The 288,358-nt window shown below is 44.1% G+C and overlaps 1 protein-coding gene, 2 long non-coding RNA genes and 4 other non-coding genes across 7 annotated transcripts in view; 1 reads left to right on the forward strand and 6 right to left on the reverse strand.

The window, feature by feature from the left end:
• Positions 1 to 9,373: 9,373 nt before the first annotated feature.
• Positions 9,374 to 9,445, reverse strand: TRNAC-GCA (transfer RNA cysteine (anticodon GCA)). The gene has a single exon. It is a non-coding gene; the product is annotated as a tRNA-Cys (tRNA).
• Positions 9,446 to 9,533: 88 nt separating this feature from the next.
• TRNAF-GAA (transfer RNA phenylalanine (anticodon GAA)) lies at positions 9,534 to 9,606 on the reverse strand. The gene has a single exon. It is a non-coding gene; the product is annotated as a tRNA-Phe (tRNA).
• A 1,078-nt stretch (positions 9,607 to 10,684) lies between these two features.
• Positions 10,685 to 15,504, reverse strand: LOC138358850 (uncharacterized). Its single transcript, XR_011225590.1, has 2 exons — positions 14,885 to 15,504; positions 10,685 to 11,568 (listed from the first exon to the last, which is right to left on the reverse strand). It is a non-coding gene; the product is annotated as an uncharacterized lncRNA (long non-coding RNA).
• Positions 15,505 to 33,621: 18,117 nt separating this feature from the next.
• TRNAC-GCA (transfer RNA cysteine (anticodon GCA)) lies at positions 33,622 to 33,693 on the reverse strand. Its single transcript has one exon. It is a non-coding gene; the product is annotated as a tRNA-Cys (tRNA).
• Positions 33,694 to 33,780: 87 nt separating this feature from the next.
• TRNAF-GAA (transfer RNA phenylalanine (anticodon GAA)) lies at positions 33,781 to 33,853 on the reverse strand. Its single transcript has one exon. It is a non-coding gene; the product is annotated as a tRNA-Phe (tRNA).
• Positions 33,854 to 57,606: 23,753 nt separating this feature from the next.
• Positions 57,607 to 176,262, reverse strand: LOC123746941 (carbohydrate sulfotransferase 11). Its single transcript, XM_069317265.1, has 6 exons — positions 176,129 to 176,262; positions 137,461 to 137,535; positions 112,954 to 113,006; positions 104,396 to 104,685; positions 74,805 to 74,942; positions 57,607 to 58,758 (listed from the first exon to the last, which is right to left on the reverse strand). Exons 2-6 carry the CDS (start codon positions 137,517 to 137,519, stop codon positions 58,234 to 58,236), a joined length of 1,065 nt encoding a protein of 354 aa, XP_069173366.1. The 5' UTR covers positions 137,520 to 137,535; positions 176,129 to 176,262; the 3' UTR covers positions 57,607 to 58,233.
• Positions 176,263 to 217,973: 41,711 nt separating this feature from the next.
• LOC138358905 (uncharacterized) overlaps positions 217,974 to 288,358 on the forward strand; it is a 405,448-nt gene continuing 335,063 nt past the window's right edge. The window contains exon 1 of the long non-coding RNA XR_011225600.1: positions 217,974 to 218,112. This is a non-coding gene — a long non-coding RNA (uncharacterized lncRNA). The remainder of the gene's footprint in view (positions 218,113 to 288,358) is intronic.

Raw genomic sequence — 288,358 nt, forward strand, 5'->3', positions numbered from 1 at the left:
GAAAGTGGGACAGTGGGGGGGAGATAAATGGAACAAACCATCTACGCACAAAGACACGGGCGGCAGAACAGTGGAGAGGCGAGGAAAAAAGTAAGGGGACAAAGGGAACATCGGAGCGAATCAGGAGAGCAGAAGAATTATGGGCCCCAGCTACACCGGGGGAAGGGGAGAGAAAATAATAGCCACGGAAGCGACAAGAACGAGTACCAAGCATCGGCTCCTGGAGACAGACACAAAGGGGCGAAAACTGTGAAATGAGAAGTTGGAGGTCAAGGAAATTGGCGTAAAATCCACGGATGTCCCATTGAAGAAAAGACATCAACAAAGAGAGAGAGGAGAGCAACAGAGAGCAAAGAAGAAACAAAGGTGAAGAAGGAACACAGCACACTAAAAAAGTACAGAGTCAGGATCAGGGTCAGCGAAGTCAGGGTTAGGGGGCATGGGTAAATTGAGTAAAGAAGGAGGGAAAGAAGCGGGAGGACGGGGCAGAGGTGGACGAGCAGGGTCTGGAGGAGAAGGAAAGAGAGGAGGGGGGCAGAAAGAGGGGAGCGCACCTCAGCAAGGGCAGTAACCGAGATGGAACCGAGGGCTAAAGAAACCCCCACAGTAGGAACAAGGGGCTCCACCACCGAAGCGGGAGGGGAAGGAACGATACAATCAGAGATAGGGGGTGAAGAAGAAAGCAAAGCTTTCTTACCGACAGGGGAGGAGGAAGGAGAGGAACCAGGTTTCCGCTTCTGACTCAAAGATACAGGCGTCCCACCAGCAATGTACTGGGCAACAGACTCCAGTGTCTCGATAGGAGAAGAAGAGTGAGAGCGAACAACACAACCATCAGGAGAGCGATGGACGTCGGCCCGCACAGTCAGGCGGCGTGGAGAGCCAAGAGACAGAGGAGAAGGACGGGAAGAAGGACTAGAGGGAGAGGAAATAGAAGACACAGGAGACGTGACAGACTGGGTAGAAAGAAGGGGAGCCCTAGACAGAGAACCAGGAGGGGGGACCCTTCGGGACAGAATGGAGGGAAACGGGGGAGGTGGTGGTGGGCGTGTCCGGGTCTAAGGCTCAGAAACGGTTGTGAGACTGAGGAAGGCGGGAAGGACGAGGAGAGGAAGAGCGCACCACGCGAGGATAGGAGACACCAGCGAAAGAGGGGAGACGATGAACTTGGCGCCGAGCCTCAGGAAAAGATAAACGGTCCCGGTGCTTCAAGTTGAGGACAGCCGCCTCAAGTTTGTAACGAATACACGCACGGGAGAAGGTAGGGTGGGCCTCACCGCAATTGAGGCAGCGGGCCTGGGGAGAAGTGCACTCCAACTTAGAGTGACCCTTGCTTCCACACAGGGGACAGAGAGAGACAGGAATAGAGCATTTGAGGGTACCATGCCCGAACTTCCAGCACTTACTGCAGAGCCGAGGAGATGGAATATACTCCTGAACGGAGCACCTGGCACCAGCAAGAATGACAGAGGGCGGAAGGGTCCTACCATCAAAGGTAACCTTCACAACCCGAAGGGGCAGACGGCGATGACCACGAGGGGGACGAGTAAATGTATCCACCTGGAGGACAGAATGACCCTGGGCCTCGAGGATATGCTTGATATCCTCGTGGCAGTCTTTGAGATCCCTAACACCGGTCGCAACATGGTGCGGGAGGAGAACAGTGCCAACACTGGCATTAAACTGAGCATTCTTCGAGACCTGAACAGGGGTTTTGCCAAGGCAGGATAAGGCGGCCAAGCAAGTGGCCACATCCTGAGAAGGAGCAGCAATGACACGGGTACCAAGACGAGTGGGGTTGAAGGTGACAGAGGCATCCGCGGAATCGACAAGATGCCTATGAAGGAAAAAATCGTCAGGAGTTGAATCCAAAGGTTGGAGGTCAAAGTACTTAGTCCATGTAGCAGAACCAAACAAAGCATGGAATGAAGGAGGACGGGAAGGGAGCATACGAGAGCGGCCGTGGCGGGGACGGCTATGAGAACCCATAGAGAGAGAGACGGGTCGAAAGGTGCAGTAGTCGCAAGAAGAGATGGAGCCGTGCAAAGGGGCGAGACGGTCACCACAGCAGGCTTGGGGCTCGACCCAACCACAGAGGAGGGAGGGGAGCAGGGAGGAAGAGTCCGGTCTGGGCCTAAACCGGGTCCTGTAGTGGAGGCTACAGATTCTGGTCTTCCCGGACGGTCCGACTCAGGGGCCTGGTCGGCCACCCCATGAGCCTGGTTAAGAGAAGTCAAGTCGTCATCCATACAGCAAACCAACATATAAAGGATGGGACCCGGAACCAAGGAATACCACCTACCAGGGCAGCCAGGGAGGCCGAGCGGGGGCCAGTGCAGGAAGGGTGTGTCGTCCCCAGCGGTGCTCCCCCTTTTCAACAGGGGAGTACTACTACTTCGTTCATTCTCCCACACTGGTGCTAAGACCCCAGTCCCCCTATCGCCCCAGTCTGGACACCCAACCATCCACTCAGGGCGGCCTCTCATAAGCGACCCCTCCAGCGGGTGGTCCGATGGCTCACAAGGCCCCTACATGGTGCCCTTCAGCACGTACACCACCCAAAGAGGGGGCAGGAGAGGGGGCACAGGCAACCCACACCTGTCCCAGGGAGGTGTACGTGAGCCCCTCACCACGGCAAGGAGGCAACACGGAGGGGTCACAGACCCAAGAAGTGGGCTCTGATTGGTCAATAAAGTCATGTGACCTCAGCCAGCCAATCACCGGCCGGCGGGCGCCACACACAAAATGGTGGATTTGCAGGCCAGGGGGCGCCATTTTGTTGTACCTCAGGAAACGACTTTACCCCCCTTTATCTACAAATTTAAAACGCAAATTTCTCCCCATATAAGCAACCATATTGGTAGCCTCATACATCAAAAGATTCCCTGCATCTCAGAGAACCTGCAGGTAAGCTGATATGACTCTTGAATCCGGTATATGGGAGAAATTGGAGAGGGCATCGTCACAACAGTTATTTGTTATGCTGATGATATATGTTTACAGGCTGCCTCCGAGCCTAGAATGCAAGTTCTGCTCGATGCTTTTGCTACTTGAGCTGAGGAATGTGGCCTCCTTATCTCTGTACAGAAAACTCGTGCCCTCATTTCCTGTGGTATTCCACCAGCCAATTATTATATAAATGGGCGAGCACTTGAGAACTGCGATTCTTACAGATACCTTGGTGTCCCCATTAACGACCCTGGGTACCTTTCTTCTCTCAAAAGAAGACTGCGAGAGAGACTAAAGCCCTTGCGGGTCCTTGTTGGTGTCAATCATGGAATTAACGTGAGACTTGCTAGAATGTTTTATGTATCATTTATACGCCCTGTGATTGACTACAATGCTCTACATCTCACACAGACTGGATACATCTGTATACAGACAAAGAGCTGAAATCTCTTGAAACCTTGCAAATTGAAGCTATGCGTCTCATCCTTGGGGCTCCAAAGTCCACAAGAACAGTTAATATGAGAGCAGAGTTAAAATTACCAACCATAAGTGAGAGAATTTTGTCTATTAGCACAGTTTTCAGCGTGAAGGCATTGAATAGATCTCGGTAACACATGACGTTTCAAGCTAAACTTTCTAGTATGCTACTCACCTGAGGTCTATAGACCTCAGGTGAGTGTAGATTCTAGATTCTTAGATTAAGAACCTGCCCGAAACGCTGCGCGTACTAGTGGCTTTACAAGAATGTAATTACTATGCTATGTATCCTCACAATCCCAATGTACCTTCTTGTATATATAAAAATAAATGAATAAATAGAAGAGCGAAATCTGATTAGGTAATTTTTGTTCTACAATGTAGCCAACTCCATCAAAATATTAAATATATACCCAACTCAATTAATGATTAATCAACCAATTACTCCATGGGATAACTAACAAAATCAATCTATCGGTTGATTTTGTAAATGCGCCCAAGAAAGACAGTGTGCACTCTACATTATTAAAATAGTTAACACTGAAAAGCATCACTGAGAGTACTCAGAGTATGGGTAACGATGTGTATCAGTGCAATACCGACGGCTCTGTAGAAGAAGGTGGACGATGTACCGGATGTGCATGTAATATATTTGAACAATCTTCTCTCGTACATACAGCAATGAAGCGCTTCAATGACTGGGCAAGTACAACTCAAACCGAACTTGCAGGCATATACCTTGCCACTGAATTTTTAAAAGACAAAGGCAGTGGACTTATATACTGTGACTCGCAGAGTGCACTCCTGGCATTGAACGCACATAGTAGTAATACCCAGAAAATACTCAGTGATATTCGAATGAATGTTTGAGCTGCTAAAGAAAACAGATTTGAAATTAAATTCTTATAGATACCATCACATGTTGGCATCTCAAGTCATGACACTGTTCATATGCTTGCAAAGACAGCCTGTAGAAAATCAGTGGTAGAAATTGATATGGGTGTTTCATTAGCAGTGACAAAGAGAATACTTAAACAAATATCTAATAAAAATCTCCCCAACCTAACAAATTCACAAAGACCTGAAAGTTGTAGCATTAAATATTATGATTAGATATCGTAAGGAGACATTCACATATGGGACTAATAGAACAAGAACTCGGCAATGTGATGTTACAGTGGCCAGGATACGTCTGAGATATAGACGTATGTCAGCTTTCTCAAAACCCAAATCTTGAGAACACAATGTGTCAATTTTGTGACAGAAAACATTCACTCCCTTGAACATTATATTGTAGAATGTCCCATATTGACTGACTTTCGCCCTCCTGGGCTAAGGTATGCTGAACTCTGTAACTACTACATGAGTACTGGAACACTTGATATATTGGACTTGTACCCTAGATTGACCATGTAATATATCAATTATACAATGTATGTATAAGATGTAACTATATAACCTGAGCTTGTAAAAGCACCTTAATCACCTTCAGTGATTAAGTGCTTAATTGCACACTAGTTTCTCTATCAGCTATCTTACTCTGTCAGAGTAAAAGAGACAATGTATGTGAATGAATGTGTGTGTGTATATATATATGTATATGTACGTATATGTGTGGGTATGCATATGTATGTGTATAAAGTATAGGTGGAAAGCTAATCAGAATTACATTTCACATTTGTAAATGTACATTAATGACACTATATAAAAGACACATCTAACACTTAATGTAAGGCATAAGTAAATCTGTGTATCTATGTATTTACGTATATAGGTTAGCTTAGCATTTTAAAAGCAACGAATCACCTTCTGTGGTTGATTGTTCAATAAATCCTTGAACTATATGTTTAACACATCTCTAACCCTGTCCATGGAGGACAGGAGAAAATGTATATATGCTGGTTAGCATTGTAGATGTGTGGCCACGTCTGTGGTAGAAAATAATATAAATAAAATCTCTATATTATGATGATCACATCAACACATCTACACTAAAGTAGGTAGGATGTGTGAGGGCGAGAGTGGGTGTAGGTAGGATGGGAGGGTGAGGTGTAGGTAGGATGGGTGGGTCAGATGTAGGTAGGATGGGTGGGTGAGGTGTAGGTACGATGCGTGAGGGCGGAAGTGGGCGTAGGTAAGATGGGTGGGGACGGGAAAGGATGTAGGAAGGAAGGACGAGTGGCGGCCGAGAGTGGGTGTAGGTTGGTGTTATGACCTTTGACCTCTGGGTATGGGGTATGGTTCCTCTGCTTTTGCAGTAACAAATATATAATAATACGGTCTTGCCTATTAAAAGTGTCGAGGGTAAATAATTCAACTGTTTACTCAACAAAGCAATATACTTAAAGTGAGGATAACAAAGAACATACAAACTTCTAAATGGAAATACAGGCAGCCAGAAATATTAATGCACCAGAATACAATAACATTATATAAGCACTGATCACTATTTTAAAACTTAAATGGATAGATGGGTATGCAAATAATGGTCTAACCAGGCAATTAGCTATGTTACTAAACAATAAATAGGTACCACAGACTTATCACAACAACATGACCACCCCAGCCAGCTCCACCCACGCCACTGATAGCATTAGCAAAATATTACATACAGGCACACTACAGCTTGCTATATATACATCAAACATATATACTGGAAAACAAATGGATATAATGTTTAATTTAAATAACTGAGGACAGAAATAATGGACATACATAGTTTATCATAATAAATGTTAGAATAAAAAATATGGATTCGTAACAGTAGGATGGGTTGGGGTAAGAGTTAGTGTAATTAGGATGTGTGGGTGAGGTGTAGGTAGGATGGATGGGGGCGAGAGTAGGTGTTGGTAGGATATATGGGTGGGGGCCGGGGTGGGTGAGGTATGTGTGGGATGGGTTGGGGGGCGGAAGTGGGTGAGGTGTAAATAGGATGGATTTGGGAGGGAGTGGGTGAGGTGTAGGTAGGATGGGTGGGGGCGGACATGGATTTGGTATAGGTAAGATGGGTAGGGTCAGGAGTGGGTGAGGTGTAGGTAGGATGGGTAGGTGAGGTCTATTTATTTATTTATTTATTTATTTATTCATATACAAGAAGATACATTGGGTTTGTGAGAATACATAGCATAGTAATTTATAATCTTGTAAAGCCACTAGTACGCGCTGCGTTTCGGGCAGGTCCTTAATCTAACACATAATTTTAAGTAGGTAAATTCTAGCGGAATTAATAAAATGATAACAGATACATTGTAAGAAAGACAAAAAATGAGATGAGAGAGATTAGTAAGTATATTAAAGCACATTGGTATATTAAAGCTATGATTGATTACATTAACAGCTTGAGTGGTAATTTAAACGAAGATTAATAGGCACCATACAGCAAATTGAAAGCACATATGAGAAGACAGCAATGATTATTATGATTATTATGAATGATCTTAGTTATGTCTTGTATATGGGTGCTGAAGTTGAGTCTCTTGTCTAGGAATAGTGTAGGTAGGATACCTGTTTGATGGGGGCTCTCAAAGTTCTACGGAGTAGGGCTCATCGGAGCCCTGGCCGATGCCAGGCTTGACTTGTGAGAGCTTGATCCAACAGGCTGTTGCTTGGAGCGGCCAGCAGGCCCACAAATCCACCACAGTCCTCTTGGTCTGCCACTTCTTGAAGAAAACTATCTAGTTTTCTTTTGAAAATGTCTACGGTTATTCCGGTAATATTTCTAATACTCGCTGGGAGGATGTTGAACAACCGTGGATCTTTGATGATTATACAGTGTTCTCTGAACTCCCTCTATTACAACAATCTTTCCTGCTCTGAAGGGAAGAAGTGAGTACTGAGCAGTACTCAAGACGGGACATTACAAGTGATTTGAAGAGTACAACCATTGTGATGGGATCCCTGGATTTGAAAGTTCTTGTTGAAAATTTCCAACACTAATACAATATTATTGTATTATTATAAACTAATGTTAAAATATACTAATTACTGTAGTTACTAAAATTTACTAACAGTAGGGTTCACATGAACTAATTATTATATCTGTATAAGAATACTGGAAGTCTTACGAAACCAAGCACCAGTATTGCGTCAGATTCTACCTAGTTAAACACATTTATATCCAGTGTGTTAGAGAATTGAATGTGATTCTCTAAAATCATCAGTATTCCGTGTGATAATTATTTACGGATAACATAACTCCCAAATAATTCCAAATCGAGAGTTTTTAGTTACAATTGTTATCAAGTAATAAATTTACCGTCACGCGTGAATGCCATGGAGAAAACTAAAATCTTCTCCATTTCTTGTTTACTGCCATAAGACGAGAAAGTAATAATATTTAACTCCCTAGAATTACAACCCAGTCTTTATTAAAGCATTTTAGCCACAACTGCGCGAAATAATATTATTCGTGATAAATAATTTCTGTGGCGAATGCGAGACGCGAGCGGGGAGGGAGACGCCATTGTGATTTGTGGCTCGAAGAGGACAAGACGCCAGTGTGCGGCGTGAAGTCGCATGTTGCGGAATTGAGCAACAAGTTTTGGTGTCAGAGTCTAGGACACGTTACGGTGAAGTTGTCAGCAAGATTTAACCTGATACTCATCATAGAACTAGTTAATTTTGTTCTACGTGATCTGTCGTGACCGGCCAACTAAACGCGTCGACATTCAAGCCAAGCTATCAACCACGTGTTCGCCATTGTGAGAGTGGAGCTTGGGACGCGGTTTCGGCAAGCCTCAATTTAATCTGTACCCCTTAGCTAAGTATATATATAACTTCCTTTTGATGCATCATTAGAGATTGTATATGTCGGGGTAGCTTGTCGTTACATTGAGCAACCTCAACAAAACCCATGTTAGTATTCTAACTAATTTATTTTTCATTTCCATGAATATAGATATTTTAGTAGCCTAATGCATTGCTACGTAATATCCCTTAAATTACAGCTCGCGTGTGAGGAATCCACGAGCTGTTACCTTACCCGTGTTATTCATCTCCCAGTGTTCTACGAGGAATTCCGGAGATCCCGAGGACGATTCGTAACTGATGTCTTTGAAATCGTCTTCAAGCTAAGACTTTTCGTATTCCCTTAATTAATCAAATTCTCATTATTTTATTTTATCATTTAATGGAATACTGTGTACACTGGAGATAATACGTGTTTATTAGAACGATTAATTTCTGATGTTAATGATCCATATATTTACTGGTGATAAATTTTTTATAGATTTCTTTAATTGGTCATAAGAATAAGTTATTACACAATGGACTGGTGCACGAACCACACTAGCTCCTAGACGTATATGAAGTTCTAGCAATAACCCCCCAATGTAGGTGTTTGAGCCTTTGATTCAAGTTAATTATTTATACAGCCCATTAATTTTTTATGTGATTATACTTCCTAATATTTAGCCATAGACACTGGTTCTTCAAGGAATTTCTAATGATCACTTTTTATTAGTTTCCCTCTTTACTATAAAAGCGGGTGGTCCTTCGTAATTGATTTCATTACTTTAATATTTAAATAAATAGAGTCAAGCCCCAAATGTCCCACAGTTCTTGTAATCCATCCTATCATTTTTCTGGCTGACGGAATATTTGCTTGGTTATGCTCCCTAAACGTTAGACGTCAGACATCATTATTCCCAAATCCTTTATATGCTGTTTCATACTATGGGCAGATCTTCAGATCTACCCCTTCTAATAGAACGTCGCATTTTGACCGTATACTCTAAGGCCAAAATTTGTCTACTAGAAAATGGTAGCGGCTCGCGAAACTGACATAATGTCCTGTTTGGGTCCTCTAGTAGGTTAGGATAAGAGAACTTTAGTACGACAGTTTCTTGACGTTGGGAACCCTTACGACGACTGGCTGCGTGAAACCAGATTGGGTCTTCTAGATGGTTGGGTTAGGGCACGTTAATAAACTTCCCTAAAACCTTAAGAGAGGGGGCGCCCGGGATTGAACCAGGGACCTCTCGATCTGCAGTCGAATGCTCTACCACTGAGCTACACCCCCCATCTACTGCGGACCTTGGAGAGAGAAAGTGATGCTCACAAGGTCTCTCAGGCAAACCTCAAAATTGGTTGCTGCTGAGTAAAATCTCTGCCCAGACCCGGGATCGAACCGGGGACCTTTAGATCTTCAGTCTAACGCTCTCCCAACTGAGCTATCTAGGCGTTCATTTACATGAATCTACTTGTTTATATAAGCTCTTTTCTCAACTACATGTTTAGTTTCCTAACTAAATTAAATTGACCCTTGCATCCCATTCTCGTCTGTCTTTGATTATCGTTCATTATAGAAGTTGAAGATAGGGAAGAGGAAAGAGGTCAAGGGCCTCTCCTTTCCTTTCCCTCCCTCGATCTCCACCGTCTCATGCAATATTCCCCCCTTTCTCCACCTCTCTCCCCGTCATCCCCCTCCACCTTTCTTCCCAACATCCTCCTCCACCCTCACTACTCCCGCCCCCCCCTCGTCTCACACCTCTTCCCACTCTTTCCGCCTTTCTCTTTCTCCATCCTTCTATTGATAAACTTCCCCTTCTCCTTCACACTTTCAGTTAAACTCAGGTAAACTCTTCGAGCAACCAGCGTCTCAACCTTCTCCTTTCCTCTGTACACTCATCCTGTCCTTTGACAAAATATTTCAGCCTCGCAGCACAATGTAAGAGCGGGCATACTGCACAAGCCCCTCCCCCTCCCCCCTTAACGACACGTAAACCTGGTTAGGTTACAGAGAATTTATTAGGTATAGCTTCGTTTTTATCTTAAACTGGTTGAGAGAGGTACAGTCTTTAACATGGTTGGGAAGGTCATTCCACAATCTGGGTCCCTTGATTTGTAGAGCATTTCTAGTTTGATTAAGTCGTACTCTAGGAATATCAAAACTGTATTTATTTCTGGTGTGGTGCTCATGGGTTCTGTTACAACCTTCTATGAAGCTTTTGAGGTCAGGATTGGCATTACAGTTTAGCGTTTTATATATGTATAATACACATGAGAGAATGTGCAGTGACTTGATGTCTAACATATTCAGAGATTTGAGTAGGGGTGCCGAGTGATGTCTGGGGCTAGAGTTGGATATTGTCCTAATAGCAGCTTTGTGTTGAGTAATTAGAGGACGTAAATGATTTTGGGTAGTAGAGCCCCAAGCACAAATACCATAGTTGAGATATGGATAGATAAGGGAGTAATAGAGAGTCACCAGGGCAGGGCGGGGTACATAATTTTCTGAGGTTGGAAGAAAACGTGCTCAGATTGGGAACTTGTTTATTTTATAATGGTAAATAATAAATTAATATATAATAAATTAATAAATAATAAATTAATAAATAATAAAATAATTATTATTATATAATAAATAATAATAATAACAAATAGTATAATGATATGCAATTATTTTTAATGAATCAAATAGCTAATTAGGATGAATGATAAATAATTATTGACTAGTGCATAACAATAAAGTATTAAGGAATAATTATAATGAATAATCCTTAATGATAAAGTAGAAATCAGTTACAATTAATAACTACATCCATAGGTAGTAAATGAAAGTTGCATTAATTTAATTACACTGATTACAATTCATGGGAATATTTCTTAGCTATCTGCAGGCTTATCACTTTGGGGGTTCCGGCAGAGCACCCCCAATCCCGCGAGGGCCAGCGGGAGAAGGGTTTCCTTACTCTTACTAGCACGTAGACTGGGCAAAGGATTAGCTGCGGACAGCGGGACACTTGGGGACCGGCGCTGCACCCCCACCGCAGGCCAGCTGGCCGGACCCCCCCCCCTCCCGAAGGGCGAGGCCCGGTGGCCGCTAGGAGGCCTCAGAGTGGCGGAGCAACAACGTCCCTAACGTAGTCAGCTGGTGGTTTCAGCTGGTTGCTGGACCCGCCATTATCTCCGTTGGCGAGCCCGTCAAGAGAGCTGAGTGGCCCTACCAATTCTAAAGGCAAGAGGGCGTGGTCGGCTGGAGGCGAGCCTAGCTCAACCCCCAACCCCGAAGGGCAAACGCGGCGGCTGGCCGCTGTAACTAGGAATGTGTGTCGACCTCATGGGTGCAGTAGTCTGCCCTCGGGCTCCATCCCTTTTCCTTGTTCATCAATGGTGTACCTTATGCGCCTTCCGTAGTCGGTTCTGGAAGTATAAAGGCAGTAAGGGTGGGCAGAAACGGGCATGCAGTATGAACGTGACGGACAAGGAACCTACCCCTTAAGGGTACTGCTGGAATTAGTTTCTAAGAGGAGGGGGACATTTCCGGAAGCGAACTGGGCAAGTGTCATTAATGGATAAAGCCAGGGTTATACCCTGCAGAAACTCTGAAAAGGAACACTGGCACAGGGAATAGGAGTGACTAGAGGGGAAAGGAAGAGAAAAAAGATCTTCCAGGAAACTAGTCTGTAGCGAAGTGAGGTAACTATCAAACCGAGCAGAACTTTAGCGGGAAAAAACCCCAGACAAGTAAAAAAGGTTGGGAAAACCAGTTACCGTATCTGGGTCAAGGGCAGAAGTTTATCCAGGGGGAGGGATCTAGCAAGTAATAATTCATTTCAAAATAATCCTATAGAACAATATTAAACAATAGAACAGCCCAACATAATCAATATTTATATGACCACTATATATACAATATCAAATCAATATATAAATAAAACCATAAATCAAATATAAGAAACAGGTCTTAAGGCGTAACTGCAACATGCTTGCGTCCAGAGTGACATGAATTATAAGGATGGTAACCGAGTCCGTTACAGTGATCTCCATTGTAAGTTGGCCTCCGAAAAGCATGTTAAGAGCTGAACAGTTAGCCTAAGAAACTGCCTTATGAGTCGCAAATGAGTTTAGTCTGAGTGTCAATGAGCATTCTGCGAGCAGCAGTACCCCAAGAACTTCAAGATCTGGGGATCTGAGGCAAAGTGAAATGGACACCAGGAAGGCTAGGGATCCGTAAATGTAAAATAATTAATGTAATTAATATAGTAAAATAACAGAAATAAGGACGAAAATAGTAAACCAACCCCCAGACTCATAATAAATTACTACGGACAAGATGGAAATAAAAATTGAATGACAGTACTATAAATTAGTATAGCAACTAATGAATATATACATACACATACATATATATATATATATATATATATATATATATATATATATATATATATATATATATATATATATATATATATATATATATATACATATATACACATACATATACATATATACACATACATATACATATGCACACACACACACACACATACATTCACAAGAAATAAATAGTACCTTACAAATATAACGAAGTTTTCACTAAGAAAATGTAAAAGAGACATAAGCACTAGAAGGATAGGGAAAAGCACAAAATACTCTTTCCAAGGTACGAGGTCGCAGGGCCATTAGCCGGCTAACAGGGCGGGCCCACCCAGCTAAGGGCTCCACAAGGGTCCCGGCTAAGGGCGTAACGGCTGGCCCAGCTAATGGGCTTAGTACGGGCCGACCGAGTGCATGGCGAAAAATGCCAGAGAAAACGATAACAAGTAAAGCAGAGGGAGGGTAGAAGTAAGGCGACTAAAACCCGGACCTAATAATAAAGAACTTAAATAAGTAGTAGTATGATACAGTAGGAACTCTATAAATAGATAAATAAGTAAATGTCCCACACTGGGGAGGAGGAAGTAAGCAGGGAAACCCTAACATTAACAAACCAACAATAACGTAGCATGCACAACACGAACACTAGTGGTCAACAAGGGCAAAATAAGGGCTTAACAAACAACAGTTGCCAAATGTAAACTGTAAAATCCTGCCTCTGAACATCAGCAGCTGGAACACCTGCAGCTGGACGTTGGCAACTGGTGCATCGACATCTGCCAAAGATAAATAAATAGTGGCAACTGGCCACCAGGGAAAACTTCGGTTATAAGTAGAAGTCCAACTGCAAGACAATTAGGGACCATATAGAACCTGGGAGCCAACAAATGAATGATGAGTATCTTCGGCCGCTGCCGAAGATACAAAATTAGCGGCGACGGGCCAATTAAGGGGGAAACTGCAGCAGTAAGGGAAGTGCGACTGCAAAACAGATCATGCTCAAATAATGCTGGAATATAACTCTTTCGAGAAAACGGGATTAATGCATGAAGCTGAAATAAATTACAATCAAATACAATAAACTGAAAGGAGTGCTAATAGGCACCACGTCGGCTGGAACGCTTCTGCTGGAACTTCGGGGGCTGGCGCGTCGGCAGCTGGACCCTTGGGAGCTGGAACGCAGTAGGATGGGCATTATCAGTTGGGACCGCTTCAACTGGAACATCAGGAACAACTTCAGCCGTAGCATGGGAGCTGGTCCAACAACCGCTGGAACGCCAGCAGCTGGACGATGTTCCACCTGGACAGCAGCAAGCTGGGACAGCAACAGCTGTACCCACAGCAGCTAGAACACCGACTGCCGGGAATGTCAGCAACCGGAACACCAACAGCTGCAGCAGCTGGAAACCAAAATTGAGGAACAACGTAGTAAGAGAGTGGCGGCTCGGACACTAGGGCAGACGGCTGGACCAGCTGCAACAGACCCAACCGAGCATCGGCCGCTAGAACACAGTGACACGTCGCAGGAAGAACGATCTAAGCTCGCTACAACTTAAAGGCAATAAGCAAAAGTTAAACAAACCTAAATGTAAAACCTGCAAAAGAAAACATGCAGCTTGACACTGCATTAAAATCATTAATAAGTTAAGGAAACTTATGGAAAAACACAAGTCCATGAAAACTTAAAGCTAGAGGCCGGAGGCCTGTGGCACAGCAGCTAGCCTAACCTAGCTAACTTTACCTAATAACTTAAAGGCAATAAGCAAAAGTTAAAACAAACCTAAATGTAAAACCTGCAAAAGAAAACATGCAGCTTGACACCATTAAATTTATTAATAAATTAAGGAAACTTATGGAAAATACAAGTCCATGAAAAATTAAAGCTAGGGGTGAAAGCAAAGGTAAAATTACAGTAAATATTGTAGCGTAAGGAAACACGCCATGACTAACAGTCAGACTGTAAAGAAGCACTTATATAAAGAACGTAAATAATAAATAACGGCACAACAGAAGTCGCCCAAGCAGCATACCTCACGTCGACTGGGTGAGGGAGCTTAAGGTACAGGGCTGAGCAGTTGGGGGAGGTGGGGTGGTGGACAGGCCTCCTCCCGATTGTGTTTCAAATAACAGCCACCTACTGGAGAAAAACCAGTGCCCCATAACACCGAGGGTCACCTCCCCCTCTAGGACCACTGCACCTGCATTTGGTCACCAAGGCTGAACCAACAGGCGTGCTTCAGGGCGCGCGCGCCAACACAGAGACAAACACTGGTCCGGTGCGCCAACAACACAAACACTGGTCCGGCACGCCAACAACACAAACACTGGTCCGGCGCGCCAACAACACAAACACTACCTTAAATGTTGAGAAGGGCAGGACGGGTCGCTCCGAGTCGTTGTCGATAGGAACTGGTGTAGGGTCCATGCTGGGGGAACAGTTGAGCCGGCTAAACTACTGTGTTTACGACTCGCTGAGCAGCAGTGAGCCGTTATGTAAGAGCAGCTGCTGGCTTGGGAAGAGGGGCCATGCAGTCTCCGTCCAGGTTTATATAACCTCGGCTCGTTGCGCGCGCAGCTTGGGGCAGTTAAAGTCAGCTTCCAGACATACGTTTTCTCTTCCACTCAGAAAACCCACCGTTTTTGGGAAAAACAGTGTTCTTATCTGATCTTAGAAAGAATGCGAACAGTTTTTGAAACTTTTTTTGATATATTTAGAATGTGTCCCTGGAAATTCAGCTTGTGGTCAATGAGAATGCCAAGGAATTTGCCATCTTATTTGTTACAAACAGTTGTTTACAGTTGTAATAAAACAGTTGTTTCATTCTTGTACAGCCACTAGTACGCTTAGCGTTTCAGGGAAGTCCCTGGAATACGATCCCTGCCGCGAAGAATCGTTGTTACAACCAAGTACATATTTTACTGTTGAGTTAAACAGAGGCTACAGTTAAGAATTTGCGCCAGTACATCCTCCCCAGCCAGGATACGAACCCATGACAAAGCGCTCGCGGAATGCCAGGTGAGTGTCTTACCACCACACCACGGAGACTGGAGACATGTTCAAGAAGACTGAATTTCTTCTCACACTCTGACACCTTTTATGAGGTTTGTCACCTGAATGCACTTACAAGTGAATCTTCATATGTCCAAAACGTCTGAATCCCTTCCCATATGTTATAAATATAATTGTGTGGTGGGTTTCTATGGGGAAACTGGTACTATTAAGGGGTAAGAGTAGTTAGAAGACAGTATCGAATATGGGAGAGCTAAAAGGCCCGGCCCCCAAAATAAACTATCCACAGTAATAATAACTTGCTACTAGACCATATATGTTAGTCTAAGGGTTGATCAATGCACTCCCACACAGGAAGAAGGGATACTCTGTAATTCATGTACTTATTTATTTACCCCTTAACAACCCCCCATATACACTCACACCAATAACAATAATAATAATAACTTTACCACCCTATCTTAGGACAAAAGCCTTGGTCCACTTAGGCAGGATACAAGGTTTACACTAAGAACAAGCTAGGGTAAAGTACTACTGGATAAGCACTGAAGCTGGATGCAGCTTAGGGTAGTGAGACCACATGGTACCCTAATACAAAACACAACACTTAGGGGTACCCAAAACACTGGCAAATACTATCCCCAGGTCTCACCAATCGTTACTACCAGAGTAGGTACACTTAAAACACCATACTTAACTTAATGGTACAGGAACTTAAGGTAAGGGAAATAAGTAAGAGGAGAAGGGAGGAGATTAGGGGTGCAGCCACGGAGTAGGTCTCGTCCCCACGAACGCCAGCCAGAGAAGAACGCTCCTAGCGACCAGCTAGGCCTCCCGCATGTCGTGGTGCCGGAAGGAGCCTAATTGATCGTGCAGCTAAGCACATTAAAGATCTTCCCCTATGCAACGCATTGTTACTTTACAAATGATTAGAAAGTATTAGTAAGCAAAGTTGGTGCCTATGTTATTATTTAATAATCAACCCCCCAGCTCAGTCTTTAAATGCTCTTTGAGAAACAAGAATAGTCTTACGTCTGGCAAGGAAGATACAAACAATTGCCGCTCGTGATGCACTCAACTGTACTACCAGAAAGTTTAATAGCTCAATTTTGACCTCTGGTTTCCACTGGCGAACCCAGGGTCGTAACACCATACTCTAGACACTCATGAGGGTTGTCACCTGAATGCACTAACATGTGAGTCTTCATGTGTCCACTACGCCTGAATACCTTCCCACACTCTGGACAGTGGTAAGTTTTCATCTTATTTATGATAGGTGCAGGTTGTGTGAAGGTGTTCTCACGATGACTGCATGAGTGGTGATGTTGGGAAGCGCGTCATGGTAGAGCATTAATGATGACGGTAGGCAGGTTTGAGTGTTGTTTCTTAGACTTAAACTTTATGTGAGAACTTGGCGATCAGTGATATGGTGCTTCTTTATGATAGGTGCAGTTTGTGAGAAGGTTTTCCCTTGATGCTGATGCCTGGACACTCACCGTCCAGTGTTGTGGTAATGGGGACGACGCTCACCTAAGCGTTCCAGTATTCATTCTGGTGCCACACTTTGTTCTCCTACTTCTTACTCTTGTTTGTAACATGTTTTCTACTTTTAATTCTTATGGTTTTCTCATGTTTCCAATCAGAGAATATACTTGCATTTTTTTCTTAAAATATAATTGCACACTATTATATACTTTTTGGAGGAAACAGTCCTCCCATGGTGAATGCACTACTGCGCATGTGATCATTTGCTGAGAGAGTCTGGTCGAATGTTATCTTATATGACTGTTTCGGACACCTTCGGTTCAGTACATAAACAACAGACCGGTTAATAAACGTTTTGTATACACGAACCCTTTCGTATATTCATATGCGCTGGCTTATGTTCGCTGCTGTTCTCGTCTTCCAAGACACTATTATGACAAAAACGAGACAATAAAAGTTGATAATATCTGTTGATAATAATGACAACGTAAGGAATCTTACCATAAATAACAATCTCAACAAAAATCACATCATTCTAGGAGGTGATTTCAATATTGACCTGGGTCTTCAGAATAACCCTTAAGTTGACTATTTCCGTAACAGCATGCACTCCTGTATGCTAATCCCCACAATCACCAAGCCCACCCGAGTCACTCAAACATCTGCCACTACCTTGGATCACTTATGGACTAATATAACAGCTCCCCTTACATCTGGGGTAATCTATGACAGAACAACTGACCACTATCCTACCTTCCTCATAGCAAACATGGACACAGCACCACCAGAAAGCAAGAAACTCTCATTCAGGCTACACAGTGAATCAGCTTTAGGCAATCTCTCTAATGCACTTCACAATATTAACTGGGAATCTGAATTTAATAATACACAGGATATAAACTCATTAACTAACCTCTTTCTCTCCAAAACTCTAAGCCTCTACAACACTCACTGTCCCCTCCTTACCAAACAAGTAACTGACAAAAAAAAAAAAAAACAATCCGTGGCTCACAAGTGGCATAATCAAATCAATCAACAAAAAACATGAATATGAAAAGAAATTTAGGATTAGCCTAGTTACAAAGGATGTAGTTAAAAGGTACTCATCAGTGCTTACCAGTATCATAAGAAAAGCCAAACTTTCATATTATGAGACTAGATTCAAAGAAGCAAAAGGCAATATGAAAAGCACATGGAATACCATCTCTAATATCCTTGGAATAAAACAACACTCCCACAACCAGATAACACTCTCTAAGGATGGCCTTACACCGTCATCTGATTTAGAAATGGCAAATGAATTGAATAGCTTCTTTTCATCGGTTGGTGCTAACCTTGCCAGTAAAATCCCACAGAGTCAGACACATATCAACACATATCTCTCAGGCAGCTATCCAAACTCTCTTCTCCTTTCACCAGTCAGCCCGAAAGATGTTGTGTCCATCATGCACTCACTAAAAACCAAAGCTGGGAACATCAGTGAAATCCCATCCATTGTATACAAGAGCGCCTCCCACGCCCTTGCGCCACCTATAGCTCTGCTGTTCAACAAATCCCTTGAGTGTCATACCTTCACTGATATTCTTAAAAAAGCAAGAGTAACGCCAGTTCATAAAGGAGGTAATCCGGCAGACATAAACAATTATAGACCAATATCAAACCTACCCATACTATCAAAAATATTTGAAAAAATTATCTACAAACAGCTCTATTCCTATCTCGTAAAATTCGACATTCTTAGCTCCTGTCAGTTTGGCTTCCGCTCCCAAAAGAGTACCAACGATGCAATTATTAGTCTCCTTGATATAATTTACTCAGCCTTTGACAAAAATGAGTTTCCGATTAGACTCTTCATTGACCTGAGAAAGGCCTTTGACACTGTTAATCACAATTACCTCTTACGTAAACTCCATCATTATGGAATCCGAGGCCATGCACTGGACTATATCCAATCCTATCTTAGTGATAGACACCAATGTGTAGCCATCAATATTATAACCTCTCCCACTCTACCAATAACCGTTGGAGTGCCACAGGGCAGCATCTTGGGACCTCTCCTATTTCTTATATACATCAATGATCTGCCTAATGTCTCTAACATTCTGAAACCTATTTTGTTTGCTGATGATACTACCCTCATCTACTCTAACCCCAACCCACATACACTAAATGATGTTGTTAATAATGAACTATATGGATGTCAACCAGTAAACTAACACTTGACATAGAAAAGACCTACTACATCTTATTTGGAAGCAAATCTACAAATGCAATTCAGCTTCAGATAGACAATGTAGCAATAAAAATGATGGAAAGTTTCTCGGCCTATTCCTAGACAAGAGACTCAACTTCAGTACCCACATACAACACATAACTAAGAAAGTCTCTAAAACAGTTGGGATACTCTCCAAAATCAGATATTATGTACCTAACTCTGCTCTCATCTCTATATTGTGCACTAATCTATCCCTATCTTAATTATGGTATCTGTGCATGGGGTTCAACCACTGCAAACCACCTCAAGGCCATCATCACCCAGCAAAAATCTACTATCAGAATAATAACAAATTCTGCTTTCAGACAACACTCAGCCCCCTTGTTTAATTCCCTTAACATGCTAAACATAATCTCACTCCATAAATTTTCTTGTCTCAATCACATTTACAAAACCCTGTTCTTAAATGCAAATCCTGCTCTGAAACTCTCCCTGGACAGATGTAATAGGACCCATTATCACCACACCAGAAATAAATATCTCTGATATCCCCAGAGTCAAACTTAATCTGTGTAAACACTCTATGCAAATAAAGGGACCCAGTCTATGGAACTCACTCCCTAATGAATTGAAAAGCTGTCCAACTTTTGCGTCATTCAAAAACAAAACTAAAAAGTACCTAATCTCATCTGCATAGTTTTTTACCTTGTTGCTTTAAAATTGCACTGTATCTATTACTGCCCAATCTCGCTAATTTTATGTACCCAATCCAAACATCTTTACCATTGTGATCATTGCTGTCTTATATGTGCTGCCAATCTGCTGTACGGTGTCTGTTAATCTTGTTTAAATTACCAATCAAGTTGCCAATGTAATCAACCAGAGCTTTAATATACTTACTATTCTCTCTCATCTCATATTTTTCTTGCAATGTATCTGTTATCATTTTATTAATTCTGCTAGAATTTACCTACTTAAAATTATCTGTTAGATTATAAGGACCTGCCCGAAACGCTGCGCGTACTAGTGGCTTTACAAGATTGTAAATACTATGCTCTCTAACCCAATGTACCTTCTTGTATATAAATAAATAAATAAATAAATAAATAAATAAATAAATAAATAAATAAATAAATAAATAATAAGTTAGGAACATTAATAAAAACATGACACTTGATCATATAATGCGCATGTTCTCAGATAATAACCTCTCCCACTCTACTATTAACCGTAGGGGTGCCACAGGGCACCATCCTAGGACCCCCTCCTATTTCTTATATACATCAATGATCTGCCTAATGTCTCTAACATGCTTAAACGTATATTGTTTGCTGATGATACTACTCCCATCTACTCAGACCCCAACCCGCTCATATTAAATAATGTTGTAAACAATGAATTAAAAAAAGTCCACTTATTGATGTCAACCAACAAACTCACACTAAACATAGAAAAGACCTACTACGTCCTATTTGGAAGCAAATCAACAAATGCAATTCAGCTTCAGATAGACAATGTTAACATCAGCAACAAAAATTACCGAAAGTTCCTTGGCCTAAACTTAGACAACAGATTCAACTTCAGCACCCACATACAACACATAACTAAAAAAGTCTCTAAAACAGCTGGAATACTCTCTAAGATTAGATATTATGTACCCTACTCAGCTCTCTTCTCACTATATTATGCACTTATCTATCCCTATCTTACTTATGGTATCTGTGCTTGGGTTCAACCTCTGCAAACTACCTCAAGCCCATCATCACCCAGCAAAAATCTGCTGGGTGATGATGGGCTTGCTGGGCTGCGGGCTGCTTCCTGGGGGTGGAGGCCTGGTCGAGGACCGGGCCGCGGGGACACTAAAAAGCCCCGAAATCATCTCAAGATAACCTCAAGATCAAGATAACCTCTGCTTTCAGACAACTCACAGCCCCCCCGTTTAAATCCCTAAACATGCTGAACATAAATTCACTCCACACATTCTCTTGTGCCAATTACATTTACAAAACCCTTTTCTTAAGTGCAAACCCTGTTCTGAAACTCTTCCTGGACAGATGTAATAGAACACATAATCACCACACCAGACATAAATATCACTTTGATATCCCCAGAGTCAAACTTAATCTGTGTAAACACTCTATGCAAATAAAGGGACCCAGTCTATGGAACTCACTCCCTAACGAATTGAAAAGCTGTCCAACTTTTATATATATATATATATATATATATATATATATATATATATATATATATATATATATATATATATATATATATATATATATATATATATATATATATATATATATATATATGTGTGTGTGTGTATATCACGAAAATAAACACGTGATTAAGAATGTGACAATGTCAGACCACGGAGGAAAAATGAAACAGGAAATTTCCTTAAGTACTTTCGTATATTAAATACATCTTCAGAAGGTCATTTTACAGATCGAGTGATGGGTATAAATAGGCAAACCTCACCTTACTTCACCACTCTCTCCTGCCTATTTATACCCATCACTCGATCTGTAAAATGACCTTCTGAAGATGTATTTAATATACGAAAGTACTTAAGGAAATTTCCTGTTTCATTTTTCCTCCGTGGTCTGACATTGTCACATTCTTAATCACGTGTTTATTTTCGTGATATACACACATAATGAGAACTACGCGCTCTTTTGCTTTTCTGTTCCCTCAGACTGCTTCCTTCGTGACTACCTTCGCTTCTCTACTAGTGAAAGCACACTGTTCCCGCATCCGCCTCAAATTCCTGAAACAATGTCTTGGTGAGCAAGTTGTACCCAAGTCTCTGCTACCTGCCCGTCTGCTCAAATTAGGTGATGAACCGTTTAGTGATTTCTGTGCTACCATTTAGAAAAAACACATTGAAGTTACAAAATCAAAGGAACGTTCTGTTTTCAAAAGCCTGGATACAGCAAAAAGAAACTTTCATCACGCAATACCTTTGGACTGGAAAAATCTTCTGATGGATGAAATATATAGTGACTTACGCGGAAAAATTAATCAGTTACAGAAAATTCTTAAGCGCAAGTTAGAAAGTTTGATTAAAAATAGTGATTGGAACAAGAAATCTAATCCTAACAACGTGTTGAATCTGTCGTCCAAAACGATATGTGAAAATGTGGTTACTGCTTTGGGTTATGGTATGTCTTTTGCCATTTCAAATCAACCTTCTGCAGTTAAAATTGCTAGTTCATTGTTACAGCTTGAAAAACATAACTCTCTGTCTTCACAAAACCTAAACCTGGTTAAAGGTATTGTTTATGGTTCAATGTTGACGCCCCAAACAAACAATTATCCCGAAAGATTCAGACGAAGCTTACAGGAGTTAAGAGCCGATCCTTCCATTCATATAACAAAGGCTGATAAATCCAGCACTATTGTTATTTTAAACAAGGAGGAATATATTTCGAAAATGAATGATCTCCTCCTAGATTCTTCAACGTACACTAAGCTTAGGAAAAATCCTCTTGAGGACATCATCAAGTTCTTCAATAGTAGCTTGAGGAAGTTGTTAAGTAAACATAAAGATCTTCTTAATCAATTTACTACTTCATCACCTTCATTACCATATCTATATGGTCTTGTCAAGACGCATAAGCCTAACAATCCCATGAGACCTATCATCAGTTCTGTGGGATCCATTTCTTACAAACTCTCCAAATGGCTTACCAAAATCTTGTCCCCTTTGTTAGGAACTATCTCCTCTTCTCATTTGACAAATTCTCTTAATTTAGTTAACAAATTGAATAGTGTTCCTGTCACTCCTGATGTAAAGTTAATCAGTTTTGACGTTTGTTCTTTGTTCACAAAGGTACCGGTCGATGATATTCTCGATTATCTTGCTCGTGAACTAATGAGCCATGACTTACCTCTTTCTGCTGATATTATTGTCAGTCTTGTTAAGTTGTGCATTAAAGAATGTAAATTTACCTTTAATAATGAGTATTATTTACAGACTTTTGGAATGGCAATGGGGAATCCTCTATCGCCATTGCTCTCAAACCTGTACATGGAATTCTTTGAAAAGAAATTTGTTTCAAAAATAACTCCTGGAATCATTCCTTGGTTTAGATATGTTGATGATATCTTGTGTATTTGGCCTTCAGATGTAAACACAGACGAATTTGTAGCCAAACTTAATGACCAAGTCACCTCCATAAAATTTACTATGGAGACTGAAATTGATAAATGTTTGCCATTCTTAGATGTGCTTATTCATAGGGAAAACTCTTCATTAAAGTTTAGTGTTTACAGAAAACCTACGAACAATTTATCTTATGTTCATTATTTTTCAGGGCATAAATACAATGTAAAAAAGTCAATTTTTTCTTCAATGTATTTAAGAGCTCTTCGAGTTGTGAGTCCAGAATTCTTAGATGAAGAATTTAAGAATATTGATTCGATTGGTCTTAAGCTTTGTTACCCACTGAATTTTTTGGAAGTTTGTCGTAAGAAAGCTCGTCGTACATATTATAATAATGTATGCAGTGAAAGGACTCGCCCAAAGAATGTGTTATGTTTACCATATTTCTCTGGGTTTGAGAATATTGTCAAGGCCTTGAAACTTTTTAATATAGATGTAATGTTTAGCTACGAAAACACTGTTGGTAAGCTATTAGTTAGGAACAGCCCTCGTAGTGATAATTGCGTCATTTATAAAATACCTTGTAAGGAATGTAATAAGTTCTATGTCGGGCAAACATCTAAAGATTTAAAATGTAGAATATCGCAACATAAATACTCTGTAAGACATGGCCAATTATCTAATGCTTTGTTTGTGCATTTGTCAGAAAAAGCTCACCAAATTGATTGGGAGAGTGCGTCTTCAATAACAAATTGTAAAAGCACCTATAACAGAAACATAATTGAATCCGCTTTGATACAGATCACCAAAGAAAGTAATTTGAATATTAGCAGTGGTCTATATAACTTAGATCCATTTCTAATAGATCAGCTAAAGGGCGATTTAAGTAGAATCATTGAAAAACATTTGTCTCACTAATTTATTGTATATATTTACCTCTTTATGTTATAATTACCTATGCATTATGCTTGTATGTCTGCTGTATCAGATGGGCCATTGGGCTACAGCGGATGGGCCAATTGGGTGCATCTGATGGGCCAATGGGCCTTCTGCGTTGTCCAAGTATTGTACCTCACCTTACTTCACCACTCTCTCCTGCCTATTTATACCCATCACTCGATCTGTAAAATGACCTTCTGAAGATGTATTTAATATACGAAAGTACTTAAGGAAATTTCCTGTTTCATTTTTCCTCCGTGGTCTGACATTGTCATATATATATATATATATATATATATATATATATATATATATATATATATATATATATATATATATATATATATATATATATATATATATATATATATATATATATATATATATATATATATATATATATATATATATATATATATATATATATATATATATATATATATATATATATATATATATATATATATATATATATATATATATATATATATATATATATATATATATATATATATATATATATATATATATATATATATATATATATATATATATATATATATATATATATATATATATATATATATATATATATATATATATATATATATATATATATATATATATATATATATATATATATATATATATATATATATATATATATATATATATATATATATATATATATATATATATATATATATATATATATATATATATATATATATATATATATATATATATATATATATATATTTATATATATATATATATATATATAGCCGACCAAGAAGCTGCAACTTTGCTAGAAGCTGCGATGACACCACATGACACTGCCCGACTTAGAGCTGTAGCAGCTCCCCATGCAGGTGATTTCCTATTAGCAACCCCAATGTCAGCAACCGGCACCCGTCTCACACCGCAGGCCCTCCGAATTGCCGTGGCTCTTCGCCTAGCTGCCCCAATCCACACCGAATACAGGTGTATTTGCGGCGAGGCAGAGGCCGACAGATATGGACGGCATGGCCTTCTTTGCCAAAGGACCGGAGGATGGCAAGCAAGACACGGCGAGGTTAATGACATTATTAAGAGAAGCCTTACCACAGCCGGTTGTCCAGCAGAGAGAGAGCCCCGTTACCTAATGTCCCGCAACTCTGATGAGCCTGTCGGTCGCCCAGACGGAATTACGGTGAACCCCTGGAAGAATGGTAGACAGTTGGTGTGGGACTACACTTGCGTTTCAACTTTAGCCAATACCTATGTTGACTTCAGTGCTACACAAGCAGGAGGAGCTGCCAATCACCGGGAAGCGGCCAAGTCACGTAAATACAGAGACCTTGAGCACCACTACAATTTTGTCCCCATTGCCTCAGAGACGCTTGGTGCCTGGGGTAAAAGTGCTGCTAGCTTTTTAAAGGAGTTGGGGTCTAAGCTAATCGAAACAACTAGAGACCCCAGAGCTGCCAGTTTTCTTTTTCAGCGCCTTAGTGTGGCAATCCAGAGAGGAAATGCTCACTGCATCCATGGTTCGTGCCCGCCATCTGAGGAGCTGGAGGAGCTATTCAACTTATGACAAGCAGCCTTGTACCCTGTATGTAATCAATATTGTAACTTTTTTTGTGTAATGACATTTTCAAATAAAGTTAGATAAATATACACACTTAACAAAAGAATAGGGGTGGTAGGAGAAGAAAATATCAAAGTGTTCAGTGAGGATCCAAAAGGTCTTCTCTGAGTACTCTTTATTTTCTTCTCTGAGGCTATGGGTCCCTACATTTGCACCAGAGGTGGTACCCCTTCTAGGTTTTAAAAAAAAAAAAAAAAAAAAAAAAAAAAAAAAAAAAAAAAAAAAAAAAAAAAAAAAAAAAAAAAAAAAAAAAAAAAAAAAAAAAAAAAAAAAAAAAAAAATATATATATATATATATATATATATATATATATATATATATATATATATATATATATATATATATATATATATATATATATATATATATATATATATATATATATATATATGTCGTACCTAATAGCCAGAACGCACTTCTCAGCCTACTATTCAAGGCCCGATTTGCCTAATAAGCCAAGTTTTCATGAATTAATGTTTTTTCGTCTACCTAACCTACCTAACCTAACCTAACCTAGCTTTTTTTGGCTACCTAACCTAACCTTACCTATAAATATAGGTTAGGTTAGGTTAGGTAGGGTTGGTTAGGTTCGGTCATATATCTATGTTAATTTTAACTCCAATAAAAAAAAATCGACCTCATACATAGAGAAAAGGGTAGCTTTATCATTTCATAAGAAAAAAATTATAGTAAATATATTATTTCAGGAAAACTTGGCTTATTAGGCAAATCGGGCCTTGAATAGTAGGCTGAGAAGTGAGTTCTGGCTACTAGGTACGACATATATATATATATATATATATATATATATATATATATATACCTAAGCCCTGAAACTTTACCATTGTAATCATTGATATCATCTTATATTATGGTTGTTATATTGAACACATATTGTGTGCAATATAACACAATATAACACCCAATCACCAATATATACCTAAGCCTTACAACTTTACCATTAAACATTGCTGTCATCTTATATTGTGCTATCAGTGTGCTTTAATGTGCCTGCTAATCTTTGTCATATTATCAATCAAGCTATCAATGCTTTCAGTCAAAGGTTTCAGTGCACTTTAATATACCTACTAATCTCTCTAAAAAATTTTTACAATGTAGGTTATCTTGAGATGATTTCAGGGCTTTTTAAGTGTCCCCGCGGCCCGGTCCTCGACCAGGCCTCCACCCCCAGGAAGCAGCCCGTGACAGCTGACTAACACCCAGGTACCTAATTTACTGCTAGGTAACAGGGGCATAGGGTGAAAGAAACTCTGCCCATTGTTTCTCGCCGGCGGCTGGGATCGAACCCAGGACCACAGGATCACAAGCACCGCGTGCTGTCCGCTCGGCCGACCGCATGTACCTGTTAACATTTTATAAATTTTGCTAGAAATTAGCTCTTTAATATTATCTGTTAGATTAAGGACCTGGCCGAAACGCTGAGCGTACTAGTGGCTCTACAAGACTGTAAACACATCATACTCCGTGGTGGTGATAAACACACCAGTCTCCGTGGTGTAGTGTAAGACACTCACCTGGCGTTCCGCGAGCATTTGTCATGGGTTCGTATCCTGGCCGGGGAGGATTTACTGGGGCGCAAATCCTTAACTGTAGCCTCTGTTTAACTCAACAGTAAAATGTGTACTTGGTTGTAACAACGATTCTTCGCGGCGGGGATCGTATTCCAGGGACCTGCCCGAAACGCTACGCGTACTAGTGGCTGTACAAGAATGTAACAACTCTTGTATATATCTCAAAAAAAAAAAGTAGTCATAAACCCAATGTAACTTCTTGTATATGTAAATAAATAAATAGTATTTAAGTTAGGTTCTTTAAATTTATCCTTATACAATTTAATGAATAAGATTTTCTTCTTTAACATCTTTATATTATGATGATCACATTAACACATCTACACTAAAATAGGTAGGATGGGAGGGTAAGATGTAGGTAGGATGGGTGGGGGCGGGACCGGGTGTAGGAAGGGAGGATGGGGCGAGAGTGGGTGTAGGTAGGATGGGTTGGGGGTGGGAGTTAGTGTAGTTAGGATGGGTGGGTGAGGTGTAGTTAGGATGAATGGGGGCGAGAGTAGGTAGGATGGGTGGGGGCCTTACCTTACCTTGAAGTTACCTTGAAGTGTTTTTGGGGCTTAGCGTCCCCGCGGTCCGGTCGTCGACTAAGCCTCCTCGTTGCGGGACTGGTCAACCAGGCTGTTTGACGCGGCTGCTCGCAGCCTGACGTACGAATCACAGCCTGGTTGATCAGGTATCCTTCTGAGGTGTTTATCCAGCTCTCTCTTAAACACTGAAAGGGATCGGCCAGTTATGCTCCTTATGTGTAGTGGAAGCGTGTTGAACAGTCTCGGGCCTCTGATGTTGATGAGTTCTCTCTCGGAGTACCTGTTGCACCTTTGCTTTTCAACAGGGGTATTCTGCATATCCTGCCATGCCTCCTGGTCTCATGTGATGTTATTTCTGTGTACAGGTTTGGGACCAGCCCCTTTAATATTTTCCACGTATAAATTATTATGTATCTCTCCCGCCTGCGCTCAAGAGAATACAGATTTAGGCTCTTTAGTCGGTCCCAGTAATTTAGATATTTTACTGAGTGGATTCTAGCAGTAAAGGACCTCTGCACGCTCTCTAGGTCAGCAATTTCTCCAGCTTTGAAAGGGACTGTCATTGTGCAGCAGTACTCCACTCTAGAGAACACTAACGTCTTGAAAAGTATCATCATCGGTATAGCATCTCTAGTGTGAAAAGTTCTTGTTATCCAACCTGTCATTTTTCTTGCAGTTGTGACGGCTACTTTATTGTGTTCTTTGAAGGTAAGGTCTTCCGGCATGAGTACACCCAAATCCTTTACATTGCCTTTTCGTTCTATGTTATGATTTGACTGAGTTTTGTATGTGGTTTCCGTGTTTATATTTTCATTTTTTTTAATAGCGCATGAGCTGGACCTTATCTTCGTTAAACACCATATTATTATTTTTGTAGTCCATAGAAAGACCTGATTTACGTCTGATTAGAGGTTTGCCGTGTCCTCTATGTTGTCTGCTCTCATGAAAATCCTAGTGTCATCTGCAAAGGATGATGGGTGAGGGTGATGGGCACGGGTGGGTGAGGTATAAGTGGGATGGGTGGAGGCGGAAGTGGGTGAGGTGTAAATAGGATGGGTGGGTGCGGGACTGGAAGATGTAGGTAGGATGGGTGGGTGAGGTGTAGGTAGGATGGGTGGGGTGTGGTGTAGGTAGGATGGGTGGGGGCTGGAGTGAGTGAGATGTAGGTAGGATGGGAGAGTGAGATGTGGGTAGGATGGTGGGGGCAGGAGAGGGTGAGATGTAGGTTGGAAGGGAGGGGGCGGGAGTAGGTGAGGTGTAGCTGGTAGGATGGGTGGGTGCGGGAGTGGGTGAGTTGTAGGTAGGATAGGTGGGTGAGGTGTAGGTAGCATGGGTTGGGACGAGAGTGTAAGTAGGATGGGTAGGTGAAGTTCAAGATCAAGTTCAAGTATGTTTATTGAGATAAGAAAGAAATACATCTCAAAGGGATAGAGTAGCTTAGGCTATTTCTACCCCCCTCTACTTCAAGTCCCTCAAGGGGCGCACAAATTCAGTGAGTACAAATAGACAAATCACAATACAAGAATCCCATTTAACATTGCAGGTTAATATAGTAAGCACAGCATATAAGTGTTACACTCTTGGAGCAAAATTCTTGTAGCTCCTAAGTATACTGTCTATCATACCATTATCACACATCCAAACAATTTGATGTGGTACACTACTTATTTCCTTATTTCTATAGTTATCAATAAGTTGACACACTAATACATAATGTTCTAAGGTGTGGGCGTGCGGCATACTACATAATTTACACTCCTTATCTTTTTCACTGACATCAACATCTTATTGCCAGATATATTTGTATCCTATTCTTAATCTCATGTAAATTGAATCCTTCCAAGTAGACTTTCCTCCACCATAGGTAGGATGAAATGTAGGTTGGATACCTGGTTGATGGGGTTCTGGGAGTTCGTCTACTTCCCAAGCCCGGCCCGAGGCCAGGCTTGACTTGTGAGAGCTTGGTCCAACAAGGTATGGGTATGTGCAGGCCCACATACCCACCACAGCCCGGTTGATCCGGCACTTCTTGAAGGTTTCTCTTGAAGATGTCCACGATTGTTCCGGCAAATTTTCTTATACTCGCTGGGAGGATGTTGAACAACCGGGGACCTCTGATGTTTATACTGTGTTCTCTGATTGTGCCTATGGCACCCCCCTGCTCATCATTGGTTAATCCTGCATTTTCTTCCATATCGCTCATTCTAGTAAGTTGGTATTTTACTGCGTAGATTTGGGATCTGATCTCCAGTATTTTCCACGTGTATATTATTTGATATTTCACTCGTCTCCTTTCTAGTAAATACATTAGGAGAGCTTTGAGACGATCCCAATAATTTAGGTGTTTTATCACTTCTATGTATGCCGTATATGTTCTCTGAACTCCCTCTATTTCAACACTCTTTCCTGCTCTGAAGGAGAAAGTGAGTACTGAGCAGTACTCAAGACGGGACATTAAAAGCGATTTGAAGAGTACAAACATTGTGATATACGGAATCCCTGGATTTGAAAGTTCTTGCAATCCATCCTATCATTTTTCCTGGCTGACGCAATATTTGCTTGGTTATGCTCCCTAAACGTTAGACGTTTGACATCATTATTCCCAAATTCTTTACATGCTGTTTCATACTATGGGCAGATCTTCAGCGGTGATCGCTTAGCGTGAATGACATCGGTGGAAAACCCTAGGAGGACAGTCCTAACCTAACCTCAACCCCTTCTAATAGAACGTCGCATTTTGACCGTATACTGTAAGGCCAAAATTTGTCTACTAGAAAATGGTAGCGGCTCGCGAAACTGACATAATGTCCTGTTTGGGTCCTCTAGTAGGTTAGGATAAGAGAACTTTAGTACGACAGTTTCTTGACGTTGGGAAGCCTTACGACGACTGGCTGCGTGAAACCAGATTGGGTCTTCTAGATCAGGGGTCTCCAAACTATGGCCCGCGGGCCACATCCGGCCCGCCACATAATTTCATCCGGCCCTCCAAACAAATCCCTGTGTGGTGGCCTTGAAAAAATAATTATCGTACGAATGGCATCGCAGAATTATTCAAAGCTGGGGCTGCTGACTGGTGGCGCTCAACCCGAGTCAGTTTTCCTCTCTCTCGATAGTGTGACGCACAGATACTAATACTGGTAGGTATGTGTTGTGTATTACAACCAATCAGTTGTGTATAACTGTCTATAGTGTAGAGATGGAGGGCGAGTGGGTCTTCGCTGCTTCCGTTTCAGGGAGCACAAACACTGTACAATATTCTTTTCTCTGTACTTTGACAATGCCTTTATCTTAGTTATACAAAATAGCAATAATACTATTGTAGCCAAAAATATTGCATGTTTAAAATAGTTAAAATGGTAACCATTAAGTTTATCAACGAAAGCTGTTGCCATAATATTTACCACTTTATAATAATATGCTATGCTTTTTAACACCACATACAAGCTGTTTTTTTCCTGTAGAATTTATTTCATTTATTTTACCCTTATGTTTTCAGATATGGAAAAAATAAAGAAAAGAAAAGTGGACAGTGAGTGCCGTCGGTTCAATGACGAATGGAAGATAAAGTACTTTTTTGTGATAGCAAATGATAAAGCTTTATGCATAATATGTAGAGACAGTGTTGCTGTTCTGAAGGAATACAATATTCGTCGGCACTATGAATCTAAACATGGCTCAAGTTATTCTCACATCACAGGAGCAGAACGCACTAAAAAGTTTGAATCATTTCAGCACAGTCTGCATTCTCAACAAGCTGTTTTCAGTAAGAAAAAATCTGAAAATGAAAATTCAACTAGAGCCAGTTACAAAGTTGCCTATGTGTTGGCTAAAAAAGGAAAACCTTTCACTGATGGTAGTATCATAAAAGAGTGTATAGTGGAAGCAGCAGGAGAGGTATGTCCAGAAAAAGTAAACCTCTTCAAAATGATAAGTCTTGGGTCAAATACTGTTGCTCGTAGAATTGAAGATTTAGGAGGCGACATAATTCGGCAAATAAAGGAAAAAACAAAAAGATTTTGTTGGTATTCTCTTGCGTTGGATGAATCAACTGATGTGTGTGATACTTCTCAGCTCTTAGTATTCATTCGTGGTGTTGATAGTGAATTTAATGTGAGCCAAGAATTAGCATCAGTTCACAGCATGCACACCACAACAACTGGAGAGGACATTTTCAATGAAGTAAGTAAAACTATGACAGAATATAACCTGGAATGGAAACAAGTGCAGTGTGTGACAATTGATGGAGGAAAGAATATGTCTGGGACAAAGAAGGGTTTGGTTGGGCAAATTACAACAGCTTGTGAGGTTGGAGGATTCTCAAAACCCATTTTTCTGCATTGCCTTATCCATCAACAAGCATTGTGCCTAAAATATGTTGATATGTCTTGTGTCATGAAACCTGTTGTTTCTGGGGTTAATTTCATTAGATCTCATGCACTCAACCATCGCCAGTTCCGTGATTTCTTGAAAGAAATTGATGCGGAGTTTGTTAACTTGCCTTATTATACAGCAGTTAGATGGCTTAGTTGTGGAAAGGTTTTGCTGCATTTCTTTGAGCTCAGATTATAAATTGATTTATTTCTCACAGAGAAAAATAAACCTCAGCCATTATTATCAGAATGTGAATGGATTTGGAAATTGGCATTTTTTGCAGATATGACAGGTCATATGAATAACTTGAATCTGAAATTGCAAGGCAAAACAAATTTGATCAGTGACTACTTTGTTCATGTCAAGGCATTCAGAGCAAAACTTGCGCTACTTGAAGGACAGGTAAAGGTTAAGAATTTTGCTCATTTTCCATGTTGTGAAAAATTTCATGCAGAAAGTAAAGTTGAATTTCCTTTTTCATTTGCAAATGAAATAATTTCAGATTTGAAAAAAACAGTTTCAGAAGCGATTTGCTGACCTTGATGCCAAAGCAAATGAAATCAGGCTCTTTCATAATCCATTTGACTGCAATGCTGAAAATCTTCCAACTCAATTTCAAATGGAAATTATTGATCTCCAGGCAGATGACAGACTGAAAGATAAGTATAGAGAAGGAAATCTGATTGAGTTTTATAAATGCCTGCAGCCAGATCAGTTTCCAAATTTGATAAAGTTTGCTTGTAGTTTTGTGTCCATTTTTGGTTCAACATTCTTGTGTGAACAAACTTTTTCCAAAATGAAGTATGTGAAATCTAACTATCGAGCAAATTTGTCTGATGATCACTTGAAATCAATTCTTACAATTGGCTCATCTAATCTGGAACCTGATTTTAATGAAATTTTGAAGTCAAAACGACAGTATCATTCGTCACACTAATTTGGTTGCATAAAACTAAAGGCAGGAATCTATTTAGTTTACCCTGATTTTTTCCAAAAAGATATGTTTTAATTTTTCCATGTTTATACTTTAATATTTGAGGAAATTAAATTACTGGCACTGATTTGTTTTTAGTTTTTTTTCATTTTTTATTCCTCCGGCCCGCATAAATATGGGAAATATATAATGTGGCCCTTACATTGACAAGTTTGGAGACCCCTGTTCTAGATGGTTGGGTTAGGGCACGTTAATAAACTTCCCTAAAACCTTAGGAGAGGGGGCGCCCGGGATTGAACCAGGGACCTCTCGATCTGCAGTCGAATGCTCTACCACTGAGCTACACCCCCATCTACTTTGGACATTGGAGAGAGAAAGTGATGCTCATAAGGTCACTCTGGCAACCCTCAAAATTGGTTGCTGCTAAGTAAAATCTCTGCCCAGACCCGGGATCGAACCGGGGACCTTTAGATCTTCAGTCTAACGCTCTCCCAACTGAGCTATCTAGGCGTTCATTTACATGAATCTACTTGTTTATATAAGCACTTTTCTGAACTACATGTTTAGTTTCCTAACTAAATTAAATTGACCCTTGTCTATTTATTTATTTATTTATTTATATACAAGAAGGTACATTGGGTTTGTGAGGACACATAGCATGGTGTTAACATACTTGTAAAGCCACTAATACGCGCAGCGTTTTGGGCAGGTCCTTAATCTAACAGATAAAATAGATAATTTTAAGTAGGTAAATTTTAGCAGAATTAATAAAATTATAACAGGTACATTACAAGAAGAAAAAAATGAGATGAGAGAGATTAGTAGGTATATTAAAGCACATCAGTAGCTCTGATTGATTGCATGATTGGTAATTTAATAAAGATTATTAATAGGCACAATACAGCATATTGATAACATATAGGAAGACAGCAATGATCACAATGGTAAAGTTGTTTGGATTAGGTACATGAAGATTGGGAGATTGGGTAGCACTAGATACAGTGAAAATTTTCAAGCACAATGGTAGGAAACTATGAAGATGAAATTAAGTACTTTTTGGTTTGGTTTTTTGAATGAGGCAAAAGTTGGACAGCTTTTCAATTCATTAATAAAATAAAATAAAAATAAAATAAAATGTTTATTTAGGTAAGGTACATACATACAATAAATTTTTACAAAGATTGGTTGACTTATAGGTAGAGCTAGTACATACAATGCCTAAAGCCACTATTACGCAAAGAGTTTCGGGCATGATAAACTTAAATGACAAGCTTAATACTAATTGAGCATAATGAGTAGAATGAAAACAAGAAATGAAAACACAGATGAAAAAGCAGCACAAATACAATTATGTCGACAAACAGCGCTCTTTAAAAAAAACAGACATTGGTTGACAATAGAAGGGTAAGGTAGGTTACAGGGAATTTATTAGGTATAGCTTCGTTTTTAACTTAAACTGGTTGAGAGAGGTACAGTCTTTAACATGGTTGGGAAGGTCATTCCACAATCTGGGCCCCTTGATTTGTAGAGCATTTCTAGTTTGATTAAGTCGTACTCTAGGAATATCAAAACTGTATTTATTTCTGGTGTGGTGCTCATGGGTTCTGTTACATCCTTCTATGAAGCTTTTGAGATCAGGATTGGCATTATAGTTTAGCGTTTTATATATGTATAATACACATGAGAGAATGTGCAGTGACTTAATGTCTAACATATTCAGAGATTTGAGTAGGGGTACCGAGTGATGCCTGGGGCCAGAGTTGGATATTGTCCTAATAGCAGCTTTGTGTTGAGTAATTAGAGGACGTAAGTGATTTTGGGTAGTAGAGCCCCAAGCACAAATACCATAGTTGAGATATGGATAGATAAGGGAGTAATAGAGAGTCACCAGGGCAGGGCGTGGTACATAATATCTGATCTTAGAAAGAATGCCCACAGTTTTTGAAACTTTTTTTGATATATTTAGAATGTGTCCCTGGAAATTCAGCTTGTGGTCAATGAGAATGCCAAGGAATTTGCCATCTAATTTGTTACAAATTTGGGTATTGTTTATTTTGAGATTTATTTGATTAGAGGATTTATTGCCAAACAGAATATAGAAAGTTTTGTCAATGTTAAGGGTGAGTTTGTTGGCAGTTAGCCAAAGATGGACTTTATTTAGCTCAGTATTTACTGTGGCATTTAGAGCAAGGGGGTCAGGACTGGAGTAAATAAAGGTTGTGTCGTCAGCAAATAGAATTGGTTTGAGGTGTTGGGAGGCATTTGGAAGGTCATTAATGTAGATGAGAAAGAGGAGAGGGCCAAGTATGCTGCCATGAGGAACACCAATGTTGATGGGTAGGGTGGGAGAAATTGTATTATTCACAGAAACATATTGGAGCCTGTCAGTAAGGTAGGATTTGAGGTATTGTAGGGAGTGTCCTCTGACTCCATAATGATGTAATTTAAGAAGAAGGTTTTGGTGGTTGACAGTATCAAAAGCTTTACGCAGGTCCACAAATAACCCAACAGGGAACTCATTTTTATCAAGAGCTGTATGAATCGAGTTAAGCATACTAATATGTGCATCGTTAGTGCTTTTTTGGGGTCTGAAGCCATATTGGCAAGGGCTAAGTATATTGAGTTTGGCTAGATATGAGTAAAGCTGCTTATAGATTAGTTTTTCAAAAATTTTTGACAAGTTTGGCAGGATTGATATAGGTCTGTAGTTGTTAACATCTGTGAGATCACCACATTTGTGGACAGGCGTTACTCTCGCTTTTTTTAGAATATCTGGAAAGGTTTGGAGTTCAAGTGACTTGTTGAAGAGCAAAGCAATAGCAGGGGCTAAAGATCTGGAGGCATTTTTGTAAATTAAAGTTGGTATCTCCTCAAGGGCACCAGACTTGGTTTTAAGGGAAAGGATTATCTCATTGACGTCAGTGGAATTAATAGGCTTTAGGTACAGAGACTGTAGATAGTTACCTGTAAGATAGTCCTTAATGTCAGTACTGTCAGTATTAGAGAGTGAGTTCCATAGACTGGGTCCCTTTATTTGCATAGAGTGTTTGCACAGATTAAGTTTGACTCTTGGGATATCAAAGAGATATTTGTTTCTGGTGTGGTGATAATGGGTCATATTACATATCTGTCCAGAGAGGGTTTCAGAACAGGGTTTGCATTTAAAAACAGGGTTTTGTAAATGAAGTTGACACAAGAGAATGTGTGGAGGGAATAAATATTTAGCAAGTTAAGGGATATAAACAAGGGGGCCGAGTATTGTCTGAAAGCAGAGTTTGTTATTATTCTGATAGCAGATTTTTGCTGGGTGATAATGGACTTGAGGTAGTTTGCAGTGGTTGACCTCTATGCACAGATACCATAATTAGGATAAGGATAGATTAGTGCATAATATAGAGAGAGGAGAGCAGAGTTAGGAACATAATATCTGATTTTGGACAGTGTACCACCTGTTTTAGAGACTTTCTTCGTTATGTGTTGAATGTAGGTGCTGAAGTTGAGTCTCTTGTCTAGGAATAGGCCAAAAAACTTTCCATCACTTATATTTCTGATATTAACATTGTCTATCTGAAGCTGAATTGCATTTGTTGATTTGCTTCCAAATAAGATGTAGTAGGTCTTTTCTATGTTTAGTGTTAGTTTGTTGGTTGACGTCCATAAGAGGACTTTTTTTAGTTCATTATTCACAACATTATTTTGTGTGTGGGTTGGGGTTAGAATAGATGAGGGTAGTATCATCAGCAAACAATATAGATTTAAGAATGTTAGAGATGTTAGGCAGATCATTAATGTACATAAGAAATAGGAGAGGTCCCAAGATGCTGCCCTGTGGCACCCCTACGGTTTGTGGTAGAGTGGGAGTGGGAGTGGGTATATCATTGATGGCTACACATTTGTGTCAATCACTAAGATAGGATCGGACATAGTCCAGCGCAAAGCCTCGGATTCCATAATGATGGAGTTTACGTAAGAGGTAGTTGTGATTAACCTTGTGAAGGTGACAGGTGATTGTGAAGGCCTTTCTCAGGTCAATGAAGAGTCCAATTGGAAACTCATTTTTGTCAAGGGCTAAGTAGATTATATCAAGGAGACTAATAATTGCATCGTTGGTACTCTTTTGGGAGCGAAAGCCAAACTGGCAGGGGCTGATTATTTCAACTTTTACGAGATAGGAGTAGAGCTGTTTGTAGATAATTTTTTCAAATATTTTTGATAGTATGGGTAGGTTTGATATTGGTCTATAATTGTTTATGTCTGCCGGATTGCCTCCTGTATGGACTGGCGTAACTCTTGTTTTTTTAAGGATATCAGGGTGCAAGGATATGCAATTTATCCTTGCATGCCATTCTTATCTGTCTTTGATTATCGTTCATTTTAGAAGGTGAAGACAGGGGAGAGGAAAGAGGTCAAGGGCCTCTCCTTTCGTTTCTATCCCTCTCCACCGTCTCGTGCAATATCTCCTCCCTTTCTCCACCTTTCTCCCCATCATCCCCCCTTCACCTTTCTCCCCAACATCCCCCAACACCCTCACTACTCCCTTCCCCCCGTCTCACACCTCTTCCCACACTTTCCGTCTCTCTCTCTCTCTCTCTCTCTCTCTCTCTCTCTCTCTCTCTCTCTCTCTCTCTCTCTCTCTCTCTCTCTCTCTCTCTCTCTCTCTCTCTCTCTCTCTCCCTCTCTCTCTCTCCCTCTCTCTCTCTCCCTCTCTCTCTCTCCCTCTCTCTCTCTCTCTCTCTCTCTCTCTCTCTCTCTCTCTCTCTCTCTCTCTCTCTCTCTCTCTCTCTCTCTCTCTCTCTCTCTCTCTCTCTCTCCCTCTCTCTCTCTCCCTCTCTCTCTCTCTCTCTCTCTCTCTCTCTCTCTCTCTCTCTCTCTCTCTCTCTCTCTCTCTCTCTCTCTCTCTCTCTCTCTCTCTCTCTCTCTCTCTCTCTCCCTCTCTCTCTCTCCCTCTCTCTCTCTCCCTCTCTCTCTCTCTCTCTCTCTCTCTCTCTCTCTCTCTCTCTCTCTCTCTCTCTCTCTCTCTCTCTCTCTCTCTCTCTCTCTCTCTCTCTCTCTCTCTCTCTCCCTCTCTCTCTCTCTCTCTCTCTCCCTCCCTCTCTCTCTCTCTCTCCCTCCCTCTCTCTCTCTCTCTCTCTCCCTCCCTCTCTCTCTCTCTCTCTCTCCCTCCCCCTCTCTCTCTCTCTCTCTCTCCCTCCCTCTCTCTCTCTCTCTCTCTCTCCCTCCCTCTCTCTCTCTCTCTCTCTCCCTCTCTCTCTCTCTCTCTCTCTCTCTCTCTCTCTCTCTCTCTCTCTCTCTCTCTCTCTCTCTCTCTCTCTCTCTCTCTCTCTCTCTCTCTCTCTCCATCCTTCTATTTATAAACTTCCCCTTCTCCTTCACACTCTCAGGTAAACTCAGGTAAACTCTTCGAGCATCCAGCGTCTCAACCTTCTCCTTTCCTCTGTACACTCATCCTGGCCTTTGACACAATATTTCAGCCTCGCAGCACAATGTAAGAGCGGGCATACTGCACAAGCCCCTCCCCCCCTTAACGACACGTAAAGCTGTATTCTGGAGTACTTCCAGCTTGTCCGGCAGAGACTCGCTAGCTGACCCATAGACAACCACCTCATAGTCAATTGTACTCCTGCTGTAGGTCTGGTCTTGTATAGCAAGAGTAGTGTCGCTCTATAAGTATCTCTGCATTATTAAACCTCTTATAGGAACAATGAAGATTAACTTTAGGCTGAACAGTGAAGCTTACACAATCAACGTCATTGTTGCTGCTGGTAACAACGTGGGAGACTAAATCGAGTAAGTGTTACAGAGGCTCAGAGTTTCGTAAACAAATATATGCACATTTAGGTTGATGTTTGCTATGTTACCAACTTGATCATCCATCGTAAAAAAGTCACAACCAAAATGCTTAAGAATCCATTCTGACTAAAGGTATACTTAAATCATTAGACAAAAAAACATGAATATGAGAAGAAATACAAGATTGAGCTCATTTCCAAAAAATCAGAAAAAGCTACTCCTCAGGAAGAATAAAAACAGTCTGTAATGAAGGTAAATGTAATCAAATACAGCGTAACATTAAGATAACATGGAACACTATTTCACAGATACTGGGAAATAATGATATAATCCTCTCTCTAAAAACTAAATCTAGCAACATTTTCGAGATAGTAACATTAATTAAAAAAAAAAGCATTCTGTTATAGCTCCGCGCATATAATTGCTCCAAACCTTCCCTGATACTCTAAACCCAAGCCAACATGCATCAGAAAACTCTTGACCCCTGATTGATTCGAACCCGGTCAGCCAGGGCCTCCATGCCCCTTGGCGTGCTTAAAAGGCCACTCAGTCCATACAAATTTTAATCATACTGAAATCAATAATTTTAGATGGATATTATTCGAACCCATCTTTTTCCAAATTATTTGAAAAACTTATGTACAAACTGATAGAATACTACTACTACTACTACTACTACTACTACTTCTACTTCTACTACTACTGCTACTTCTACTACTACTACTACTACTACTAATAATAATAATAATAATAATAATGTTAGTTTATTCAGGTAAAAGTACATACATACAAAATGAATTACAAGCAGAATGTTGGATTTCAAGACAGAGTTAGTATATACAATACCTTAAGCCACTAATACGCACAACGTCTCGGGCAAATGCAGAAGGTGGTAGTTACTGTGTCTAGGTTGTGTACTGTTGTGTACTGTTGTGTACTGGTGTGTACTATTGTGTACTGTTGTGTACTGGTGTGTACTATTGTGTACTGTTGTGTACTGTTGTGTACGCGTACTCACACGCGTTTAATGCAATGCCGCCCAGTTTCTTATTGTCCAAATTACATTGTACCACTTATTCATGCACCTCCCTATAGATTGTCTCCATTATTTTATTTATATACAGAAGAGTTCTTACATTCTTGTACAGCCGCCAGCATGCATAATGTTCGGGCAAGTCATCTTATTAATTCCCCCCGGAATACGTCCCGCCAGTCCCGTTAAACAACCAGGTACCCTTCACTGCTGGGTGAAGAGGCGTACGGTTAAGGATTGGTGCCTAGTCAATCCTCCCCGGCCTGGATACGAACCCAGGCCAAATTGCTCGCGAAGCGAAGCGGCCTGACGGCTGAGAGGACAGCACTCGGGATTCGTAGTCCCAGGGTTCCGGGTTCGATCCCTGGCGGAGGTGGAAACTCTTGGGCAGAGTTTCTTTCACCCTGATGCCCCTGTTCACCTAGCAGTAAATAGGTACTTAGGAGTTAGACAGCTGCTACGGGCTGCTTCCTGGGGATGTGTAACAAAAAGGAGGCCTGGTCGAGGACAGGGCCGCGGGGACGCTAAGCCCCGAAATCATCTCAAAATAACCTCAAGATTAGCACGGCAAGTGAGTTACCACTGCGCCACCGGGACTGCATTAATTGTATATGCAGGACAATCGTATGTGTTTTGCTTTCCTAATGTTCCTTGGGGTCACTTGTCAATCAATAGAAGCCTCGGTGAACTCCGATACCTCTGATACCGTTCACCTGACGTTCTTTTGTTATCACATTGGCATCCTCAGTGATATTTTAGCACTTTGTGAATATTTGGTGATACTGATGGTGCTGCATTGTGTTATACCTGAGGACCACTAACCCTAGTTAGAGGCCCTCAGAGACCACAGAGGACCACTAACCCTCCCTAGAGGCCCTCAAGGAGGGCCTCTAGGGAGGGCCAAGGGAGGGTCAAGGGGGCCGAGCGGACAGCACACTGTACTTATGATCCTGTGGTCCCGGGTTCGATCCCGAGCGCTGGCGAGAAACAATGGGCAGAGTTTCTTTCACCTTATGCCCCTGTTACCAAGCAGCAAAATAGGTACCTGAGTGTTAGTCAGCTGTCACGGGCTGCTTCCTGAGGGTGGAGGCCTGGTCGAGGACCGGGCCGCGGGGACACTAAAGCCCCGAAATCATCTCAAGATAAGAAGAAGATAGTGGCCTCGACGAAGACAGGAAGCTAGCGGCTTCTCGAAGGTCCCCTCATTTGCCTCGGTGAACTTTTCCAGGTAGATTTTAAAATTTAACAGAGCTTTAGTATTTACAACTTCGGCAGGTAGGTAGTTCGCTGGGTTTATAACCCTGTGGGTGAAAAACCATTCCATCATTGCGGCTTGTTGAGCTTGAAACCGTTACTTCATGTTTGTGTTACATCTGACAGTTTGAAGAAATTGTCCGATTCAAGATCCTCGAAATTGTTCAGTATTTTAAAAGTTTCGACAAGATCTGCCCTGTCATGCCTGGTTTGCAGTGTTGTTTGCCCTGTGGCCTTCAACCGCTCCTGATACGAGAGTTGACTTTGCTCTGGAATGACTTTTGTTGCCCGGCGTTGCACTTTCTCTAGAGTAGTTATGTCCTTCTGAAGATGTGGTCTTCATGCTTGGATACAGTAAGCCACATGGGGCCGCACCAGAGATTTATACAGTTGAATCTCTACCTTCGTTTCCTTAAAGTCAAAAGTACGCTTGTGAGTCGTTCCGTTATTTGGGTATTTACGTTGGGTTGATCAACTTTTATGTGACTGGCTTAACAAAATATGTAATCTTCTTATATCTTGAGTTTTGTTTATTATGCAAGTATTTTTATTCAACATTTCTCTTGTTGGGGTTATATCATGAGCATGACTAGTGTAATTGTTAGGTGCCCCCTAAAAAATAAGGTAATCAGGTTATCTTAAGGTTATCTTGAAATGATTTCGGGGCATAGTGTCTCCGCGGCCCGGTCCTCGACCAGGCCTCCACCCCCGGGAAGCAGCCTGACTAACTCCCAGGTACCTATTTACTGCTAGGTAACAGGGGGCATCAGGGTGAAAGAAACTCTGTCCATTGTTTCTCGCCGGCGCCCGGGATCGAACCCGGGACCACAGGATCATTCGCCCCGTGTTCTGTCCGCTCAGCCGCCGGCTCCCGGTGCCTCGAAAATTATGTTTGGGGCACCTGAATATTTCAGAATATTTCTGAATATTTCTGAAAATATTCTGAAAATATGAGTCTAATATTTATGAAACTCCTGACTGAATATTTCTAGTAATACCGAATATAAAGTAGAGAGAGAGACAGAAAGAAGAGTAATGTAAAGAGTAAGCAATATGTAATAAGTGTTTTCCATGTTAAGGGCAAATTTTTAGTAGTCAGCTACAAATGGATTGTTTTTAGTTAAGTATATTATATTTAGTTAAGTTATATATTATATTTAGTTAAGTTTAGTTAAGATATTTGAGTTTGTATGAGAGGGAACCTGGGCATTGACAACAGATTGGGGAGGAGAGCTGAACTTGGCCATCAGGGGAGGAATATGTAGCACATGTCAGTGGAGGTACACTTATCAGAGTACCTGTGAAGGTACACTTATCAGTGTACCTGTGGAGGTACACTGATGAGCGTACCGCCACTATCCACAGATAAGATACTACTCTCACGGGAGGCGAGAACTGACCAGGTGTTACCTCAAGAGGTACAGTCAGTAGTACAGTGCCAGTAGTAGTGGTTTCAAGGGTTAGTGAAGTGGTCTTGGAACCTTGTCTAGCATCTCTGCATCTTGGCTTTTGTATTTTGTTTTCTCTTAATCTTTACTGTTGGGGAAACGTCGAACCTCCATAATAATCTTCCTGGTTTGTTTTTTTCTTTTCGCAATTTCTTACTTCTACTTCGTCAAACATAATGCATTTGGTTCTTGCCAATATGGCTTCAACCCCCCCCCCCCACGCAAGAAAACACCGGCGATGCTTTAACTAATATGCTTGATCTGGTACATGTATGTGAGGGAATGAAGATTCTCTCAGCTAGTTTTCCTAGTTTCTAGATTAGGCTAGTCGCTCTAGGGACTCTAGAAACTGAAGCTTTCAAACTAACATATACTTGTGGGGTGTTGAATGAAAGCTTATGTTAAGGGCTGTCGTTTGGGACTGGCTAGAGGTCAGTGATTGCTCTGTAGAGAGAATTACAGAAATTTTCCTGTTTCTGTGAAATGGGAGTTGAGAGTGAAGTGGTGTAGGTAGGTACTTGACTCTCCCATCGGTTTTACAGGGGGGAGGGACAGAGGGGTGAACGTTGCCCCCCCCCCACCATGTGAGACATTGCGCCACTGTCTTTAGGCCTCCTCCTACACGGACGCCTGAGGGTGAATGAGGCCTGTGATTGGGTTAGGCATCTCTGCTCTTAGCTGAGTTTTGGCGCGAACAACTGTTATTGGAAGCGGCACCATGGTGGTGTGCCGGCTTCCTGCTGATTGGTCAAGACAAAGTAGGGGGGGGGGGAGATATGGGCATTTTGAGTTTCCCTAGCCCGCGAAATCGGGAGTTTGAGCTGGGTAGCAGGTGGAGGAGGACGTAGCTGGGTGGAGGTGGGTGTTGGCCACCTCCATTCCCCGTTAATGGCTGTCGTTACCTTGTGATTCAGCGGGGATGGCACTCCTGCCATCCCAGGTTGTGTCTAGACCCAATTTGCGTGGAATTGGGGCCGATGAGGTACGGAAGGACCAGTAAAATAGCCTCAGAGACAGTGGGCACCCATGAGGCAGCTGGCAGAGCGCCTCATGGTGTAACAAGTGGTTCAAATAACCTGTCTAGTGATGTTGGACAATTGGTGGAATATGGGCAGGGCCTCCTAGTGTAATTGGTGTGATATTACAGGCCCCTGTTAGACTTTGAATTCTGCCAGGCGGCGTCCGTGTGGTGACGCCGCTGGCCATTGTCACCCAAGTGTACGAGCGAGCATGCTGAGGATGGGGTGTAAAGTGATCTCCCATCCGTGTGTATGCTGGTGGGCGCCAACCAGGCCACCCGCGGGGCCACCCCAGGCCGCCCGCGCCGCCCACCTTGGCAAGCAGCCCGGGGGGGGGGGGGGGTCAGTGTAACCGGTCAGTGTATAGATTTACCATATAAATGATCCAGTTGTCGATTCTATATAATTGGTCAAACTGGATTAGTGCGATGGAGTACCAGCATGTAAAAGTATAATCATTATGTTGCAGGGATGTCAGTGGATATCCTGAGGTCTGTGTAGTTAGAGATACATTTACCTGGTGATATAATTTTCATTGATTATGTGGATGCCATTTCTATGTGTCCATTTGCATGCTTTATGTACTGTGTTGTGTGGTAAGTCAGTAGATGTGATTACTGACTGATTGCCTAATGATGTCATTAGCATGTGGGGTATGCTGACGGCATCATTATGTTGCAGGTTTGTGCAGTGTTATCAGTTTATACAATATTGTTGCCCTGAGAGCTGTGTTGAGGGTTTAAGGGACCTCTAGGATTATTCAGGGGAATTCACAGTGCTTAATGAGAGCAGGCAATTGATTTGTTAATTGCCTTGCTGAGGTAAGTGTGTGCTCACAGTAGTCCTTTGCAACGGTTGCACGATAAGGGGGCCAGTAATATTGGTATACTCCTGTTGTTGCACAACCGTGTGTCATTATTGTGTGGGCACAGTAATTAACGAGTTGCAGTAGCCGCAACCGTATGTGGGCAGTGCATTTGTGTTGTTGCATGCCATTGTAGTGTGACCTATGTAACACTGGGGTTACTTTGTTTCTTTAAGTTGTGTTGAGGACTTAAGGATTCAGTGAGTTAATTAGATAGGGGTAATTAACTGGATAAGGGGTGCACACTTATTGTGGAGTGAGTGAGGGCTGTTATGGGAGAACAGTGTTGAGCTTGAGTGAGATACGTCTCGGGAGCAATTAATTGTCCGTGTGACAACTAATTGACCACTCTAGCTAATTATGTAATTAGCCTTCTCATCATGAATTCACGTAGTGGGAGAGGATCTGTCAGATTCTGTCAGTATTTGTGTTAACGGAATTTGCTCGGGACTAATTACCTTTCGGGGGTATAGCAATTAGTGGCTCATGATAATTAGTGGAGTAATTAACGTCTGGAGTCTTGAGGACTCAGATGACTCGGTAAAGCGGTCATGGAGCTAGCATAAATCGTTATATTAATCATATCCTGTCTGAGAACAGTGGATTAATTGCACTCATGTTAATTAGGGGTAATTAACTCCTTTCCCATGAATTCACAGTGTTTGATGAGACCTGCTTAGGCAGTGCGGAGTGAGACGTATTTATGTATGATTAATTATCGGTCCTGGTGACAGTTAATTAATTGCTCGGAGTTAATTAGGGTAATTAACGCTCACTAGTAATTTTTGGCACAGACTGTTGAGAAGCTACCAAGTTAGGGTAGGCTTAGTTAACGTAACTCAATGAGGATGTAATTAGTGGTCCGTTTGACCTTAAGTAAGAATTACTCACTGAATACTTGCAAGGAGTCAAGTGTGATGTAATATAAGAGTGTTGAGTTATTGTTAACAAGATGACTTGTGTTGAGAGAAATAAGTGTTGAGGATTAACGTAGAGTACCATCATGTTGTTGTCTAGTGTGAGACAATTGTTTGTGATTACCGTAGTACTTTGTTGCTGACTGCTGCGATCAGTCAATTAACGTAATTAATCACATAATCAATGTAGTAATTGATTAAGGCAATTTCTTTTGGTTGTCGTCTGGTGACGAGAGTAGAGTAATTTAGAGATTTGTGGAGCTGTGTCCCAGAATCCCGCCTTGCCTGACTTTGTTTACTGTTTACAGTGCAGCTTCTTGTAGGGAGTTGCAAAGAGTGTTCACACTGGGTTGTGATAGGGGGAGTCACTGTTGGACTACCCGCCTAGTTACGGGGGTCACTCCTGTTTGGAAGGAGGACCCTTAAGCTTGTGATTAGAGTAAGCTGTCAGGGAAGCCGTGACACTATTGAATGCATCCTTGTGTCTTCAGTGGGCATCATTGTTCAGTTAGTTCACTTGTCAGCCCGAAGTGTCAGCAGGATGGAGCCTGCTCTCATTTCTCGAGGGGCTGTTGAATAGCTGTGTTGCAATTGCCACTTGATGGACAATAACGTAACCACTCGCTGTGGTGTAACTTAGTCTGTGATAACTTCTTTTTTGATTTGCAATATTGCGTCATCAGTGGGCACACCTGTGTTCAGGTTAGTTCAGTATGCAGCCTCACAGCAAGGGTTGCTATTTAGCTGTTTGTTATCGTGCCACTGGATGGACATTAACGTAACGTAAACTCGGTAATGTAGTAGTTAGTCTCTTGTTATTAATAAACTGTTATGTTATAGAAAACGGTCTTTGATGTCAACCCTTCAACCATATTATTCCACCATATTTCTGCATATTATTAAATGTTGATGTGATCTTGATATGACGGCTGTTCTTGGGAATTCGAATTCCAATTCATAGCGCCACATCAAATATAAATATTTGATTGTGAGAATCCGTCGGTTACCCTTTATTAGTTTTAACGTCCTGTTTAACTAGGAGGAGCCAGCGGCCTATTGTGGACAGGTTTTCACCGCTAGTGGTGGAGGCCTGGCGGTTTGCTCCCGCTTTTCCTTTTTCTATTGGACTCATGCTTAACTGCCGTGAGCAGCCTTTAAACTTGTAGTCCACCTCCTAAGGGAGGTAGGCGTAGAGAAAAATCTCACAATGTAACTCTTGACAAAAATGAGTATTCCCCCTTCCCACAGGGTGTAATCTATTAGTTGACCTGCTGATGAACCTATTTGTTGACCTGCTGAAGAATCTATTTGTTGACCTGCTGAAGGTCTATTTGTTGACCTGCTGAAGGTCTATTTGTTGACCTGCTGAAGGTCTATTTGTTGACCTGCTGAAGGTCTATTTGTTGACCTGTTGAAGGTCTTTTTGTTGACCTGATGAAGAATCTATTTGTTGACCTGCTGAAGGTCTATTTGTTGACCTGCTGAAGGTCTATTTGTTGACCTGCTGAAGGTCTATTTGCTGACCTGCTGAAGGTCTATTTGTTGACCTGCTGAAGGTCTATTTGTTGACCTGTTGAAGGTCTTTTTGTTGACCTGATGAAGAATCTATTTGTTGACCTGCTGAAGGTCTATTTGTTGACCTGCTGAAGGTCTATTTGTTGACCTGCTGAAGATCTATTTGTTGACCTGCTGAAGGTCTTTTTGTTGACCTGCTGAAGGTCTTTTTCTTGACCTGCTGAAGGTCTTTTTGTTGACCTGCTGAAGGTCTTTATGTTGACCTGCTGAAGGTCTTTATGTTGACCTGCTGAAGGTCTTTTTGTTGACCTGCTGAAGGTCTTTATGTTGACCTGCTGAAGGTCTTTATGTTGACCTGCTGAAGGTCTTTATGTTGACCTGCTGAAGGTCTTTTTGTTGACCTGCTGAAGGTCTATTTGTTGACCTGCTGAAGGTCTATTTGTTGACCTGCTGAAGGTCTTTTTGTTGACCTGCTGAAGGTCTTTTTGTTGACCTGCTGAAGGTCTTTTTGTTGACCTGCTGAAGGTCTTTATGTTGACCTGCTGAAGGTCTTTATGTTGACCTGCTGAAGGTCTTTTTGTTGACCTGCTGAAGGTCTTTATGTTCACCTGCTGAAGGTCTTTATGTTGACCTGCTGAAGGTCTTTATGTTGACCTGCTGAAGGTCTTTTTGTTGACCTGTTGAAGGTCTTTATGTTGACCTGCTGAAGGTCTTTTTGTTGACCTGCTGAAGGTCTTTATGTTGACCTGCTGAAGGTCTTTATGTTGACCTGCTGAAGGTCTTTATGTTGACCTGCTGAAGGTCTATTTGTTGACCTGCTGAAGGTCTTTGACACATTTAACCAAAATAACCTTCTCAAGTTGATCAACTTTGGGATTAGGGGTTACGTCTTCGACACTTTCGATCTTACCTCAGGAAGAGGCAGCATCACGTGTCTGTAGACGACCCTACTGTTCCCACACTACCAATTAACGTTGTTATTCCGCAGGGCAGTATACTTGGTCCACTCCTCTTTCTCATTTACATCAATGCCCTTATAAACGCCAATCAACACCAGATATCAGTTCTATTTGTTAACGACACAGCTTCAATTTTCTTAAATGTTAACCCACTTATAGTAATTAACACAGTGAATACTTAACTAAAAAATAAAAATAATCCATTTGTAGCTGACTACTAAAAAACTCGCCCTTAACATCGAAAACACTTATTACATATTTTTTGGAAACGAGTCAACCAATGAGATTGAACTAATAATTAGCAGTACCAGTATTGAAAACAGAATAGATGGTAAATTCCTCAGCGTTCAATTGACAAATACGAAATATAAATAATAGAAGTTTCTAAAACAACAGGCATTATATTCTCCTTAAATCCTGATACTATGCACCTCTGCCCTTGTAACACTATTATTCTCTCATCTCTCCATATCTCTCCTGCGCCCAACGTAGCGGATACACACTTTCCGGTACAGGATGTAAGGAGCATCAGTTGATTCGTCCAGCTGTAAGCTGATGCGAGCTGGACTGTCCCTAATCTCCTGACAAACCTGATCCAAAATGTTGCTGATCATAACTGCAACTCTCCGTGCAGTGACGTCCTTGGCCAGAGGGACTTCCTTCATCTTCTTAGCTGCTACTATCCATAGAACTAGTCGAAAGGTCTAAAACCAGTTCATTTGCAGCCAGCACCGGATAAGCCACAACGGGACCATGGATATGATGAAAAGGCGATATGTCTGACGCAAATTCTTCCGAAATGTTATGGATTTTCTTGCAGATCTGAGTGAGAAGAGTGTCAGCAGTAATGGTGGAGTCAAGATTTCTAATGCCCCCTTTAACTGTGCGGATGGCCCTATGAAATAAAATAAAAGATTCAGGTGTTTGTCAACATTCATGTCTTTTTCCAATCTGAACACATACAGCGGATAGCCCCCAGCGCAGTCCGAATTCTACCAGGGAACCCACTACTGCATGCCATGGGAGGTTCAAGTAGGTCTAGACCAGCGAGCAGCTGTCAAAGTCTGCTAAGCCGTTCAAGCGCTGTAGCAATAATATACATACCTTCTTGTGAAGTCACTAGCTTGCACAGTGTTTCGGGTATATATCAAATATCTTAATACTCATTAGCATAATGAGAGTAGTACAACTCTCGTTAGCACCAATGACGGAACTCCAACCCATTCTCACACTTTCTTATAGTCAATATTGACTTATTAAATGCGTGCATATGTAACATACTAATTTATTGTGAATATTTTAGTTTACCTTGAAAAGCTTCATAGAAAACACCGACCTTACCTAACCTTCTTAGTATGTTAAGATAAGCATCTTATTGCTTCGTAATTACAATTATTACTTAACCTATTATAGGTAAACGTATTCCTGGTTACTTAACCTATTATAGGTATAGGTTAAGTAATAATTGTAATTACGAAGCAATAAGATGCTTATCTTAACATACTAAGAAGGTTAGGTAAGGTCGGTGTTTTCTATGAAGCTTTTCAAGGTAAACTAAAATATTCACAATAAATTAGTATGTCACATATGCACTTATTTAATAAGTCAATATTGACTGTAAGAAAGTGCGAGAACGGGTTGCACTCACAGACGATCTCCATTTGTCACTAGGAGTTTCCTAATACCAGTCTGTTTTGGTCTGGTATTTTTGTCACTAGGCTTCTGAACAATATAGTCACGATCGCGATTCCGAGCGAACGTTGGTATATCGAAAAGACGCTGAGTTTAACTTGACGGTGAGGAATGGACAGTGTTCAGTCAATTGGCCGATAGACAGAACAATACACGTCCACTAGCTACGAACTTCCTCACGTGAATACCCTTGCCAGCGGCTGCAGGGCATGTCGTGGGACACAACACAAGGGATTACAATTTGACCAATGACATTGCAGCAAAAGACCGGGAACCAATCATATTGATCATTCCCTGATCAGTAGCAGAGGTGACGTCATGAACACGTCACGACCACGTCACAGTTGTTATTCTCCATCGCGCCGGTTGAGGCTGACCTCAGGGGTCAGATCTGTCGCCTCGCTGGCGTCCCTTCTCTCTCTCTCACGCTTCGCACCAAAATGTTCTGACCCTATGGCATGGATGCTTAACTTCCCTGTATCTACTTCCTGCCTGGGCATACGGCGGCCTCAGTATTATAAACGTATTCCTGGTTAAGTGGGCATCCTGGAGATACCCAACTTGACAGTTTACTATCCAGGGTTAACAGAGCTTGTGCACGAGATCGGTGCACTGTGCACTGCAATGAGCCATTCAAGTCAGCTGTGGGATAATCTTGAGAGACCATCCTCTCACACATGTCATGCACTTGCAAGTTGCTTGAAAGGATCATCCTAAACCCACTGTTGCACAAAATAGGCTGGCTAGGGGAGGGGGTCAATGGATTTGTTAAAGGACGGAGCACAACAAATTGTATAGTTATTTACCTGGGTAATGACACCGCTAAATACTGTGTATTTGTTGACATCAAAGGAGCCTTCGACAAAGCACAAGGGATTGCGATCCTGGACGAGCTTGCATGCATGGGTGTCAAGGGGAGACTCATGAAATGGATTGAAGAATACCTCACAGGGAGGAAAGCCAAGGCCTGCTTCAATAGAGCAGTCTCAAGAACAATGAATATGGAACTCGGGACCCCCCAAGGCGGAGTCTTAAGCCCCCACACTATTCAATGTGCTTATGAACGCCATTGCAAATATTGATTTTCCGGAAGGGAACGCAACAAGTGGGGTATGCAGATGATGTCCTAATATAGGCCTCAACCTTGGGAAAATTAAACAGTCCATTAAACTCCATGGAAGGAAATGTAATAAGATCGGTTCACTCTGTCCACAAACAAGACAAAAGCATACTCTCATCACAAAGCCGACAACGATGTCATTGAGAGACGTCATTGTCGGCTCTAACAAGGGGAAGAAAGAGGAGCTCAACCAACTCATAGGAACATGCAAAAGTCGACTCAGGGCACTGAAAGCTATGACCTGGAGTGGGCAAGGAGCCTCTATTGCCGTCCTTAAAATGATGCACACAGCCTATGTGCGCTCTGTCATAGACTATGCTGCACCAGTTTTATGCACCTACTCCCAAAGCGATATGAAAAGGCTCGAAAGAATATTAAATGAAGCCATGACAATCATTCTTGGAGTCCCAAGAACTGTCAAAACGTCTAATCTGCGAGAGTTGTCCCTCCCCAGTGTTAACAGCAGAATTAAAGAACTGAATACTAAGCTTGCAATTAGATTAGCCAGAGATCCCTATTCCAATTATATTGCCAAGAAAAAACTGAGTTCTGTGCTACTTACAAGAGGAAACAGGAGAAGCAAAAAATGGTATCACAGATCAGTCATGTACCTCGAAGAACTTCACCTGCTGGAGCAAGGCCGTGAGCTCCTGCCTGTAGAGAGGTTACCTCCCTGGGAGGATGACTCATGCAAGATTATCATCAATGAAATGGCAACGAAAAAATCCAACATGATACCACAAGAAATGAGGCACAAGTATCTTGAGGAAATTTATAAAGAAGCCGGAGATGAACTAGATCAAATCTACACTGACGGGTCATCTAATCCTGTCAATGGCAGGGCTGGTGCAACATACGCTGTAATTAGGAATAATGCCTTTCAACGCAGAAATGAAGAGAAAGCACGTATTGAGAACTATGCGTCTTCAACGCAAGCAGAGCTAACAGCCATTGTTATGGCGTCATTTTTCCTTGAACGGAACACTAATGGTGCAGTGATCTGCACTGATTCAAAAGCAGCGTTACAAAGCCTATCGGACAGAAAATCTTGCGATAGTGTTGAAATTAAGAGAGCTGTGAGAGGTACTAATCAACCAGGGAAGAGTAGTCAAGTTTCTGTGGATCCCCTCCCATGTTGGAATATATGGAAATGAACGAGCAGATGTGCTGGCTGCTGAAGGTGCTGAAGGAGACCATATTGGAGTTGGTGTGAAGTCTCTTTCACACCTTCACACCAACGGTGTGAAGGAGACTTCACACCGTTGACTCTGCTACAAATTAGAGGTATTATCAGGCAACATCACCGTGAGAAGGTAACTGAGGAAAGGAGGATAGAAACACAAATCAGCGAATCTGTACAATGGTACAACATGATTGCAGCTGGCAATCGTAATCATTATGGACGAAAAGGAGGTGGCCGTGGAAGAGAATCAGTAATGATGAGAATCTGTCTAGGATACAAATATCCATGGAGATTCAGAATGGAAGCAACAGTTGAGCAGCGGAGTTGCAGAATCTGTGATGAGAGTGACGGACACCGCCTTGACCAATATCTTCTCTCTTGAGGTTATCTTGAGATGATTTTGGGGCTTTAGTGTCCCCGCGGCCTGGTCCTTGACCAGGCCTCCATCCTCAGGAAGCAGCCCGTGACAGTTGACTAACTACCAGGTACCTATTTACTGCTAGGTAATAGGGGCATCAGGGTGAAATAAACTCTGCCCATTGTTTCTCGCCGGCGCCCGGGATCGAACCCGGGACCACAGGACCACCCGCCCAGTGTTCTGTCCGCTCAGCCACCGGCTCCCTGAGAGAGAATACCTGGCTGGTACTGGAATACCAGCCAGGTAAATACCTGGAAAACCTGGCTCAGGGAGATACTACCTGAGAGAATGTGAACACATGAGAGACATTAGAAATATGTGAAGAATAATAAGCCCCACATTGTTTGAGTTAGGAAAACATTATTTGTCAGATATTGATATTAAAAGATTCTCAAAAATTCCTAAAGATTCTGTTCTTAAAAGATTCCCACATTTTGCACCCGCAAGATAACGTAAGATTTTAAGGGTTGACAGATGTCAATCTTCTTGTTTGAGGAGCTGTTCACTTGAGACAGTTAAGCAAGTCCCTTCTGTGTCTGGGTAAAAGTGACAGGATGAACAACCCAGCGGGTTTTCTTCCTATTGCGGAGTGTTGTACATGCTGCTATGGCGGTGTGTCCCCTCACAGGATGAGTGGCACTGCCCAATACTGTCACTATGGCGGTGTGTCCCCTCACAGGATGAGTGGTGCTGCCCAATACTGTCACTATGGCGGTGTGTCCACTCACAGGATGAGTGGCGCTGCCCAATACTGTCACTATGGCGGTGTGTCCACTCACAGGATGAGTGGCGCTGCCTAATAAACTCGCCCCTCGGGGCAAAATTTAAAATCGGTATAATTTCCACAGTGGTTCAGTTAACTTCAGTACAGATGCTTGGGAGTTACCACACACCTTCAACCTCAAGAATGTATCACTCGTCGTGTACAGTTCCAACAGACCTCAAGACGCTTCAGCTTCGACACAGCAGACAGTATACTTCGACCGCATCAAGCTTTCACGCTCTTGTTCCTCATCGAACTCCCACGCTCTCGGCCTCATTGAGTCTCCGCGCTTACCATCCTGCATGAGCCGCCACGCTCTCCTACATCGAGCCCCGCGACTCCGGCAGCACTCAGCTCTATGCTCCAGACTTCGTCTCAACGTCTACGACACTGCCAACAACCGACTGCTGTAATCAAGACTACCAACTAAATATGAAACCCACTAAACACTGTGTATCTAATCATGCACACAACGTAACATAATCGTACATTACAAACTTAATCAAATACCTTAATCAAATTTTCCTTGGAATACAACCCCCCAAATTGTTTAACAACCAGGTTTCGAAAATTTCCGACATTTTTTATTTACCCTTAATATAATATACAAGAAAGAGTTGCTATTTTATGTTAAATAAATATTAAATATAATTATCATCAAATACCTTAGTTAATCCTACAAAGAAAATGGTGTACGTGGCATCTCTTCTAGAAAATGAGTTACATTGCGACTTCAAAATTAAATTCACCTATGAATAATATTAATAAATAAACTTTAAAACAACAGTCAGTGGGCCAGCAGGGTAGTTGGTCTCCTCCCCCCCCTCCTCTCTTGAGGTGGGGCCGCCACCAGCACAGCATCCCCTCCCACCCGCTGTCAACCATACCCCCTTAAAGGTCTACCTCCCAGGGTGGGGGAGGTATCTGTGAAGGCGCAGGCATATAAACGCGCTGTACAGCAGCAGCCTCCCCCAGAACAAATAGATTCGGAATTACAGCAAACTTGGGTTTGCTGTAGTTCTAATCTCCGAGTTAGAAGAGGTTCGCTGTCAGCATGAACCAGATATGTTAAATAAACGTACGAGCAGACGATGAAGGAAGTATGGCAGTGCTGTCTCTGTCATTGCGAAGAACATCAAAATCAAAATCAAAATGTTTATTCAGGTAAAAGTACATACGTAGAAGATGAGTTACAAATATAATGTTGGATTTATAGATAGAGCTAGGACATACAATACCTAAAGCCACTAATACGTACAGCATTTCGGACACTATACTCACATGGTGAGTATAGTGCCGAGGCTAATTCCCCATCATCCCGCCGGCACTCTGATGGTAATCTCGGGCGAGTTTTCAGTTGCTTATATGCCTGGGGACCATTCAGGCTTGTTCGCATTTGTGTTCCTCACGTGTGCCCCAAAGAATGAGGTGATTTGATAAAATACTATGCCCAAGATTACCATCAGAGTGCCGGCGGGATGATGGGGAATTAGCCTCGGCTACCATCACTGTACTGCAATGTTGTAGTCAGACTGGGTCGTCAATGTAGAGAGAGGCTCCGTGCTCATAAGGCTGTGGCAGGCTACCGTCCCAGCTATGGCGCAAATGTGAAATTGGCAAAATGATGTATCTCTCATATATTAGATCTCTGATCGATTATGCTTACCCATGCTTGCTCTAGTGCCTGAGAGAATGCTTGGAGGGCTGGAAAATATGCAAAACGAAGCCATGAGGATTATCCTTGGATGCCCCCGTACAACTAAATTACTAAACATGAGGAAGGAACTGAATATTTCGTGTGTAAGTGATCGTATCATTGAAATTAATGATTTAATTGGTATCAAGATGCTTAGGCTAACCCACCCTAACCCCTGCATTGAAGCCCTCCAAGTCTTCTTTCTTGAAGGTCAGCATCCCTCCAAATGGATTACCAAAACTGCTACTGTGCTCAGAATGTATAATATTCATCACCTCTACCCCAAGAGAGACAACGACACTTTTCCGCCCCATGGGAAACCGCCCCTTTCCAAATTAGTGTCCCTCCCTTTCCCACCCAGGAAGCTGATTAAAGAACAAGCCTCGCTTCGACAAGAAGCAAAGTACAATGCCTTAAGCCAAATTGATGCTTTAGTAAGCGAGTGGTCCCTTTCCCAGATTATTTACACTGATGGCTCTTTGCACCAGTACTTTGGTGCAACTGGAAGTGCAGTTGTTGTGACAGCGAGAGATGGTTTCTTCTCCAATGAGTGTGGAGCGCGTATAAATGGGCCTCCACTCTTCAAGCAGCATTGGTTGCCATAATCTTTGCACTCGAGCGCGTATATGAATTCAAAGTTGACACGCTAATCGTAAGTGATTCCTTTTCATCGCTGACTGCCCTCAGCTCCCCAAGGCATAACTGTGACGTTCTTGTCTTTGAAGCTAGACACAGACATAATTTCCTGAACAAATAGCCTGGATGTGTCACAAAGGAAAGGTTGATGATATTCTTGAGAGATATAAGAATTTTGCACCAAGACTAATCTTTTGTTGAATTATCTGCATGTCTCTTGCAAATTGTCTATACAGTATACCTAGGTCATGAAAGTATTTATGTGTACGTCTGATACCATACTACTTGTGTAAAGGAGGAAATGTATATGTTTATCTCTCAGAATGTTCGGTAATACGTTTATTGCTTGTGATGTGTATCTATGTATATATTAACACGATGTACTGAACGGGGTGAGAATAGCTTGAGCTACCTCATCCCTTTGTGTGTGTATTTTACCTCAATAAACTTATTTCAATTTAAATTTCAATTCAATTCAGACATAATGAAATAATCAATGATGGGGTCAGAGTTTGTCTCCTGTGGATTCCTATACATATTGGTCTCCGAATGCATGATAGAACTGATGAGTTAGCCAAGACTTTTGCTCATAAAGAGGGAATTGATTACCATCTTGGACTGCCTTTTGAGCAGCCTGAGGACAGTATTATTCCAGGAACATCAAGAAAATCTCGTAGACTTGAGGCAAAGGGAAATTCACACCAGTTCCTCCATCTATCATTATTCTGTCATGCAGGAAGAACCGCTCGTCAATGGGCCATCCAATAAGGTTAGTAGACTCCTCGATGTTACCACTGCTAGGCTTAGGCTCCGCTACAAGTACCTCTGGGAGTTTGTAACATCTGCTGATATAGATTTGACTAAATGTAAACTCTGTCAGCAGAACTATTCGCATACTTTGCGTCATTATATAATGGAATGTGAAAAAATGGCAGAATTCAGAGATAACACCATCAATGGAGTCCAAGAAATGGGTTAGTACTTCATTCATAATAATGTACTGCCAGGAATCTTAGCGAAGTATCCAAAATTTGCTTAAAGTAGGTAATGCATGCACATGACTGTAAAGCTGCCGCCCAGTTGGGTGGGTGTGGAGCAAGACTAGTAACTGTGTGACTCATCATAGATGTAAAGTGCCTTGTATAGTGACTTGTGAGCCTCTTGTTGAATCACTTGTTATATTAAAAGACTATCGATGTGTAAATGTATTTGTGTAAATGATTGTATATATATGTACATGTATATATACCATTAATAACTGTGTAACTAGCTTCAAAACATTGTTACTTGCTTTGCTAAACGAAATATGGATTCATTTCCTGAACTGATTATGTGGCTCTGTAACCCTTTCCACCACCGCCCACGGGATGGGTATGGGGTGCATAATAAAGAAAGAAATTGAATTGAGTTTGTGGACTAGAATGAACAAAAATGCTCCCCCTTTAATAAACAAAATAATTAGTAATAAAAAATACTAAATAAAACTATTTCTTCCGAAATAAAAAACGAACCGTTTCTGGAGGCGACCAGAGCGGGAGGGAGGAGAAGGACCGTTGCACTAAGAAGACGCCATCAAGGTTGACGTCCAGTGAGACACACGCTGCACAGTGCTACAAATTTTCGAGATATCTTTGAGCCATTTTCCACAGCGACCTCACCAAATTATTGGGAAGTACCTTGTTTCCGGTTCTGCTACTTTATAATTATTATCTGGCCATATTATATTATGTAATGTTGAGCCGGTTATGAGGGAGGACAAACCACCCGGAACAGGTAAGTGTCCATCATTAATTTAATACTTCTCATTGTCATATCTGTTGCTTTGCATTGTTTATGATGTAACATTCCGGCAGGTGAAATTGTGACTGCATGAGCCATTTGCAGCAACTTAGCTGGTTTATCACACTATACGCGACACCATAACCACATGTCCAGGAGGAAACCAAATTTACATGATTCAGACGTGTTTATTGCTTGTTAAACAGGCTGCATTCTACAAAGACAGCTCAGCATGTCAATATTCATATTATTAACCAATCTTTTAATCGTAGAATAACTAGTAGTAAAATTTTGTATCAATCAATTAGTTTTGATTTAGTAGAACATAAAAATACCCCCCTAAGTTTGTGAAGGAGGTTACTAGTGGGCTAAAATTTAAACTACACAGTCCATTCTCTAAAAAAATATTTAATATCAAATTAAATATAACTTATATAATAAATAAATATATAATAATAATTAAAATAAATAATTAAAATCCCGCTAGTAAGTTTTCCCTACACCAGGTACCCAATCACTGCTGGGTGAACAGAGGCTTCACTTAAGGATTGGCGCCTAATCAAGCCTCTCTGGCTAGGCCAACAAACCCAGCACTCGCGAAGTGCCAGGCGAGTGCTTTACCACTGAGTCACGGGGGATTGTATAGACTCATTAACACATACATATTAACTGACAGAACATTATTTGTTGCTCAATGCTCGAAATATTTGTCTTAAAATCTCAATTTCTATTACAATATTTATTTCTGTGCTGTGCACAGTATCAACACTTCTTTATTATTGCCTAAAGTTAGTCAGTAAAAATTATAGTTTGTCTCGATATTGAAACATTTCAAAGTCCATTTCGTATACCTTGCGGAGACCTTGACGCTGGTGGTGGGAGAGGCTGGCCATGTAGGCCTGCAGGAGCTCAGAGGTCCTGCTGGGGGCGTAGGCTGGGAAATGCAGGGTCTCCGGAGCTCCAATTAATCGCAAAAAGTGCTCAGAATCCTTGACCAACGTTTCGTATTTGCCAATGACATCGTAATGTATGTCGCACGGGAAGCACAACTGCTGGTATGGTCTCCAGTGCTCATCAAAGCTTGTTTTAGGGAGACTCAAGATGTAACTGACGAACTCTGAGAAGGTGACTCCTGTATCAGGCTTCGGACTCCTTGAGTCACTCACATTCTGCCGGAAGGTTCTAATAACAGGTGCGTAATTTTTAATATAGAACTCTTCTCCTTTGTCCTCAAACTTGTCGCGGTATGCGGAGAGAAGGCGTTGGTAGGGATCCCTCACCACCAGCAGCTTGGTGTAGGTGTTAAGCTTCTTCAGAAGCACTCTGGTCTGAAAATTAGTTTTTTGAATATTTTAGTGATGTAGCAATGCTTATAGACTATTTTGGATGTCAGATAAATGAGACAAATTTGAATAATACCATTTGTTGACAGCAGGATTTTTTATGTTGGTAATATATATTGGTATGAGATCCAACACAAGTGAAAGTTAAGAAGAGGGTCATTTTCTATTGACAACTTCAGATCTCTTAAAAATTAGTGCAATAAAAGATTTTGGAAATCTGAATATATGCAGATTAAAACTGAGTTTGTTTTTATAAATACATGAAAGGGATCACGTTGAAGAGATGTTCAGAAGAGCATTGACCAACTTACCCGAAAATACTTAAAAATGGATTTAGTGTTATACCCACATGGTCTAAGTGTACACAAGTGTACATTTAATGTACACTTATTGACAGACTTGAGGAACACAAAGGAAGTGTAAAGTCTGCAGAGACAAACAATGCTCTCTTCTGTCATGTTTGTGATTCTTATCATCCTTGATGATCCTCTAAAATAATCTTTCCTGCCTCTACTCTTCACAGAAGCCGTCTTGTTGAATCTGCTCTGATACACAACATACCCAACATGAACCTTAGTCCTGGCTTTGTTGCTGTTGACTCTTCCCTTTCACAGTACATACTCACATGCTACAACCTTCCTAACAAACGCGACCTGACTTAAGCCTACCACCTATTAATTTTTCTTACACTACTCTCATTCTAAATTTATCCCATTCTTCCTTCATCCCATTCGTATATTTTATCCTATTCTTACCTTTCACCTTACTCTTACCTTCTTATTGGAATTACCTTCATCTCTTACCTGCTCACCCCACACCTCTCTTGCTGGCAAGCTGTGTTCCCACACAGTTGCTGGGAAGCTGTGTCCCCACACAGTTGCTGGCAAGCTGTGTTCCCACACAGTTGCTGGCAAGCTGTGTCCCCACACAGTTGCTGGCAAGCTGTGTCCCCACACAGTTGCTGGCAAGCTGTGTCCCCACACAGTTGCTGGCAAGCTGTGTCCCCACACAGTTGCTGGCAAGCTGTGTCCCCACACAGTTGCTGGCAAGCTGTGTCCCCACACAGTTGCTGGCAAGCTGTGTCCCCACACAGTTGCTGGCAAGCTGTGTCCCCACACAGTTGCTGGTAAGCTGTGTCCCCACACAGTTGCTGGCAAGCTGTGTCCCCACACAGTTGCTGGCAAGCTGTGTTCCCACACAGTTGCTGGCAAGCTGTGTTCCCACACAGTTGCTGGCAAGCTGTGTCCCCACACAGTTGCTGGCAAGCTGTGTTCCCACACAGTTGCTGGCAAGCTGTGTCCCCACACAGTTGCTGGCAAGCTGTGTTCCCACACAGTTGCTGGCAAGCTGTGTCCCCACACAGTTGCTGGCAAGCTGTGTCCCCACACAGTTGCTGGCAAGCTGTGTCCCCACACAGTTGCTGGCAAGCTGTGTTCCCACACAGTTGCTGGCAAGCTGTGTCCCCACACAGTTGCTGGTAAGCTGTGTTCCCACACAGTTGCTGGCAAGCTGTGTCCCCACACAGTTGCTGGCAAGCTGTGTCCCCACACAGTTGCTGGCAAGCTGTGTCCCCACACAGTTGCTGGCAAACCACTCTACACTCCAGGTTCTCCTGACAATCTGAGCCATTACCAGAGAACACAACATACAAAGTGACAGTGCGACTACTCGGAGTCTACAAGGGCTCTGAGCGTGAAACTGCAGCAGCCATTGACAAGGCGAAATCAGTGAGATCAGTTAATGTCTATATGCATGGTAACGAGGCCACAGTAATAGTGGCAACAAAAGCAGACCTACAGAAGATCCTGGATCCGGATCGCTGGGTTCCACTACTGGAGGCGAACCTCTCACCGATTCCTCCCAGAAAAATCACTGCAGGGAAAACGATATTTGTGAACAGGCTGAACCGCTGGTTAGTGGGTAAGGCACCCGACACATAGGGCGGCAAGTGAACGAACAAAAAACCCTACCCGGAAAACGACGACAGCTCTACTCGTCAAGAGTAACGGCGCCACTCGACCCACGATGAAGATGACCTTCGAAACAGCAGAACAGGCTCAGGAAGCAGTGAAGAACGGGTTCAAGCGCTATGGAATCACCTCCTCCCCAAACCAGATCGCCATGGAGAAAGTCTACAACGTGAGACAGGTGCTACAAGTGCTTCAACTATGAGCACTTCTCCAACAAGTGCCCAGAACAAACGGTTAAGTGCAGCTCATGCTCCAGCACTCACAACTACAAGGACTGTACCGCCACCATCAAGAAATGCACGAACTGTGGTAAACAGCACGCTGCCACCTCTTACCTTTGCACAAAAAGAAAGGAGGAACTGAAGAAAATTAACGCCGCCAACCACCCAGAGGCAAGTCGCAGCAACCTTAGACCGTGGAACTGACCAGTTCCCGAACCTCCCTTCTATAAGATACATGCAGACTACGACCATACCAGCCCTACCAAACAGTGGCTCCTCCCAACAGATCACCCAGCTTTCACACTGGGGACCTAAAGACCAACCAGCACCCTCACAGTCCCTTGCATCACGTACAGGTATTATCCCTGGTCTTATTCGACTAGCGGAGAGGCTGGATGAACCAGATAATCAACGATTTGTCAAGAAACTCAACGCGCTGTACCTAGCCAACGGCCTGGACCCCATCATCGCCCCAGGCGCAAGTCTCACTGCCTCCACTACTACTCCGGAGACTATCACTAGGACGACCACGCAGTCGATCTCAACACAGACTCCAGAACCACCCTAGACCCGGGCAGCACAAACAGAGGTATGTCCCTCTCCAGTTTTCAACGCTCCTACCATCACCATCTCAGCAGACGCGCTGGCAGACGTCCTGTCAAGAAATACTAACAGCACCACCAACGCTCCTAAAATAGCTTCTACCACTAATCCACGACACCTGAGCCTACCTCAGGTGTTGTGTCGTCTTTCGTGCGAGACGAAAGACGAAATCATCAACTACGGATGTTACGGACTCCTCAGACAAGGAAATCTTAGTAGGAGCACAAATACGACAACTACTCGGTACAAGACCACCTCATGCAGGCCACCTCACCAAACTCCAACGACAACACGGCTCAGCCAAAGTCTCAGCAAAAGAAAAACGGAAGACCAAGAGGTCTACACTAACCCAACCAGCTCCATAACTGTTACAGCCAGCCCTCCGAGACTGTAATCAATACAATACAATACAATACAATACAATACAATTTTATTTAGGTAAGGTACATACATACAATAAATATTTACAAGGATTGTTTAACTTATAGGTATAGCTAGTACATACAATGCCTAAAGCCACTGTTACGCAAAGCGTTTCGGGCATGATAAACTTAAATGACAAGCTTAATACTAATTGAGCATAATGAGTAGAATGAAAACAAGAAATGAAAACATAGATGAAAAAGCAGCACAAATACAATTATGTCGACAAACAGCGCTCTTTAAAGAAAAAAACAGACATTGGTTGACAATAGAAGGGTAAGGTAGGTTACAGGGAATTTATTAGGTATAGCTTCGCTTTTAACTTAAACTGGTTGAGAGAGGTACAGTCTTTAACATGGTTGGGAAGGTCATTCCACATTCTGGGCCCCTTGATTTGTAGAGCATTTTTAGTTTGATTAAGTCGTACTCTAGGAATATCAAAACTGTATTTATTTCTGGTGTGGTGCTCATGGGTTCTGATACAACCTTCTATGAAGCTTTTGAGATCAGGATTGGCATTATAGTTTAGCGTTTTATATATGTATAATACACATGAGAGAATGTGCAGTGACTTAATGTCTAACATATTCAGAGATTTAAGTAGGGGTACCGAGTGATGTCTGGGGCCAGAATTGGATATTGTCCTAATAGCAGCTTTGTGTTGAGTAATTAGAGGACGTAAGTGATTTTGGGTAGTAGAGCCCCAAGCACAAATACCATAGTTGAGATATGGATAGATAAGGGAGTAATAGAGAGTCACCAGGGCAGGGCGTGGTACATAATATCTGATCTTAGAAAGAATGCCCACAGTTTTTGAAACTTTTTTTGATATGTTTAGAATGTGTCCCTGGAAATTAAGCTTGTGGTCAATGAGAATGCCAAGGAATTTGCCATCTAATTTGTTAAAAATTTGGGTATTGTTTATTTTGAGATTTATTTGATTAGAGGATTTATTGCCAAACAGAATATAAAAGGTTTTGTCAATGTTAAGGGTGAGTGTGTTGGCAGTTAGCCACAGATGGACTTTCCACCATAAAGACCCCCATCCAGCGCAACCTGTCCTCTTAAAAAGAACGTGGCTTTTGGCCGTTTTCCTGTATGGCTGAATATGGACGTAATTTGAAAATGAAAAAAAAAAATTATTATATATTTGGGATTTTTTTTTTTCAACAACAGTAAATTGATTGATAAAGATTAAGCCACCCAAAAGGTGGCACGGGCATGAATAGCCCGTAAGTGGTGGCCCTTTTGAGCCATTACCAGTATCAAGAGCTGATACTGGAGATCTGTGGAGGCGCGACTGCACCCTGCGTGACGGGAGATGTCTCCCGTGAGCAACAGTAAGTTATGGGTCCTCTAATAGGTTAGGTGGACAGGAAATTCTCATAAAGTTTCAAAATGGTATGAAAAACGTTAATGGAAAAAATCCTTTTCTAAGCTGGCCGAGTAAGCCGGACGACTCAAACAGAAAACGGAACAGTACGTCACTTTTGTGAGTCGATTTCATTTCAAATTACTTCCAAATTTGGCCATAGCGCGCATACCAGACAAAAGTGACGTTATTTTTAAGAGGACGGGTTGTCCAGCGCCAGATCTCCAGTATCAATAATTGATACAGATAATGGCTGCGAAGAGTCTCCTCTTAGGGTCTCACCATAGCCCATGCTACTTGGAACTTTCTGTTCTGAGAAGCTGAATCTAAAATAACAACAACATTTTACCTGTTCCCCACCTCAGTCTTTCCATATTTAAAGTCCATTCTCTCACACCCCAGCTGTCTCCCTTACACCCCAGCTGTCTCCCTTACACCCCAGCTGTCTCTCTTACACCCCAGCTGTCTCTCTTACACCCCAGCTGTCTCTCTTACACCCCAGCTGTCTCTCTCACACCCCAGCTGTCTCTCACACACACCCCAGCTGTCTCTCTTACACCCCAGCTGTCTCTCTTACAACCCAGCTGTCTCTCTTACAACCCAGCTGTCTCTCTTACACCCGAGCTGTCTCTCTTACACCCCAGCTGTCTCCTGCACACCCCAGCTGTCTCTCACATACCCCAGCTGTCTCTCACACACGCCAGCTATGTTTCTCACACTCCAGTTATCACTCTCACACCCTAGCTATCTCTCTCACACACCCCAGCTGTCTCTCACACACCCCAGCTGCCTCTCACACCCTAGCTATCTCTCTCACACACCCCAGCTGTCTCTCACACACCCCAGCTGCCTCTCACACCCCCCCAGCTGTCTCTCACACACCCCAGCTGTCTCTCACACACCTTATCTGTCTCTCACACACCCCAGCTGTCTCTTACACACACCCCAGCTGCCTCTCACACACACACCCCAGCTGTCTTTCACACACCCCAAGCTGTCTCTCACATACCCCAGCTGTCTCTCAAACACACCTCAGCTGTCTCTCACACACCCCAGCTGTCCCTCACACACACCCCAGCTGTCTCTCACATACCCCAGCTGTCTCTCACACACCCCAGCTGTCTCTCACACACCCCAGTTGTCTCTCACATATCCCAGCTGTCTCTCACATATCCCAACTGTCTCTCACATATCCCAACTGTCTCTCACACACCCCAGCTGTCTCTCACATATCCCAGCTGTCTATCACATATCCCAGCTGTCTCTCACACACCCCAGCTGTCTCTCACACACCCCAGCTATCTCTCACACACCCCAGCTGTCTCTCACACACCCCAGCTGCCTCTCACACACACCCCAGCTGTCTCTCACACACCCCAGCTATCTCTCACACATCCCAGCTGTCTCTCACACACTCCAGCTGCCTCTCACACACACCCCAGCTGTCTCTCACACACCCCAGCTGTCTCTCACATACCCCAGCTGTCTCTCACACACCCCAGCTGTCTCTCACACACCCCAGCTGTCTCTCACACACCCCAGCTGTCTCTCACACACCCCAGTTGTCTCTCACATACAACAGCTGTCTCTCACACACCCCAGCTGTCTCTCACACACCCCAGATGTCTCTCACATACTCCAGCTGTCTCTCACACACCCCAGCTGTCTCTCACACACCCCAGCTGTCTCTCACATACCCCAGCTGTCACTGACATACCCCAGCTGTCTCTCACACACCCCAGCTGTCTCTCACACACCCCAGCGTTCTCTCACACACCCCAACTGTCTCTCACAAAACACCTGTCTCTCATAAACCAGCTGTCTCTCTTACACCCCAGCTGTCTCTCACGCACCCAGTTGTCTCTCACACACCCCAGATGTCTCTCAAACACCCCAGCTATCTCTTTCCCACCCCAGCAGTCTCTCACATCTCCCCGCTTTCTCTCACACACCCCAGCTCTCTCTCTCACACCCCAGCTGTCTCTCTCAAACCCCAGATATCTCTCACTCATCCCAGCTCTCTCTCTCACACACCAGCTCTCTCTCCCTCTCACATACCCCAGCTGTCTCTCACATACCTCAGCTGTCTCTCAAACACCCCAACTGTCTCCCACATACCCCAGCTGTCTCTCACACATCCCAGCTGTCTCTCACATACCCCAGCTGTCTCTCACACACCCCAGCTGTCTCTCACATATCCCAGCTGTCTCTCACAGACCCCAGCTGTCTCTCACATATCCCAGCTGTCTCTCACATATCCCAGCTGTCTCTCACATATCCCAGCTGTCTCTCACACACCCCAGCTGTCTCTCACACACCCCAGCTGTCTCTCACATATCCCAGCTGTCTCTCACACACCCCAGCTGTCTCTCACATATCCCAGCTGTCTCTCACACACCCCAGCTGTCTCTCACATATCCCAGCTGTCTCTCACATATCCCAGCTGTCTCTCACACACCCCAGCTGTCTCTCACACACCCCAGCTATCTCTCACACACCCCAGCTGTCTCTCACACACACCCCAGCTGTCTCTCACACACCCCAAGCTGTCTCTCACCCACCCCAGCTGCCTCTCACACACACCCCAGCTGTCTCTCACACACCCAAGCTGTCTCTCACATACCCCAGCTGTCTCTCACACACACCTCAGCTGTCTCTCACACACACCAGCAGTCTCTCACACACACCCCAGCTGTCTCTCACATACTCCAGCTGTCTCTCACACACCCCAGCTGTCTCTCACACACACCAGCTGTCTCTCACATACCCCAGCTGTCTCTCACACACCCCAGCTGCCTCTCACACACCCCAGCTGTCTCTCACACACCCCAGCTGTCTCTCACACACCCCAGCTGTCTCTCACATACCCCAGCTGTCTCTCACACACCCCAGCTGTCTCTCACACACCCCAGCTGTCTCTCACACACCCCAGCTGTCTCTCACACACCCCAGCTGTCTCTCACACACACTAGCTGTCTCTCACACACACCAGCTGTCTCTCACATACCCCAGCTGTCTCTCACACACCCCAGCTGTCTCTCACACACCCCAGCTGTCTCTCACACACCCCAGCTCTCTCTCACACACCCCAGCTGCCTCTCACACACCCCAGCTCTCTCTCACTCACCCCAGCTGTCTCTCACACACCCCAGCTGTCTCTCACACACCCCAGCTGTCTCACACACCCCAGCTGTCTCTCACATACCCCAGCTGTCTCTCACATACCCCAGCTGTCTCTCACATACACCAGCTGTCTCTCACACACCCCAGCTGTCTCTCACACACCCCAGCTGTCTCTCACACACCCCAGCTGTCTCTCACGCACCCAGCTGTCTCTCACACACCCCAGCTGTCTCTCACACACCCCAGCTGTCTCCCACACACCCCAGCTGTCTCTCACACACCCCAGCTATCTCTTTCCCACCCCAGCAGTCTCTCACATCTCCCCGCTTTCTCTCACACACCCCAGCTGTCTCTCACACACCCCAGCTGTCTCTCACACACCCCAGCTGTCTCTCACGCACCCAGCTGTCTCTCACACCCCCCAGCTGTCTCTCACACACCCCAGCTGTCTCTCACACACCCCAGCTGTCTCTCACACACCCCAGCTATCTCTTTCCCACCCCAGCAGTCTCTCACATCTCCCCGCTTTCTCTCACTCACCCCAGCTCTCTCTCTCACACACCAGCTCTCTCTCCCTCTCACATACCCCAGCTGTCTCTCACATACCTCAGCTGTCTCTCACACACCCCAACTGTCTCTCACATACCTCAGCTGTCTCTCACATACCCCAGCTGTCTCTCACATACCTCAGCTGTATCTCACACACCCCAGCTGTCTCTCGCATACCTCAGCTGTCTCTCACATACCCCAGCTGTCTCTCACATACCTCAGCTGTCTCTCACACACCCCAGCTGTCTCTCACATACCCCAGCTCTCTCTCTCTCACACCCCAGCTGTCTCTCACATACCTCAGCTGTCTCTCACACACCCCAGCTGTCTCTCACATACCCCAGCTCTCTCACACCCCAGCTGTCTCTCTCAAACCCCAGTTATCTCTCACTCACCCCAGCTCTCTCTCTCACACACCAGCTCTCTCTCTCTCACACCCCAGCTGTCTCTCTCTCATACCCCAGCTGTCTCTCTCACACCTCCAGCTGTCTCTCTCACATCTAAGTTGTCTCTCACATACCCTAGCTGTCTCTTACACTCAAGCTGTCGCTCACACCTCAGCTGTCTCTCACACACCCCAGCTGTCTCTCACGCACCTCAGCTCCCTCTCTCACACTCCAGCTGTGTCTCACAGGGAGAGATACCAGAGGGCCAGAAATGAGTACCTCAGAGTGAGGAGGGAAGCAGAGAGACAGTAGGAAACTGATATCGCGAGGAAAGCCAAGACCCGACCAAAGCTACTCCACAGCCACATCAGGAAGAAAACAGCAGTGAAGGAAGAAGTGATGAAACTGAGAAAAGCGGAGAACAGATACACAGCGAATGAGAAGGAGGTGTGTGAAGAACTCAACAAGAGGCTCCAGGAGGTCTTCACAATAGAACAAAGAGAAGCCCCTGCACTAAATGAGGAGGCAGACCAAGCAACCTTGGAGGAATTTATCGTCACCAGTGATGAAGTCAAAATAAATCTGTTAGAGCTGAATGTGACAAAGGCTATTGGGGCTGACAGAATCTCACCATGGATACTAAAGGAAGGTGCAGAAGCTCTAAGTGTGCCACTCTTTATGGTGTATAACAGGTCTCTGGAAACAGGAGACTTACCGGAAAGTTGGAAAACAGCTAACGTAGTCCCAATATACAAAAAGGGTGACAGGCAAGAGGCACTAAACTACTGGCCAGTTTCCCTAACTTGTATACCATGCAAGGTGATAGAGAAGATCGTGAGGAAAACGCTCGTAGAGCATTTGGCAGGAAATAGCTTTGTAACGCACCACCAACATGGGTTCAGAGATGGCAAATCGTGCCTCACAGGTTTAATAGAATTCTATGACCAGGCAACAAAAATTAGGCAAGAAAGAGAAGGGTGGGAAGACTGCATTTTCTTGGACTGCCAGAAAGCCTTTGACACAGTACCCCATAAAAGGCTCCAGTGGACAAGGGAGTATTTAAACAGCAGGAAACAACGAGTAACTGTGAGGGGGGGGGGGGGGGAGACATGAGAGTGGCGAGATGTCACTAGCGGAGTCCCACAGGGCTCAGTACTTGGACTCATCCTGTTTTTAATATATGTAAACGATCTTCCGGAGGGTATAGACTCATTCCTCTCAATGTTTGCAGATGATGAAAAAATTAAGAGAAGAATCAAGACAGATGAAGATAGACAGAGACTACAGGATGACCTGGACAAACTGGAGGAATGGTCTAGAAAATGGCTGCGAAAGTACCACTCAGGAAAGTGTAAAGTAATGAAATTAGGCGAAGGGAGCAGAAGGCTGAACACAAGGTACCATCTGGGAGGTGAAATCCTTCATGAGTCAAAGAGAGAGAAAGATCTGGGGGTTGATATTACACCGAACCTGTCCCCCAGAGGCCCACATCAAAAGGATATAATCAGCGGCATATGCTAGGTTGGCCAACATAAGAACTGCATTTAGAAACTTGTGTAATGAATAGTTCAGGACCCTGAATACCACTTATGTAAGATCAATCCTGGAGTATGCAGCTCCAGCCTGGAGTCCATACCTAGTTAAACACAAGACAAAGTTAGAGAAGATTCAGCGGTATGCCAACAGACTCGTCCCGGAACTGAGAGGTATGAGCTACGAGGAAAGGCTAAAGAAGCTGAACCTCACGTCCCTGGAAAACAGAGGAGAAGGGGACACATGATAACTACCTACAAAATTCTCAGGTGAATTGACAGTGTGGACAAAGACAAACTCTTCAGCACGGATGGAACACGAACAAGGGGACACAGGTGGAAACTTAGTACCCAGATGAGCCACAGAGACATTGGAAAGAATTTGTTCAATGTTAGAGTAGTTAATTAATAAATGGAATGCATGCACTCGGAAGTGATGTGGTGGCGGCTGACTCCATACAAAGTTTCAAATATAGGTATGATAGAGCCCAGTAGGCTCAGGACTCTGTACACCAGATGATTGACAATTGAGAGGCGGGACCAAACATACAAAGCTCAACCCCCGCAAGCACAACTCGGTGAGTACAACTAGGTGAGTACACCCCCCCAGCTATCTCTCACACCCCAGCTGTCTCTTGCACACCCCAGCTGTCTCTTGCACACCCCAGCTGTCTTTCACACACACCCCAGCTGTCTCTTGCACACCCCAGCTGTCTTTCACACACACCCCAGCTGTCTCTTGCACACCCCAGCTGTCTTTCACACACACCCCAGCTGTCTCTTGCACACCCCAGCTGTCTCTCACACACACCCCAGCTGTCTCTTGCACACCCCAGCTGTCTCTCACACACACCCCAGCTGTCTCTTGCACACCCCAGCTGTCTCTCACACACACCCCAGCTGTCTCTTGCACACCCCAGCTGTCTCTCACACACACCCCAGCTGTCTCTTGCACACCCCAGCTGTCTTTCACACACACCCCAGCTGTCTCTTGCACACCCCAGCTGTCTCTCACACACACCCCAGCTGTCTCTCACACACACCCCAGCTGTCTCTTGCACACCCCAGCTGTCTCTCACACACACCCCAGCTGTCTCTTGCACACCCCAGCTGTCTCTCACACACACCCCAGCTGTCTCTCTCACACACCCCAGCTGCCTCATGCACACCCCAGCTGTCTCTCACACACACCCCAGCTGTCTCTCACACACATCACAGCTGTCTCTCACACCCACCCCAGCTGTCTCTCACACACACCCCAGCTGTCTCTCACACACACCACAGCTGTCTCTCACACCCTAGCGATCTCTCCCACACCCCAGCTGTCTCTCACACACCCCAGCTGTCTCACTCACACACCCAAGCTGTCTCACACACCCCAGCTGACTCTCTCACACCCCTGCTGTCTCTCACACACCCCAGCTGTCTCTCTCACACCCCAGCTGTCTCTCTCACACCCCAGCTGTCTCTTTCACACCACAGCTGTCTCTCACACACCCCAACTGTCTCTCTCTCACACTCCAGCTGTCTCTCTCACACCCCAGCTGTCTCTCTCTCACACTCCAGCTGTCTCTCTCACATCCCAGCTGTCTCTCTCACACCCCAGCTGTCTCTCTCTCACACTCCAGCTGTCTCTCTCACACCCCAGCTGTCTCTCTCTCACATCCCAGCTGTCTCTCTCACACCCCAGCTGTCTCTCACACCCCAGCTGTCTCTCTCACACCCCAGCTGTCTCTCACACCCCAGCTGTCTCACACACCCCAGCTGTCTCACTCACACACCCCAGCTGTCTCACTCACACACCCCAGCTGTCTCACACACACCCCAGCTGTCTCTCACACACCCTAGTTGTCTCTCTCACACCCCAGCTGTCTTTCACACACCCCAGCTGTCTCTCTCACACCCCAACTGTCTCTCTCTCACACTCCAGCTGTCTCTCTCACACCCCAGCTGACTCTCTCACACCCCTGCTGTCTCTCACACACCCCAGCTGTCTCTCACACACCCCAGCTGTCTCACTCACACACCCAAGCTGTCTCACACACCCCAGCTGACTCTCTCACACCCCTGCTATCTCTCACACACCCCAGCTGTCTCTCTCACACCCCAGCTGTCTCTCTCACACCCCAGCTGTCTCTTTCACACCCCAGCTGTCTCTCACACCCCAGCTGTCTCATGCACACCCCAGCTGTCTCTCACACACACCACAGCTGTCTCTCTCACCCCAGCTGTCATTCACACCCCAGCTGCCTCATGCACACCCCAGCTGTCTCTCACACCCCAGCTGTCTCTCACACACACCACAGCTGCCTCATGCACACCCTAGCTGTCTCTCACACCCCAGCTGTCTCTCACACACACCCCAGCTGTCTCTCTCACACACACCCCAGCTGTCTCTCACACCCTAGCTGTCTCTCACACACACCCCAGCTGTCTCTCACACCCCAGCTGTCTCTCACGCTCTAGCTGTCTCTCTCACACCCCAGCTGTCTCTTTCACAGACCCTAGCGATCTCTCTCACACCCCAGCTGTCTCTCTCACACCCCAGCTGTCTCTCACACACCCTAGCGATCTCTCTCACACCCCAGCTGTCTCTCTCACACCCCAGCTGTCTCTCACTCCCCAACTATCTCTCACACCCTAGCTGTCTCTCAAACACCCCAGCGGTCTCTCACACCCCAGCTGTCTCTCACTCTCCAACTATCTGTCACACCCCAGCTGTCTCTCTCACACCCCAGCTGTCTCTCTAACACCCCAGCAGTCTCTCTCACACCCTAGCGATCTCTCTCACACCCCAGCTGTCTCTCACTCCCCAACTATCTCTCACACCCCAGCTGTCTCTCACACACCCCAGCTGTCTCACTCACACACCCAAGCTGTCTCACACACCCCAGCTGACTCTCTCACACCCCTGCTGTCTCTCACACACCCCAGCTGTCTCTCTCACACCCCAGCTGTCTCTCTCACACCCCAGCTGTCTCTTTCACACCCTAGCTGTCTCTTTCACACCCTAGCTGTCTCTCACACACCCCAGCTGTCTCTCTCTCACACTCCAGCTGTCTCTCTCACACCCCAGCTGTCTCTCTCTCACACTCCTGCTGTCTCTCTCACACCCCAGCTGTATCTCTCACACCCCAACTGTCTCTCTGTCACACTCCAGCTGTCTCTCTCACACCCCAGCTGTCTCTCACACCCCAGTTGTCTCTCACACCCCAGCTGTCTCTCTCACACCCCAGCTGTCTCTCACATACCCCAGCTGTCTCACACACCCCAGCTGTCTCACTCACACACCCCAGCTGTCTCACTCACACACCCCAGCTGTCTCTCACACACCCCAGCTGTCTCTCACACACCCCAGCTGTCTCTTTCACACACCCCAGCTGTCTCTTTCACACACCCCAGCTGTCTCTCTCTCACACCCCAGCTGTCTCACTCACACACCCCAGCTGTCTCACTCACACACCCCAGCTGTCTCACTCACACACCCCAGCTGTCTCTCTCACACACCCCAGCTGTCTCTCTCACACACCCCAGCTGTCTCTCTCACACCCTAGTTGTCTCTCTCACACCCCAGCTGTCTTTCACACACCCCAGCTGTCTCACACACCCCAGCTGACTCTCTCACACCCCTGCTGTCTCTCACACACCCCAGCTGTCTCTGTCATACCTCAGCTGTCTCTCTCACACCCTAGTTGTCTCTCTCACACCCCAGCTGTCTTTCACACACGCCAGCTGTCTCACACACCCCAGCTGACTCTCTCACACCCCTGCTGTCTCTCACACACCCCAGCTGTCTCTCTCACACCCCAGCTGTCTCTCTCACACCCCAGCTGTCTCTTTCACACCCCAGCTGTCTATCACACACCCCAGCTGTCTCTCTCTCACACTCCAGCTGTCTCTCTCACACCCCAGCTGTCTCTCTCACACCCCAGCTGTCTCTCTCTCACACTCCAGCTGTCTCTCTCACACCCCAGCTGTCTCTCACACCCCAGCTGTCTCTCTCACACCCCAGCTGTCTCTCACACACCCCAGCTGTCTCTCACACACCCCAGCTGTCTCACTCACACACCCCAGCTGTCTCACTCACACACCCCAGCTGTCTCTCACACACCCCAGCTGTCTCTTTCACACACCCCAGGTGTCTCTCTCTCACACCCCAGCTGTCTCACACACCCCAGCTGTCTCACTCATACACCCCAGCTGTCTCTCTCACACACCCCAGCTGTCTCTGTCATACCTCAGCTGTCTCTCTCACACCCTAGTTGTCTCTCTCACACCCCAGCTGTCTTTCACACACTCCAGCTGTCTCACACATCCCAGCTGTCTCACTCACACACCCCAGCTGTCTCTCACACCCCAGCTGTCTCTCACACCCCAGCTGTCTCTCACATACCCCAACTGTCTCACACACCCCAGCTGTCTCTCACACACCCCAGCTGTCTGCACACACCCCAGCTGTCTCTGTCACACCCCAGCTGTCTCTCTCACACCCCAGCTGTCTCTCTCACACACCCCAGCTGTCTCTCTCACACACCCCAGCTGTCTCTCTCACACCCCAGCTGTCTCTCTCACACCCCAGCTGTCTCTCTCACACACCAGCTGTCTCTCTCACACCCCAGCTGTCTCTCTCACACCCCAGCTGTCTCTGTCACACCCCAGCTCTCTCTCTCACGCACCCCAGCTGTCTCTCTCACACACCCCAGCTGTCTCTCTCACACCCCAGCTGTCTCTCTCACACCCCAGCTGTCTCTCTCACACACCCCAGCTGTCTCTCTCACACGCCCCAGCTGTCTCTCTCACACACCCCAGCTGTCTCTCTCACACCCCAGCTGTCTCTCTCACACCCCAGCTGTCTCTCTCACACCTCAGATATCTCTCTCATACCTCAGCTGTCTCTCACACCCCAGCTGTCTCTCTCACACCCCAGCTGTCTCTCTCTCACACCCCAGCTGTCTCTCACACACCCCAGCTGTCTCTCACACACCCCAGCTGTCTCACACACCCCAGCTGTCTCACTCACACACCCCAGCTGTCTCGCACACACCCCAGCTGTCTCTCACACACCCCAGCTGTCTCTCACACACCCCAGCTGTCTCTCACACACCCCAGCTGTCTCTCTCACACCCCAGCTGTCTCTCACACACACCACAGCGGTCTGTCACACCCCAGCTGTCTCTCACACACCCCAGCTGTCTCTCTCACACTTCAGCTGTCTCTCTAACACCCAGCTGTCTCCCACACACCCCAGCTGTCTTTCACACACCCCAGCTGTCTCTCACACACCCCAGCTGTTTCTCTCACACCCCAGCTGTCTCTCTCACACCTCAGCTGTCTCTCTCACACCCCAGCTGTCTCTCTCACACACCCCAGCGGTCTCTCTCACACCCCAGATATCTCTCACACCCCAGCTGTCTCTCTCAAACACACCTTTAACACGCACATAGTAAATTCAACTTTTCTGTACAATTTCATAATTTTCCTTGTACCATACATAACCTTATGTTGAAAATGTGTGTTAATAATACCATACTTTCATGCTATGAATGTTTCAGTCTACAGTGAATGCTAGTTATTCTGAGAGAGAAATCCCTCACATTATGTCATAATGAAAGTCTATTCCCACTTTATAATTTACATCTCCCATTACAGTAATTCTATAACCCTGAGTCATCTCAACTCTCACATTTGTTATGCTCTTCGTAACTCCTGTCACTGTACAGTGAATATATAATGACAATCACCATCTAAATACAGTCAAGCTTGAGTATTCCCTACAAAATTCTGCATGAAGCAAATGAATAACTTTGTAATTTCAAAATGATATAAGTACATAAAAGTAGTAATAATCTTACACTGTGGGGCTGCTTAATAAGCATCATCATCTCGTGATGCCTGTGCACTAATGTTTTCGGCATTTTCATTACGTGATCATTTTCCTTTTTGAGGCCTGTGAGGACCATCCACAGCCGCTTCCAGTTCGTACAAGCTACCTGGAATGAAAGTTCAGTTTTATTAATTTATTATTATTATATTTATTGTAATTATTTACCCTATACCCATCCTGTGAGCGGTAACGGAATGGGTTACAGAGGCACATAATAAATAAAACCCAAAAATCATTTACTAATGACCCAGCAAACATTTTCTCGTTTTCAAAACGTGATAAAAACCACATTTAATTGTTTTCGTTGAAAAACGACATTTTATTATTTTGGGCACGTTTTAAATTACGTTTCCTAAACGTGTTTTGAAAATTTGTAAATTCGAATATAACACATGAGGTCATAACGATTTAATAAACGTGTTATAAATATTATGATATAACGCTTTTGAGCAAAGGTTTTTAAAACGTTGATGCTAATTATTAATTATTGAAATTATTAGGTATAATTATCTTTATTGCATTTAGAAAGACAGAGATTGGCAGAAAGACAGAGGAGAGAAACATAGGGAGAAAGACAGGAGAGAAGAAATAAACAAGGAGAAAGAGTAGAGCAAGAGAGATGAGATGAAAGAGAGATGACAGAGAAAGGAGAGAGAGAGAGAGAGAGAGAGAGAGAGAGAGAGAGAGAGAGAGAGAGAGAGAGAGAGAGAGAGAGAGAGAGAGAGAGAGATATGGCTGGTGATGAAATACCATGGGAAGGCTGGAGAGACGAGATCCTCTGAGGTCTACAGCAGCCAGAGTGATACTGACTGCCACCACAACCTCCCCTACCAACCATTTGACACACTGAGTGTGTGTGATTTTTTTTTTCAATTTTTTCAGTGTCAGAGTAGTAGACAAATGGAATGCATTAGAAAGTGATGTTGTGGAGGCTGACTCAATAAACAGCTTCAAGTGTAGATATGATAGAGCCAAGTAGGCTCAGGAACCTGTACATCTGTTGATTGACGGTTGAGAGGCGGGACCAAAGAACCAGAGCTCAACCCCCGCAAGTACAACTAGGTGAGTACACACACACACACACACACACAGTGGAGCCGGTGGCCAAGCGAACAGAACGCTGGTCACGTGATCCTGTGGTCCTGGGTTCAATCCCGGGTGCTGGCGAGAAACGATGGGCAGAGTTTCTTTCACCCTTTGCCCCTGTTACCTAGCATTAAATAGGTTCCTGGGAGTTAGTCAGCTGTCACGGGCTGCTTCCTGGTGTGTGTGTGTGTGTACTCACCTGTATGTACTCACCTATATGTGCTTGCAGGATCGAGCATTGACTCTTGGATCCCGCCTTTCTAGCTATCGGTTGTTTACAGCAATGACTCCTGTCCCATTTCCCTATCATACCTAGTTTTAAAAATATGAATAGTATTTGCTTCCACAACCTGTTCCCCAAGTGCATTCCATTTTTCTACTACTCTCACGCTAAAAGAAAACTTCCTAACATCTCTGTGACTCATCTGAGTTTCCAGTTTCCACCCATGTCCCCTCGTTCTGTTATTATTACGTGTGAACATTTCATCTATTTCCACTTTGTCAATTCCCCTGAGTATTTTATATGTCCCTATCATATCTCCTCTCTCCCTTCTTTTCTCTAGTGTCGTAAGGTTCAGTTCCTTCAGCCGCTCTTCATATCCCATCCCTCGTAGCTCTGGGACAAGCCTCGTCGCAAACCTCTGAACCTTCTCCAGTTTCTTTATGTGTTTCTTCAGGTGGGGGCTCCATGATGGCGCGGCATACTCTAAGACGGGTCTCACGTAGGCAGTGTAAAGCGCCCTAAAAGCTTCCTCATTTAGGTTTCTGAATGAAGTTCTAATTTTCGCCAGTGTAGAGTACGCTGCTGTCGTTATCCTATTTATATGTGCCTCAGGAGTTAGATTAGGTGTCACATCCACTCCCAGGTCTCTTTCTCGAATCGTTACAGGTAGGCTGTTCCCCTTCATTGTGTACTGTCCCTTTGGTCTCCTGTCACCTGATCCCATTTCCATAACTTTACATTTACTGGTGTTAAACTCCAGTAGCCATTTCCCTGACCATCTCTGCAGCCTGTTTAAGTCCTCTTGGAGGATCCTACAATCCTCGTCTGTCACAACTCTTCTCATTAATTTTGCGTCATCTGCAAACATTGACATGTATGATTCCACTCCTGTAAACATATCATTTACGTAAATTAGAAAGAGGATTGGTCCCAGCACCGATCCTTGAGGTACTCCACTTGTTACTGTTCGCCAGTCCTACTTTTCGCCCCTTACCATTACCCTCTGGCTCCTTCCTGTTAGGTAGTTCTTCACCCATACTAGGGCCTTTCCGCTTACTCCTGCCTGCCTCTCAAGTTTGTATAGCAGTCTCATGTGCGGTACCGTATCAAAGGCCTTTTGGCAGTCAAGAAATATGCAGTCTGCCCAGCCTTCTCTGTCCTGCCTTATCCTTGTTACTTTATCATAGAATTCTAAAAGGTTTGTTAGGCATGATTTCCCTGTCCAGAACCCATGTTGGTGCTTGTTTACAAACCCAATGCTCTCCAGGTGCTCAACAAGTCTTAGCCTAATTATTCTTTCAAGTATTTTGCAGGGGATGCTTGTCAGTGATACGGGTCTGTAGTTAAGTGCCTCCTCCCTATCACCCTTTTTGAAAATCGGTACGACATTTGCCTCCTTCCAGCAACTGGGCAATTCTCCCGACATAAGTGACTCATTAAAGATCATTGCCAGAGGCACGCTGAGAGCCTGCGCTGCCTCTTTGAGTATCCACGGTGATACTTTGTCTGGTCCAACAGCTTTATTTGCATCCAGTGTTGTCAACTGTTTCATTACATCCTCTGCTGTCACCTCTATATCCGATAGTCTTTCATCTTGGGTAATCTCTTCTAACAATGGGAGCTGCTCAGGCTCGGTTGTGAACACTCCATGGAATTTTGCATTCAGTACCTCGCAGATTTCCTTGTCGCTTTCTGTATATGCCCCTTCTGTTTTCCTCAGTCTTGTCACTTGGTCATTTACCGACATCTTCCTTCTTATATGGCTATGTAGTAATTTTGGTTGCTTTTTCGCTTTGACTGCAATATCGTTCTCATAATTCCTTTCCGACACTCGTCTTATGTTAATGTAATCATTCCTAGCTCTGTTACATCTAATCCTGTTGTCCTCTGTCCTTTGTCTTCTGTACTTCCTCCACTCCCTCCTGCTTCTCACCTTTGCTTCCTGACACTGTCTATTAAACCATGGGTTATTATATTCCCTCCTGCTTTTTTCCTTTATTGTTGGAATAAATCTATCTTCAGCCTCCTTGCATTTCAATATGACTTGGTTCATCATACCTTGCACTGTTTTTCCTCTAAGTTCTTCCTCCCACTGCACTTCTCCCAGGTAGTCCCTTATCCTTCTGTAGTCCCCTTTTCTGTAATCAAGTCTCCTTTCCCGGACCTCTTGTCCTTTGGTCACAATTTTAAGCTCCATCATGTAGTCAAAGACTAGGACACAATGGTCACTAGCTCCTAGTGGTATTTCATGTTCCAACTGCTCGATGTCTTCTACATTCTGAGTGATAATGAGATCTAATAGGCTGGGCGTATCCCCTCCTCTTTCCCTAGTATCTTCTTTCACATGCTGTGTTAGGAAATTCCTGTCAATGACGTCTACCAGCTTCGCTCCCCAGGTCTCCTCCCCGCCATGGGGATTCCTCGTTTCCCAATTTATCTCTCCGTGATTTAGGTCCCCCATGACCAGCAGCTTCGCTCTCATTCTATGCGCTAAAGTTGCTGCCCTCTGCAGTTCATCCATACATGTCTTGTTGCTGTCCTCGTACTCCTGCCTGGGCCTTCTACTGTTTGGTGGGGGATTGTAGAGTATCAAGATTACAATCTTCTTCCCATCCACTGTCAGAGTTCCATGTATGAAGCTTGTGCTTTCATTGGTACCCGGATTTTCCAGCTCATCAAACTTCCATTTCCGCTTTATTAGTAGTGCCACTCCTCCTCCCTGTCTCTGTGTCCTTTCTTTTCTTATCACCTGGTACCCCTCTGGAAAGATTGCATCCGAGATCATGACATTTATTTTAGTTTCCACTATTGCCACTATGTCTGGGTCTGCCTCACTAACTCTTTCTTTTATCTCTTCTGCTTTATTGGCTACCCCATCAGCATTGGTGTACCAAACCTTGAGACTCTTCTTGGAAACTCGGGTGTCAGAGTTCCCCCTTTCACCAGGGGTCTGGGGGGAACTGGGGGGTGTCTGGGGGGCAAGTGGGGGCTGTGGGGGTGAGTGGGGGGGTGCTAGGGGGGTGCCTGGGAGTGCCTGGTAGGCGAATGGGGTCTGGGCATCTAGGGGGGTAGGAAGGGCATAATGGGTCTGAAAGTTAGGGGTCTGAATAGCATAGGGGGGTTGAGAAATAGAGTGAGACTGAGAGTCAGATAGAGGTTGAGAGGTTGGGGGGAAGAGGGATACTGAGGGCGGAGAGCTGAGATGAGAATGGAGCATGGGTGCTGGGAGTGGAAGAGAGGGTATATTAGTTAGGGGGGAATCGGGGGTAGGTGGGGGTTTTGGGGTAGAAGAGGGGAAGAGGGAGATGGGGGAAGGTGTTAGGGGGTCACAAGGTGAGGGGGTTAAATGTGGGCTGGAGGTGCATAGGAGGGGTGAGGGTTGGGTGGGGTTTGGGGGTCAGTGGAAGAGGGGTGCAGTGGAAGCTGGGATGGAGTAGATGGAATTGAAGTCAATGGGGTAGAAGGGGCAGGGGAGTGGGAAGGGGTATTTGGGGAGGGGGGATGGGAAGGTGGGTTTGGGGTGGGCATGGCTTGACCCACTGGGGTCGCTGACAAGTGTGATGTAGCAGGGGCAGGGGAATCGTTGTGGAGGTGCAAATGTGGAAGGGACAGGGGGGTTGTGGGAGGCTGAGGCAGGGGGGATGTATAGGAGGGCTGAGTTGGGGAGGATGCGACCTGGGAGGTGACCTGGGAGGTGCCCTGGGAGGTGACCTGGGATGTGACCTGGGAGGTGAGACTACCTGAGAGACTATTTCGGTGTCGTTGTTGCCATCTATTTTTGTGGGCTGTTTGCTCATCTTTCGTCATAAACCTCTCTATAAACACATTGTAATGGGTTTCACTTCCTCTGAGTAAATGCTTGCTCCTCATTATGTACTCCACTGCCTCCTCATTGGAGAATTGCACCAGAACAGGTCTATTCTTGGTACAATTGTAAGGTCCAACCCGTCGATTGATATCCACCTCGCGTTCTGCCATCTCTGCTCCAATACACCTCAATATCTCGTGCAATTCGTATTTTTCTGTTTCTATTCTCTCTTGTCTTGTTGGTGCCCTAGATTCGAATAATCCATGTATTATAATAGACCGTCTCCTCAGTAATTCATTGTCATGCTGGTAGCCTGTCCCCTGGGGATTCCCCATCCCAACCGCAGTCACTAACCCATCCCCCATTACTCCTCTATCCTTAGCCATGCTGCTAATCCTTCCTAATTCGTTTGTGATACGAGCACATTCCCTCTCCCAGTCCTCTCTTCCCTTCCTAATCTCTTCCAGAACATAGAGCATAAATTCTTGTTTCTGCCTCTCTACCGCATCCTGTATTTGCTGAAATACCTCACTTTTAATCCCCTGGATTAGATCCTCCAACCAATCACTCCTTCTCTCTACAAATTTCCCTATTAATTTGTCTATAAATCTGTCCTCCTCCTCATCCCTGCTGGTGATTGACCTTGAACCCCTTCTAGTCATTGCAGTAACAATCTAGCCAAAAAGGCGCTCCTCAATACCTTGCACAATCTGCCAACACAATAGGTGAGTGAATCTCCAATCGTCGTCCCACGTGGTGGTAGAAGGGTTGCTGCGAGGTGAGGTCACGCGGTCAGAGGTCGGTGATGTCTGCTGCTTCCACACTGCACAGTATTTCCTCACTATTTTGAATTACGCTAATTAAACTGTTTTTCTTCACTACCTTATGGCTCTGGTCAAAACCCAAGGTTTTTTCATTCACTTGTACATTCACTTATAGTCTTTTTCACTTCGAAGTTGCCTGATTACCCCTCCCACTCCACTAGTGACCCAGGAGCTCCCAACCCACGTCCACCCAACACGATGGTCACAAGACAAGTGTGTGTGTGTGTGTGTGTGTGTGTGTGTGTGTGTGTGTGTGTGTGTGTGTGTGTGTGTGTGTGTGTGTGTGTGTGTGTGTGTGGTGTTGAAAAAAAAAGTAGTAGTAGAAAACAGTTGACTGACAGTTGAGAGGCGGGCCGAAAGAGCAAAGCTCAACCCCCGCAAGCAGAACTAGGTGAACACACACACACACACACACACATATACACATACACACACACACACATATACACATACACACACACACACACGCATATACACATACACACACACACATACACACACACACACACACACACACACACACACACACACACACACACACACACACACACTCAGAGGGATTGACAGAGTGGACATAGACGAAATGTTCACACGGAATAGTAACAGAACGAGGGGACATGGATGGAAGCTTGAAACTCAGATGAGTCACAGAGATGTTAGGAAGTTTTCTTTTAGCGTGAGAGTAGTGGGGAAATGGGATGCACTTCAGGAACAGGTTATGGAAGCAAATACTATTCATAATTTTAAAACCAGGTATGATAGGGAAATGGGACAGGAGTCATTGCTGTAAACAACCGATGCTCGAAAGGCGGGATCCAAGAGTCAATGCTCGATCCTGCAGACACAACTAGGTGAGTACAACTAGGTGAGTACACACACACACACACACACACACACACACACACACACACACACACACACACACACCCACACACACACCCACACACACACCCACACACACATATACACACACACACACACTCCTTATTGACTAAAATTAATGAATGTTATACGTTAAAAAGACGTCTTTATGTTAATAGTTACAGTGCCACCTTTCTGAGACCAAATAAAAACGTCAAAAACGTTTTGTGTTTGCTGTGTGGAAGTTACAGTCTTGATAAGCTTGTGACGCGGTTTAATGTATATTTGTATTGCATCAACAATGGGTTCAAAAACTCCCACAACTACGGTCTCTAGGTTAGGCAGCTTATATAAGTGGTTGGCTTGTTTCATCATTAATTTGTACTGCACACTGCCCTCCGACCAGTGGACAGCGGTGGAAAGGTTACAGTTACCCACATTTATCAACTAGTTACCAAACTGCAGGTATCTGACTAAAATTTCTGGTGCTAGATAATTTTGAAGGAAATATTTACACATTACTTAACATTTCTTTCCAGCTTTGTCTCTAAACTTGCGTATCTCTTCACACTCCATCACACAGTGACGGAGGGTGTGGGAATAATTTTGTTGATACAGTTTATATTGGAATGTAAACAAAATTGAATTTTACATAATGTTTCATTTTCTGAAAATGTAATGTAAAACTGTATTAATGTCTGGTGACTGTGTGAAGTTTTAATATATTCGCTAACCCTAATACATCCCCTTAATATAACTAATATATCCACTGTTCCCATAGTCGGACAAGAAACCTGTCAGGATACTGAAGTTTGCCTTTGTTAACCTCAACATTTGCCTGACTCCAGGCTATTTATTTGCTACTTTATTTAAACATACCATAGATGATGGTGCAAATGATGCCTCTATGTAAACAGAGGCATCAGGTGTGAGGAAATTTACCCTCCCAGCAAACACTAAACAGTTTATTGTTTTTAACTGGTTGTATAAAGGTCACACTTTTATTTATATAAAGTAGTTTTACATTTTAATATACAAAAGTACAAATTTAAAACAAATGCTAGAAACACATATTTTTTTATTTTTATGCTAAATTTTGAAAAAATATGGTTTACTCTGCAATTATATTGCTTTCTCGGTAAACTGGAGGCTGCTATTGGGTATGTTTTGGCATAAGGGTCCCTGACCTGGTCTATTCTGGGAGCTGGTAGATGTAAATTAAATCTTAATATTTTAAATATTTAAAAATGTAATATAAATTTTAAATATTGTTAAAACTATTCATAAATGTTGCATTGCCGGTAATATTTTAAGGCAATATCAGGTGAACAATGGAGAGGAGACAGTTCTCGTGGGATAATGTTGTTAGTGGAGTACCTCAGGGCTCTGTCCTGGGACCTCTGTTGTTTATAATATATATAAATGATTTAGATTCAGGTTTGAGTAGCAACATTTGCAAATTTGCCGATGATACGAAAATCGGTAGGGAAATTAATTCGGAGGACTCACTATCACTTCAAGTTGATCTAGATAGGGTTTTGAAATGGTCAAAGGATTGGCAAATGCAGTTTAATGCTGATAAATGTAAAGTTCTGAGGCTAGGTAATGATGATAGAGTTACAAGATACGAGCTAGATGGTGTTGAGATTGCGAAGTCGGATTGCGAAAGGGATCAGGGAGTTATGATTAGTAAGAATTTAAAACAAAAGGATCAATGCATGAATGTTCGTAATAAGGCGAATAGGACACTGGGATTTATTAATCGAAGCATTAGTAGCAAGACACCTGGTGTGGTTCTTAAGCTATATCTTGCTCTGGTTAGGCCCCATTTAGATTATGCAGTTCAGTTTTGGTCGCCGTATTATAGAATGGATATAAATTCACTTGAACGTGTCCAGCGTAGGATGACTAAGTTAATTCCCCAAATTAGAAATCTTTCATATGAAGAAAGACTAACAAAGCTTAAGTTGCATTCACTGGAAAGGCGAAGAGTTAGGGGTGACATGATAAAGGTTTACAAGTGGATGAATGGACATAACAAAGGGGATATAAGAACATAAGAACAAAGGTAACTGCAGAAGGCCTATTGGCCCATACGAGGCAACTCCTATTTATAACCACCCAATCCCACTCATATACATGTCCAACCCATGCTTGAAACAATCGAGGGACACCACCTCCACCACGTTACACGGCAATTGGTTCCACAAATCAACAACCCTGTTACTGAACCAGTATTTACCAAAGTCTTTCCTAAATCTAAACTTATCCAATTTATACCCATTGTTTCGTGTTCTGTCTTGTGATGATATTTTTAATACCCTATTAATATCAGTCAGGTGCAGTCACAGTGAGAGGTTGTGTTAGCTGGAGCTCCGATTCTAATAACATTATTATTGCAATAATGGAAGGATTAGTAAAAAATTTGGTGAGTCTGGTTGGAGCTCTGAGAGCAGAGATGGATTCCCTGCGGGAGGAGGTACGACGGCTACGACTTCGGGAGGAAACGAAGGAGGAGGCCAGTGTTCTCGGGACCTCATTAAGAAGGACTGACGAGACCAGTATTAAGAAGTCCTCGTCTTGGCAAGTTGTGAAAGACAGGGGTCTTAAGAAGACCTTGGCAAAACCGACAACTAATAGCCTACACCTAAGAACTTTTAACGCATTTGACGTATTAGAGGACGAGACTTACTCTGTGCCAAAGTCGATATTTCTCATAAGAACATAAGAACAAAGGCAACTGAAGAAGGCATATTGGCCCATACGAGGCAGCTCCTATTTATAACCACCCAATCCCACTCATATACATGTCCAACCCGCGCTTGAAACAATCGAGGGACCCCACCTCCAGCACGTTACGCGGTAATTGGTTCCACAAATCAACAACCCTGTTACTGAACCAGTATTTACCCAAGTCTTTCCTAAATCTAAACTTATCCAATTTATACCCATTGTTTCGTGTTCTGTCTTGTGTTGATACTTTTAATACCCTTTTAATATCCCCTTTGTTATGTCCATTCACCCACTTGTAAACCTCTATCATGTCACCCCTAACTCTTCGCCTTTCCAGTGAATGCAACTTAAGCTTTGTTAATCTTTCTTCATATGAAAGATTTCTAATTTGGGGAATTAACTTAGTCATCCTACGCTGGACACGTTCAAGTGAATTTATATCCATTCTATAATACGGCGACCAAAACTGAACTGCATAATCTAAATGGGGCCTAACCAGAGCAAGATATAGCTTGAGAACCACACCAGGTGTCTTGTTACTAACGCTGCGATTAATAAATCCAAGTGTCCGATTCGCCTTATTATGAACATTTATGCATTGATCCTTTTGTTTTAAATTCTTACTAATCATAACTCCCAGATCCCTTTCGCAATCCGACTTCGCAATCTCAACACTATCTAGCTCGTATCTTGTAACTCTATCATCATTACCTAACCTCAGAACTTTACATTTATCAGCATTAAACTGCATCTGCCAATCCTTTGACCATTTCAAAACCCTATCTAGATCAACTTGAAGTGATAGTGAATCCTCCTCCGAATTAATTTCCCTACCGATTTTCGTATCATCGGCAAATTTGCAAATGTTGCTACTCAAACCTGAATCTAAATCATTTATATATATTATAAACAACAGAGGTCCCAGGACAGAGCCCTGAGGTACCCCACTTACAACATTTTCCCACTCTGACTTGACTCCATTTATACTAACTCTGTTTCCTTTGGTATAGCCATGCCCTAATCCAGCTTAATATAGCACCCCCAATACCATGAGACTATCTTTTTAATCAGTCTTTCATGTGGCACTGTATCAAAAGCTTTGCTAAAGTCAAGGTACACAACATCACAATCCTTATCACTATCAACTGCCTCAACTATGCTAGAATAAAAAGATAACAAATTTGTTAAACATGAACGGCCATTTATAAAACCATGTTGCGACTCAATTACTAATTTATGTTTTTGAAGATGAAGACGAACTTTATTTGCTATTAATAGATTCGAGTAACTTTCCCACAATAGACGTTAGGCTAATTGGTCGATAGTTAGACGCAAGTGATCTATCTCCTTTCTTAAAAACTGGTACCACATTAGCAACTTTCCAAAACTCTGGCACTGTCTGACTCCATTGATTTATTAAATATGGTTGACAGTGGGTCACAAAGCTCCTCTTTGCATTCTTTAAGCACCCTGGCAAACACTTCATCCGGCCCTGGGGATTTGTTTGGTTTGAGTTTTACTATTTGTTTAAGAACATCCTCCCTGGTAACTGCTAAACTCGTCAACCTGTCCTCGTCCCCACCCACATAGACTTGTTCGGCTGAAGGCATACTGTTAAGTTCCTCTTTAGTAAATACAGATACAAAATATTTATTAAAAATACTACTCATCTCTTCATCACAATCTGTTATTTGACCTGTCTCAGTTTTTAATGGACCTATCCTTTCCCTAGTCTTATAGTCCTAGTCATAGGGCAAAGCTTTTAGTTGTAGGCAAGTCTTGAAACTCTGTTGAGCCTTAACAAATATAATGCAATCACTACGTGCAATATACTACCGATTCCACTTTTAATGTGCAGTCTCTCTCTCTCTCTCTCTCTCTCTCTCTCTCTCTCTCTCTCTCTCTCTCTCTCTCTTTGTAATTTGGTTTTATCTCAGAGGCTAAAATAATTTTTTACAGTAATAAACAATATTTACTTTTGTTACCATATTAAACCATAGATTTTTTATTATTAGGAATAAAATTCGATTAAGTCAAAGCAAAGATTGGGCCTACATAGGTGTGCTCAATGCAAGTAACACTGACCCTGATAAAAAAGACCAAATCATGGCAGAATTAGCCATGTATGAGGATGACATACAGGAAAAGTTCAATCCTCTACTCAATTTACTAAGTGCACATAAAGTAACACCTAACTCAATGTGTTTCAATCGAGTACAGCACAGTCAAGAATACCTCTTCTAGACCTACCAACCTTTGCTGGACTGGATGAAGAAAATTTGGGACACTTTTTGGATGTCTTTTAATGCTCATGTAACTTCTAAAACAGCCATCTTAGAGGTGAAAAAGTTCACATACCTTCAAAGCCTCCTTAGAGGGGAGGCCAAGAAGGTGATAACTAATCTGTCTCTTGATGATGACACTTATGATATAGCTATACAGTTGTTGGAAAATTATTACCACACCAAAAAATTAAGTATAGCTAATCTTTTTAATCAACTAACGGATTTAAATCCTCCTAGAAATAGACCAGACTCTCTTCAAGACTTTAGGTTAGAGGTGGAGTCTCTTATGAAAGCCCTTAGCACTAAAATAGAAGTGCAGGCCTCCGAATGGTCATTAAAACTGCTCAACCAGAGGAAACTTCCACGGGATGTTTTAGCAGAAATTTGCACTCACTACAAAACTGATATCCTCTCCCCTGATGAGATTTTTGAGGGATTGAGAATAACTGTCAACCGGCTAAAAGCTCATGACAGAATAAAATCTGACACTAACAGGTCTCCTACTGATAAGTCAGTGAGGCCAATGAGTGCCACAAATAAAACCAATAAACATGAAACATCTAGTACCACTCCTAGGTGGAAAAACAGCAGTGTGGGTACTTACACAGTGAGTCCCTCCAAACCTAGTCACTGTGTCACCCAAGGCAGTGACTCCTGAAACTACTGTAGGAGGGAGAGACTGTTTTTTCTGTCAAGGGGAACATTCATTGTACCACTGCCAAACTTACCCTGATCGTACTACCAGAATAAAGCATCTTAAAGTCTCCGTGGTGTAGTGGTAAGACACTCTCCTGGCGTTCCGCGAGCGCTATGACATGAGTTCGTATCCTGGCCGGGGAGGATTTACTGGGCACAATTCCTTAACTGTAGCCTCTGTTTAACGCAACAGTAAAATGTGTATTGGATGAAAAAACGATTCTTCGCGGCAGGGGATCGTATTCCAGGGACCTGCCCGAAACGCAACACGTACTAGTGGCTGTAGAAGAATGTAACAACTCTTGTATATACCTCCAAAAAAATAAAAAAATAAATAGTTGCACAAATGCTTAAAATCAAATGACCCCAGTACCTGTGCAACACCACTACACACATGCAACACGTAACATAAGGCTCAACACCGTACGGTACTGTGTGGAGACACTAGACCAAGGTCGCCCAAACCCCAAGTGGAAGAAAAACTCCCAGCACAATGTAGTACTGTAACGTATGACAGGAAGTAAACGTACTAACCACAAAGTCCGACAATAACGTGACTTTACCAACTGCTCAATTACACCTAACAAACAAAAGGTCCAAGATCACCACTCGTGGTTTATTTGATCAAGGCTCTCAAAAGACGTTTGTCACCAAGAAGCTGGCAGAGGTCTTAAAACTTAAACCTATACCTCAAGTAAAATTAAGCATCTCAGGGTTCATGACCCACATGGGATCCGAAGATTATAACATAGAGAGACCTCTAGTACACCTTAGTGGCTATACCTGACCAGTACAGGCCATAGTGGTTGACAAAATCCCATCTGACCTGTATGTTCATGGTCTAGGGAACACAAAACAAACTCCTTCAAAGTAAAGGCATTAAGTTGGCTGATAATAAAATCAAGTCTGACCATCTCACCGATATAGGTATACTTGTAGGGGCAGATTATTACCATAAATACATCACTGGAAGAACTAAACGACAGGGGAATACACCTGCTATTGTCTGCAGGAAGTAAATTGCTCACAGGCCCAATATTGAGCCTGAAGCAACCAATATCTGCAAACATTAAACAAGTGAACCCAGTGACGGTTGCGTGACTAGGCTTAGAGCAATCACCACTTAAATTCAGTGACATGTCCAAGGATGAGCTCGATCCCCCTGTACTCAAGTTATGGGTTCTAGACACCTTAGGCATTGACCCTCAACAACCCAGTCCAGATGATACATGGACACAAACAATACCCAGACTCGGTTATCCACAAAGAAAATCAATTCTGGGTCAGGCTACCATGGAAGTTGAATCATCAGCAACTTCCATTAAATCTCTTCATGGCACTAAACCAAATGAAATCACAGGTGTTGCACTTTAACAGACAACCTGATAAATTAAAATTGTGCCATGAGATAATCCAACAACAGCTCAATAACAAATTCATCAAAGTTTTTACAAATGATAACCCTAAGGAAGGACACTATTTGCCACATCATGCCGTACTAAAAGATTCAATTACCACGCCTATAAGAATCGTGTTTAACTGTAGTGATAAAGCTAAACAAAATAGTGTCTCATTGAATGACTGCCTTCAAACAGGTCCAAGCCTAACACAGAGGCTATATGATGTGCTGTTAAGGTTTTGCATAGGGACTTATGCATACAAGGCCAACATCAGTAAGGCATTCCTTAAGGTAGGTCTACAAGAAGAAGACTGTAATTATATTAAGTTCCTATGGATCAAGGATCCCTGTGATCCACTCAGTGAAATGATCACATACAGATTTGCTTCAGTTTTCTTTGGTGCTACTTCTTCAACGTTTCTGCTTCAAACAACCTTAGATAAGCATTTGAAGAAGTCTAATAGTCCAAATAAAATTGAAATTAGCAATAACCTGTATGTAGATAATTTCCAGGGAACTACCAACAGTGACAAAACTGCTAAATGTATATCATGAGGCTAATCAAGAGTTGATGGGAGCAAATATGCCTCTCCAGTCATGGGCCTCTAATAATCCTAAATTAAATCAACTATTTGAAGCCGAGTTTCCCAACTACAAGGTACCTCAAAAATTAAAAGTACTAGGAGTTGAGTGGGATACAACTTCAGATGAGTTAACTATTCAGTCGGTGGAACCAGATATGGCCAACTTAACTATGAGGAAACTGTTATCACAAGTCAGCAAACCGTTTAACCCTTTGGGTCTAGTAAGTCCCATATTAATTAAGGGTAAACTGCTTATGCAGGAATGCTGGCAAAATAAATTCGGTTGGGATGATCCGTTACCCAGTGCCTTACTAGAAAAATGGCAACAGTTAACAACGAATCTAGGTATCCTAAACAACCTTAAGTTCCCTCACAATACAGTAGACCCAGATCAACCTATCAACCTACAAGTGTTTTGTGATGCCTCAGGAAAGGCATATGGCTCTGTAACCTATTTAGAGACAAATGAGCAAGCCATACTGCTCACATCCAAAGCTAGGGTGGCACCGTTAAAGAAACGGTCATTGCCACAATTAGAATTAACCAGCCTACTGGTAGGAGTTAGATAGGCTCATTACCTGACCAAAACCTTTGATAACCTCCACCTTACAGAAGCAGTGGTATGGTCAGATAATGAGGCAGTCTTACAGTGGGTGATAAATTATAATAATAAAACTCCCTACATAAGTAATCACGTTAGGGAAATAAAGGAATTGTCAGCTGGATACAAACTAAGATATATACCTACCAAAGAAAATCCAGCTGTCTACTATTCCAGAGGATTAACATTAAGCCAATTAGCCAGAGCCGAGAGGTGGTTCAATGGACCTCAGTGGCTAGTCAGTGGCAGATGGCCTAAACAAAAGCCACCAGCCATAGTGACCAATGTCACTGTTCCCACTGAGAACCCAGAACCACCTCGGACTCTGGCAATTGATCCTAGTCAGTACTCTGAATTAAGAAAATTACTAGGTGTAATACAAATAATATTTGATTTTCTGAATAAAATGGGAATCAAACACCAATTTCCTAATCCTTTAACCACCGTGCTGTGCCGAGTTTATTGTGAAATTTCCCCGGTGCTCATGGAATCAAGTTTTCCCAATTTTTTTTCTTTTTAAAATAATGAATTCCCTTCCCTGAACACGTGTATATAAAAAAAAAAGTCAAATTCCACTTACTTTGGCCTTGAGGAGGTGGACAAGTTGCGCTGTGACGTCATCATGGGCTGGTCGCTGGTGCGTGACTTGCCCAGACACGGTCGTGCGGGCCATTCAAGACCCGCCAGTTGCCACAATTATATTTACAAATATTATTTCTATGTATTTTCAATGATTTCTAATGTTTTTTTTTCGTATCGTATCAGATGTATATGTGTCCTGACAATGTATATGAAGTATAACGTCCATAATGTTCCATGGAACTGTGATACATGTGTCACTAAAGTGTCCTCAATAAAGGTTTATTATTACAATATTACTTGTTTTACATTCACTAATAATACATTATATACAGTTTCACACACTATTCACAAAGTAACACACAGCATTACACTCTTAGTACTTAGCAAGCGAGTGATATTCAAAGAAGCAGTCTATGAGACAGTGGGACTTTGCACTCTACGCATATGGTACACACAGATTTTCGCTTCCTTGGTTTTCGTTCTGAGTGTTTGCAAGCAATGCATATTGCTTTCAAACACTCGCTTGCTTGTGTTCTGAGTGTTTGCAAGCAATACACATATGCCTTTGGCCTTAGTTCCTGTAGGTGGTAGGTAGGCAGGCTTGTGAATTGCAAAAGCCTCTTTACCACCCAGTCTGTTGGAAACTAAATGCGCTCTGGTTGGGGCATGATAAACTGTCCTTACGCTATCTTCCTGGCCATACCTGACGAGTAATTGCGACAGTGGAGCTTGACTAAACACTCGAATTGAAGGTTTTTTGCCCGTTTTCATCAAAACATGTTGAAACGGTTGAGCACTGTTACATCCACAAGATGAAAGAAGAATTTCCTTGTCCACTTTACAGTTCTGCGGACACACTCGACGGCACCAACCATCCTGTCACATTTATCTACAAGTCTCATACATATATATTGTAGTCAATGATACAACCTGGCTTGACAATGATCCATCACCTCGATACCTCACTTTCCCACTGTCAAGCATTTCACCAGTGTGAATAGTTGTCAACATATTGACTTCATATTTGTCTTTCCAACGCACTGCTGATATTTTGTCACATTTTCTAAGTTCACAATCACCTACACCAATATTATTATTTAAAAAACTGGCATTTCTTTCCTATTTGTCTTTACAGTGCCACACACTCCCGTGTTATATTCATGCAAGAACTTTGTTAGCAAGGGGCTGGTATAATAATTGTCAGTGTACAGAATGTGCCCCTTGTTCAGCAGTGGTTCCATTACCGTCTTCCCTACACTGCCAGAAAACCCGAGAGGATTTCTGAGGGTATGTCTACATCTGTACCAGAATATAATATCATATCGATCACCATTCCGGTTTCACAGTCGCACAGTACAAAAAATTTAAGGCGAAAACGGTGCCGTTTCGATGGGATGTACTGTTTGAAGAGAAGACGTCCCTTGAAATGAACTAGGGATTCATCAATGACAACATTCTGTCCAGGTACAAAGTAATCACGAAATTTCCCTCGGAGATCATTAAACATTTTTTGCACTCTCCAAAATCGATCATTTCTATCAAAATTTTCAAGGTTTTCAAAGTGTTGGCACCAAAGTAGTAGCAAGAACCTGTCTCGTGACATATATTTGTTGAACAAAGGTGATGGAACAGCAGCTTCTTTGTTCCAATAATCCTGAATGACTTGCTTCTCCGAATGTTTTTGGAGCATACATACAGCAAAGAACATAGAGCTCAGCCACAGTGGTGTCCTTCCAACGTATCATAAGTGAAGCCTGTAATAATCCAGCTTCAATAAGTTGCCCTGCATATCTGTTGGTTTCGGCAACAAGATGTTGCATGAACTGCTCATCAAAATATGCACGAAAATATTCCATTTCCGTCAAGTTTTTACCTGTGTACAGGAACATGGATGCAACCCCCACATCACTATCATCAAATTGAGGTTTGTGTGGTACAAAAATATCACAGTCCTCCCACACAAATTCAGTCATTCTCCTTTTAGCACCACCACGAGCGACTCCACTACAGGTGCGTTTTCTTGAATTAAATCTCCTTTGGGGAGGAGTTGGAGGTCTTCCACCGTGTCTACTAGTAGGGCGAGCAGGGAAAGTTGATGTAGAGGCAACACTGTCGTCAGTGTCGTCGAGATGGGATACATGGCGGCGCTTGGCAGGGCGACCTGCTGAGATAGCAGATCTGCGCCAGGTAACACCGCGACAGCGGCAGCTGCTAGCCCTTACCTCATCTATGCTATTTGTATCAAAATCAGCATCACTAAACCCAGATAATAACTCAATAGTATCACTTTCGTCAAAAATGGGTGATGGTGGTGGTGGGGATAATTCTGGCAAGGGCGATGACCTGTGACGCTTCACTGTGCGTGCAGCTCGCCCTAAACGATACGCGCTCACTGCTCACTGTATCGTCTTCATCTGTATCTATTTCACTTCCACTGGACCCTTGAGTTATGTCTTTATCAATCCTTGGGTCATCAATATAATATTCCACTTCATTCTCAAACAATAAACTGTTTATCTCCTCTGGAGAAAGCGGTTTTGCAACAGTGCGTCCCACAGGCGACTCGGAGCTGGAGGTGCGTACGCCGGCCATGATTGCTCGATCAAAACTGAGGCTACCCTCGGGCCTGGGGCATTCTGGGAATTTTTTCCAAAATGGCCGCCGCTCACTGACGGCCTCAGGCATCCATCTCGTACACAACCAATCACGCGCGCGTTTCGAATGGGTACCAAAAAATAAAAAAAGAGTTCTCGGTAGGCGCAGTTTCCCACCGACTAAGAATATTCAGCTGGCGCAGTTAAGTGGTCAAAGTATTGGGTCAAGCGAACCCAGACTGAAACATATGGGAAGGACCTTGAAAATGTACCTAAACAAACTTGAGAATGATCTAGGTCTCTGGATTGACCTAGATAGTAAAAACATACTAAGGTACGGAGGATGATTGGCACATGCCAATCTTGATTTGGACGTAAAGAATCCAATGTTACTCCCCTGTCACCACATCATCAGCTGGCTGATTGTGTTACACATACACAAGAACGGCATTTTACATGATGGGGTACTAGATACTCTCACCGACCTGAGACCACAGTTCTGGTTTCCTCAAGGTCGCCAGACTGTAAAATAAATAACAAAATCCTGTGTAATCTGCTGGAGGTATGATGCTCGGGTGTGTCCTTATCCAGAGTCTCCACCATTCCCTAGAGAACGAGTTGTCTGCCTTCGTCTTTTTGAGACCACTGGGGTATATTACACAGGATCATTAACCCTCACAGGCACCAAGGACAAGGTTCCAGTGAAAGCATACATTTGCCTCTTCACTTTTTCAACCACCAGGGGAGTACACATAGAAGTGACTCTGGACATGAGTGCTGAGGCATTCTTATAAGCATTCTGCAGGTTTGCTGCTCGTTGATCCTGCCCTAAGTTAATGATCTCAGACAATGGGTCCAACTCGGATGCTGGGGAAGCCTGTCTGCAAGAAATTTGTAATCACCCAGTGTGGGACGCACTGTACACTCTGCCCTTAAACAAAGGCAGTGCCACTGAAAGTTCATACCTCCCAGAGCACCATGGCATGGAGGTTTCTATGAATAGATGTTTTTGTTTGTCATCTTTGCCTGTTTTATACTCTTAATTATTTGTTCTTAGTTAATCCCCTTGTCACTAAACCTAGGGCTTTTTATTACCCTGTTAATTAACCATTACTAAGCTAATTATCTTCAAGATCATTTTTTTATGATTATTATTTTTCTTATTATTTTTTATTTTACATTTATATTGTCAGTCTCTACTGATTTTTTGTTTTTTATTTTATGTAACTTCTGTGTCCTCCCTGGCTATCTATTGGATCTTTATTTTACTTCTAAATTGTTACTATTTTATTGTATTTGCTTTTATTCTTGTGTTTTGCTTTATCGTGTATCTTGTATCGTGATCCCTCTGCATCTCTATGCACACTGATATTGATCCTGATCAAAATCTTCTGTCTCATATCTACACCAACCAGCACATTGATCATCATTATTGCAAGTATTTCACAGCACACCAGGCTAAAAACAAACTCCAAAATAGCACCTGTCTATCAGTTTATAACCAAAATGTTAGATCACTTGGTAAACATTTTGACGATTTAAATGCACTACTCACAGCACTAGGTACTAACCTATCGTTCATTATTTTAACAGAAACTTGGCTAAATAAAGACTATACCCAACTCTACAACTTAGCTGGTTATAAAGCCATTCATAACTGTAGGCCTAATAAAAAAGGTGGTGGCACAGCTATATATTACCGAGATACATTTATCTGCAACAGTGTTATTAGTGACAGAGATGACTACTGTGAATATACTTTTGCTCAGTTTACAATTAAAACCCTTAAATCCTCTTTGACTATTGGAGCCATCTATAGATTTCCCAATACTAACATAGCTTCTTTCTCAGACAACCTAAGGAATCTTATTATAAACAACAATCTCAACAAAAACCACATCATTCTGGGAGGAGACTTTAATATTGACCTGGGTCAACAAAATTGCTCTCAAGTTGACTATTTCCTTAACGGCATGAACTCCTGTATGCTAATCCCCACAATCACCAAACCTACCCGAGTCACTCAAACATCAGCCACTACCTTGGACCACATATGGACAAACATAACAGCTCCCCTTGTATCTGGTATAATCTACGACAGAACAACTGACCACTATCCTACCTTTCTCATAGCGAACATGGACATAACACCACCAAAAAGCAAGAAACTTTCATTTAGGCTACACAGTGAATCAGCTTTAGACAATCTTACAGAGGCACTTTACAATATTAACTGGGATTCTGAATTCAATAATACCCATGATATAAATTCATTAGCTAACCTCTTCATCTCCAAAACTCTAAGCCTCTACAACCTTCATTGTCCCCTTCTTACCAAGCAAGTAACTGACAAAAGATTAAACAATCCATGGCTCACAAGTGGCATTCTCAACTCAATCAACAAGAACTTTGAATATGAAAAGAAAGTTAGGATTGGCCTAGTTTCAAAGGAAGTAGCTAAAAGGTACTCATCAATGCTTACCAGTATCATAAGAAAGGCAAAACTTGCATATTATGTGAATAGATTCAATGAAGCAAAAGGCAACATGAAAAGCACTTGGAAAACTATCTCTAGTATCCTAGGAACTAAACAACACTCACATAACCAAATAAAACTCTACAAGGATGGGGATATACCGTCAACTGATTTAGAAATGGCAAATGAATTTAATAGTTTCTTTTCATCGGTTGGTGCTAATCTTGCCAGTAAAATCCCACAGACTCAGACACATATTAACACATATCTCTCAGGCAGCTATCCAAACTCTCTTCTCCTTTCACCAATCAGCCCGGCAGATGTTGTGTCCATCATACATTCTCTAAAAACCAAGGCAGGGAACACCAGTGAAATTCCGTCCATTGTGTACAAGAGAGCCTCCCATGCCCTTGCCCCACCCATAGCACTACTGTTCAACAAATCTATAGAGTATCACACCTTCCCTGATATCCTCAAAAAAGCAAGAGTAACGCCAGTCCATAAAGGAGGCAATCCGGCGGACATAAACAATTATAGACCAATATCAAATCTACCCATTCTATCAAAAATATTTGAAAAAATTATTTACAAACAGCTCTATTCCTACCTCGTAAAATTCGACATACTCAGACCCTGCCAGTTTGGCTTCCGGTCCCAAAAGAGTACCAATGATGCAATCATTAGTCTCCTTGACATTATCTACTCAGCCCTTGACAAAAATGAGTTTCCAATTGGACTCTTCATTGACCTAAGAAAAGCCTTTGATACTGTTAATCACAACTACCTCTTACTGAAACTCCAGCATTATGGAATCCGAGGCCTTGCCCTTGACTACATCCGATCCTATCTTAGTGACAGACACCAATATGTAACCATCAATGATACAACTTCTTCCACTCTACCAATTACCGTTGGAGTGCCACAGGGCAGCATCTTAGGACCTCTTCTATTTCTTATATATATAAACGATCTGCCTAATGTCTCTAATATTCTCAAACCTATATTGTTTGCTGACGATACTACCCTTATCTACTCAAACCTCAACCCACATACACTAAATAATGTTGTGAATAATGAATTAAAAAAAGTCCACTTATGGATGTCAACGAACAAACTAACATTAAACATCGAAAAGACTTACTACATCTTATTTGGAAGCAAATCATCAAATGCAATTCAGCTACAGATAGACAACATTAACATCAGTAATAAAAATGATGGCAAGTTTCTTGGCCTATTCCTAGACAAGAGACTCAACTTCAGCACCCACATTCAACACATAACTAAGAAAGTCTCTAAGACAGTTGGTATACTCTCCAAAATCAGATATTATGTTCCTAACTCTGCTCTCCTTTCACTATATTATGCACTAATCTACCCCTATCTTAATTATGGTATCTGTGCATGGGGGGTCTACCACTGCAAACCACCTTAAGCCCATCATCACACAGCAAAAATCTGCTATCAGAATAATAACTAACTCTGCTTTCAGACAACACTCAGCTCCCTTGTTTAAATCCCTAAACTTGCTAAATATTAACTCCCTCCACACATTCTCTTGTGTCAACTACATTTACAAAACCCTGTTCTTAAATGCAAACCATGCTCTGAAACTTTCCCTGGACAGATGTAATAGGACCCATTATCACCACACCAGAAATAAATATCTCTTTGATATCCCCAGGGTCAAACTTAATCTGTGTAAACGCTCTATGCAAATTAAGGGACCTAGTCTATGGAACTCACTCCCTAGTGAATTGAAAAACTGTAAAACTTTTGCCTTATTTAAAAGCAAAACCAAAAAGTACCTAACTTCATCTTCTTAGTTTCCTACATTGAGCTTTAAATTTGCTCTGTACCTAGTGTTACCCAATCTCCTAATTTTTATGTAATATCAAACAACCTTATAATTGTGTTCATTGCTGTCTTCTTTTATGTGCTAGCCATATGCTGTATTGTGACTACCAATTTTTGTCAACTACCATTCAAGCTGTCATTGCAATCAATCTTATATTGTTTCTGCTGTATTGTGCCTACCAATTTGTTGTCAACTACCATTTTAAGCTGTCATTGCAATCAATCTTAGCTACCTATGTGCTTTAATATACTGTACCTACAATTTTCTCTCATCTTCTTTTTTTTTTTCATTTCATGTAATCATTTTTTTGTCTATAAATTTTGCAAGTATTTACTTCCTTAAAATTTTCTTAGATTAAGGACCTGCCCGAAACGCTGCGCGTGCTAGTGGCTTTACAAGACTGTAATTACCATATTTGTATCCTCACATTCCTTATGTACATTCTTGTATATGCATAAATAAATAAATAAAATAAATAAATAGGGACTGTAAAACGTTGCCTTAGGAGAGCCCTACACCATCAAAAAATCAACCTACAGGAGCTCCAAACTGTTGTCACGGAAATATAAACTCGAGTTAACAATCCACCCCTGACCTACCTCTCTGATGATATTTCTCAATGAGAACCACTAAGTCTATCCCATCTGATGTATGGGGAACGTCTTAGCCCTCTAGTGTCCCTAACGGACGAAGAACAAGAAGATCTTTCATATGTCAGAGGGAGTGACTTCTTGTTGTTGTTGAGTTAGGGGCGACGACGATCGTGGGATCGGATGCGTCCCAGCGTACCCGTGAAGGGTGAATCGCGAAGCCAGGAAAGGCGAAATGCCAAGCCAAAACGAGAAACGAGTGACGCCAAGCACTAGAAACTAATATGCCACACGGCAAAGAAACGCACATAGGGAGAGGCAGAAGCACATAATATAACAGGGCAAACAAACAGCCAGAGGGGCACACAGCATGTCAGAGCAAATATACAGGAAATCAAAGCACATACTTGCCAGGGAACCTGGCCCGCGGGAACCGGACATTGAACGCCTCCTAGAACACCCATTGCAAAGGGTCCCGTCCACCCACTGGGGACGCCATAACATCCTGAACCGGGGCAACATACACCTGCAAATAGGGGACCCAAATGGTAGTACTCATGAGGCGAGAAGTCACTACTCGCCCCCACAGGAAGGGAACTTGCCCACCATGAAAGTACTCCGTCCGTCAGAGAGCAGTAACTCGGCAATCGCCGACCAGTGACCCGGCGGCATCACAGACACCGGCAACACGTCCCCCAGGGGCCCAATGCACACCCGCACCACAGGGGTACCCGCGGCCCCGGGCACACCACCAGACGACAGCAGGGAACCCGGACGGCGCGCATCCTTCCATAATGTCACCACCAGGCCACGCCCAGCACCAGAGTCCACACCATCCCCGGCAGCGGAAGCCACCACCCCCACTGCGGAGAGTGCCCTGGCAGAGAAAGAACCGAAGGCATGTACGAGACACAGGCCCCAGCACCAGCAGGCACATGGACCTCCGCCTCCACGAACTGCAGAGAAATCGACGTATCCATATCCACACCATCAATACCCGAAGACCCACAGTCACTGAAGTCACCAACATCGGCTCAGGCAGAAGACGAACGCCGGAAACGTTTGGGCACCGACCGGATATCGTCAGAGCCGGAAGCAGACCCAGAAACACGGGTACCACGAGCCGGATGAACCGACGCCCGACACAGAACGGCAGCAGCCTCTACCACAGGGGGAACTGGGCCACACACAGCAGGAGGCTCCGCAGCCACCCCAGCACCCAGCACATCCAGGACCCGAGTCATGGACACAGGGCCAAGCGCAGCATCTGAAGACGAGGGAGAAGGCAGCGACGTCACACAGGGAGCACCAAGAAGGCCCACGGGAGCAGCTGGGACAGCGACAGGATCAGGCAGACCAACCGACGGTACTGCAATACCCGGAGGAGGGTCGGTAACAACTGGAGGAACGTCAGGCGTCGCCGAGGGAGCTGCAGCAGCAAACGGGACGCGCACCTCCTCATCATCATTACCGGAGGCTGCCTCCAGTGGGAGCGGCGGGAAATCCTCTACTCGGAACAAGTTGACAGGAGCAGCTAGGGCCGCAGAGCACCCAGCAGCTTTATGCCCCAACAGGCCATACCGGAAACAGGTACGAGGCTGCTGGGCATAATACACCCAGACGTAGTATCCCACAGAAGAAGGTATATCTGACTGCAGGTGCATCCCCAACATGCGAATGTTCGTTCGCCTCCCAGCATACCGCCCCGAGGAAAGCGTGTTCACCCGCACGCTGACAACAGTACCAAACCCCCCGAAGCAACGCCGGAGGAGGTCGTCAGGGAACTCCAGGGGCGCACCATGGACACTGACATAAGTAAGGGCACCACTGCGGTCGGAAATCGCCACAGAGCCGGCATCACCCGGCAACGGCAACGTACGCCCCCCGTACCGACGGAGGAAGTCCCAGTACTTTTCCTCCCTCACGAACTTAATAACAACCCGGTGGGCCGTAACAAGCTCCACACCGTAAATAGCCTCCACCGGGATACGAAGCATGTCACACATCACCATCTCGATGGTCGTATAACCAGCCTTACAAGTGAACTCCAGGCCCACAGAATTCACAGCACAACAGGAGGAAGATGGCCTCCCATATCAGAACCGCCACGTCAACACGCAGCCAGGCAGGCAACAAAACTGGGAGGGCAGAGATGCCCACACCACCTGGCGAACAAAACGGCAAACAACCCCAACAGCCACGGAGGGTCGGTTAACGTCCTAACTCCATGGCTGCTAGCAGTTGACTCCGAGGGAGTGACTTAGTCCAAAGTTTCCAACACCTCTCAAGAGTGATTGGTCAGTGGAATGACGTGTGGACTCAAGAATAGATAACTGCTCTGAGAGAATATCATTATGGAGCAAGTAGCCCCTACAATAAAATTAATCTAAAACCTGGTGATATTGTTCTGGTAGACACTGATGGACCATGATCAGAGTGGCCTATAGGTCAAATAGTTTCTGTACATCCAGACCACCAGGGCATCTTAAGAATAGTGAAAGTCGAGTGTCAAGGCACCACTACCCTTAAAACATTAGAAAAATTAGTTTCTTTAGAGCTGGCAGGAAATGAAGTCACTCAAAACCCATAACACCTGCCTCTCCCGAAAGTAACTCTCCTCTGGAAAGAAACTCTCCTTCAGTAAGGAACACACATCCGGAATGGACTGCAGCACAACAGTGCAGAATTAAACTTAAACAATATTACAATTCTGAGTGACTACAGCTCAATATAAACCGTAGACTGAATTTGGTACAATCATCATTAGCCGAGATGGTTCTAAGGGCCTCAGTGAATGATCAGTGACCAGTAGCCTGAACAGCTGCAAGTCACAACAACCAATGCCACTGATCCCACTGAAGTCCTGGAACCATACTTGACTGTGGTAATTGATCATATTCAGTCCTCTAAGTAAATTATAATGCAATCAAGCTAGAAAACCTAGCATAACCCGAGTTAGCAGACAGTGAAATAACTTTTTTTTTCCAACACCTGCAACCCTAATATGGGACATCCATACTGTACAACAGACGTACAGATATGTTACTAATCTAATATCATATATAATTTTGAGGGGAGTATCAGTGTCCTAAACAGTGGACTCCAACTTATGTTTCTCTCCCCTGGAATTATAATGGAAATTTTCCGACATCATTTATATCCCTGACATACCAAATTAAAATGGTTATGTCAGGTAAATACTAACATTACTAATTTTTCCAAGAAAATGTTCATAGAGATGCCGTGGAAATAATGAGAGAATATTGTGTCAGCCAAGGGGCGATGTATCTAATAATTTCTTTAGCGAACGCAACTCTTCCAATCTACAAGTTAAAATTATTGAAAAATAATTATTAAGATTGGACATAATTACAACCCATACATAAGTAAGCATCTTTCTCCCTAAATAAAATTTAACTCACCATAACTGGATGCGTCCAGCACGGGAGTGGGAGGGAAGGAGGCGGCGCCGGGAAGCGACGCCTGCTTGCACCTAGACACTGAGACGTGAACACGCACTACCTCGCGCTCTTAATTAACACGTCCATTCAAGATATTTCCCGCGATTCGTGCCACAGGATCTACAGCATCCACCCAACCCACGATTTTGCTACTTGAGGAAGTATTTTATCTGGGCTACTAGTAAGAAATATAATTTATAGCGGGCCAGTTTTATAAATAATTCTTTTAGTCCAGTTATGACGCCGGCAGAGCACCTGTAATGGGTAAGCTCATTTCCTTATCCCATTTAATCTCTTCTGAATATAATTCCCAGATTTATCACGTGTATTACGATTTAACCTTTTTACAGGTGACGTCGAGGAAGAAGAGAATCATGCACCATTTCAACACAGATATTTGTCTTGTCGCTATAACATTCGAGAATCTTCGGTGTAACTCCCATGTGCAGGATGGGTCTGATTGCAGATTCAACTGAATTCTTACAGCTAAACTGTGCTGTTTTATTAATATAATTAGCTGTAGACTAACAATTAATAGTTTAGTAGCCTATCATTACTCAATTTATTTACTGATATTGGTTTTATATATATATATATATATATATATATATATATATATATATATATATATATATATATATATATATATATGACTGAAAACTCACACCCCAGAAGTGACTCGAACCCATACTCCCAGGAGCAACGCAACTGGTAACTACAGGGCGCCTTAATCCGCTTGACCATCACGGCCGGACAAAAGGAAGTGGTAGCCGAAGCTATTTGAACCACTTCCCTGCCGGCAACTCGGATGGTAATCTTGGGCATAGCATTTCACCAAATCACCTCATTCTTTGGGGCACACGTGAGGAACACAAATGCGAACAAGCCTGAATGGTCCCCAGGACTATATGCGACTGAAAACTCACACCCCAGAAGTGACTCGAACCCCACACTCCCAGGAGCAACGCAACTGGTAACTACAGGGCGCCTTAATCCGCTTGACCATCACGGCCGGACAAAAGGAAGTGGTAGCCGAAGCTATTTGAACCACTTCCCCGCCGGCAACTCGGATGTTAATCTTGGGCATAGCATTTCACCAAATCACCTCATTCTTTGGGGCACACGTGAGGAACACAAATGCGAACAAGCCTGAATGGTCCCCAGGACTATATGCGACTGAAAACTCACACCCCAGAAGTGACTCGAACCCATACTCCCAGGAGCAACGCAACTGGTAACTACAGGGCGCCTTAATCCGCTTGACCATCACGGCCGGACAAAAGGAAGTGGTAGCCGAAGCTATTTGAACCACTTCCCCGCCGGCAACTCGGATGGTAATCTTGGGCATAGCATTTCACCAAACCATTTCACCATTGTGTTCCTCACGTGTGCCCCAAAGAATGAGGTGATTTGGTGAAATGCTATGCCCAAGATTACCATCCGAGTTGCCGGCGGGGAAGTGGTTCAAATAGCTTCGGCTACCACTTCCTTTTGTCCGGCCGTGATGGTCAAGCGGATTAAGGTGCCCTGTAGTTACCAGTTGCGTTGCTCCTGGGAGTATGGGTTCGAGTCACTTCTGGGGTGTGAGTTTTCAGTCGCATATAGTCCTGGGGACCATTCAGGCTTGTTCGCATTTGTGTTCCTCACGTGTGCCCCAAAGAATGAGGTGATTTGGTGAAATGCTATGCCCAAGATTACCATCCGAGTTGCCGGCGAGGAAGTGGTTCAAATAGCTTCGGCTACCACTTCCTTTTGTCCGGCCGTGATGGTCAAGCGGATTAAGGCGCCCTGTAGTTACCAGTTGTGTTGCTCCAGGGAGTATGGGTTCGAGTCACTTCTGGGGTGTGAGTTTTCTGTCGCATATAGTCCTTGGGACCATTCAGGCTTGTTTGCATATATATATATATATATATATATATATATATATATATATATATATAATATATATATATATATATATATATATATATATATATATATATATATATATATATATATATATATATATATATATATACCCCCCAATTATGTGTAGAGGGAAACACCCAACAGAAGATATAATTTCAATACAGTCCACTTCTTTAATACACTCCGCTTAATTAAATTAAATAAATTCAACAATTGCCCAATTGCCTGCTGGGAAAATCCCCCTCAGCTTATATGAGTATGTGATGAGTGCGTGATGAGTGTGTGATGAGGGCCAGCCACTAAGTACAGAACTCTTTTATTGTTTTTGTTGTATTTTTGCTCATAGGTCTTAGTGACCTGCCAATTATTCGTACCCACCTAACACCTGTGACAAGTGACGGCTCAGATAACTACCCACCTAACACCTGTAACAAGTGACGGCTCAGATAACTACCCACCTAACACCTGTAACAAGTGACGGCTCAGATAACTACCCACCTAACACCTGTAACAAGTGACGGCTCAGATAACTACCCACCTAACACCTGTAACAAGTGACGGCTCAGACAACTACCCACCTAACACCTGTAACAGGGGAAGACTCAGATAAGACAGACCGACGGTGAGCATGTGTCACACCTGTGTAGTAATACAATGTTGCACTCTTCATGGTCAACATGTGTCTCGCCTGTGTAGTAATACATGCACTCGTCTTGGTGTATGTGAAACACAGATTACACATATAGATACCCGCCAGCTACTGTTGTTCACTGTCTCATTGACAAGTCTTTGTGAGATAGTTTGTGCATATGACTCAAATGCCATATGCACATTGGGTGATGGAAAACATCATCCAAATTGGCTATGCCACATTGGTTGATTTCTTCAACACAAAAATATCCTCCCAAATGCTTCAGCTTCCATAATATGTGTTATGGGTTATTACACCCTCCTCCCCTCCCCTCCCCCCACTTTCAACAGTATAAATACCTTGGGCACAAAGCAATAGATGGCTTTATGTCGGTCGTCCACCAGGAGGTAGTTGAGAGCGGAGGAGGACCTGGGCAGGTTGTACTTGAAGGTGCTCTGGTGACCCCTACACGCCTCCCTCACAGCCTGCTGACGTCGCTGCTGCTCGGAGGCCCACACCTGAGACTCAGCGTCATCACCACTCATCCCTCTCCTGTCTGATGTGTTAGTTAGTGTGCCCTCAGTGTGTGAGTGCAGAGGCTGCATTAAGTCTCCAGGACCTGCTGGAGGCTTCCATTCCCCTTTGTTTTCTGTGGAATAAATACACTTGTATTAACACGAAGTTTTAACCATCTCTTGCAAAAGGTATTTGTGTTTATATACTCATGTTTGATAATTGATAAATGTGACAACAAGACAATGAATGTGTGAGCATCCTGGGCCCAGCTGTTATATATAAATATATATATATATATATATATATATATATATATATATATATATATATATATATATATATATATATATATATATAAATATAAAAGAATAGGGGTGGTGGGAGAAGACAATATCAAAAGTGTGTGTGTGTGTATATCACGAAAATAAACACGTGATTAAAAAATGTGACAATGTCAGACCACGGAGGAAAAATGAAACAGGAATTTCCTTAAGTACTTTCGTATATTAATACATCTTCCACTCCTTCTGAAGATGTATTAATATACGAAAGTACTTAAGGAAATTCCTGTTTCATTTTTCCTCCGTGGTCTGACATTGTCATATATATATATATATATATATATATATATATATATATATATATATATATATATATATATATATATATATATATATATATATATATATATATATATATATATATATATGTCGTACCTAGTAGCCAGAACGCACTTCTCAGCCTACTATGCAAGGCAAGATTTGCCTAATAAGCCAAGTTTTCCTGAATTAATATATTTTCTCTAAATTTTTTCTTATGAAATGATAAAGCTACCCATTTCATTATGTATGAGGTCAATTTTGTTTATTGGAGTTAAAATTAACGTAGATATATGACCAAACCTAACCAACCCTACCTAACCTAACCTAACCTATCTTTATAGGTTAGGTTAGGTTAGGTAGCAGAAAAAATTAGGTTAGGTTAGGTTAGGTAGGTTAGGTAGTCGAAAAACAATTAATTCATGAAAACTTGGCTTATTAGGCAAATCGGGCCTTGCATAGTAGGCTGAGAAGTGCGTTCTGGCTACTAGGTACGACATATATATATATATATATATATATATATATATATATATATATATATATATATATATATATATATATATATATGCATACAAGCCTGAATGGTCCCCAGGACTATATGCGACTGAAAACTCACACCCCAGAAGTGACTCGAACCCATAGTCCCAGGAGCAACGCAAGGATTATGGCGTCCTGTAGATACCAGTTGCGTTCCTCCTGGGAGTATAGGTTTGAGTCACTTCTGGGGTGTGAGTTTTCAGTCGCATATAGTCCTGGGGATCATTCAGGCTTGTTCGCATTTGTGTTCCTCACGTGTGCCCTAAAGAATGAGGTGATTTGATAAAATGCTATGCCCAAGATTACCATCCGAGTGCCGGCGGGGAAGTGGTTCAAATAGCTCGGCTATCACTTCCTTATTGTCCAGTCGTGATGGTCAAGCGGATTAAGGCGTCCTGTAGATACCAGTTGCGTTGCTCCTGCAAGTATGGGTTCGAGTCACTTCTAGGGTGTGAGTTTTCAGTCGCATATAGTCCTGGGGACCATTCAGGCTTGTTCGCATTTGTGTTCCTCACGTGTGCCCCAAGGAATGAGGTGATTTGATAAAATGCTATGCCCAAGATTACCATCCGAGTGCCAGCAGGGAAGTGGTTCAAATAGCTTCGGCTATCACTTCCTTATTGTCCGGTCGTGATAGTCAAGCGGATAAAGGCGTCCTGTAGATACCAGTTGCGTTGCTCCTGGAAGTATGGGTTCGAGTCACTTTTGGGGTGTGAGTTTTCAGTCGCATATAGTCCTGGGGACCATTCAGGCTTGTTCGCATTTGTGTTCCTCACGTGTGCCCCAAAGAATGAGGTGATTTGATAAAATGCTATGCCCAAGATTACCATCCGAGTGCCGGCGGGGAAGTGGTTCAAATAGCTTCGGCTATCACTTCCTTATTGTCCAGTCGTGATGGTCAAGCGGATTAAGGCGTCCTGTAGATACCAGTTGCGTTGCTCCTGGAAGTATGGGTTCGAGTCACTTCTGGGGTGTGAGTTTTCAGTCGCATATAGTCCTGGGGACCATTCAGGCTTGTTAGCATTTGTGTTCCTCACGTGTGCCCCAAAGAATGAGGTGATTTGATAAAATGCTATGCCCAAGATTACCATCCGAGTGCCGGCGGGGAAGTGGTTCAAATAGCTTCGGCTATCACTTCCTAATTGTTCAGTCGTGATGGTCAAGCGGATTGAGGCGTCCTGTAGATACCAATTGCGTTGCTCCTGGAAGTATGGGTTCGAGTCACTTCTGGGGTGTGAGTTTTCAGTCGCATATAGTCCTGGGGACCATTCAGGCTTGTTCGCATTTGTGTTCCTCACGTGTGCCCCAAGGAATGAGGTGATTTGATAAAATGCTATGCCCAAGATTACCATCCGAGTGCCAGCAGGGAAGTGGTTCAAATAGCTTCGGCTATCACTTCCTTATTGTCCGGTCATGATGGTCAAGCGGATTAATGCGTCCTGTAGATACCAGTTGCGTTGCTCCTGGGAGTATGGGTTCGAGTCACTTCTGGGGTGTGAGTTTTCAGTCATATATGTATATATATATATATATATATATATATATATATATATATATATATGTATATATATATATATATATATATATATATATATATATATATATATATATATATATATAAAGCTCAGACTACCATATTCCAGTAGCTGAAGTTTATAACTTTTTAGACACTCAACCCACCAGGGGACTCGAACACTGGCCAGCAAGGTGGCAGTTGCACGCTGTATCCACTACACCATACTTCAAAGCCATAAAGAGAGGTAGGAATTCTGAGGTATTTAACCAACCAGAACTCCAATCCTCTCACAGGCAATGAGATAGTGTGGGACCCCCGATGCTCTTTCATCGAGCCCTGTTATATGGGAAAAGTCAGTGCCAAATGCTTAATGCACAGACTACCATATTCCAGTAGCTGAAGTTTATAACTTTTTAGACACTCAACCCACCAGGGGACTCGAACACTGGCCAACAAGGTGGCAGTTGCACGCTGTATCCACTACACCATAATTCAAAGCCATAAAGAGAGGTAGGAATTCTGGGGTATTTAAACAACCAGAACTCCAATCCTCTCCCAGGCAATGAGATAGTGTGGGACCCCCGATGCTCTTTCATTGAGCCCTGTTATATGGGAAAAATCAGTGCCAAATGCTTAATGCACAGACTACCATATTCCAGTAGCTGAAGTTTATAACTTTGGCTCTGAAGTATGGTGTAGTGGATACAGCGTGCAACTGCCACCTTGTTAGCCAGTGTTCGAGTCCCCTGGTGGGTTGAGTATCTAAAAAGTTATAAACTTCAGCTACTGGAACAGGATAGTCTGTGCATTAAGCATTTGACACCGAGTTTTTCCATATAACAGGGCTCGATGAAAGAGCATCGGGGGTCCCACACTATCTCATTGCCTGGGAGAGGATTGGAGTTCTGGTTGGTTAAATACCCCAGAATTCCTACCTCTCTTTATGGCTTTGAAGTATGGTGTAGTGGATACAGCGTGCAACTGCCACCTTGTTTATTCATCAAAGTGAATAAAACTTTATAACTATCACATAAATAGTAAAAGCTAAATAAAAAATTTATAAAAATATAATAAAAAATTAACTACTAAAACAAAACACACAATTAAACTTACGTGAAGTGATCAAATGGAATGAAACTTGATAATTAACCCATGGATAATCAATGCTACTACAACTATTATAATAATGACTTCACACTTACAAAAAATGTATATAAAACTTAATTCCTTAGAAATTCTTTTTAAAGGTATATACCATACGCAAAGGATAAACATTATTTGAAAAAAAAATTCACAAGAAAATTTATTTCTTGATCAAAGTTAGACCAATTCGAACATAAAACGAAGGCTCTATTCAGTAGAGTATTAATTGCATTTTTCTTAAAAATATCAGGAACAAAAGAATTAAAATTTAAACCAAAACCAGTAAAAGTTGGATTTCTAAAAACAAGATTTTTTTTTCAAATAATGGTTATCCTTTGCATGTGGTATATAACTTTATAAGGAATTTCTTAAATAACAAGTTTCACCCTTCTTGTAGGACTACTACAGTAGAAAGGGATATTAAATATATTAAATTATCATTTTATTAGTTTTTCTGTAAGAAGGCGATTGAGGAAACATTTGCAGCACTGTTATCCTCAAGTTGACTTTGAATTTATTTCTGTCAATACAAATATCATAGGCTCTTATTTTAAATTTAAAGATAAAGTGCCTACCCAATGTGCTCTAGTATCGTATATATGTATAATTGTTCCAGCTGTAATGCTGGATACATTGGGAGTTCCATTCGGAACTTTAAGATTAGGATACCTGAACACCGGGAAGTATCATTAAGGGCTGGATTACCATTATCTAAACCCAACCCGTCCTCGACTCAAGTCCATTACATTCAGCGGTCGACCCCACAGACGCATTCATAAATTTTAACATGCTGTTCATTCAAAACGGGAATTTTCTCAAGTATAAATTAATATTATAATATATTAGCATATTGTGCATATATAGGCATAGGTTAGGTTAGGTTAGGTGTTTAGGTTCTGTTGGTGATTATTTGTATTTGTAGTACGTGGGTGAAGCATTTATAGCGTTGTGGTTCGAACAAAATTCGTCAGTGAAGCACTTGTTCCGGATATGTTCGAACGTCAGCAGTTGTGAGTCGTGTGTAAACCGCTTTTCATTCACAAACAGGGGGTTTGGCGGGTGCATGGAATCACTTTTGGATCTTTGTTTGGAGGACGGGCTGTACAGTGACGAATTTTGTTCGAACCACAACGTTGTAAATGCAGCCGTCCTCCAAACAAAGATCCAAAAGTGATTCCATACACCCACCAAACCCCCCTATTTATGAATGAAAAGCGGTTTACACACGACTCACAACTGCTGACGTTAGAACATATGCGGAACAAGTGCTTCACTGACGAATTTTGTTCGAATCACAACGCTATAAATGCTTCACCCACGTACTACAAATACAAATAATCGCCAACAGAACCTAAACACCTAACCTAACCTAACCTAACCTATCCTATGCCTATATATACACAATATGCTAATATATTATAATATTAATTTATACTTGAGAAAATTCCCGTTTTGAATGAACAGCATGTTAAAATTTATGAATGCGTCTGTGGGGTTGACCGCTGGATGTAATGGACTTGAGTCGAGGACGGGTTGCAGTGTAGCACTTGTTCCGGAAATGTTAGAACGAAATCAGTTGTGAGTCGTGTGTAAACAGTTTTTCATTCGTAAACAGGGGGTTTGGCGCGTTGCAAGGAATTACTTTTGGGTCTTTGTTTGGAGGATGGGCTAGTATTTGTAGTACGTGCGTGAAGCATTTATTACAACCCGTCCTTGACCATCCAGCGTCCTTGACTGTCCATTCCATCCAGCGGTCAATCCCACAGGCGCATTCATAAATTTTAACATGCTGTTCATTCAAAACGGGAATGTTCTCATATATAAATTAATATTATAATATATTAGCATATTGAACATATATTGGCATAGGTTAGGTTAGGCTAGGATAGCCTAACCTAAATAGCTAGCCTAACCTAAATACCTAGCCTAACCTAACCTATGCCTATATATGTTCAATATATTATAATATTAGTTTATTATAATGTTTTGTTGGCGATTAATTGTATTTGTCAACCCGTCCTCGACTCAAGTCCATTACATCCAGCGGTCGACCCCACAGACGCATTCATAAATTTTAACATGCTGTTCATTCAAAACGGGAATTTTCTCAAGTATAAATTAATACTATAATATATTAGCATATTGTGCATATATAGGCATAGGTTAGGTTAGGTTAGGTGTTTAAGTTCTGTTGGCGATTATTTGTATTTGTAGTACGTGGGTGAAGCATTTATAGCGTTGTGATTCGAACAAAATTCGTCAGTGAAACACTTGTTCCGGATATGTTCGAACGTCAGCAGTTGTAAGTCGTGTGTAAACCGTTTTTCATTCATAAACAGGGGGTCTGGCGGGTGCATGGAATCACTTAATCACTTTTAGGTCTTTGTTTGGAGGACGGGCTGGTTACGCAAGTACTTACGACCGTGTACATCTTTCCTCAATCTTTGACTGCTTTGACTACATTTATTAAATAGTTTACATGCATGAAAACTTCCCAATCAACTGTTGTTATTGCTATAAACAGCCTCCTGGTGCTTTTAGTTCATTAACTGTTTAATAATTGTAAACAAAGCCGTCAAAGATTGAAAAGAAGTACAGGTTTGTAAGTGCTTTCGTAACTGCTTCGTGAACCTGGCCCGCGGAAGTCCACAATTGAAGGTAGAAACACCACCTCCTTTAACTTCATCTCATCAGAAAACCTTACAGAAGCAATGAAAGAAACGTTTGTTAGAGTCTTGCCTCTCATTCTCACGTAACTTTATGTCCAATTTGCATCACGGAGGCCACTACTAGACGAAGCATAATTAGGTGATGATAGATCTGGCGACTAATGTTTGACGTGTTATTGCTAACACTTCTAGAAATAAATGCCAGCATCCAGAAACTTACAGATTTCGCAATTTCAACATTGTCTATTTGACACTTGTTAACTTTTTATTCCTATTACTCAGAACTATGATTTTTATCAGCATACAAATACTAAAATTCGTCGGGAAATATTTAATCCATTTTAAAAACCTTGTCAAATCGGTTTGAAGCGATTTTGAGTCGTTCTGAATTTATTTCACATTCTCTTTTGGAATTATACACAAATGATGCTGTTCTATTCTGTCAAAATCATTTAAATATTTGTGGTCTCCTTGCTAGGGTGAGATTCAACAGTGAGAGGATGTTGAGAGCGACCGCTGTAAAACAGTGTGTTGAAATGTATTGGATTAGAAATACAACGTCATTCATGAATAAGTAGGAAGAACACTACGGGGGACTGTGTTCACCATTTGCAGATTCGTTGCAGGATATAATGTTTAGTAATTATTGGATAATTGCATGGGAGTGACGAATGGGAGAAGAGGGATAACTCTGGAAGATGGTAGTGGCATGGGAGGACAGAGATAATTGATTATTTTATTGTAATCAAATAGTTTCAGTGTGTGGCTCAGTTTTGATCATTCTTTTAAACATTTATAATTTACTGGCATATATTGGTAGTCTTTTTCTTCATTTAAACATTCTGCATGGAATAATTTGAAGCCTTTAATTTAATACTCCACTAATAGTTCCCTGTATCAATTTTATTCCCATAATATTGTTACACAAGTTTTTCCCCGTCAACACACTTTCATTATTGGCAGTACAAGTGACACACGACCAACATCAGTGGCTCTCTTCGATCTCATTTGATGGTTGCTGATGATCTTCTAAATATTTTCTTTTGATATAACCAATAACCATGCCCCTTATCCAACTTAAGGTAGCACCCTCAATACCACGAGCCTCTACCTTTCTAATCAGTATTTCGTGCGGCACAGTATCAAAAGCTTTGCTAAAGTCAAGGTACAAGAAAGTCACAATCTCATCCATTATCAGTTTAAAGAAAAATTTGCCAATAATTTGTGGTCCTTTGTAAAACCATGTTGTGATTTATTTATTAATCTATGTTTATCAATATGTAGACGAATGTATTTGACTATTATTATTTATAGTCATTTTCATTAATTGCGGTGCTCTACTTCGTAACGATTGGCACAAAATTTGCCACTTTCCACCACTCTAATATTTTGTTCGTTTGTAATAATTTAATAAATATGGAGCTCACTTAGCCTTACATCCTTTCAGAACCCTGGCACAGACTGGTCCTTGAGATCTGTTTGTCTTTAATATTTCTGTCTGTTTAATAACTTTCTCCCTAGTAATGACTCAACAATTCAACTTACCTTCGTCACCCTAAAAAGATTTCTTCAGGTGAAGGTAAAATATTTTCTTCTCTAGTCAACGAAAAGTATTTATTAAGAATGCTACCAATTTGTTTCTCATGATCAGTTACATGACCTAACTCAATCCACAAAGGACCAGTCTTATCTCTAGTCTTTGTTATATCTGGAAAACCTCTTTTAGGCTCTTAATCAAAATCTGACCTTTCGGGTTTGATTTTCTCTATCTGGATATTCGCAATTCATAATTACTTTCTGATTTTCATTTATCTTTTTAGCCGCTCTGGATAGTATGTCCAATTGTTCCACATATCCTTCCCTATTTTCTATACACTTTTGTAGAGCTTTCTTATGTTTTATGTCTTATTTTAAAATATACAGTTACCACTCACTTGAAGTGCCAAGAGTCTCTTCGTTTGAAATTTCTCTCGCAAGAAGTTCATACCTGAAAAAATGTATAGAATATATTTAGTTACAAGTTGGACACCTAATTTAAATGTAAATGAGAGTGCAGTGCAATATCGCACTGGCCAATGAAAATAATAACTCACTATTTTGAAAACATCAGGAAATATGGACTGTATATTTCGATCCCAACCCGGGTTATCTTTACTATTAAAAAGGATCCCGGGTCAGGATCGATATATACAGTCAACATTTCCTCATGATTTCAAAATAGAGGGTCAATATTTATATATATATATATATATATATATATATATATATATATATATATATATATATATATATATATATATATATATATGTCGTACCTAGTAGCCAGAACGCACTTCTCAGCCTACTATGCAAGGCCCGATTTGCCTAATAAGCCAAGTTTTCATGAATTAATTGTTTTTTGACGACCTAACCTACCTAACCTAACCTAACCTAACTTTTTTGGCTACCTAACCTAACCTAACCTATAAAGATAGGTTAGGTTAGGTTTGGTAGGGTTGGTTAGGTTCGGTCATATATCTACGTTAATTTTAACTACAATAAAAAAAATTGACCTCATACATAATGAAATGGGTAGCTTTATCTTTTCATAAGAAAAAAATTTGAGAAAATATATTAATTCAGGAAAACTTGGCTTATTAGGCAAATTTGGCCTTGCATAGTAGGCTGACAAGTGCGTTCTGGCTACTAGGTACGACATATATATATATATATATATATATATATATATATATGTCGTACCTAGTAGCCAGAACGCACTTCTCAGCCTACTATGCAAGGCCCGATTTACTTAATAAGCCAAGTTTTCATGAATTAATATATTTTCTCTAATTTTTTTCTTATGAAATGATAAAGCTACCCATTTCATAATGTATGAGGTCAATTTTTTTTTATTGGAGTTAAAATTAACGTAGATATATGACCAAACCTAACAAACCCTACCTAACCTAACCTAACCTATCTCTATAGGTTAGGTTAGGTTAGGTAGCCGAAAAAGTTAGGTTAGGTTAGGTTAGGTAGTCGAAAAACAAATAATTCATGAAAACTTGGCTTATTAGGCAAATCGGGCCTTGCATAGTAGGCTGACAAGTGCGTTCTGGCTACTAGGTACGACATATATATATATATATATATATAATATATATATATATAAATATATAAATAATAAATATGTATAAAGAGAGAGAGAATGAATGTGTTCCATTCACCAGGGCTCTAGGAGACTCGAACCGTGGACCCCACCCAACTAGGTGAGTACATGTGTGAGACCGATGCTCTTTCGAGCGAGCTGACGCGGGCGTGGGTCAGTAACTCTCTGAGCTGCAGCAGTAGTCAGCGGGGGAAGTCGAACTGTCCAGTCTGGCAGCAGGATGCTGCTTCTTGAGACTTTCCTTATTACGACTACTCAATAGCTCGGTCGATTGAGCTTTGGATATAAATGATGATGCTTATTATAATTATTAGCATCATCTTTACTAAATAAGTCATTCAGACTTCCCAATGTTTATAATATTGTCAAGATATAAATATTATTGATAAATATAAGATCTGCAAACATTACGTACTTTAAGTACAGTAATGTACTTTATATAAGTTACTGACAGAATTATACCACAATAAAATCTGCACTGTACTCCAGTACATTGGTACAGGTTAGGTAAAAATTTAGTCTTTATTACTTAGTGTTCTATATTTTTTCACATATTATATGGGTAAGCGATTTTATATTATAAACAGAATTTTAATGTAGCACATATTATAATAGTTAAGTAAGACTTATGCTGATTAAAATTCACTGGCTTAGTCTTCAGTATTTAATTTAACATGAGTAATTTTATATGAGGTCTCTACTTACTCAATTTTTTTACAATTTTAATTATTGGAGAATTAAATTTATTAGCAAAAAACTTTGGTATGTCGGAAAACACATTACCTATTGGTTTCTCTTAGTTTAAATGAACAACAATTAATATTGACTTATTAAGTATTATATGATAACTTGCTATTGTAATTTGTATTTGTCTTTGCTTAAAATACACATTTAAATATAAGCTACATGCAACCCTTCCTCCGAATATTGAATAGACAGTACGTTTTAATACTAAATGTGATAAGAACATTCCTGACTGACTGCATATTACATAATTACACTTATTGTGCTGTAACATTTACCTCCCCATATATTCTCCTCATTTTCTGTTAATACACTCCAAATTTTTAGGTTGAAGTTTTCGTGTTAAATTCTTGAAACTTGAAAATGTCCAAAGAGCTGGCAAGCAGGGGATGGCAGAGGCACGGGAAGGATTTAGGAAAACATGAAGGAGGTTTGGGAGGTTAGGTGGAGAGTGGGGACGACTGGGTAGTGGCCCAACCATTTTGGCTTTGTGAGTGATTATGGAGTGATATGAGTTGATATATGAATTGTTGGCGAGGCAAGACTGTACTCATAGATGATGGTGATGATAAAGATTTTTTTATGAATGATTATTGGCTGCCAGTAACAGGAAGCTGCACAACAGGAGGAGAGAAGTTGCCATGTGAGGACAGAGTTCTAGTCTTGGTGCCGCACCTGGAGAGCAGTGCTGTGGTGACGTGCAGAGGTGTTGTTGGTAGAGGAGCTTCTTGTTGATGTACACAAGGATTTTGTCCTGATTGGTAGAGGTATTGGTGTCGGATGTAGGCTTGTTAGTTCATAGTTCGTGCCTGTAAGGTGTATAAGGGATCAGGAGGTTCCCATTCCTCATCACGTGATAGGTTACTAAGTATCCTGGGCCGTGGATAATTCCTGTTGTGGATGTACCGCCTGACTTTTGGTTGTAGTGACATCCTCCTTGTTCTGTGGGGCTGGTCTCGTGACTCATAGTTAGTAGTGTTGTATACCGTAAAGGGAGCGTCCCGATTAGGTAAGTAGGTGTTCTTTATTTTGTATAACTGCTTTGCTGAGAGTTTGTGGAGATATATTTAACAGAAATTTGGCTGTCACGTCAGCAAACATTATTAAATAACAGAACGAATTTGAGTCTGGTCTTAATCACTTAGTGCGAATAGTCTGAAGACTGGATTATGCATAAATTAAAACTAAGTTTATCTTTAAGAAGTTAAATTAATATCCACTCCTTTCATTACAATATACTTGTCAATATGGCTTCAGATCCCCACCCCCCCCCACCCCACCCCAAAAAATCTAACGATGCGCTTATTAGTATGATTAACTTGATACATGCAGCTCCTGACAAAAATGAGTTCCCTGTTGGGTTATTTGTTGACCTATGTAAGGCTTTTGACATTGTCAATCACCAAAACCTTCTTCTTAAATTACATCATTATGGAGTCAGAGGTCACTCCCACCAATATCTTCAGTCTTACTTTACTGTCACTTACTTTACTTTACTTTACTTACTTTTACGGTTCCAAGGGTTGTTATAGCCGGGGGGGAAGGGTTGTAGAGATAAGCTCCCACAGCCTGTAAAGTGCCCCTCATGGCGTGCGTCTCAAATAGCCTCTGACAACCAAGTCCAACTCCTGGCCTGCACGTGTGGCTTAGCCTCTAGGCCTGGCGGAACTGCTTCTACCAACAGGAGAAGGGGCGAAGGCGAGTCTCTGGCGCCTTAAAACCAGTTGCTTCGGGCAGATGGGACTCGTTAGCCTGGAAAGGCAGCTCATCTAGGGGAAGGAAAACAACGAATTCAAACCTCTGCTGTCTTGTGGCTAAACCCACTCATGGGAAAGACTTCGGGAGTCAATCCTGAGGAAAAATCCGGAGTCGGAGTCCCTAAGGCAGTTTGCAGCTGTTTACAGCTACATTCTGGCAACTTCTGCGACGACACTGGTGCCAGGCGTATCGGCGCCTGCCCTTCCCTTGGATCACATCGGTAGCGTGGAGAGGGTGAGTCTGCTGCATGGGCAACAGCCGGTTCACCATAATTACTGCCCAGGCCTGTGCCCTGGAGAGGACACTCGCTCTACACAGGAAGTGACAGTTACCGGTGATAAGCCTACCACTCAATTAGCGTAGAGTAAGGCGCCAGGGGTTGCTTCCGTCGGGGCGAGAAATCATCCGATTTCATATGACAGCTACCGCCCGCCTCAAGCTGGGCAGCCCCCAGCCAATAAGGTGCTGTCCCGCCACGGTCCGCCTACTCCACTGGGTGTGTGGGACTTAGGTCACAATCCAATAAGCGGATCGTCAACCCATGCACCAGGAAAAAGAAAACAAACACAGAGCCACCCAGCTCTCAAACTGGGCACATGGAATGTAAGTACCATGACACTGGGTCTCTCGGAAGATCTACTGGAAGTGAACGACGCCCGCAAGACAGCTGTGATCAACAATGAACTGCGCAGGCTCCAGATGGACATAGTCGCCCTGCAGGAGACACGTCTGCCCGCAACCGACAGAATACGGGAGAAGGACTTTACCTTCTTCTGGCAGGGCAAACCACCAGAAGAGGTAAGGGAGCATGGCGTTGGCTTTGCCATCAGGAACAGGTTGTTAGGGTCTATAGTACCGCCTATGGAGGGGTCTGCAAGGATCATCAAACTTCAGCTTCATACAGCAGTAGGAATGGTCAGCCTCATCAATGCCTATGCACCAACACTGACCTCCTCTACCGAAGCGAAGGACAAGTTCTAGGATGACCTCGGCCTAACCCTCAGAGACATACCTCAACAAGAGCCAGTCTTCCTCCTGGGAGACTTTAATGCAAGAGTTAGTTCTGATCACAGCTCTTGGCCTTCCTGCCTGGGCCAGTTTGGATTTGGGAAGATGAATGAGAGTGGGCAGCGCCTCCTGGAGTTCTGCTGCCATCATGATCTCTGCATCACCAATTCCTTCTTCGACACCAAGCCCCAGCATAAGGTTTCCTGAAGACATCCCAGGTCTGAGCATTGGCACCAACACGACCTGGTGCTTACGGGGCATAACAATCTGAGAAATGTCAAACTGACCCGCAGCTTCCAGAGCGCAGATTGCGACACCGACCACTCTCTCGTTGTTTGCAGAGTAAAGTTCCAGCCCCGGAAAATCCACAGAGCAAAGAAGGAGGGAAGAGCACGCATTAACGTAAACAAGACCCGAGACCTTCACAAGGTGAAGGAATTCACTGCTGCGCTGGTAAATGCCCTTCCTGTACCACCCTGTGATAGTGCAAGTGAGAGGTGGTTACATCTCAGGGGCACTATTTTCAACACTGCCATGTCCACCTTCGGTAAGAGGCAGAACAAGTCAGGAGATTGGTTCGAGGCCAGTGCAGAGGAACTGTTACCCCTCGTAAAGGAAAAGAGACGAGCTCTATCATCCTCCAAGAACCTGCCCTCAGAAAGGAACCTACAGGCCCTCCGTATTGCCCGCAGTAGAGTTCAACAAACTGCGAGGCATTGTCCTAACGATTACTGGCTTCGACTCTGTTCCAGCATCCAGACTGCGGCCACTGTCGGCAACATAAGAGGTATGTACGAAGGGATCAAACAGGCAACAGGCCCTACACAAAACCGGACAGCTCCTCTAAAGTCAGCCACTGGAGAGATCATTAAAGACCGTGATCAACAGATGAATCGCTGGGTGGAACATTACTCCGAACTCTACTCCAGAGAGAACTTGGTCAGCGTAGAGGCTTTGGATGCAATTGAATGCCTGCCCATCATGGAAGAACTTGATCTTGAACCAACTGTGGAAGAAGTTGAGAAAGCTGTGGATTCACTTTCCTCAGGGAAGGCCCCAGGAGACGACGGGATTCTGCCTGAAGTTCTCAAGTGCGCTCGTGGAACACTTAAAACTGAGCTTCATGAACTTCTGTGCCAGTGCTGGAGGGAGGGCTCGGTGCCACAAGACATGAGAGATGTAAACATCATCACTCTCTACAAAAATAAAGGTAACAATAGCGATGTTAACAACTATCGCGGCATCTCCCTCCTCAGCGTCGTCGGCAAACTCTTCGCTAGGGTCGTTTTGGTCAGGCTTCAGATTCTTGCCGAAAGAGTGTACCTCGAGTCACAGTGTGGTTTCCGAGCAGAGAGGTCGACCATTGACATGGTGTTCTCCCTGAGACAGCTTCAAGAAAAGTGCAGGGAGCAGAGAAAAACCTTGTACATTGCCCTCATTGACCTTACAAAGGCCTTCTAACCTCGTGAGCAGGGACGGACTTTTCAAGATCTTGGCCAAAATTGGCTGTCCACCCACCCTACTCAGCATGATACAATCGTTCCACAAGGACATGAAGAGGACAGTCGTGTACGACGGCTCAACTTCTGAACCGTTCAACATCAACAGTGGTGCGTTCTTGCTCCAACCCTGTTCGGCATCTTCTTCGCGATCCTCGTCAAGCATGCCTTTGGAACAACCACAGAAGGCATCTATCTCCGTACAAGATCTGATGGAAAGCTCTATAATCTATCCAGACTCCGAGCAAAGACAAAAGTACAGATGCGAATCCTCAGGGAGTTCCTCTTCGCCGACGACGCAGCGATCACAACACACACAGCAGACGGCCTGCAGCAGCTACTCAACCACTTTGCTTCAGCCTGTTCTTCATTCGGCCTGACAATCAGCCTGAAGAAGACACAGGTGATGGGACAAGATGTCAATGAGCAACCCTGTATAAATATAGCAGACTATGTGCTGGAGGCAGTTCACGAGTTTGTGTACCTGGGCTCCACAATCTCAGACACCCTTTCCCTGGACACTGAGCTCAACAGGCGTATTGGGAAGGCCGCAACAACACTGGCCAGGCTCACAAAGCGTGTTTGGGAAAATGCCAAACTGATAGTACATGGCACAAGTCTACATGGCATGTGTGGTGAGTACACTTCTCTACGGCTCGGAATCCTGAACCCTGCGCTCTCGCCAGGAGAGACGGCTTAATACCTTTCACATGCGGAACCTGAGACGCATCCTTGACATCACATGGAAAGACCACGTCACCAACAACACTGTACTTGAGAGAACAGGAGTCCCTTCAATAATTCACTCTCCTGAAGCAGAGACGCATGCGATGGCTGTGACATGTCACACGCATGGAAAATGACCGCATACCAAAGGATCTCTTGTATGGAGAACTGGCATCAGGAAGGAGACCCACCAGAAGACCTCAGCTGCATTTCAGAGACGCCTGCAAACGCGACCTCAAGCAGATGAACATCGACATCAACACTTGGGAGGCAGCAGCTGCGGACAGATCTGCCTGGAGATACAAAGTGCAGAAGGGACTCCAGCAATTCGAGGATGATCTGAAGAGGCAGGCGGAGGATAATAGATTTCAGAGGAGGTCTCGACCACTGTCAGACGCACCCGCTTCGGCGTTTATCTGCGCTCACTGTAGTCGAGACTGTCATTCTCGGGATGGCGTTCACAGCCACAGCAGGCGCTGCATCCAACTACACAACAACAACTAGACACCCAGGGCACAACTCCATAACCACACGGGATTGACGGATGCCTACTACTACTTCACTGACAGGTTCCAGTGTGTTTCGAAGAATGATTTCATTTCTCCCACCCTACCCATATTCAAATTCAAATTCAAATTCAAATATTTATTCAGGTAAAAATACATACATAGAAGATGAGTTACAAACATAATGTTAGATTTATAGATATAGCTAGTAAATATAATACCTAAAGCCACTAATATGCAAAGCGTTTCGAGCAAGATGTGGGAAAAACACTTAGACTAAAACTTAATACTAATTGAGATTAAAGTATAAATTGTGTTGAAATGGGGGGGGGGGGGGGATATGGCAGAAATCAGCAATTAAACAAGTTGGTCACCAAACAGTATTGTTTGAAAAGAGCAAGACATGGGTTGACATTTAGGGGGTAAGGTAGGTTACGTGGAACTTATTAGGTAGTACTTAGTTTTTCTCTTAAACTGGTTGAAGGAGGTATAGCCTTTGACATGATTGGGAAGATCATTCCACATTCTGGGTCCCTTGATTTGTAGAGCATTTCTAGTTTGGTTAAGGCGCAATCTTGGAATATCAAATAGGTATTTGTTCCTGGTGTGGTGCCCATGGGTTCTGTTACAACCTTCTAGGAAGTGTTTAAGGTCAGGCTTGACATTATAGTTCACAGATTTAAATATGTAGAGTACACTTGAGAGGATGTGCACTGACTTAATATCTAACATTTTCAAAGATTTATGTGAGGGTACCGAGTGCTGTCTGGGGCCAGAGTTTGGTTTTGTTCTAACAGCAGCTTTGTATTGAGTAATTAGAGGATAGATGATTTTGGGTAGTAGAACCCAAAGCACAAATACCATAGTTGAGATAAGGATATATGAGAGAGTAATAGAGTGTCACCAGGGCAGGGCGAGGTACATAATATCTGATCTTAGAAAGAATGCCAACAGGTTTAGAAACCTTTTTTGCTATATATAGAATGTGTTCCTGGAAATTCAGCTTGTTATCGATGAAAACACCAAGGAATTTACCATCTACTTTGTTACTAATTTGGATATTGTTTATTCTTAGATTAATTTGATCTAGTATTTATTACCAAATAAAACACACAAGATTTTGTCAATGTTAAAAACTGAGTGTTTTAGCAGTTAGCCACAAGATGGACTTTATTTAGTTCAGTATTCACTAACATTCAGAGCACGGGGGTCAGGACTGGAGAAAATGAAGGTTGTGTTATCAGCAAATAAAACTGGTTTGATGTGATGATCGAGAGGCGTTTGGAAGGTCATTAATGTAGATGAGAAATAGGAGAGGGCCAAGTATGCTGCCCTGTGGAGCACCAATGTTGATGGGTAGGGTGGGAGAAATGGAATTATCCACAGAAACATACTGGAGCCTGTTACTAAGGTAAGACTGAAGGTATTGGAGGGTGTGATCTCTGACTCCATAATGATGTAATTTAACAAGAAGGTTTAGTGGTTGACAGTGTCAAAAGCCTTATGTAGGTCAACAAATAACCCAACAGGTAACTCATTTTTATCAAGAGCTGCATATATCAAGTTAATCATTCTAATCAGTGCATCGATAGTGCTTTTCTGGGGTCTGAAGCCATATTGGCAGGAGCTAAGTATATTGTATTTGGCCAGATATGAGTAAAGCTGCTTGTAGATAAGCTTTCAAATATTTTTGATATGGTTGGCAGAATTGATATAGGTGTGAAATTGTTGAATCAGTGATATCACTACATTTTTGGACTGGGGTTACTCTCGTTTTTTTTTAGAATATTCAAAAAGGTTTGGAGTTCAAGTGATTTGTTGTAGAGTAATGCAATGGCAAGAGTTAGAAATCTGGAGGCTTTTTTGTAAATAAAAGTTGGTGTCTCAGCAAGGGCACTTGACTTTGTTTAAAGAGAAGGCATTATTTCATTAACATGAGAGGAATTAGTTAGGTTCAGAGACTCTGGATAGTTACCTGTAAGGTAGTCCTTAACATTAGTTAGGGAGGATGGAATTTCATTAGCAAGGGATGTGCCAATGGATGAGCAGAAACTATTGAATTCAATAGCAAGGTCTGAGGCTGAGAGCACACCATCGTCATTGAATAGGAGTATTAATTTTTTACTCAAAACCATTTTTGATCCTAATATTTGAGAAATAGTGCTCCATGTTTTCTTAATGTTGCCCTTAGTTTGGTTAAAATGATTTTCGTAGTATTTTACTTTGTTCTAATTATTTTAGACAGCATTGATGAGTAAATCGTTGAAACTTCTTTGGCGATGATTCCTAACCTATACTTCTTCTCGTGGTCATGTTTTTTTATTAAAAGATTTAAGTATACCCTTGTAAGCCATGTATACCCTTGTTTAACCTTTTAGTTGTGACTTGTTTTATTAGCACTGCACAGTGGGTGTTAAAGAGGCTCAGAGTTCTGAAGAAATGTTTGCACTGCATAGTTGATGTTCACTATGTTACCTGATTCAGTCTCCCAGTTGAAATTAGCAGCAGCAGCAATAAATTTGCTTATAGAAGTTTCATTTTGCAGTCTAAAGCTAATCTTAATTGTATCTAGAGGTGGTTTATTAATGTTGGTTAGGAGAAATGAAGAGTAATGGTCTGTGGTCCTATCAGTGATTACCCCTGAAGTAAGTGGAGAGGTTATGTTAGTCCAGATGTGGTCAAGAGCCGAGGCAGTCGTATCAGTAATTCTATTAGGTCTAGTGATTAAGGGTATGAGGAAGCAGGAATTCATACAGCTGAGTAAACTAGCAGTATGAGGGTTATCAGGCTCGCAGAGGTCAATATTAAAGATCCCCCCGAAATTATTAGTTGTTTCTTGTTAAGTCTATTAGCTAGTATTAGATTTCTAAGGTGAGAGTTGAATTCAGACACATCAGTGTTAGATATTCTGTAGTCTGCTCCCACAGTCAGGACAGCCTCGGCACTCTTGACTCTGAAACAGGCAAAGATATACTCTCCACAGGAGTCTCTAGTTTTATTTACTTTTAAGCATGTCAGTTCTTGGTGGTAGTAAAGAGCAGTACCACCACCTCTCTCAATTGGTCGACAGTTGTGAATTGCTGATTAGTTTGGTATGTTAAAGGGTTGTGTAGTATCCTCTTTTAAAGGGCATGAGTTCCAGATTTCCAAAAAAATGCATTAAATGAAAACTAGTTCGATTTCTATCAAACATTTTTGACTACTTGTATATGAAAAGTGTTTCATCTGGTCCAAGTCTCAGCATCGTAGCATAAATAGGAAGGGAGAAAAAAAAATATTGAATTAGGTGTCAAAAATTTTCCAAAATGGTCAAAAACGATTATCAAACACAAGTGTCAACTGAAATCATGTCTATGACTCTCAGCTATCACAATAGCATATATTAAAAAAATTATAATTTTTTTAACTAAAAAAAATTAAGTTAAATTTTTTTTTTTTTTCAATTTTAGTTTTTTTATTTGTTTATCGAACGATTTACATGAAACTTATACACTTGACTACACGAAAGCCTATATGTAAGGGTGTCAAGGGGGCCAGGAAATTGGTTGATGGCAACCTCAGCCACAGATGGCAGCACCTTAGACTTTAATATTTTAAAGATTTATTTTTCAAGTAACATAAACGACTTCAGACTCTTTCATTTTTATTCAATTTACATGAAACTTACATCTTATATGTAAAGTTTATGTCTCTAAAATCTGTTGGAAGCATGTTTTCCTAAGTTCATTTATTGATTTTATAAATAGCAATAAACATGACATATCTGCATAATTTTTTGGGGGAACTTTGACTATTTGTATTAGGAAAACTAAAGATGTTTTGGAATATCTCCTCCAACAGATCCTTTATTATATGCTAATGTGCCAGAAAAGTGTCATAGAATGATTATATCTGAAAAGGTGAAAGGTTTGAATTCACTTGAAAATATGTAAAACTCGTTGACAAAAAAAAATTAATCTCCCTTTCTATTTAGGCTGCAGTTCTGAAACATGGAACAATTGCAGCCCTTTTCACATACAACTAGTCAATAAATATTGGTTGATATTGAACAACTTTGACAAAATTAACTCTTGCCCCCTTAACCACGTTTCAGTAAGTATAACAAAGGAGAATTTGTTGTCAACAGTTTGAATCAGTGCACTAATATCATCAAAGTGTTTACTTAGAGATCTTACATTCAAGTTAATTACAGAAACAATGTGTTAATCCATCGTTTACATCATGTACTGTATACTACCTGCAATTTTGATTTTTAAAGTGATGATTGTCATAGATACTAGATAAGAGGTTTAGTTCTGGGTCTATACTACTTTGCATAAGACGGGTGTTTGACGGTAAAAAAAGGCAAAAGGGGCAATTATGAAAAGATCTAGATATAAAAAAATAACTATAGCATGAAATGCAATATAAAAATAGGAATAGGTGAAAATGAATTATACAAAGAAAAAACAATGTAACATTGGACAAATAAAGAAAAAAATAGATGACAAGTAAAAAAGGATACTAAAAAGAATGACTGTGTTAGGAATACAAAACTTAATAAATTCCTTAAATTAAACTATAAAAAATGAGGCAGATTACTTTGAGGTACACTCAAAGTAATAGTTTACACTAGAGGACACAGGCAAAGCCAGGGTACAATTAAGCAAGGGAGTATGGGGAGGCTAGGAAGCCTAGGTAACAATGAAATACAGGTAACCTAGCCTGCACTTGGTGACAAGGGAATTAAATAAAAAGAGGCACAAGTGATAGGATTATGTCAGGTCAGTCTGGCCTGACTAACTGATAGGGTTAGCCAGGCCAGTCGAACTACACTGCGTGATAAATGTTTTGAGGGTATCCTCATTTGAGATTGTAAACATTTTACCTGAAGGAGTTTTTCTCACTTTTAACATGCCATCTCTGACAAAGCACTCATGGATCACATCTTGTGTTTTTATTCAGGATTTGTCGCAGGCGGTAGAGGAGTTTCTGCCTTTTTCTGGTCAAGCACTCGTTGATGTAAATCCACTTTCTTGAGGATACTGGCTGACTACCCATCAACATTGTTTTTCCACAGGGCAGTAAACCCGGCTCTCTCCTCTTTCTCATCTACATTTATGACCTTCCAAATGCCTCTCAACACTTCATTTCAGTTTTATTTGCCGATGACACAACCTTCATTTTCTCCAGTCCTGACCCTCTTACTCCGAATGATACAGTGAATACTGAACTAAATAAAGTCCATTTTCGGTTAACTGCCAACAAACTCACCCTTAACATTGACAAAACCTACCATATTTTGTTTGGTAATAAATCCTCAAATCAATTTAATTTAAGAATAAGCAATATCCAAATTAGTAACAAATAGATGGCAAATTCCTTGGTGTTCTCATCGATAACAAGCTAAATTTGTAGGGACACATTCAACATATAGCAAAAAAAAAAAAGTTTCTAAAACTGTTGTCATTCTTTCTAAGATCAGATATTATGTACCTCGTTCTGCCCTGGTAACGCTCTATTATTCTCTCATCTATCCTTATCTCAATTATGGTACTTGTGCTTGGGGTTCTACTACCAAAAAATCATCTACGTCCTCTAATTACTTAACACAAAGCTGGTATTAGAACAATAACAAACTCTGGCCCCAGACAGCACACTCAGTCCCCCTACTTAAATCTTTAAATGTTAGATATTAAGTCACTGCACATTCTCTCAAGTGTACATTATATATATAAAACTCTGAACTGTAATGTCAATCCTGACCTTAGAAGCTTACTAGAAGGTTGTAACAGAACCCATGGGCACTACACCAGAAACAAATACCTATTTGATATTCCAAGAGTACGACTTAACCAAACTAGAAATGCTCTGCAAAACAAGGGACCCAGAATGTGGAATGACCTTCCTCATCTTATCAAAGGCTGTACCTCTCTCAACCAGTTTAAGAGTAAAACTAAGTACAACCTAATAAACTCCATGTAACCTACCTTACCCCTAAATGTCAACCTATGTCTTGCTATTTTCAAATATCATTGATTATGGACCAACTTATTTAACTGCTGATATCTGTCATGAATAAACATAAAGTAAATTGTAATCTCCTGTTTATTTAGTTAAACAGGATTTATTTAGTTAGTTTATTTCTTCTGCTGTTCCATCGATCATGTAATTATTACCGTATCTTTTTCTTTTTTCTTTCTGAATTCAATTTATGCTTTTGATCTCAGTTAGTATTATGGTTTAGTCTAAGTTTCCTCCCCACATCTTGCCCGAAACACCATGCGTATTAGTGGCTTCAGGCATTGTATGTACTAGCTCTGTCTATTAATCCGACATTTTGTTTGTAACTTATTTTCAATGTATGCAACTTTGCATACGCAATGTATGCACTGAACAAGTACCCTATCTTACCTTATCTCTTTCGGGAATTCGATAAAAATTTATTGGCGTACGAACGCAGCGTCCCGTTGAGGGGTCGTCCCTGAGAAGGGGTCGTACCAGAAAGGGTTCGTCCCTGAGAAGGGGTCGTACCAGAGAGGGTTCGTCCCGTAGAGGGGTCGTCCGCCATAACAACATCCTTGACGGAGACACCTTGAAAGCAAGTCTAGAATTTTCGCGCTTCAGCGATTCACCTTTGGTTGTCACTGCAATCCGACTTCGTCAGCGATACAGGAGGTACCTCGTTCCGGTTCTGATATATAGTATTTTAGATTAATCAGTCAAACCTTACTAATATTAAACAAAGTTATGAGGTATGAGCCAGCTCTAAGAAGTAAGCCACAGAAAAAATCACATAAATTGAATGATATAAGTTATCTTACATAATCTATGAACGACATTGTATGGTAACTTGTCGGCCGGCTAAGGTCCAAGTGTTGAGGCGTAAACATGTTTGATATTATCAAGAAATAGCTTGTTGGACGTCCCCAAGTGACACGCCACAGCAACAAGACGTCGACCAGAGACGCCGGGGTCACATATTTTTGTTATTATTATATTTAGGTACGTCAGCATTTGTGCAGCTGCCCTAGACTATGTGAAGGGGAAGAAGCGAGTGAGTCAAGAACTAGCTGCCCCAGACTATTCGAATGGGAGTACAGTGTGTGTCAAGAACTAGCTGAGCTGCCTTTGACTATAAGACTATATGGAGGGGAGATTGCAGTGTGTGCCAGGAACTAGCTGACCTAAATAATATGAAGGAGAGTACTCACCACCCGAGACAGGACACTCATCACACGAGACAGTATACTCACCACCCGAGACAGGAGACTCACCACACGGGACAGTATACTCACCACACGAGACAGTATACTCACCACACGAGACAGGAGACTCACCACCCGAGACAGGACACTCATCACACGAGACAGTATACTCACCACCCGAGACAGTATACTCACCACACGAGACAGTATACTCACCACCCGAGACAGTATACTCACCACACGAGACAGTATACTCACCACACGAGAAAGGAGACTTACCACACGAGACAGTATACTCACCACACGAGACAGGAGACTCACTACACGAGACAGTAGACTCACCACACGAGACAGTATACTCACCACACGAGACAGGAGACTCACCACACGGGACAGTATACTCACCACACGGGACAGTATACTCACCACACGAGACAGGAGACTCACCACCCGTGTTGGAAATTTCCAACACTAATAAACTACTATTGTATTGTAATAAATCATTATTATTATATACTAACTACAGTAGTCACTAAACTTACTAACAGTAGTGTCAACATAAACTAACCATTGTATCTGCGTATTAATGCTAGAATTCTTACAAAATAGAGCACCAACATTTCGTCAGATAATGTCTAGTTAAACACATTTATTACCAATGTGTTAGAGAATTGAATGTGGTTCTCTAAAATCATCAGTATTCCGTGTGATAATTACTTACGGATAACATAACTCCCAATACTTCTAAATCGAGAGTTTTTAGTTACAATTGTTATCAAGTAATAGTTTTTCTGTCACGTGTGAATGCCATGGAGAAAACTAAAATCTTCTCCATTTCTCGTTTAACACCAAAAGACGAGAAGGCGATAATATTTAAATCCCTCTAATTGAAACCCAGTCCTCATTAAAGTATTTCAGCCACAATTGCGCGAAATAGTATTATTCATGATTAATAATTTCTGTGGTGAATGCGAGACGCGGGTTGGGGAAGGGAGACGCCATTGTGCAGCGAGCGTGTTTGGACAGCGGACGAGATAAGGGTCTTGGCGTCAAGAGTGGCGAGACACGTGGCGATTGGGAGTTATCAGCAAGAATTACACTGATACCCAACTAAGAGTGAATAATTATTCTTCCACGTGCTCCATAGTGCTCGGCCAACCAATAACGCGTCTAGAATTAAGCCAAAACCCACAAATACGTGTACAACGCCGTGAAAGTTTGGGACTGGCAGACACGATATCGGCAGACTTCAGTAGTAGCTACGCTCACGTTAAGTATAGTTTCTTTCTTGATGCATCATTTAAGATTGTATATATGTGAGTAGTCTGTCGTTACATAGTGAGACGACCCCATATCCAACGTTAGTACCGCATTAGTGTTTTTTCTATTTTCATGAATATTGAGATTAAAAGTAGCCTAGTCCAATGCTACTTAATATTCTTTAAATTACAGCTCGTATGTGAGGAGTCAACGAGTCGTTAACAGCATTCGTGTTATTCATCTCTAATTTCTTCTATGTGGAGATCCTGAGATCACGAAGAGAAATCGTCTTAAAGCTAAGACTTTTTGTACACATATAATTCTTCCATTTTGATCATTATACAAATTTGCAAGACTATTATATTGAATATTCTTACCATATATGATTACTGGAAATTTGTGTGTTTACTTAGATGGTTGCTCCGTAATTTAATAATCATTAATATTCACAATTTGAGTTCACATATTTGACTCTATAGCATTTTAGATCATAATATTATTTACTCAACAATGAATTGGTGACGAACCACACTAGTTCCTAGACATATATGAAGTTCTAGTAATATCCCCCCAATGTAGGTGTTTGAGGCTCTGACTTTAGTTAATTAATCATACAGTCCATTCTTTATTTAAGTGATTATTCTTTCTAATCCTTATCCATAGACACTGGTTCTTCAGTGTGTTTTCTAATGATCACTTTTATTAGTTTCCCTCTTTTCTTAAAAGTGGGTGGTCCTTCGTTATTAAATTAAATAAGTAAATAATTGAATAATTGAGTCAAGCCCCAGATACCCCACAAACCGAGACAGTATACTCACCACACGAGACAGGAGACTTACCACACGAGACAGGAGACTTACCACACGAGACAGTATACTCACCACACGAGACAGTATACTCACCACACGAGACAGGAGACTCACCACACGAGACAGGAGACTTACCACACGAGACAGTATACTCACCACACGAGACAGTATACTCACCACATGAGACAGGAGACTCACAACACGAGACAGTATACTCACCACACGAGACAGGAGACTCACCACACGAGACAGTATACTCACCACACGAGACAGTATACTCACCACACGAGACAGTATACTCACCACACGAGACAGTATACTCACCACACGGGACAGGAGACTCACCACACGGGACAGTATACTCACCACACGGGACAGTATACTCACCACACGGGACAGGAGACTCACCACACGGGACAGTATACTCACCACAGGAGACAGGAGACTCACCACACGAGACAGGAGACTCACCACACGAGACAGGAGACTCACCACACGAGACAGTATACTCACCACACGAGACAGTATACTCACCACACGAGACAGGAGACTCACCACACGAGACAGTATACTCACCACACGAGACAGTATACTCACCACACGAGACAGTATACTCACCACACGAGACAGTATACTCACCACACGAGACAGGAGACTTACCACACGAGACAGGAGACTCACCACATGAGACAGAAGACTCACCACACGGGACAGGAGACTCACCACACGAGACAGGAGACTCACCACACGAGACAGGAGACTCACCACACGAGACAGGAGACTCACCACACGAGACAGGAGACTCACCACACGAGACAGGAGACTCACCACACGAGACAGGAGACTCACCACACGAGACAGTATACTCACCACACGAGACAGGAGACTCACCACACGAGACAGGAGACTCACCACACGGGACAGTATACTCACCACACGAGACAGGAGACTCACCACATGAGACAGAAGACTCACCACACGGGACAGGAGACTCACCACACGAGACAGGAGACTCACCACACGAGACAGGAGATTCACCACACGAGACAGGAGACTCACCACACGAGACAGTATACTCACCACACGAGACAGTATACTCACCACACGAGACAGGAGACTTACCACACGAGACAGGAGACTCACCACACGAGACAGGAGACTCACCACACGGGACAGTATACTCACCACACGGGACAGGAGACTCACCACACGAGACAGAAGGCTCACCACACGAGACTGGAGACTCACCACACGAGACAGTATACTCACCACACGAGACAGTATACTCACCACACGAGACAGTATACTCACCACACGAGACAGAAGACTCACCACACGAGACAGAAGACTCACCACACGAGACAGGAGATTTACCACACGAGACAGAAGACTCACCACACGAGACAGTATACTCACCACACGAGACAGTATACTCACCACACGGGACAGTATACTCACCACACGGGACAGAAGTCTCACCACACGAGACAGAAGACTCACCACACGAGACAGAAGACTCACCACACGAGACAGAAGACTCACCACACGAGACAGGAGACTCACCACACGAGACAGAAGACTCACCACACGAGACAGAAGACTCACCACACGAGACAGTACACTCACCACACGAGAGAGTATACTCACCACACGGGACAGTATACTCACCACACGGGACAGAATACTCACCACACGGGACAGGAGACTCACCACACGAGACAGGAGACTCACCACACGAGACAGGAGACTCACCACACGAGACAGTATACTCACCACACGGGATAGGAGACTCACCACAAGGGACAGTATACTCTCCGCACGAGACAGTATACTCACCACACGGGACAGTATACTCACCACACGGGACAGGAGACTCACCACACGGGACAGGAGACTCACCACACGAGACAGGAGACTCACCACACGAGACAGGAGACTTACCACACGAGACAGTATACTCACCACACGGGATAGGAGACTCACCACACGAGACAGTATACTCTCCACACGAGACAGTATACTCACCACACGGGATAGGAGACTCACCACACGAGACAGTATACTCTCCACACGAGACAGTATACTCACCACACGAGACAGTATATTCACCACACGGGACAGGAGACTCACCACACGAGACAGGAGACTCACCACACGAGACAGGAGACTCACCACACGGGACAGTATATTCACCCCTGCACACGAGACAGGAGACTCACCACACGAGACAGGAGACTCATCACACGAGACTGTATACTCACCACACGAGACAGGAGACTCACCACACGAGACAGGAGACTCACCACACGAGAGAGGAGACTCACCACACGAGACAAGAGACTCACCACACGAGACAGGAGACTCACCACATGAGACAGTATACTCACCACACGAGACAAGAGACTCACCACACGAGACAGGAGACTCACCACACGAGACAGGAGACTCACCACACGAGACAGGAGACTCACCACACGAGACAGGAAACTCATCACATGAGACAGGAGACTCACCACACGAGACAGTATACTCACCACACGAGACAGGAGATCACCACACGAGACAGGAAACTCACCACATGAGACAGGAGACTCACCACACGAGACAGTATACTCACCACACGAGACAGGAGATCACCACACGAGACAGTATACTCACCACACGAGACAGTATACTCGCCACACGAGACAGTATACTCGCCACACGAGACAGGAGACTCACCACACGAGACAGGAGACTCACCACACGGGACAGGAGACTCACCACACGAGACAGTATACTCACCACACGAGACAGTATACTCACCACACGAGACAGGAGACTCACCACACGAGACAGAATACTCACCACACAAGACAGTATACTCACCACACGAGACAAGAGACTCACCACACGAGACAGGAGACTCACCACACGAGACAGGAGACTCACCACACGAGACAGTATACTCACCACACGAGACAGTATACTCACCACACGAGACAGTATACTCACCACACGAGACAAGAGACTCACCACACGAGACAAGAGACTCACCACACGACACAGTATACTCACCACACGAGACAGGAGACTCACCACACGAGACAATATACTCACCACACGAGACAGTATACTCACCACACGAGACAGTATACTCACCACACGAGACAGGAGACTCACCACACGAGACAGGAGACTCACCACTAGAGACAGTATACTCACCACACGAGACAGGAGACTCACCACACGAGACAGGAGACTCACCACACGAGACAGTATACTCACCACACGAGACAGTATACTCACCACACGAGACAGTATACTCACCACACGAGACAGTATACTCACCACACGAGACAGTATACTCACCACACGAGACAGGAGACTTACCACACGAGACAGGAGACTCACCACACGAGACAAGAGACTCACCACACGAGACAGGAGACTCACCACATGAGACAGAAGACTCACCACACGGGACAGGAGACTCACCACACGAGACAGGAGAGTCACCACACGAGACAGGAGACTCACCACACGAGACAGGAGACTCACCACACGAGACAGGAGACTCACCACACGAGACAGGAGACTCACCACACGAGACAGCAGACTCACCACATGAGACAGAAGACTCACCACACGGGACAGGAGACTCACCACACGAGACAGGGGACTCACCACACGAGACAGGAGACTCACCACACGAGACAGGAGACTCACCACACCAGACAGTATACTCACCACACGAGACAGTATACTGCACACGAGACAGGAGACTTACCACACGAGACAGGAGACTCACCACACGAGACAGGAGACTCACCACACGGGACAGTATACTCACCACACGAGACACGAGACTCACCACATGAGACAGAAGACTCACCACACGGGACAGGAGACTCACCACACGAGACAGAAGACTCACCACACGAGACTGGAGATTCACCACACGAGACAGTATACTCACCACACGAGACAGTATACTCACCACACGAGACAGTATACTCACCACACGAGACAGAAGACTCACCACACGAGACAGAAGACTCACCACACGAGACAGGAGATTCACCACACAAGACAGAAGACTCACCACACGAGACAGTACACTCACCACACGAGACAGTATACTCACCACACGGGACAGTATACTCACCACACGGGACAGAAGACTCACCACACGGGACAGGAGACTCACCACACGAGACAGTATACTCACCACACGAGACAGTATACTCACCACACGGGACAGTATACTCACCACACGAGACAGTATACTCACCACACGGGATAGGAGACTCACCACACGGGACAGTATACTCTCCGCACGAGACAGTATACTCACCACACGGGACAGTATACTCACCATACGGGACAGGAGACTCACCACACGGGACAGGAGACTCATCACACGAGACAGGAGACTCACCACACGAGACAGGAGACTTACCACACGAGACAGTATACTCACCACACGGGATAGGAGACTCACCACACGAGACAGTATACTCTCCACACGAGACAGTATACTCACCACACGGGATAGGAGACTATCCACACGAGACAGTATACTCTCCACACGAGACAGTATACTCACCACACGAGACAGTATATTCACCACACGGGACAGGAGACTCACCACACGAGACAGGAGACTCACCACACGAGACAGGAGACTCACCACACGGGACAGTATACTCACCCCTGCACACGAGACAGGAGACTCACCACACGAGACAGGAGACTCATCACACGAGACAGTATACTCACCACACGAGACAGGAGACTCACCACACGAGACAGGAGACTCACCACACGAGAGAGGAGACTCACCACACGAGACAAGAGACTCACCACACGAGACAGGAGACTCACCACATGAGACAGTATACTCACCACACGAGACAAGAGACTCACCACACGAGACAGGAGACTCACCACACGAGACAGGAGACTCACCACACGAGACAGGAAACTCACCACATGAGACAGGAGACTCACCACACGAGACAGTATACTCACCACACGAGACAGGAGATCACCACACGAGACAGGAAACTCACCACATGAGACAGGAGACTCACCACACGAGACAGTATACTCACCACACGAGACAGGAGATCACCACACGAGACAGTATACTCACCACACGAGACAGTATACTCGCCACACGAGACAGGAGACTCACCACACGAGACAGTAGACTCACCACACGGGACAGGAGACTCACCACACGAGACAGTATACTCACCACACGAGACAGTATACTCACCACACGAGACAGGAGACTCACCACACGAGACAGTATACTCACCACACAAGACAGTATACTCACCACACGAGACAGGAGACTCACCACACGAGACAGTATACTCACCACACGAGACAGTATACTCACCCCACGAGACAGTATACTCACCACACGAGACAAGAGACTCACCACACGAGACAAGAGACTCACCACACGACACAGTATACTCACCACGAGACAGGAGACTCACCACACGAGACAATATACTCACCACACGAGACAGTATACTCACCACACGAGACAGTATACTCACCACACGAGACAGGAGACTCACCACACGAGACAGGAGACTCACCACTAGAGACAGTATACTCACCACACGAGACAGGAGACTCACCACACGTGACAGGAGACTCACCACTAGAGACAGTATACTCACCACACGAGACAGGAGACTCACCACACGAGACAGGAGACTCACCACACGAGACAGTATACTCACCACACGAGACAGTATACTCACCACACGAGACAGTATGCTCACCACACGAGACAGTATACTCACCACACGAGACAGTATACTCACCACACGAGACAGTATACTCACCACACGAGACAGTATACTCACCACACGAGACAGTATACTCACCACACGAGACAGTATACTCACCACACGAGACAGTATACTCACCACACGAGACAGTATACTCACCACACGAGACAGTATACTCACCACACGAGACAGTATACTCACCACACGAGACAGTATACTCACCACACGAGACAGTATACTTACCACATGAGACAGCATACTCACCACACGAGACAGTATACTCACCACACGAGACAGTATACTCACCACACGAGACAGTATACTCACCACACGAGACAGTATACTCACCACACGAGGCAGTATACTCACCACACGAGACAGTATACTCACTACACGAGACAAGAGACTCACCACACGAGACAGGAGACTCACCACACGAGACAGTATACTCACCACACAAGACAGTATACTCACCACACGAGACAGTATACTCACCACACGAGACAGGAGACTCACCACACGAGACAGGAGACTCACCACACGAGACAGTATACTCACCACACGAGACAGTATACTCACCACACGAGACAGTATACTCACCACACGAGACAAGAGACTCACCACACGAGACAAGAGACTCACCACACGAGACAGTATACTCACCACACGAGACAGGAGACTCACCACACGAGACAATATACTCACCACACGAGATAGTATACTCATCACACGAGACAGTATACTCACCACACGAGACAGGAGACTCACCACACGAGACAGGAGACTCACCACACGAGACAGTATACTCACCACACGAGACAGGAGACTCACCACACGAGACAGGAGACTCACCACACGAGACAGTATACTCACCACACGAGACAGTATACTCACCACACGAGACAGTATACTCACCACACGAGACAGTATACTCACCACATGAGACAGTATACTCACCACACGAGACAGGAGACTCACCACACGAGACAGGAGACTCACCACACGAGACAGTTTACTCACCACACGAGACAGGAGATCACCACACGAGACAGTATACTCACCACACGAGACAGTATACTCACCACACGAGACAGTATACTCACCACACGAGACAGGAGATCACCACACGAGACAGTATACTCACCACACGAGACAGGAGACTCACCACACGAGACAGTATACTCACCACACGAGACAGGAGACTCACCACACGAGACAGTATACTCACCACACGAGACAGTATACTCACCACACGAGACAGTATACTCACCACACGAGACAGGAGATCACCACACGAGACAGTATACTCACCACACGAGACAGGAGACTCACCACACGAGACAGTATACTCACCACACGAGACAGGAGACTCACCACACGAGACAGTATACTCACCACACGAGACAGGAGACTCACCACACGAGACAATATACTCACCACACGAGACCGTATACTCACCACACGAGACAGTATACTCTCCACACGAGACAGGAGATCACCACACGAGACAGTATACCCACCACACGAGACAGTATACTCACCACACGAGACAGGAGACTCACCACACGAGACAATATACTCACCACACGAGACAGTATACTCACCACACGAGACAGTATACTCACCACACGAGACAGGAGATCACCACACGAGACAGTATACTCACCACACGAGACAGGAGATCACCACACGAGACAGTATACTCACCACACGAGACAGTATACTCACCACACGAGACAGGAGACTCACCACACGAGACAGGGGACTCACCACACGAGACAGTATACTCACCACACGAGACAGTATACTCACCACATGAGACAGTATACTCACCATACGAGACAGTATACTCACCACACGAGACAGTATACTCACCACACGAGACAGGGGACTCACCACACGAGACAGTATACTCACCACACGAGACAGTATACTCACCACATGAGACAGTATACTCACCATACGAGACAGTATACTCACCATACGAGACAGTATACTCACCACACGAGACAGATGACAGTCACCAGGCAACATAGATATCGCTTCTTGACGGCCATCATCACCTGCAGCTTCTCTCTGCAGTAATAATAATAATAATAATAATAATAATAATTTATTGAAGCAAAAGTACATCACAGTATACAGGAAGAGTCTGAGAGTCACTAGTACATAACATCACAGTATACAGGAAGAGTCTGAGAGTCACTAGTACATAACATCACAGTATACAGGAAGAGTCTGAGAGCCACAAGTACATAACATCACAGTATACAGGAAGAGTCTGAGAGCCACAAGTACATAACATCACAGTATACAGGAAGAGTCTGAGAGCCACAAGTACATAACATCACAGTATACAGGAAGAGTCTGAGAGCCACAAGTACATAACATCACAGTATACAGGAAGAGTCTGAGAGCCACAAGTACATAACATCACAGTATACAGGAAGAGTCTGAGAGCCACAAGTACATAACATCACAGTATACAGGAAGAGTCTGAGAGTCACAAGTACATAACATCACAGGATACAGGAAGAGTCTGAGAGTCACAAGTACATAACATCACAGGATACAGGAAGAGTCTGAGAGTCACAAGTACATAACATCACAAGATACAGGAAGAGTCTGAGAGCCACAAGTACATAACATCACAAGATACAGGAAGAGTCTGAGAGTCACAAGTACATAACATCACAGGATACAGGAAGAGTCTGAGAGTCACAAGTACATAACATCACAGGATACAGGAAGAGTCTGAGAGTCACAAGTACATAACATCACAAGATACAGGAAGAGTCTGAGAGCCACAAGTACATAACATCACAAGATACAGGAAGAGTCTGAGAGTCACAAGTACATAACATCACAGGATACAGGAAGAGTCTGAGAGTCACTAGTACATAACATCACAGGATACAGGAAGAGTCTGAGAGTCACTAGTACATAACATCACAGGATACAGGAAGAGTCTGAGAGTCACAAGTACATAACATCACAGGATACAGGAAGAGTCTGAGAGTCACTAGTACATAACATCACAGGATACAGGAAGAGTCTGAGAGTCACTAGTACATAACATCACAGGATACAGGAAGAGTCTGAGAGTCACTAGTACATAACATCACAGGATACAGGAAGAGTCTGAGAGTCACTAGTACATAACATCACAGGATACAGGAAGAGTCTGAGAGTCACTAGTACATAACATCACAGGATACAGGAAGAGTCTGAGAGCCACAAGTACATAACATCACAGGATACAGGAAGAGTCTGAGAGTCACTAGTACATAACATCACAGGATACAGGAAGAGTCTGAGAGTCACAAGTACATAACATCACAGGATACAGGAAGAGTCTGAGAGCCACAAGTACATAACATCACAGGATACAGGAAGAGTCTGAGAGTCAAAGGTCTGGCCAGTTCTAGGACTAAAGTCAATAATTCCCAGAGCGTTATGTGCATAATTTTAATAATTTAAGTAAAAAATAAATATTAAAACTAAGTGCAAAAAAAAGCAACAATGAATCGAAGTAGAGAAGAAAATGACTAAAATATTGTTAAGGTAATAATTGGAAAAACAACAACAATTGGAACAGAACCACAGAAGGTAAATATACACATTTATTCCTGTCTAAATATTCAAAAGTGACGTTCTTTAGAAAGTGGTGGTGCAGACAAGTATTGGTGCAGACAAGTGGTGGTGCAGACAAGTGGTGGTGCAGACAAGTGGTGGTGCAGACAAGTATTGGTGCAGACAAGTATTGGTGCAGACAAGTATTGGTGCAGACAAGTATTGGTGCAGACAAGTGGTGGTGCAGACAAGTATTGGTGCAGACAAGTATTGGTGCAGACAAGTATTGGTGCAGACAAGTGGTGGTGCAGACAAGTATTGGTGCAGACAAGTATTGGTGCAGACAAGTATTGGTGCAGACAAGTATTGGTGCAGACAAGTGTTGGTGCAGACAAGTGTTGGTGCAGGCAAGTGTTGGTGCAGACAAGTATTGGTGCAGACAAGTATTGGTGCAGACAAGTGGTGGTGCAGACAAGTATTGATGCAGACAAGTGTTGGTGCAGACAGGTGTTGGTGCAGACAAGTGTTGGTGCAGACAAGTGTTGGTGCAGACAAGTGTTGCTGCAGACAAGTATTGGTGCAGATAAGTATTGGTGAAGACAAGTATTGGTGCAGACAAGTATTGGTGCAGACAAGTGTTGGTGCAGACAAGTATTAGTGCAGACAAGTGTTGGTGCAGACAAGTGTTGGCGCAGACAAGTGTTGGTGCAGACAAGTATTGATGCAGACAAGTATTGATGCAGACAAGTGGTGGTGCAGACAAGTGGTGGTGCAGACAAGTGGTGGAGCAGACAAGTATTGGTGCAGACAAGTATTGGTGTAGACAAGTGGTGGTGCAGACAAGTGGTGGAGCAGACAAGTATTGGTGCAGACAAGTGGTGGTGCAGACAAGTATTGGTGCAGACAAGTATTGGTGCAGACAAGTATTGATGCAGACAAGTGGTGGTGCAGACAAGTGGTGGTGCAGACAAGTGGTGGAGCAGACAAGTATTGGTGCAGACAAGTGGTGGTGCAGACAAGTATTGGTGCAGACAAGTATTGGTGCAGACAAGTATTGGTGCAGACAAGTATTGGTGCAGATAAGTATTGGTGCAGACAAGTGGTGGTGCAGACAAGTATTGGTGCAGACAATTATTGGTGCAGACAAGTGGTGGAGCAGACAAGTGGTGGAGCAGACAAGTATTGGTGCAGACAAGTATTGGTGCAGACAAGTGGTGTAGCAGACAAGTATTGGTGCAGACAAGTGGTGGAGCAGACAAGAATTGGTGCAGACAAGTATTGGTGCAGACAAGTGGTGGTGCAGACAAGTGGTGGTGCAGACAAGTGGTGGTGCAGACAAGTGGTGGAGCAGACAAGTATTGGTGCAGACAAGTGGTGGTGCAGACAAGTGGTGGTGCAGACAAGTATGGGTGCAGACAAGTATTGGTGCAGACAAGTATTGATGCAGACAAGTGGTGGTGCAGACAAGTGGTGGTGCAGACAAGTGGTGGAGCAGACAAGTATTGGTGCAGACAAGTGGTGGTGCAGACAAGTATTGGTGCAGACAAGTATTGGTGCAGACAAGTATTGGTGCAGACAAGTATTGGTGCAGACAAGTATTGGTGCAGACAAGTGGTGGTGCAGACAAGTATTGGTGCAGACAAGTATTGATGCAGACAATTATTGGTGCAGACAAGTATTGGTGCAGACAAGTGGTGGTGCAGACAAGTATTGGTGCAGACAAGTATTGGTGCAGACAAGTATTGGTGCAGACAAGTATGGGTGCAGACAAGTGGTGGTGCAGACAAGTATTGGTGCAGACAAGTATTGGTGCAGACAAGTGGTGGTGCAGACAAGTGGTGGTGCAGACAAGTATTGGTTCAGACAAGTATTGGTGCAGGCAAGTATTGGTGCAGACAAGTGGTGGTGCAGTGTTATGATCTCAGCCTACAGGAGAAACGAGTCTCCCCCTTGAGAGTTATTCAGCAAGCCTGACCTAATTAGAAAGTATAGGAAATATAGAGGCGATAACACAGATGTAAAATTGTTTATTGGATATGATGAACAATTTAAGATTGTGGGCAGTGAAGAAGAAAACAGATAAATGACTGGCTAGGAGATGTGGACATTTTGCTGGAGGCGCGAGGCTCGCTTCTGGAGGGTTTTGACCTCACTTGAGTGCCAGACATCGCAGGGGAAAGCCGCGCTCCGTTCGAGCTCCCGTCAGAAGGGAACCCCTAGTGATATATCTCGAAGAGAAGTGTGCAGACGTACCATTTTTGGAATCGAGCTGGGAACGTTGTGGTCTCAAGTCCTGGTCGACGATGAGAGTAGTAAACCGCCCAAAGGCATTATTGTGGGCCGTGGAAGCGCCCTGACCAAGCTTTGTCAGAGAGAGGAGCGCCCTCGACCAGACAATCTGTGGTAAGCACGATATACGCCAGTTCATAGAGATTGCTTGTAGTTGGTCGTGTGCCCAGCGACAGTAGCAATGTTTATTGATAAGTTAGACATGTTTTAATAAGGCAGAAGGCCTGAAATAAGAGAGTGGAGAGGGAGGAACATGGAGCAACATCCACCTCCTCTGAGCGCTGGCAGGCAACTAAGGGAGCCCGGCTCCTGACGGCGAAGGACCCTCCCAGTGTGACTCACACCCGCCAGGCGAGGTGGAGTATGGACCCGCCCAAAACGGGCGAGTCCACTCACTGTATGTAGAGGACAGATAGAGGTTTGAGGCAAACATATTGTGTGATTATTTTTGTTTATGTGTTAAAGGGGAAACATTTTTATTGGAGTGTCGATGGGTTGCAGGTTTGTCTTTGGGGAAGAAGTTGTTGAGAACTTCGAAGCCAGCACAGATGAAGTAGTTGATGAGACTCCAAGGTATTGGAGGCGAGGACCTCGAGCTGTGAGGAGAAGCAGTGAAGAGGAGTATCACGTGCTTCTGTAGAGGTGGTGAAGCACCATAGTTGTTCGAGGAAACTTCCTGGTGTAGCAGCCAAGAGAGCTGTGGAGGACCCTAGCAGAAGGGTGAAGCACCGTAGTTGCTCAAGGAAACTTCATGATAGCAGCCTGGAGGAGCTGCAGAGGATCCTGGTAGTTAAACCCGGAAGAACCTAAATATATCATGGTAGTGAACTTCCAGAGGTGGAAGGGAAGTTCTGGTGGATTACTTGTAGGGAGTTGATAGTGTTTGGTTGTCATTAGCGTGCAAGACGCAGTGAGAGGTGAGTGCTTGTTTGCATTCTTATGTCAAGGAGTGTTTTATACTGAAGTTTAGAGTTACAGTCGTAGGCTGGATTACCTACAGATGTACGTGTTCTAGGACTGATAGAGTGATCAATTGATCATTGTTGTGTATCAAGGAACATTTATACTGATATATGTCATTACATTCACATGCTGATTTTCTTTGTACACATTTATAGATACATATATATATTTCTCTTGTTGATAGTGCAACAGTGTATGTAGACTTGATCAACTTGAGGAGGTTGATAGTATCAGGTGGTGAACCAGGAGATAGGATACCACTTGATAAGCTGATGATAGAGTTCTGATGGTGTTGGAGTGCACCCTGATTGTAATAGTATAGAGTATAGGATTCATTATTATTATATGTGTGTATGTATCGTGTATGTGCTTTGTCCAGTAAATGTATTCCAATTTGCTGGTGTTTGCCCTAATCCTAGTGAGGCTTCCCAGGAAATAGTAAAGGAAGAGAGAGAGAGAGAGAAAGAACCAAGAACCACTGCTGTGGACAGGGTAGAAGGTAATACTAATAAGTCAAAAGAGGATTGAGGAGATCATATCACCTAAGGAGAGAGTGGGGAGTCACAGCGGCTCGAGTGGGTGTGTGCACGTGACAACGAAGCTGAGTATTGGAGCCGCATCCCCTAAACGTGTGACGTTGAGCCCCTCTCCAAGAGCCAGAAGCGCCCCGGGTGATCTCCTGGTAAAGTATAAACACTCTACCGAGTTGTGGGTTGGGTTGCCCGTAGAGAAGGATCAACACGACAACACCAACCAACCCACAATCTATAATAGCAGACAAGTATTGGTGCAGACAAGTATTGGTGCAGACAAGTATTGGTGCAGACAAGTGGTGGTGCAGACAAGTATTGGTGCAGACAAGTATTGGTGCAGACAAGTATTGGTGCAGACAAGTGGTGGTGCAGACAAGTATTGGTGCAGACAAGTATTGGTGCAGACAAGTATTGGTGCAGACAAGTGGTGGTGCAGACAAGTATTGGTGCAGACAAGTATTGGTGCAGACAAGTATTGGTGCAGACAAGTGGTGGTGCAGACAAGTATTGGTGCAGACAAGTATTGGTGCAGACAAGTGGTAGTGCAGATATGTATTGGTGCAGACAAGTGTTGGTGCAGACAAGTGTTGGTGCAGGCAAGTGTTGGTGCAGACAAGTATTGGTGCAGACAAGTATTGGTGCAGACAAGTGGTGGTGCAGACAAGTATTGATGCAGACAAGTGTTGGTGCAGACAGGTGTTGGTGCAGACAAGTGTTGGTGCAGACAAGTGTTGGTGCAGACAAGTGTTGGTGCAGACAAGTATTGGTGCAGACAAGTATTGGTGCAGACAAGTATTGGTGCAGACAAGTATTGGTGCAGACAAGTGTTGGTGCAGACAAGTATTAGTGCAGACAAGTGTTGGTGCAGACAAGTGTTGGTGCAGACAAGTGTTGGTGCAGACAAGTATTGGTGCAGACAAGTATTGATGCAGACAAGTGGTGGTGCAGACAAGTGGTGGTGCAGACAAGTGGTGGAGCAGACAAGTATTGGTGCAGACAAGTATTGGTGCAGACAAGTGGTGGTGCAGACAAGTGGTGGAGCAGACAAGTATTGGTGCAGACAAGTGGTGGTGCAGACAAGTATTGGTGCAGACAAGTATTGGTGCAGACAAGTATTGATGCAGACAAGTGGTGGTGCAGACAAGTGGTGGTGCAGACAAGTGGTGGAGCAGACAAGTATTGGTGCAGACAAGTGGTGGTGCAGACAAGTATTGGTGCAGACAAGAATTGGTGCAGACAAGTATTGGTGCAGACAAGTATTGGTGCAGATAAGTATTGGTGCAGACAAGTGGTGGTGCCGACAAGTATTGGTGCAGACAATTATTGGTGCAGACAAGTGGTGGAGCAGACAAGTGGTGGAGCAGACAAGTATTGGTGCAGACAAGTATTGGTGCAGACAAGTGGTGTAGCAGACAAGTATTGGTGCAGACAAGTGGTGGAGCAGACAAGTATTGGTGCAGACAAGTATTGGTGCAGACAAGTGGTGGTGCAGAGAAGTGGTGGTGCAGACAAGTGGTGGTGCAGACAAGTGGTGGAGCAGACAAGTATTGGTGCAGACAAGTATTGGTGCAGACAAGTGGTGTTGCAGACAAGTATGGGTGCAGACAAGTATTGGTGCAGACAAGTATTGATGCAGACAAGTGGTGGTGCAGACAAGTGGTGGTGCAGACAAGTGGTGGAGCAGACAAGTATTGGTGCAGACAAGTGGTGGTGCAGACAAGTATTGGTGCAGACAAGTATTGGTGCAGACAAGTATTGGTGCAGACAAGTATTGGTGCAGACAAGTATTGGTGCAGACAAGTGGTGGTGCAGACAAGTATTGGTGCAGACAAGTATTGGTGCAGTCAAGTATTGATGCAGACAAGTATTGGTGCAGACAAGTATTGGTGCAGACAAGTGGTGGTGCAGACAAGTGGTGGAGCAGATAAGTATTGGTGCAGACAAGTATTGGTGCAGACAAGTATTGTTTCAGACAAGTGGTGGTGCAGACAAGTATTGGTGCAGACAAGTATTGGTGCAGACAAGTATTGGTGCAGACAAGTATTGGTGCAGACAAGTGGTGGTGCAGACAAGTATTGGTGCAGACAAGTATTGGTGCAGACAAGTGGTGGTGCAGACAAGTGGTGGTGCAGACAAGTATTGGTTCAGACAAGTATTGGTGCAGACAAGTATTGGTGCAGACAAGTGGTGGTGCAGTGTTATGATCTCAGCCTACAGGAGAAACGAGTCTCCCCCTTGAGAGTTATTCAGCAAGCCTGACCTAACTAGAAAGTATAGGAAATATAGAGGCGATAACACAGATGTAAAATAGTTTATTGGATATGATGAACAATTTAAGATTGTGGGCAGTGAAGAAGAAAACAGATAAATGACTGGCTAGGAGATGTGGACATTTTGCTGGAGGCGCGAGGCTCGCTTCTGGAGGGTTTTGACCTCACTTGAGTGCCAGACATCACATGGGAAAGCCGCGCTCCGTTCGAGCTCCCGTCAGAAGGGAACCCCTAGTGATATATCTCGAAGAGAAGTGTGCAGACGTACCATTTTTGGAATCGAGCTGGGAACGTTGTGGTCTCAAGTCCTGGTCGACGAGGAGAGTAGTAAACCGCCCAAAGGCATTATTGTGGGCCGTGGAAGCGCCCTGACCAAGCTTTGTCAGAGGGAGGAGTGCCCTCGACCAGACAATCTGTGGTAAGCACGATATACGCCAGTTCATAGTGATTGCTTGTAGTTGGTCGTGTGCCCAGCAACAGTAGCAATGTTTATTGATAAGTTAGACATGTTTTAATAAGGCAGAAGGCCTGAAATAAGAGAGTGGAGAGGGAGGAACATGGAGCAACATCCGCCTCCTCTGAGCGCTGGCAGGCAACTAAGGGAGCCCGGCTCCTGACGGCGAAGGACCCTCCCAGTGTGACTCACACCCGCCAGGCGAGGTGGAGTATGGACCCGCCCAAAACGGGCGAGTCCACTCACTGTATGTAGAGGACAGATAGAGGTTTGAGGCAAACATATTGTGTGATTATTTTTGTTTATGTGTTAAAGGGGAAACATTTTTATTGGAGTGTCGATGGGTTGCAGGTTTGTCTTTGGGGAAGAAGTTGTTGAGAACTTCGAAGCCAGCACAGATGAAGTAGTTGATGAGACTCCAAGGTATTGGAGGCGAGGACCTCGAGCTGTGAGGAGAAGCAGTGAAGAGGAGTATCACGTGCTTCTGTAGAGGTGGTGAAGCACCATAGTTGCTCGAGGAAACTTCCTGGTGTAGCAGCCAAGAGAGCTGTGGAGGACCCTAGCAGAAGGGTGAAGCACCGTAGTTGCTCAAGGAAACTTCATGATAGCAGCCTGGAGGAGCTGCAGAGGATCCTGGTAGTTAAACCCGGAAGAACCTAAATATATCATGGTAGTGAACTTCCAGAGGTGGAAGGGAAGTTCTGGTGGATTACTTGTAGGGAGTTGATAGTGTTTGGTTGTCATTAGCGTGCAAGACGCAGTGAGAGGTGAGTGCTTGTTTGCATTCTTATGTCAAGGAGTGTTTTATACTGAAGTTTAGAGTTACAGTCGTAGGCTGGATTACCTACAGATGTACGTGTTCTAGGACTGATAGAGTGATCAATTGATCATTGTTGTGTATCAAGGAACATTTATACTGATATATGTCATTACATTCACATGCTGATTTTCTTTGTACACATTTATAGATACATATATATATTTCTCTTGTTGATAGTGCAACAGTGTATGTAGACTTGATCAACTTGAGGAGGTTGATAGTATCAGGTGGTGAACCAGGAGATAGGATACCACTTGATAAGCTGATGATAGAGTTCTGATGGTGTTGGAGTGCAACCTGATTGTGATATTATAGAGTATAGGATTCATTATTATTATATGTGTGTATGTATCGTGTATGTGCTTTGTCCAGTAAATGTATTCCAATTTGCTGGTGTTTGCCCTAATCCTAGTGAGGCTTCCCAGGAAATAGTAAAGGAAGAGAGAGAGAGAGAGAAAGAACCAAGAACCACTGCTGTGGACAGGGTAGAAGGTAATACTAATAAGTCAAAAGAGGATTGAGGAGATCATATCACCTAAGGAGAGAGTTGGGAGTCACAGCGGCTCGAGTGGGTGTGTGCACGTGACAACGAAGCTGAGTATTGGAGCCGCATCCCCTAAACGTGTGACGTTGAGCCCCTCTCCAAGAGCCAGAAGCGCCCCGGGTGATCTCCTGGTAAAGTATAAACACTCTACCGAGTTGTGGGTTGGGTTGCCCGTAGAGAAGGATCAACACGACAACACCAACCAACCCACAATCTATAATAGCAGACAAGTATTGGTGCAGACAAGTATTGGTGCAGACAAGTATTGGTGCAGACAAGTGGTGGTGCAGACAAGTATTGGTGCAGACAAGTATTGGTGCAGACAAGTGGTAGTGCAGACATGTATTGGTGCAGACAAGTGTTGGTGCAGACAAGTATTGGTGCAGACAAGTATTGATGCAGACAAGTGTTGGTGCAGACAAGTGTTGGTTCAGACAAGTATTGGTGCAGGCAAGAATTTGTGCAGCCAAGTATTGGTGCAGACAAGTGTTGGTGCAGACAAGTATTGGTGCAGACAAGTGTTGGTGCAGACAAGTGTTGGTGCAGACAAGTGTTGGTGCAGACAAGTATTGGTGCAGGCAAGAATTAGTGCAGACAAGTGTTGGTGCAGCCAAGTGGTGGTGCAGACAAGTATTGGTGCAGACAAGCATTGGTGCAGACAAGTATTGGTGCAGACAAGTATTGGTGCAGACAAGTATTGGTGCAGACAAGTGGTGGTGCAGACAAGTATTGGTGCAGACAATTATTGGTGCAGACAAGTGGTGGAGCAGACAAGTGGTGGAGCAGACAGGTATTGGTGCAGACAAGTATTGGTGCAGACAAGTGGTGTAGCAGACAAGTATTGGTGCAGACAAGTGGTGGAGTAGACAAGTATTGGTGCAGACAAGTATTGGTGCAGACAAGTGGTGGTGCAGACAAGTGGTGGTGCAGACAAGTATTGGTGCAGACAAGTATTGGTGCAGACAAGTATTGATGCAGACAAGTGGTGGTGCAGACAAGTGGTGGTGCAGACAAGTGGTGGAGCGGACAAGTATTGGTGCAGACAAGTATTGGTGCAGACAAGTGGTGGTGCAGACAAGTATGGGTGCAGACAAGTATTGGTGCAGACAAATATTGATGCAGACAAGTGGTGGTGCAGACAAGTGGTGTTGCAGACAAGTGGTGGAGCAGACAAGTATTGGTGCAGACAAGTATTGGTACAGACAAGTGGTGGTGCAGACAAGTATGGGTGCAGACAAGTATTGGTGCAGACAAGTATTGATGCAGACAAGTGTTGGTGCAGACAAGTGGTGGTGCAGACAAGTGGTGGAGCAGACAAGTATTGGTGCAGACAAGTGGTGGTGCAGACAAGTATTGGTGCAGACAAGTATTGGTGCAGACAAGTATTGGTGCAGACAAGTATTGGTGCAGACAAGTATTGGTGCAGACAAGTGGTGGTGCAGACAAGTATTGGTGCAGACAATTATTGGTGCAGACAAGTGGTGGAGCAGACAAATGGTGAAGCAGACAAGTATTGGTGCAGACATGTACTGGTGCAGACAAGTGGTGTAGCAGACATGTATTGGTGCAGACAAGTGGTGGAGCAGACAAGTATTGGTGCAGACAAGTATTGGTGCAGACAAGTATTGGTGCAGACAAGTATTGGTGCAGACAAGTATTGGTGCAGACAAGTATTTGTGCAGACAGGTATTTGTGCAGACAAGTATTAGGGCAGACAAGTATTGGTGCAGACAAGTATTGGTGCAGACAAGTATTTGTGCAGACAAGTATTGGGGCAGACAAGTATTGGTGCAGACACGCGCCCCTACCAGTGGGGGGGGGGGGGCGGTGTCTTTGTGAATAGCACGCTGCACACGCAACCTTGTGGCCCGGGTTCGATTCCTAGCGCCGGCGGAAAATACAAATGGGCAGAGTTTCTTTCACCCTGATGCCCCTGTTACCTAGCAGTAAATAGGTACCTGGGAGATAGGCAACTTCTACGAGTTGCTTTCTGAGTCCCGCCTCTCAACCGTCAATCAACTGATGTACAGGTTCCTGAGCCTACTGGGCTCTATCATATCTACATTTAAAACAGTGTATGGAGTCAGCCTCTACCACATTCATTCTAATTCATTCACCTGTTAACTACTCTGACACTGAAAAAGTACTTTCTAACGTCTCTGTGGCTCATTTGGGTACTCAGGTTTCCACCTGTGTCCCCTTGTTCGCGTACCACCAGTGTTGAATAGTTTATCCTTGTCTACCCTGTCAATATCCCAACGGATTTTGTAGCTAATGAAGTCTCCCCTTACTCTTCTGTCTTCTAGTGTCGTAAGGTGCATCTCTCGCAGCCTTTCCTCGTAACTCATGCCTCTTAGCTCCGGGACTTGTCTAGTGGCATATCTCTGAACTTTTTCCATCTTCGACTTGTGCTTGACAAGGTACGGGCTCCATGCTGGAGCCGCATACTCCAGGATTGGTCTTACATATGTGGTATACAAGATTCTGAATGATTCCTTACTCAGGTTCCTGAATGCTGTTCTGATGTTAGCCTGTCTCGCATATGCCGCAGACGTAACTTTTTTATGTGGGCTTCAGGAGACAGGTTTGGTGTGATATCAACTCCTAGATCTTTCTCTCGGTCTGTTTCATTAAGTACTTCATCTCCTATTCTGTATCCTGTGCCTGGCCTCCTGTTTCCACTGCCTAGTTTCATTACTTTGCATTTACTTGGGTTGAACTTGAACAGCCATATGTTGGACCATTCATTCAATCTGTCCAGATCATATTGTAGCCTCCTACTATCCTCCTCTGTTTCAATCCTCCTCATAATTTTTGCGTCATCAGCAAACATTGAGAGAAACGAGTCTATACCCTCCGGAAGATCATTTACATATATCAGAAGCAGTATAGGTCCAAGGACTGACCCCTGCGGGACTCCAATTGTGACGTTTCGCCAATCTGAGACCTCACCCCTCACAGTGACTCATTGTCTTCTGTTGCTTAGGTACTCCCTTATCCAATGAAGTATCTTCCCATTCACTCCAGCCTGCATCTCCTGCTTTTTCACTAGCCTCTTGTGTAGTACTGTATCAAAGGCTTTCTGGCAATCCAAAAATATGCAGTGTACCCATCCCTCTCTTTTTTGCCTGATTTTTGTTGCCTGGTCGTATAATTCAATTAACTCTGTGAGGCAGGACTTGCCATCCCTGAGCCCATGTTGATGCTGTGTTACAAAGTTCCTTTGCTCCAGATGTTCCACTAGCTTTCTTCGCACAATCTTCTCCATCAGCTTGCATGGTATGCAGGTTAGGGACACTGGCCTGTAGTTCAGTGCCTCCTATCTATTCCCTTTCTTATATATCGGGACTATGCTAGCTGCTTTCCAAATTTCTGGCAGTTCCCCTGTTGTCAGGGATTTGTTATACATTATGGAGAGTGGTAAGCACAATGCTTCTGCTCCTTCCTTTAGTATCCAAGGGGAGATTCCATCTGGGCTTATAGCCTTTGTCACATCCAACTCTAGTAAACACTTCCTTACTTCCTCACTGGTAATCTCAAACTCTTCCAGTGGTTCCTGGTTAACTATTCTCTCTCTTATCTCTGGAATTTCTCCTTGCTCTAAGGTGAAGACCTCCTGAAATTTCTTATTCAGTTCCTCACACACCTCCTTGTCGCTTGTAGTGAATCCTTCTGCCCCTATCCTTAATTTCATTACCTGTTCCTTCACTGTTGTTTTTCTCCTGATGTGGCTGTTCAGCAATTTAGGTCGAGTCTTTGCCTTGCTTGCGATGCGTTTTCGTATTGTCTTTCTGCCTCTCTTCTCATCCTGAGATACTCATTCCTGGCACTCTGGTATCTTTCTCTGCTTTCAATTGTCCTGTTATTCCTATAGTTTCTCCATGCCCTTTTGCTCTGCTGCTTAGCTAGCCTACATCTCTGATTAAACCATGGGTTTCTCATATTCATTTCGTTGTCTTTCTTTTGGACTGGGACAAACTTGTTTGCTGCCTTCTTGCATGTCTGAGTGATGTAGTCCATCATGTCTTGGGCCGTCTTTCCCCTAAGCTCTGTTTCCCGTGTTATATCTGTTAGGAATCTTCTTATCTCCTCATAGTTACCCTTACGGAATGCCAGCCTTTTGTTTTCAGTACCTCTCCTCGAGTTCAATAACCCTTCTTCAACCCGATACTCAAACACCAGTGTACTGTGGTCGCTCACTCCTACTGGGGCCTCAAAACCGATTTCCCTTATGTCGGAGTCTTTCAGAGTGAAGACTAGGTCGAGTCTCGCTGGTTCATAGTTTCCTCTCATCCTAGTGGGCTCCCTGACATGTTGGCTTAGAAAGTTTCTTGTCCCCACCTCCATTTGTTTGGCTCTCCATGTATCCTCTCCACCATGCGGTTCCTTGTTCTCCCAGGCTATTCTTCCGTGATTGAAGTCCCCCACGATGAGCAGATGGGATCTATTTCTACAGGCAGCAGATCCTGCCTTCTCAATTATAGTGTTAACTGCTGTGTTGTTGTCATACTCTTGCCTGGGTCTTCTGTCATTTGGTGGAGGATTGTATATCACTGCTACTACTACTACCTTTGGTCCTCCCATTGTCATGGTGCCTGTCATGTAGTCTCTGAATCCTTCGCAACCTGGGATGATCATCTCCTTAAAACTCCAATCCCTTCTCATTAGTAAGGCCACTCCACCTCCTCCCCTTCCCTCCGTCTCTTTCCTTATTACAGTGTAGTACTGGGAAAACACCGCATTCGTCATGATTCCTGAGAGTTTTGTTTCTGTGAGTCCGATTACATCTGGGTTGACTTCTTGTGCTCTTTCCCTTAGTTCACTTGCCTTGCTTGTGATCCCATCTATGTTCGAGTACATCACCCTGAAACTGACTCTCTTCAGTCCCTTCACAGGTCCTATTGCTTCCCCTGAAGCGGAGAAACAGGGAGGGACTGGGATAAGAGGGGCTATGAAAGGGGGACCTGCGGGATCTGGGTTGTGCGGGGGCTGGGAGGATCTGGTATGGGGAGGGAGGTGTAGAGGGGAGGACTTGAGGAGTTTGAGGAGAAAAGAGGGCTTGGGGGTGGGGGAGGTTTGGGGGGGGGGGAGGCTTGGGTGAGAGGGGGAGGCTTTGGGGAATGTCAGAGAAAGGGAGGCTTGGAGGGGTGTGGGAGGAGGGAAGGGAAGGAATTGGGGGCTCGGGGGGTGAGGTATAACAGGAAGGTGGTCTTGGTGGGGTTGAGGTTGGGGAAAAGGGAGGTGGTCTTGGTGGGGTTGAGGTTGGGGAAAAGGGAGTGCTGAGTGGGTCGAGGAAGAAGGGAGGGCTTAGGAGAGTGGGGGAGAAGGGAGGGCTCAGGTGGGTGGGGGATACTGGAGAGTTTGAGGGGGGGGGAAAGAAGGAGGGCTTGTCGGTAGAGGAGATGGGAGGGCATGGGGGATTAGGGAGGGCTTGGGGGGGGGAGATGGGAGATCCTGGGGAGGGGGGATCGGGGCGACGGCACCCAAGGTGGGCACCTTGGGCACCAGGGGTTGGGGCAGGTAGGGCATCCATTGGGTGGAGGATGGGGGAGGTGCTTCTCTCACTGTGTCTGTTGAGCTGCTTGTGGAGAGTTCCCCGTTCCCCTCTGGGATTGTAGGGCTCAGGGTTGTGGCTCCCTGATTCGTTTCTCTCTCCCTGCACTCCCTCCTCGCGGCTGCTGCCCTCTTTCTCTCGTCCCTTGTCATATCCTGAAGGAATACTTTTTTGAACTTCTGTACATTTGCTAGTCCGCTCTTCCTTGCTAACAAGTCCTCTTTTGTTTTCTCGTTTGTGAATACCGCCTTTATCAGTCGGTTTCTGTCCTTGTTGTACTGTCCGATTCTGAAAACCTTCTCAATATTTTGGTCAGCCCTCTCCATCTTTAGCTCTTTAAGGATCTCATTAACTTCATTTTTGTCTTTGTCTCTCCTGTCCACTGGACCGGTCCCTGTTTACTCCTTAATGCCTATTATTCCAACAATTCTTACTATGCCTTATACCCTCAAAACATACACCGAAACTACGACGTTGGTACAACGTTCGAACAAGTTTTAACACCTCCTAACCAGTAATAACAACCAATATAACAAGTTGTAACAACGTTCTAATACATCATAAACATGTTAAGCCAAGATGTAACAACTTTATTACAAGTTATAACAAGCGGAAAATAGAGACAGTTATGGTTTGTGTTTCCAGGGTAATGCCTACTACACACACACCTACTGTGTGTGTGTGTGTGTGTGTGTGTGTGTGTGTGTGTGTGTGTGTGTGTGTGTGTGTGTGTGTGTGTGTGTGTGTGTGTGTGTGTATGTGTGTGAGTGTGTGTGTGTGTGTGTGTGTGTGTGTGTGTGTGTGTGTGTGTGTGTGTGTGTGCGTGCGTGCGTGCGTACGTGCGTGCGTGTGTGTGTGTACTCACCTAGTTGTGTCTGCAGGATCGAGCATTGACTCTTGGATCCCGCCTTTCGAGCATCAGTTGTTTACAGCAATGACTCCTGTCCCATTTCCCTATCATACCTGGTTTTAAAATTATGAATAGTATTTCCTTCCACAACCTGTTCCTGAAGTGCATTCCATTTCCCCACTACTCTCACGCTAAAAGAAAACTTCCTAACATCTCTGTGATTCATCTGAGTTTCAAGCTTCCATCCATGTCCCCTCGTTCTGTTACTATTCCGTGTGAACATTTCGTCTATGTCCACTCTGTCAATCCCTCTGAGTATCTTATACGCTCCTATCATGTCCCCCCTCTCCCTTCTTCTTTCTAGTGTCGTAAGGCACAGTTCCCTCAGGCGCTCCTCATACCCCATCCCTCGTAGCTCTGGGACGAGTCTCGTTGCAAACCTCTGAACCTTTTCCAGTTTCATTATATGCTTCTTCAGATCTGGACTCCATGATGAGGCGGCATACTCTAAGACTGGCCTCACGTAGGCAGTGTAAAGCGCCCTAAATGCCTCCTTACTTAGGTTTCTGAATGATGTTCTAACTTTAGCCAGTGTAGAGTACGCTGCTGTCGTTATCCTATTTATATGTGCCTCAGGAGATAGATTACGTGTTACGTCCACCCCCAGGTCTCTTTCGCGCGTCGTCACAGGTAGGCTGTTCCCCTTCATTGTGTACTGTCCCTTTGGTCTCCTGGTCCCATTTCCACAACTTTACATTTGCTTGTGTTGAATTCCAGTAGCCATTTCTCTGACCATCTCTGCAACCTGTTCAGGTCCTCTTGGAGGATCCTGCAATCCTCATCTGTCACAACTCTTCTCATCAACTTTGCGTCATCCGCAAATATCAACATGTAGGACTCTACGCCTGTAAACATGTCGTTAACATATACAAGAAATAGAATTGGTCCCAGCACCGATCCTTGTGGTACTCCACTTGTTACTGTTCGCCAGTCCGACTTCTCGCCCCTTACCGTAACTCTTTGGCTCCTTCCTGTTAGGTAGTTCCCTATCCATGCTACAACCTTTCCCCCCCCCCTCACCCCCGCCTGCCTCTCGAGCTTGAACAGCAGTCTCATGTGCGGTACTGTATCAAAGGCTTTTTGGCAGTCCAGAAATATGCAGTCTGCCCAACCATCTCTGTCCTGTCTTATCCTCGTTATTTTATCATAGAATTCCAGAAGGTTTGTTAGGCACGATTTCCCTGTCCAGAACCCATGTTGATGTTTGTTCACAAACCTAATGTTCTCCAGGTGTGCAACCAGTCGTAGCCTAATTATTCTTTCCAGTATTTTACAGGGGATGCTTGTCACTGATACAGGTCTATAGTTAAGTGCCTCCTCCCTATCACCTTTCTTGAAGATCGGCACGACATTTGCCTTCTTACAGCAACTGGGCAATTCTCCCAACATAAGTGACTCATTAAAGATCATTGCCAGAGGCACGCTGAGGGCCTGCGCTGCTTCTTTTAGTATCCACGGTGATACTTTGTCTGGTCCAACTGCTTTAGTTGCATCTAGAGTTGTCAACTGTTTCATTACCTCCTCTGCTGTCACCTCTATATCTGATAGTCTTTCATCTAGGGTAACCCCTTCCAACAATGGGAGCTGCTCAGGCTCGGTAGTGAACACTCCATGGAAACTGGCATTCAGTGCCTCGCAGATTTCCTTGTCACTTTCAGTATATGCCCCCTCTGTCTTCCTTAGTCTTGTCACTTGGTCGTTCACCGACATTTTTCTTCTTATATGACTGTGTAGTAACTTAGGTTGTTTTTTCGCTTTGATTGCAATATCGTTCTCACAGTCCCTTTCCGATGTTCGTCTTATGTTAATATAATCGTTCCTAGCTCTGTTGTATCTGATCCTGTTGTCCTCTGTCCTTTGTCTTCTGTACTTCCTCTACTCCCGCCTGCTGGCCATTTTTGCTTCCTGACACTGTCTATTAAACTATGGGTTATTATATTCCTTCTTATTTTTTTCCCTTTACTGTTGGTATAAATCTCTCTTCGGCCTCCTGGCATTTCTGTATGACTAGGTCCATCATATCTTGGACCGTTTTTTCTCTAATTTCTTCCTCCCACTGCACTTCACCCAGATAGTCCCTTATCCTCTTATAGTCCCCTTTCCTGTAGTCAACTCTCCTTTCCCAGATCTCTTGTCCCATGGTCATAAGTTTGAATTCCATCATGTAGTCAAAGACTAGGACACAATGGTCACTGGCCCCTAGAGGTATTTCATGCTCTAAATTCTCGATATCTTCTACGTTCTGGGTGAAAATCAGGTCTAATAGGCTCGGTGCATCTCCTCCTCTTTCCCTTGTGTCTTCCTTCACATGTTGTGTTAGGAAATTCCTGTCTATAACATCTACTAATTTTGCTCCCCACGTTTCGTCCCCTCCATGGGGATTCCTTGATTCCCAATTTATCTCTCCATGATTTAGGTCCCCCATGATCAGCAGCTTCGCTCTCATTCTGTGGGCTAGTGTTGCTGCCTTCTGCAGTTCATCTATACATGCCTTGTTGTTGTCATCATACTCCTGCCTGGGTCTCCTACTGTTTGGTGGGGGATTGTAGATTACCAAGATCACAATCTTCCTCCCATCTACTGTCAGATTTCCATGTATGAAGCTTGTGCACTCATTGGTAACTCGATTTGCCAGGTCTTCAAACTTCCATTTCCGCTTTATTAGGAGTGCCACTCCCCCTCCCTGTCTCTGTGTCCTCTCTTTTCGTATCACCTGGTACCCTTCAGGAAAGATTGCATCTGAGATCATGTCATTAATTTTAGTTTCCACAATTGCAACTATGTCAGGATCTGCTTCACTCACTCTTTCTTTTATCTCTTCTGCTTTATTAGATACCCCATCAGCATTGGTGTACCAAACCTTGAGATTCTTCATGGAAACTCTTGTACCAGAGTTCTCCCTTTCCCTGGGGGTCTGGGGGGATCTGGGGGGTGTCTGGGGGTGACTGGGGGCAGGGGGGATCTGGGGGGTGTCTGGGGGATGACTGGGGGCGGGGAGGATCCGGGGGATGTCCGGGGGGATCCGGGGGGTATCTGGGGGGGTCCGGGGGTGTATGGGGGGTGAAAGAGGTCAGGAGGGGTGCTTGGGGGGCCAATGGGGGCTGGGCTTCTAGGAAGGTAGGTAGGAGGGTCTGGGGTAGGGCCTGGGTAGGTAGGTCTGGAGTAGGAAGGGCGTACTGGGTCTGAAAATTAGGGTCCCAATCATAGAGGGGTTGGGAGATAGCGTAAGGTTGGGAGTCAGATAGAGGTTGAGAGGTTGGGAAGGGGAAGGATAGAGGGGTGGGGGGAACCTCCCACCCCCCTCGCAAGGGTAGGGGGTCACATGGAAGGAGAGGGGATGAGGAGGGGTGATGGCTGGGTAGGTTTTGGGTATTGAGGGGATGAGGGCTAGGTGGGTTCTTGGGGTTGAGGGGATGAGGGCTCGGTGGGTTTTGGGGGTTGAGGGGATGAGGGCTGGATGGGTTTTGAGGGTTGAGGTGATGAGGGGGTTCTTGGAATGTGGGATGAATTTGACTGCAGTGGGGTCAGAGGGGTCAAGGGAGGTGTTGGGGAGATAAGCAGGGGCGGCTGATTTGGGGAACGAGTGATCTGAGAAGCAGGTGTGAGCTGGTTAGCAATGGGTGGATTAGCACTGGGGTGTGTATCTATGCTCAAATGGGAAGAGTTGTATTGTTGTTTGCTTGCTCTGTGGGCTATCTGCTCCTCCTTCGTCATGAATTTGTCAATATATACATTGTAGTAATTTTCGCTTCCTCTGAGTAAGTGTTTGTGATGCAGTATGTAATCCACTGCCTCTTCGTTAGTGAACTGTACCAGGACAGGTCGTTTCCTGTTACAGTTGTATGGCCCAATGCGTCGTTGGACTTGCACCTCATTCCCTGCCATCTGGGCCCTCATGTCTCTCAAGATCCCCTGTAGCTCCAAATCCTCAATCTCCATCCATTCCTGCTTCGATGATGCCCTGGCTTCAAGTAATCCATGGATTATGATTGTCCTCTTTCTCAGTTCAGGGTCATGCTGGTGGCCCCTTCCCTGGCTGACCCCCAACCCTCCCACACCCGCTACTCCACCTACTACTACTCCCCCTTCCCCTGCCAAGCTTCCCGTATTCCTGCCAAATTCATTAGTAAGCCTAGATATTTCTCCTTGCCATTCTACCCCTGCTCTTCCTGATATCCTCTTGAATATAATCCATAAACTCTTGTTTGAGTTTTTGGACCTCGTCCTGTATCTTATTAAAGACTTCACTTTTAATCCCCTGGATTAGATCATCTATCCAAACATATCTCTTCTCTACAAATTTCCCAATCATCTTCTCCACAAAACTATCTTCTTCCTCAATCATAATACTGTTGGACCTAGACGCCCTTCCTGACCTAGTCATTGCTATAATGCAACCTTACCCACAGGGGTTCCAAGTATCTTACCGTCCTGCTAACACAATAGGTGAGTGTGTGTGTGTGTGTGTGTGTGTGTGTGTGTGTGTGTGTGTGTGTGTGTGTGTGTGTGTGTGTGTGTGTGTGTGTGTGTGTGTGTGTGTGTGTGTGTGTGTGTTTGTGTGTGTACTCACCTATTTGTGCTTGCAGGATCGAGCATTGACTTTTGGATCCCGCCTTTCCAGCTATCGGTTGTTTACAGCAGTGACTCCTGTCCCATTTCCCTATCATACCTAGTTTTAAAAGTATGAATAGTATTTGCTTCCACAACCTGTTCCCCAAGTGCATTCCATTTTTCCACTACTCTCACGCTAAAAGAAAACTTCCTAACATCTCTGTGACTCATCTGAGTTTCCAGTTTCCACCCATGTCCCCTCGTTCTGTTATTATTACGTGTGAACATTTCATCTATTTCCACTTTGTCAATTCCCCTGAGTATTTTATATGTCCCTATCATATCTCCTCTCTCCCTTCTTTTCTCTAGTGTCGTAAGGTTCAGTTCCTCCAGCCGCTCTTCATATCCCATCCCTCGTAACTCTGGGACAAGCCTCGTCGCAAACCTCTGAACCTTCTCCAGTTTCTTTATGTGTTTCTTCAGGTGGGGGCTCCATGATGGCGCGGCATACTCTAAGACGGGTCTCACGTAGGCAGTGTAAAGCGCCCTAAAAGCCTCCTCATTTAGGTTTCTGAATGAAGTTCTAATTTTCGCCAGTGTAGAGTACGCTGCTGTCGTTATCCTATTTATATGTACCTCAGGAGTTAGATTAGGTGTCACATCCACTCCCAGGTCTCTTTCTCGAATCGTTACAGGTAGGCTGTTCCCCTTCATTGTGTACTGTCCCTTTGGTCTCCTGTCACCTGATCCCATTTCCATAACTTTACATTTACTGGTGTTAAACTCCAGTAGCCATTTCCCTGACCATCTCTGCAGCCTGTTTAAGTCCTCTTGGAGGATCCTACAATCCTCGTCTGTCACAACTCTTCTCATTAATTTTGCGTCATCCGCAAACATCGACATGTATGATTCCACTCCTGTAAACATATCATTTACGTAAATTAGAAAGAGGATTGGTCCCAGCACCGATCCTTGAGGTACTCCACTTGTTACTGTTCGCCAGTCCGACTTCTCGCCCCTTACCATTACCCTCTGGCTCCTTCCTGTTAGGTAGTTCTTCACCCATACTAGGGCCTTTCCGCTTACTCCTGCCTGCCTCTCAAGTTTGTATAGCAGTCTCATGTGCGGTACTGTATCAAAGGCCTTTTGGCAGTCAAGAAATATGCAGTCTGCCCAGCCTTCTCTGTCCTGCCTTATCCTTGTTACTTTATCATAGAATTCTAAAAGGTTTGTTAGGCATGATTTCCCTGTCCAGAACCCATGTTGGTGCTTGTTTACAAACCCAATGCTCTCCAGGTGCTCAACAAGTCTTAGCCTAATTATTCTTTCAAGTATTTTGCAGGGGATGCTTGTCAGTGATACGGGTCTGTAGTTAAGTGCCTCCTCCCTATCACCTTTTTTGAAAATCGGTACGACATTTGCCTCCTTCCAGCAACTGGGCAATTCTCCCGACATAAGTGACTCATTAAAGATCATTGCCAGAGGCACGCTGAGAGCCTGCGCTGCCTCTTTAAGTATCCACGGTGATACTTTGTCTGGTCCAACTGCTTTACTGGCATCCAGTGTTGTCAACTGTTTCATTACATCCTCTGCTGTCACCTCTATATCTGATAGTCTTTCATCTTGGGTAATCTCTTCTTACAATGGGAGCTGCTCAGGCTCGGTTGTGAACACTCCATGGAATTTTGCATTCAGTACCTCGCAGATTTCCTTGTCGCTTTCTGTATATGCCCCTTCTGTTTTCCTCAGTCTTGTCACTTGGTCATTTACCGACATCTTCCTTCTTATATGGCTATGTAGTAATTTAGGTTGCTTTTTCGCTTTGACTGCAATATCATTCTCATAATTTCTTTCCGACACTCGTCTTATGTTAATGTAATCATTCCTAGCTCTGTTACATCTAATCCTGTTGTCCTCTGTCCTTTGTCTTCTGTACTTCCTCCACTCCCTCCTGCTTCTCACCTTTGCTTCCTGACACTGTCTATTAAACCATGGGTTATTATATTCCCTCCTGCTTTTTTCCTTTATTGTTTGAATATATCTCTCTTCAGCCTCCTTGCATTTCAATATGACTTGGTTCATCATACCTTGCACTGTTTTTCCTCTAAGTTCTTCCTCCCACTGCACTTCTCCCAGGTAGTCTCTTATCCTTCTGTAGTCCCCTTTTCTGTAATCAAGTCTCCTTTCCCGGACCTCTTGTCCTTTGGTCACAATTTTAAGCTCCATCATGTAGTCAAAGACTAGGACACAATGATCACTAGCTCCTAGTGGTATTTCATGTTCCAACTGCTCGATGTCTTCTACATTCTGGGTGAAAATTAGATCTAATAGGCTGGGCGTATCCCCTCCTCTTTCCCTAGTATCTTCTTTCACATGCTGTGTTAGGAAATTCCTGTCAATAACGTCTACCAGCTTCGCTCCCCAGGTCTCCTCCCCTCCATGGGGATTCCTCGTTTCCCAATCTATCTCTCCGTGATTTAGGTTCCCCATGACCAGCAGCTTCGCTCTCATTCTATGCGCTAAAGTTGCTGCCCTCTGCAGTTCATCTATACATGTCTTGTTGCTGTCCTCGTACTCCTGCCTGGGCCTTCTACTGTTTGGTGGGGGATTGTAGAGTATCAAGATTACAATCTTCTTCCCATCCACTGTCAGAGTTCCATGTATGAAGCTCGTGCTTTCATTGGTACCCGGATTTTCCAGCTCATCAAACTTCCATTTCCGCTTTATTAGTAGTGCCACTCCTCCTCCCTGTCTCTGTGTCCTTTCTTTTCTTATCACCTGGTACCCCTCTGGAAAGATTGCATCCGAGATCATGCCATTTATTTTAGTTTCCACTATTGCCACTATGTCTGGGTCTGCCTCACTAACTCTTTCTTTTATCTCTTGTGTGTGTGTGTGTGTGTGTGTGTGTGTGTGTGTGTGTGTGTGTGTGTGTGTGTGTGTGTGTGTGTGTGTGTGTGTGTGTGTGTGTGTGTGTGTGTGAAAAAATATTTATTTTTATTTATTTATTTATATACAAGAAGGTACATTGGGTTAGAGAGAATACATAGCATAGTATTTACAATCTTGTAAAGCCACTAGTACGCGCAGCGTTTCGGGCAGGTCCTTAATCTAACAGATAATTTTAAGTAGGTAAATTCCAGCAGAATTAATAAAATGATAACAAATACATTGCAAGAAAAAAAATGAGATGAGAGAGACTAGTAATATAGTAAAGCACATTGGTATATTAAAGCTCTGATTGATTACATTGACAGCTTGATTGGTAATTTAAACAAGATTAATAGACACCATACAGCAAATTGACAGCACATATAAGAAGACAGCAATGATCACAATGGTAAAGATGTTCGGATTGGGTACATAAAGATTGGGTAGCACTAGATACAGTGCAATTTAAAAGCAAAAGGTAAAAAACTATGAAGATGAAATTAGGTACTTTTTAGTTTTGTTTTTGAATGACGCAAAAGTTGGACAGCTTTTCAGTTCACTAGGGAGTGAGTTCCATAGACTGAGTCCCTTTATTTGCATAGAGTGTTTACACAGATTAAGTTTGACCCTGGGGATATGAAAGAGATATTTTTTCTGGTGTGGTGATAATGGGTCCTATCACATCTGTCCAGGGAGAGTTTCAGAGCATGGTTTGCATTTAAGAACAGGGTTTTGTAAATGTAGTTGACACAAGAAAATTTGTGGAGTGAGATTATATTTAGCATGTTTAGGGAGTTTAACAAGGGGGCTAAATAGTAAGTAGTTAGTCACAGTTGATTGATTGACAGTTGAGAGGCGAGCCGAAAGAGCAGAGCTCAATCCCCGCAAGCACATCTAGGTGAATACACGTGCTAGTGCAGACAAATATTGGTGCAGACAAGTGGGGGTGTAGGCAAGTATTACGGCAGACAAGTTTTGGTGCACACAAGTGGTTGTGCAGACATATGGTGGAGCAGACAAGTATTGGTGCAAACATGTATTGGTGCTGACAAGGGATGGTGCAGACAAGTGATGGCGCAGACAAGAACTGGCGTAGAGAAGTATAGCTGCCGACAAGTAATGGTGCAGGAAATTGGTGGTGCAGACAGGTATTGGTGCAGATGAGTATTGGTGCAAACAAGTATTAGTGCAGACAGGTGGTGATGCAGACAAGTATTGGGGCAGAAAAGTACTGGTGCAGATAAGTATTAGTGCAGACAGGTGGTGGTGCAGACAAGTATTGGGGCAGAAAAGTACTGGTGCAGATAAGTATTAGTGCAGACAGGTGGTGGTGCAGACAATTATTTGTGCAGACAAATGGTGGTGTAGAAAAGTATTTGAAGCAGACAAGTAATGGTGGAGACAAGTATTGGTGCAAACAAGTATTAATGCAGACAAGTGGTGGTGCAGACAAGTATTGGTACAGACAATTATTGGTGCAGACAAATGTTGGTGCAGAGAAGTATTAGGGCAGACAATTACTGGTGCCTTAACTTTCCTTGAGGTTACCTTGAGGTGCTTCCGGGGCTTAGCATCCCCGCGGCCCAGTCGTCGACCAGGCCTCCTAGTTGCTGGACTGGTCAACCAGGGTGTTGGACGCGGCTGCTCGCAGCCTGACATACGAATCACAGCCTGGTTGATCAGGTATCCTTTGGAGGTTATTATCCAGCTTTCATGAACACTCTGAGGGGTCGGCCAGTTATGCCCCTTATATGTATTTTTTTCTACCACAGACGTGGCCACACATGTACAACGCTAACCAGCATATATACAATTCCTTCTGTCCTCCATGGACAGGGTTAGAGATGTGTTAAACATATTGTTCAAGGGTTCATTGAACAATCAACCACAGAAGGTGATTCCTTATTGTAGTGGAAGCGTGTTGAACAGTCTCGGGCCTCTGATGTTGATAGAGTTCGCTCTCAGAGTACCTGTTGCACCTCAGCTTTTCAACGGAGGTATTCTGCACATCCTGCCATGTCTTCTGGTCTCATGTGGTGTTATTTCTGTGTGCAGGTTTGGGACCAGCCCCTCTACTATTTTCCACGTGTAAATTATTATGTATCTCTCCCGCCTGCGCTCAAAGGAATACAGATTTAGGCTCTTTAGTCGGTCCCAGTAGTTTAGATGTTTTACTGAGTGGATTCTAGCAGTAAAGGATCTTTGCACGCTCTCCAGGTCAGCAATTTCTCCAGCTTTGAAAACGGCTGTCATTGTGCAGCAGTACTACACTCTAGAGAGCACTAGCTTTTTGAAAAGTATCATCATCGGTATAGCATCTCTAGTGTGAAAAGTTCTTGTTATCCAACCTGTCATTTTTCTTGCAGTTGTGACGGCTACTTTATTGTGTTCTTTAAAGGTAAGGTCTTCCGACATGAGTACACCCAGATCCTTTACATTGCCTTTTCGTTCAATGTTATGATTTGACTGAGTTTTGTACGTGGTTTCTGTTTTTATATTTTCATTTTTTCCGTTGCGCATGAGCTGGAACTTATCTTAGTTAAGCACCATATTATTTTCTGTAGCCCATAGAAAGACCTGATCTACATCTGATTGGAGGTTTGTCGTGTCCTCTATGTTGTCTACTCTCATGAAAATCCTAGTATCATCTGCAAAGGATGATACAGTGCTATAGATTGTGTCCTTGTCTATGTCCGATATGAGGATGAGAAAAGTACTGGAGCAAGCATAGTACCCTGGGGGACTGAGCTCTTCACGGTTGATGGATCGGATTATATTTTGTTGACTATTACACATTGGGTTCTGTTAGTCAGGAAATTGTAGATCCATCTGCCTATTTTTCCGGTAATTCCTTTTCAATGCATTTTATGTGCAATAACACCATGGTCACATTTGTCAAGGGCTTTTGTGAAATCTGTGTAAATTACATCAGCATTTTGTTTTTCTTCCACGCCATCTAGTGCCATGTCATAGTGGTCCAGCAACTGTGACAGGCAAGAGCGCCCTGTTCTGAACCCATGTTGTCCGGGGTTATGGAGATGTTGTGATTCCATGTATTTTGTGATCTTACTTCTTAGCACTCTCTCAAAGATTTTTATGATGTGCGATGTTAGTGCTATCGGTCTGTAATTTTTTGCCTCTGCTTTATTTCCTCCTTTATGGAGTGGTGCTATCTCTGCTGTTTTTAGTATGTCAGGGATAACGCCAGTATCTAGGCTTTGTCACCAAAGAATGTGAAGGGCCTGCGATAGTGTTTTTTTACAGTTCTTGATGAATATGGAGTTCCAAGAATCAGGGCCTGGTGCAGAGTACATAGGCATACTGTTTATGGCTTCTTCAAAATCCAGTGGGGATAGGGTGACGTCTGTTTTATGATTTAATGTTGGTATCATATCCATGAAAAATTCATTTGGGTTATCAATCTTTAGTGCATTTAATGGCTCACTGAAAACAGAGTCGTATTGCTTCCTCAGTAACTCGCTTGACTGTTGGGTGTTGTTGGAAATTTCCAACACTAATAAACTACTATTGTATTATAATACATCATCATTATTATATACTAACTACAGTAGTTACTAATTTCACTAACGGTAGTGTCAACATAAATTAACCATTTCATCTGCGTATTAGTGCTAGAATTCTCATGAAATCGAGTAGCAACATTGCGTCAGATCATGTCTAGTTAGACACGTTTATTACCAATCTGTTAGAGAATTGAATGTGGTTCTCTAAAATTATCAGTATTCTGTGTGATAATTACCTACGGATAATATGACTCCCGATAATCTAAAACCGAGAGTTATTAACTGAAATTGTTATCAAGTAGCAGTTTTATCTGTTACGTGTGAATGCCATGGAGAGAATAAAATCTTCTCCATTTCTCGTTTAACACCATTAAAACGAGAATATGATAGTATTTAAGTCCGTATAATTGCAACCCAGTTCTCATTAACGTATTACATCCACAATTGCGCGGAAAAGAATTATTCGTGATTAATAATTTATGTGGTGAATGCGAGAGACGGGTTGAGGGAGGCGGCGACGCCACTGGACACGAGGCATCCCTGGCGTGAAGAGTGGCGAGACACGTGGTAGTGACTGGGGAGTTTTTATCGACAAGAATTACGTTGATACCTGGTTAACAGTTAACAATTACTTATTCACGTGTTCTATAGTGCCCGGCCAGTTAATAACGCGTCAACAATTGAAGCCACGACCCATAATTACACGTACACAGCAGTGGACGCCTGGGACTGGTTGACGCGGTTTCGGCAGACCTCAGTATTTGATACGCTCATGTTAAGTATACCATTCTCGTTTGATGCATCATCCTAGATTGTATATTTGTGAGTAATCTGTCGTTATACAGCAAGGATACCTAATACATAACGTTAGTTGAATTTCAACAATTTCTTCGTTTTCTTGAATATTTGAAATAAATCGTAGCCTAATCAAATGCTACTTAAATTTCTCTGATTTCAGCGTGTATACGAGGAGTCGACAAGTTGTTTCATCAATCGTGATATTCACCTCGGGTTCTTTCTTTATTGGGATCCTGTGACCACGAGGACGAATGACGAAATGGCGTTATAGAAATCATCTTACAGCTAAGACCTCTATTTCGTACAAATTTATCTAATATTATTACTGATTTCTATATAATTCATATAGGATCTTTACAGTGAATAAATTATTGCCAGAAATGATGATTTGGTAATTAATATGTTTTGCTCTGACTGTTGTTCAGTAATTCATAATCTTTAATATTCATAATTTGAGTTATCATATTTTTTAATCTATTGTAGTTTAGATTTACTATGTTATTAACTCAACAATGAACTAGTGACGAACCACACTGGTTCTTTGATATTTATGAACTAGAAATACCCCCCCCCCCCCCAATGTTGATATTTGAGGCTTTGACCTTTATTAATTAATAATACAGTCTATTCATTATTTTCAAGTGATTCTTCTTTTAATTATTATCCATAGACACTGGTTCTCTAGTGTCATTCTAATGATCGCTTTTATTCGTTTTACCTCTTTTCTCAAAAGTGGGTGGTCCTTCGATTTATTAAATACAATAAGCAAATAATTGAATATATGAGTCAAGGCCCAGAAATTTCAACAGGTGTTGACCGGTGGGTGTTAATTGACCGTTGGGTGTTGACCGGTGGGTGTTGACCGTTGGGTGTTGACCGTTGGGTGTTGACCGGTGGATGCTGACTGGTAGGTGTTAACCGGTGGGTGTTGACCGGTGGGTGTTGACCGGTGGGTGTTGACCGGTGGGTGTTGACCGTTGGGTGTTGACCGGTGGGTGTTGACCGTTGGGTGTTGACCAGTGGATGCTGACTGGTAGGTGTTAACCGGTGGGTGTTGACCGGTGGGTGTTGACCGTTGGGTGTTGACCGGTTGGTGTTGACCGGTGGGTGTTGACCTGTGGGTGTTGACCGTTGGGTGTTGACCGTTGGGTGTTGACCGTTGGGTGGTCCTTCGGTGTTGACCAGTGGGTGTTGACCTGTGGGTGTTGACCGTTGGGTGTTGACCGTTGGGTGTTGACCGTTGGGTGGTCCTTCGGTGTTGACCAGTGGGTGTTGACCTGTGGGTGTTGACCGTTGGGTGTTGACCGTTGGGTGTTGACCGTTGGGTGTTGACCGTTGGGTGTTGACCGGTGGGTGTTGACCGGTGGGTGTTCACCAGGGGGTATTGACCATTGGGTGCTGACCGGTGGGTGTTGACCGGTGGGTGTTCACCGGGGGGTGTTGGCTGGTGGGTGTTGACTGGTGGGTGTTGACCGGGTGGTATTGACCATTGGGTGCTGACCGGTGGGTGTTGACCCGGTGGGTGTTGACCGATGGGTGTTGACCCGGTGGGTGTTGACCCGGTGGGTGTTGACCGGTGAGTGTTTGTTACGAACCCGGACCCAGCGTCCGAGCACGGAGTAGTAACGACCGCGCCATCTGTGGGTCAGCTCCCGAAACCCCCCGCCAAACGACGACGACACCTGGTGAGGATGCCGTGTATCAGCTACGAGGGCCAGTTTCCAGTCCCGTTCAGCACTCTACACCGCCGCCACTGACCTCTGGTGAGGTGGTGCTCCGACGACAGCGCCATCTATGGAGTGGATACGTCAGGTGTTTATGCCCGAGCCCGTAAGTGAGGTGTTTTAGTGTCCCAGTTATTGATGACGTGTCTGCTTACAGAGCCGACCTGGGACTGCTGTGATGGGAATCGAGTCAGTCTACCCGAGGCAGCCAGTCTCCATACCTTGAACCTTGCTGCAGCTGTTGTGAAGTCGTCCCCCCGGAAGAACACTGTGGTGTGTTAGCCTGCCAGTGGAGTGGCAGTAAAAGGATTTACCCGGGACCGACTGTTGGAGACGATCATCCACTGGGGTACTGAAGACAGGAGAGTGATTTGTGGTGTCACACGAGGCTCCTGTCTAGGGCGTTCCTCTTTATCGTTCGTGGAGTGGCCGTATCAGCCTTGTTGGCTCAGAACCTGCCAGCAGACCAGCTGGACGTGTGGTTGACGGCCTCCACGGCGGTGCCCCCAGTGGACATGTGTTTTGGCTGACCTGTGGCCAGGGTAGGCTCAGCTTCTTTGAAGAATTCGTTGTGTGGCCACGAAGAAAGCACCAAGGACTCAGCGCCTAGCTTCCCTGGAAACACAAACCGAAACTGTCTCAATTTTCCGCTTGTTACAACTTGTAATAAAGTTGTTACATCTTGGCTTAACGTGTTTATGACGTATTAGAACGTCGTTACAACTTGTTATATTGGTTGTTATAACTGGTTAGGAGGTGTTAAAACTTGTTCGAACGTTGTACCAACGTCGTAGTTTCGGTGTGTATTTGGCGGGTTATGGATCCAGAGTCTTCAGCAGAAGACTACATTGTGAAGAATCCCCTTGTCAAGTGTTAATATCCCTCCCCCTTGTGCACTCTTTTATTTTACATATTTAATGGGTGATGGTGAAAATTATAATATTAAGTTCTTAGCTTTCTTTCCCTACTCCCTTTAAGTTACTTGCGTCACGGATCTCATCCCTTGATAGCCACTACTGGCTTGGGAACGGATATATATATATCTGACTCTAACAACATCAGAGTGAGAACCCCGTTGCGTCCCGAGAGGGCCGTAACAGTGTTGACCGTTGGGTGTTGACCGGGGGGTGTTGACAGGGGGGGGGGTGATGACCGGTGGGTGTCGAATAAGGTGGGTGTTGGCCGGGGGTTGTTGGCCGGGGGGTGTTGACCGGGGGGTGTTGACCGGTGGGTGTTGTTGGCCGGGGGGTGTTGACCAGTGGGTGTTGACCCAGGGGGTGTTGACCAGTGGGTGTTGGCCGGTGGATGTTGACCGGGGGGTGTTGACCCGGTGGGTGTTGACCGGTGGGTGTTGACCGGGGGTTGTTAGCCGGGGGGTGTTGACCGGTGGGTGTTGGCCCGGGGGTTGTTCGTCGGGGGGTGTTGGTCGGGGGGTGTTGACCGGTGGGTGTTGGCCGGGGGGGTGTTGGCCGGGGGGTGTTGACCAGTGGGTGTTGACCCGGGGGGTGTTGACCAGTGGGTGTTGGCCGGTGGATGTTGACCGGGGGTGTTGACCCGGTGGGTGTTGACCGGTGGGTGTTGACAGGGGGGTGTTGACCGCTGGGTGTTGACGCGGTGGGTGATGACCGGTGGGTGTTGACCGTTGGGTGTTGACCCGGTGGGTGTTGACAGGGGGGGGGTGTTGACCGTTGGGTGTTGACCCGGTGGGTGTTGACCCGGTGGGTGTTGACTGGTGGGTGTTGACCCAGTGGGTGTTGACCGTTGGGTGTTGACCCGGTGGGTGTTAACCCGGTGGGTGGTGACTGGTGGGTGTTGACCCGGTGGGTGTTGACCGGGGGTTGTTAGCCGGGGGGTGTTGACCGGTGGGTGTTGGCCCGGGGGTTGTTCGTCGGGGGGTGTTGGTCGGGGGGTGTTGACCGGTGGGTGTTGGCCGGGGGGGTGTTGGCCGAGGGGTGTTGACCAGTGGGTGTTGACCCGGGGGTGTTGACCAGTGGGTGTTGGCCGGTGGATGTTGACCGGGGGTGTTGACCCGGTGGGTGTTGACAGGGGGGTGTTGACCGCTGGGTGTTGACGCGGTGGGTGATGACCGGTGGGTGTTGACCGTTGGGTGTTGACCCGGTGGGTGTTGACAGGGGGGGGGGTGTTGACCGTTGGGTGTTGACCCGGTGGGTGTTGACCCGGTGGGTGTTGACTGGTGGGTGTTGACCCAGTGGGTGTTGACCGTTGGGTGTTGACCCGGTGGGTGTTAACCCGGTGGGTGTTGACTGGTGACTGGTGGGTGTTGACCCGGTGGGTGTTGACCGGGGGGTGTTGACCGGGGGGTGTTGGCCGGGGGGTGTTGACCGGGGGGTGTTGACCCGGTGGGTGTTGACCCGGTGGGTGTTGACTGGTGGGTGTTGACCGGGGGGTGTTGCCCGGGGTGTGTGTTGGCCGGTGGGTGTTGGCCGGGGGGTTTTGACCGGGGAGTGTTGACCAGTGGATGTTGACCGGTGGGTGTTGACAGGGGGGTGTTGACCGGTGGGTGTTGGCCGGGGGGTGTTGACCGGGGGGTGTTGACTGGTGGGTGTTGACCGGGGGGTGTTGACCAGCTTGAGACCGGCCGGGAGGAGGCTGCATGAACGGGCAGTGTTGATACCTCGTGTCGCACTCTTAATTTGTTTTGTTCTCTTGTTAGAATACATTACTTGCACAAAAAACAAATCCACAAGGGCCATGACGAGGATTCGAACCTACGTCTAAGAGCATCCCCACACTGCCTTAATCGACTGAGCTACGACATGATAAAAGAGATTTAACCAGAAGATCTACTGAACTTACTTGGTTCCTGCAGCCTCTCCGAGACACAAACCAGGGTTTTACACAACTCCCCCATACACTCGAGCTATGTCAATAGGCTGTTCTACTTTTTCACCCAGACTTCATTACATTATTGTTCATTGGTGCATCACACTATTGTGGTTTCTGCGTGAGTGTGACATTTCTAGCATTTTCCCATTAGTTATCTTACATTGGAGGCGAGTAGTTTCTGTGTCCGGGTACTAGTAACCTGGGTACACTACACTATTTGGAAGCACACACACACACACAGTGGGTGCTCGGGGTGGGCCTACGCTCCAAATGGCCCTTGTTTACACACACACACGACGGACATATTTTGTAATTAATTTGTTCACTTGATATTAAAATATGTTATCTGTGCAGACAAGCATTAGTGACGACAAGTTGGTGCAGACAAGTATTGATGCAGACAAGAATTGTTGCAGAAACGAATTAGTGCAGACAAATATTGGTGCAGACAAGTATTGGTGCAGACAAGTATTGGTGCATACATGTATTGGTGCAGACAATTATTGCTGCAGACAAGTATTGATGCAGGCTAGTGGTGCTGCAGACAAGTAATGGTGCAAACAAGTATTGGTGCAGACAAGTGGTAATGCACACAAGTACTGGTGTACACAAGTGGAGATGCAGTTAAATATTGGTGCAGAAAATTATTGGTTCAGACAAGTAGTGGTACCGACAAGTATTGGTGCAGACAAGTGGTGGTGCAAACAAGTATTGGGACAGACAAGTATCGGTGCAGACAAGTAATGGTGCAGTCAAGTATTGGTGCTGACAAGTATTGGTGCAGACAGGTATTGGTGCAGACAAGTATTGATGCAGACAAGTATTGGTGCAGACAAGTATTGGTGCAGACAGGTATTGGTGCAGACAAGTATTGATGCAGACAAGTGTTGGTGTAGACAAGTATTGGTGCAGACAAGTATTGGTGCAGACAGGTATTGGTGCAGACAAGTATTGATGCAGACAAGTGTTGGTGTAGACAAGTATTGGTGCAGACAAGTATTGGTGCAGACAGGTATTGGTGCAGACAAGTATTGATGCAGACAAGTGTTGGTGTAGACAAGTATTGGTGCAGACAAGTATTGGTGCAGACAGGTATTGGTGCAGACAAGTATTGGTGCAGACAAGTATTGGTGCAGACAAGTATTGGTGCAGACAAGTATTGTTGCAGACAAGTATTGGTGCAGACAAGTATTGGTGCAGACAAGTGTGTGAAAATAAATAGTTAGTAGTTAGAAACAGTTGAGTGATTGACAGTTGAGAGGCGGGACGGAAGAGCTGAGCTCAACCCCCGCTAGCACAACTAGGTGAATACATGTATGGTCTCCCTCCCTACCTTACATATATGGTCTCCCTCCCTACCTTACATGTATGGTCTCCCTCCCTACCTTACATTCCCTTAAAACCAAGTCTAGTGCCCTTGAGGAGATACCAACTTTAATTTACAAAAAAGCCTCCAGATCTTTAGCCTCTGCTATTGCATTGCTCTTCAACAAGTCACTTGAACTCCAAACCTTTCCAGATGTTCTAAAAAAAGCGAGAGTGACGCCTGTCCACAAATGTGGTAATCCCACAGATGTCAACAACTACAGACCTATATCAATCCCCCCAAACTTGTCAAAAAATTTTGAAAAACTAATCTATAAACAGCTTTACTCTTATCTAGCCAAACACAATATACTTAGCCCTTGCCAATATGGCTTCAGACCCAAAAAAAGCACTAACGATGCACTTATTAGTATGCATAACTCGATTCATACAGCTCTTGATAAAAATGAGTTCCCTGTTGGGTTATTTGTGGACCTGCGTAAGGCTTTTGACACTGTCAACCACCAAAACCTTCTTCTTAAATTACATCATTATGGAGTCAGAGGACGCTCCCTGCAATACCTTAAGTTTTACCTTACTGACAGGCTCCAGTATGTTTCTGTGAATAATTCAATTTCTCCCACCCTACCCATCAACATTTGTGTTCCTCAGGACAGCATACTTGGCCCTCTCCTCTTTGTCATCGACATTAATGACCTTCCAAATGCCTCCCAACACCTCAAACCAATTCTATTTGCTGACGACACAACCTTCATTTACTCCAGTCCTGACCCCCTTGCTCTAAATGCCACAGTAAATACTGAGCTAAATAAAGTCCATCTTTGGCTAACTGCCAACAAACTCACCCTTAACATTGACAAAACTTTCTATATTCTGTTTGGCAATAAATCCTCTAATCAAATAAATCTCAAAATAAACAATACCCAAATTTGTAACAAATTAGATGGCAAATTCCTTGGCATTCTCATTGACCACAAACTGAATTTCCAGGGACACATTCTAAATATATCAAAAAAAGTTTCAAAAACTGTTGGCATTCTTTCTAAGATCAGATATTATGTACCCCGCCCTGCCCTGGTGACTCTCTATTACTCCCTCGTCTATACATATCTCAACTATGGTATTTGTGCTTGGGGTTCTACTACCCAAAATCATTTACGTCCTCTAATTACTCAACACAAAGCTGCTATTAGGACAATATCCAACTCTGGCCCCAGACATCACTCGGTACCCCTACTCAAATCTCTGAATATGTTAGACATTAAGTCACTGCACATTCTCTCATGTGTATTATACATATATAAAACGCTAAACTGTAATGCCAATCCTGACCTCAAAAGCTTCATAGAAGGTTGTAACAGAACCCATGAGCACCACACCAGAAATAAATACAGTTTTGATATTCCTAGAGTACGACTTAATCAAACTAGAAATGCTCTACAAATCAAAGGACCCAGATTGTGGAATGACCTTCCCAACCATGTTAAAGACTGTACCTCTCTCAACCAGTTTAAGATAAAAACGAAGCTATACCTAATAAATTCCCTGTAACCTACCTTACCCTTCTATTGTCAACCAATGTCTGTTTTTTTTTTTTTTTTTTTTTTTTAAAGAGCGCTGTTTGTCGACATAATTGTATTTGTGCTGCTTTTTCATCTATGTTTTCATTTCTTGTTTTCATTCTACTCATTATGCTCAATTAGTATTAAGCTTTAGTCATTTAAGTTTTAATGCCCGAAATGCTTTGCGTAATAGTGGCTTTAGGCATAGTATGTACTAGCTCTAACTATTTATCCATCACTCTTTGTAAAATCTCTTTTATGTATGTACCTTACCTAAATAAACATTTTGATTTGATTTGATTTGACATGTATGGTCTCCCTCCCTACCTTACATGTATGGTCTCCCTCCCTACCTTACATGTATGGTCTCCCTCCCTACCTTACATGTATGGTCTCCCTCCCTACCTTACATGTATGGTCTCCCTCCCTACCTTACATGTATGGTCTCTCTCCCTACCTTACATGTATGGTCTCCCTCCCTACCTTACATGTATGGTCTCCCTCCCTACCTAACATGTATGGTCTCCGTCCCTACCTTACATGTATGGTCTCCCTCCCTCCCTACCTTACATGTATGGTCTCCCTCCCTACCTTACATGTATGGTCTCCCTCCCTACTTAACATGTATGGTCTCCCTCCCTACCTTACATGTATGGTCTCCCTCCCTACCTTACATGTATGGTCTCCCTCCCTACCTTACATGTATGGTCTCCCTCCCTACCTTACATGTATGGTCTCCCTCCCTACCTTACATGTATGGTCTCCCTCGCTACCTTACATGTATGGTCTCCCTCCCTACCTTACATGTATGGTCTCCCTCCCTACCTTACATGTATGGTCTCCCTCCCTACCTAACATGTATGGTCTCCGTCCCTACCTTACATGTATGGTCTCCCTCCCTCCCTACCTTACATGTATGGTCTCCCTCCCTACCTTACATGTATGGTCTCCCTCCCTACTTAACATGTATGGTCTCCCTCCCTACCTTACATGTATGGTCTCCCTCCCTACCTTACATGTATGGTCTCCCTCCCTACCTTACATGTATGGTCTCCCTCCCTACCTTACATGTATGGTCTCCCTCCCTACCTAACATGTATGGTCTCCGTCCCTACCTTACATGTATGGTCTCCCTCCCTCCCTACCTTACATGTATGGTCTCCCTCCCTACCTTACATGTATGGTCTCCCTCCCTACTTAACATGTATGGTCTCCCTCCCTACCTTACATGTATGGTCTCCCTCCCTACCTTACATGTATGGTCTCCCTCCCTACCTTACATGTATGGTCTCCCTCCCTACCTTACATGTATGGTCTCCCTCCCTACCTTACATGTATGGTCTCCCTCCCTACCTTACATGTATAGTTTGGTCCCCTATAGCGGGTAAGCGTGTAGCTTTACTCGAGGAAAATTACACAATTCTAATTTTCTTTGAAGAATTAAATAAATTCTTTTGTGTTTATTTGTTAGTACAAAATCATCGTCACTATGATCTGCGTATTGTATTGATAGTTAGAAAATGGTGTTACGCCACCAATTACCTCTTATGTCACGAGCACACTGTTATTTACACAGCTTGCTCTCAAGTTATAGCTATTAGTTATGGCACTTGTTAGCTGTCAAGTCACCAGCTAGGTATCATGTTACCAGCTAGGCGTCATGTCATGTTGCCAATTAGATGTTATGTCACGAGCTGGCTGTCATGTTACCAGGTTGCTCTCATGTCACAAGCAAGCTGCCATGTTACCTGCTGGGTGTCATGTCAGCTGCTAGCTGTCATGTCAGCAAGTAGCTGTCATGTCACCAGTTAGATATCATGACACCAGGTAGCTGTCATATCAGCAGCTAACTGTCATGTCACCAGTATGCTGTCATATATCCAGCTTGCTGTCATGTCAGCAGGTATCTGTCATGTCACCAGGTAGTTGTCATGTCAGCAGGTAGTTGTCATGTCAATAGGTATCTGTCATATCAACAGGTAGCTGTCATATCAGCAGGTAGGTGTCATGTCAACAGGTAGCTGTCATGTCACCAGGTAGCTGTCATGTAAACAGGTAGCTGTCATCTCAGCAGGTAGCTGTCATGTCAACAGGTAGCTGTCATGTCAACAGGTCATGCCAGCAGGTAGCTGTTATGTCAGCAGGTAGCTGTTATGTCAGCAGGTAGCTGTCATTTCAACAGCTAGTTGTCATGTTAGCAGGTAGCTGTCATGTCAGCAGGTAGCTGTCATGTCAGCAGGTAGCTGTCATGTCAGCAGGTAGCTGTCATGTCAGCAGGTAGCTGTCATGTCAGCAGGTAGCTGTCATGTCAACAGGTAGCTGTCATGTCAGCAGGTAGCTGTCATGTCAGCAGGTAGCTGTCATGTCAGCAGGTAGCTGTCATGTCAACAGGTAGCTGTCATGTCAGCAGGTAGCTGTCATGTCAGCAGGTAGCTGTCATGTCAGCAGGTAGCTGTCATGTCAGCAGGTAGCTGTCATGTCAACAGGTAGCTGTCATGTCAACAGGTCATGCCAGCAGGTAGCTGTCATGTCAGCAGGTAGCTGTCATGTCAACAGCTAGTTGTCATGTTAGCAGGTAGCTGTCATGTCAGCAGGTAGCTGTCATGTCAGCAGGTAGCTGTCATGTCAGCAGGTAGCTGTCATGTCAGCAGGTAGCTGTCATGTCAGCAGGTAGCTGTCATGTCAACAGGTAGCTGTCATGTCAGCAGGTAGCTGTCATGTCAACAGGTAGCTGTCATGTCAGCAGGTAGCTGTCATGTCACGAGGTAGCTGTCATGTCAGCAGGTAGCCGTCATGTCAGCAGGTAGCCGTCATGTCAGCAGGTAGCTGTCATGTCAACAGGTAGCTGTCATGTCAGCAGGTAGCTGTCATGTCAGCAGGTAGCTGTCATGTCAGCAGGTAGCTGTCATGTCACTAGTTAATTGTCATGTCACCAGGTAGTTGTCATGTCAGCAGATAGCTGTCATGTCACTTGTTAATTGTCATGTCACCAGGTAGCTGTCATGTCAGCAGGTAGTTGTCATGTCACCAGGTAGATGTCATGTCAACAGGTAGTTGTCATGTCAGCAGGTAGTTGTCATGTCACCAGGTAGCTGTCATGTCAACAGGTAGTTGTCATGTCAGCAGGTAGTTGTCATGTCACCAGGTAGCTGTCATGTCAACAGGTAGTTGTCATGTCAGCAGGTAGTTGTCATGTCACCAGGTAGCTGTCATGTCAGCAGGTAGTTGTCATGTCACCAGGTAGCTGTCATGTCATCGGCTAGCTGTGATGTCACCAGGTAGCTCTCATGTCAGTAGGTAGCTGTGATGTCACCAGCTAGCTGTCATGTCACCAGGTAGCTGTCATGTCACCAACTAGCTGTCATGTCACCAACTTGCTGTCATGTCACCACCCAAGTACGCGAACATTTCAGCTGGATGACTGAACAAATACCTGAACTTTGTCTTCGTCATTGTCACTGAGGAAAGATTAAAAATACAACAGTGTTATCCTTACCGTTTCTAGCAGTTGAAGACTCCTGTTACTGGTGGCCGCTTACACAGCAGCAGCAGCAGTGTGTGGGGGCAGGTCAGATGGGCAGCGACACACGAGAGCGGTGTGTGGAGGGCACACTATGTGGTCAGCCACAGACAACACCTGTGTTCTGGTGAGCACTGGCACCACCACTTCCCCCACAAAGACAAATATCTCCACACTTGTGAATCTGCTGATTCACTGCCTGTCTCCTCACAGTGTGCGGTGCTGCCTCGCGCACTTTCAGCCACGAGTTACATTTATGGTTTACTTAAGGTTAAGGACCTGCCCGAAACGCTATAGTATATAACGTGTTACTAATTTCTTCTTCCCCCTTCAATTTCATTCTATATCAGTTATCATACAATGAAATTGGACTGTTAAGTTTATGACAGTCAACTTGACTGTTATCTACACCGTGTACTGAAGATATGAACGACTAGATCATTCTCACTCAGCAGTGAATCCATCGTCAAATGGTGGTGGCTTGGCCAGAATGTAACCCTCACAACGTATGTCTCCTCATAACTCTATGTACTTTCTTGTAGATAGATAAGGAAAGACAATGAATAAATAACATTTGTTAACATTCAGAATATTTTTGCATAATGTGTTCTAATATCTATACTTTCTATCTATTTTTTGTGATCCCTATACCTTGTATATATTTTTTGTAAGTCTATATACTCAATCTATTTTTGTGTTGTTCATATCTTGTATCTATACTTATAACGTCTATTCCTTGAATCTATTTTTGAAATATCTATAGCTTGTATCTGTTTTTGTAATATGTATACCTTGTATCTATACTTTGTAATGTTTGGTTAAATACGACGGCATTGCTGGCGTTTATGATCTTCTAGTGTAAATTAACTCTCTATGCTGCTAAGTATTTTCTTAGTGTCAGTATTAAGAACAATCAAATTACCAAAATTCATGGTAAAGAAACTCTAGTAATTATTGAAGGATTTATTTTCTACAACGTTTCGTTCAACTTAGGAACACCACGAAACATTCTACAACATTTCGGTCCACTTCAGGTAAAGAATGAATACATAAGGTGCAATTTTGCGTTAAATACACATGTGAAAGGGGTGAGGTTGCGTGCGGAGACTTTATAGTCGAAGGAGTATTGAGACAATCAAACATAGGGTAAGGAGTAGGGGAAATAAGGTAGGAATAAGGGAAAGGGCCAATCAATATTGGGTCAGGCGTTGCGTTAAAGTATGGTGGTAAAGTACTCTTGGTGGGCGGGAAGACCTGGGTAGAGCAGTCGTCGTTATCCAGTGATGTTTGGTGAGATCTGGGTCTGAGTGTCGGCAAAGTAGGGAAGTCGTTATTCTATATATTTAGAGTGGGTCTTTTCTCTCTTATATGTATAGCTTTCAGTACTTGCAGTTTCTGTGGTCAGTGGTGGCTGCCAGGAGTGTTGTATTATCTACTAGCATGTTCCTAGTGAGTGTTGTGTTATGTACACTTTGCGTATGATGAATACACCACACACCAGAGAATGAGGAGACGACGACGTTTCGGTCCGTCCTGGACCCTTATCAAGTCGATTGTGATGGGAGCGAGAGGAGTGATCGTCTCCTCATCTTCTGACGTGGGGTTTAGTCATCATATCTTCAGCCACGGTATTGTGACTCATTGTCTGCACTTCGCATATGGTTTCTAGGAGTACCATCTTGTAGATGCCTGGCCAGTCGTCTCGAAAGTTTTGTCGTGGTCATACGAATATAAGTAGATCCAAGGTGACATCCTTCATTGCGGCATATAAATTGGTATACCACGTTGGCTTTTTGGAGAGGGTTGTATTGTTTATTGGGGCTGTTCTTAAGTATTTAACCAGCGGTTCTTTTTGTATTTTAGTATATATATAATTCCATTCTTTGGTCTGGGGCTGTCGGTTTCACTCCAATTGAAATTATTATTTTAATTACTCTTTCATCTGTTTTATACTGTGAGCTCATGGTGGGTTTGTAATAGAGTTTTATGGGGGGGGGGGGTTGTTTGCTGTCGTGTTTATTTTTCTCAGTTATACCTTTTTTCAAAATATCTTCTGATATGGGAGTTGACTTCTCTATTCGTGTACCTGTTGTTTGTTAATACTTGAAGGCGTCTGTCCACTTCCTTGTGGATGTTGTGCCGGTCAGAACAATGTGTAAGGGCTTTGTGTGTAAATAAGTTTATCACACTAGTCTTATGTCTGTCTTTAATATCTATAAATTGTATCTAATTATACAATAGATAGATGACAGCAGATTAGGCCCCCTAATTGTTGGCGAATCTGAGGTCTACAACGAGCTTTTTCTTTACCAGCTGGGTCAGCAAGCGTCTTTACTTGATTAAACTCCAGTGCATCAGGCAACTGCTAGACCTTGCACTTGGCGATGCTGCACAAGGTTTTCTTGAAACTCACAAGGTTGGTCAACACGTGCCTGGCTGCTGGTATTCCTGACATGATAGGTCCTTCTTATTTGGTGTTTCCATCTGGACACATAATAAGACGGATGGGTGAATCAGTGCAATTGTTGTTGACAACACTGACGTCTCGTTGCCAAGGCTGTCACGAGAATAGTCAGTCAGCAAGAGCTGCAATGGTCTGTAGTATACATCACCATTTCTTCTACCATTGTCAGAAGAGCTACAATGCTCTGTAGTATACATCACCATTTCTTCTACCATTGTCAGAAGAGCTGCAATGCTCTGTAGTATACATCACCATTTCTGTCTTTTTTACCCATTCATCCTATCATACTTCAGAGGTGAATCCCAGTGACTCCTTGGTGAACACAAACCCACCTCAAGTGAAGTGTCCAGCAAGGCGATCCTCTAGCTCCTCTTCTTTTCTGCTTAGTTTTAAACGAAATAACTAAAGGTTTGTTCAGTGAGTTCAATCCTTAAACCCATCCAAGTGAAATAGTCACCTCAGACCCAAACATCATATTAGGAGTTCATATAATGAGGTCCGTAGACAGCACTCTCCTCGGGGCTCCTCTCGGGTCAAACTCCATTGCTGAAATACTTGGGAAGAATAAAACAGACCCATTAAGGATGGAAGATAGGATTGGCGAAATCTATGCCGTGATGCACTTTATCTTCTCACAAGATTCTCATCCTTTCCAACGCTAACCTATTTCTTGAGGTTTGCCCCATCCTACAGCAGCTCTAAGCTTGAAGAATCTTCTATGCAAGAAGATTACAAATTCTTGAGGCAATTCACATAAGAATAGAGCGACCTACCATGAACACCCAAATCGCGGAACTATTTACTCTACCCACCATGAGAGTAAGGACAAGACAAGAACATATCGATGCCAACACAGAAGACAATGTCCAACATAATAGGCCAATTACACTGGATTAATCTTTGTGTTTAGATAGGAGCTGCCTCGTATTGGCCAATAAGCCTTCTGCAGCCTCTATGTTTCACCTCACATTTATCCCTTATGTATCCCCCCATGTTTTCACCTTTATTGTATTATCTCCTGACCCAGTGCGGGTATAAAATCAACTAGTATTGTAAGATCTGTTCACTTGAGAATGAACCATGGAGGTTCGAGACGTTGTGCAAATTATAAATAAGTGTAATACACTCTATAGTAAATCACTTCTTTTCTTCACCTTAAAAGTACGAAAATGAGTTTTGGAGAACTCCTATTTCAATTAAGCCCTGATGCTAAGAAAATAGTTAGAGGGATAGAAGCCCTAAACCAGAAAATAATAAATACAGAATATGCGGTCATATTCAATGAAACATGTTTGAAACTTTTCAAACCAATTAATTCATGAAAAGCCAACTTTTCATGAATTAATTGTTTTTCGACTACCTAACCTACCTAACCTAACCTAACCTAACTTTTTCGGCTACCTAACCTAACCTATAAAGATAGGTTAGGTTAGGTAGGGTTGGTTAGGTTTGGTCATATATCTACGTTAATTTTTACTGCAATAAAAAAAAAATTGACCTCATACATAATGAAATGGGTAGCTTTATCATTTCATAAGAAAAAAATTAGAGAAAATATATTAATTCAGGAAAACTTGGCAACTGATGCCACGCAACTGGTATGTACAAGACGCCTTAATCCACTTGACCATCACGACCGGACAAAATGAGGTGATAGCCGAGGCTATTTGAACCACCCCACCGCCGGCACTCGGATAGTAATCTTGGGCATAGCATTTTACCAAATCACCTCATTCTTTGGGGCACACGTGAGGAACACAAATGCGAACAAGCCTGAATGGTCCCCAGGACAATATGCAACTGAAAACTCACACCCCAGAAGTGACTCGAACCCATACTCCCAGATGCCACGCAACTGGTATGTACAAGATGCCTTAATCCACTTGACCATCACGACCGGACAAAATGAGGTGATAGCCGAGGCTATTTGAACCACCCCACCGCCGGCACTCGGATAGTAATCTTGGGCATAGCATTTTACCAAATCACCTCATTCTTTGGGGCACACGTGAGGAACACAAATGCGAACAAGCCTGAATGGTCCCCAGGACAATATGCAACTGAAAACTCACACCCCAGAAGTGACTCGAACCCATACTCCCAGATGCCACGCAACTGGTATGTACAAGACGCCTTAATCCACTTGACCATCACGACCGGACAAAATGAGGTGATAGCCGAGGCTATTTGAACCACCCCACCGCCGGCACTCGGATAGTAATCTTGGTTTTCAGTTGCATATTGTCCTGGGGACCATTCAGGCTTGTTCGCATTTGTGTTCCTCACGTGTGCCCCAAAGAATGAGGTGATTTGGTAAAATGCTATGCCCAAGATTACTATCCGAGTGCCGGCGGTGGGGTGGTTCAAATAGCCTCGGCTATCACCTCATTTTGTCCGGTCGTGATGGTCAAGTGGATTAAGGTGTCTTGTACATACCAGTTGCGTGGCATCTGGGAGTATGGGTTCGAGTCACTTCTGGGGTGTGAGTTTTCAGTTGCATATTGTCCTGGGGACCATTCAGGCTTGTTCGCATTTGTGTTCCTCACGTGTGCCCCAAAGAATGAGGTGATTTGGTAAAATGCTATGCCCAAGATTACTATCCGAGTGCCGGCGGTGGGGTGGTTCAAATAGCCTCGGCTATCACCTCATTTTGTCCGGTCGTGATGGTCAAGTGGATTAAGGCGTCTTGTACATACCAGTTGCGTGGCATCTGGGAGTATGGGTTCGAGTCACTTCTGGGGTGTGAGTTTTCAGTTGCATATTGTCCTGGGGACCATTCAGGCTTGTTTGCATATATATATATATATATATATATATATATATATATATATATATATATATATATATATATATATATATATATATGTCGTACTTAGTAGCCAGAACGCACTTCTCAGTCTACTATGCAAGGCCCGATTTGCCTAATAAGCCAAGTTTTCCTGAATTAATATATTTTCTCTAATTTTTTCCTTATGAAATGATAAAGCTACCCATTTCATTATGTATGAGGTCAATTTTGTTTTATTATATTTAAAATTAACGTAGATATATGACCGAACCTAACCAACCCTACCTAACCTATCTTTATAGATTAGGTTAGGTTAGGTAGCCGAAAAAGTTAGGTTAGGTTAGGTTAGGTAGGTTAGGTAGTCGAAAAACAATTAATTCATGAAAACTTGGCTTATTAGGCAAATCGGGCCTTGCATAGTAGGCTGAGAAGTGCGTTCTGGCTACTAGGTACGATATATATATATATATATATATATATATATATATATATATATATATATATATATATATATATATATATGTCGTACCTAGTAGCCAGAACGCACTTCTCAGCCTACTATGCAAGGCCCGATTTGCCTAATAAGCCAAGTTTTCCTGAATTAACATATTTTCTCTAATTTTTTTCTTATGAAATGATAAAGCTACCCATTTCATTATGTATGAGGTCAATTGTTTTTTATTGGAGTTAAAATTAACGTAGATATATGACCGAACCTAACCAACCCTACCTAACCTAACCTAACCTATCTTTACAGGTTAGGTTAGGTTAGGTAGCCGAAAAAGTTAGGTTAGGTTAGGTTAGGTAGGTTAGGTAGTCGAAAAACAATTAATTCATGAAAACTTGGCTTATTAGGCAAATTGGGCCTTGCATAGTAGGCTGAGAAGTGCGTTCTGGCTACTAGGTACGACATATATATATATATATATATATATATATATATATATATATATATATATATATATATATGTATATATATATATATATATATATATATATATATATATATATATATATATATATATATATATATATATATATATATATGTCGTACCTAGTAGCCAGAACATAGTTCTTGGCCTACTATGCAAGGCCCGATTTGATTAATAAGCCAAGTTTTCCTGAATTAATATATTTTCTCTAATTTTTTTCTTATGAAATGATAAAGCTACCCATTTCATTATGTATGAGGTCAATTTTTTTTTAATGGAGTTAAAATTAACGTAGATATATGTCCGAACCTAACCAACCCTACCTAACCTAACCTAACCAATCTTTATAGGTTAGGTTAGGTTAGGTAGCCGAAAAAGTTAGGTTAGGTTAGGTTAGGTAGGTTAGGTAGTCGAAAAATAAATATTTCCTGAAAACTTGGCTTTTTAGGCAAATCAGGCCTTGCATAGTAGGCTGAGAAGTGCGTTCTGGCTACTAGGTACGACATATATATATATATATATGTCGTACCTAGTAGCCAGAATGCACTTCTTGGCCTACTATGCAAGGCCCGATTTGATTAATAAGCCAAGTTTTCCTGAATTAATATATTTTCTCTAATTTTTTTCTTATGAAATGATAAAACTACCCGTTTCATTATGTATGAGGTCAATTTTTTTTATTAGAGTTAAAATTAACGTAGATATATGACCGAACCTAACCAACCCTACCTAACCTAACCTAACCTATCTTTATAGGTTAGGTTAGGTTAGGTAGCCGAAAAAGTTAGGTTAGGTTAGGTAGTCGAAAAACAATTAATTCAGGAAAACTTGGCTTATTAGGCAAATCGCGCCTTGCATAGTAGGCCGAGAAGTGCGTTCTGGCTACTAGGTACGACATATATATATATATATATATATATATATATATATATATATATATATATATATATATAAATATATATATATATATATATATATATATATATATATATATATATATTTATATATATATATATATATATATATATATATATATATATATATATATATATATATATATATATATATATATATATATATATATATATATATATATATATATATATATATATATATATATATATATGACAATGTCAGACCACGGAGGAAAATGAAACAGGAAATTTCCTTAAGTACTTTCGTATATTAAATACATCTTCAGAAGGAATGATTTTACAGATCGAGTGATGGGTATAAATAGGCAGGAGAGAGTGGTGAAGTGGGGTGAGGTACAATACTTGGACAACGCAGACGGCCCATTGGCCCATCAGATGCACCCAATTGGCCCATCCGATGTAGCTCAATGGCCCATCTGATACAGCAGACATACAAGCATAATACATAGGTAATTATAACATAAAGAGGTAAATATATACAATGAATTAGTGAGACAAATGTTTTTTAATGATCCTACTTAAATCGCCCTTTAGCTGATCTATTAGAAATGGATCTAAGTTATATAGACCACTGCTAATATTCAAATTACTTTCTTTGGTGATCTGTATCAAAGCAGATTCAATTATGTTTCTGTTATAGGTGCTTTTACAATTTGTTATTGAAGAAGCACTCTCCCAATCAATTTGGTGAGCTTTTCTGACAAATGCACAAACAAAGCATTAGACAATTGGCCATGTCTTACAGAGTATTTATGTTGCGATATTCTACATTATAAATCTTTAGATGTTTGCCCGACATAGAACTTATTACATTCCTTACAAGGTATTTTATAAATGACGCAATTATCACTACGAGGGCTGTTCCTAACTAATAGCTTACCAACAGTGTTTTCGTAGCTAAACATTACATCTATATTAAAAAGTTTCAAGGCCTTGACAATATTCTCAAACCCAGAGAAATATGGTAAACATAACACATTCTTTGGGCGAATCCTTTCACTGCATACATTATTATAATATGTACGACGTGCTTTGTTACGACAAACTTCCAAAAAATTCATTGGGTAACAAAGCTTAAGACCAATCGAATCAATATTCTTAAATTCTTCGTCTAAGAATTCTGGCCTCACAACTCGAAGAGCTCTTAGATACATTGAAGAAAAAATTGACTTTTTTACATTGTATCAACAAACAAAATAATATGAATAATCACTGGCAAATGAAAAGTTACGTTAAGACAAGTGAGTTACAGTGATAGCAAAATAAAGTATTAATGGAGCTGGAATATTGGCTTCGAGCTGCCACCTCCCTTAGTACACGAAAGCCAAGGCTTAGTCTACCAGCGAGAAATGTCAACTGCAAGGAGCACTGAGATATTCTGACGATACTGGAGCACTGCAGCCCAGATATCGACTTGTGGTTGAGGGCGGAGGGCAGGTGCGACGGGACACCAGCCAATCAGCGACAGGCATGCAAAGGACGAGTAGTTTGCTGGTTACGGCGGTGGTAGCTAGCAGGTGTCACTGTGTGCTAGGTACGATTTGCTCTCTGGGCAAAACGTTTGGCGATACTTGCTGGACGTATCTTCTATATTATCTTGTATATTTACGTACTTTGTAGGGAAGAGCAGGCTCAATCTCACTTGAAAGAGATTATCGTCACAATATATATATATATATATATATATATATATATATATATATATATATATATATATATGTCGTACCTAGTAGCCAGAACATAGTTCTTGGCCTACTATGCAAGGCCCGATTTGCCTAATAAGCCAAGTTTTCCTGAATTAATATATTTTCTCTATTTATTTCTTATGAAATGATAAAGCTACCAATTTCATTACGTATGAGGTCAATTTTTTTTTATTGGAGTTAAAATTAACGTAGATATATGACCGAACCTAACCAACCCTACCTAACCTAACCTAACCTATCTGTATAGGTTAGGTTAGGTTAGGTAGCCAAAAAAGTTAGGTTAGGTTAGGTTAGGTAGTCGAAAAACAATTAATTCATGAAAACTTGGCTTATTAGGCAAATTGGGCCTTGCATAGTAGGCTGAGAAGTGCCTTCTGGCTACTAGGTACATATATATATATATATATATATATATATATATATATATATATATATATATATATATATATATATATATATGTCGTACCTAGTAGCCAGAACTCACTTCTCAGCCTACTATGCATGGCCCGATTTGCTCAATAAGCCAAGTTTTCATGAATTAATTGTTTTTCGATTACCTAACCTTCCTAACCCAACCTAACCTAACTTTTTCGGCTACCTAACCTAACCTGACCTATAAAGATAGGTTAGGTTAGGTTAGGTAGGGTTGGTTAGGTTCGGTCATATATCTGCGTTAATTTTAACTCCAATAAAAAAAATTGACCTCATGCATAATGAAATGGGTAGCTTTATCATTTCATAAGAAAAAAAATTGAGAAAATATATTATTTCAGGAAAACTTGGCTTATTAGGCAAATCGGGCCTTGCATAGTAGGCTGAAAAGTGTGTTCTGGCTACTAGGTACGACATATATATATATATATATATATATATATATATATATATATATATATATATATATATATATATATATATTTATATATATATATATATATATATATATATATATATATATATATATATATATAAATATATATATGTCGTACCTAGTAGCCAGAACTCACTTCTCAGCCTACTATGCAAGGCCCGATTTGCCTAATAAGCCAAGTTTTCCTAAATTAATATATTTTCTCAAATTTTTTTCTTATGAAATGATAAAGCTACCCATTTCATTATATATGAGATAAAAAAAATTTATTGGAGTTAAAATTAACGTAGATATATGACCAAACCTAACCAACCCTACCTAACCTAACCTAACCTATCTTTATAGGTTAGGTTCGGTTAGGTAGCAGAAAAAGTTAGGTTAGGTTAGGTTAGGTAGGTTAGGTAGTCGAAAAACAATTAATTCATGAAAACTTGGCTTATTAGGCAAATTGGGCCATGCATAGTAGGCTGAGAAGTGCGTTCTGGCTACTAGGTACGACATATATATATATATATATATATATATATATATATATATATATATATATATGTCGTACCTAGTAGCCAGAACTCACTTCTCAACCTACTATGCAAGGCCCGATTTGCCTAATAAGCCAAGTTTTCCTGAATTAATATGTTTTCTCTAATTTTTTTCTTATGAAATGATAAAGCAACCCATTTCATTATGTATATGGTCCATTTATTTTTATTGTAGTTAAAATTAACGTAGATATGTGACCGAACCTAACCAACCCAACCTAACCTAACCTAACTTATCTTTATAGGTTAGGTTAGGTTAGGTAGCTGAAAAAGTTAGGTTAGGTTAGGTTAGGTAGGTTAGGTAGTCAAAAAAACATTAGTTCATGAAAACTTGGCTTATTAGGCAAATCGGGCCTTGCATAGTAGGCTGAGAAGTGAGTTCTGGCTACTAGGTACGACATATATATATATATATATATATATATATATATATATATATATATATATATATATATATAATGCACAGACTACCCTATTCCAGTAGCTGAAGTTTATAACTTTTTAGACACTCAACCCACCAGGGGACTCGAATGTTGGATATTTCCAACACCGAATACAACATTGTTGTATTCTCATTACTTATTACTAACCATACTAATTATTGTAGTAAGTAAAATTAACAACACGTAGAATTCTCATGTACTAATAATTTCATCTGTGCAGTAGGCTAGAATTCTCACGTCACCTGACGCCAGTATTGCGTCAGATTTCCTTACAGTAAACACATTATATCCAATGTATGTGAGAATTAAATTCGATTCTCCATAATTAAAGCATTCTGTATGATAACTAATTGCAGACGAATTGATCTCTAACTAAAAGCCGAATAGAGCGTTGGAATCATAGCGTCTATCTCGTGATAAAGTTAACGTCACCAGTGAATGCCATGGGGAGACATTAATTCCTCTCCCTTATATATTTACTATTCTTAAATTGGTAAATAACAATATTTTCTTCCTCTAAATAATAAACCCGTCCAGTCTTCAACGTTTCAAGCGTAAATGCGAGAAATATTAATGTTCGAGACAATAATTTGTTTTATGAACGCGGACTCGGCGTGGGTAGAGGAAGGCCGGCTCAGTACACGTGGAGAGCCGTTCAGAGGCAGACCTGCGCTTACCGTACTCATAAGAAGACGCCATTGTCCAGCAACTAGGACAGGCGTTATCCATCCTCAGATGAAAGTCGCCACTGTGAGGCGTGAATAACCTTGCAGATAGTATCTTCGGCTGGTGCTGGTGTCGAATAAGGAGCCCTTTGACTTGGTTCTTGACGACACTTGACCGGCCAGCGAAGCGCGTCACTATCCAGGATAGGGTTAACCAGAGCCTGGGACGCGAAGCACGGCAATCTTAATACTTATACAGTGCCCACAGCTAAGTATATTCCTTTATGTGATGCATCAGGTAAAAGGTTTAATAGTAGCAGGGTGATTGTCCGTTATGACGTACGATAACATCTAATAACAGGTGATTAAAATTTGTCACCTGTAACTATTAATTTTCTTGAATATATAGATATAGTAGGTAAATCAGTTGCTACTGTAAAATATTTGTCTTGCAGCACGAGAGAAGAATTCTCCATGCTGCCTCCTCCCATTTTAACCCGTTCTACTCGTCAGTCTACCGAGTTCAGAGAATAAGAGGAACTTCCATGGCTTTCTAAAGGAATCTTCTTTAAGCTAAGATTCATTTCCTTTTATGATTCTATTGCAATTTCTTGTGTGCAGAATTCTTTGGGATTAATATGTGATTTACTGTAATTCATTACTATGCTCATAATCTATGTTCCCCTTTATGGTAATGATATCAGTTTCAATATTATTTTATAGGATTAGATTATTATTAATTGAATTAGTGAACGAACCACACTAATTCCTGGACGTACTTACCTCCAGTAATAACCCCCCAATGTAGGCGTTTGAGGTTTGTTTCATTTAATAATACAGCCCATTAATTATTTCTATGATCATATTTTCTAGTTTTATCCATAGTTACTGGTTTCATCTAGGAATTATCTAATGATCAGAAATTCTCAGTTTCCCTCTTTACTATAAAAGCGGGTGGTCCTTCGTAATTTAATTTACTACATTAATATTTAAATAATCATGTTCAAGCCCCAAATATCCCACATTATGGTCTTTCGAACCGGATAGGCATTAAATTTATAATTAAATTATTAACCATTAATAACTAATCCTTGTGTGATAGAAGCTAGACTAACTATTTAATTAATTGTGTCAACTAACAGTGTAACACATCAGTTAGCCTAGATCACACTAATATATTGCTACTTTCACCTCATGTATAAGGTAGCTTTAGTGGGTCATAGCCAATTACCCACAACACTTAGACCTATACCTCACACCGAGGTGAGAATCTTTAGGTCACCAGGAGCAACAGCTCATAACTTTTATAATAACCCCACCCTAACACCTGCGTTAGAGTGGCCTCACCATCTAACCATTATATACTTAGGTGGTAATGACATCCACCCCACTCGTCATCCAGCAGAGGTGATCAAACACCCCAAAGCCATAATTTCTTCTTTCAAGCTCATCAGTGAATCAGTAGTATTCACATTAGTGGAACCTCGCCAACCAAGGCAAGATAATCGTTGGGGAGTAACCCCAGAATACTACCTGAGAGCTGCTAAGTACATAAATTTCAGGCTGAAAAAACGAGTGAGATTGGATGCCACATATATCCAATTTACAGCCAGACCTTAGAGACAGAACCTGACCAGAGATGGTGTACACTTGTCAGGGGAATCTAGGTTGCATGTGGTTGACAAGTTAATTAACACCATCAACCATCACAAAAGGCTGTGGCTAGCAAGCCAAACTTAACTGTACATAATTGTTCACCTGTGTGTGCAAGTGCACTCTTATAAAACAAAAAACCCAAAAATACAGCACAACTATATTCACTTATTGCACCACAATAATCTTTACCCATGTTATTAGGTAGAATTTAGGCTGAGATTGTGCTGAATTTGGTACAAGCCCAGACTAAATAATTTTATAGTTCTTAGTTAGGAATTATTACGACTAGATCTAAACTAGTCAGTGTTGTATGTATTATATTATTTGTGCTGACCCTATACAGGGTGGGATTAATTTTTGAGATAACTCTGATTGGAGTGTCTCCATAATATTTCTCTTGTATGCATTATTTTGTGTATCTATTTTGTGTATTGCTGGATTATCTCCGTTAACTCTGATGGTGATATAGATGAGCTAACCGGACGAGAACTAATGGTGAAGTTCAGACAGTGCACAAAATATCTAGCTATTTGTTGTTAGGTAGGTAGGTACATTCAACCTCAAGTGAGGTAAAATATAAAGTAGTCACCTTAAATTCGGCTACAATTAATGTTACCTGTTCACTAATGAACAAGTACCCAAGCTTCATTAGTAATACATACCCTAACACTGTGAAGTTTGAACCTAAGCCCAACATGGCTACTCCTGAACAATTGAGGAGAACCTACATTGGCCTTAAAGGTCACTTGACCAGATTAATTAATAAGGCTGATGACTTAACTAAAGATAATCCCATTGACTCTTATCACTTAGAGTCATTAGTTAGATTGGCTGATCTGAAATTTGATCAAGTCAGATCTGCAGGTCAATCTTATTTTGATCTGCTAAATACTGTAGAAACTGATCCTGATGAAGCAAGCCAAATTGTAAACGACATCTCCCAATATGAAGAGGAGACTCATGATAAAATTTTCAGGCTATCTAAATTAGCCAAACAGTCTGGATCCAATACCAGTAACACTGGGTCTCACTTCAATAATCACTTACCCGAGGTTCGTTTACCTACTCTAGACTTGCCCACCTTTTCAGGATTAGATACAGAAAATTGGGACAATTTTTGGACTTCCTTTGAAGTTCACATCCATAAGAAACAGTCTCTAGACAAAGTTTCTAAATTTTCATACCTACTCAGTCTTCTCACAGGAGAGGCTAAAAAGGTCATACATAACCTTACTCTTGATGAGAGTAATTATGAGGAGCTATAAAACTCCTGAAGTTGAACTATTGCAACAAAGAGTTAAGCATAGCTACCCTTTATTATCAATTGCTAGATCTGAATGCACCAAACAGTAGACCAGAGTCACTTCAAAGCTTCAGACTAAAAGTAGAGTCTCTAGTAAAGGCCTTAGGTACCAAGGTTAATATACCTAGTTCTGAATGGTCTATTAAGCTATTGTTACAGAGGAAATTACCTCGAAATGTCTTGACAGAGCTCTGCTCACATTATAATACTGAGTTTCTTACTCTCGATCAGATTTTCGAGGGGTTGAGGATCACAGTTAATAGGTTAAAGACTCATGACAAAATTAAACCTGAGTCTAAACCAATTAATACTGATATTTCAGTCAAACCTAAACAGACTCCAAGTAAGTCTAATAAATATAAATCCAAACCTACTCCATCCACTAAGAAAAGAAGTGGAAATGTAGGTACATATTCAGTATCTCCTTCAGAGATAACCAATGACTTGTCTATTAAAGAGACTAAGTCTATTAACCAGAGAAAGTGTCTGTTCTGCAATCAGGAACACACCACTTACCAATGCTCTGCTTATCCTACGTATAATGCTAGAGTTAAAAGGTTACAGGAATTGCAGAAATGCACCAAATGCATGGGTTCTCGTGATCCCAAGAAATGTGCAGTACCATTACGTACCTGCAACCGTTGTAACCAAGGTGTACACCACTACGCCTTATGTAGAAAATCTTCTACACCAACCATGACCACTGGAGAGAATTTTACTAATTCTACTACAGTGCAATATTGTAAAGTACATCACGAAGTGAATGTACTTGCTACTGAGTCAGGCAATAATACTACTTTGCCTACAGCTCAACTTAAATTAATAAACCGAAGATCTAGAATTAACACTAGGGGTCTTTTTGACCAAGGTTCACAAAAAACCTTCATTACACAACAGTTGGTAGATGAGTTAAATTTAAAACCTGCCAAAAGTGTGAAGTTAAAAATTTCTGGTTTCCTGTCAAATAGTGGACCTCGTGACTACAAGGTAGTCAAATTACTAGTTAGATTAGGATCCTCTACTAGCCCAATCCATGCGGTGGTAGTGGATAAGATTCCTACGGACCTGCAGGTCACAGGATTAGCTCGCACTGCGAGACACCTTAAACGAAACCGCATGAGGCTAGCGGATCATAAAATAAATTCCGATTGCCTCTCAGATATTGGAATATTAATAGGCGCGGATCATTATTACAAGTTTATAACTGGATGCACTAGACAACATGGTATGAATTTGTTGTCGTCCGCAGGGGGCAAATTGCTCACAGGGCCCGTGCTTTTCAGACAAGGTCCAGCGTCCACAAACCAACAAACCAATAATGTAATTGTGGCGTGACTAGGCTTAGAGCAGTCACCCCTACGCTTCAGGGAAATAGCCGAGGACACTGAGTCTGACCCACCAATACATCGTTTGTGGGATTTAGATACGTTAGGCATCATCCCTGAGCAACCAAGTCCTGATGATACGTGGACTTACCAGCAATATCTGGATACAGTTGTCTACTCAAATAAACAATACTGGGTAAGACTCCCATGGAAGTTAGATCATCCCCAACTTCCAGTGAATTATTTTATGGCAGCCTCACAATTGCAGTCTCAATTAACACGACTACAGAAGCAGCCAGATAAACTAACCATGTATCACCAACTTATCCAACAACAACTTAACAATAAGTTCATTGAAGTTGTTGAACACGATGACCGAAAAACAGGTCATTATTTACCTCACCATGCTGTGGTGAAAGACTCATTGACAACACCTATTCGTATTGTCTTTAACTGCAGTGCTAAAGTAAAGCCGAGCAGTGTATCTTTAAATGAATGTCTCCAAACGGGACCTAGCCTAACACAAAGGCTACATGACGTGTTGTTACGATTTCGCACAGGCATTTTTGCCTATACAGCTGACATCAGCAAAGCCTTTCTCCGAGTAGGATTACAGGAGGAAGATCGTGACTACACAAAATTCCTCTGGTTCAAGGATCCACTGGATCCTAATAGTGAATTAATCACCTATCGGGTTGCCTCTGTATTATTTGGAGCTACGTCCTCACCGTTTCTTTTGCAAGCAACATTAGACACTCATTTGAGGAAATCAGACAGCCCTTATAAGGCAACCATTAGCGACAACTTGTATGTCGACAATTTCCAGGGGACAACTAATGATCAAGCTGATCTGGTAGAAATCTACCATGAGGCTAACCGAGAACTGTTAGGAGCCAATATGCCTCTACAGTCATGGGCCTCAAATAATAAACTGCTTAACCAGTTAATCGAGAAAGAATTTCCCGATTATCAGGTACCCAGTAAATTAAAGGTTCTAGGCGTGGAATGGAACACCAGTACTGACGAGATGAATGTCAAGTCAGTGCAAACTGATAACTCAACCCTTACCATGAGAACACTGCTCTCATTTGTCAGTCAACCATTTGACCCTTTAGGCCTACTTAGTCCTATATTAATAAGGGGCAAACTCCTAATGCAGGAGTGCTGGCAGCAACATATGGGATGGGATGATCCGTTATCAAGTGAGTTACAAGCCAAATGGCAAATACTCTCAACGGATTTTAATCAGTTAGGCGTTTTGAAATTTCCTCGTAATGCTTCAGGACCAAACTTACCCACCAATTTGCACGTTTTTTGCGATGCCTCTGGCAAAGCATATGGCGCAGTAGCCTATTTAGTTAACAGTGCTCAATCAATTTTACTCACATCTAAAGCAAGAGTTGCTCCCATCAAGAAGAGATCCTTACCTCAGATGGAGTTGACTGCGTTGCTAGTGGGAGTAAGATTGGCACATTGCCTGGCAAAGACACTCAGTAATATCCACTTTGGTGAGATTGTAGTGTGGTCAGACAACGAGGCAGTCTTACAATGGGTAAGAAACAATAACAACAAAACTCCTTACGTCAGTAATCGCGTCAGGGAGATTCATGATTTATCCGCAGGTTATAAGTTTAGACATGTCCCTACTAAGGACAATCCTGCAGATTATTTATCAAGAGGATTGACATTAAAACAACTTGTCAAGTCTTCGCTGTGGTTCAATGGACCTTCATGGCTTGTTGGTGGTCAGTGGCCCAAACAAAAGCCACAAGCCATAGTGACCAATATCACCACTCCCATGAAGGAACCAGAACCTCCGCGAATATTAGCCATTGATCCTCATCATTATTCCAACTTAAGCAAATTGTTACGAGTGACTGCGCACGTGTTTGATTTCCTTACTAAAGTAGGAATTCGACATAAATTTCCCAATCCTGTCCACTATTGGATCAAGCGTGCACAGAAAGAGACTTACGGAAACGAATTTGAGAATCTTCCGGATAAACTCACTAAGTCTCTGGGCATCTGGTACGATGTCAACACTCACAACATACTACGATGTGGAGGACGTTTGCTACATGCAAAGATTGACTTAGACACTAAAAATCCAATTCTTTTACCTCGTCACCACATCATAACTAAACTTCTTGTCTTACATCACCATCAATATGGTACACTACATGGTGGAGTTTTAGATACTCTCACCGACCTTAGACAAAAGTACTGGCTTCCTCAAGGTCGTCAGACTGTTAAGACCATTATTAAATCTTGTGTAATCTGTAAGAGATACGACGCTAGAGTCTGTCCTTACCCAGGACCTCCCCCACTCCCAGAAGAGCGAGTGGTTCATCTTCGTCCTTTCGAAACCACTGGAGTTGATTATACAGGAGCCTTACTCCTCACTGGTAACCCAGATAATATACCAGTGAAGGCGTACATTTGTCTCTTTACATGTGCTACAACCAGAGGCGTACACTTAGAGGTCACCCCAGACATGAGTGCTGAAGCTTTCATTCAAGCTTTCCGCAGATTTGCTGCCTGCCGATCATGTCCTAGATTAATGATATCAGACAACGGATCTAATTTTGTGGCAGGAGAAAGCTGTTTGCGAAAAGTCTGGAACCACCCTGAAGTACAGTCAGTCTTACAAAGAAGACAATGTCACTGGAAATTCATAGCAGCGAGAGCTCCTTGGCAAGGTGGGTTCTATGAGCGAATGGTAGGCACAGTCAAGAAGTGTCTAAGGAAAACTTTACACCGACAAAAGGTCAGTTACTCAGAACTCCAAACTATTGTTGTGGAAATCGAGGCGCGAGTTAATAACCGCCCCATCACCTACCTGTCTGATGATTACACCCAGAGAGAACCACTGAGTCCCTCTCACTTGATCCATGGAGGTCTACTAAGCCCTCTCATCCCTTTAGCCGAAGAGGACCCTGTAGACCTGTCCCATGTGACCAGAGGAGACTTGGTGGAAAGCTACCAACATCTTTCTAGAGTTATTAACAGGTGGAATGAGGTGTGGACTCGAGAGTACCTCACAGCTCTACGAGAGTACCACTACGGAGCTTCGAGTCCTTACAATAAGGTGCAATTAAAGCCAGGAGACCTAGTACTAGTTGACAGTGATGGACCAAGGTCAGAATGGCCCATAGGTAAAATTATCACCATTCATCCTGATCGACAAGGTGTCCTAAGAGTGGTTAAAGTCTTATGCAGAGGCAACACTACTCTAAAAACTTTAGAGAAGCTGGTTCCGCTTGAACTGACTGAACAAGAATATCAGCCAGATCCAGTTTCCCCAGTAATTTCAGAGGACAATGAATTTGCTCCTCCAAGCAACCGCCCCACTAGAGCTGCAGCTCAACAAAGTAGGCGGAATTTGCAGGCCTATTACAACTCTGAAGAAGAGTAATTTCCTTCACTTCCCACTGAGATAACTATGATGAAGCTACGATGTGATATCACGTAACAAAACATTACACGTCACTATGACCCAGGATATCGTATCACCGTAGATTCTGTTAGTTTAAATTGGGTGAGTTAAATTCTATAAATATTGTGTAGGCTACAAACAACATGTTTCAGTTGACATGTAAATAGCAAGACTCAAGTTCTTGTAAGTCCTTGATAAATCCGGGACGTTCGTTATGTGTATACTAACATATTAACATACTAATGTATTAATCTTTATATCACTTCGGGATAGGTCAGTACAACACAGTACACTACGACCCTAGAATCCTCCCCCCGGAGTTATGTTGGATATTTCCAACACCGAATACAACATTGTTGTATTCTCATTACTTATTACTAACCATACTAATTATTGTAGTAAGTAAAATTAACAACACGTAGAATTCTCATGTACTAATAATTTCATCTGTGCAGTAGGCTAGAATTCTCACGTCACCTGACGCCAGTATTGCGTCAGATTTCCTTACAGTAAACACATTATATCCAATGTATGTGAGAATTAAATTCGATTCTCCATAATTAAAGCATTCTGTATGATAACTAATTGCAGACGAATTGATCTCTAACTAAAAGCCGAATAGAGCGTTGGAATCATAGCGTCTATCTCGTGATAAAGTTAACGTCACCAGTGAATGCCATGGGGAGACATTAATTCCTCTCCCTTATATATTTACTATTCTTAAATTGGTAAATAACAATATTTTCTTCCTCTAAATAATAAACCCGTCCAGTCTTCAACGTTTCAAGCGTAAATGCGAGAAATATTAATGTTCGAGACAATAATTTGTTTTATGAACGCGGACTCGGCGTGGGTAGAGGAAGGCCAGCTCAGTACACGTGGAGAGCCGTTCAGAGGCAGACCTGCGCTTACCGTACTCATAAGAAGACGCCATTGTCCAGCAACTAGGACAGGCGTTATCCATCTTCAGATACAAGTCGCCACTGTGAGGCGTGAATAACCTTGCAGATAGTATCTTCGGCTGGTGCTGGTGTCGAATAAGGAGCCCTTTGACTTGGTTCTTGACGACACGTGACCGGCCAGCGAAGCGCGTCACTATCCAGGATAGGGTTAACCAGAGCCTGGGACGCGAAGCACGGCAATCTTAATACTTATACAGTGCCCACAGCTAAGTATATTCCTTTATGTGATGCATCAGGTAAAAGGTTTAATAGTAGCAGGGTGATTGTCCATTATGACGCACGATAACATCTAATAACAGGTGATTAAAATTTGTCACCTGTAACTATTAATTTTCTTGAATATATAGATATAGTAGGTAAATCAGTTGCTACTGTAAAATATTTGTCTTGCAGCACGAGAGAAGAATTCTCCATGCTGCCTCCTCCCATGTTAACCCGTTCTACTCGTCAGTCTACCGAGTTCAGAGAATAAGAGGAACTTCCATGGCTTTCTAAAGGAATCTTCATTAAGCTAAGATTCATTTCCTTTTATGATTCTATTGCAATTTCTTGTGTGCAGAATTCTTTGGGATTAATATGTGATTTACTGTAATTCATTACTATGCTCATAATCTATGTTCCCCTTTATGGTAATGATATCAGTTTCAATATTATTTTATAGGATTAGATTATTATTAATTGAATTAGTGAACGAACCACACTAATTCCTGGACGTACTTACCTCCAGTAATAACCCCCCAATGTAGGCGTTTGAGGTTTGTTTCATTTAATAATACAGCCCATTAATTATTTCTATGGTCATATTTTCTAGTTTTATCCATAGTTACTTGTTTCATCTAGGAATTATCTAATGATCAGAAATTCTCAGTTTCCCTCTTTACTATAAAAGCGGGTGGTCCTTCGTAATTTAATTTACTACATTAATATTTAAATAATCATGTTCAAGCCCCAAATATCCCACATCGAACACTGGCCAACAAGGTTGCAGTTGCATGCTGTATCCACTACACTATACTTCAAAGCCATAAGAGAGGTAGGAATTCTGGGGTATTTAACCAACCAGAACTCCAATCCTCTCCCAGGCAATGAGATAGTGTGGGACCTCGGATGCTCTTTCATCGGTTCCTGTTATATGGGAAAACTCAGTGCCAAATGCTTAATGCACATATATATATATATATATATATATATATATATATATATATATATATATATATATATATATATATATATATATAAATATATATATATATATATATATATATATATATATATATATATATATATATATATATATATATATATATATATATATATATATTATTAAATATGACCGAAAAAGTAAGATTAATAATTCTAACACGAATTTTCTCTATCTTTCTTACATTTCTTTTCACTGTTGGTGGTAATTCAAAAATCAATTCTCCAAAATTCATTTTTATTTCTAGTCTGACGCGACACTTGAGTGCGTTTCGTAAAACTTATTACATTTTCAAAGACTTTAGTTTACACATACACAACTGAATAGAACTTACACATCTCCGATTTGTTTATATCTACATTTGAGTGAGGTGGATGGGGTGAGGTGGCGTTAATAGGGTATTAATTTCATCAACACAAGACAGAATACGAAACAATGGGTATTGAATGGAAGTGATTGTAGAAAGCCTATTGGTCCATATTTCTTGATGCTTCTATATTGGAGCGGAGTCTTGAGGTGGGTAGAATATAGTTGTGCATTAATTGGCTGTTGATTGCTGGTGTTGACTTTTTAATGTGTAGTGCCTCGCAAACGTCAAGATGTGTAAGTTCTATTCAGTTGTGTATGTGTAAACTAAAGTCTTTGAAAATGTAATAAGTTTTACGAAATGCGCTCAAGTGTCGCGTCAGACTAGAAATAAAAATGAATTTTGGACAATTGATTTTTGAATTACCACCAACAGTGAAAAGAAATGTACGAAAGATAGAGAAAATTCGTGTTAGAATTATTAATCTTACTTTTTCGGTCATATTTAATAATATATGTCTACAGGAAAGACTGCTACCAAAATATACTAATATATATATATATATATATATATATATATATATATATATATATATATATATATATATATATATATATATATATATATATATATATATATATATTTAATATATATATATATATATATATATATTTAATATATATATATCTATATATATCTATCTATCTATCTATATATATATATATATATATATATATATACAAGCCATTCAGGCTTGTTCGCATATATATATATATATATATATATATATATATATATATATATATATATATATATATATATATATATATATATATATAATAATAATAATTCAATTATACACACGATATAAATTCATTAGCCGATATCTTTCTCTCCAAAACTCTAAGCCTCTACAACACACACTGTCCTCTCCTCACTGAGCAATTGACTATCAAAAGATTAAACAACCCCTGGCTCACAAGTGGCATACTTAAAGGAATTAACAAGAAACATGAATATGAAAAAACATAGGATTGGCCAATTTAGAAAATAAGAAGTTAAGAAATTCTCATCGATGCTCAAGAGTATAATAAGAAGAGCCAAACGTTCCTTTTATGAGGTTAGACTAAAAGAAGCAAACGGAAGTATGAAAAGTACATGGAAAGCCATCTCTAACATCCTAGGATCTAAACAACAGTAACATAACAAGCAGATAAAACTCTCCAAGGATGGTTACACACTTGCAACATATTTAGATATTGCAACTGAATTGAATAGCTTCTTTTCATCAATTGGTGCTTGTCATGTTCACAGAAAACGGTACATCCGTTTTCTATGTGCTGCGAGTCAGACACGGGCAAGAGGTAAACAAGAGCGTACAGGACGCCCGCCAAGCTTGGTAGCTACTAGTCATGTAATTGTTTATAAGTATTAAAGTCAGTAACCAAGCAATGGCTTTATATCAACCCTACAACCAAGACTTCCTCAGTAACACACAAACACCACACTGGCAACGAAGATGAACTGTGAACGCAGGTATATGTTCAACTTAAAACACGAAGGAGAAACATGCTGTCTCGCCCCTGGAGGAGGAAAAAGTCGTGCTGTCTGTGAGCACCATACCCGATGCTGCATGCTAACCAATGCTGTGTGCTAACCAATGCTGTGTGCTAACTGATGCTGTGTGCTAACCCAAGCTATGTGCTAACCAATGCTATGTGCTGACTGAAGCTGTGTACTGAGAAATCTGCCGACGCTGTGTACGAAACGACGCTTTGATGCTGTATACAAAACCCGATGTTTTGTATACGAAACGCGCTATGTGCTACAATTCTTCACGCTGTAAACTGACAACTGCTGTACCAACTGCTAACAACTGCTGTGCTGCTGTGAGTAGCAACAACGCATGTACACAAGGGCTAGGTAAGACATCAGTTGCTGCTATATTGTGCACTGCTGTGAACTTTTGCATTAAAATGCTTGTGTACTTTGCAAAATTAAAGTAATTACAGTGAATTCTTAACTAACATATACAGTGCAGTAAGTGTTTAGTATTCTGAGGAACATTTTAAGTGAAAAGTTTACTTTTATACAGTAAAAATGGCAAATATACCTCAGTTTCCTGCATTTGATCCTGACTGTGACCAGACAACCTGTCACAGAGGTGGACCAGATGGCTTAAAAGGTTTGAAAATTTGTTGATAGTTTCAGACATCAAAAGTGCTGAAAGAAAGCGTGCTTTTCTACTTCATTATGCAGGTGAACGAGTTTGTGACATCTTTAATACACAGAAAGACACTGGTGGTGCCAAAGATTATGACACTGCCAAAGCCAAATTAACAGAACATTTCAAACCAAGACAAAATACTGCAATGGAAATTATGCATTTCAGGAGAGCCAGACAACTCTCTAATGAAACCGTTGATCAATACCATACACGTCTGCAGGGTTTAGCAGCCCATTGTGAGTTTGCTGATGTTGACAAAGAAATCAAACAGCAAATAATTGAAACATGCACATCTACACGTCTCCGTCGAAGAGCTCTAGAACTTGTTGATGATGAAAGTTCTCTTACCAAGATACTGGATATTGCTCGTCGAATGGAAGATGCTGCACGTGATGCTCGTGTCATGGAGTGCAGTGCCAATAACGGTTCTGCCACTGTTACTAACAGTGATGAGGTACGTAAGGTTCAGGGAGGACACCGTGATCAAAGAAGATATCATGGCAAACCTAACAACAATTTGAACCGAGAACCACATCACAACTGGGGTCACGGAACAAGACTCAAGCAGTCACAACGACCCACATCAGAGGGTGTCAACAATAAATGTTACAATTGTGGAGGAGACTACCCACACCAAAATAATGTTTGTCCTGCTCAAGGTAAGAAGTGCTATGAGTGTGGAAAACTAGGTCATTTTGGTGCTATGTGTCGTTCCGCACTCAAGAAACCACAGTCAGTGAGTAAAGGCACTGTACAAGGATCAGGTTATAGGGGTCGAGGTGGTAAACACAATATTGCACCTCATATCCAAAATGTTAATAATGTACAAGACAACATTTCATTACAACCAGTCCCAGATGACAGTGAATGTGATTACATTTATGGAGTACAATCAATCACAGAATGGAATGATCTTCCAAACAACCCAGAGACTATAGTATACATTGCTGGTATTTGCCTCAAAGTTCTTATTGACACTGGATCAAACATTGACACCATTGCTGAGTGCCACTATGAAAAATTTAAAAAACAGTTCCCAAAGCTTGAAAACTACAATGGCAAAGCCACTGCCTATGCTTCAAAGGTAGCCTTGCCAGTGATTGGAACTTTCACTGCATAGATTAAGTCAAAGAGTGCAATGCTCACTACCACATTCCATGTTGTTAGGAATGCAAAGGAGTCTCTACTCAGTTACAAGACTTCAACCAAATTGGGGCTACTTCAGCATTCTAATGCTGTAGCAGTGGAATCTGGAAACAATGTTGATGCTGTTGTTGCTGAATTTTTTGATCGATTTGAACCAATGGATTGTTCTACTGATAGCGAAGTTCATCTGCACATCATCCCAGATGTAATTCAAGTTGCCGAGGAATATGTACACTCTTTAACCTGTGATGCAGTCCCTAAGGCTCTCACCCTTGATGAAATCCGTACTGCAACCCTAAAGGACCCAACTCTGCAAGCAACAGTGGATGCATTGACTAAGAAAAAGTTTCCACGCATCCCACCCTCAGGAGTTGACCAAGATGCATTCAAAGCACTTGAACGCATCCAGACAGAATTAAGTGTTACGCAACAACGCGACACCGTGCTGTGAGGTACTCGTATCGTCATTTCAGCTGTTCTCCAGCAACGTGCTCTGAAGCTTGCACATCAAGGACACCAAGGTCTTGTTAGGACCAAACAGCTGCTACGAGAAAAGGTGTGGTTTCCTGGCACTGATCGTCAAGCAAAGGACATGCATGATGCATGTGTCCCTTGCCAAGCTGCAGTGGATACTTCAAGACCAACACCTCTACAACCTTCACCACTACCTGCTGCACCATGAACGGAAGTATCGATGGACTTCTGCGGACCGCTACCAACTGGAGAGTACTTGATGGTAGTCATTGATGATCACTCACGTTATCCAGAAGTAGAAATCATCACTTCCACATCTGCAAAGGCTGTCATCCCAAAACTCGACAAGATCTTTTCAAACTTTGGCATTCCTGAAGTTGTCAAGACGGACAATGGACCGCCATTCAATGGACAAGACTTCGTCAACTTTGCTGAGCATATTGGATTCAAACACCGCCGTGTGATGCCACTACATCCTCAAGCAACTGGAGAAGTTGAGAGATTCATGCAACCTCTCATGAAAGCGGTACGCTGTGCTCATGCCGAAGGACGATCCTGGAAACAAGCTATGTATGCTTTTCTCAGGAACTACCGTGCAACACCGCATGGAACACTGGGCAAGTCACCTGGTGAACTTTTATTTGGACGTCCTATGAGAATCGCACTACCCGTCATGCCAGCCGAGGTAACGGATAAACGTCTCGCTCAGAAGGATGCACTAGCCAAGGGCAAAATGAAAATTGCTCATGATCAACGTGCAAAGGAACAATTCATAAAGGTTGGAGATAATGTTCTAGTTAAAAAGAAAAAAGAAGGAAAGCTAGATATGCCGTATGATACAAAACCATATAAAGTGATTAGTGTAAAAGGAACTATGGTAACAGCGAGTAATAGAGATCATAGTATAACACGTAATATGGCTTATTTCAAAGTGATTCCAACTAGTGTAGAAAATGATGAAGTGCAAAGTCGTACAAAGGAAAAAGAAAAAATGACTTATAACCCAACAAACAATTCATCAAGGGATATTCTTGTATTTAAGGACTCTCGTCCTAAACGTCATGTTAAACGCCCTAAGCGATTTGATGATTAATTGTGTTCCTATGTAATGCAAAGTTTTTACTGATTATGTTAAACTAAATTTAATATTGTTTGAATAATGCAGATCTCTCATTCAATATTTTGTAACTTTTTATTACAGTTTCTTTCATGTTTGTTTAACATTGCATATGTATTTTTAACATTGAAATCCTTTGTGGTAAAGATTAAGTTGTTTAAATTCTTTGTGTGCTTAATTAATGTTAAATGTATGCAATATCTCTTGATATGTTATTAACTTATTTTGTGTCAATAACTTTGCTTTGTGCTACAAGATTGATTGTTGCCGCCGAAGGCGGCTAGTTTATTGTGCACCCCATACTCATCCTGTGAGCGGTAGCGCAAAAGCATTACAGAGGGCACAAAAGGTCTTTATCAGACCTCATCTTAGATTATTACATAAACAATTTCTTCAATCCTTCACACCTTATAGATACAATGTCAGCTAGTTACAGAGAAAGTGCTATTACAAGAGCTACATATTTACAGTAAGTCATCATACATTAATGGTAGGTTTTATCGCTAATACATAATAGTTTGACCAATGGGGATATTACAGAGTCATAGGGGAGCTTCTGTGTATTATTAGTCCTCACAATACACTACTTGTTTCTGAATCTCATATGTCGTTCATCTACTGGAAGCAAAATGTGGGTACAGTGCAAGGATTTCAGGTAATTTATCCATAGTAATAAGATAGGTTGCCATATCATACAGAGTGAGCTTAGATTTATCTCTAAAAGGCTCAATTTTACAACAATCCAAGATATAGTGTTCGAGTGTGTGTCCCTGCCTATGTCCACACACTTTACACTTTACTTCATCTAGATCCCTATACAAGCCGAACTGCCAGAGATACTTGTAGCCAAGTCTTATACGAGCTGTGACAACATCTGTTAGTCTACTGACTTTGTTACTTGCCCCAAACACATGTTTTACTTCACACATTTCATTGTGATGAACAATGGACCTACTAGTTCCAGTTTGCACTGTTCTACTTTCTTCAAATCCATCTAGGAGTTCTCGTCTAATGACACTTTTAAGGGACCTATTTGATAACTCAGGATTCCATTCAATACTGTATTTACTGCAGCCTTAGCAAGGGCGTCAACTTTGTCATGTTCCTGCATGCCAATGTGAGAAGGAATCCACAACATTTTTATATTTACCCTCTTGCTAAGTATTCTTACATATCTACGTCTAGCTTCCAAGACAAGCACGTTATTACTTGATTGCAAACTGTTTATTGCTCGTAGTGAGGATAGGGAGTCAGAAATAATTAAGCTGTCTACTTCAGTGTTGTCAATAATTTCGAGTGCTACCAGTATCGCTACCAACTCGGCCTGCATTGTGGACGCCCAGTTACTAATTCGGATATTTCTTTGAATTGTGCTGCCATCGGGCTGATGAGCAATAACAGCACTTCCTGCCCTCCCTGTAGCTGTATTGAGTGATCCGTCAGTGTATATGGTCTGTGCAATGTTGTTTTCAGCTTGTATATTGTGAATGTGCTCTATGGTGCTTAATTTAGCAGAAAGCTGAGCATGAGGGTTGCTTGTGATTAGTTTCTTGGTGGGGTATGCAGGGGTCAGGATGTCAAAAGGTACTATCTGCCAGGGTGGAAGGAAGTGCTGTACTCTTTCATCTGTATATACATCGTGCAGTCCCATCATTTTAATATGAGTGGCAGTTCTTTGAATCCATTTAGACTCGCTAGTTCCATTTCGTATGTGTTCTAACAGTGCAACTGACACAATGTTGTTTTTGTTATCACGCAGCAGCTTTAGTCCCATCATAAGATTAATTTCAAATATTCTATCTCGAATGCTAAGTATATTTAATTCTTTCCGCATGTTGAGAACTTTGGTAGTTATAGGACAGCCAAGTATAATTCTGAGTGCTTCATTTTGCATTTTTTCCAGTCTATCAATACTTTTGCCATTCTGCAGGACCAAAGCTGGTGCATGATAGTCTATCAGCGACCTTATATACGCTAAATACATCATTCTTGCTATTCTAATATTAACACCATATTTCGGGCTGTACCCCACTACAGTTCTGAGAGCCTTGAGTCTGTCTCTACATTGTTGATGTAACTTATTGACTGCAGTTGAGGTACAAGGGACAGAGACTCCAAGGTATTTGAAAGAAGAGACATAGTCTATTGGTATGTTGTCTATCTTAAGTTTTCGTGGTCCACTTTTGCGGTTGCCAATTTGTCTGTTAAATACCTTAGTTTTAGCAGCGTTGATTACAAGACCAAGGCTCTCACAAGCTGTATGTATACAATTTAAGACTGTTTGCATTTCGCGGTGGGTTTTAGTATGCACAAGGATGTCATCTGCATAGCTGATAGTGATGTTTGCCGGACTAGTTGGGATTGATTTTAGTAAAGCATTAATTAGAACATTAAACAAGGTCGGACTAAGTACTCCTCCTTGTGGGGTGCCTAGTTGCATTACTTTAGTTTCACTCTTGTAGCCTTGGAACAGTGCAAAGGACTTCCGGTTGGTAAGATAGCCTCGTATCCATTGTAATAAATGTCCCCCTATATCCATTCTCGCTAATTCATACATAATCACTTTCCTATTAGCAATATCAAAGGCATTTTTTAAATCAAGAAATGTTGTGTACTTGTGCCTTTTATCTCCATGAACAGTAAGAAAGGTTGTGATACAGTTGTGTACACTTTTACCATGTGTGAAACCATTGATATCAGGTGACATGTGCTCTTTAACTCTATACAATAATCTATTAAGCACCATTCTCTCAAAGGTTTTGCACATGCAACTGGTCAGTGAGATGGGACGGAAAGCATCAGGTTGGCCAGGCTTTGGTACAGGTACCGTAAGACTGGTGGTCCATGATACAGGCAACTGCCCAGTGACATAGCTGGCATTAAACAATTCTAATAATGGGTTACCGGGTACACGATGTAGGATTCTTAGAATATCATAGGTGATACCGTCCTCACCAGGAGCCCTGCCCCTGCCCTCCTGCCCCTGGAGAGGGCTGCATCCAATTCATAATCTGTATATGGAACATCACATTCATCATGTTGCTTGCTCAACATGAAATTTATGAGAGCATTTCTGTCTGTGGACCTCTCCTGCAATTTCTCCCTAGTGCTAGCTGGTAACATTCCAAGGCTGGAAACCTGAGCCCATTTTGCAATTAACTGATTGGCTTTCTGTAGCGGGTTTGGGTGTGAAACTTGTCTACTATTTTTACAAATAATATTGTTTATGCCTTTCCAGGCTTTGCCCAGGGGAGTATGCAGGTTAAGTCCACTAACAAAACCCTCCCATTTATTTTGTCTCAGTTCAGTCATTCTCTCCCTTGCCGCTGCAAGCGCGGCCTGAAACAGTTTTAACATTTGAGGAGTTCTAAGGTTCTTATATGCTTTACCTGTCTGTCTAGCAATTGATTTAAGCTCTTTCAGTTTAGCATCATCATAGTACTGGTTGTGTCTGACCTGTTTACCAGTACTTCTTTTTGTTTGGCGTAACTCACTATTTTTGATGGCCTCATAGGTATTATTTATGAGGTCATCATAAAACTGTTGTACATTCTCAGGCTCATAATTGTTATACCAATGTTCTATGCTGTCTATAAAGAATTTTTCTTGCTCTTTCCTTACTGTTAGCCTGCGTCTACTCAGCTTAGTGCCAGGTAGGTCAACATTAGCCACGTGTATGTTAGCTGTTATGGCTAAATGGTCAGACATTAAGTCATCCATAATATCAGTCTCATGAGTTGTGTATGACAGGTTAAAGCCAATGCACCTATCTAGGACTCCTCCATATATTTGCGTTGGTTGATTCTTACTGATAATTTGAACATCATCATATGCATCGAGAAGTGCCAACAATCTTCTCCCGTTGGTGTTTGTAAGTTGATCCCCTAATTGTTTGTGTTTAGCATTTAAATCCCCAATTAATATTGTAGAATCAGTATGTGCAAAACTAGGTAGGTCAGTATACTGGAAGAGGCCAGTAGGTGCATAGGCATTCAAAACATTAAGTGTGCTACAAGCATGGTAGACATCCTGTATTCATTCTTTTTAAAGAAAATGAGGGATGTCATGTTCACAGAAAACGGTACCATCCGTTTTCTATGTGCTGCGAGTCAGACACGGGCAAGAGGTAAACAAGAGCGTACAGGACGCCCGCCAAGCTTGGTAGCTACTAGTCATGTAATCATTTATAAGTATTAAAGTCAGTAACCAAGCAATGGCTTTATATCAACCCTACAACCAAGACTTCCTCAGTAACACAAACACCACAGTGCTAACCTTGTCAGAAAAATGTCTGAGACCCAGACATATATTACTACATATCTCACAGGTAGCTACACTAACTCGCTACTCCTTTTACCAATCAGCCTGACGGACATAATATCCACAGTTCAATCACTTGAAACCAAAGCTGGGAACATTAATGAAATACCATTTAAGATATATAAGAGTGCTGCCCCTGCTCTTGCACCACCCATAGTTCTGCTATTCAGCAAATTCCTTGCCTAAAATGCTGTGCGTATTAGTGGCTTTAGGGATTATATGTACTAGCTCTTTCGAGAAATCCAACATTATGTTTGTAACTCATCTTGTAAGTTGTGGGAAATTTTACCCACCATATCAATATTATCATCTAAGAAATGTATTATTTCTATATCATTTCTGAATCATATCTATATCATATCTATATCATATCAAAATCATATCTATGTCATATCTAAATCATATCAAAATCATATCAGAATCACAATAGATTCATTACACATCTTCATCCTAGATGACAATGCCACTATGATCACGTACACCATAGGGGCCCTATAGATGCCTACGTGACTTTGTGCATGATCTCTCAAGGATCCAGAAGCTTCTAGAAGGATTTCTTAATTAAAAAACTTTTGAAACATGATTCGATTTCCGGTAGGGATTATAAATCAAATCCTTAATAAGAATCAGTAGTGCTAGCAAGTACAACTTATAATCTTTAAATCCTATATCTAATTATATTAAAATCACATCTTATCTCAATCATAAGTCTAGACAGTAAAAATAATCAATCAATATTCATAGAAGGCTACTGTGCTCAGGGAGCATGGGGGGCGATGGCCGGGAGAGAAATGCCCACCACACCCCGCAGCCAGAACGTGTTTGTTTATAAAAGAGTGAACAGTGACGGAGCCTTAGCGAACATTACTGAGCTCAGGACACCCTATCGAATTATCTTTATCACCAGTGATTACTTTCTAGAACTGGGGGAGTGCCTGGACAATATCTACTGTATTGTGGAGCACACAGTGACACTGCTTCCACTATCATCCTTCTGCAACTGCTATTAATTAAGGACAATCACATAGCAACGCTACTAGATCATCATACAGCAAAGCTGTGATATAAAATATCGTGCCTAAACTCGACAAGGAAGAGTTATCCAGTCTGGCACACTGTCAGACAGGCACCCGGCAGGCAGAGAAGTATATTGAATGTTATTACAGTAGTGTATTAATTGGCCAATTGTATGCTTGTATCACTTTAATATCCTATAAGTCTGTGTGTCGGTTATGAAGCGATGCAACGCCTCATATTTCAGTAAGTTTATTAATATTGTAGTGCAGCAGTTGAATCTTTAAGCACCAAACCTTGTGACCGTCCATTGTGTAAGAAAAGATTCAGTCACGATAAATAAAGAAAACCTCATGAGTGTCCATGGTGGGGGAAAACATTCAATCAGGCTGACTGTACCTCATTATATAAATTGAATATAAATATATATGCATATATACTTGAATATATAAATTAAGTTAACAATTGTTTACTTAGTTATTTTTAAGTTATCACATAAGTTCATGTAATTGAATATAATTTCTACTACTTAGTAACAGTACTTAGACTACATTTAAGGTCATTTATCATACCTATACAATTTAAATTATTGTTTATAGTATAAGAATATATTGGCTGTTAATAGTTATGGTGCTAGGCTACACTATGTACATGTTTAAATCTCTGATTTAAACAGAGCCAGTGTTCAGTCATTGAACTGAATTTATTAAATCTTATCCTTGTATAAAATACAAGCTGATGTGAGATACCTGTCAGCAGGTGGACTGTGGATCTTCAATCAACCTATCAACTAATTCACCCCACCTGCCCCTTACAGCCCACAATCTGTCATTAGGAAAAGAGGAGCTGGATTTACGACCCTAGCTAGAGATTTTAGTTGAATTAATTTGCAGATAGTAATTTTTAATTTAGTTCAGTACAAGTCCCAGGTCTCCTCTCATATAAATCCCAGCAGGTTTTTCCCACATATGTATGTGTTTTTACCTGAATAAACATTTGACTTGATTTGATTTGAATAAATCTCTAGAGTGTCATACTTCTGATATCCTTAAAAAAGCAAAAAGCAAACCTCCCCCACTCTACCATTGACAGAAGGAGTGCCACATGGCAGCATCTTGGGACCTCTCCTATTTCTTATATACATCAATGATTTGTCATATGTTTCAAACATTCTTAAACCTATACTATTTGCTGATGATAATCCCTTTATCTATTCTGACACCACCACCACATATTAAATTATATTGTAAATAATGAATTAAATAAAGTCCAGGTATTGTGTTGTGGGGGCCCTCTCAACCTCGTGGCCCCAACCCAGGGAACCAGGGGTATTCTCTTGCACCATCGGACTGTGTCAGGTTCGGTTAAAGGCAGTGTGTCCTGTGGAGGCAGGAATGTACTAGATGATCCTTAAGTGACTTTCCTCGTCTCCAGGCCAGCATTGGAGGTGTTTGGGCAAACCTAGGCCAAGAAGGGTGGTCCCCATAGGTGTTTCTCAGCCAGTTCCAGATGTCAGTCTGGGCATTATGGAGAGGGCTTGCTAGGTCGTTAAAATACAGCGATGGGAGGATCCATCTCGACTGAGGGTCTTGAGTGGGGGCCTGTATGAGGAGCTCTGACCTCGTCTTCAGGTCTAGTTTGTTTTTAGCCGTTGCTATTACTCGTTCTGGATATCCTCTGGCTGAGAACATGTCCCAGAGGTCTAGAAGTTGAGTAGCAAGTGTGTCTTCAAGGCTGTTTATCCTCTTCAAACGTAGACCTAAGGAGTAGGGTAGGGAGTTCTTCAAGGAGGAGGGGTGACTGGAGTCGTATCGTAGATACGTGTGCAGGTTCGTGGGCTTGTAGTAGGCCTTCGTGTGAAGGAGCCTGTCCTCACTGCCAATGAACACTGTCGTATCCAGGAAGTTTATCTCTGTTTTACTCTGCTCCAAGGTGAACTTCAGATTTTCGTGGGCTGTATTTGTCCAGGCGTAGAAAGACTGGAGGAGTGTGTCTTGTCCAGTCATTATACCGAAAATATCATCAATATAACGGAAGTACACGTCTGGTTTATCTGGGCGGAGTGCTCTCTGGTGCTCAAAGGCCACGTGAACAAAGATTTCCGCTATAGCCACACTACTTGATGCTCCAATTGCCGTTCCCTTTACTTGTCTGTACGCTGCTGAATCGAAGGATAGAATTGTATCCCTCATGACATGCAGAATCGCTTCCTCCAGGAGAGCCCTTGATGGGGGCCTCCAAACTCCTGCGTCTCTGAGGGGCTGGCGTATGAGGTGTTTATGGTCGTCGAAGTACGTCGAGACCAATCTCGCTGCCTCCCGTTGGGGGATGCTTGGGTAGAGAGAGACTATCTCTCCTGTCAAGGGAGAACAGGGTCGTGTTCTCTGGGACGGGTCCTCTGCTTGCATTCAAATCCCTCAGTTTCAGCAAAAGATCAGTTGTGTCTTTTAGACGTTCATCTAAAAGAGAGAGAAGGGGGTTTAGTAATGCTGTGCAGATCAAGTCAATTGGGCGAGTTGGTGCTATGCAACCGCTAAGGACTGGTCTGCCCTGCCATGTACCTGTAAGAGGGTGTAAATCTTTATGAATCTTAGGAAGGAGGTATAGGTTCGGAAGCTCTGCTTTAAAGTCTCTTGCTGCTGAGCTAAGTATACCTCCTGTTGAGTTTGCTTGTTTATTGTTAAAGAATTTCAGGACCAGGTTTCTACTCCTTGTCCTGGCGTTCTCCAGGGCTGTGTGGCCTTGCTGTATTTTTTGGTAAGTTGTCTCGTCTGAGAGGTGCCTTGCCATTTCCTTTGTGTAGTTCGTTTTTCTCCAGACTACTACAGTACCGCCTTTATCCGCGGGTTTAATTATAATGTCTGGGCTAGCCTTAAGGGCGTGTAGCGCCTCCCTGTGTGTTTTTGTAAGGTTACCACGGGTTCTCTGCTTTACCTGTGTTTTAAGGCTTTCCAGGGTTGCCTGGATTTGTGGGTGAAGTCCATTTAAATTGAAAGTGGTGTTTCCTTGAACTAGGCAGGATTCAGGTATTTTATTGAAAGCGATCTCTCGGGTTGTTGTTTCCTTTCTTGGTGGGGTTGTGGCCCTGACCTGAGTTTGCTCCATGCCCTGTTAATCTGTGTCTCTAGGTGTGAGAGGGTTTCCTCTACTGCCTGTACTCGTTTGGGTTTTGTAGGGGGCCCAATCACAAAGGACAGGCCCCTACTCAAGAGGTCCCTCTCTATGGTGCTCAGAGAGACCTCGGATACCACCGATTTTTTTAGGGATTTTGCCCGTTTGATATTGGCCCGTTTGAGGTCTCGTTTTGCCCTCCTCCATAGTTCCACCCGGTGCCGTTTCCGGCGCCCTGTGTGGACACACTGTTCCTGCCCCTGCCCCTGCCCCTCCCAGGTTTGCCCCTCCCAGGTCTGCCCCTGCGGGGGGGTCTGGGCGGACCTTGAAAATTCTGGTTAGAGTATGGCCCGGGTTGTTGGGCATAGGGTTGAAAGTAGGGGTTGTGGGCATAGGGTAGGAACCCAGCTGGGGGTTGAGCATAAGGCCAGGGTGGAGGCTGCTGGAGGGCCTGGGCTGCCACCTCGGTTTGTGCTTGGCGTTGAGTAACCTTTGTCTGTAGTTGGGGTTGAGCTACCTGAGTCTGGGATTGAGATGTCGTTCTGCCAGGCTGTGTAGACTGCTGCCCCGGGTTTTTAGGTGGGGCTAAAGACTGTACCTGGGTTTGTTGGCTTGTACCAATCTCGTCGTCAGGGAATGTATGTCGAATTATGTCAACGTTTGAAGAGGATAAACAGCCTTGAAGACACACTTGCTACTCAACTTCTAGACCTCTGGGACATGTTCTCAGCCAGAGGATACCCAGAACGAGTAATAGCAACGGCTAAAAACAAACTAGACCTGAAGACGAGGTCAGAGCTCCTCATACAGGCCCCCACTCCAGACCCTCAGTCGAGATGGATCCTCCCATAGCTGTATTTTAACGACCTAGCAAGCCTTCTCCATAATGCCCAGACTGACATCTGGAACTGGCTGAGAAACACCTATGGGGACCACCCTTCTTGGCCCCCTGAGAATACCCCCTGGTTCCCTGGGTTGGAGCCACGAGGTTGAGAGGGCCCCACAACACAATACAATGATTTGTCATATGTTTCAAACATTCTTAAACCTATACTATTTGCTGATGATACTCCCTTTATCTATTCTGACACCACCACCACATATTAAATTATATTGTAAATAATGAATTAAATAAAGTCCACTCATGGATGTCAACCAACAAACTCACACTAGACATAGAAAAAACCTACTACATTTTATTTGAAAGTAAATCATCAAATCAAATTTAACTTCAGATAGACATTGTAAACATTAGCAGTAGAAATGAGGGAGAATTCCTTGACCTATACATAGACAAGGGACTGAACTTCAGCACCCATATAAAATACATAGCCAAAAATGTCTCAAAATCTGTCGGTATACTCACTAAAATCAGATATTATGTTCCCCATTCTGCTCTCCTCCCATTATAATATGCATTAATCTATCCCTATCTTACATACGGCATGTATGCATGGGGTTCAACCTCTACAAATTACCTGAAGCCCATCATCACCCATAAAAAATTTGCTATCAGAACTATAACAAACTCTATCGTCAGACAACACACAGCCCCCCTGTTTAAGTCCCTTAACATGCTAAACATACACTCACTCCACACATTTTCATTTGCTATTTACATGTACAAAACCTTGTTCCTAAATGCTAATCTTGATCTGAAACTTTTCCTTGATAGGTGTAATAGAACCCATGAGCACCACAGCAGAAAAAAATATCTCTTTGATACCCCCAGAGTCAGACTAAATCTGTGCAAACACTCCATGCAAATAAAAGGGCCCAGTCTTTGGAACTCACTCCCTGATGTATCTTGCACTACCCACTCCCTCAATATTAGTACTTAAGAGATACATCTTCACAATGTAATCACCTCTGTCAAATTATATTGTAGTTATATGCTGATATAGAACCTTGCTACAATGTACCTTTTCATCTTAATTGATATGTTAGATTAAGGACCTGCCCGAAATGGTACGCTTGTTAGTGGCTTTGCAAGAATGTAAAAATACCAATCTTATGTAATCTCATCAACCCATTTTAAACCTGAGGCAGAACATCATTCCCCCCAATATCATTCCTCTCTCTCTCTCTCTCTCTCTCTCTCTCTCTCTCTCTCTCTCTCTCTCTCTCTCTCTCTCTCTCTCTCTCTCTCTCTCTCTCTCTCTCTCTCTCTCTCTCTCTCCGTCTCTCTCTCTCTCTCTCTCTCTCTCTCTCTCTCTCTCTCTCTCTCTCTCTCTCTCTCTCTCTCTCTCTCTCTCTCTCTCTCTCTCTCTCTCTCTCTCTCTCCGTCTCTCTCTCTCTCTCTCTCTCTCTCTCTCTCTCTCTCTCTCTCTCTCTCTCTCTCTCTCTCTCTCTCTCTCTCTCTCTCTCTCTCTCTCTCTTTCTCTCTTTCTCTCCGTCTCTCTTTCTCTCCGTCTCTCTCTCTCTCTCTCTCTCTCTCTCTCTCTCTCTCTCTCTCTCTCTCTCTCTCTCTCTCTCTCTCTCTCTTTCTCTCTTTCTCTCTTTCTCTCCGTCTCTCTCTCTCTCTCTCTCTCTCTCTCTCTCTCTCTCTCTCTCTCTCTCTCTTTCTCTTTCTCTCTCTCTCTCTCTCTCTCTCTCTCTCTCTCTCTCTCTCTCTCTCTCTCTCTCTCTCTCTCTCCTATCTCTCCTATCTAAGGCAGGGGTATAAGATCCCAGCTTTATGGTCTGCGCCATTAAATGGGTCTCTCTTGCAAGACCAGTACTCCAACCACTATCTTTTGAAGCTCACAAGCAATCCAGCTTGGATCGCCCCATTGCAGACCAAGTAGCTGCAACATGTCTGGAAGCTGCAACACCGCCACATGACACTGCCCGACTTAGAGCGGTAACAGCTCCCCATGCAGGTGATTTCCTATTAACAACCCCAATGTCAGCCACTGACACACGTCTCACCGCAGGCCCTCCAAATTCCCGTGGCTCTCAGCCTCGCTGCCCCAATCCACACTAACACAGGTGTATTTGCGGATAGGCAGTGGCCAACAGATACAGATGGCATGGCCTTCTCTGCTAAAAGACAGGAGGATGGCATGCAAGACACAGCGAGGTTAATGACATTATTAAGAGGAGCCTCACCACAGCCGGTTGTCAAGCAGAGAGAGAACCTCGATACCTAATGCCCCACAACTCTGATGAGACTGTCGGCCACCAAGACGGGATCACGGTGAACCCCTGGAAGAATGGTAGACAGTTGGTGAGGGACTACACTTGCGTTTCAACTTTAGCCAACACCAATGTTGACTTCAGTGTTGCACAGACAAGAGGTGCTGCCAATCACCAGGAAGCAGCTAAGTTGCGTCTCCGTGGTGTAGTACCAGTCGCCGTGGTGTAGTGGTAAAACACTCGCCTGGCGTTCCGCGAGCACTTTGTCATGGGTTCGTATCCTGGCTGGGGAGGATTTGTTGGGCTCAAATCCTTAATTGTAGCCTCTGTTTAACGCAACAGTAAAATGTGTACTTGGTTGTAACAACGATTCTTCGCGGAGGGGATCGTATTCCAAGGACCTGCCCGAAACGCTACGCGTACTAGTGGCTGTACAAGAATGTAACAACTCTTGTAAATATATCTCAAAAAAAAATACAGAGATCTTGATCACCACTACAATTTTGGCCCCAGTGTCTCAGAGACACGTGTTGCCTGGGGTAAGAGTGCTGCTAGTTTTTTGTAGAAGGTTCTAAACTAATTACAACTAGAAACCCTAGAGCCGCCAGTTTCCACTTTCAGCATCTTAGTGTGGCAATCCAGAGAGGAACTGCTCACTGCATCCATGGTTCCTGCCCGCCATCTGAGGAACTGGAGGAACTCTACAACGTGTGACAAGTAACCTTGTACCCGGCATATAACCAATGTTGTAACCCTTTTGTGTATTTAACTTTTAAATAATATATACATATATATATATATATATATATATATATATATATATATATATATATATATATATATGTCGTACCTAGTAGCCAGAACGCACTTTTCAGCCTACAATGCAAGGCCCAATTTGCCTAATAAGCCAAATTTTCATGAATTAATTGTTTTTCGACTACCTAACCTACCTAACCTAACCTAACCTAACTTTTTCGGCTACCTAACCTAACCTAACCTATAAAGATAGGTTAGGTTAGGTTAGGTAGGGTTGGTTAGGTTCGGTCATATATCTACGTTAATTTTAACTCCAATAAAAAAAATTGACCTCATACACAATGAAATGGGTAGCTTTATCCTTTCATAAGAAAAAAATTAGAGAAAATATATTAATTCAGGAAAACTTGGCTTATTAGGCAAATCGGGCCTTGCATAGTAGGACGAGAAGTGCGTTCTGGCTACTAGGTACGACATATATATATATATATATATATATATGTCGTACCCTAGTAGCCAGAACGCACATCTCGGCCTACTATGCAAGGCCCGATTTGCCTAATAGGCCGAGTGATTTTCTTTATTTTCAATAAATTGTTTCTTATTAGTTTATTTTAAATAGTATTATTATATTATATTAAGAACATAAATTATTGATTTAGTTATGTTAGTTTAGGTTAGGTTAGGTTAGGTTAGGTTAGGTTAGGTTAGGTTAGGTTAGGTTTGGTTAGGTTAGGTTAGGTAGGGTTGGTTAGGTTAGGTTAGGTTAGGTTAGGTTAGGTTAGGTTGGGTTAGGTTAGGTTAGGTTTGGTTAGGTTAGGTTAGGTAGGGTTGGTTAGGTTAGGTTAGGTTAGGTTAGGTAGGGTTGGTTAGGTTAGGTTAGGTTAGGTTAGGTTAGGTTAGGTTAGGTTTGGTTTGGTTAGGTTAGGTTAGGTAGGGTTGGTTAGGTTCGGTCATATATCTACGTTAGTTTTAACTCAAATTTAAAAAAAATTAGCTGATACATAATGAAATAAATAGCTGTATCATTTCATAAGAAAAAAATGAGAAAAATATTGAAATTCTGGAAATCTTGGCTTATTACGCAAATCGGGTCTTGCATAGTAGACCAAGAACTGCGTTCTGGCTACGAGGTACAACATATATAAATATATATATATATATATATATATATATATATATATATATATATATATATATATATACATATATATATATATATATATATATATATATATATATATATATATATATATATATATATATATGTCGTACCTAGTAGCCAGAACGCACTTGTCAGCCTACTATGCAAGGCCCGATTTGCCTAATAAGCCAAGTTTTCCTGAATTAATAAATTTTCTCTAATTTTTTTCTTATGAAATGATAAACCTACCCATTTCATTATATATGATGTCATTTTTTTTATTGGAATTAAAATTAACGTAGATATATGACCGAACCTAACCAACCCTACCTAACCTAACCTAATCTATCTTTATAGGTTAGGTTAGGTTAGGTAGCCGAAAACGTTAGGTTAGGTTAGGTTAGGTAGGTTAGGTAGTCGAAAAACAAATAATTCATGAAAACTAGGCTTATTAGGCAAATTGGGCCTTGCATAGTAGGCTGAGAAGTGCGTTCTGGCTACTAGGTACGACATATATATATATATATATATATATATATATATATATATATATATATATATATGTCGTACCTAGTAGCCAGAACGCACTTCCCAGCCTACTATGCAAGGCCCGATTTGCCTAATAGGCCAAGTTTTCCTGAATTAATATATTTTCTCTAATTTTTTTCTTATGAAATGATAAAGCTACCCATTTCATTATGTTTGAGGTCAATTTTTTTTTATTGGAGTTAAAATTAATGTAGATATATGACCGAACCTAACCAACCCTACCTAACCTAACCTAACCTATCTTTATAGGTTAGGTTAGGTTTGGTAGCCGAAAAAGTTAGGTTAGGTTAGGTTAGGTAGGTTAGGTAGTCGAAAAACAATTATTTCATGAAAACTTGGCTTATTAGGCAAATCGAGCCTTGCATAGTAGGCGTAGAAGTGCGTTCTGGCTACTAGGTACGACATATATATATATATATATATATATATATATGTCGTACCTAGTAGCCAGAACGCACTTCTCAGCCTACTATTCAAGGCCCAATTTGCCTAATAAGCCAAGATTTCCTGAATTAATATATTTTCTCTAATTTTTTTCTTATCAAATGATAAAGCTACCCATTTCATTACGTATGAGGTCAATTTTTTTTATTGGAGTTAAAATTAACGTAGATATATGACCGAACCTAACCAACCCTACCTAACCTAACCTAACCTATATATATAGGTAAGGTTAGGTTAGGTAGCCAAAAAAAGCTAGGTTAGGTTAGGTTAGGTAGGTTAGGTAGACGAAAAAACATTAATTCATGAAAACTTGGCTTATTAGGCAAATCGGGCCTTGCATAGTAGGCTGAGAAGTGAGTTCTGGCTACTAGGTACGACATATATATATATATATATATATATATATATATATATATATATATATATATATATATATATATATATATATATATATATATATATAAATTTTGTATGCATATGAGGATGGGAAGCAGAGGCGAGGGGAGGGAGGCGTGTGGGTGGCCGGGGCGGAGTAACGGGCACACACACACACACACCTCAGTGTCCCCCCGACCTTTCTTACGCTCACTACACAGTGGTCGCTGGCTCCTGATCCCCTGTCACACACACCACAGGCAGCTCCAACACCTGCACGTCCACACCTGTGACCACAGGCAGCTCCAACACCTGCACGTCCACACCTGTGACCACAGGCAGCTCCAACACCTGCACGTCCACACCTGTGACCACAGGCAGCTCCAACACCTGCACGTCCACACCTGTGACCACAGGCAGCTCCAACACCTGCACGTCCACACCTGTGACCACAGGCAGCTCCAACACCTGCACGTCCACACCTGTGACCACAGGCAGCTCCAACACCTGCACGTCCACACCTGTGACCACAGGCAGCTCCAACACCTGCACGTCCACACCTGGCCAGCTGTGACCATGATGCGGATCATAAAGATACTACTTGTTCTAAGCTTCTCTCTCAGCGTTCACTGCAGGGTGAGTTTTAATTGTTGTTTGTTTGTTTATTTGTGTATTATATCATTGTGTAGCACAAACCAACTGATGCAGGAAATGTATGAATGGTAAGAGTGAATGCACTGACATGTATAAGAGAAGCGTCATCAATGCATATGTAGTTCGTGCAATACTCTAGTTCGTGCAATTACTCAATGCAATCGAGTAATGCTCTTCTCGGCAGCTCTTGCACGACGAACTTGAACGAATCCTCCAAATTGTTGTGAACAATTATTACAGCAATACAGAATTCGACGAAATCGTAAGTAAGAAGCTAGGCTGCCAGCTGACTGAGGATAATCAGGCCCCAGGGGGTGAAAAGTCGACCCCCATAGGGAAGACATTATAGTGTATTATTGAAATACATTTACTCGGGCATACAAAAAGGACGAGAAAATGATACGAGATGTAATTGACAGGAATTGCAAGCCTTGCAAACGTAAAGATTCGTCGTGTCATTTATTATAACAACCCTCTTACATCTTCCCTCATTATGAGAAATAACATCCCTGCCGCCTCTGACACACTGAGGTGTATTAATGTTGTGGATCAACACAAATACAACTTTGCAGACTGTGCGCTCCGAGATATATGCTCCATTGGACATACCGAGAATACACTGAGTAGACGTCTTACACTTCATCTGCAAGGCGGAGGTATTAAGCAACATCGGTTTCAATACCACAATACTATCTTGAATCGCCATGACATAGTGAAAGATACGACAGTAATCACATGCTCCGACGATCGTAGGAGGCTTCGTGTACTTGAGGGTGTGTCTATTCGAGAGCTGACACTGGTAATCAACATCCAGATGAATTCGACTTCAAGTATACAGCTGTTAGATGGTCTTCCATAGAAGACCCAGAGGGAAGATGGAAGACCTCGCGGACAGCTAGAACCCGGAGACAGGTAACAATTATCTCACTCTACCCTTCTCCGCTCCCTACGATTAAGGAGGTTAGGTGTATCGTAGAGTGAAGTATACCCCACACTTATAAATGTCTAGACTTTCCGTCAATGCTCAGAATACCTGTGTCAGTTCAACGGTGTATTCCTCAAGATGTCACATTGCTGATGAAACGTCGAACAATCAAAATGGAAAGATTAAGTGATCTAGTGTTTCTTCACCCTCCAGATGGTAGAAGATACACAAATAGAAGATTCAAACACAAGACAGAACACGAAACAATGGGTATTGAATGGAAGTAATTGTAGAAAGCCTATCGGTCCATATTTTTTGATGCTTCTATATTGGAGCGGAGTCTTGAAGTGGGTAGAATATAGTTGTGCATTAATTGGCTGTTGATTGCTGGTGTTGACTTCTTGATGTGCAGTGCCTCGCAGACGTCAAGCCGTCTGCTATCGCTGTATCTATCGAGTATTCGATAGATACAGCGATAGCAGACGGCTTGATCTACTTTATTGTATATGTATATATATATATATATATATATATATATTTATATATATATATATATATATATATATGTATATATATATATATATATATATATATATATATATATATATATATATATATATATATATATATATATATACACATATACAATAAAGTAGATATAAAGCATTAGACGTTTGGGCAGTTCTTATACTATAAGCATGTTGGGACATACGTAATTGTAAGGATTTTCCTGTTTGTCCAAGGTACACTGACTCACAATCATTGCAGGGAATCGAATACACACAACCTGCTGTACCAGGATACCACGTGCCAGTTTCTCTCCTTCTCCTCTCTCTACCCTTCTCTTAAGCCTTTTGTTACTAAAATTCGTTCTGCTTTAGTGAAATCTCATTCCTTAAAACTTCGCCTCCGTTTTCTTCGAAAATGCCTCAGTGAACAAGTGCTACCCCGTTCATTATTACCCAACAGCGTTCTTAAATTGTCAGATCGGCCGTTTGATGAGATACCCCGCATAGTGCTTATGAAAAACATCGATTTACTTAAATTTGAAGTTCGTGAATATTTTAAAGTGGTGGATAACTGTAGTAGGCCTTTCTCCAAGCCATTCCGCCTGAATGAAACCGCTGTTTGATGGATTATTGTTACACTACTTTGAGGTCTGCCTGCAGAAAGGTGAGTACTAAACTTGATTTAAAATTGAAGAGACTTATACAACAAAGTAACTGGAATAAACACTCCAACCGGGATTTTGTTATCAACCTCTCGGATAGACAACTTGATAACAACACGATTACTGCATTAGGATATGGCCTGAGCTTTGCCACGTCTAACGGGACAGTTAATTTTGTAGATATTGCCAAAGGTTTCAGCAATCTTGAAAAGTATAGTGATGTCTCAGTTGAAGATATTAATGTGTGCAAAGGTATGATGTATGGTGTTTTACTTAACAATTCTGTTCCTAATTGTCCAAGTCGATTTGTTCATGCGTTCAAAAATCTCAAAAAAGATAATTCATTACATATTACCAAGGCTGATAAGTCAAATGCAGTAGTTATTATGAATAAAGATGACTATGTTGGAAAAATGGAGTTACTTTTGGAAGACAGGGATACTTACCTATTGGTTAACAGAGATCCTACTGAAAAAGTGATCGCACATTTTAACAAAACTCTCAAAACTGTGTGCGAAGGCGATAAAGAGTTGATTTCTAGGCTAACAAGTCGATCTCCCTCTCTACCTTACATGTATGGTCTTATAAAAACCCATAAACCTCATAATCCAGTTAGACCGATTATTAGTTCAGTTACTTCGGCGGCTTATAAACGTTCTAAGTGGTTGTTCAAAGTTTTGTCCCCTATCGTTGGTACTATGTCTAACTCGCACTTAACTAACAATGTAGACTTAATTAATAAGCTATCCACACTAAATTTGAATTTTGATTTTAAACTAGTAAGTTTTGACGTGACTGCTTTATTCACTAAAGTACCTGTTGATGATTTGTTAGAATACCTACGTGAGGAACTGCCTAAATATAATTTGAGCTTATGTATAAAAGACAATTATTTCAGTTTCAATGGAAAAATTTTCAAACAAACATTTGGAATGGCAATGGGCTATCCCCTATCCCCAATTTTGAGCAAGTTGTATATGGAGTTCTACGAAACAAAAATCTTATTCAAGATTATCACCTCTAATGTAGTCTGGTTTAGGTATGTCGACGATATTTTGTGCTTATGGCCGAGTGACCAAGACCAAGTTGTTTTTCTTAATGAACTTAATTCTTTGGTACCTTCAATAAAATTCACATGTGAAAATAAGGAGAATGGTACTCTTCCGTTTTTGGACATTATGATTCATAGAGTCAATAGAAGATTCAAATTTAATGTGTGTAGAAAACCTAGCAACGTGGGGTCGTTTGTTCATTATTATTCGAATCATCATAGTAAAGTTAAACAGGCAGTATTTTCAGGTATGTTTCTTCGAGGTTTGAGGGTATGCAGTACTGAGTTTTTTGATGAAGAGGTAGCTAAAATATATGAAATTGGGAAGAGTTTACAGTACCCTAAGATGTTTTTGGATTGTTCGTTTGGGCAAGCTAAACGTACGTTTTATAATAATGTCTCCAAAGCGAAACCAGAAATTAAAAACTCATTGGTGGTACCTTTTGCGATGGAATTTGAGAAACTTTCCCCAGTTTTTAAGAACCTTAATATCATATTGGTGTTCACTAATAATACGATCAAGTCTACTTTAATAAAAAAAAAAACTCCCCTGGTACAGCAGGTTGTGTATATTCGATTCCCTGCAATGATTGTGAGTCAGTGTACCTTGGACAAGCAGGAAAATCCTTACAATTACATATGTCCCAACATGCTTATAGTATAAGAACTGCCCAAACGTCTAATGCTTTATATCTACATACAAGTTTGTGTGATCACACTATTAATTAGGATGGGGCGAAAAGCATTACCAATTGCAATGGCTTTGTGGAACGGAATTTAAGTGAGTCTGCCCTAATTAGTCAATGTCCCAATCTTCTCAATGTTAGTACTGGTATGTACAAACTTGACCCAGTTTTAAGTTACAATATTACACAACAGTTTAAGAAAAAAACTATGATAGTTACATTGTCTCATAACCATAATATATTAATATTTTACGTAGGTTCAATGAGGCTTTTTCTTTAATCTTTTATTTTTACCGCTTAAATCCTTCTGACCACTCTAAGCTAATCTATATCTTTTTCTGGTTAATTCTTTCCCAAGGTAAGGTGGTGGATGGTGGTAAGGATCTAGTGTCTGCCTCCACTCTTCCTTTGTGATTTCTTTCAGTCAGGTGTTGACAAAGGCCCAGATCGGCCGAAACGTTCATCTCTCTTTCCCATTTCTCTGTGGATTTTCCGCACACACACACACACACACACACACACACACACACACACACACACACACACACACACACACACACACACACACACTCACACACACACACACACACACACACACACACACACACACACACGCACACACACACACACACACACACACACACACACACACACACACACACACACTTGTGGTCACTTGTCTGACCACAAGTCACCTGTGGTCACACACACACACACACGATGGTCACTTGTCTTGTGACCATCGTGTTGGGTGGACGTGGGTTGGGAGCTCCTGGATCACTCGTGGAGTGGGAGGGGTACTCAGGAAACTTCGAAGTGAAAAAGACTATAAGTGAATGTACAAGTGAATGAAAAAACCTTGGGTTTTGACCTGAGCCATAAGGTAGTGAAGAAAAACAGTTTAATTAGCGTAATTCAAAATAGTTGAGGAAATACTGTGCAGTGTGAAACCAGACCTCACCGACCTCTGACCGCGTGACCTCACCTCGGCAGCAACCCTTATATCATCACGTGGGACGACGATTGGAGATTCACTCACCTATTGTGTTAGCAGATTGTGCAAGGTATTGAGGAGCGCCTTTTTGGCTAGATTGTTACTGCAATGACTAGAAGGGGTTCAAGGTCAATCACCAGCAGGGATGAGGAGGAGGACAGATTTATAGACAAATTAATAGGGAAATTTGTAGAGAGAAGGAGTGATTGGTTGGAGGATCTAATCCAGGGGATTAAAAGTGAGGTATTTCAGCAAATACAGGATGCGGTAGAGAGGCAGAAACAAGAACTTATGCTCTATGTTCAGGAAGAGATTAGGAAGGGAAGAGAGGACTGGGAGAGGGAATGTGCTCGTATCACAAACGAATTAGGAAGGTTTAGCAGCATGGCTAAGGATAGAGTGGGATTAGTGGGAGATGGGTTAGTGACTGCGGTTGGGATGGGGAATCCCCAGGGGACAGGCTACCAGCATGACAATGAATTCCTGAGGAGACGGTCTATTATAATACATGGATTATTCGAATCTAGGGCACCAACAAGACAAGAGAGAATAGAAACAGAAAATTACGAATTGCACGAGATATTGAGGTGTATTGGAGCAGAGATGGCAGAACGCGAGGTGGATATCAATCGACGGGTTGGACCTTACAATTGTACCAAGAAGAGACCTGTTCTGGTGCAATTCTCCAATGAGGAGGCAGTGGAGTACATAATGAGGAGCAAGCATTTACTCAGAGGAAGTGAAACCCATTACAATGTGTTTATAGAGAGGTTTATGACGAAAGATGAGCAAACAGCCCACAAAAATAGATGGCAACAACGACAACGTACTAACCTCCCAGGTAATCTCACCTCCCAGGTCACATCCCAGGTCACCTCCCAGGTCACCTCCCAGGTCACCTCCCAGGTCACCTCCCAGGTCGCATCCTCCCCAACTCAGCCCTCCTATACATCCCCCCTGCCTCAGCCTCCCAAAACCCCCCTGTCCCTTCCACATTTGCACCTCCACAACGATTCCCCTGCCCCTGCTACATCACACTTGTCAGCGACCCCAGTGGGTCAAGCCATGCCCTCCCCAAACCCACCTTCCCAGCCCCCCTCCCCAAATACCCCTTCCCACTCCCCTGCCCCTTCTACCCCATTGACTTCAATTCCATCTACTCCATCCCAGCTTCCACTGCACCCCTCTTCCACTCACCCCCAAACCCCACCCAACCCTCACCCCTCCTATGCACCTCCAGCCCACATTTAACCCCCTCACCTTGTGACCCCCTAACACCTTCCCCCATCTCCCTCTTCCCCTCTTCTACCCCAAAACCCTCACCTACCCCCGATTCCCCCCTATCTAATATACCCTCTCTTCCACTCCCAGCACCCATGCTCCATTCTCATCTCACCTCAGTATCCCTCTTCCCCCCAACCTCTCAACCTCTATCTGACTCTCAGTCTCACTCTATTTCTCAACCCCCCTATGCTATTCAGACCCCTAACTTTCAGACCCATTATGCCCTTCTTACCCCCCTAGATGCCCAGACCCCATTTGCCTACCAGGCACTCCCAGGCACCCCCCTAGCACCCCCCCACTCGCCCCCACAGCCCCCACTTGCCCCCCAGACACCCCCCAGTTCCCCCCAGACCCCTGGTGAAAGGGGGAACTCTGACACCCGAGTTTCCAAGAAGAGTCTCAAGGTTTGGTACACCAATGCTGATGGGGTAGCCAATAAAGCAGAAGAGATAAAAGAAAGAGTTAGTGAGGCAGACCCAGACATAGTGGCAATAGTGGAAACTAAAATAAATGGCATGATCTCGGATGCAATCTTTCCAGAGGGGTACCAGGTGATAAGAAAAGAAAGGACACAGAGAAAGGGAGGTGGAGTGGCACTACTAATAAAGCGGAAATGGAAGTTTGATGAGCTGGAAAATCCGGGTACCAATGAAAGCACAAGCTTCATACATGGAACCCTGACAGTGGATGGGAAGAAGATTGTAATCTTGATACTCTACAATCCCCCACCAAACAGTAGAAGGCCCAGGCAGGAGTACGAGGACAGCAACAAGACATGTATGGATGAACTGCAGAGGGCAGCAACTTTAGCGCATAGAATGAGAGCGAAGCTGCTGGTCATGGGGGACCTAAATCACGGAGAGATAGATTGGGAAACGAGGAATCCCCATGGCGGGGAGGAGACCTGGGGAGCGAAGCTGGTAGACGTTATTGACAGGAATTTCCTAACACAGCATGTGAAAGAAGATACTAGGGAAAGAGGAGGGGATACGCCCAGCCTATTAGATCTCATTATCACTCAGAATGTAGAAGACATCGAGCAGTTGGAACATGAAATACCACTAGGAGCTAGTGACCATTGTGTCCTAGCCTTTGACTACATGATGGAGCTTAAAATTGTGACCAAAGGACAAGAGGTCCGGGAAAGGAGACTTGATTACAGAAAAGGGGACTACAGAGGGATAAGGGACTACCTGGGAGAAGTGCAGTGGGAGGAAGAACTTAGAGGAAAAACAGTGCAAGGTATGATGACCCAAGTCATATTGAAATGCAAGGAGGCTGAAGATAGATTTATTCCAACAATAAAGAAAAAAAGCAGGAGGGAATATAATAACCCATGGTTTAATAGACAGTGTCAGGAAGCAAAGGTGAGAAGCAGGAGGGAGTGGAGGAAGTACAGAAGACAAAGGACAGAGGACAACAGGATTAGATGTAACAGAGCTAGGAATGATTACATTAACATAAGACGAGTGTCGGAAAGAAATTATGAGAACGATATTGCAGTCAAAGCGAAAAAGCAACCAAAATTACTACATAGCCATATAAGAAGGAAGATGTCGGTAAATGACCAAGTGACAAGACTGAGGAAAACAGAAGGGGCATATACAGAAAGCGACAAGGAAATCTGCGAGGTACTGAATGCAAAATTCCATGGAGTGTTCACTACCGAGCCTGAGCAGCTCCCATTGTTAGAAGAGATTACCCAAGATGAAAGACTATCAGATATAGAGGTGACAGCAGAGGATGTAATGAAACAGTTGACAACACTGGATGCAAATAAAGCTGTTGGACCAGACAAAGTATCACCGTGGATACTTAAAGAGGCAGCGCAGGCTCTCAGCGTGCCTCTGGCAATGATCTTCAATGAGTCACTTATGTCGGGAGAATTGCCCAGTTGCTGGAAGGAGGCAAATGTCGTACCGATTTTCAAAAAGGGGGATAGGGAGGAGGCACTTAACTACAGACCCGTATCACTGACAAGCATCCCCTGCAAAATACTTGAAAGAATAATTAGGCTAAGACTTGTTGAGCACCTGGAGAGCATTGGGTTTGTAAACAAGCACCAACATGGGTTCTGGACAGGGAAATCATGCCTAACAAACCTTTTAGAATTCTATGATAAAGTAACAAGGATAAGGCAGGACAGAGAAGGCTGGGCAGACTGCATATTTCTTGACTGCCAAAAGGCCTTTGATACGGTACCGCACATGAGACTGCTATACAAACTTGAGAGGCAGGCAGGAGTAAGCGGAAAGGCCCTAGTATGGGTGAAGAACTACCTAACAGGAAGGAGCCAGAGGGTAATGGTAAGGGGCGAAAAGTCGGACTGGCGAACAGTAACAAGTGGAGTACCTCAAGGATCGGTGCTGGGACCAATCCTCTTTCTAATTTACGTAAATGATATGTTTACAGGAGTGGAATCATACATGTCAATGTTTGCAGATGACGCAAAATTAATGAGAAGAGTTGTGACAGACGAGGATTGTAGGATCCTCCAAGAGGACTTACACAGGCTGCAGAGATGGTCAGAGAAATGGCTACTGGAGTTTAACACCAGTAAATGTAAAGTTATGGAAATGGGATCAGGTGACAGGAGACCAAAGGGACAGTACACAATGAAGGGGAACAGCCTACCTGTAACGATTCGAGAAAGAGACCTGGGAGTGGATGTGACACCCAATCTAACTCCTGAGGCACATATAAATAGGATAACGACAGCAGCGTACTCTACACTGGCGAAAATTAGAACTTCATTCAGAAACCTAAATGAGGAAGCTTTTAGGGCGCTTTACACTGCCTACGTGAGACCCGTCTTAGAGTATGCCGCGCCATCATGGAGCCCCCACCTGAAGAAACACATAAAGAAACTGGAGAAGGTTCAGAGGTTTGCGACGAGGCTTGTCCCAGAGCTACGAGGGATGGGATATGAAGAGCGGCTGAAGGAACTGAACCTTACGACACTAGAGAAAAGAAGGGAGAGAGGAGATATGATAGGGACATATAAAATACTCAGGGGAATTGACAAAGTGGAAATAGATCAAATGTTCACACGTAATAATAACAGAACGAGGGGACATGGGTGGAAACTGGAAACTCAGATGAGTCACAGAGATGTTAGGAAGTTTTCTTTTAGCGTGAGAGTAGTAGAAAAATGGAATGCACTTGGGGAACAGGTTGTGGAAGCAAATACTATTCATACTTTTAAAACTAGGTATGATAGGGAAATGGGACAGGAGTCATTGCTGTAAACAACCGATAGCTAGAAAGGCGGGATCCAAGAGTCAATGCTCGATCCTGCAAGCACATATAGGTGAGTACATATAGGTGAGTACACACACATATATATATAATGTACATATATATATATGTATATACATATATATATATATACATATATATATATAAATATATATATATAATATATATATATATATATATATATATATATATATATATATATATATATATATATATATATACATACATATATATATATATATATATATATATATATATATATATATATAAAATAGGGGTGGGGTAATAGGGGTAACATATAAAAATAATAGGGGTGGTAGGAGAGGAAAAGATTAAAGTATTCAGTGAGAATCCACAAGGTCTTCTCTGAACACTAATTATTTTCTTCTTCGAGGATGTGGGTCCCTTTAATTATACCAGTGGTGGTACCCTATATATATATATATATATATATATATATATATATATATATATATATATATATATATATATATATATATATATATATATATATATATATATATATATATATATATATATATATGTTGTTAAGTATGACCGAAAATGTAAGATTAATAATTCTTTTAAGAAAATTAAATAATTATTTAAAAGAAATTCTTTTCCACAGCTCATATAAACGGAGGAAAGGGTCCTGAAAGATATTGTTGATAGGAACGTTATCCCTACAGACAAAAATCAGAAAATACAAATGACGATTTAATACAAAACCAAAACAAAACGGCCAACCTACTCATGAAAAACTCTCCAGACACAAAGTAGAACGCTTTGAAAGAGACCAACGTCGTCTATGCCTTCAAATGCCCTCTTGGGGACTGTAAGCCTCAAAGAAGTCAGTATATAGGCAAGACAACAACATCTCTTTCTAGGCGTTTAACGATGCATAAGCAACAGGGCTCCATTAATGAACATATAATCTCTTCCCACAACCAAACCATCACCAGAGAAATCTTAGCAAACAACACAGAAATCATCGATAGATACAGCGATAGCAGGCGGCTCGACATCTGCGAGGCATTACACATCAAGAAGTCGACACCAGCAATCAACAGCCAATTAATGCACAACTATATTCTACCCACTTCAAAACTCCGAACCAATATAGAAGCATCAACAGGAAGTATGGGCCAATAGGCCCATTGCAGTTACTTCCATTCTTATGCTCTCATATGCAATTAATACCCATAGTTTCGTGTTCTGTCTTACATTTGTCACAAGTTTGTTTACCTCATCCAAAACTGTTGCACCATATCACCTCACCCAAATTTGAGTATATGTATGACGAATTAGCGTATTTACAAGTTACAGTTGTGTGTGTGTGTAAACTAAAGTCTTTGAAAATGTAATAAGTTATTACGAAACGCGTTCAAGCGTCGCGTCAGACTAGAAATAAAAATGAATTTTTGAGAATTAATTTTTCAACTACCATCGACAGTGAAAAGAAACATTAGAAATATTGAGAAAATTCGTGTTTGAATGATTAATCTTACCTTTTCGGTCATATTTAACAACATATGTTTACAAGAAAGACTGCTACCAAAATATACATACATACATATATATATATATATATATGTATATATATATATGTATATATATATATATGTCGTATATATATGTATATATATATATGTATATATATATATATGCACTTCTCAGCCTACTATTCAAGGCCCGATTTGCCTAATAAGCCAGGTTTTCCTGAATTAATATATTTTCTCTAATTTTTTTCTTATGAAATGATAAAGCTACCCATTTCATTATGTATGAGGTCAATTTTTTTTATTGGAGTTAAAATTAACGTAGATATATGACCGAACCTAACCAACCCTACCTAACCTAACCTAACCTATCTTTATAGGTTAGGTTAGGTTAGGTGGCCGAAAAAGTTAGGTTAGGTTAGGTTAGGTAGGTTAGGTAGTCGAAAAACAATTAATTCATGAAAACTTGGCTTATTAGGCAAATCGGGCCTTGAATAGTAGGCAGAGAAGTGCGTTCTGGCTACTAGGTACGACATATATATATATATATATATATATATATATATATATATATATATATATATATATATATATATATATACATATATATATATATATATATATATATATATATATATATATATATATATATATATATATATATATTGTGTGTATGTATCTGTATGTACTCACCTCATTCACCTAATTGTGCTTGCGGGGGTTGAGCTCTGACTCTTTGGTCCCGCCTCTCAACTGTCAATCAACTGATGTACAGATTCCTGAGCCTACTGGGCTCTATCATATCTCCATTTGAAACTGTGTATGGAGTCAGCCTCCACCACATCACTGCCTAATGCATTCCTATCTGTTAACTACTCTGACACTGAAAATATTCTTTCTAACGTCCCTGTGGCTCATTTGGGTACTCAGTTTCCACTTGTGTCCCCTTGTTCGCGTACCACCCGTATTAAACAGTTTATCTCTCTCTACCCTGTCAATTCCTCTGAGAATTTTGTAGATAGTGATCATGTCTCCTCTTACTCCTCTGTCTTCTAGTGTCGTGAGGTGCATTTCTCGTAGCCTTTCTTCGTAACTCATGCCTCTTAGTTCTGGGACTAGTCTAGTGGCAAATCTCTGAACTTTTTCAAGCTTCGCCTTGTGCTGGACAATTAAGGTAAGGGTTCCATGCTGGGGCCGCATACTCCAGGATTGGTCCTACATATGTGGTATACAAGGTTCTGAAGGATTCCTTACACAGGTTCTTGATGGCTGTTCTGATGTTAGCGAGCCTTGCATACGCTGCTGATGATATTCTTTTTATGTGGACTTCAGAAGACAGGTTTGGTGTGATATCAACTCCTTGATCCTTCTCTCTGTCTGTTTCATGAAGGACTTCATCTCCTATTCTGCATCCTGTGTCTGGCTTCCTGTTTCAACTGCCTAGTTTCATTACCTTGCATTTACTCGGGGTTGAACTTTAGTAGCCATTTGTTGAACCATTCATGCAGTCTGTCTAGGTCATCTATACTTATACTGTCTTATACTGTCTTATACTGTCTTCCTCCGTCTTAATCCTCCTCATAATTTTTGCATCATCAGCAAACAATGAGAGGAATGATTCTATAACATCTGGAAGATCATTTACATATATAAGAAACAGTATGGGGCCAAGGACTGAATCCTGCGGTATCCCACTGGTGACGTCTCGCCAATCTGATACCACACCCCGCACAGTGACTCGCTGCCTTCTGTAACTTAGGTACTCCCTTATTCAATGGAGTACCTTCCCTTTCACTCCTGCCTGCACCTCCAGTTTTCGCACTCGTCTCTGGTGTGGCACTGTGTCCAAGGCTTTCTGGCAATTAAAAAATATGCAGTCTGCCCACCCCTCTCTTTCTTGTCTGATTCTTGTTGCCTGATCGTAGAATTCAATCAATCCTAGTGAGGCATCACTTGTCATCCCTAAAAGTTTAGTGTAGTTTAGTTCACTTATTATGCACCCCATACCCATCTTGTGGGCGGCAGTGGAAAGGGTTACAGAGGCACATAATGGGCTCAGGGACTGAACCCCATAATTCATTTAGCTAAGTAAGTTACAATCTTGATGAACTAGTTACAAAATTCAGTATAAGTCGTCACATCAACAATGTGTTCGAGATCGACCACAAGTACAGGTTCTAAATTAAGCAACTGCATCCCTGAAACCATGTTGGTGTTGTGACACAAAGTTCCTTCCCTCCAGATGTTCGACTAGCTTCTCGTATGTGTATTCACCTAGTTGTGTATGTGTATGTGTGTAATTACCTAAGTGTAATTACCTAAGTGTAGTTACAGGATGAGAGCTACGCTCGTGGTGTCCCGTCTTCCCAGCACTCTTTGTCATATAACGCTTTGAAACTACTGACGGTCTTGGCCTCCACCACCTTCTCACCTAACTTGTTCCAACCGTCTACCACTGTTTGCGAAAGTGAATTTTCTTATATTTCTTCGGCATCTGTGTTTAGCTACTTTAAATCTATGACCTCTTGTTCTTAAAGTTCCAGATCTCATTAAATCTTCCCTATCGATTTTATCAATTACTGTTACTATTTTGTATGTAGTGATCATTTCACCTCGTTTTCTTTTGTCTTCTCGTTTTAGCATATTTAATGCCTCTAACCTCTCCTCGTAGCTCTTGCCCTTCAGTTCTGGGAGCCACTTAGTAGCATGTCTTTGCACCTTTTCCAGTTTGTTGATGTGCTTCTTAAGATATGGGCAGGTTATCTTGAGGTTATCTTGAGATGATTTCGGGGTTTTTTTTTTTTTTTAGTGTCCCCGCGGCCCGGTCCTCGACCAGGCCTCCACCCCCAGGAAGCAGCCCGTGACAGCTGACTAACACCCAGGTACCTATTTTACTGCTAGGTAACAGGGGCATAGGGTGAAATAAACTCTGCCCAATGTTTCTCGCCGGCGCCTGGGATCGAACCCAGGACCACAGGATCACAAGTTCAGCGTGCTGTCCGCTCGGCCGACCGGCTCACACAACCGCTGCATATTCTAGCTTTGGCCTAACAAAAATCGTGAACAATTTCTTTAGTATATCGCCATCCATGCATTTAAAAGCAATTCTGTAGTTATAAAGCGTGGCATAGGCTCCTCGCACAATATTCTTTATGTGCTCCTCAGGTGATAGTTTTCTATCTAGAACCACCCCTAGATCTCTTTCTTTGTCAGAATTATTTAAAGATTTCTCACATAATATATAGGTTGTGTGGGGTCTATGTGTATGTGTGTGTGTGTGTACTCACCTAGTTGTACTCACCTAGTAGTGCTTGCGGGGGTTGAGCTCTGGTTCTTTGGTCCCGCCTCTCAACCGTCAATCAACAGGTGTACAGGTTCCTGAGCCTATTGGGCTCTATCATATCTACACTTGAAACTGTGTATGGAGTCAGCCTCCACCACATCACTTCCTAATGCATTCCATTTGTCAACCACTCTGACACTAAAAAAGTTCTTTCTAATATCTCTGTGGCTCATTTGGGCACTCAGTTTCCACCTGTGTCCCCTGGTGCGTGCGCCCCTTGTGTTAAACAGCCTGTCTTTATCAACCCTGTCGATTCCCTTGAGAATCTTGAATGTGGTGATCATGTCCCCCCTAACTCTTCTGTCTTCCAACGAAGTGAGGTTTAATTCCCGTAGTCTTTCCTCGTAGCTCATACCTCTCAGTTCGGGTACTAGTCTGGTGGCAAATTTTTGAACCTTTTCCAGTTTAGTCTTATGCTTGACTAGATATGGACTCCATGCTGGAGCCGCATACTCCAGGATTGGTCTGACATATGTGGTGTATAATGTTCTGAAAGATTCCTTACACAAGTTTCTAAAGGCCGTTCTTATGTTAGCCAACCTGGCATATGCTGCTGATGTTATCCTCTTGATATGAGCTTCAGGGGACAGGTCTGGCGTGATATCAACCCCCAGGTCTTTCTCTCTCTCTGACTCTTGAAGTATTTCATCTCCTAAATGGTACCTTGTATCTGGTCTCCTGCTTCCTACCCCTAACTTCATTACATTACATTTGCTTGGGTTAAACTCTAACAGCCATTTGTTTGACCATTCCTGCAGCTTGTCCAGGTCTTCTTGAAGCCTCAAACTGTCCTCCTCTGTCTTAATCCTTCTCATAATTTTGGCGTCGTCAGCAAACATTGAGAGGAATGAGTCTATACCCTCATGGAGATCATTTACGTATATCAGAAACAGGATAGGTCCAAGTAATATTGGACCTATGTATGTGTGTGTGTGTATGCAAAGAACCACATTGAGAAATTATTGATTGCTGAACGTGTTTTGGGACGCCTTCCTCAGAACAAGTTAGACGGAGACACACACACACACACTTGCTCTGAGGAAGGACAAACTGGTTGAAAACTCGTTCAACTTTCTACACATTGTTCAGTGTGGTTTTTGCACATACTTGGATCAGTGTTTTTGTGGTCGTCCTTTACCCCGGGTCTCCTCACCCCCTCTCATCACTCTTCCACCCCCTCTCCCTCTCTCCTCCCCTCTCCCTCTCTCCTCCCCTCTCCCACATCTCCTACCCTCTCCACCTTCCTCCTTCAGTATTCCTCCCCCATCACGGGTTGTCCCAGTGTGGTGATTCACCACCTGTTACGTCACGGGTTGACGTAAACCTGTGACGTAGTACTGGGGAAACACCACATTTGTTATGATTCCTGAGACTTAGATCCCATGAGCACCACACCAGAAACAAATACAGTTTTGATATTCCTAGAATACGACTTAAACTAGAAATGCTCTACAAATCAAGGGGCCCAGAATGTGGAATGACCTTCCCAACCATGTTAAAGACTGTACCTCTCTCAACCAGTTTAAGATAAAAACGAAGCACTACCTTATAAATTCCCTGTAACCTACCTTACCCCTCTATTGTCAACCATGTCTGTTTTTTTAAACAACGCTGTTTGTCGACCTAATTGTATTTGTGCTGCTTTTTTAGCCATGTTCTCCCCTTTTTTATTTTTATTTGTTCTCAACATATTTTATACTTTAAACTCAATTAGTATTAAGTTTTAGTCTTTAATGTTTTTCCTGCCCAAAACGCTTTGCGTAATAGTGGCTTTAGGCATTGTATGTACTAGCTCTATCTATAAATCTATCAATTTTTGTAAAATCACTTGTATGTATGTACCTTACCTGAATAAACATTTATTTATTTATTTATTATTTACTTGTTTCAGTGAGTCCAATTACATCCGGGTTCACTTCTTGTGCTCTTTCCCTTAGTTCACTTGCCTTGCTTGTAATCCCATCTTTGTTTGTGTACATCACCTTGAAGCTGACTCTCTTCTGAACATCCTCAGTTTCAGTTGATTCCACTGAAGTAGGGAAACAGGAAAGGTCTGGGACGGGAGGGCCTAGGAAGGGGGACCTGGGGGATCCAGTGGTGTGTGTACTCACGTAATTGTACTCACCTAATTGTGCTTGCGGGGGTTGAGCTTTGGCTCTTTGGTCCCGCCTCTCAACTGTCAATCAACTGGTATACAGATTCCTGAGCCTACTGGGCTCTATCATGTCTACATTTGAAACTGTGTATGGAGTCAGCCTCCACCACATCACTGCCTAATGCGTTCCATTTACTAACTACTCTGACACTGAAAAAGTTCTTTCTAATGTCTCTGTGGCTCATTTGGGTACTCTGCTTCCACCTGTGTCCCCTTGTTCGCGTCCCTCCAGTGTTGAATAGTTCATCCTTGTTTACCCGGTCGATTCCCCTGAGGATTTTGTAGGTTGTGATCATGTCCCCCCTTACTCTTCTGTCTTCCAGTGTCGTAAGGTGCATTTCCCGCAGCCTTTCCTCATAACTCATGTGTGTGTGTGTGTGTGTGTGTGTGTGTGTGTGTGTGTGTGTGTGTGTGTGTGTGTGTGTGTGTGTGTGTGTGTGTGTATGTGTGTGTGTGTGTGTGTGTGTGTGTGTTTACTAGTTGTGTTTTTACTAGTTGTGTTTTTGCGGGGGTTGAGCTTTGCTCTTTCGGCCCGCCTCTCAACTGTCAATCAACTGTTTACTAACTACTTTTTTTTTTTTTTTTTCTTTTTTTTTTTTTTTTAATTTCCCACTCCACACACACACACCCCAGGAAGCAGCCCGTGACAGCTGACTAACTTCCAGGTACCTATTTACTGCTAGGTAACAGGGGCACTTAGGGTGAAAGAAACAATTTGCCCATTCGCCACAGAATTACGAGTCCTGCGCGCTATCCACCAGGCTACGAGGCCCCTCGTGTGTGTGTGTGTGTGTGTGTGTGTGTGTGTGTGTGTGTGTGTATTCACCTAGTTGTATTCACTTAGTTGTGCTTCCGGGGGTTGAACTCTGCTCTTTCGGCCCGCCTCTCAACTGTCAATCAACTGTTTCTACTACTACCATTTTTTCCCCATACCCAACACACACACACACACACACACACACACACACACACACACACACACACACACACACACACACACACACACACACACACAAACACACACAAGGGACTACCTGGGAGATGTGCAGTGGGAGGAAGAACTTAGAGGAAAAACAGTGCAAGGTATGATGAACCAAGTCATATTGAAATGCAAGGAGGCTGAAGAGAGATTTATTCCAACAATAAAGGAAAAAAGCAGGAGGGAATATAATAACCCATGGTTTAGTAGACAGTGTAAGGAAGCAAAGGTGAGAAGCAGGAGGGAGTGGAGGAAGTACAGAAGACAAAGGACAGAGGACAACAGGATTAGATGTAACAGAGCTAGGAATGATTACATTAACATAAGACGAGTGTCGGAAAGAAATTATGAGAATGATATTGCAGTCAAAGCGAAAAAGCAACCTAAATTACTACATAGCCATATAAGAAGGAAGATGTCGGTAAATGACCAAGTGACAAGACTGAGGAAAACAGAAGGGGCATATACAGAAAGCGACAAGGAAATCTGCGAGGTACTGAATGCAAATTTCCATGGAGTGTTCACAACTGAGCCTGAGCAGCTCCCATTGTTAGAAGCGATTACCCTAGATGAAAGACCCTAGATATAGAGGTGACAGCAGAGGAGGTAATGAGACAGTTGACAACACCGAATGCAAATAAAGCTGTTGGACCAGACAAAGTATCATCGTGGATACTTAAAGAGGCAGCGCAGGCTCTCAGCGTGCCTCTGGCAATGATCTTTAATGAGTCACTTATGTCGGGAGAATTGCCCAGTTGCTGGAAGGAGGCAAATGTCGTACCGATTTTCAAGAAAGGTGATAGGGAGGAGGCACTTAACTACAGAACCGTATCACTGACAAGCATCCCCTGCAAAATACTTGAAGGAATAATTAGGCTAAGACTTGTTGAGCACCTGGAGAGCATTGGGTTTGTAAACAAGCACCAACATGGGTTCTGGACAGGGAAATCATGCCTAACAAACCTTTTAGAATTCTATGATAAAGTAAGAAGGATAAGGCAGGACAGAGAAGGCTGGGCAGACTGCATATTTCTTAACTGCCAAAAGGCCTTTGATACAGTACCGCACATGAGACTGCTATACAAACTTGAGAGGCAGGCAGGAGTAAGCGGAAAGGCCCTAGTATGGGTGAAGAACTACCTAACAGGAAGGAGCCAGAGGGTAATGGTAAGGGGCGAGAAGTCGGACTGGCGAACAGTAACAAGTGGAGTACCTCAAGCATCGGTGCTGGAACCAATCCTCTTTCTAATTTACGTAAATGATTTGTTTACAGGAGTGGAATCATACATGTCAATGTTTGCGGATGACGCAAAATTAATGAGAAGAGTTGTGACAGACGAGGATTGTAGGATCCTCCAAGAAGACTTAAACAGGTTGCAGAGATGGTCAGGGAAATGGCTACTGGAGTTTAACACCAGTAAATGTAAAGTTATGGAAATGGGATCAGGTGATAGGAGACCAAAGGGACAGTACACAATGAAGGGGAACAGCCTACCTGTAACGATTCGAGAAAGAGACCTGGGAGTGGATGTGACACCTAATCTAACTCCTGAGGCACATATAAATAGGACAACGACAGCAGCGTACTCTACACTAGCGAAAATTAGAACTTCATTCAGAAACCTAAATGAGGAGGCTTTTAGGGCGCTTTACACTGCCTTCGTGAGACCCGTCTTAAAGTATGCCGCGCCATCATGGAGCCCCCACCTGAAGAAACACATAAAGAAACTGGAGAAGGTTCAGAGGTTTGCGACGAGGCTTGTCCCAGAGTTACGAGAGATGGGATATGAAGAGCGTCTGAAGGAACTGAACCTTACGACACTAGAGAAAAGAAGGGAGAGAGGAGATATGATAGGGACATATAAAATACTCAGGGGAATTGACAAAGTGGAAATAGATGAAATGTTCACACGTAATAATAACAGAACGAGGGGACTTGGGTGGAAACTGGAAACTCAGATGACTCACAGAGATGTTTGGAAGTTTTCTTTTAGCGTGGGAGTAGTGGAAAAATGAAATGCACTTGGGGAACAGGTTGTGGAAGCAAATACTATTCATACTTTTAAAACTAGGTATGATAGGGAAATGGGACAGGAGTCATTGCTGTAAACAACCGATAGCTGGAAAGGCGGGATCCAAGAGGCAATGCTCGATCCTGCAAGCACAAATAGGTGAGTACAAATAGGTGAGTACACACACACACACACACACACACACACACACACACACACACACACACACACACACACACACACACACACACACACACACTGTAAATTTGTAGACCTCATCCTGGAAACATTCTTGTATCAACATGTTAAACAAGCTACGAGGATGAAGGAAGGGGACGTTCCCTCCATGCTAGATTTGATATTTACCAGGAAGGAGGAAGAGATATTTGACATTCAGTACCTTCCTCCCTTAGGTAAAAGTGACCATGTCTTTTTGGGGAATAAAGTATGCAATGCGTTATAATCTGGAAGAAAATATGAAGGTTGATGCAATTGAAAAACCTGACTTTAGGAGAGGACATTATGGCAACCTTAGAAAATTTTTTAATGAGCATAATTGGACAGACTTCTTGCTAGGCAAGGAAGTGAATGAGATGTATGTCAAGTTTTGTGAAATATATGATAAAGGCACAAAAAAATTTGTACCAAAACAGAGATGCAGAACTAGGAAACAGGATTGGTTCAACAGAAAGTGCGAGAGGGCCAGAGACCAAAAGACACAAAAATGGAATCAATACAGGAAGAGGCCGAACCCCCAAACATACCAGCGATACAAAGATGCGAGAAACAACTACACGGCAGTGAGGAGAGAGGCAGAAAGAAATTTTGAAAAAGGGATTGCGGACACATGTAAAACAGAACCAGGTCTATTCTATAAATTCATAAACAACAAATTGCAAATTGTAAAGGATAATATTCAAAGGTTGAAAATGGGAAATAGATTCACGGAAAATGAAAAGGAAATGTGTGAAACATTAAACGAAAAGTTCCAAAGTGTGTTTGTACAAAATTAAATCTTCAGGGAACCAGATACAATAAGAATTCCAGAGAACAACATAGAGCACATAGAGGTGTCTAGAGACGAAGTGGATAAAATGCTCAATGAGCTAAATAAGAACAAAGCAGTTGGTCCAGATGGAGTTTCACCATGGGTTCTGAGAGAATGTGCACCTGAGCTCAGCATTCCACTTCAACTGATTTTTCAGGCATCCATGTTTACAGGAGTTGTAGCTGATGTGTGGAAAAAGGCTAACATAGTTCCAATCTACAAAAGTGGAAGCAGGGAAGACCCCCTTAATTATAGACCGGTATCATTGACAAGTGTAATAGTCAAAATATTGGAAAAAATAATTAAAACTAAATGGGTAGAACACCTGGAGGGAAATTATATAATATCAGACAGACAGTATGGTTTTCGATCTGGAAGATCCTGTGTATCAAATTTACTCAGTTTCTATGATCGAGCAACAGAGATATTACAGGAAAGAGATAGTTGGGTTGACTGCATCTATCTGGACCTAGAAAAGGCTTTTGACAGAGTTCCACATATGAGGTTGTTCTGGAAACTGGAAAATATTGGAGGGGTAACAGGTAAGCTTCTGACATGGATAAAGAATTTTCTGACTGATAGAAAAATGAGGGCAGTGATCAGAGGTAATGTATCGGACTGGAGAAATGTCACAAGTGGAGTACCACAGTGTTCAGTTCTTGCACCAGTGATGTTTATTGTCTACATAAATGATCTACCAGTTGGTATACAGAATTATATGAACATGTTTGCTGATGATGCTAAGATAATAGGAAGGATAAGAAATTTAAATGATTGTCATGCCCTTCAAGATGACCTGGACAAAATAAGTATATGGAGCACCACTTGGCAAATGGAATTTAATGTTAATAAATGCCATGTTATGGAATGTGGAATAAGAGAACATAGACCCCCCACAACCTATATATTATGTGAGAAATCTTTAAAGAATTCTGATAAAGAAAGAGATCTAGGGGTGGTTCTAGATAGAAAACTATCACCTGAGGACCACATAAAGAATATTGTGCGAGGAGACTATGCCACGCTTTCTAACTTCAGAATTGCTTTTAAATACATGATTGGCGATATACTAAAGAAATTGTTCACGACTTTTGTTAGGCCAAGGCTAGAATATGCAGCGGTTGTGTGGTGCCCATATCTTAAGAAGCACATCAACAAACTGGAAAAGGTGCAAAGACATGCTACTAAGTGGCTCCCAGAACTGGAGGGCAAGAGCTACGAGGAGCGGTTAGAGGCATTAAATATGCCAAAACTCGAAGACAGAAGAAAAAGAGGTGATATGATCACTACATACAAAATAGTAACAGGAATTGATAAAATCGATAGGGAAGATTTCCTGAGACCTGGAACTTTAAGAACAAGAGGTCATAGATTTAAAGTAGCTAAACACAGATGCCGAAGAAATATAAGAAAATTCACTTTCGCAAACAGAGTGGTAGACGGTTGGAACAAGTTAGGTGAGAAGGTGGTGGAGGCCAAGACCGTCAGTAGTTTCAAAGCGTTATATGACAAAGAGTGCTGGGAAGACGGGACACCACGAGCGTAGCTCTCATCCTGTAACTACACTTAGGTAATTACACTTAGGTAATTACACACACACAAACACCAGGAAGCAGCCCGTGACAGCTGACTAACTCCCAGGTATCTATTTACTGCTAGGTAACAGGGGCATAGGGTGAAAGAAACTCTGCCCATCGTTTCTCGCCGGCACCCGGGATCGAACCCGGGACCACAGGATCACGTGTCCAGCGTGCTTTCCGCTCGGCCGGCAGGCTGGCTGTGTATGTGTGTGTGTGTGTGTGTAAGTGAGCGTTTGTGCTTTCGTGGGGTGTGGGTGTGTCTATTTGGGTGCAAGTGGGGGTTGTGGGGATATGGGTGTTACACTGTGGGCGTTTGTGCGTTGGGGGAGGGGGGAGGGGTGTTTTGGGAGAGTGTGAGGCGATAGGAAGCTTGGTGAGGGAGGTGAGAGGTGTGTGTGTGTGTGTGTGTGTGTGTGTGTGTGTGTGTGTTTGTGTGTGTGTGTGTGTGTGTGTGTGTGTGTGTGTGTGTGTGTGTGTGTGTGTGTGTGTGTGTCTGTGTGTGTGTGTGTGTGTGTGTGTGTGTGTGTGTGTGTGTGTGTGTGTGTGTGTGTGTGTGTGTAGGGGGGGGGTATGGGGTTAAGGAGGGAGGGAGGGAAGGAGAGAGATTGAGAGAGGGAGGGAGAGATTGAGGGAGGGATATGTTTGTATCCCTCCGTACATTTGTGCGTGTATGTGCGTAGGGGAAGGGGTGAGAGGGAGTAGGGAGGGAGTACTCACCTATTTGTGCCTGCAGGATCGAGTATTGGCTCTTGGATCCCTCCTTTCTTGCCCCCGGTTGTTTAAAGCAATGACTCCGGTCCTTCTCTATCATACCTAGTTTTAAAGCTGTGAGTAGTGTTTGCTTCCACAATGTGCTCCTTTTGTTCATTCCATTCCCCACTACTCTCACGCTATAGGAAAACCTTCTAACATTTCTATGACTCATCTGAGTTTCCAGCTTTCACCCATGTCCCCTTGTTCTGTTGGTATTGCGTGTAATCATTTCGTCTATTTCCAATCCGTCAATCCCAGTAGGATTTGGTATGCTGCTATCATATCTCCCCGCTCCCCTTTTTTCCCTAACGTCGTCAGGTTCAGTTCCTTGAGTCTTCACCTAAAGAAACACATTACGAAACTGGAAAAGGTTAAATAACTTGCGATGAGGGTAGTCCAGGAGTTGCATGGGATGGGATATGAAGCAACCCGCCCTTCAAGGCCCTCTTACAAATCACATCACTTTTCGCTCGTATGCACACTAAGACTTCACTAAGACTAAAAATCAACGTAATTCAAAATTAAACTGGCTCAAGAAAGTGACGTTCTGTCCCATTTTCTGTTTTGGGTCCTCTGGCTTAGGCGTTTGGTTATGAGAGGACACCTTTAATTAACGGTTTTCATGACGTTTAGAAACCTTATGAGAACTTCCTGCTCTCCTAACCTAACCTAACCTAACCTACCTCACGACTCTTGCTGTTTCGGAAGAAAAAAATCCAAAATTTATTTTCAATTATAAATAAATAATTTTTTTTATTTTCAAATTATGTTTTTTTTTTTTTTTGCCGTACCGCATACGAGCGAAAAGCGACGTAACTTGTAAGAGGGCGGGTGGCTTCATATCTCATCCCATGCAACTCCGGGACTAGCCTCATCGCAACTTATTTAACCCCTTCCAGTTTCGTAATGTGTTTCTTTCGGTGAAGGCTCCATGATGGGGCTGCATACTCTACGACTGGTCTCACATAGGCAGTGTAAAGCGCTCTATATGCCTCCTTACTTAGGTTTCTGAATGACATTCTAACTTTTGCGAGCGCTGAGTACGCTGCTGTCGTTATCCGATTTATATGTGCCTTGGGATTTTTTATTTTATTTATTTATTTATATATACAAGAGTTCTTACATTCCTGTACATCCACTAGCACGCATAGCATCCACTAGCACGCATAGCATCCACTAGCACGCATAGCATCCACTAGCACGCATAGCATCCACTAGCACGCATAGCATCCACTAGCACGCATAGCATCCACTAGCACGCATAGCATCCACTAGCACGCATAGCATCCACTAGCACGCATAGCATCCACTAGCACGCATAGCATCCACTAGCACGCATAGCGTTTCCGGCAAGTCCTTAATTCTAATATTCCTCAGAATACGACCCGCCAAATCGTTTAACAACCAAGTACCCATTTTACAGTTAGGTAAATAGAGGCTACAGTTAAGGATTGGCGCTCAGTAAATCTTCCCCGGCCAGGATATGAACCCAGGCCATAGCGATAATGAAACCCCGGGCGAGTGTTTTGCCAGTGGAGTGACACCTGTCTGAGTTAGATTTAGTGTTACATCCACTCCCAGGTCCCTTTCTCGACTCATCACAGGATGGTAGTTTCGCTTCATTGTGTACTGACCCTTTGGTCCCCTGTCACCTAGTCCAATTCCGATAACTTTACACTTGCTCGTGTTGAACTCCAGTAGCCATTTATCTGACCATCTCTGCTGTTTGTTCAAGTCCTCTTGGAGTATCTTATAATCCTCATCTGTCATAACTCGTTTCATTAATTTCGCGTCATTCACGAACATCAACAAATAGAGTCTGACTCCTGTAGACATGTGGTTCATGTATATTAGAAATTGAACTGCCCCAGCACCGAGCCTTGAGGTACTCCACTCATTACGGATCGCGCGTCTGACTTCTCGCCCCTCACAGTTACTCTCTGGCTCCTCCTGCCTGTTAAGTAATTCTTTACACAAGCTAGGGCTTTTCCGCTTACTCCCGCCTGCCTCACAATTTTAAATGACAGTCTCCTGTGCGGTACTGTGTCAAAGGATTTTAGCAGTCCAGGAATATGCAGTTTGCCCATGCTTCTCTGTCCTGCCTCATTCTTGTTATTTTATCATATTATTCCTGAAGGTTTGTTAGGCATGATTTCCCGTCTCTGAACCCATGTTGGTGTTTGATTACATACCTAGTATTCTCTAGGTGTGTAACCAGTCTTAACCTGATTATTTTTTTAAGTACTTTACAGGAGTGCTTGTCAGTGATACTGGTCTATAGTTAAATGCCTCTTCTCTATCTCCTTTTTTGAAAATTGGTACCACATTAGCCTTCTTCAAGCAACTAGGCAACGCTCCTTTCATAAAGGATTTATTATATTATATATCCTTGCTAGAGGCACGCTGAGGGCCTGCGCTGCCTATATTAGTATCCACGGTGGTAGATTGTCTGGTCCAACTGCTTTAGTTTCATCCAATGTTGTTAACTGTTTCCTTACCTCCTCTGTTGTCACGTCTATATCCGTTAGTCTCTCATCTTGGGTCATCTCCTCATCAAGCAATGGGAGCTGCTCAGGCTCGGTTGTTAACACTCACAGGAAACTGCCGTTCAGCACCTCGCAAATTTCTTTGTTACTATCTGTATAGGCCCCTTCTGTTTTCCTTAGTGTTGTCACTTGGTCGTTCACCGACATTTTCCTTCTTATATGACGTTATATTAATTTAGGTTATTTTTTTACTTTCATAGCAATATCGTTTTCATTATTCCTTTTCGATACTCTTCTTATATTAATGTACTAGCTGTACCCTGCCACGCGTTGCTGTGTCTCAGCAATGAATGTGGGTTGCTGAGCCACAGCAACCTTCCCCTGTCTCCCAGTCCTCCTCACCATTACCCGGCGCTCCCCCGTCCCCTCGTCCTCCCAAACATTCCTCACTCCCCTGTCCCATTGTCCTCTCCCCACCATTCTCCATTCTCCTGTTCCCTTGTCCTCACCATCCCCATCTCCCCAGTTCCCTCATCCTCTCCACCATTACCTTCTCCCCTGTCCCCTCGTCCTCCCCACCATCCCCCCACTCCCGTCCCTTCGTCCTCCTCCACCATCCCCCACTCCCTCGTCCAATGCATTCTCAAATGATCTGATGTTCCCCATCAGAAAATTGGGAACATCAAATGATCTGATGTTCCCCATCAGAAAATTGGGAACATCAAATGATCTGATGTTCCCCATCAGAAAATTGGGAACATCAAATGATGTTCACACGTATGGCATCTATACAGTATGTATATAAAAACTCGCTCGGATGCGAATGGAACATTGTGTCAAAATTTCAAAGCAATCGGTAAAGAACTTTCGGAGATTAGCGATTTTGAACAAATGAACATTTACATTTTTATTTATATAGATTCATTCCTAGCTCTGTTGCATCTAATCTTACTGTCTTCTGAACTTTATCCTCTGTACTTTCTCCACTCCTTCCTGCTTCTCATTTTTCCTGGCACTGTCTATTAAACCATTGGTTATTATATTCCCTCCAACTTTTTTCTTTTACGGTTAGTATAAAACTCTCGTCGGACTCCTTGCATTTCAACTTCACTAAGTCCATCATATCTTGCACTGTTTTTCCTCTTAGTTCTTCTTCCCACTGCACTTCTCCAAGATATTCTCTTATCCTCCAGTAATCCCCTTTCCTATATTCTACTCTCCTTTCTCAGATCTCTTGCCCCGTGATCAAAATTTTAAGCTCAATCATGTAGTCAAAGACTACGACACAATGGTCACTGTCTCCTATAGGTATTTCATGTTCCATATTTGTAATGTCTCCCTCATTCTGGGTGAAAATCAGGTCTAATAGGCTTGGTGAATCCCCTCCTCTTTCCTTTGTGTCTTGCTTCACATGTTGTGTTAGGAAATTCCTGTCTAAAACTTCCACTAATTTTGCTACCCATGTTTCTTCCCCACCATGGGAATTTCTTGATTCTCAATCGATCTCTCAGTGATTGAGGTTCCCCATGACCAACAGTTTTGCTCTCATTCTGTGAGCTGTGGTTGCTGACCTCTGCCGTTCATCTAAACATGTCTTGTTGTTATCATCATATTCCTGTCTGGGCCTTATACTGTTTGGCAAGGGATTATAGATTATCAAGATCACACTACTCTTCCCATCACCGGTCAGAATCCCAAGTATGGAGCTTGTGTTTCCATTTGCCCCTCGATTTCTGTAGTTACTCAAATTTCCCTTTCTGCTTTATGAGGAGTGCCACTCCCTCTCCCTGTCTCTGTGTCCTCTCTTTCTTTACCACTTGTTATCCCTGTAGGAAGATTGCATCCGAGATCATATCATATATTTTAGTTTCCACTATTGCAATTATGACTGGATCTGCTTCCTTAACCCTTTTTTTATTTCCTCTGCTTTATTGGATACCCCATCATCATTGGTGTATAAAACCTTGAGACTGTTCTTTGAAAATCTGTTACCAGAGTGCATATATGCTCATCTGCCTACCTCTCTCCCTCGGTGTGTTGTGCTGCAGGTGAGAGATGGATGCAGTTCTATCTCTAATAAGTGGTTGTGAGATGGGAAGTGCCCAGGAATAGGAAAGGGGATGAGAGACAGAGGGGCTCTGGGAGCCATGGGTTTGGGGGGCAGATGGGGTCTGGGCAGCTTGGGGTGTCTGAAGGGCATAAAGGTAGGGAGGGGCTGAGAGGCATGTTGGGGGCTGAGAGGTAGAGTATTGCTGGGAGTCAAAAGGAGGGTGTTCTAGGGGCAGGGGAGAAGTAGGGTAGATATATGGTTTTTTGGGAAGAAGTGGCAGGTGGGGGCTCAGGATGGGAGTGGGCCAAGAGAATGGGTGATAGAAGGCATTGGAGAGGTGAGGGGGTGGGGGAGGAAGAGAGGGGGTCCTCGAGGTGTGTGTGTGTGTATTCACCTAGTTGTACTCACCGAGTTGTGCTTGCGGGGGTTGAGCTCTGCTCTATCGACCTGCCTCTCAACTGTCAATCAACTGGTGTATAGATTCCTTAGCCTACTCGGCTCTGTTATATCTACATTTGAAACTGTGTATGGAGTCAGCCTCCACCACATCACTTCCTAATGCATTCAATCTGTTAACTATTCTGACACTGAAAAATTTCTTTCTAACGTCCCTGTAGCTCATTTGGGTACTCAGTTTCCACCTCCGTCCCCTTGTTTGCATACCATCCCGTCTTAAACAGTTTATCCTTATCTACCTTGTCAATTCCTCTGAAAATTTTGTAAGTAGTGATCGTGTCTCCCCTTACTCTTCTGTCTTCTAGTGTCGTAAGGTGCATTTCTCGCAGTCCTTCCTTGTCCATGCCTCTTGGACAAGCCTAGTGGCATACCTCTGAACTTTTTCCACCTTCGTCTTATGCTTGATAAGGTCAGGTCTCCATGCAGGTCTAGACTGGTCTTATATATGTGGTAATACAAGGTTCTGAATGATTACTTACGCAGGTTCTTGATGGCTGTTCTGATGTTAGCGAGCCTTGCATACGCTGCTGATGTTATTCTTTTTATGTGGGCTTCAGGAGACAGGTTTAGTGTGATATCAACTCCTAGATCTTTTTCTCTGTCTGTTGCATGAAGGACTTTTTCTCCAATTCGGTATCCTGTGTCTGTCCCTCCTGATTCCTCTGCCTAGCTTCATTACCTTACATTTACTCGGATTGAACTTCAGTAACCATTTGTTGGACCATTCATTCAGTTTGTCTAGGTCATCTTGTAGCCTCCTACTATCTTCCTCTGTTTTAATCCTCCTCATAATCTTTGCATCCTCAGCAAACAGACAGAGGAACGATTCTATACCCTCTGGGAGATCATTTACATATATCAGAAACACTATAGGTCCAAGGACTGAACCCTGCGGGACTCCACTGGTGACGCCTCGCCAATCTGAGACCTCACCCCTCACAGTGACTCGCTGTCTTCTGTTGCTTAGGTACACCCTTATCAAGTGGGGTTCCTTCCCTTTCACTCCCGCCAGCATCTCCAGCTTGTGCACTAGTCTCTTATGTGGGAGTATGTCAAATGTTTTCGGGCACTCCATAAATGTGCAATCTGCCCAGCTATCTTGCCTGATTTGTGTTGCCTGGTCATAGAATTAAATTAATCCTGTGAGGCATGATTTGCCATCCCTGAACCAATGCTGCGGTTGTGTTACAAAGTTCTTTCGCTCCCGATGTGTTAGGGACACTGGCCTGTAGTTCAGGACCTCCTGCTTATCACCCTTCTATTATATTGAGACTACATTGGCCATCTTCCAAATTTTTGGCAATTCACCTGTTAGCAGTAATTTGTTGTACACTGTGTATGGTGGTAGGAGTACACTGTACACTGTGGATGGTGGTAAACTCCTCTAGTGGAGTCTGGTTAGATATTCCCTCTCTTATCTCTGGGACTTCTCCTTGCTCTATTGTGAAGACCTCCTGGAATTTCTTATTGAGTTCTTCGCACACCTCCTTGTTGTTTGTAGTTAATCTGTCTGCTCCTACCCTCAATTTCATTACCTGTTGCTTCACTGTTGCTTTTCTCCTGATGTGTCCGTGCAGCAATTTAGGTTGAGTCTTTGCCTTGCTCGCTATGTCGTTTTCATATTGTCGCTCTGCCTCTCTTCTCACCCTGAGGTATTCATTCCTGGCGATCTGGTATCTCTCTCTGCTCTTTAATGTCCTGTTATTTCTATAGTTTCCCCCATGCCCTTTACTTAGTTGTTATGCTTGCTTACATATCTGATTAAACCATGGGTTTCTTGTCTGCATTTCCTTTTTTTACTTTTTGGAATGGGACGAACTTGTCTGCTGCCTCCTGACACTTCTGTGTGATATAGTCCATCATGGCTTTGGCCGTCTTCCTCTGAGGTCTATTTCTCAAGCTCCATATGTTAGAAATTTCCTTATCTCCTCATAGTTTCCCTTCCGGAATGGGAAGTTTAACACGCCAAAAACGCCTTTAGAGTTTTTGGACCTTTCCTTCAGTACCTTAACCCTACTTCGACCAGATACTCAAATATCAGTAGACTGTGATCACTCATTCCTCATTCCCACGGGGGCTTCGAAACCGATTTCCCTTATGTCGGAGTCGTTCAGAGTGCATACTAGGTCGAGTCTCGCTGGTTCAACGTTGCCTCTCATTCTTGTGGCTCCCATGACATGCTGACTTAAAAACTTTCTTGTCGCCACTTCCAACAACCTCCAGCTTTGTGTGTGTGTGTGTGTACTGACCTATTTGTAGTCACCTAGTTGTGCTTGCGGGGTTGAGTTTTGGCTCTTTGGTCCCGCCTCTCAACCGTCAATTAACTGGTATACAGGTTCCTGAGCCTACTGGGCTCTATCAAATCTACATTTGAAAGTGTGTATGGAGTCAGCCTCCACCACATCACTTCCTAGTGCATTCCATTTGATAACTACTCGGACACTGACAAAAAATGATTTCTAACGTCTCAGTGGTTTATCTGGGTACTACGTTTCCATCTGTGTCCCTTTGTTCGTGTTCAACCCGTGCTAAAAAGTTTGCCTTTGTCCACCCTGTCAATTCCCCCTGAAAATTTTGTAGGTGGTTATCATGTCTCCCCTTACTCTTCTGTTTTTCAGGGGCGTGAGGTTCAGCTTACTTAGCCTTTCCTCGTAGCTCATACCTCTCAGTTTCGGGACGAGTCTGATGGCATACCTCTGAATCTTCTCTAAATTTATCTTGTGTTTAATAAGGTATGGACTCCAGGCTGGAGCTGCATATTCCAGAATTGGTTTGGCATAAGTGGTATACAAGGTCCTGAACGATTCCTTACACAAGTTTCTAAAGGCAGTTCTTATGTTTGCATATCTAGCATATGCCGCTAATGATATCCTTTTGATATGGGCCTCTGGAGACAGGTTCGGTGTGATATCAACCCCCAGATCTTTCTCTCTATTTGACTCCTGTAGGATTTCACCTCCCAGATGGTACCTTGTGTTCAGCCTTCTGCTCCCTTCGCCTAATTTCATTACTTTACACTTTCCTGAGTTGACCTTTAGTATCCATTTTCTAGACCATTCCTCCAGTTTGTTCAGGTCGTCCTGTAGTCTCTGTCTATCTTCATCTGTTTTGATTCTTTAAAAAAAAAATTCAATCATCAGCTGACATTGAGAGGAATGAGTCTATATCCTCTGGAAGATCGTTTACTTGTATTAGAACCAGGATGGGTCCAAGTGCAGAGTTCTGTGGGACTCCGCTGGTGACATCTCGCCACTCTGATGTCTCCCTCCTCACAGTTACTCGCTGTTTCCTGTTGCTTAGATACTCCCTTATCCATTGGATCACCTTACCTTTTACTCCTGCCTGTTGCTAAAACTTTTGTATCAGCCTTTTATGGGGTGGGTACTGTGTCAAAGGTTTTCTGACAGTCCAAGAAAATGCAATCTGCCCACCCTTTTCTTTCTTGCCTAATTTTTGTTGCTTGGTCATAGAATTCTATTAACCCTGTGAGGCACGATTTACCATCTCTGAACCCATGCTGGTGGTGTGGTACAAAGCTGTTTCCCTCCAGATGCTCTACGAGTCTTTTCCTCATGATCTTCTCCATCACCTTGCATGGCATACAAGTTAGGGAAACCTGGCCTGTAGTTCAGTACCTCTTGCCTGTCACCCTTTTTGTATATTGGACTACAGTAGCTGTCTTCCGGCTTTCCGGTAGATCTCCTGTTTCCAGTGACCTGTTATACACCATAAAGAGTGGCACACTTAGTGCTTCTGCATCTTCTTTTAGTATCCATGGTGAGATTCTGTCAGGCCCAACAGTCTTTGTCACATTCAGCTCCAGCAGATACCGTTTGACCTCATCTCTGGTGAGGTCAAATTCCTTCAAGGTTGCTTGGTTTGCCTCCTCCTCATTTAGTGCATGAGCACTAAATGAGGAGGTTCTTCTTGTTCTATTGTGAAGACCTCCTGGAATATCTTGTTTAGTTTTTCACACACCTTCTTGTCATTCTCTGTGTATCTGTTCTTCCCTTTTCTCAGTTTCATCACTTGTTCCTTCACTGTTGTTTTCCTCATGAGGTGGCTGTGGAGCAACTTTGGTTGGGTCTTACCTTTACTTGAGATGTCATTTTCATACTGTCTCTCTGCTTCTCTCCTCACTCTGAAGTACTCAGTTCTTGCCTTCTGGTATTTCTCCCAGCTCTCTGGTGTTCTGTTATTCCTGTAGTTTCTCCATGTTCTTGTATTCAATTGCTTCGCTACCTTACATTTCTAATTGATTCTTCTGTTGCTTTTCGTTTTTCTCCTTTTGGGCCGGGATAAACCTGTCTGTAGCTTTCTGGCACTTCTGGGTGACAGAGTCCATCATATCCAGCACAGTCCTCTCTCTGAGTTCTGTTTCCTATGGTATTCCCATTAGGAAGTTCTTCATCTCGTCATATTTTCCTCTTCGGTAATTTAGTCTTTTCCGTTCCAATCCCATTCTTGGATAGTTTATCCCTACCTCTACCAGATACTCAAATGTCAATACACTGTAGTCACTCATTCCCATGTGGGCTTCAATTTTGACTTTCCTTATTTCTGACTCATTCAGGGTGAATATCAAGACGAGTCTAGCTAGTTCGTCATTGCCTCTCATTCTTGTGGGTTCCCTGACATGTTGGCTCAGAAAATTCCTTGTTGCCACGTCCAAGAGTTTAGCTCTCCATGTATCTGCACCTCCATGTGGGTCCCCATTCTCCAAGTCTATCTTTCCATGGTTGAAATCGCCCATGATTAAAAGTCTGGAGCCATTCCTGCAGGCAACTGAAGCTCCTCTCTCTATTATATTATTGATTTCCATGTTCCTATGGAACTCCTGTCTAGGTCTTCTGTCATTTAGTGGAGGGTTGTAAATAACTGCCACTATTATCTTAGGTCCACCCATTATCATATTTCATGTTATGTAGTCTCTGAATCCGTCACAGCCTGGAATTTCCATCTCATAAAAACTCCAGTCCTTCCTTATCAGCAGGGCCACTCCTCCACCTTCTCTGCCTTCCCTGTCTTTTCTTACTAAATAGTAGTCCTTTGCAAACACAGCGTTTGTTATGACTTCTGTCAATTTTGTTTCCGTGAGTCCTATTACAACTGTTTTTTCTTCCTGCGCTCTTTCTGCCAGTTCACTTGCTTTATTGGTAAACCCATCGATGTTTGATTACATTACCTTGAAGCTCACTTTCCTATATCCATTTTCACCCTCACTCCCCACTAATGTAGGAAGCCGTTCCATCCTCCTGTGAGGTAGTTACCAGGGGTTCGGGGGAAGGTGAGGTGGGGGATGGAGGGCTTAGATCTTTCCTGGGCCTGCTTGGGACAGGAAGAAGTCCTGTGGGTGGAAGGGCAGGGAGTGCCTGGGGTGAGGGCTCGTCCTTCTGTGGTGTAGGTAACAGGGGTTTGGGAGGAGGTGGAGCTGGGGAATGGAGGGCTTAGATCTTTCCTGGGCCTGCTTGGGGCAGGAAGAAGACCAAGGGATGTGAAGGCAGGGGATACTCGGGGTAAGGGGGAGGGAGGATTTGGGTGATATGGTGCACATTGTGTAGGGGCAAGGGAGGATTTATGCTGTGGGTGGGGGGGCTCCTATGGGGGTGGTGGGTGGGCGTGTTGCAGTCTACTCTGGGGTTCCTGAATTGCTGGATTGGGGTTCCCCATTCCCCTCTGGGATTGCTGGGTTGGAGGCTGAGGTTCCCTCAGTGTATGTGTGTGTGTTCACCTAGTTGTATTCACCTAGTTGTGTTTGCGGGGGATGAGCTTTGCTCTTTCGGCCCGCCTCTCAACTGTCAATCAACTGTTTACTAACTACTCTTTTTTTACCCACACCACACGCACACACCCCAAGAAGCAGCCCGTGACAGCTGACTAACTCCCAGGTATCTATTTACTGCTAAGTAACAGGGTCATTCAGTGTGAAAGAAACTTTGCCCATTTGTTTCTGCCTGGTGCGGGAATCGAACCCGCGCCACAGAATTACGAGTCCTGCGCGCTATCCACCAGGCTACCAGGTCCTAATGGTAGCCTGGGGTGCGACACGACACAGATACCACACACACACACACACACACACACACACACACACACACACACACACACACACACACACAAAGAATCATTCAGAACTTTGTATACCATATATGTCAGGCCAATCCTGGAGTATGCAGCCCCAGCATGGAGTCCATATCTAGTCAAGGATAAGACTAAACTGGAAAAGGTTCAAAGGTTTGCCACCAGACTAGTACCCGAGCTGAGAAGTATGAGCTACGAGGAGAGACTACGGGAATTAAACCTCACTTCGCTGGAAGACAGAAGAGTTAGGGGGGACATGATCACCACATTCAAGATTCTGAAGGGGATTGATAGGGTAGATAAAGACAGTCTATTTAACACAAGGGGAACACGCACAAGGGGACACAGGTGGAAACTGAGTGCCCAAATGAGCCACAGAGATATTAGAAAGAACTTTTTTAGTGTCAGAGTGGTTGACAAATGGAATGCATTAGGCAGTGATGTGGTGGAGGCTGACTCCATACACAGTTTCAAGTGTAGATATGACAGAGCCCGATAGGCTCAGGAATCTGTACACCTGTTGATTGACGGTTGAGAGGCGGGACCAAAGAGCCAGAGCTCAACCCCCGCAAACACAACTAGGTGAGTACAACTAGGTGAGTACACACACACACACACACACACACACACACACAGATATTCTATACTGTGTGACACACAGATTCTACAGAGATATTAGAAAGAACTTTTTTAGTGTCAGAGTGGTTGACAAATGGAATGCATTAGGAAGTGATGTGGTGGAGGCTGACTCCATACACAGTTTCAAGTGTAGATATGATAGAGCCTGATAGGCTCAGGAATCTGTACACCTGTTGATTGACGGTTGGGAGGCGGGACCAAAGAGCCAGATCTCAACCCCCGCAAACACAACTAGGTGAGTACAACTAGGTGAGTACACACACACACTCCTTCCCCAAATCAGCCGCCCCTGCTTATCTCCCCAACACCTCCCTTGACCCCTCTGACCCCAATGCAGTCAAATTCATCCCACATTCCAAGGACCCCCTCATCACCTCAACCCCCAAAACCCGTCCAGCCCTCATCCCCTCAACCCCCAAAACCCACCCAGCCCTCATTCCCTCAACCCCAAGAACCCACCCAGCCCTCATCCCCTCAACACCCAAAACCTACCCAGCCCTCATCCCCTCTCCTTCCATGTGACCCCCCACCCTTGCGAGGGGGGTGGGAGGTTCCCCCCACCCCCTCTATCCTTCCCCCTCCCAACCTCTCAACCTCTATCTGACTCCCAACCTTACGCTATCTTCCAACCCCTCTATGCCCTCCCTAATCTTCAGATCCAGTATGCCCTTCCTACTCCAGACCTACCTACCCAGGCCCTACCCCAGACCCTCCTACCTACCTTCCTAGAAGCCCAGCCCCCATTAGCCCCCCCAAGCACCCCCTCCTGACCTCTTTCACCTCCATACACCCCCCGGACCCCCCCCCCCCAGACACCCCCCGGATCCCCCCGGACATCCCCCGGATCCTCCCCACCCCCAGTCATCCCCCAGACACCCCCCAGATCCCCCATATCCCCCCTGCCCCCAGTCACCCCCCAGACACCCCCCAGATCCCCCCAGACACCCCCCAGATCCCCCCAGACCCCCCAGAGAAAGGGAGAACTCTGGTACAAGAGTTTCCATGAAGAATCTCAAGGTTTGGTACACCAATGCTGATGGGGTATCTAATAAAGCAAAAGAGATAAAAGAAAGAGTGAGTGAAGCAGATCCTGACATAGTTGCAATTGTGGAAACTAAAATTAATGACATGATCTCAGATGCAATCTTTCCTGAAGGGTACCAGGTGATACGAAAAGAGAGGACACAGAGACAGGGAGGGGGAGTGGCACTCCTAATAAAGCGGAAATGGAAGTTTGAAGACCTGGGAAATCGAGTTACCAATGAGTGCACAAGCTTCATGCATGGAACTCTGACAGTTGATGGGAGGAAGATTGTGATCTTGGTAATCTACAATCCCCCACCAAACAGTAGAAGACCCAGGCAGGAGTATGATAACAACAACAAGGCATGTATAGATGAACTGCAGAAGGCAGCAACACTAGCCCACAGAATGAGAGCGAAGCTGCTGATCATGGGGGACCTAAATCATGGAGAGATAAATTGGGAATCAAGGAATCCCCATGGAGGGGACGAAACGTGGGGAGCAAAATTAGTAGATGTTATAGACAGGAATTTCCTAACACAACATGTGAAGGAAGACACAAGGGAAAGAGGAGGAGATGCACCGAGCCTATTAGACCTGATTTTCACCCAGAACGTAGAAGATATCGAGAATTTAGAGCATGAAATACCTCTAGGGGCCAGTGACCATTGTGTCCTAGTCTTTGACTACATGATGGAATTCAAACTTATGACCATTTAACAAGAGATCTGGGAAAGGAGAGTTGACTACAGGAAGGGGACTATAAGAGGATAAGGGACTATCTGGGTGAAGTGCAGTGGGAGGAAGAAATTAGAGGGAAAACAGTCCAAGATATGATGGACCTAGAAATGCCAGGAGGCCGAAAGGAGATTTATACCAACAGTAAAGGGAAAAAATAAGAAGGAATATAATAACCCATGGTTTAATAGACAGTGTCAGGAAGCAAAAATGGCCAGCAGGCGGGAGTGGAGGAAGTACAGAAGACAAAGGACAGAGGACAACAGGATCAGATACAACAGAGCTAGGAACGATTACATTAACATAAGACGAACATCGAAAAGGGACTATGAGAACGATATTGCAATCAAAGCGAAAAAACAACCTAAGTTACTACACAGTCATATAAGAAGAAAAATGTCGGTGAACGACCAAGTGACAAGACTAAGGAAGACAGAGGGGGCATATACTGAAAGTGACAAGGAAATCTGTGAGGCACTGAATGCCAGTTTCCATGGAGTGTTCACTACCGAGCCTGAGCAGCTCCCATTATTGGAAGGGGTTACCCTAGATGAAAGACTATCAGATATAGAGGTGACAGCAGAGGAGGTAATGAAACAGTTGACAACTCTAGATGCAACTAAAGCAGTTGGACCAGACAAAGTATCACCGTGGATACTAAAAGAAGCAGCGCAGGCCCTCAGCGTGCCTCTGGCAATGATCTTTAATGAGTCACTTACGTCGGGAGAATTGCCCAGTTGCTGGAAGAAGGCAAATGTCGTGCCGATCTTCAAGAAAGGTGATAGGGAGGAGGCACTTAACTATAGACCTGTATCACTGACAAGCATCCCCTGTAAAATACTGGAAAGAATAATTAGGCTACGACTGGTTACACACCTGGAGAACATTAGGTTTGTGAACAAACATCAACATGGGTTCTGGACAGGGAAATCGTGCCTAACAAACCTTCTGGAATTCTATGATAAAATAACGAGGATAAGACAGATCAGAAATGGTTGGGCAGACTGCATATTTCTGGACTGCCAAAAAGCCTTTGATACAGTACCGCACATGAGACTGCTGTTCAAGCTCGAGAGGCAGGCGGGGGTGGGGGGAAAGGTCCTAGCATGGATAAGGAACTACCTAAAAGGAAGGAGCCAAAGAGTTATGGTAAGGGGCGAGAAGTCGGACTGACGAACAGTAACAAGTGGAGTACCACAAGGATCGGTGCTGGGACCAATTCTATTTCTTGTATATGTTAACGACATGTTTACAGGCGTAGAGTCCTACATGTCTATGTTTGCGGATGACGCAAAGTTGATGAGAAGAGTTGTGACAGATGAGGATTGCAGGATCCTCCAAGAGGACCTAAACAGGTTGCAGAGATGGTCAGAGAAATGGCTACTGGAATTCAACACGAGCAAATGTAAAATTATGGAAATGGGACTAGAAGATAGGAGACCAAAATAACAGTACACAATGAAGGGGAACAGCCTACCTGTGACGCCGCGCGAAAGAGACCTGGGGGTGGACGTAACACCTAATCTATCTCCTGAGGCACATTTAAATAGGATAAGGACAGCAGCGTGCTCTACACTGGCAAAAGTTAGAACATCATTCAGAAACCTAAGTAAGGAGGCATTTAGGGCGCTTTACACTGCCTACGTGAGGCCAGTCTTAGAGTATGCCGCCTCATCATGGAGTCCCCATCTGAAGAAGCATATAATGAAACTGGAAAAGGTTCAGAGGTTTGCAACGAGACTCGTCCCAGAGCTACGAGGGATGGGGTATGAGGAGCGCCTGAGGGAACTGTGCCTTACGACATTAGAAAGAAGAAGGGAGAGAGGGGACATGATAGGAACGTATAAGATACTCAGAGGGATTGACAGAGTGGACATAAACGAAATGTTCACACGGAATAGTAACAGAACGAGGGGACATGGATGGAAGCTTGAAACTCAGATGAGTCACAGAGATGTTAGGAAGTTTTCTTTTAGAGTGAGAGTAGTGGGAAAATGGAATGCACTTCAGGAACAGGTTTTGGAAGCAAATACTATTCATAATTTTAAAACCAGGTATGATAGGGAAATGGGACAGGAGTCATTGCTGTAAACTACCGATGCTCGAAAGGCGGGATCCAAGAGTCAATGCTCGATCCTGCAGACACAACTAGGTGAGCACACACACACACACACACACACACACACACACACACACACACACACACACACACACACACACACACACACACACACACACACACACACACACACACACACTAATGTGTGTACTCACCTATTTGTACTCATCTATTTGTGCTTGCGGGAGTTGAGCTTTGGCTCTTTGGTCCAGCCTCTCAACTGTCAATCAACTGGTGTACAAATTCCCTACTGAACATTCACTCCCTAACCTACTTAAACCTCCCTAACATATTGAAAATTCACTCCCTACTGAATTGAAAAGCTGTCCAACTTTTACATCATTCAAAATCAATACTAAAAAGTACCTAATTTCATCTTCATAGTTTTTCACTTTTTGCCTTAAAACTGCACTGTATCTATTGCTACCCAATCTCCCAACCTTTATGTTCCCAATTTGAACATCTTTACCATTGTGATCATTGCTGTCTTCTTATATGTGCTGCCAATCTGCTGTATGGTGTTTATAAATCTTGTTTATCTGTATCTTTTGCTACCCAGTCTCCCAATCTTTATGTACCCAATCTGAACATCTTTACCATTGTGATCATTGCTGTCTTATATGTGCTGTCAATCTGCTGTATGGTGTCTCTTAATCTTGTTTAAATTACTAATCAAGCTGTCAATGTAATCAATCAGAGCTTTAATATAACAATGTGCTTTAATATACCTACTAAGCTCTCTCATCTCATTTTTCTCTTGCAATGTATCTTTATCATTTATCAATTCTGATAGAAATTACCCACTTAAAATTATCTGTTAGATTAAGGACCTGCCCGAAACGCTGCGCGTACTAGTGGCTTTACAAGAATGTAAATACTGTACTATCCAATGTATTCTCATAAACCCAATGTACCTTCTTGTATATATATAAATAAATAAATAAATAAATAAATAAATAAATAAATAAATAAATAAATAAATAAATAAATAAATAAATAAATAAATAAATAAATAAATTCCTGAGCCTACTGGGCTCTATCATATCTACATTTAAAACTGTGTATGGAGTCAGCCTCCACCACATCACTGCCTAATGCATGCCATCCGTTAACTACTCTGACACTAAAAAAGTTCCTTCTAACGTCCCTGTGGCTCTTGTGGGTACTCAGTTTCCACCTGTGTTCCCTTGTTCGCGTCCCACCAGTGTTGAATAGTTTAACCTTGTTTACCCGGTCGATTCCCCTGAGGATTTTGTAGGTTTTGATCATGTCTCCCCTTACTCTTCTGTCTTCCAGTGTTGTAAGGTGCATTTCCCGCAGCCTTTCCTCGTAACTCATGCCTCTTAGTTCTGGGACTAGTCTAGTGGCATACCTTTGGACTTTTTCCAGCTTCGTCTTGTGCTTGACAAGGTACGGGCTCCATGCTGGGGCCGCATACTCCAGGATTGGTCTTACATATGTAGTGTACAAGATTCTGAATGATTCCTTACACAGGTTCCTGAATGCTGTTCTGATGTTAGCCAGCCTCGCATATGCCGCAGACGTTATTCTTTTTATGTGGGCTTCAGGAGACAGGTTTGGTGTGATATCAACTCTTAGATCTTTCTCTCTGTCCGTTTCATTAAGTACTTCATCTCCTATTCTGTATCCTGTGCCTGGCCTCCTGTTTCAACTGCCTAGTTTCATTACTTTGCATTTACTCGGGTTGAACTTCAACAGCCATTTGTTGGACCATTCACTCAGTCTGTCTAGGTCATCTTGTAGCCTCCTACTATCATCCTCAGTTTCAATCCTCCTCATAATTTTTGCATCATCGGCAAACATTGAGAGAAACGATTCTATACCCTCTGGGAGATCATTTACATATATCAGAAACAGTATAGGTCCAAGGACTGAAACCTGCGGGACTCCACTCGTAACGTCTCGCCAATCTGAGACCTCACCACTCACACTGACTCGTTGTCTCCTGTTGCTTAGGTACTCCTTTATCCAATGGAGCACCTTCCCTTTCACTCCAGCCTGCATCTCCAGCTTTTTCAATAGCCTCTTGTGTGGCACTGTATCAAAGGCTTTCTGACAGTCCAAAAATATGTAGTCTGCCTACCCTTCTCTTTCTTGCCTTATTTTTTTTGCCTGGTCGTAGAATTCAAGTAACCCTGTGAGGCAGGACCTGCCATCCCTGAACCCATGTTGATGCTGTGTTACAAAGTTCTTGCACTCCAGATGCTCCACTAGCTTTCTTCGCACAATGATCTCCATCAGCTTGCATAGTATGCAGGTTAGGGACACCGGCCTGTAATTCAGTGCCTCCTGTCTATCCCCTTTCTTGTATATCGGGACTACGTTAGCTGCTTTCCAAATTTCTGGCAGTCCCCCTGTTGCCAGTGATTTGTTATACACTATGGAGAGTGGTAGGCACAGTTCTTCTGCTCCTTTCTTTAGTATCCAAGGGGAGATTCCATCTGGGCCTATAGCCTTTGTTACATCCAACTCTTGTAAACACTTCCTTACTTCCCCGCTGGTAATCTCAAACTCTTCCAGTGGTTCCTGGTTAGTTATTCCCTCTCTTATCACTGGAATTTCTCCTTGCTCTAAGGTGAAGACCTCCTGGAATTTCTTATTCAGTTCCTCACACACTGCCTTGTCGTTTGTAGTGAATCCTTCTGCCCCTCTCCTTAATTTCATAACCTGTTCCTTTACTGTTGTTTTTCTCCTGATGTGGCAATGCAGCAATCTAGGCTGAGTCTTTGCCTTGCTTGCGATGTCATTTTCATATTGTCTTTCTGCCTCTTTTCTTATCCTGAAATATTCATTCCTGGCATTCTGGTATCTTTCGCTACTCTCCAGTGTCCTGTTATTCCTATAGTTTCTCCATGCCCTTTTACTTTGCTGCTTAGCTAGCCTACATCTCTGATTAAACCATGGGTTTCTCATCTTTATTTCACTGTTTTCCTTTTAGACTGGGACAAACTTGTTTGCTGCATCCTTTCACTTCTGCGTGATGTAGTCCATCATATCTTGGGCCTTCTTTCCTCGGAGCTCTGTTTCCCATGCTATTTCTGTTAGGAATTTTCTTATCTCCTCATATTTTCCCTTTCGGTATGTTAACTATTTGGTTTCGGTATCCCTCCTCGAGTTCAATAACCCTTCTTCAATCAGATACTCTAACACCAGTACTCTGTGGTCGCTCATTCCTACTGGGGCCTCAAAACCGATTTCTCTTATATGTCGCAGTCGATCAGAGTGAAGACCAGGTCGAGTCTCGCTGGTTCGTCATTTCCTCTCATCCTTGTGGGTTCTCTGACATGCTGAGTTAAAAAGTTTCTAGTCACCACCTCCAGTAGTTTGGCTCTCCACGTATCCTGTGTGTTTACTAGTTGTGTTTTTACGGGGGTTGAGCTTTGCTCTTTCGGCCCGCCTCTCAACTGTCAATCAACTGTTTACTAACTACTTTTTTTTTTTTTTTTTTTTTCACCACACACACACACACACACCCCAGGAAGCAGCCCGTGACAGCTGACTAACTCCCAGGTACCTATTTACTGCTAGGTAACAGGGGCATTCATGGTGAAAGAAACTTTGCCCATTTGTTTCTGCCTCGTGCGGGAATCGAACCCGCGCCACAGAATTACGAATCCTGCGCGCTATCCACCAGGCTACGAGGCCCCTTACCGTAACTCGTTGGCTCCTTCCTGTTAGGTAGTTCCTTATCCACGCTAGGACCTTTCCCCCCACCCCCGCCTGCCTCTCGAGCTTGAACAGCAGTCTCATGTGCGGTACTGTATCAAAGGCTTTTTGGCAGTCCAGAAATATGCAGTCTGCCCAACTATCTCTGTCCTGTCTTATCCTCGTTATTTTATCATAGAATTCCAGAAGGTTTGTTAGGCACGATTTCCCTGTCCAGAACCCATGTTGATGTTTGTTCACAAACCTAATGTTCTCCAGGTGTGCAACCAGTCGTAGCCTAATTATTCTTTCCAGTATTTTACAGGGGATGCTTGTCAGTGATACAGGTCTATAGTTAAGTGCCTCCTCCCTATCACCTTTCTTGAAGATCGGCACGACATTTGCCTTCTTCCAGCAACTGGGCAATTCTCCCGACATAAGTGACTCATTAAAGATCATTGCCAGAGGCACGCTGAGGGCCTGCGCTGCTTCTTTTAGTATCCACGGTGATACTTTGTCTGGTACAACTGCTTTAGTTGCATCTAGAGTTGTCAACTGTTTCATTACCTCCTCTGCTGTCACCTCTATATCTGATAGTCTTTCATCTAGGGTAACCCCTTCCAATAATGGGAGCTGCTCAGGCTCGGTAGTGAACACTCCATGGAAACTGGCATTCAGTGCCTCGCAGATTTCCTTGTCACTTTCAGTATATGCCCCCTCTGTCTTCCTTAGTCTTGTCACTTGGTCGTTCACCGACATTTGAGTGTGTGTGTGTGTGTGTGTGTGTGTGTGTGTGTGTGTGTGTGTGTGTGTGTGTGTGTGTGTGTGTGTGTGTGTGTGTGTGTGTGTGTGTGTGTGTGTGTGTGTGTGTGTGTGTAATCACCTAATTGTGCTTGCGGGGGTTGAGCTTTGGCTCTTTGGTCCCGCCTCTCAACCGTCAATCAACTGGTGTACAGATTCCTGAGCCTACTGGGCTCTATCATATCTACATTTGAAACTGTGTATGGAGTCAGCCTCCACCACATCACTTCCAAGTGCATTCCATTTACTAACTACTCTGACACTGAAAAAGTTCTTTCTAACGTCTCTGTGGCTCATTTGGGTACTCAGCTTCCACCTGTGTCCCCTTGTTCGCGTCCCACCAGTGTTGAATAGTTCATCCTTGTTTACCCGGTCGATTCCCCTGAGGATTTTGTAGGTTGTGATCATGTCCCCCCCTTACTCTTCTGTCTTCCAATGTCGTAAGCTGCATTTCCTGCAGCCTTTCCTCATAACTCATGCCTCTTAGTTCTGGGACTAGTCTAGTATCATACCTTTGGACTTTTTCCAGCTTCGTTTTGTGCTTGACAAGGTACGGGCTCCATGCTGTGGCCGCATACTGCAGGATTGGTCTTACATATGTGGTGTACAAGATTCTGAATGATTCCTTACACAGGTTCCTGAACGCCGTTCTGATGTTAGCCAGCCTCGCATATGCCGCAGACGTTATTCTTTTTATGTGGGCTTCAGGAGACAGGTTTGGTGTGATATCAACTCCTAGATCTTTCTCTTTGTCTGTTTCATTAAGTACTTCATCTCCGATTCTGTATCCTGTGCCTGGCCTCCTGTTTCCACTGCCTAGTTTCATTACTTTTGCATTTACTCGGGTTGAACTTCAACAGTCATTTGTTGGACCATTCACTCAGTCTATCCAGGTCATCTTGTAGCCTCCTACTATCATCCTCTGTTTCAATCCTCCTCATAATTTTTGCATTGTCGGCAAACATTGAGAGGAACGAATCTATACCCTCTGGGAGATCATTTACATATACCAGAAACAGTATAGGTCCAAGGACTGACCCCTGCGGGACTCCACTTGTGACGTCTCGCCAACCTGAGACCTCACCCCTCACACTGACTCGTTGTCTCCTGTTGCTTAGGTACTCCTCTATCCACCGGAATACTTTCCCTTTCACTCCAGCCTGCATCTCCAACTTTCGCACTAGCCTCTTGTGTGGTACTGTATCAAAGGCTTTCTGACAATCCAAAAATATGCAGTGTGCCCACCCTTCTCTTTCTTGCCTTATTTTTGTTGCAACCCGTTCTCGCAAATTTAATAAGTCAATATTGACTTATTATATATGTGCATAGGTGACATACTTAACATAATAGATACCCTTAAAAAGATTCATAGAAAACACCGACCTTACCTAACCTTGTTAGTATCTTAAGATAAGCATCTTATTGCTTCGTAATTACAATTATTACCTAACCTATAATAGGTATAGGTTAAGTAATAATTGTAATTACGAAGCAATAAGATGCTTATCTTAAGATACTAACAAGGTTAGGTAAGGTCGGTGTTTTCTATGAATCTTTTTAAGGGTATCTATTTTGTTTAGGAAATCACCTATGCACGTAGTTAATAAGTCAATATTGACTTTACGAATTTGCGAGAACGGGTTGTTTGTTGCCTGGTCGTAGAATTCAAGTAACCCTGTGAGGCAGGACCTGCCATCCCTGAACCCATGTTGATGCTGTGTTACAAAGTTCCTTCGCTCCAGATGCTCCACTAGTTTTTTTCGCACAATCTTCTCCATCTTCTCCATCAGCTTGCATGGTATGCAGGTTAGGGACACTGGCCTGTAGTTCAGTGCCTCCTGTCTATCCCCTTTCTTGTATATCGGGACTACGTTAGCTGCTTTCCAAATATCTGGCAGTTCCCCTGTTGCCAGTGATTTGTTATACACTATGGAGAGTGGTAGGCACAGTTCTCTTGCTCCTTCCTTTAGAACCCAAGGGGAGATTCCATCTGGGCCTATAGCCTTCGTCACATCCAACTCTAGTAAACACTTCCTTACTTCCCCACTGGTAATCTCAAACTCTTCCAGTGGTTCCTGGTTAGCTATTCCCTCACTTACCTCTGGAATTTCTCTTGCTTGGTGAAGACCTCCTGGAATTTCTTATTCAATTCCTCACACACTTCCTTGTCATTTGTAGTGTGTGTGTGTGTGTGTGTGTGTGTGTGTGTGTGTGTGTGTAATTACCTAAGTGTAGTTACAGGATGAGAGCTACGCTCGTGGTGTCCCGTCTTCCCAGCACTCTTTGTCATATAACGCTTTGAAACTACTGACGGTCTTGGCCTCCACCACCTTCTCCCCTAACTTGTTCCAACCGTCTGCCACTCTGTTTGCGAAAGTGAATTTTCTTATATTTCTTCGGCATCTGTGTTTAGCTAGTTTATATCTATGACCTCTTGTTCTTAACGTTCCAGGTCTCAGTAAATCTTCCCTATCGATTTTATCAATTCCTGTTACTATTTTGTATGTAGTGATCATATCACCTCTTTTTCTTCTGTCTTCTAGTTTTGGCATATTTAATGCCTCTAACCTCTCCTCGTAGCTCTTGCCCTTCAGTTCTGGGAGCCACTTAGTAGCATGTCTTTGCACCTTTTCCAGTTTGTTGATGTGCTTCTTAAGATATGGGCACCACACAACTGCTGCATATTCTAGCTTTGGCCTAACAAAAGTCGTGAACAATGTGTGTGTGTGTGTGTGTGTGTGTGTGTGTGTGTGTGTGTGTGTGTGTGTGTGTGTGTGTGTGTGTGTGTGTGTGTGTGTGTGTGTGTACTCACCTAGTTGTTCTCACTAGTTGTGCTTGCTCTGGGGGTTGAGTTCTGGCTCTTTGGTCCCGCATCTCAACCGTCCATCAACTGATGTACAGATTCCTGAGCCTACTGGGCTCTATCATATCTACATTTGAAACTGTGTATGGAGTCAGCCTCCACCACATCACTGCCTAATGCATTCCATCTGTTAACTACTCTGACACTGAAAAAGTTCTTTCTAACGTCCCCTGTGGCTCATTTGGGTACTCAGTCTCCACCTGTGTCCCCTTGTTCGCGTACCACGCATGTTAAAAAGTGTATCCTTATCTACCCCGCCAATTCCTCTGAGAATTTTGTAGGTAGTGATCATGTCTCCCCTTACTCTTGTCTTCCAGAAGACAGTGTCGTAAGGTGCATCTCACGCAGCCTTTCCTCGTAACTCATGCCTCTTAGTTCTGGGACTAGCCTAGGGGATATACCTCTGAACTTTTTCCAGCTTCGTCTTGTGCTTGACAAGGTACGGGTTCCATGCTGGGACCACATACTCCAGGATTGGTTTTACATATGTGGTATACAAGGTTCTGAATGATTCCTTACACAGGTTCCTGAAGGGTGTTCTGATGTTAGCCAGCCTCGCATATGCCGCAGATGTAATTATTATTATGACGGCTTCAGGAGACAGGTTTGGTGTGATATCAACTCCAAGATCTTTCTCTCTGTCCGTTTCATGAAGTACTTCATCTCCCATTCGGGATCCTGTGTCTGGACCCCTGTTTCCACCACCTAGTTTCATTACCTTACATTTATTCGTGTTGAACTTTAGTAGCCATTGTTGGACCATTCATTCAGTCTGTCTAGGTTATCTTGTAGCCTCCTATTATCTTCCTGTTTTAATCCTCCTCAAAATTTGTGCATCATCAGCAAATAATAAGAGAACCGATTCTATACCCTCTGGGAGATCATTAACATATATCAGAATATATGTACTCACCTATTTGTGCTTGCGGAGGTTGAGCTTTGGCTCTTTGGTGTGTGTGTGCGTGTGTGTGTGTGTGTGTGTGTGTGTGTGTGTGTGTGTGTGTGTGTGTGTGTGTGTGTGTGTGTGTGTGTGTGTGTGTGTGTGTGTGTGTGTGTGTGTGTACTCATAGTTTTTTTTAGTGTAGTTCATTTATTATGCACCCCATACCCATCTTGTGGGCGGTAGTGGAAAGGGTTACAGAGGCAAATAATTCATATTATTAGCTAAGCAAGTTACAATCTTGATGAGCTAGTTACAATATTCAAATCACGTCGTCACATCAACAATGGGTTCGAGATCGACCTCAAGAACAGGTTCTAAACTAAGCAACTGACATGTGGAGAGCTAGTGTCACAATTGATATGTTTGTCCTGCACACCGCCCCCCATCCAGTGGGCAGCGGTGGATAGGTTACAATCACTTAGTTACTACCTACAGTTAGCAAACTGGGGATATTTGGCTAAAATTTCTGGTAGCAGATCATTTTGAATGAATTATTTACACATCGCTGGAACATTGGTTATATAATTGTCTCTAAATTCACGTATCTTTTCGCACTCCATCACATAGTGACGGAGGGTGTGCGAATAATTTTGTTGACACAGTTTACATTTGGTCAGGTCTACATCAGCAGATAATGAGAATTCCCAGAGATACTTGTAACCGAGTCTAAGCCGAGCAGTAGTAACATCTAGAAGTCTGCTGATTGTATTGGATGATCCATAGATGTGTGGCTCCTCTTGCATGATAGTATGATGATAGATGGAATTTCTGGTGTCAATTTCACTTTGCCTCAGATGTATAAGATCTTGTCGAAGTTCTTGGTGTATTATTGCTCTCAGAGAGTACTCATATGGCTGTATTTCTTGAGATTGTGTTCCAGCTTCTATGTACTCTCTTAAGATCTCTCAAACTGACTCCCTCGTCGATAACCTTGACTACCTTTTACATTGTGATCATATCTCTTCAGATCCTTGTAAACAGGAACAGTATCAAATACAAGTTTGCAGGCAGACGTCCGAACTTTCCCGTAGCAGATATATGTGTTGAAGGATATGAGGCCTCCATGTTGTTCATAGGGACACATGAACTGATGGAACAAATATATATTCATAATGATTCCTTAATCAGATTTCAAAATAAAATTTTTACGTTTGGCACTCTTGTGTATGTCACTGATGATATCATATTTATGCCTGCTTAATGAGACTCATGTGATATCATGTGCCTTCATGTGTTATCATGGGAGGATGTTTCAAGTGATATCTATCTAACTTCCAGGGCATTTTTGGTTCCTAGAGTTGTAGTAAAGACGAATGTTTCGTCCGGACGTCTACCTCGGGTGGGATTTGGCGATCGCTTGGTATAAGCCCAGATAACCCCTTCCTTACCCTCCACCACCTTTCATGTCCTCATCAGTTTCAAATCACTTTCTAACATCGACATAATAGAATCTATTCCCCCCCTGTAGATCACTCACATGTGTCATGGGGATGACGTGTTCAGTGCGTGCAGGCGTGTCCCTCTATAAAGTCCGCGGACTTTATATTAACACAATAATTTTCTCAGTAGAGGTCCCAAAACTGGCACCTGTTTGTTACTGAGTCTTTCCAAATCTCTTTGACCTATGGTTAACCATGTTTCTTTTTCTGGTTTAATTAGTTGGACTTTTTTTGAAGCCCCTCCTTCTGCGCCCGGACTGCTTCCCTGTCACCCTGACTGCTTCCCTGTCACCCTGACTGCTTCCCTGTCACCCTGACTGCTTCCCTGTCACCCGGACTGCTTCCCTGTCACCCGGACTGCTTCCCTGCCACCCGGACTGCTTCCCTGTCACCCGGACTGCTTCCGTCACCCGGACTGCTTCCCTGTCACCCTGACTGCTTCCCTGTCACCCGGACTGCTTCCCTGTCACCCTGACTGCTTCCCTGTCACCCGGACTGCTTCCCTGTCACCCGGACTGCTTCCCTGTCACCCAGACTGCTTCCCTGTCACCCTGACTGCTACCCTGTCACTCTGACTGCTTCCCTGTCACCCTGACTGCTTCCCTGTCACCCTGACTGCTTCCCTGTCACCCTGACTGCTTCCCTGTCACCCTGACTGCTACCCTGTCACTCTGACTGCTTCCCTGTCACCCTGACTGCTTCCCTGTCACCCGGACTGCTTCCCTGTCACCCAGACTGCTTCCCTGTCACCCTGACTGCTTCCCTGTCACCCAGACTGCTTCCCTGTCACTCTGACTGCTTCCCTGTCACCCTGACTGCTTCCCTGTCACCCGGACTGCTTCCCTGTCACCCTGACTGCTTCCCTGTCACCCGGACTGCTTCCCTGTCACCCTGACTGCTTCCCTGTCACCCTGACTGCTTCCCTGTCACTCTGACTGCTTCCCTGTCACCCTGACTGCTTCCCTGTCACCCTGACTGCTTCCCTGTCACCCGGACTGCTTCCCTGTCACCCGGACTGCTTCCCTGTCACCCGGACTGCTTCCCTGTCACCCTGACTGCTTCCCTGTCACCCGGACTGCTTCCCTGTCACCCTGACTGCTTCCCTGTCACCCGGACTGCTTCCCTGTCACTCTGACTGCTTCCCTGTCACCCGGACTGCTTCCCTGTCACCCTGACTGCTTCCCTGTCACCCGGACTGCTTCCCTGTCACTCTGACTGCTTCCCTGTCACCCGGACTGCTTCCCTGTCACCCTGACTGCTTCCCTGTCACCCGGACTGCTTCCCTGTCACCCTGACTGCTTCCCTGTCACCCGGACTGCTTCCCTGTCACTCTGACTGCTTCCCTGTCACCCGGACTGCTTCCCTGTCACTCTGACTGCTTCCCTGTCACCCGGACTGCTTCCCTGTCACCCTGACTGCTTCCCTGTCACCCGGACTGCTTCCCTGTCACTCTGACTGCTTCCCTGTCACCCGGACTGCTTCCCTGTCACCCTGACTGCTTCCCTGTCACCCGGACTGCTTCCCTGTCACTCTGACTGCTTCCCTGTCACCCGGACTGCTTCCCTGTCACCCTGACTGCTTCCCTGTCACCCGGACTGCTTCCCTGTCACCCTGACTGCTTCCCTGTCACCCGGACTGCTTCCCTGTCACTCTGACTGCTTCCCTGTCACCCGGACTGCTTCCCTGTCACCCTGACTGCTTCCCTGTCACCCGGACTGCTTCCCTGTCACTCTGACTGCTTCCCTGTCACCCGGACTGCTTCCCTGTCACCCTGACTGCTTCCCTGTCACCCGGACTGCTTCCCTGTCACTCTGACTGCTTCCCTGTCACCCGGACTGCTTCCCTGTCACCCTGACTGCTTCCCTGTCACCCGGACTGCTTCCCTGTCACCCGGACTGCTTCCCTGTCACCCAGACTGCTTCCCTGTCACCCTGACTGCTTCCCTGTCACCCTGACTGCTTCCCTGTCACCCGGACTGCTTCCCTGTCACTCTGACTGCTTCCCTGTCACCCGGACTGCTTCCCTGTCACCCTGACTGCTTCCCTGTCACCCGGACTGCTTCCCTGTCACCCGGACTGCTTCCCTGTCACCCGGACTGCTTCCCTGTCACCCTGACTGCTTCCCTGTCACCCTGACTGCTTCCCTGTCACCCGGACTGCTTCCCTGTCACCCGGACTGCTTCCCTGTCACCCGGACTGCTTCCCTGTCACCTTGACTGCTTCCCTGTCACCCTGACTGCTTCCCTGTCACCCTGACTGCTTCCCTGTCACCCGGACTGCTTCCCTGTCACCCGGACTGCTTCCCTGTCACCCTGACTGCTTCCCTGTCACCCGGATTGCTTCCCTGTCACCCTGACTGCTTCCCTGTCACCCACACTGCTTCCCTGTCACCCTGACTGCTTCCCTGTCACCCGGACTGCTTTCCCTGTCACCCGGATTGCTTCCCTGTCACCCAGACTGCTTCCCTGTCACCCAGACTGCTTCCCTGTCACCCTGACTGCTTCCCTGTCACCCGGACTGCTTTCTCTGTCACCCGGATTGCTTCCCTGTCACCCGGACTGCTTCCCTGTCACACCGGAGGGCTCTGTCACACCGGAAGGCTCTGTCACACCCTAGGGCTCTGTCACACCCTAGGGTTCTGTCACACCCTAGGGCTCTGTCACACCCTAGGGCTCTGTCACACCCTAGGGCTCTGTCACACCCTAGGGCTCTGTCACACCGGAGGGCTCTGTCACACCGGAGGGCTCTGTCACACCGGAGGGCTCTGTCTCACCCTAGGGCTCTGTCACACCGGAAGGCTCTGTCACACCCTAGGTCTCTGTCACACCCAAGGGCTCTGTCTCACCCTAGGGCTCTGTCACACCCGAGGGCTCTGTCACACCCTACGGCTCTGTCACACCGGAGGGCTCTGTCACACCCGAGGGCTCTGTCACACCCTACGGCTCTGTCACACCGGAGGGCTCTGTCACACCCCTAGGGCTCTGTCACACTGGAAGGCTCTGTCACACTGGAAGGCTCTGTCACACCCTAGGGCTCTGTCACACCCTAGGGCTCTGTCACACCCTAGGGCTCTGTCACACCGGAGGGGTCTGTCACACCGGAGGGCTCTGTCACACCGGAAGGCTCTGTCACACCGCAGGGCTCTGTCACACCGGAGGGCTCTGTCACACCGGAGGACTCTGTCACACCCTAGGGCTCTGTCACACCCTAGGGCTCTGTCACACCGGAGGGCTCTGTCACACCCTAGGGCTCTGTCACACCCTAGGGCTCTGTCACACCCTAGGGCTCTGTCACACCGGAGGGCTCTGTCACACCCTACGGCTCTGTCACACCCTACGGCTCTGTCACACCGGAAGGCTCTGTCACACCGGAGGGCTCTGTCACACCCTACGCTCTGTCACACCGGAGGGCTCTGTCAGACCCTAGGGCTCTGTCACACCGGAGGGCTCTGTCACACCGTACGGCTCTGTCACACCGGAGGGCTCTGCCACACCCTAGGGCTCTGTCACACTGGAGGGCTCTGTCACACTGGAGGGCTCTGTCACACTGGAGGGCTCTGTCACACCGGAGGGCTCTGTCACACCGGAGGGCTCTGCCACACCGGAGGGCTCTGTCACACTGGAGGGCTCTGTCACAGCGGAGGGCTCTGCCACACCCTAGGGCTCTGTCACACTGGAGGGCTCTGTCACACCCTAGGGCTCTGTCACACTGGAGGGCTCTGCCACACCGGAGGGCTCTGTCACACTGGAGGGCTCTGTCACACCGGAGGGCTCTGTCACACCGGAGGGCTCTGTCACACCGGAGGGCTCTGTCACACCGGAAGACTCTGTCACACCCTAGGGCTCTGTCACACCCTAGAGCTCTGTCACACCGGAGGGCTCTGTCACACCCTAGAGCTCTGTCACACCGGAGGGCTCTATCACACCGGAGGGCTCTGTCACGCCGGAGGGGTCTGTCACACCGGAGGGCTCTGTCAAACCGGAGGGCTCTGTCACACCGGAGGGCTCTGTCACACTGGAGGGCTCAGTCACACCGGAGGGCTCTGTCACACCGGAGGTCTCAGTCACACCGGAGGGCTCTGTCACACCGGAGGGCTCTGTCACACTGGAGGGCTCTGTCACACCGGAGGGCTCTGTCACACCCTACGGCTCTGTCACACCCTACGGCTCTGTCACACCGGAAGGCTCTGTCACACCCTACGCTCTGTCACACCGGAGGGCTCTGTCAGACCCTAGGGCTCTGTCACACCGGAGGACTCTGTCACACCGGAGGGCTCTGTCACACCGGAGGGCTCTGTCACACCGGAGGACTCTGTCACACCGGAGGGCTCTGTCACACCAGAGGGCTCTGTCACACCGGAGGGCTCAGTCACACCGGAGGACTCTGTCACGCCGGAGGACTCTGTCACACCGGAGGGCTCTGTCACACCGGAGGGCTCTGCCACACCGGAGGGCTCTGTCACACCGAAGGGCTCTGTCACACCGGAGGGCTCAGTCACACCGGAGGGCTCTGTCACACCGGAGGGCTCTGTCACACCGGAGGGCTCAGTCACACCGGAGGGCTCTGTCACACCGGAGGGCTCTGTCACACCGGAGGGCTCAGTCACACCGGAGGACTCTGTCACGCCGGAGGACTCTGTCATACCGGAGGGCTCTGTCACACCGGAGGGCTCAGTCACACCGGAGGACTCTGTCACGCCGGAGGACTCTGTCACACTAGAGGGCTCTGTCACACCGGAGGGCTCAGTCACACCGGAGGACTCTGTCACGCCAGAGGACTCTGTCACACCGGAGGGCTCTGTCACACCCTAGGGCTTTGTCACACCGGAGGGCTCTGTCACACCGGAGGACTCTGTCACACCGGAGGGCTCTGTCACACCGGAGGACTCTGTCACGCCAGAGGACTCTGTCACACCGGAGGGCTCTGTCACACCCCTAGGGCTCTGTCACACTGGAGGGCTCTGTCACACCGGAGGACTCTGTCACACCGGAGGGCTCTGTCACACCGGAGGACTCTGTCACGCCAGAGGACTCTGTCACACTGGAGGGCTCTGTCACACCCTTGGGCTCTGTCACACCGGAGGGCTCTGTCACACCCTTGGGCTCTGTCACACCCTTGGGCTCTGTCACACCGGATGGCTCTGTCACACCGGAGGGCTCTGTCACACCGGAGGACTCTGTCACACCGGAGGACTCTGTCACACAGGAGGGCTCTGTCACACCGGACTAGGGGTCTGTCACACCGGAAGACTCTGTCACACCCTAGGGCTCTGTCACACCCTAGAGCTCTGTCACACCGGAGGGCTCTGTCACACTGGAGGGCTGTGTCACACCGAAGGGCTCTATCACACCGGAGGGCTCTGTCACACCGGAGGGCTCTGTCACACCGGAGGGCTCAGTCACACCGGAGGACTCTGTCACGCCGGAGGACTCTGTCACACTAGAGGGCTCTGTCACACCGGAGGGCTCAGTCACACCGGAGGACTCTGTCACGCCAGAGGACTCTGTCACACCGGAGGGCTCTGTCACACCCTAGGGCTTTGTCACACCGGAGGGCTCTGTCACACCGGAGGACTCTGTCACACCGGAGGGCTCTGTCACACCGGAGGACTCTGTCACGCCAGAGGACTCTGTCACACCGGAGGGCTCTGTCACACCCCTAGGGCTCTGTCACACTGGAGGGCTCTGTCACACCGGAGGACTCTGTCACACCGGAGGGCTCTGTCACACCGGAGGACTCTGTCACGCCAGAGGACTCTGTCACACTGGAGGGCTCTGTCACACCCTTGGGCTCTGTCACACCGGAGGGCTCTGTCACACCCTTGGGCTCTGTCACACCCTTGGGCTCTGTCACACCGGATGGCTCTGTCACACCGGAGGGCTCTGTCACACCGGAGGACTCTGTCACACCGGAAGACTCTGTCACACCCTAGGGCTCTGTCACACCCTAGAGCTCTGTCACACCGGAGGGCTCTGTCACACTGGAGGGCTGTGTCACACCGGAGGGCTCTATCACACCGGAGGGCTCTGTCACACCAGAGGGGTCTGTCACACCGGAGGGCTCTGTCACACCGGAGGGTTCTGTCACACCGGAGAACTCTGTCACACCGGAGGGCTCTGTCACACCGGAGGGTTCTGTCACACCGGAGAACTCTGTCACACCGGAGGGCTCTGTCACACCGGAGGGTTCTGTCACACCGGAGAACTCTGTCACACCGGAGGGCTCTGCCACACCGGAGGGCTCTGTCACAACGGAGGGCTCTGTCACACCGGAGGGCTCTGTCACTCACTACCTCTTTACTTTCCCTCTCCAAGATACATATTAGTGCCACACTGAGGTGTCTGCCAGCGTGGTACAATGTGACCATATATGTGAGGTCTTCCTGGCAGCGCTGGATCCGCCTCAGACGACACGAATGAATTTCCCAACACTTTCCCAACTGTGGTGAGTGTGGCTGACCTTCTGGAGCCGTGGGGAGTCCCGCTGGTGTGTGTGTGTGCCAACCTCCCTCTCTCGCCCCGCACTATCTTCTTCCTTGAACACTGTCACTAGGTGCTTGAGCTCCAGTGTGCACCAGTCGCTTGAGCGCCAGTGTGTGCACCAGTCGCTTGAGCGCCAGTGTGCACCAGTCGCTTGAGCGCCAGTGTGCACCAGTCGCTTGAGCGCCAGTGTGCACCAGTCGCTTGTGCGCCAGTGTGTACCAGTCGCTTGAGCGCCAGTGTGTGCCAGTCGCTTGTGCGCCAGTGTGTGCCAGTCGCTTGAGCGCCAGTGTGCACCAGTCGCTTGTGCGCCAGTGTGTGCCAGTCGCTTGAGCTCCAGTGTGTGCACCAGTCGCTTGAGCGCCAGTGTGTGCACCAGTCGCTTGTGCGCCAGTGTGTGCCAGTCGCTTGAGCGCCAGTGTGCACCAGTCGCTTGTGCGCCAGTGTGTGCCAGTCGCTTGAGCGCCAGTGTGTGCACCAGTCGCTTGTGCGCCAGTGTGTACCAGTCGCTTGAGCGCCAGTGTGCACCAGTCGCTTGAGCGCCAGTGTGCACCAGGCGCTTGAGCTCCAGTGTGCACCAGTCGCTTGTGCGCCAGTGTGTGCCAGTCGCTTGAGCGCCAGTGTGTGCACCAGTCGCTTGTGCGCCAGTGTGTACCAGTCGCTTGAGCGCCAGTGTGCACCAGTCGCTTGAGCGCCAGTGTGCACCAGGCGCTTGAGCTACAGTGTGCACCAGTCGCTTGTGCGCCAGTGTGTGCCAGTCGCTTGAGCGCCAGTGTGTGCCAGTCGCTTGAGCGCCAGTGTGCACCAGTCGCTTGAGCGCCAGTGTGCACCAGGCGCTTGAGCGCCAGTGTGCACCAGTCGCTTGTGCGCCAGTGTGTGCCAGTCGCTTGAGCGCCAGTGTGTGCCAGTCGCTTGTGCGCCAGTGTGTGCCAGTCGCTTGAGCTCCAGTGTGTGCACCAGTCGCTTGAGCGCCAGTGTGTGCACCAGTCGCTTGAGCTCCAGTGTGTGCACCAGTCGCTTGAGCGCCAGTGTGCACCAGTCGCTTGTGCGCCAGTGTGTGCCAGTCGCTTGAGCGCCAGTGTGTGCACCAGTCGCTTGTGCGCCAGTGTGTACCAGTCGCTTGAGCGCCAGTGTGCACCAGTCGCTTGAGCGCCAGTGTGCACCAGGCGCTTGAGCTCCAGTGTGCACCAGTCGCTTGTGCGCCAGTGTGCACCAGTCGCTTGAGCGCCAGTGTGCACCAGGCGCTTGAGCTCCAGTGTGCACCAGTCGCTTGTGCGCCAGTGTGTGCCAGTCGCTTGAGCGCCAGTGTGCACCAGTCGCTTGAGCGCCAGTGTGCACCAGTCGCTTGAGCGCCAGTGTGCACCAGGCGCTTGAGCTCCAGTGTGCACCAGTCGCTTGTGCGCCAGTGTGTGCCAGTCGCTTGAGCGCCAGTGTGTGCACCAGTCGCTTGTGCGCCAGTGTGAACCAGTCGCTTGAGCGCCAGTGTGCACCAGTCGCTTGAGCGCCAGTGTGCACCAGGCGCTTGAGCTACAGTGTGCACCAGTCGCTTGTGCGCCAGTGTGTGCCAGTCGCTTGAGCGCCAGTGTGTGCCAGTCGCTTGAGCGCCAGTGTGCACCAGTCGCTTGAGCGCCAGTGTGCACCAGGCGCTTGAGCGCCAGTGTGCACCAGTCGCTTGTGCGCCAGTGTGTGCCAGTCGCTTGAGCGCCAGTGTGTGCCAGTCGCTTGTGCGCCAGTGTGTGCCAGTCGCTTGAGCGCCAGTGTGCACCAGTCGCTTGAGCGCCAGTGTGCACCAGGCGCTTGAGCGCCAGTGTGCACCAGTCGCTTGAGCGCCAGTGTGCACCAGGCGCTTGAGCTACAGTGTGCACCAGTCGCTTGTGCGCCAGTGTGTGCCAGTCGCTTGAGCGCCAGTGTGTGCCAGTCGCTTGAGCGCCAGTGTGCACCAGTCGCTTGAGCGCCAGTGTGCACCAGGCGCTTGAGCGCCAGTGTGCACCAGTCGCTTGTGCGCCAGTGTGTGCCAGTCGCTTGAGCGCCAGTGTGTGCCAGTCGCTTGTGCGCCAGTGTGTGCCAGTCGCTTGAGCGCCAGTGTGCACCAGTCGCTTGTGCGCCAGTGTGTGCCAGTCGCTTGAGCTCCAGTGTGTGCACCAGTCGCTTGAGCGCCAGTGTGTGCACCAGTCGCTTGAGCTCCAGTGTGTGCACCAGTCGCTTGAGCGCCAGTGTGCACCAGTCGCTTGTGCGCCAGTGTGTGCCAATCGCTTGAGCGCCAGTGTGTGCACCAGTCGCTTGTGCGCCAGTGTGTACCAGTCGCTTGAGCGCCAGTGTGCACCAGGCGCTTGAGCTCCAGTGTGCACCAGTCGCTTGTGCGCCAGTGTGTGCCAGTCGCTTGAGCGCCAGTGTGCACCAGTCGCTTGAGCGCCAGTGTGCACCAGGTGCTTGAGCTCCAGTGTGCACCAGTCGCTTGTGCGCCAGTGTGTGCCAGTCGCTTGAGCGCCAGTGTGCACCAGTCGCTTGAGCGCCAGTGTGCACCAGTGGCTTGAGCGCCAGTGTGGGCACCAGTCGCTTGAGCGCCAGTGTGCACCAGTCGTTTGAGCGCCAGTGTGCACCAGTCGCTTGAGCGCCAGTGTGTGCACCAGTCGCTTGAGCGCCAGTGTGCACCAGTCGCTTGAGCCCCAGTGTGTGCACCAGCCGCTTGAGCGCCAGTGTGCACCAGCCGCTTGAGTGCCAGTGTGCACCAGGCGCTTGAGCGCCAGTGTGTGCACCAGTCACTTGAGCGCCAGTGTGCACCAGTCGCTTGAGCCCCAGTGTGCACCAGTCGCTTGAGCCCCAGTGTGTGCACCAGCCGCTTGAGCGCCAGTGTGCACCAGCCGCTTGAGCGCCAGTGTGTGCACCAGTCACTTGAGCCCCAGTGTGCACCAGTCGCTTGAGCCCCAGTGTGTGCACCAGCCGCTTGAGCGCCAGTGTGCACCAGCCGCTTGAGCGCCAGTGTGTGCACCAGTCACTTGAGCGCCAGTGTGCACCAGTCGCTTGAGCCCCAGTGTGTGCACCAGCCGCTTGAGCGCCAGTGTGCACCAGCCGCTTGAGCCCCAGTGTGTGCACCAGCCGCTTGAGCGCCAGTGTGCACCAGGCGCTTGAGCGCCAGTGTGTGCACCAGTCGCTTGAGCGCCAGTGTGCACCAGTCGCTTGAGCCCCAGTGTGTGCACCAGCCGCTTGAGCGCCAGTGTGCACCAGCCGCTTGAGCGCCAGTGTGTGCACCAGTCACTTGAGCGCCAGTGTGTGCACCAGTTGCTCGCTGCTTCACGGCTCCACAACTTCAGACATGGCCTTACAAGTTCAGACATGACATCACTCCTTTGCACATGCCTTTACAGCTTTACATATGGCTCCACACATGGCATCACTGCTGTCGGAAATCCGACACTTAACACACTAATAATATGTTAACATAGTAACCGTCATTAAGACGTAGTTAATTTACTTTCGTTAGTCACCAAAAGTTAAAAGAGAATGGGCGATTCCATGACGTCATCACAACAACATATATACACATCTCGTATCCTTTAACTTCAGTCTAGTGATTTATATTAATATAAAAGTGATCACTATGACTGGATTTAACATAATTATCAATAAAAATAAAGCTTGCCTCCCTATTGTCAAATGAAGCTAAAGACGTGGAACCATCCATGGGGGACGCCGTGAGCGATAGGGCAGCCAGTGATTGTAAACAAGACAAGACAGAGAGCAACTCCCTCTCAAACTGTCACATACAGATCTCAGACACTTCCCATGAGCTTCGATAAAGGAACCATTAAGTCTCCGATCAACTGAAGTTCTCGATACCTTGGAGTGTATTGTATCCGGTCTACAAATAGAATATATTTTAACATAATCTATATGGGCCTTTATAATTATAATTATATGTCGTGTAGTTGGGTTATATTGAACGAGAACTCAAATGGTAAGCCTGGGTTCACTAATAACATAAGGTTTCCTTGTTGTGTAACACATTTGTGGATGCAGTTATCTCTGTTATCATATGGCCGGTATTGTTCAAGGGAGAGAAGTTACTGAGAGATTTAATTCCTATAAGACACCTGTGGCACTTCCTTACTTTAACAAAGACCCACAACCACCATTACATGGCCCAGGACCTGGACCACATGTGGCCAACCAAACACAGATGTTGAAATAACAGTTCTCACACTGCCAATACTGGCCATAACTACATAAAATAGCTAAGATTTCACAGTTATACTAACATAATTATAACACTTATAGTACTAACATTATACCGTTGCCTATTTAGTCCACCATATGTGGTATAAAATATGTATCATTAACAGTATATATATATAGCGTTTCTGCCCGAAACGCTACGCGTACTTATGGCTGTACAAGAATGTAACAACTCTTGTATATATCTCAAAAAGAAAAATATATATATATATAGCTTATCTATAACCACCATTTGTGGTATAAGCTCTGTACATTTAAAAAACACCTGAGTGTTCAGTACAACCTGGCAGGTTAAATCTTAAAATACAGTTCACTTAGAAGTGTAGTTCAATATAAATAATTACACTAAAAAAATCAACAAATAAATAAAATATAAAATAAATACAATATAACAAAAATAAATATTCTAGAATAAAAAGCACAGTAATGTGCCTACCCCCCAACTGCTTCACACATGGCATGACAGCTTCACACATGGCTTGACAGCTTCACACATGGCATGACAGCTTCACACATGGCATGACAGCTTCACACACGGCTTCATACATGGCATCACTACTTCACACATGGCATCACAGATTCACACATAGCTTCACACATGGCATCACCGCTTCACAGCTTTATACATGGCTTCACATATGGCCTCACAGCTTGACACATGGCTTCACAGCTTGACACATGGCTTCACAGCTTGACACATGGCTTCACAGCTTGACACATGGCTTCACAGCTTGACACATGGCATCACAGCTTCACACCTTCACACATGGCTTCACACATGGCATCACAGCTTCACACCTTCACACATGGATTCACACATGGCATCACAGCTTCACACATGGCATCACAGCTTCACACATGGCATCACAGCTTCACACATGACTTCACAGCTTCACACATGGCATCACAGCTTCACACATGGCATCACAGCTTCACACATGGCTTCACAGCTTCACACATAGCATTACACATGGCATCACTGCTTCACACATGGCTTCACAGCTTCATACATGGCATCACTGCTTCACAGCTTCATACATGGCATCACTGCTTCACAGCTTCATGCATGGCATCACAGCTTTGCACATGGCATCACTACCTCACACATGACTTCACAGCTTCACACATGGCAGCAGTGCTTCACACATGACTTCACAGCTTCACACATGGCATCACTACTTCACACATGATTTCACAGCTTCACACATGGCATCACTGCTTCACACAGGGCTTCACAGCCTCCCAAATGGCTTCACAGCTTCTCACATGGCATCACAGCTTCACAAATGGCATCACAGCTTCACACATGGCTTTACAGCTTCGCACATGGCTTCACAGCTTCGCACATGACTTCACAGCTTCGCACACGGCTTCACAGCTTCACACATGGCATCACTGCTTCACACATGACTTCAAAGCTTCACACATGGCATCACTACCTCACACATGACTTCACAGCTTCGCATATGGCTTCACAGCTTCGCACATGGCTTCACACATGGCTTCACAGCTTCGCACATGGCTTCACACATGGCTTCACAGCTTCGCACATGGCTTCACAGCTTCACACATGGCATCACAGCTTCACACATGGCTTTACAGCTTCGCACATGGCTTCACAGCTTCACACATGGCTTCACAGCTTCACACATGGCTTAACAGCTTCACACATGGCATCACAACTTCACACATGTCTTCACATCTTCGCACATGGCTTCACAGCTTCGCACATAGCTTCATAGCTTCGCACATGGCTTCACTGCTTCGCACATGGCTTCACAGCTTCGAACATGGCTTCATAGCTTCGCACATGGCTTCACAGCTTCGCACATGGCTTCACAGCTTCGCACATGGCTTCACAGCTTCGAACATGGCTTCATAGCTTCGCATATGGCTTCACAGCTTCACACATGGCATCACAGCTTCACACATGGCTTCACAGCTTCACACATGGCTTCACAGCTTCACACATGGCTTCACAGCTTCACACATGGCATCACAACTTCACACATGACTTCACATCTTCGCACATGGCTTCACAGCTTCGCAGATGGCGTCATAGCTTCGCACATTGCTTCACAGCTTCGCACATAGCTTCATAGCTTCGCACATGGCTTCACAGCTTCGCACATGGCTTCACAGCTTCGAACATGGCTTCATAGCTTCGCACAAGGCTTCACAGCTTCGCACATGGTTTCATAGTTTCGCACATGGCTTCACAGCTTCACACACATGGCATCACAGCTTCACACATGGCATCACACATGGCTTGACACATGGCTTCACAGCTTCACCCTGGCTTCACAGCTTCACACATGGCTTCACAGCTTCACACATTGCTTCACACGTGGCTTAACACATGGCATCACAGCTTCACACATGGCTTCACAGCTTCACGTATGGCTTCACAGCTTCACACATGGCTTCACAGCTTCACACATGGCATCACAGCTTCACACATGGCTTCACAGCTTAACACATGGCTTCACACATGGCATCCAAGCTTCACACATGGCATCACAGCTTCACACATGGCTTCACAGCTTTACACATGGCTTCACAGCTTCACACATGGCATCACAGCTTCACACATGGCTTCACAGCTTCACACATGGCTTCACACATGGCATAACAGCTTCACACATGGCTTCACAGCTTCACACTTGGCTTCATAGTTTCGCACATGGCTTCACAGCTTCGCACATGGCTTCACAGCTTCGCACATGGCTTCATAGCTTCGCACATGGCTTCACACACATGGCATCACAGCTTCACACATGGCATCACATCTTCACACATGGCTTCACAGCTTCACACATGGCTTCACAGCTTCGCACATGGCTTCACAGCTTCACACATGGCTTCACAGCTTCGCACATGGATTCACGGCTTCACACATGGCTTTACAGCTTCGCACATGGCTTCACAGCTTCGCACATGGCTTCATAGCTTCACACATGACTTCACACACATGGCATCACAGCTTCACACATTGCATCACAGCTTCACACATGGCTTCACAGCTTCACACATGGCATCACAGCTTCACACATGGCTTCACACATGGCATCACAGCTTCATACATGGCTTCACAGCTTCACACATGGCTTCACAGCTTCACACATGGCTTCACAGCTTCGCACATGGCTTCACAGCTTCACACATGGCATCACAGCTTCACACATGGCTTCACAGCTTCACACATGGCTTCACAGCTTCACACATGGCTTAACAGCTTCACACATGGCATCACAGCTTCACACATGGCTTCACAGCTTCACACATGGCTTCACACATGGTTTCACAGCTTCACACATGGCATCACAGCTTCACACATGGCTTCACAGCTTCACACGTGGCTTCACAGCTTCACGCATGTTATCACAGCTTCACACATGGTTTCACAGTTTCACACATGGCTTGACAGCTTCACACCTGGCTTCACAGCTTCACACATGGCATCACAGCTTCACACATGGCTTCACACTTTCACACATGGCATCACAGCTTCACATATAACATCACAGCTTCACACATGGCATCACAGCTTCACACATGGCTTCACAGCTTCACACATGGCTTCACACTTTCACCCATGGCATCACAGCTTCACACATGGCATCACAGCTTCACACATGTTATCACAGCTTCACACATGGCTTCACAGCTTCACACATGGCTTAACAGCTTCACACATGGCATCACAGCTTCACACATGGCTTCACAGTTTCACACATGGCTTCACACATGGTTTCACAGCTTCACACATGGCTTCACACATGGCATCACAGCTTCACACATGGCTTCACAGATGGCTTCACAGCTTCACGCATGGTGTCACAGCTTCACACATGGCTTCACAGTTTCACACATGGCTTGACAGCTTCACACATGGCTTCACAGCTTCACACATGGCATCACAGGTTCACACATGGCTTCACACTTTCACACATGGCATCACAGCTTCACACATGGCATCACAGCTTCACACATGGCATCACAGCTTCACACATGGCATCACAGCTTCACACATGGCTTCACACATGGTATCACAGCTTCACACATGGCTTCACAGCTTCACACATGGCTTGACAGCTTCACAGCTTCACACATGGCATCACAGCTTCGCACATGGCTTCACAGCTTCACACATGGCTTCACAGCTTCGCACATGGATTCACGGCTTCACACATGGCTTTACAGCTTCGCACATGGCTTCACAGCTTCGCACATGGCTTCATAGCTTCACACATGACTTCACACACATGGCATCACAGCTTCACACATTGCATCACAGCTTCACACATGGCTTCACAGCTTCACACATGGCATCACAGCTTCACACATGGCATCACAGCTTCATACATGGCTTCACAGCTTCACACATGGCATCACAGCTTCACACATGGCTTCACAGCTTCGCACATGGCTTCACAGCTTCACACATGGCTTCATAGCTTCGCACATGGCTTCACACACTCATGGCATCACAGCTTCCCACATGATATCACAGCTTCACTGCTTCATACATGGCATCACAGCTTCACACATGGCATCACAGCTTCACACATGGCTTCACAGCTTCACACATGGCATCACGGCTTCACACATGGCTTCACAGCTTCACACATGGCATCACAGCTTCACACATGGCTTCACAGCTTCACACATGGCTTCACAGCTTCACACAAGGCTTAACAGCTTCACATATGGCATCACAGCTTCACACATGGCTTCACAGCTTCACACATGGCTTCACACATGGTTTCACAGCTTCACACATGGCATCACAGCTTCACACATGGCTTCACAGCTTCACACGTGGCTTCACAGCTTCACGCATGGTATCACAGCTTCACACATGGCTTCACAGTTTCACACATGGCTTGACAGCTTCACACATGGCTTCACAGCTTCACACATGGCATCACAGCTTCACACATGGCTTCACACTTTCACACATGGCATCACAGCTTCACACATGTCATCACAGCTTCACACATGGCATCACAGCTTCACACATGGCTTCACAGCTTCACACATGGCTTCACACTTTCACCCATGGTATCACAGCTTCACACATGGCATCACAGCTTCACACATGTTATCACAGCTTCACACATGGCTTCACAGCTTCACACATGGCTTAACAGCTTCACACATGGCATCACAGCTTCACACATGGCTTCACAGCTTCACACTTGGCTTCACACATGGTTTCACAGCTTCACACATGGCTTCACACATGGCATCACAGCTTCACACATGGCTTCACAGCTTCACACATGGCTTCACACATGGTTTCACAGCTTCACACATGGCTTCACACATGGCATCACAGCTTCACACATGGCTTCACAGATGGCTTCACAGCTTCACGCATGGTGTCACAGCTTCACACATGGCTTCACAGTTTCACACATGGCTAGACAGCTTCACACATGGCTTCACAGCTTCACACATGGCATCACAGGTTCACACATGGCTTCACACTTTCACACATGGCATCACAGCTTCACACATGGCATCACAGCTTCACACATGGCATCACAGCTTCACACATGGCATCACAGCTTCACACATGGCTTCACACATGGTATCACAGCTTCACACATGGCTTCACACATGGCTTGACAGCTTCACAGCTTCACACATGGCATCACAGCTTCACACATGGCTTCACACTTTCCCACATGGCATCACAGCTTCACACATGGCATCACAGCTTCACACATGGCATCACAGCTTCAAACATGGCATCACAGCTTCACACATGGCATCACAGCTTCACACATGACTTCACACATGGCATCACAGCTTCACACATGGCTTCACACTTTCCCACATGTCATCACAGCTTCACACATGGCATCACAGCTTCACACATGGCATCACAGCTTCACACATGGCATCACAGCTTCACACATGGCATCACAGCTTCACACATGGCATCACAGCTTCACACATGGCATCACAGCTTCACACATGGCTTTACAGCTTCACACATGGCTTCACAGCTTCACACATGGCTTCACAGCTTCACACATGGCTTTACAGCTTCACACATGGCTTCACAGCTTCACACATGGCTTCACACATGGCTTCACAGCTTCACACATGGCTTGCCACACTTGTAAAAGGTTGAGGTTTAACAGGTAATGACACTCTTACAGTGTTGTGCCAGCCAAGATCAAGACGTAAGGACTCCATAATCAACGTTGTTTACCAACCAGTTTTTCGCAGTTTTATGTATCAAATGTATGTATTTTAATATTAATGAAAATGATTATTATATAATATTATTATAGTCTTGGTGAGGTTGTGTTTGCAACAGTAGCGGCTCTCTACCATGGTGCCGGCCGGCAGCCTTGTGGGAGAGGCAGCAACACTTGCTGCTTGGTGAGTGTGGCCGGCCGGTGGAGGCGGGTAGCGCGCGCCGTGCTGTCAGGACACGCTGGACAGGAATAGATGCTATAGGATAGGTGGATAAAGTAGGATAGAGGGATGAGTAGTGGGATGGAAGAGGAGTCGGGAGGAATGGGAGGGAGAAGCAGGAGGGACGGAACTCGTGGAGGAGCCACTTTTCCTCAGCGGTAAGGTGAGGGAACTTGTGGATTGATATGATTTGTTGCTGCCGGAGCTGGCTAGTTTATTGTGCACCCCATACTCATCCTGTGAGCGGTAGCGCAAGTTACAGAGGGCACAAAAGGTCTTTATCAGACCTCAACGGTGATTATTACATAAACAATTTCTTCTATCCTTCACACCTTATAGTTACAGGTCAGCTAGTTACAGAGAATGTTCTATTTCAAGAGCTATATATTTACTGTTAGTCATTATACTTTAATGGTAGGTCTTATCGTTAATACATAATTGTTTGATCAAATGGAGATATTACAGTCATAGGTGAGCTGCTGTTTATTATTAGTCTTCACCATACTGAATATCTCACTATCATATGTGATTTATCTACTGGAAGCGAAATATGGATACAGCGCAAAGATTTCAGGTATTTTATCCGAGGTAATGAGAAAGGTTGCCATATCATACAGCGTGAGCTTAGATTTATCTGTAAATAGCTCAAATTTACTGCAATCCAACATATATTGTTCAAATGTGTGTGCCTGTCTTTGTCCACACACTTTACACTTTACTTCATGGAGGAGCCAGTTATCCTCCGCGCTAAGGTGAGGGAACCTGTGGAGGAGCCAGTTTTTGCTCACTGGCCATGAGGGGGCGGGGCAGGTGTTCACTGGGCGTGGGGGGGGGGTGGTGGTGGGGGGGCGGGGCAGGTGTTCTTCACGGGGCGTGGGGGGGGGCGGGGCAGGTGTTGTTCACGGGGCGTGAGGGGGGGGGCGGGGCAGGTGTTGTTCACGGGGCGTGAGGGGGGGCGGGGCAGGTGTTGTTCACAGGGCGTGGGGGGGGGGGCGGGGCAGGTGTTGTTCACGGGGCGTAAGGGGAGGGGCGGGGCAGGTGATGTTCACGGGGCGTGAGGGGGGGGGGCGGCGCAGTTGTTGTTCACGGGGCGTGGGGGGCGGGGCAGGTGTTGTTCACGGGGCGTGAGGGGGGGCAGGTGTTGTTCACTGGCCGTGGGGGGGGGGCGGGGCAGGTGTTGTTCACGGGGCGTGAGGGGGGGGCAGGTGTTGTTCACTGGCCGTGGGGGGGGGGGCGGGGCAGGTGTTGTTCACTGGCCGTGGGGGGGGGGCGGGGCAGGTGTTGTTCACTGGCCGTGCGGGGGGGCGGGGCAGGTGTTGTTCACTGGCCGTGGGGGGGGGCGGGGCAGGTGTTGTTCACGGGGCGTAGGAGGCGGGGCAGGTGTTGTTCACTTGCCGTGGGGGGGGGCGGAGCAGGTGTTGTTCACTGGCCGTTGCAGGTGTGTACACTGGCCGTGGGGGGGGGGGGGGCGGGGCAGGTGTTGTTCACTGGCCGTGGGGAGGCGGGGCAGGAGTTGTTCACTAGCCGTGGAGGGAGCGGGGCAGGTGTTGTTCACTGGCCGTGGGGCGGGGCAGGTGTTGTTCATTGGCCGTGGGGGGGGGGGCGGGGCAGAAGTTGTTCACTGACCGTGGGGGGGGGGGCGGGGCAGGTGTTGTTCACTGGCCGTGGGGGGGCGGAGCAGGTGTTGTTCACTGGCCGTGGGGGGGGGCGGGGCAGGTGTTGTCCACTGACCGTGGGGGGGGGGGGGGCGGGGCAGGTCTTGTTCACTGGAGGTGGGGGTTCGCGGGGCAGGTGTTGTTCACTGGCCGTGAGGGGGGCGGGGCAGGTGTTGTTCACTGGCCGTGGGGGGGGGGGGGCGGGGCAGATGTTGTTCATTGGCCGTAGAGGGGGGGCGGGGCAGGTGTTGTTCACTTGCCGTGAGGGGGGGCGGAGCAGGTGTTCACTGGCCGTTGCAGGTGTTGTTCACTGGCCATGGGGGGGGGGCGGGGCAGGTGTTGTTCACTGTCCGTGGGGGGGGGCGGGGCAGGTGTTGTTCATTGGCCGTGGCAGGTGTTGTTCACTGGCCGTGGGGGGGGGCAGGGCAGGTGTTGTTCACTGGCCGTGGGGGGGGGAGCGGGGCAGGTGTTGTTCACTGACCATGGGGGGGGGCGGGGCGGGTGTTGTTCATTGGCCGTGGGAGGGGGCAGGGCAGGTGTTGTTCACTGGCCGTGGGGGGCCGGGCAGGTGTTGTTCACTGGCCGTTGGGAGGGCCGGGCAGGTGTTGTTCAAGGGGCGTGGGGGGGCGGGGCAGGTGTTGTTCACTGGCCGTGGGGGGGGGGCGGGGAAGGTGTTGTTCACTGGCCGTGGGGGGGGGGCAGGTGTTGTTCACTGGCCGTGGGGAGGGAGGCGGGGCAGGTGTTGTTCGCTGGCCATGGGGGGGCGGGGCAGGTGTTGTTCACTGGCCGTGGGGGGGCGGGCAGGTGTTGTTCACTGGCCGTGGGGGGGGGAGGGGCAGGTGTTGTTCACTGGCCGTGGGGGGGTCAGGTGTTGTTCACTGGCCGTGGGGGGGGGCGGGCAGGTGTGTTGTTAACGGGGCGTGGGAGCCAGCAGGGCAGGTGTTGTTCACGGGGCGTGGGGGGGGGGGGGGCGGGGCAGGTGTTGTTCACGGGGCGTGGGGGGCCGGGCAGGTGTTGTTAACGGGGCGTGGGGGGCAGCAGGGCAGGTGTTGTTCACTGGCCGTGGGGGGGGGGAGGTGTTGTTCATTTTCCGTGGGTGGGGCTGGGCAGGTGTTGTTCACTGGCCGTGGGGGGGGGGCGGGGGGGGCAGGTGTTGTTCACTGGCCGTGGGGGGGGGGCGGGGCAGGTGTTGTTCACTGGCCGTGGGGGGGGCGGGGCAGGTGTTGTTCACTGGCCGTGGGGGGGGGGCGGGGCAGGTGTTGTTCACTGGCCGTGGGAGGGGGGGGGCGGGGCAGGTGTTGTTCACTGGCCATGGGGGGGGCGGGGCAGGTGTTGTTCACTGGCCGAGGGGGGGGGCGAGGCAGGTGCTGTTCACTGGCCGTGGGGGGGGGGGCGGGGCAGGTGTTGTTCACTGGCCGTGTGGGGGGGGGCGGGGCAGGTGTTGTTCACTTTCCGTGGGGGGGGGCGGGGCAGGTTTTGTTCACTGGCCGTTGGTTGTTAACTGGCCGAGGGGGGGCGGGGGTTGTTCACTGGCCGTGGGGGGGGGCGTGGCAGGTGTTGTTCACTAGCCGTGGGAGGGGGGCGGAGCAGGTGTTGTTCACTGGCCGTGGGGGGGAGGCGGGGCAGGTGTTGTTCACTGGCCGTGGGGGAAGGGGCGGGGCAGGTGTTGTTCACAGGCCGTGGGGGAAGGGGCGGGGCAGGTGTTGTTCACTGGCCGAGGGGGGGTGGGGGTTGTTCACTAGCCAAGGGGGGGGGCGGGGCAGGTGTTGTTCACTGGCCGTGGGGGGGCGGGGCAGGTGTTGTTCACTGGCCGAGGGGGGGGGGCGGGGGTTGTTCACTGGCCGTGGGGGGGGCGGGGCAGGTGTTGTTCACTAGCCGTGGGAGGGGGGCGGAGCAGGTGTTGTTCACTAGCCGTGGGGGGGAGGCGGGCAGGTGTTGTTCACTGGCCGTGGGGGAAGGGGCGGGGCAGGTGTTGTTCACTGGCCGAGGGGGGGGGTTGTTCACTGGCGGAGGGGGGGGGGCGGGGCAGATGTTGTTCACTGGCCGTGGGGGGGCGGGGCAGGTGTTGTTCACTGGCCGAGGGGGGGGGGCGGGGGTTGTTCACTGGCCGAGGGGGGGAGGCGGGGCAGGTGTTGTTCACTGGCCGTGGGGGGGGGGCAGGTGCTGTTCACTGGCCGTGGGGGGCAGGTGTTGTTCACTGGCCGTGGGGGAGGGGGGCGGGGCAGGTATTGTTTACTGGCCGTGGGGGGCAGGAGTTGTTCATAGGCCGTGGGGGGGGCGGGGCAGGTGTTGTTTACTGGCCGTGGGGGGGGGGGCGGGGCAGGTGTTGTTCACTGGCCGAGGGGGGGGGGGGCGGGGCAGGTGCTGTTCACTGGCCGTGGGTGGGGCGGGGCAGGTGTTGTTCACTGGCCGTGGGGGGGGGGGCGGGGCAGGTGTTGTTCACTGGCCGTGGGGGGGGGGGCGGGGCAGGTGTTGTTTACTGGCCATGGGGGGGGGTGGGGCAGGTGTTGTTCACTGGCCGAGGGGGGGGGGCGGGGCAGGTGTTGTTCACTGGCCGTGGGGGGGGGGCGGGGCTGGTGTTGTTCACTTTCCGTGGGGGGGGGGGCGGGGCAGGTGTTGTTCACTGGCCGTGGGGGGGGCGAGGGTTGTTCACTGGCCGAGGGGGGGCAGGGGTTGTTCACTGGCCGTGGGGGGGGCGAAGCAGGTGTTGTTCACTAGCCGTGAGGGGGGGCCGGGGCAGGTGTTGTTCACTGGCCGTGGGGGGGAGGCGGGGCAGGTGTTGTTCACTGGCCGTGGGGGGGGGGCGGGGCAGGTGTTGTTCACTGGCCGAGGGGGGGGCGGGGGTTGTTCACTGGCCGAGGGGGGGCGGGGCAGGTGTTATTCACTGGCCGTGGGTGGGCGGGGCAGGTTTTGTTCACTGGCCGAGGGGGGGGGGCGGGGGTTGTTCACTGGCCGAGGGGGGGCGGGGCAGGTGTTGTTCATTGGCCATGGGGGGGGGGGGCGGGGTAGGTGTTGTTCACTGGCCGTGGGGGGGCTGGGGATGTTCACTGGCAGTGGGGGGCGGCGGGGGTTGTTCACTGGCCGTAGGGGGGGGGCGGGGCAGGTGTTGTTCATTGGCCGTGGCAGGTGTTGTTCACTGGCCGTGGGGAGGGGGGCGGGGCAGGTGTTGTTCACTGGCCGAGGGGGGGGTGTAACAAACTAGGCTGTTGTAAGAATTATCCAGAGTGGTTTATCGACAAAAGAGAATGGGAAGCTGAGCCGCATGGTGACCTGACCCCCAGGGGAATTCGCGGTGGAAATAACCGACGCTTTGTTCATAACTGCGTATAATGAATCATCCTATAGTATTCAGTAATTTAGAGGAAATTAGCCTTTATTCATTTTG

This window comes from Procambarus clarkii, chromosome 87 (genome assembly GCF_040958095.1).
Source record: "Procambarus clarkii isolate CNS0578487 chromosome 87, FALCON_Pclarkii_2.0, whole genome shotgun sequence".
Lineage (NCBI taxonomy): Eukaryota > Metazoa > Arthropoda > Malacostraca > Decapoda > Cambaridae > Procambarus > Procambarus clarkii.

What these genes read in the sequence shown, in the direction of transcription:
- LOC123746941 (XM_069317265.1), bottom strand. Translation starts at nt 137,519, where the DNA reads ATGATGGCCGTCAAGAAGCGATATCTATGTTGCCTGGTGACTGTCATC. An exon ending in ACTGTCATCTGTCTCGTGTG is followed by an intron (nt 113,007 to 137,460) that starts GTGAGTATACTG and finishes ACATTTTTTCAG; the next exon opens with GTATGAACTTCTTGCGAGAG. An exon ending in AGAGACTCTTGGCACTTCAA is followed by an intron (nt 104,686 to 112,953) that starts GTGAGTGGTAAC and finishes TTTATTCCACAG; the next exon opens with AAAACAAAGGGGAATGGAAG.